The sequence below is a fragment of the Hippopotamus amphibius genome, chromosome 5 (genome assembly GCF_030028045.1).
Source record: "Hippopotamus amphibius kiboko isolate mHipAmp2 chromosome 5, mHipAmp2.hap2, whole genome shotgun sequence".
NCBI lineage: Eukaryota > Metazoa > Chordata > Mammalia > Artiodactyla > Hippopotamidae > Hippopotamus > Hippopotamus amphibius.
This window is the reverse complement of record NC_080190.1, coordinates 31,604,594-31,816,706: the sequence shown is the minus strand read 5'-3', so window position 1 is coordinate 31,816,706 and position 212,113 is coordinate 31,604,594. Positions and strand designations below refer to the sequence as shown.

The window sequence follows — 212,113 nt, the reverse complement described above, 5'->3', positions numbered from 1 at the left end:
GGGGCCTGGCCCAGAGGGAGGCCTCAACAAATGGGAGGCTACTGCTGTTAAAGGATGCTGGCTGTGTGCTCTTCCTGCAGAGCGCTGAACCTCAGGCAGCGCCCAGCCCTCCTGGGCTGGTCCAGAGTGGTGTGGGAGCCAGCCTGTTCCCTGGAACCTGTCCTGGACGCAAGGCGAGGGCTCCTCTCCCTGGGGCCCGGTTTCTATCTGGCTGTGGATCTCAATGCACAATTGGGGTTATGAGGGCGGGGGTGGGGAACCACCTCCACCTGGTCCTTCCAGCTTTCTCTTTCTGCCTGACCACAGAGCCCCTGATGAAGTACCCCCAAGGGAATCCCTGCTCGTTGTGTTGGGGGGATTCTTCTGACAGTGACTTCAATTTCACAGAAACCTCTTGAGGATTCCAGTTTCCTTCTGTCTTATGTGTAAAATGACCCTAATGAGGGAGAGAAATCTAGACATATACGAGCAGCTGTGAGACAGGAGAATTTACATCACAGGTGTCAGCCTCGGAGAGCCCTGAGGGTCATGAGGCCCACTCTCCTCTTTTAAATGATGAAGAACCTGAGGTCCAGAGAAGGACAGTGAGCTGTGAAATGTCACACAGCCAGCAAGACACTGAGCTTGGACTCTAAGTGGGGTTTCCTAACTCCTCATCCAGTGCTCTTTCCACTGCACTGCACAGCCAGGACACTGGGACTGGAATCCAGTCTCTGACCACAGAGCCTGTGCAAGTAACCATCACTCCACACTGCCATCAGATGGCCTCTTCCCCTCTAACACCTGACCCCAGCCTTCTATAATGAGCCCATCATGCTTGTAGAGGCTCCTGGGCTTGGCTTAAGATAGGCTTATGCTGTTAGGGTGGTATAACCCTTTCCTCCTTTCATTAGGAAAATGCTGCCCAACTGCAGAGCTTTCAGTGGGAGGAAACGGTTCCTGCTACCGAGCTTAAAATCCCCAGGGATTCCTGTGATTCCATTTCACATAATCACACTCTCATGTCACCGGCAGTGCTTCTTCTCCCTCATAAGGCTTCACACCCTTAGAGTTTTGCATGCAATGATCCTATTCCGCTTAGCTTGGCAGAGCCCAGAATGTGGGTCTTTTCATCTGTTGTAATTAGTCCATTTCCCCTGTTCCTGCATTGTTTCAGATATTTCATCTCTGAACATCTTCCAATTTCAGAGTATCTTTCTGGAACGGTGGATGCCAGGAACCCGATGCCAAGAACCCAATTCCACAATCGGGAAAGATCTCATTAGAAACAGATGAAGAAGGGGGGTCCCCACTGGGCAGAGTTGTGCCCGGGATGCCAATAACAGGACCATATGGAAGGTCCTTTCCCCTCCCTTCCCGGACACACAGGGCTGCCCAGATACCAGTCTGAAGGCAGAGGGGGCTTCCCAAATGCCCTCCTGGGCACAGAGGATGGATGGAGAACTCTCTGAGTAGGGACATAGGTTTGAATCTGTCTCCATGTCTCCTGCCTCAGTCTCCTCTCACCACCCTTGTCCAGCTTTTTATTCATTCAGTAAACACTTATTAGGCACCTGCTACATGCCAGGCCAAGGGCTAGGCACTGAGGATACTATGGTAACAAGAGGCATACATCCCTACCCTCAAGAAGCTTATGTTCTAGTGCACGGGAGCAACAATAAACAAAGCAACAGATAGATGTGAACAGGTGAAGTGCACGGAGGCCAAGTGCAGAGTCCAGGGAAGGAGAGTACAAAGGGCCACCTGGAGTGGGTGGCCCAGGATGGCCTCTGAGCAGTGGCATTGAAGCTGAGACCTGAAGGTGGGAAGGACCCTGCCAGAGAAAGATGTGGGAAGGTGGATTTCTGGAAGAAAGGACAGGATGTGCAGAGCCCCTGGAAAGACCCAGCTGAGAGGAGAGATGGATGGATGGTCAGTGTGGTGTGAGCTGAGGTTGGATGGGGAGGCAGCAGAGACCTGGAGGGGTTTATGCATTATTGCAAGTGCCTGGCTTTCCCACGGACTCACTGTGTGACCTGAGCATGTAACTTAACTTAGTCAAGCCTCTACTTTCTCTTTGGTGGGATGGAGCTAGTAATTCTCCCAGTATAAGCTTCTAGGAGGCTTTGATAAATCCATGGAAAATATCAGTGCCTAGTACAGAGCAAGCCCTCCATATGGGAAGCAATTCTTATTCTTATTTTCACCCCTAGATCCTCAAGGAAAAACATCTCAACCCCTTGGATCTTTTCCCATCCTACCCCTGTCCTCAATTCCTTCTCTTCTCAAACGTGGGGCTCTCCCCATTCCAAATGACACTCAGATAGAACTAGTCAAGCTTCAGCTGTAACAAGCCCAGTTGTCTGAGCTCTGCATTTTCTAAATGCTGATGGGAGGGGAGGGGTTTCGGCCCTCATTGTGGGCTGGCTCACGTCCCTTCATCTCACCTTGATTCTCTAGTCTATACAATATTCCATTGTAGGAATAGATCATGATTTAATTATTCATTTTCCAGTCTAAAGGTGGGTTGTTTTCACTTTTTTTCTTTTACAAACAGTGCTGCTATGAACACTTCTGTTCATAACTGAATACATATATGCAATGGTATAAATCTAGGAGTGGAATTTCTGGAATTATATGGAATCATGCTAAATTATTTTCCAATAATATATATTATACATTCTAATGTAATATAGAAGTGTTCTCATTGCTCCGCAGCTGCTCAGTGCCTGCTTTGTAAGTCTTTGTAATTTTGGCTCATCTAGAGGGTGGTATCTCATTGTGTTCCCCCTTGATTTTCTGGTGTCTTCACCAATGCAGCTCTGTTTGGGTTTGCTGAGGTTGAGGTTAGTTACTCTCCCCTTCAGAATCTGTTTCTATCCCTACCTCTATCCTTCTTGCCTATAGCAGAGGATACAAGCTTCGTCTTCTCTCAAACCTGGTCCCATTCTCTCTCCTTTACCATCCCACTCCTTCCCTGCTTTCTTCTCATCTTCTGCATCCCTGTAGTGATTTCCAGATTTTTAAAATGAGTAGTGTGGCAGACACGTTGGTCGCATATCCAGTCTCTTGCTATTTTCAACCTCTTCTCTGGCCTCCCTCCTCCTGTAGAGTCTGAAAATGCCAGAAAATTTCCTGGCTTCCCTTGCAGCTAGAAGCGGCCATGTGACCCAGTCTGGCCAATGAGATATAAGGGAACCTCTGCTAGGAGACTTCTGGGAAATCCTTTTGAAGATTTGTATCTCTGGGAAAAGGAAGTAAGGTCTCTTCCTTCCTGCTTGCCATGGATGTTTATATAGAGAACATGATGTTTGGAGCTGCAGCAACCATCTTGCAACTAGAAGGCAATAAGTCTGAGGATGAGAAACCAGTGTGCTTAGGATGTTGTAGAGAAAGGATGGACAAAGCCTGGGTTCTTAGGGACTTTGCTGAGCCACTGAGCTAATCCTGGTGCTCCCACCCTCCAGACTTCTTGTTATATTAATTTAATGTCTTTATTGATCAAACCATGTTGGTAGGATAATCTTTTTGCAGCTCAAACATTCTGACTGATAGGGGTGTCTTTATGTGGATTTCTCCTTTTGCTTTTTTTCTGTTTTGTTCACTAGCTCCTTTTGCGCTCCACCAACTTGCACTCTAAAGGTTCAGTAACGTAGTTCCTGCCACTCCAGTTGCTCTTGAACTTTCTACAATACTTGACACTGTTCATCTATCTTCCGGAGGACTTTGCCTCCTTGGGCTTCTGTGATGCTCCAGGGTCCAGGGTCTCCACCTGCCTTCCATCTCTCTCTCTCTCTCTCTCTCTTTTTTTGGAGGCCCTGCTGAGATTCCTGACTTCCTTCTCTTCTTCTTGCACTGACTCTCACCATGAGCTACCCTTGCTGAACACTTGCCGCAGACTAGGAGCCAAACTTGGCTCTTTCCAGAGGTCATTTTATTTACTGCTTAAAAAAAATCCCGTGACGTAGGTATTATTATCCCTCTTCACAGATGTGGAACCTAGGCTCTGAGAGGTTAATTAACTTGCCCAAGGCTACCCAGTTAATAAGTGACACAGCTGGCATTTGAACAGAGGTATCTTCGACTTTCATTGTACCATCTTGCCCAAGACTAGACAGATGGTCCCTTTCTTATAGCTCTTTGCATCCCCTCTCCCAAGGTCAAGTGACCCATTCTTATGGCATCAACTACACTTTTATAGAGAGACCTCTCAGTCTTAACCTGTAGACTTGCACTATCTTTTTGGTCCTAAAAAAATCACTGAAGCTTCTCTTATCCTTCTCATCTGGCATGTATAGAGTTACCCAATCTGCCTTTGTGATTTCTGACCATGGCATCTCTCAGCCACAGAGATGGATGGACAGTCCTGCATCCTCTTTGTCTCCTCCTCCCTTCCTCATCTCATGTATTCAGTCAGAAGCATCAGCCTATAATGACTCCATTTAAACTGTTTCTTGAATCTGTCCCTTTGCCCTCATTCCTGGGCACTGACCCATGCATACCTGGTCTAGCACAATAGCTTCCTTCCTGCTCTTCCTACTTCAGCCCCTCCCTTCTCATCCATCCCTGGGATGCTCCCAGATGACCCGTTCCAGTACACTGCTTTCCTTATGCCCTCTGTTTTGGTTCGCTTGCAGACTCCCCATTGCCTCACTTCCGTGGCTCTTCATTATCTGGATCCAGGTTTGTTTCTCTATAGACTCGTTCAAATCAGCCAGCGTGCTCTGCTGCTTCAGGTATACCTTCCCCTTCCTTAATTTGCAGCCGCTCATTTGTCCAACCTTACCTGACCTCCTCCTCTAAGCGTCAAACACCTCATCTTTCAGAAATCACCTCTGGTCCCTTGGGCCAGGGGAAGACTCCGGTCACCAGACCCCTGGGATCTTTCCCTCCTCAGATTTCCTGTAACACTCACTATCTGAATGTGTCACAGGGACATCTGTCAGTTGCTCACTGTGTCATGGTGCCTAAGCCTGGTTTCTCAAACAAGACTGCAAAGTCCTTTTGGAACCATGCCTCTCCTTGCCTGAGGCTCAATGTCGGGGGACTGAATGGAGACAGTCCCTTTCCTGTAAGTCAACCCACCTCCTGTACATTGATTGAGCATCTACTATGTTCCATGTACTATTCTGAACACTGAGAATGCAGCTGAGGAAACAAAGTTCCTGCCCTCAAGGGGCTTTTGGCCTAATAAGAAAGACAGATAAATACATTTTAGAAAGTGTGATTGTTTTGTAGGGCAAGTATAAGGTGCTCATAATAGGGGCACCTAACCATGACTAAAGTGCTAGGGAAGGCTTCCCCAAGAAAGCAAATTTTATTTTTTATTTTAGTTTTTTTTTTTTTGGTACCTTTTTTTTTTTTTTTTTTGGCACACGGGCTTAGTTGCTCCGCGGCATGTGGGATCTTCCTGGAGCTGGGATCAAACCCGTGACCTCTGCATGGGTAGGCAGATTCTTAACCGCTGCACCACCTAGGAAGCCCTTTATTTTAGTTTTTACAGGTCTCAATTTTTTATTATTAGAACCAACAAAGAATAACATTTCAATAAACATAATCAGAACAAACAAAATGTAGGGAAAAAGAAAATAAAAACTGTATTACCCAAGGAAGTGAATTTTAAATTGGGACCTGAAAAGATTTATGCAGGTGAAGAGGAGGGAAAGGACATTCCAGGCAGAGCATATATGAGGGCTCAGAAGTGATATGGAACATCGCACATTTGAGGACTGAAAAATAGAAGTCACACATGGCTGTGGCTGGCATACAGAATGTAGGGAGACAGGTGTTGGGAAGGGCTGGGAGGGGTAAAGCAGGGCCACATAGACTGGACCCAGGAGAAACAGAAACCAAGGTGTTGTGGCCTTGGGGAAGAGAGGGCGATACTTTTTAGGGAAGGAAGCTATAGATACAGGGCAATATCAGGGGGCACAGGGGGAGGACTAGATGACAAGGAGGCAGAGAATGGTGAACTGGCTGGCAGAACTCTGGAGACTATGGAAATATTCTAATCACTGGAATCTGCTCTGTGACCTAGCCAGTGGTCAGGAATTCCAGAAGCTTTATAGGAGTCTACCAGGCAAAGCATGGTGCAATAAAAGCCATGAGAAGGTGTGTATAAAGCCCTGTATTGGAGGGAGATGGTTCAAGAAAGGCTTCCTGGGACTGATGGGCTTTGAAATGCATCTAAAATGTGGAATTCGTAGTGCTGAGTGGGTCGGCTCAGGACAGTATTCTCTCCGTGCCGTCAGTGCCCAGTGCCTAGCCTTTGGCTAATGGCCTCTGGCTCTGGGGCCTATGGTGGCTGTTACCCCTGGAGGAAGCACCTCTGCCTCTTCTTCCACAGCAGGAGCTGTCCTTGGGAGAATGGGGTGGGCAAAGTCCACTTCCTCGACATTTATTTCCTACCCAGGCTCTACCAACCTAAGCAAATAGCTACTTTCTCTCCAAGGCAATTGGACCAATTTGTCCAAACATGCATAACCAATAAGTGGGTCTGAACTGAGGTCTTCATCTATTGTAGCACCTCCCCCACTGTCCAGAATAATTTTGTATCATCTACAAAATAAAATTTTCATTTATATTTCTTCCTTCCCAAAGAACAAATCAGATGTAAAATGACTAGTTCTAACACTATCTCAGAGAAACCCTGCTTCTTTCTCTTCCTCTTCCAGAGAATTTTGCTTTAATTAATTCAACAAATTTATTATCAGACATTATCCCAGGCATTTGGGATACATCAGTGAACATAGCAAAGACCGCTGCCCAAGCTTATGATTTAGCAGGCAAGACAAACAGAAGACATAATGAGTAAGTTATATGGTTTGCTAGCAAAGGTGATGAATGCAATGGAAAAAGAGCAAGAAGGGGAACCAGATAAAGAAGTTTTTTTTAATTCCCATGAGCCAACTTACCTTAGTGGGCAGGAGGATGGAGAGAGCGAAGGAAGAGATAGGACAGGGCTCCTGTTTTTGTTTGTTTTAATGAGGATCTATTTTATTTAGTTTATTTTTTGTAGGTATTCTTTTTCTATTGAGGTATAGTTGATATACAATATTACACTAATTTCAGGTGTACAACATAATGGTTCCAAAAATTTTAGCTTATACTTCACTTAAAATATTTATAAAATACTGGCTATGTTCTTTGTGCTGTACAATATGTCCTTGTAGCTTATTTATTTTATGTTATTTTTTTACAAGAAGAAAACATTTTTTTTGAGGTATAGTTGATTTACAATATTATATTAGTTTTAGGTAAACAACATAGTGATTCAAAATTTTTGTAGATTTTATTCCATTTATGATTATTATAAAATATTGACCATATTCCTTGTGCTGTACAATATATCCTTGTAGCTTTCTTACTTTATACATAGTAGTTTGTATAAAAAAACTCTTAATCCCCTATGCTTATTATGCCCCTCCCCCCTTTCCTCTTCCCATCGGTAACCACTGGTTTGTTCTCTACATATGTGAGTTGATTTCTGTTTTGTCATATTCATTCATTTGTTTTAGTTTTTAGCTTCTACCTATAGGTGATAACATGCAATATTTGTCTTTCTCTGTCTGACTTATTTCACTAAGCTTAATACCCTCTGGGTCTAGCCATGGCAAAATTTCATTCTTTTTTATGACTGAGTAATATTCCATTTTAATACGTGCCACACCTTCTTTATCCATTCATCTGTTGATGGGCACTTAGGTTGCTTCCATATGTTGGCTCTTGTAAATAATGCTGTTTTGAACATTAGGGTGCATGTATTTTTTTCAAGTTAGTGTTTCATTTCCTTCAGATGTATACCCAGGAGTGGAAATGCTGGATTATATAGTAGTTCTATTTTTAGTCTTTTGTGGAACCTCCACACAGCTTTCCACAGTGGCTGCAGGACAGGGCTTCTGTTTTTCGCTATAAACCTTTGTCCCTAGTTGGAATTTTAAACTAATTGCATGTATTACTTTGATTAAAAATAAAAATTAAGTTCAAATAGTGCTGTAATTATATTGGTATGTGAGGGTAGCAGGGTGAGCTAAGTTCTCGTTCGTCACTGCAGAAAGCAGGACAAAATTTCTAAAGTTAATAAAGCAAGAAATAGAACTTCAGGCATGTCATTTAGCAATGTAAAGAAAACTTCTGAAAAATCAGAATTTAGAGCAGAAACAGCTAAAGAGTGAAAAGTCATTTCTTCCCTGGAAGAAATGACTGAAGGTAGGAAGGTGTAGGATAGAGTAGGCAGGGGACTCTTGCCTTTTATTATAAGACTTTCGGTATGCTTGGATTTTTAAAATAATAGGCATGTGTTACTTTCATGATTAAAAAAACCACATATTCTATGGAGCCCTGGGAAGTCCACGGAGGGGTGTCTTGGGGGCTTTTATAGGGAGTAAGGGGGTGGGAGAATAGATAAGTTCTGCCCCCTTTCATGCAAATCCACTTTCTTTGATTTGTTTTATGTACCTGACTTTCATGCAAGGTTTTGTTTGAAAAAAGGTTTCCGCAGCTGAAATTGGTTTGAACTCCGTGATCCCTTTGGCTCTCATAACAGTGATTTATAAGCACCTATTACCCTTTACGCTTATGCCTATTTACTTTGTCAAAGAATCGCCATCACGTAGAAGCCTTGCAGTTTTCCCCCAGTTTGAAGTGACTGGTGACTTTGTTGTCAGTTTGCTTGGTGTGGAGGTGAGGCCCTGCAGTCAGTCATTTGATGATTGCTCCTGCAGAGTGCCTCTGGAGTCACTCTCAGAACAGGGCTTCTTTGGGAATTCTGCTGGGCCTCCAGCACGCTAGCTGTCGTAATGACAGGGATGCACTTTAGCTAATACTCCCAGTATCTGCAGTTTCTCCTGGGGTAGCTGTTAATTCTTATAGAAACTTGCCTCCCACTCCACTTCCTGTAAAAGAGAAAGGAAGAGAAAGGAAGAGGGAGAGGGAGAGAGAGAGAGGGAGTGAGAGAGTGGGAGACACTGTGAATGAAGAAAGGGAGGCAACCCCCCATTAGCTGAGTCACCTCCTGGTGACTCCACTTTCAGACATGTGTCACGGTCTGCCTGCTCTGTTCCTATTTTTAGGGTAGGTCCCTTCCATTCATGTTTCTAGGGCCTTTGCAGTCATCCCTGTGCTGCCTGCCAGCTTCTTTCCTGAGTTTGAAGTTCCAGAGGTTCTGTGTTTCTAGGAAACTTTCATACCTTCTTGCCTTTTCACACTGTGTTGCTTCATCTGCTGTCCAGGGATCTGACCCTAATCCTTGAAGTCCAAGCTCAAATGTCATGTAGTTTGTAAAACGTTTTCTGGACCCCAATTCTGAGGAAAGTGTCTTCACTTTAACACTTATCACAGAGCCTGGCCATCACTTGATTATAGTTTGGTGTCCTTGGGGCGTTGAAAACATCCCATGGTCATCTTTCTGTCTGGCATACAGTGGCTTTTTAGTATCTGCTCACTGAATTAAATAAATCATGGTTGTGATTCTTTTCCATGTTTTAGGAAAACTTGCTTGGCCTAGAAGAAACATTAGTATGGGAGGATCTTTAGCAAGCATCTTCAAAAAACTTTTCCCATTGTCCTCTTGAAAGACCAGATTTGGAAATACTTGGAGGGATCCTGTCTGGGGAGGGAGAATTGTTACCACCAATTTACAGATCAGAGAACCGAGGCTCAGAGAGATTGAGACTTATTGATGATCACATAGTGAATAGCAGAAGCCGGAGGTTGAAACCCATGTCATCTGACTCCAGGGACACGGTTTCCTACCACACACTTCCTTGTAGCCTCCACAGTGTGCTCTGAGATGACACCATTTAAGACTTTTTCAGACCACAATTTTCCCCTCAAGCATTCATGCAGTTGTTTTCCTTCCAGACCCAAGTGCTGAGAATCTTCATCCCCCTCCTTCTTTTTCTTCATTTGCCTGAGATTTGCTAGCTCTTTTTCTGTCTCCTCTGCAGCCTGCAGGAGTTCGTTTCCCTCTCATCTCTTTCCAGGTATCATGATTTCCAAATCTTTCAGTTGGTTTCTTTTTCTGGCTGAGGTCTTTTTTGTGGAGACTTTCCAATGCAGCCGAAGATTAGAGGGTGATAACACTGAATTAGTTAGTGGATCTCCTTTGATGTTATTTTGTGGGCAAACTCATTAATTTATGACAAAAACATCAAAGAGCTAGGCTCTTGCATAGGACTGGTTTGTCCCAAGGCAGCTGGGTAATAATGATCAGTCAGATTAAATCTCAGCGTCTTCTCCTGCCTCTGAAGTTAAAGTCCAAATGACTAGAGTGTGGGAACATCTTGTCCTGCAGTATCCCATCACAGCCTCAAGTCAGCATGGTATGAAACTCTCCTCACTCCGAATGTGGATCTCTCTTCATAGCCTCCACTTTGATGCCTCCAAGCCTTGAGGTCTGTCGAGACTGTTAAAACAACCTGGAGGAAGCAATGCAGTGATAAAAGGCTGAGTCTGTTAATGTCTTTTTCCGGTCAGAGGCACTAGATATTAGAAGGGATCATTCATCCTTGTGTGAATGAGCTCAAGATTCTCTCTTGAGTCCTAGTCCTATAATTTCAGTGGTAAAGAGAACCCTCCTCGGGCTGTACAGGAAGGTGCCAGCACCATGCTTGGCACATAGCAAACTCTCCATACATAATGGTTGAATGTACTTGTTGAGAAAGGTCATGATGCATGAAAGTCTCTGGCGAGTTGAAGAGGAATAAGGTATAGAGCCCAGGTCTTTGCTTACACCACAAAACCTCCTAATCTGCTTACATCTGTGGCCTTTACTCTGCTTTTCCCACTGTATTTGCAGTGGAAAATTGTCTGTGCTCCTTTCCAAAGCCACCCCCTCCATGTTTTCCTATCCTTTGCTGACCTCTTAAGGGCTTGCTTCTGCAATTAACCCTGTCTTTTCTGAACCATCAATGTTTCGCTCTCTAGTAGATTATTCCTATCAGCAAACAGCAAGCTCTAACATCTCCCTTCTTAAAAGAACCTCCTTTGCTCCTTCTTCTCCCTCAAGCCACTGTGCTACTTTTCGCTCTCCTTTATAGCAAAATGCCTCTAACGACTTGTCTACACTCCCAGTATCTCTACGTCCTCTCCTGCATTCTGACTCTCAAGCCCACTTTAATCAGAATCTCATCCCCATACTCCACTAAAGCAGCTCTTATCAAGGTGACCTTCTTGCTGCCAAGTCTAACGGTCATTTCTCAGTTCTCATGTTATTCTACATGTGAGCAGCACTCATGTGAGCAGATGGTAAGGCTCTGTTACCAGATTTCTTGCTTGACTCCAGGACACCACTCTCTCTTGGGCCTCCTTCTACTTTACTGGCCACTCTTCTCAGAATCCTTTTGTCTTCCCAACCTGTAAGTAATGAAGTACCCTGGATCAGTTCTTAAACAATTTTTCCTCACTTCCTAAGTAATTTCATTAACCCATGGTTTTAAATGCCATTCATGTACTGATGACTGCTGAAGTTATATTTCTCACCCTCTGCCTCTCCCCTGAACCCCAGCTGCCTACTCTTTAAGGTGTTGAACATGCATATCAAACTTCAAACCTAAATCAACTAAACACATCCAAACTCTGTATTCCCTGTTCCTACTCAGCCCTTAGTCTTCCTCCCTCAGTAAATAGCAACTCCTTTCTTCCGGTGGCTGAGACTTCAAAACTTGGAATCATCTTTAACTCTCTTTCATACTGCAACCTCAATCTATCCACAGGTCCTTTCAGAACTACTTCCCAGTTATATCTAGGGTCAGGCCACTACTCACCCCACTGCTACTACCCTAATCTAAGCCACCACCATATCTTGCCTGGACTACTCTAACAGCCTCCTAATTGGCCTCCTTGCTTCTATTCTTCCCTCCCTGCCAATCCTAGCATCCAGGGTAATCTTTTAAAAACTGCAGTTAGATGATACCATGCCTCTACTCTAAATCTTCTAAGGCTTGCCGTCTCATTTTCTGAATGGAATCCAAAATCTTTATGAGGGCCTATAAGTCATATAAAACCTGGCTCCTCCTGACTCTCTGATTTCAGCTCCCATCTCTCATCACCTTGTAGCTTCACTCTAGTCTAGCTACACTGGTCTCCCTTTTATTCTTTGAACATGCCAAGCCCACTCCTGCCTCGGAGCCCTTGAACTCTGCCTCTAAGCTTTGTCACTCTTCCCTCAGATACCTGCATGTTAAATTCTCTCACTTCCTTCAGGCCTCTGCCCAAATTTCACCTTAACAAAAAAACTTGCCCTGACTGTTTTTTCTAAAATACCCCCACCCCCATCTCTCTCTCATTACCATGCTTTACTTTTCTTCCTAGTGATGCTTACAGCTTGACATATTTTATGCTATTTGGTAATCCATTATTGACTGTTACCCCATTAATATAAGTTCAGTAAGAACAGAGTCTTTGTGCATTTAGTCATCCCTGTATCCCAAGCTCCTAAAAAAGTGGGTGTTCAACAAATATACAGAGAATGAATGAATGTATTGAATCCACTCATCCAGGTGTCTTGTCTTCAAGGGAAGAGAGTGGTTTCCAGACGGTTGTCTAATGCATATGATCAAAACCAAGTGCGAGGAACTTGGAGAGCTGTACATGGAGATCATTAGATGTGCATTTATTTATTACCAGAGACCACCATGGACTTTACAGATATGGCTCCTTGATACCAAATCCCTTGCCACACTATAAGGTGAAATGAAACATCTGCCTTTAGCTTCTTTGGCATGTCATTATCCTCAGGGACTCCGTGTGTTCATCTGTGAAGTAGGCAGTTGGAGGTGTGGTTACTGCTCTGACAGTTTATCCTCTGCATGGTGTTGGAAGGAGGCAGTACAGCCAGGAGGACCAGCCGCGCAGGCCCTGGAGCTTGACTGCCTGTGTTTGGATCCTGCCTCTCTTCCTCACGGGCCACGTGACCTTGGGTGACTTACTCTGCTCCCTCATTTGTCAAATGGGAATAATAAAAGCATAATAACAGCATTTAATTCAAAGAGTAATAGTGAGGATTATGTAAGATAATACATGTAGAGTATGTAGAATATGGGCTGGCCCATAATAAGTGCTCAGTAAATGTTAGCTATTAAAAATGAGATGCTCTGGGGGAAGTTCCGAGGGGTCGTTGCTATTAATGTGTTTTAGGGGCAAAAAGCTATCCTAGGATATTAGATGATAGGGAATCTTAAAAAATGTGATTGTGATTAGGTGGGAGAATGCCCTTATTCTTAGGAGATACATGGTGAAGTACTAAAGAATAAACCCTCGCAATGTCTGTCACTTACTTTCTAATAATCTAGCCAAATATATCTCTATGTTTCTGTATCTATCTATCAAGGAGATGACAAAATGTTAACAACTCTTGAAGCTAGGTGGATGGTATAGTTTATTGTACTAGTCTTTCAATATTTCTGTATGTTTGAAGATTTCAAAATAAAAGGTTGAGGAAAAAGAAAGAAATAGTCTTGGACTATTTCTTCTAGTGAAGTTGGACTTCACTAGATATAGTCTAGTGAAGTCCAACACTCTTTACAGAAAGAAGGTCAGGTGTGAAGTATTTGCCTAAGGTCACATTGCCTGAGCCAGGACCCAGGTCCCCTGGTTGCCCATCGCTCCCTGTGTGTGGGTTGCTTCTGCTGACCCTTAGGCAGCTGTGAGCTGCAGAGGAACATACCCAGCTTCTCCTCAGAGACCAAGGGGTGTATGGGTGTGTAAAAGAGCACCTGTGTTGGTATTTCCTTTTTGTTTAATAAACAAATAGGTCATCTGGTTGGAAGGTGTGATGTTGAAAGTGTGAAAGAGGCACCAGAGCCAGACCTGCTATCCTTAGAGAGTGGGCATACCAGTTTGGCACCATCTGCTTGTGGTTTTTAAGTGGTGATGGTGGTGTGTGTGTAAACTCTGGGATTTCAGAGGAGAGAGGGAAGAGTAAGGGTTGGGAGCAGGGCCAGGAAAAGCAGCAAGGAGAGACTGGCTTCAGTTCTGGAGCTCCCTGAAAGAAGGGACCCCAGGGTGTCTCTGGGGATGAAACAAGGGCACATATTTAAAGAAAGGAGATGATCCTCTGCGGTCTGCAGCATCATCCTCTAGCTAATAGGGTTCAAGTCAGTGAAAAGGAGCGAGGGGAAAGGAGGGAGCGTCCATGTACGCCTCGAGAGGGGGCCACAGAGAAGAAACGGAAGAGAAAGAAGAGAAAAAAAACAAAACAAAACACAGAAGAGGCAGCCTGGGCCACGGTGGGGGAGGGCTTGGGTAAAAAGCCTGCACCTGGGGGCCTGCGAACGAGTCGAGGACCGTCAGCCTTGGCAGGCTGGAGTGTCTTGCCCCGGAACGGTCCTGCCTCTCTCTCCTCCGAGTCTGGAAGTCCCTGGAGGCCTCGGTAGCGAGCGCAGCGCTCCCGGCGCTCTTACTAGGGGGAAGGGCAGGCAGAAGAGGCGGGGCATCCGGGCCGGGCGGGAGCGGAGCCTCTGGCCGCGGGCGGGGCTCCTCTCCGGCGGGCGGGCGCCGGAGTCTGGGGGCCGCCGCTTCCCCCTCCCGATCTAAGGAGGCGCCTGGCCCCTCCTCCCCCCGCCGCCCCCACGCCTGCCGCCGCTGTCAAAGATAAACCGGGCCGTTGCCTGCAGGAGCAGCGGCAACCAGCGATCGGGCCCTGAAGAGCCTCGGGCGCGGCCTCGCGTCTCCGGCCCGGCGCCCATATCAGCACCGCGGACAGCACAGTGACCGTCTCCAGGACTCAGGCGCCCGCTGGCCCGCCTGCCCACGGGCGCCCGGGTCCGCCGCGTCCGCATCAGCACCGCGGACAGCGCCCCGGGCCCCTTCTCGCAGCCGCCAGCCCACCTGCTCCCCCAGTCAGCACCGCGGACAAACCCCCTCGACGGGCCCCGCAGCGGGCTCGGAGAGGTCAGCGCCCCCGGAACATGGCCACTGAGGTAGGGGGCGAGCACCGGCCCGCAGGCAGTGCCTGACTGCTGTAGGGACAGATCCCCGCTAGGGGCGGGAAAGGAAGACGGAGGGTGGGGTGGGGTGGGGTGGGGTGAGGGGGCTGGGGTAGGATGGGATGGGGTGGTTTCTCGATCGGGTTCGGAAGGAAGGCGTGAGTGGGGGAGGCGGAGTAGCAGGGTGGAAGAGAGGGGGTCCTCACTGGAACTCATTTCACCCCTGGCATGTCAATCTTCCCCATCTGAGTTCCGAAGGTGTCCGCACCACTTGTTGGCACTAGTGCCAGGGTTGCTTCTGGGGCCTCAGCTGGGGTTTCCTCTTCCCATGGACTGCAAGTCCTGAAACCACTTCCCTAGAGGGTTGGAGACAAGCCTGAGCCTGTTTTAGGGGAGAGAAGGCGGCTGGCTGCTGTTGCTATGCGGTGCAGCCATCCAGCTTCTGAGCCCAAAAGCCTGGCTAAGAGATGAGAGACTACCTACACATCCGCATTTCCTCCGCGGGGGCGATGTGGGGGGGGGGGGGGGGGACAGGAGGGGACAAAGACTCCTCAGGTCAAACCCCAAATGGTTGGTTTTAATGAGCTGCCTGCACCAATTCAATTTTGCATATTACTCTTTCTTGCTTTTTCACCCCTTTTGAGTTTCCTATACCAGAAGACCACATTCCTCCTGTGTCTGATGGGAGGAGCTGCCTTCTTCAGGGCATGCCTATAGGTGTGTCACCTTCAAGGGACTTGAAAGCTGAACCAAGGACCTATTGACTGAGGGCAGGATCTATGTGCAGGGCTTAAGAGATCAGGAATTACTCCCTCTACCCCTTCATTTCACAAAGGAAATGGAGCTCTTTCTATTCCCACTTTATAAGTGTAAAGTTAACACATGAAGGGGAGGACCTATTTAATACTCACACATTGTGTCAGCAGCAGAGCTGAAAGTTTCTCCTTTGAATTTTGGGGTGGAACCTAGGACACCAGGTTTCCCCAGTTCTGATGTTTACTTTTTTTCTGGTGTTTCCCCATTTGCAACCCAGCTGGAACATGAACCAGGGGGACAACAAAGGCTTTTGAATGATCCTATGCAGTGCCTCTGGGCATCCTGCTGAGCAGCGTGACATCAATACCAAGTGTTACTGTTGTTATTCTGCTGTCTTCGCCACCACAGAACGAGGGGCAGTTGCTTGGCATCACTTGGCTTTCTGACAAGGTTAGCTAGGAGAGCTCGTACCCCAGGACCCTGTGAGGGAGCAAGCCCTGAGCAGACCCGTGGAGCTTGGTTTCTAGGGTGGAGGAATGCAGAGTGCTCTGAAAGTGCCAAAGATGCTGAGGAGGAAGAACAAAGGAGAAATGGCAAAGGAGCTGGTCACCTTCCAAACAGGGCTGCCAGACTGCAGCAGAGAGGCTGCTGGTGCTGGGCAGGAAGGGGAGACTTCAGCCACACAGGCACAGTTGGGCCAGCAGTGTGGGCAGAGAAGGTGGCCACATCTGTGATGAGATCTGACAGATTCTAAGAGGCCCATCTGTCCCAGCAAATCTCCCTCTCATGTATGCTCTGGTTCACAGATTCCAACCAGCAGCCTTACATCTCTAGGTTGAAGCAGTGTTTCCAGGAGGCTGGTGTTAGCCTTCTGGAAGGGGGCTAGGCTTTGCTCATAATGCTTCTGTGAATATAGCATTTTCCTGTATACAAAGCACTATTACATGTGTGATCTCCTTTGAGCCTTAGAGCAACTTTGTGAAGTGGGCGAGGATGGTGTCATTATCCCCAATTAACAGATGAGACAACCAAGGCTCAGAAGCTTGCCTAATCCCTGTGAAGAAGCCAAGGAAGGCATCATTATCCCATTTTACAGATGATGCAACTCTGTGCTGATTTATCCAAGAAAATATGGCTTAAAAAGTGGCAGGGCCAGGACTAGAACTTTAGTCTTCTGCCTCCCTGGCCAGTGCTTTGTTTGCTGCATCCAGGTGTATCCAATTAGCCAACTGTGTTGTCCAGTAGAAAGTAGAGGACTAGGGGTCTTGACATGAGAATTTGATGGGGGAAGGATGGAAAGGAGTTCAGGAAGGGCTGGAGTGTGGGAACTCAGGTACTCCGACTGGCCTGGCTGGTTCAGCTTGAGGGCAGAGGGATGGAGGAATGCCCAGAGGGGTGAGAGGCTGAGGAAAAACATTGCCCATTTCCCAATTTGGCCTTGGGTGGACTCTGATGGCAGCACTGAGGGAGGAAGCCTTAGCTCTGCCAAGGCACAGGACGTTCACATTATCTGGGCTGTGGAGTGAGTCATTTTCCCCAGGCTGTTTTTACTGTTAGGACTGAGTTAAGATTACCAGGAAAAACCTGTTGGGAGAAGGAAAACCTCATGCCAAACTCCTGTGGCCTTCCCTTAGGATTCTGAATGGGAGGTCCTCAATGCTGGTCCTTCCAGCTCCAGCGGGAAGTGTTTTGAGAGGAGGAGAGGGGAGAGAGGGAGGGAGGGAAGCAGAAGCAGGGAGAGAGGGACAGAGAAAGAAGGAGAGACAGAGGGAAATAACTGAGAAAGATTGGATATCCCTGGATCCCTGGATGGAAGGCATGGAAATTGGATCTTTTCTACTCCCTAAATTCTGTTTAGGAATTAGCATTACGGGAGGGTTGTGTGTGAAGACCTCAGAGGAGGGATGCAGCCTCCTGAGCCATACACTGACCTCATTTGGAAAACTGTAATGAGCCCACTTCCTACGTGACAAAGCTCTGCGAATGTGTGTCATGGGAGCAGGGTACGCCCTGGAAACCAGTCCAGATGGCCAAGGACAACTGGGAAATGCCTGGCTGGGAGGGACTTCTCCAAGTGGTGGAGTTTGGCCCCTAAGAGGCTTTTAAATGCACCCAAGTAGCATTATCCAGGAAGGGCATTGGATGTTTGATCTCTGAGGCAGGAAATTAACAAGCAGCAGACAATGGGCTGGGCTGGCCTCTGGTGCAGCTGGAGAAGAAGGGAGGCCCTGTGCCCGGGTTTCCATCCTGAGGCCTGACTTGGCTGCCTGTGACTCATGGTCCTCAGCCCTCCTCCACACCCAGCCAGGGAGCATGGTGTTGGCTCATCAGCTGAGTCTTCTGATTCTTGAGTTGAGTCTCAAATGCGTCCTCTGGAATTAGCTGGCTTTTAATGAGGATGGAGATGTGGGCCAGATGGGGCTTCCTGTTTGTCTTGGGCCTACCTGCCTGGGAGTGCTCATCTGCACTCCAGTGCTTGCTCCTTCCCACCTCCGCCAGGTTGACCCTGTCAGGTGTACAGACCCTAAATGTGAGACACGGGGGTACCACTCTCCCAGCAGCCTCCCCTGCCCTGCCACTAATTCGAAAATTGGTGTCAGCAGATCTCACCACTGATTTTCTCTTTCTTCCTCATGCAGTGCCTCTTGGTCCTGTCTTAACTCACCTGCCAGCAGCTGGGGGCTGGTGATGGGAGAGGGGGAAGGGTTGAGGAAGGTGAGAAGTAAGGGCCAGGAGACCCTGTCTTGCCTTAGATCCTACTCTTCACTAACTACAGATGAGTTTGTGATGTGTGTGCTCTAAGTAGATCTGGGAAACTAGGGCTCTGGCATAAAAAGTGTGTCTGATACCATCCTCTAGCAACTCGTCAAGCCCCTGCAAACACTCTCCAGGGAAGGAAGAAAATCTCTAGTCACCCAGAGCCAGGACAGTGTTCTAAGGCTCAGGATATCGTTGGCTTTGGACAGGGTATTGACTTCTGCCGATCCGGCTACTTGAGAACCCATGGATAAAAGCCAAAGGAAATGGGACCATATTATGTAAGGTAGCACCCTAAAATCTTAATGGTGTAATAAAATAGATGTTTATTTCCTGCTCAGTAAAGTTCCTGATCAGTAGGTGGCTCCCCTCCAGGCAGTGATTCAGGGACCCAGGCTCTATTCAGCTTGTGGTTCCGCTATCTTCAACACACGGCTCCCTTGGTTTCTGTGGCAGGGGAAAGATCACAGAGAAGTGGTGGTCTTTATGAGCCAAGACTATACGTGACATTCATCACTTCCACTCACATTCCATTCAGTTATATGGCCACACCTAACTGCAAAAGAGACTGGGAATTAATCCAGCTGTGTGCCTAGGAGGAAGAAGTGGTTGTGGTCTACAGCTAGCCAGTCACTAGAGACATATACTTTCATGGTAGCATACAGTGCGTGTGTGCATTCAGGCACAGACAAAGGAGGATATTGGAGGGGAGGAAGCTGAGCCTATTTCAGAATGGCTGAAGCACTGTTCTTTCCCTTTCTTTCCATTCTCACCATCATTTTTCTTAAATTAGACCCACTTTAGTTTTCCCCTGGACTACTACAAAGGTAGTCATCCCTCTACCTGGCCCCCTACCCCAGTCACACCCACTTCCTATGCACCACTCACAAAGCTGCCAGAATGATCCATCTGGGGCTAGGAGAATCCATCCTCAAGATCGCTGGGCTCTTGAGGATGTAGGTTGGTTTAGAAGGGCGGAGGAAAGTCACAGCCCCTTCCTTTGTTTGAAAATATAACCATATGAAATTTTAACCAGACGGAGCAGACACACTGATGAATAACATTTATATTACCAAAGTATTCTTTATTTTTCAAAGTCATCATAGGATCCTACTAAAAGTTAAGGGGACTCCCTCAATTAAAACCTTGATTAGGGGAATCAAGGGCTATTAAGACTACAGGAGCACTTATAGTTTATTTCATCCAATCAGAATACTTTGGGATCACATTCTTCTTCTTCTTTTTCTTCTTTTTTTTTTATTTTGGCCTTGCCGAGGCTTGTGGGATCTTAGTTCCCTGACCAGGAATTGAACCTGGGCCCTCAGTAGTGAAAACGCAGAGTCTTAACCACTGGACACCCAGGGAATTCCCTGGGATCACGCTCTTACATAAAGCAAAATTCACTTAGATTTAGGAAAATCTCATTACTGGTCTCTGATTTTACACCATCACAGGCCCTGGATCTGCTCCTACTACCATACTGACAACCTTTCTCTCGTTACTTAGTCTTCCCCAGTTCTTAAGCAAGTTTAAGTATCTTCTATCTTAAATCCTTCCCTCCAGTAGAAACGCGTCAGGCTCTTTGTGATCTAACCCTTGCCTCCTCTATACGCTCATCATCTCCTGCTCTTATCTGATCTGCACACCAACTTCTGTCTTGCTGAAATCTGCCTCCGGTCATTGGAGTAGACCTGGTTCTCTGCTATCTCCGTTACTTTGCACAAGCTTCTTCCTCTGGGTTGCCTTTTCAACCCCACCCCCCACCCCCTACCCTCCTGCCTGCCGCCCACCACTGATAGCTCCTTTACGACTCCACACAGACCTCAGGAAGCCTTTTCTAAGTGAGCCTTTCTGGGTAAGCTGCTACTTCTCTGCAGCATTTATCACAGTCTGATTCATTATATATTTACTTGTCTTTCTCCCTGGAGCTCACAGCATCCCCAGAGCCTGGCAATAGTAGGGACTCAATAAGTGAAAGCCGAGTGACTGAATGGATTCACCTTAATTACACAGGATGAACTGGCTGTGTTCACTCTGCCTTTGGGGCTCGGGCTCCACGTGGTTCCAATGTCTGGCATATTTCATCCAGTGGGATGCTTGTCTCAAATGTGGGTGATGGAGGCTGGAAGTGGAAGAAAGAGGCCCTGTTCTTCTGTGGAATTGAGCCCATTCCCCTCAGACACTAGAGTCTGTGTCAATGTCAAGTCCGCAGGTGTGGACAAGGGACAGAAGTCACTCCACTCCTTCCTACCAGGGCAGGAGATTTCTTCAGTTTCTGGCCTCAGCCCACTTTATCCACAGTTTCCTCTGGGGAATTTGGATGTCTGTGGGCCCCTTCTTTCCTGTGATAAACTGGATGTGGAAACAATCTGTGCTGTCTCTGACCTGGACCATAACTTGGCCTGAACCCCAGGCTCCCTCTGAGTTCATGGGTGCATCCCGTCTTCCTCTGCCCCACATGCTCCCCTCCCCCAAACCTGCTGTCATCTCCGCTTGGCGGGGTGGGTCTGAGGCATCAGTCTTGTCCAGCGCTGGGGTCCCCAAGCCAAGGCCTGACAAGTTGTGAACATTTGATACTTGCTGAAATGAATGCGTGAAAGGCCCCACCACGCATGCGTGTGTGGGGGCGGAGTGGGGAGAGGAGGATCTGGACCAGCCACCAGGAAGTGTTTTCCTCTCATTAAAATTTGTTCCTGGCTCTATTGGTGGTTCCAGAACCTCTCATTTTGGCCCAGCTTTGGCCCTGCTTCAGGTTTTTTCTAGATCTTTCTGGGATAGCTAGAAGCATCTTCCGGGGCAAACTTTGTGGGGTGGACAACTTGTCCTGGTTTGCTGGGAAATTTCCTGATTTTAGCGATGAAAAGCCCACCCCCCCAATAAACCACTCAGCCTTGGACACACCTAGAAGGATGATCACCTTGAGCGTGCGTCTCCTGAACGTCTCTCCAGGTCCACAATCTGCAGGAGCTCCGGCGAAGTGCCTCGCTGGCCACCAAGGTCTTTATCCAGAGAGACTACAGTGATGGGACCATCTGTCAGTTCCAGACCAAATTCCCCCCAGAGCTGGACAGCCGGGTAAGGACGTCTTTTCCTAAACTTGGAACACAGACCATGATGGAACTAAGGGGCTTATTAGACTATATATGTTTTTCCAGGATAAAAATAGTATAGAAACAACTTGCTCAGCTACTTCATGTGGAAGAACTAAAAAATGTCCTTAACACTGTCTTGCTGTCATCTCCTAGAAAGTTAAAGCTGAAAAATCTCAAAGATTTTCTAATTCAGTGGCTCTCAGATTTCAGAGAATCACCTAGGGAGCTTGTCAAACAAATGCAAATTCCTGAGTCTTATTGGATGATGTTAGCTGTCATCGGAGATGCTGACTCAGTTTCAGGACTGGGTTCAGGATTCTCTTTTTAGAAGCACTTCTCAGCCCCAGCTGCGCATTAGAATTTCCTGGGGAGCTTAAAAAAATCCTGATGCCCAGACCACACCCGAGATCAATTAAATCAGAGTGTCTGGGACTGGGGCCCAGGCATTAGCATTGCTTTAAATTTCCCCAGGTGGTTCCAATGTGCAGCTGGTGCTGAAGATCTTAATTTTTAATGAGAAATCCCCAGGTGATGTGGAATCGGGTGATTCATAGATCCCACTTTGAGAATCTCTGGTCTTCTGGTATAGAGCTTCTCATGCTTGGCTGCCCGTCAGAATCACTTGGGAACTTTTGAAGAAACCTTGCAGGGTGTCAGCTTGGGTAGAATAGGACAATGGTGGGCTTTGGTGCTCTGACCCGCCCTCCCCCTTCTCAGACCATTTGAATCAGAATCTCTTGGAGGCAAGACCTGGGTATGCCTATGTTTTAAAAGCTGATCAGGTGATTTTAGTGTGCACCAGAATTGAGAGCCACTGAGCCCTTGAACCAAAACCATGGTCTGTGGACAGGCAACATCAGTGTCCCCTGAAAACACAGAATCTCAGGCTCCACCCTGAATCTACCGACTCAGAATCTGCATTTTAACAAGATCCTGAGGTTATTTATATGCACACTGAAGCTTGAGAAGTATGGCATTAGTTCATCCTCTCATTTAAGAGAGGAACTCAGGGCCAGGAAGAGGAAGTGATGTACCAAACTGACTGAGTGCAAAAAGGGCCCTGGTGCCCGACTCTGCTTTTTCACAGGACTCCTGTTTCCTTACCAATACAGTTGCATCCTTAGTGGGTATAGATAAAACTGGGTGCCTAGGTGATCAGAGTCTTGGCAGGGAAAACTCAGAGACCTGGAGGAAGGGCAGAGGGTGCTTTGCTTTCCTTCTCCCCACCTCAGACAGAGGGCAGAGCCTGACGCTCCATCGCAGAGTTTGCTGGCGGCATCAGAGGCCATCAACCAAGGCCTCTGCCCACAGCCTCCCGCTCCCACTCAACGATTTGGGTGTCTCATGGACCACTGGCCCTTGCAAGGCATCAGCTCTTTCTGCTGAGTTTTGCTCCTGGTCCTGGGTGTATGTAGCCCTCATCCCAGGCCTCCTTAGAACTGGCCTAGGATTGGGAGAGGGCAGAAGGACCACGACCTTTCATTCAGCGGCCCAGGTAGATCTGAATGGGTTTGGCAGGGTGGGGCAGGGTTGGCTTTTGCTGATCTGACCCCTGAACAGTTTTGGGGGAGCCATGTAGATCTCTTCATTCTAGCATGCCTGTCCTTCGGGGCGGGGTGAACCCTGAGATACAGCAGCAGGGCTTGGGTCACAGACAGGATGGGCAGAGTTTTCTCTATATATTCACTCCAGATCTGTATAGAAGCAGGGAACCTTGCTTTTGGCTGGGAACCCCGAAGCTTCTGACTATTTTGGGGGAGAGCTTTTGACCTAGTTAGGAATGGAAGGTCCCTAATCTTATGTGATGGGCAGTTCTGGTCCTGTGGGGGGTGAGTGGGGAAGGGGGTGCTTGAAGAATGTAAAAAATGGGACGAGAGACACTCTGACACCTACTGAGTGTGGAGCATGACTTTCCACTCCAGGCTGCAGTGGAGGGTCCATGGTGAAGAGCACAGGCTTGGGCTGGAGCTGTGCAACCTTGGCCAAGATCACGCAGCATTCAGCAAGTATTTGTTAGGCACCGGGGATGCAGGCGTGAACTCATGGAGCTTATTTTCTATTAGAGGATACAAAAAAATTTAAAGAGCAACAAGAAAATATACAGGTGGTGACAAATACTGGAAATATAAGAAAGGAGGTTGAGTGCATAGGGGAAGCTGGGGAGAGGATGATAGGGGGTGCTGTCAGATAAGGCGAGACCTAAGGGGAAGTAAGGGGTGAGCCAGGGCAGGGGGTGTCTCAGGGAAAGTACTGCAGCTGAGGACACAGGCCCAAAGGACCTGTGGCATTCTCAGGAAGCAGAAGGGAGTCGGTGTGGCTGTAGTGAGGAGAATAGGAGATGGGCTCAGAGGGGTCGCAAGGGCCAGGCTCTGGAGGGCTTCGCAGCCGTTGTAAAGACTCCTTGGGTTTTACTTGGAGAGAGATGGGGAGACTTGGGGAGCTCTTGATCAGAGTTATGACATGATCTGATTTTAACAGGTTCACTTGGCAGGGCTGGGGGCAGGGAGACCAGTTAAAGAGGCCAGAGATGACAGTGGTCTGGACCACAGAGCAGAGCTTCCATTGGGCTACACCTGTAAAATGAGGGTGGGAGTCGTACTTCTCTGATAGGATTGTTATGAGAGTTAAATGAAAGAATGCATAAAAAACTCCTGGCACATAAAATGTGCTTAATAAATATTAGCTATTAGAGTTATGGATGCAGGCAGGATAGCTTCTCAGTTGTCCAAATGCATGGGGCTGTCCTGTTCTGGGGTGACCTCTTAACTGGGAGGAAGTGCCCCCTCCTGGAGAGACACTCCTGAGGTCTCAGACAATCAGTTTCATGCAGCTAGAGACCCATCCAAATGTAGAGAGCCCCTACTAACTAGGTCCTGCACACTCTTACAGCCATCACAATGGGGTGCGTGTGTGCGCGTGCGTGCGTGTGTGTGTGTGTGTGTGCGCGTGTGTGTGTGTGTGTGTGTGACAAAGGCACTGGAATTCCTGCCTGATCCACTGCAGAAAATGTTCACATCTAGGATCTCAGGGGAGTTTTCTGTTCCAAGGGAGGCCAAGTAGTCATTCTTATTGCCACTTTACAGATTTGGAAACTGAGACTAGAATAGTTGTCATTAGCCCAAGGTCACACAGCTAGTTGATGGCCAAGTCTAGACTGGACCCCAGGTCTCCTGATTCCCTCTCTGGTGTTCCATGGGCACCTGTAGCCTCTCTGGTCTTGTCCTGTGCCCCACATTCGTGTGGCCCCACCACTGCCACCACAGTCCAGGGAGGCTGATCTGGAGCTGGCTCCCTGTCCCTCTCTCCCTCCAGATCGAGCGGCAGCTCTTTGAGGAGACTGTGAAGACCCTCAACAGCTTCTACGCGGAGGCGGAGAAGATTGGGGGCAGCTCCTACCTCGAGGGATGCCTGGCCTGTGCCACGGCCTACTTCATCTTCCTCTGCATGGAGACCCACTACGAGAAGGTGGCTCCTCCCCCCACAGCCCCGCATCCCCTCTCCCTGGGGCTCCCGTGCTTCACCCTCCATCCTCCACTGGCCCCTCTCCTTGCAGGTTCTCAAGAAGATCTCCCGCTACATCCAGGAGCAAAACGAGAAGGTCTTCGCCCCTCGCGGCCTCCTGCTCACAGACCCCGTGGAGCGTGGGATGCGGGTCGTATCCTTCCTGATGTTCCTTGTGAGGGCGCAGAGCTGCCAGCCAGCGGGGCCCCTGGTGAGGCTGCCAGGAAATGGGGCCACCCTCGGGGCATCTGCTCAGGGGTATCCTAGGGTTCCCCACACCCCTGGTCATCGGCCTCCCTCCCTCACCATAAGTTAGTGCTGTTTGTGGATTTTAAGGTCTGCTTTTATTGAGCTGCATTTAATCAGTGCTTAATCCATGCCAGGTATCATAGTAAGCGCTTTGAAATATGAATTCATGTACTTCTCATAAGATCCCTACAAAGTGGGTAACTTCTTATTGCCTTTGTAGCTGAGCCTGGCTCAGGGCTGCCCAGCTGGTGATCGCCAGAGCCAGGCTCTGTGTGCAGGCCCACTCTTCACTGCACTCACACGTAACCCTCATTGAAGCCCACGTGGCAAGTCCTGTTGTCCCCCTTTCACAGATGAGAAAAGTGAGGTCTCGGTGGGCGGCTGACCCTCGAGTGGGTTATAGGTCTGCTCACTCCACCTGGTCAAGGTGTACACACATCCTACCTTCCAGTCAGCAGCAGGGAGTAGAATTGTTTAAAAATAACTTTTACTGGAAAAGTGAGAGGAAAAAGAGTAAAGAATCTCACACTTACGAAGCCCAAGGAGAGGCACTTCTTGTCACTGAGTCTTTACTATGTGCCAAGTACTGTGTTTAGTGCTTTACATGCTTCATCCTCGCAATAACCCCAAGATTCTATTATTATCTCTGTTTTACAGATGAGATAATTGATGGGTAACAGGTGACGTGATTGGTCAAATGTCACATAACTCGAGAGTGGGCACATTGACATTTGAACTCAGGACACCCAAGTCCTCACACTTCCTGTGCAGTAACACCCCCTCCCGGGCACATCCTGGGATACAGTGATTAGACCCACTAGAATGTAAGCTCCTGGTCCTGGCTGTGCGCAGGCGCCTCTGAGCTGCCCGAGCGCAGGTGTGAGGAGGGGCCTGGGTCTGGCTCCCCAGGCCTCCGAGTCCTTACTGTCTGGGGAGCAGCACCAGCTCTGTCTCCCGCGTCCCTGCTGGCCTTCATCAGCCGGCTGCTGTCCGCTCGCAGCCCTCCTTAACGCTGCCCCAGATCGAGATCTCCATCTATGAGGACCGGTGTAGCAGCGGCAGCTCCAGCAGCTCCAGCAGCGGCGGCAGCGGCGGCGGCGGCGGGGGCGGCGGGGCGGGGGGCCGGTGACTGGCCGAGAGTCCCTGCGGGGAGGTGTACGGCTGGACTGAGGGCCTCGCAGACCTGCGGCGGCTGCGCTACCAGAGCACCCGCTTCTGACTCCGTCTCTGCGCCCGCTCTGCTGCCCAGGGTGGGAGGGAGGGAGGGAGGGAGGGTGGGCCGCCCACCGGCCGCACCCCCTGTCCCTCCTCGCCCCTGGCAGGACGGCCGACTTCCTGACCTGACTCTCACGCGACGGGGCTGGTCTGGGCCACACAGAGGCAGGTCTTCCAGGAGGAGGCTGGGGTGGGGACAGCACAATTGGGACTGCCCCTTTCTTCCGTGGCTCCCCTCCCAGCACCCCAGAAAAGGATCCAGGTCTGTCACATAGAGGACTCCCACCCTGCATGATTCCTCACCCCAAAGCCCGCGTCCGCCAGGACGCCCTCCCTCGGGGCCCTGCTCCCCATGGCTTCTCCCAGTGTCTGCTCTTTCGGATGCCACCACGCGGCCTCCGCCTGTGATCCTGCCTCCACCGAATTCAAGGTCTGGGGAGACAGGAGTGGTCAGTCTATGGGTGCCGTGGTGGGGAGCTGTTCAGCCCCCTCATGACCTCTTCTTCTATACTCCTGGCATCCCTGTCTTCCACCCAGAGTCTGGAAGTCATCTTGGCCTTGCCAAGAAGCATCCAACTCCTGTGACTTTGCAGGCCATCAGGCCGCTGGTGGTGGGACACACGGCCTGGGGCTCTGGGTGGTTATATGGGAGTCCGGATAAATGCTTCATGGAGAGATGTAGGTGTGGGAGGTTTGAACCTCCAGAACTGCAGCCAACTTCCTGAGATTAGGACCTGCGTGTGTGTGAGAGTGAGTGTGTGTGCACGCAGGCACTTGTTTAAGTGCACATATGTGAGTGCACTATGTGCACAAATGCACCTGTGCGGAGGTGTGTGTGAGGACAGGTGTGTGTGTGAGGACAGGTGTGTGTGTGAGGACAGGTGTGTGTGTGAGTGCACTGTGAGTGTGTGTGCACGTGTGGGAGTGAGTGCACTTGTACGTCCCCCTTGGCTGCTGGGCCAATGACTGCCTCTCTCTGCCTCCTGTCTTATCTTCGTGCGCCATGGTCTGGCTGCCTCCCTGTGTGGGTCCAGCCTGTCCCCCTGTAAATAAATGTCCTGACGTCCCTTGCCCCTTCCCTGGGCTGCCGGCTTAGCTCTTCTTCCTGGCCTCTCCCCCACCTGCAAGGTTTTCCCCACTGACTGTACTGTATACATTCTAACAAAAAAGAAGTTGGGGTCCTAGGAGAGCAGAGCCAACCTTCCAGGGCTTTCCATGCCCCCCTCTCAGTCCCCCATGACAAGGCAACGGGGCCACGGATGTGGCATGTTCAGCCCGCCAGGCTCTGGGGCTCCCTAAGGCTGTGTAAGTGAGGCTTCCTTGGAAGGTCAAAGGAACGGCCAACCTGCAGGAGAAAGGGCAACGTCCTTTCTTGAAAGGAAAGAGGGGTGTCCAGCCAAGGAGGCCCTGGCTGCTGAGGCCCAGCAGCCCCGTCCTTGTGCCTGAAGATGGACAGGAGCAGGCTGCCTGCCTCAGCGGCAAGAGATGCTAGAGTGGATATGAAAGACCAACTACTGCAGGTAGCTTTCTGGAACCAAAGAGGGGCCTGATTTTCTTTTGGATGCAGGAGAGCAGTGTGTAGGAAAGTTCCAGAGAGCTGGAGAGGGCAGCCCAGCCCCAGAGCCTTAGTGGGTCCTGGTTCAAGGATCCCCTGGGTGAGCTACAGCCCAGTGGGCTCCACCACAGCCCCCATCCCCTGGACCCGGCCCGTGTCCACCCCGGCCCGCCATGTGACTGGGGCTGACCTGTGCACCTCCTGTGGGATCGCTGCGCACAGGCAATGTGGTGGCCTTGTGTTTTACTATTTCTTTTTCCAATAAAAAAAATTGCCCAGCTTGAGGCTCTGTGCTGCTTCTCCCCAACCCCACCATGGCGATGGGAGGCCAGATCTACGCCCCAGGATCACAGCGGGGGGATGCTTGGTGGCCTACCCACCTCACGCCAAGGAGGCAGGGCCGAGTGTGTTCCTGAAGAGGCAGTGCCCTGACACGGGCAGGATGGACCCTGTCTTCTTGGAGTTTGTAGTCTAGTGGGGAGGCAGTCAGTCCACGTCTCTAATCTGGAACATTTATGTGGCCCTTGGATCCTTAGGTGGGGGGACAGGCTGGACTGAAAGCCAGGTCAAAGGTAAGTCATGAATTAATTAGATAAATACCCATTTCTTGAGTTTGTACCTGTTAGGGGTTGGATCACACAGGTCACTCAGTTCTAAAACAAAGTATATGGGTGTTGGAACCTAGCAGAGTTGTATCTTGGCTTTTATAAAAATAACATTTAATGAGCACCTACTGTGTGCCAGATACTTTGCTAAAACCATATGCCAGAGGTGTGGAAAGGGATTTAAAGGCAGGATGGAGGCCCAGAGAGGGTGAGTGACTTGCCCCAGGTCACACAGCTAGCTGGTTGATGATAGCGCCCGGTTTAGAACTGACGTCTCCTGATCCAGTGCTCACTCTGACACCAAATGGAAGTTGCCTGAGGCTGCAGGGTGGCTGGGGTCACACATTCAGCTCTGTGGGCCAAGAGAGGATCCCACCAGACTGTGGGGACAGTGGCTCCACCACTGGGTGGGGGTTTGGGGTGGGGGGTGGGGTCCTCTCTGAATGGGACTCTGTATGACTTCCCTGTTTGTACTTTCTGCTCCTACGGGGCAGCTGGTCTTGCTGCCTCTGCTCAAACCTGGGGTGTGTGTGGGTTGTCACAATGGAAGCTATTCTTTAACATGCGGGTAGGTTCATTCTGTCTGTCCCGTTCGCAATGTGATTATTAGCAGTAATAAAAAACAGACAGTAGTAGCCAACATGTATTTAGCACCGACTATGTGCCAGGCATTAGGCTAAGACTCTACATAATTCAGCATTCAATTCTCACAACAACCCTCTGTGGTGTGGACTATTATTCCCACTTTACAGATGAAGAGACTGAGGCTCACAGAAGTTAAGTACCTCGCCCAAAGTTATACAACTAGAAAGTGGCAGAGTTTGGCTTCAAATCCAGACATTCTGACTCCAAACTGTGGGGAAGACGATACCAGGTGCAGAGACCCCCTCAGACATCCTAGGGTGAGGATTTGGCAGACAACCCAGGGAAGGACTTGGAGCTGTGCCTGGTCTCCGAGAGAGGGCTGGTGCCTCCAAGCCCAGAGCATCACAGGAGTGTGGGTGGTTGCACACCCCATGGGTGTGCGGGGCCCACAGGGGCAGCTTGGTGAAGGGTAGTGGTGGGGAGAAGCGGCTGAGGCATGATTTCTCTGCCTGGCTTTCCTCTGCTGGCTCAGTTGTGGGGGAAGTGGCCTCTCTCTTGGGTCTGGTGGCAGCCATATCCCTGCAACCACCTTGCCAGCCAGAGACAGGTCCCATCAGGCCCCAGGGGCAGAGTGACCCCCAGGAAGCTCTGGGCTGCTGCGCCCCCATCGCTGCCTCCTAATTCTGCCTTCTGGCTTCCTCTGGCCAAAGGCAGGGGGTGTGCAAAAACCGCAGGGTTTACAGAAGCTTGTGGTGCCACCGAGTGGTGGCATCTTGCACTGCACCCTCAAATCAAAGCAGCCTGGGCCAGAGCATCTCAGCGGCTGGGAAACTTCTCCACGACCCCCAAACCAGCAGCTGCTCCCACCTGCAAGGACTTTTCTGTGACTTCCAGAGAAGCAAGAAGCAAAGATGGAGTCCAGTTGGTGGTGATTCTTCCTCCCTATGTCCAGCCCCTGGGGTGCTGCCTTTCTCCTGGGGATCTTGCAGCCTGGGAAATCCCACCTCCCTTCTCCACATCTCTGAAAGTACTTACGGTGAGGAGGTGTCTGGCAGGAGGCACCTACACCTGGTTTTGGCTTTATTGTTCACCATGGATGAAGGCAATGCAAAGAGCACCCTGAGTCAGACCTGAATTGAAACTCTGGCTTCATGACAGTTGCATGTGGTGGAGAGCCCTGGATCCTCAGTTTCCCCAGCTGTAAAATCAGGATACTAATACTTTACAGAATTGCCTAGACCAGTGCTTCTCATCCTTGGTCATAATCAAAGTCACCCGGGGAGCAAGAAAAACCGCTGATGCCTGGTCCTATCCCCAGGGATTCTGAGTTCATTGTTCCAGGGTGTGCCTGGGCATCAGGTGTTTTAAAAGTTCCCCTGGAGATTCTAGTGTGAAGGCAAGGTTGAGAACGCCTGGTTTTGATGGTACCGGGAGCCTATGAGCTTTTCACAGGCCTCTGAAAATGCCTGAGACCCGAATGGAAAAGTTTATTGGTTCCACAGATTCAGCCAGACACAAAATGAGTATGAACTCTATGATTGTACTTATAACACATTCTAATACACGGAAAACAAATCTACGGTGCTAGCAGTCAGAATGGCGCCTGCCCTGGGGCGGGGGTGGGCAGCAAGTGGCAGGGGACCTGGGGGCTTCTGGGGGCTCCTAAAGAGCTGTTGCTCCAGCAGTTACACAGGTGCGCTCACTTTCAGAGTTCATGGAGCTGTACACTTAAGATTTGCATATTTTCTATATGTATGATACATTTCAATAAAATTTACCAAGAAAGTTCATTGGCTCCAAAATAGGAAAAGAAACCACAAAACTGAAATTAATGTTTTATTACGTATCTACAAAAAGTAACATTATGTCAAACAGTCAACTGCAATTTAACTTGACTCGTGTGTGTGTGAGATTTAGTGTGGGTTGTGGACGTATATTGAAATGTCTGATGTGATGAGGGGTGGGGCATTTAAGAAAATCTTAAAACAGCCCGGGTTTATGCCAAGAGCTCTTATGCTTAACCCCCTGCTCTTATATGCAGAATGATGTAACTTTAACTGGGGAAGAGAATCCACAGCTTTCTGCAGATTCCCAAAAGGGTGTGTGACCCCCCAAAAGGTTAAGAACAACTGGTTTTGAGGAGCCGGTGAGAAACTAGCCATGAATGTGCCTGGAATGAAATAGGTGTTCTTTCCCTCCTTTCAGAGTCCAGCCTTCCGAGGTCTATCCTTCTCAGGCAACTTTGGGAGGATTTATTCTCCTGGCGGTGCTAAGGTCGGAAGGTGCTGTGCTCACAGCTCTTCCTCTAAGCTTTTAAAGGGCTTGTCACTTCAGCATCTGCTGGACAGCAGAACTTAGCATTGCGGAGCTGCATGGGGACTTGTGGTTTTGATTGGGATGATGGAGGAGGTGGAAGAGTACAGAGGGAGTCAGAGGGCTGCGCCAGTCCGCGGGCCCCCGGTCAATTGCTCAACCACATTGAGTCTCAGCTTATCATTTGTAAAATGACAGCACTGTGAGAAGGCATCTTTGTAAATGATAATCTGTTTCTCCAATATAAGACTATTGTTATTGTTGAAGTTACACTAGGACCTCATTATACCTCATGATGTAGATTTATAGCTAGGTTCCAGATTCTTGCACAGAACAAACAAAATCCAAGGGTTCACTAATTCCCTAATCTATGCCAGGAACTCCTGTAAATTATTATTCCATTTCACTCTCTAACACTCCAGTGGGTGGTTATATCTGAATTCTCATTTTATAGACGAGGAAATTAGATGGTTAGGTAGCTTCATGAGCACCTAAGTCTCCATCCCCAAATCTGACTCACTCTGCCACTGTGTGTCACAGTCAGAGGAAAGGCTCCATTGTGCCTGGATTGACTCATGAAGACAGATTCCAGGCTCAGAGAGAAGCAAATGCAGACACAGAAAAATTAGATTTGCAGGAGCACGCAGGGGCTAGTTATTTTGGAGTAATTCAAGTTATCGATTTCTGTAATGGAAAACTGATTGGGGAGCAGCTACCACCTGAGAGCCATGCCGAGCAAGGTCCCGGAAGGGGAAATGTTATACGCAGCTTACAAGACCTTGTGTGTGGTGATGGCCTTCCTCTTGTCCCAGTTCCTCAGGGAATTCTTGGGGGGTGGCGGTCTTATCTTACTCTTTTCCACCACTTCCCTCCCCCACCCCAAGTGCCTGGCTCAGTGCCTCACCCTTGGCAGGTGAAGGAGAAATGCAGCCCATCACAGGCTGGCAGGAAGAGACACGAACATACAGACGTGAAATCCTCAGGCCCCTGGGGCAGTGTGACACTGAGAAGCAGCTTAGGCAGATGCAGACACAGACAGGTAAGTGGGCACCAAGTAACTCAATTAAAGGGTGACCCCAGGCCATCCCCCGCACTGGACAGATTTCAATTACGTTGCCTTGGCCGTGATCTTGTGGCTCTGCTCATGGTCTCCACGTGGGAGGGGAGGGAAGGGGAAGAAGTGTACATCCTGACCCCATTCAGCCCCTGCCTGGTGCTCTTGGGCACCATTATTTTGAGGTGGGTAAATCCTTGTGAGGCTGAGTGCTTTGCCTGGAAAGTCTGGTCCTGGGGCCCTAGAGGGTGAAGTACTATGGGTAGATGGATAGATGGATGGATGGATAAGTGGATGGATACAGAGAAGATGTGTACAGGGAGATGACCGATGGATCGGAGGTGAGGGAGAGGGCTGCCTGGCTTGAGATGGATGCTCGCAGACCATGGAGAGGCAGGTGAATGGATGGATACGGATTGGCCCTGTACTCCCCAGTGCAGATCTAAATACAGGACCGGAGCTCTTCAAAGGGAAGATTCTGTGTAACCTGGTCCCCCAGTGAACTCTGCATTTATAACTATGAGTGATGGTTGTGTCTTGTTGGGAAGGATTCTCATAGCCTAACATCACGCTAGTTAATGACTTATGGATTGCTGTAAAATCGGGCACTGCTAGAAGTGGAAGCAGGAGGTTCAAGGGCCTGGAACAGATTTCATAATAATATCTGCATCTTATCAATCTGGGCAACCTGCTGAGTACTTTACGCGCTCTACCTTGACGAAGCCTCACAAAAGCTCTATGAGGTTGTTAGGCCTCCATTTTTGGTGGGTGAAGAAACTGAGTCTCGGAGAGTTGAAGCAGCTTGTTTAAGGCCACTGTAGAGTGTGTTGGTGGGGTGCCTGGGATTCAAGCCTGAATCCATCTGATCCCAGAGTCTCGGGATGAAGAGGGAGTTTAAAGGAGAGATGGAAGGAAGGAGGGAGGGAGGGCTGCAGGATTTGGGGGTCAGCTCTGTAAGGAAGAATGTGGTCTTCGGCACACCAGACACCTTCTGCATTGGGTGAGGCTTTGAGAGCTCCCGGCTTCCTTCTCCCTCTGTCCTCTCTGTGTCTGCCTTCAAGGCCTATGTGTCTTGAGCCCTGGGACCGCAAAGTGCAGGGAAGGTACATGTGGGGTTTGCCTTCTTCCCTTCGGCCTAAGCATGTCCTTCTGCTTGTCCCCATGGGCAGTCAGGGAATGTGATTGCTTTTCTCCTTTCTGCACCCAGGTCTGGGCTGGGGGAGGAGGGGCAGCCCTTAGATTTTTGTGGGGAGGGGTTCGTTAAATGATTTTGGGGGATAAATCCTTCATGACTTCTCCAGTCTGGACATGAAGAAGGATATTGAGCTACCTTTACAGGAATTATTCTGGGCCCCTTCTGGAAGGCAGGCAGGCAGGCTGGGGTCATGAGGTTCTGGGCAGGACTTCCTGGGAAGGGGTGACACAGATTCTCCCTCTGTCTCCACCCTCATCCCTATGCTCCTGACCCTGTCTGCAGCCTCCCTTCTCTCAGCTGAGCGGGACCCTCTCAGAACCTGGTACCTCCCCTGGGCTCTCTCATCCCGGCTGTGTTCCATGGTCCAAGCATGGTGCCTGGATTCACTTGGCTGGCACTTCCCCTGACTCTGATTCTGTGTCAGCATGATAGAAAGGACAAGCACTGGCCCCCATATTTCTGAAATGCTTGATGCAATTGTGCTCTGAAATACTTTGAGTTTTCTGGAGAAGGAGGCAGAGGGATGCAGAGGAGCCCCAGGCAGGAGTCAGATTCCCGATTAGGCTGTGGTCCTCAGGAACGTCGCTGCTCCTTTTGGGGCCTGCGTTTCCACCTGAGAAGGATGGGGCAGGACCAGATGATGTCTCAGGTGCCCCCGGATTTAATGACCTAGGACTCTGTGCTGGTCGGGGGCCGAGTCCCCAGGGCCAGGTCACTAGCTCCTGGTGACGCCTGCTCTGTGCAGCTCAGTCAGTGCTACGCCCTCCCTGCTGGGTGTACCGTCGTTTATGACTATTCTCTTGGGAAATGGCACCGTGTGAGAACTAAGTTGAACACTTCAGCACAGCCCAGGTGCCAGGAAGATTGCTCCGCTCCCTTATGGCCATTTTTGGTCCTGAGCTCTCTTTCCTGGAAAGCTGTCAGCTCCCTGTGGGCGGCCAGGGTCCTCCAAATCTCCCACACTGCAGGCTCCTGGTGACCTGGGCCATGGCAGGCTGTGCTGGGAGCCACTTGAGATTTGGCATTGAATAGATCCAGGCTCCAACCTGAACTATGCTACTTAGTAATATTGATAACATTTCTGATTTATTGGGGTCTTACTAGGTGCCAGGCCCTATGTCAGGTATTTTATATCATCTTGTTTAATGCAATAACTTTGTGTGGTAGCTATTATCCCCATTTCACAGATGAGAAAACTGAGGCTCAAAAACAGCTCACCAACTTCAAATGCCTCTTTCTCAGCGAGGCCCACGCTGACCGACCCTATTTAGAAGGGCATTCTGCCTATCTCAGTGCTCCCGATTTGCCTTAACGCTGCCTCCTCCTTCCCCCTTAACTTCTAACATACTATATACCTTACTTATTATGTTGTTTAGTGCCTGCCATATGTCACCAGGGCTTTCAGGAATCTCTGGCAGTGATGCTCACAGATGTACATCTCAAGCCACTAGAACCGTGGCCGGCATATAGTAGGTGTGCAATCAATGTATGCTGTGTGATAACTGGTTAGTTAATTTGCCCAGGTGTCAGTTACTTAACTAGCCATGTGACCTTTGGTCATAAAGTAGAATAATAGCGTTTATCCCATAGGATGGGTGTGGAGATTAATGGAGACACAGATGTACAGTTCTCGGCACACGGCAGGCATTCTGTAAATGTTAGCTCCCTTCCCCAAGGAGGGTTTTTTCTCCTTGCTTCTCATTGTTCTCTGATGGCCTGCCCTTTGACCACGCTGCTGTTCAACAGCGGTTCCTTCAGAGGACAAGTGCTGAAGGAGGGGATTGGCATTATCTGTGGAGTTAACCAGCCCATGTTCGCTCACCCTCCTTCTTCCTCCTTCTAGGATATGCCAGTTGCTAAGGAGACACAACATCAGTGCCTGACAGGATGTGGCTGAGGTCTGGTCCACACCGAAGGAGAGAGACGATGGCTGACCACAGGGAGGGAGAGAAGGGGAGGGACTCGGCTTGCCTCCTGGGCTGAGAGCCTGGGTGGGGGTATCATTCTGGAATCTGCTTGAAAAGCCCAGCTGACTCCCTGAGAAAGAGAAGCGTTGGTCCTCCTTTCTCTATGTGACTCTGTAACGGTGACCAAGGGTCCTGTTCAGAGGTGAAAGTGGAAGCCCTGCTTGAGCCGCATCCCGTGGCAGGCACCGGTCAGGGTGTGATCCCCAGACCCTGGGAGGGGGCCATAGCAGCCAGAGTGACACAAATGCAAACTCCTGGCCCTCAGAATGGCACCTCCCCAGAGCAGGGCTGGTGGCTGAGTAGATGCCTGAAGTGCTCACGTGGGTAATTCACAATTCTGTCCCCGGGGAGGGGACTCAACACAGGTACTGCCATCTCTTCTCGCAGCTTGAATGTCACTGTGGGGAGACTGTCTCAGATCCTGGGCCTCCAGGGACTCCATTTCTTCTTCCCAACCCATCCCTTGACCCTGGGTGGCATGAGAGATCGTACTTTTGTGTCACCAGTCAGCCAGCCCGAACGGAGAAGGAAGAGCACAGGCTGGGGCCAGACTGCCCTGACAGAGTCCTGCTTCTGACCGTTCCAGCCGCATGAGTCTCTGTGAAGCTAAGATGATTATAGCACTTTCCTCCAGGGACTGCTGAGAGGATTCAACCCGTTGATTCCCATAAAGAGTTTAGCTCTCACCCAGACATGCCGAGCTCACTAAATAGAAGCTACGTTTTAAGGGGTACATTCCTGGGAAGAGGAGCATTCTCGGGCAGAGTAAAAATGGTATTATTATCATTTGGCGTTTCTTGAAAAATGGGAAGTTGTGGCCACGCCGTCCCATCTTCCTGCTCTGCGGGAGTGAGCCGCGGCTGCCCCCTTCGGTGGCTCCAGCTCCCCACTCGCGTAATCCCTTCGAGCGCACTTCGTTGTTTTTCAGCCCCTGGAGGCATTTGCTATTTCTGCTACAAACTCAGGTCCAGCAGAAGCCAACAAAGATATCAGAAGCCTGAGTGGGGCTAGGAGACAGAGACAAGACTGAATTGTCTGTCTGCGCTCAGAAGGGAAAGGCAAGGGTTTGGGTCCCCATGGGCCTCAGAGCAAGAGGAATTAGAAGAAAGAGGGACTCTGAGCCTGGCTGGCTTGGGTGCAGCTCTGTGCCCACCCATCTGTGGCTGTTTTTGCACAGACCAGTCAACACACTGGACTGAGGCATTGTGCTTGGAAAGCCTGGGCTCCTGGCCCCCTGGGGAGGTCTTGTTATTTGCGGGCAGGTGATGTTGAGTTGGTTCAGTACCTGCCTGTCCTCTGTATCTTTTAGCTTCATATGTCTTTCAACACAAGCATCTTGGGGCAGGGAACTTGACACCCTCATTGTAGGGACCTTGTCACAGTCCTCATGGGAGGGACCCAGTGTTTGTCACATGTGAGGGTCTCAATAAAGGCTTCTTGAATAAATATATGAACAAATGCAGAGAGCTAGCTTTCTGTTACAGCAATCCAAGAATTTAGCTGGACTTTTTAGAAAGCCTCTCTGAGTCCCATTCCCATCCTGTGCCCTGGGCTCCTCCATCTGGCTGCAGGAAGGCAATATGGGGACAGCAACCATGTCTCCTGCCCAGAGCCTAGCTCAGTACCTGGCACATAATAGGTGCTCAACCAATATTTGTTGAAAGACTGAATGAATGGAAGAATGGATCTAACGGAAAGGCTTCTTACCCTGGAGTCAGGATATTACAGTTTTGCTCTTAACAGCTGGGGGTGATTTTGAACTTCTCTTTGGAACTCATCTGGCGCCACCCACCAAGAAGGGTAAAACCACACAAATATACCCGGTTATAAGAAACTCAGTGTGCAGGGATTCATGGTTATTACTTATAAGGCACCCCCTGAAGTCTGCTGTCACCTCGGATCTCCTGATGCCCTTGTCAGGCTGTCTTGCCTCTTATTTCTAGCTGTCTTGTCCCTTATTTCTCGTGCTGTGTGTGCAGCCAGTCAATGGACACTGTTATCTTGTTATTTAACATTGCATTCGGAACCATCGTCTCTGTGGGTTTTGGGTTTTACTTATCTTACTATCTTAGATCCACTTGTTCATTTCTGAAAAGGTAGCGTCTTCCAGAATGACAAGGGAATAGTCCGAATGGTGACAGCACTGTCTGTTACCCCCTGACAAGATGGGGTGGTAGGAGAGGGCTCTAGCCTTGGCTTGGGGACCAGCCGGCTCATGATTTTGGGCAGATCCCTTCATCTCTCTGAGCCTCATCTCTGGGTCCCTTTCAGATCTTTAATTCCATGTTGACACACAGGAGTGGGCTTCCCAGAAGTGGAGTGATTTTTAAGTGGGTGTACACTTTTCTGTGAAATTGTAGCTGTTTTTATTTTAAAACTTTTCATTTAAGTGCCTGTTCCAAGTGTAAGAACAGCACTAGCTACGAGGAATTAATATTTTGTGATTTATGGGGCATACTGTTATTATATCAGAAAATGGTAGGGTTTTATTGTTAAATATGTTTTTAAAAGGCTTGGTGCATTCTTAAGTGTGATTTTATTATATCTTGGGGTGCCTTTTCTCCCCATAAAGAATAGATCTGTGATTTATAACACACCTTCACTACTGAAGCTCGTCATGAAAGTATTCTAAGGTGTTACATCATTCCCAAAAGTGAAGCTTCCAGGAGCTCCCAGGTTTCCCAGCATTTTGCAGGGGAGCCCAAACTGCAAGTTGCTTTCTAGAAATCAGGGTAACCTGACACAAGCCATGCCTACGTCCAGCCACATATTAAGGGGTCTTAGAAAGGAAAGGGCCCTTAGGGATATACCAGCCCAACTCTCCTGTCATTTAGATGAGGGAAACGGAGGCCCAGAGTGGAGGAGTGACTTCCCCAGAGCGGTCTCTCCACGTCTGTGCTTTGCTCACCCACATCCCCCACCTGGTCCAAACCCCAGTCCCGCCCATGGGAACACTGGTGCACAAACCCAACCACTGCTCGTGCCCAGGCAGACACGTTCTCTATTTCATGAGTTGTTTTCCAAGGGCCATGTAATGGAAGGGCTGCTGCTGATTCTGAATTCCAGCCAGCTCTACTTGCCTCTGACACAATTTTTTTTCATCAGCTAGACACTGATATCCGGCAGAGAGTTTATTGGCATGATTTCTCCAGAAAGAGGCTGGAAGACTTAGCAAGTTCAAACATTTTTCTCAAGAGTCCCAAAGGGGCACCCTTTCCCCCTCCCATCACAACCACCAATCCCAATATGGCTTTCTCTACCACAGGCCGTCAGGGCCCGCAGAGCAGAAACAGCACAGGCCAAGCCAGCAGGCAAGGGACACATAATCAACCGAGCAAGCACCCGCCTGGGAGCCATCTTTGTTAAGGGCAAAATAAGCCGCTCATGACACTGGAGGATACAGAAAAGACAGGACTATCTTGATTCTTCTGAAGGAGTGAGGGAGGCTGGATGGGGTAAAAAACATGTTCTCAGAAGACATGCAAAGAAAGGCTTCACAGACAATTAAGGTGACACAAATATCAGTATCTCCCAAACTTCCCTTTTCAAAGATGGCCACCCCCGCTGTCCATTCAGAGGGAGCACGCAGCAGAATCTACTGGGCGTGGAGAGAGAGACAGGCAGCGGGAGAGATTTAGTTTTCCACAAAGGTTGTTAGTTTTTAGTTTTTTTTTTTTTTCCTTTATTGACGGAATTTAAAGTGCATATAACTGAAGGCAAAGTCCAAGGCCTAGAGAAAGAGATGAGGCCCGAGAGAGAGGCTCAGAGAGTCTAAAGGCGGCAGAAGGATACCCACCTAAAAAGGCCACTTGAGCTGCAAAAAGGATGGGGCGGAGAGACAGAAAATGGGAAAAAGAGAAAGGGGGTGGGAGTAGGGTGGGGGTGGGGGAAGCGTTTGGGAGGAAGAAGACAAATGCCAGTTCAGAAATTCAGACAAAGGTGAGTCGTAGCAGCTCGTCTATATCCCAGGTAGGAAAGGTGGGCTGACCTTAAGGTAGGAACATTAGTTTTAGGAAGTGTGAGAAGGGGAGAAACAAGAAGAGTGATAGCCTCTGGCCAGGACACAGCAGGCCAGGGGCCCTTGAGAGGATGGCAGTCGTGGTGGGGCTTCTCCAAGCCTCTGCCATGGTCTTCCCTGGAGACCCCCTGAGTGTCTCGGGAGACTGCCCCCAGTCCGGGGAAGGCAGGGGCTGGGCATCTCGACCAGAGCGCCCCAGGGGAAGGCAAATTCCCTTTGCTGCTGGACCGTGGCCAGGGCCGCACTCACCCACACAGGCTGTGCCGTCCTCATTGGGCTCGTAGCCCCGACTGCATCTCTTGTTGGTCCGGCACCTGTAGCTTCCGTACGTGTTGACACACACGGGCTTGTCTCGAGGGCACACGAATGGGAACTGGATGCACTCGTTGGTGTCTGAAAGGCGAGGGGAGCCATGCACTGGGGGCCGTGGGCAGGGGCTCCTTGCTCAGGGGCCGCTGCCCACCCCTCCCCCACCGTGACCCTGGGCACGTCCCTTCTCTCCAGGCCTCAACCTGCTTGCTCCGGTCCCCTTGGCTGGCTCCTCCTGTACTTGACCTCCACATGTGGGGGGCAATCAGGCTTGGTCCTGGGTCTTCTCTTCTATCTACCACACTTTCTCTAGGTGGTCCCTTCATATATGGAAGATTCCAGACCTTCTATCTCCAGTTACGACCTCTCCCTGGGACTCCAGACTTGTGAATTTGTCTACCATGCATCTCAAACTTACCAGGTTCAAATGGAACTTAGATCCCCCCAGCCCTCAAGCCTCTTCTGCCCCCTGTTCCCACCTTCCCCACTCAATCAACGCCACCGTCAGTCACTCAGCTGCTCAAGCAGACATGGGAGTGATCCCCGAGTCCTCCGGTCTCCTTACCTCTGCAGGCAATGTAACAACAGACCCTGTCAGTTCCGTCCCCACAGTACCTCTGCCGTCTGACCACCTCCTTCTCACTCCTCTGCCACAAGCCTGTCCCCAGCCACCAGCAGCTCTTGCCTGGATTTCTGCAGCTGCCTCCCGCCTGGTCTCTTGGCTTCCCTCACTCCCTCCAATCCTATCTGCATTCAGCAGCCGGGTGATCCTTTGAAAATGTGAACCACATCATGCCACTCTCCTGCTTAACTGCAAAGGGCCCAGAGAGCAAAGTCCAGACCCCTTACTGGGGACTCAAGACTCTCCTTGACTTGGTGTCTGGCTCATCCATCCTCTCCGGCACATCAGCCTCCTTCCCGTCCCTTTGACACACCAAGCCTTTTTCCTGCCTCATGGTCTTTGCTCCCGCTCTTCCCTCTGCAGGGAAAGCTCCTCCCTCCACTCTTTCTGTGCCGGACACCTCTCAAGCTTCAGGTCGCAGCTCAAAGTCCCCTCCCTGTCCACGCCATCTATAGGAGTCTTCAGAGAGCACTTGCTTAAAGTGTTCTTGCTTAAAGGGTCCAGCTTTCAGGTCACATGTTTGTGGTCTGTATCCCAGACTCGGAGGAACACCCCTCCAGGGCAGGTGCTTGGCCTGCACCCCCAGCACCCCACGTCGGGTGCTGTGTAGGAGGCACACAGATGTCTGCTCGACGGTGGAAGAAAGAGGCAGCTGCACTGGGGATCTCACAGGGTCTTCCCAGCACACAGGGAGGATGCTGGAATTCCTGTATTCGTGCACCATCTGTTTAGAGTGGCCACGGTGGGGACATGAAGAGAGGAGGGGACTAATTTCCTCCTCAAGCCACCCTTCAAGCCATCCTCCTCCACGTCTCACCTGTGGTCCTTTGCCCACGTAGCACCCTCCGCTGGAACACTTTCTCCCCTCTGCCTGGCAAGCTTCTCATCATCCCTCAGGTCTCAGATCAGACCTTACTTTCTGGGACGCCTTCTTGGGCCCTCCCTAAACTGGTTTAGGGGCCCACCTTTGTGCCTCTGCAGCCCCCTCCCCCACCCCTCCCCCACCCCAGCCCCGCCCAGGCTGTGTGGTCATCGCTCTTTACTTGTGGGCCCCTTCCACTGGCTCTAAGCTCCAAGACGGCAGGCACTGTGGCTGTCCTGTTTACTCTCTCTCTCTCTCTCTCTTTTTTTTTTTGTCCTGTTTACTCTTGCATCTCAGTAGCAAACCCATTCACCTGGGGCTGATGCATGTCTGCCGAGGGGACTTGGGAAGAATGCTGCCTGAGTGTGTAAGGGCAGGTGCAGGCTTTGGCCTGACCCCTCATTGCTGGTCACTGGGATGGAAGACATTGGGTTGAAGGGCTTCTGGGTGCTGAGCCTGTAGGTTGCCCCTTTCCCATTCCAAGCCCTCAGGGGACTTTTAGAAGGTCCCTGGACCCTCACAGAGCTGCCTTACAGAGTCTGGCAGTGCTGCAGTTACCTGCCCCTCAATACTGCACATGACTGCAATCTCCCTTTCGTGCTGCGACCACACCCACAGCCTGGTTTGCTGCAGCGTCCCCGGCCACGCCCACCCTTGCCCGCCAGCCCCTTGCTTGCTGCTCTGCTGGATGGAGGATGCGTGCCCAGCCCAGCCACCACACCCCTCCGGGAGCCGGGCCTCCCGGTAAGCTCTGTCCAGGCGGCTGTGGGTCTCTTCCCCACGCGCATTCTCTCTGTGTTCACGGCAGGGAAGCACTGCCAGTGCCCAGAGCTGCAGTGATTCCGCCTGCTGGTCACTACCATCTCTCCCACCTTGCAGAGTCACCTGGGATGTGTTTTGGCATCTGAAGCCCCAGGGACAAACCACGCATTCCCTTCCTCACCCTTCTGTCCCATGTTTGCAACCTGAGCCTTGTCAGGGGCCCAGGCTAACATGCCCCAGTGAGATTCTGGCCTCTGCCTTGTCCCCTGGTACCTGCAGGCAACTTACCCATGCAATGGCCATTTTCCTGCTGGGAGAATCCTTGGCCGCACTGCAAGGTAAGCAGAAGCGGAGACACTGGTGAGTTGAGAAGGTCCTACCTCAGGTCCCCTGCTAGTCACAGCCACAGAGCAGCTGTCACCCTGACCCCAGGATGAGGGCTGCTCTTAGCTCTGCACCGGGGAGAGCCCCTTCCTGCCAGGATTCCCTTGCATTGAGAATAGGAAACTGGGGGGAAGGCCGAGGACAGACCGGGCACAAACTCGTGTTCATTCCCCTCCCATGGGACCCACATGCCTGCGCCGTGACACCTAACAAGAGTCTGTCCCTCCCGTGGCATCACCCTGAGGCGGGCTGGGCCTCAGGAAGGCAAAGTGTAAAGAAGGGTGGAAAAGCTTTTCGAGGTGTCTGCCCCCTCCCCACACACACCCCCTTCTCTGAGCACCTTCCCCACTCACAGGGGTAGGTGCCTGCAGCCAGGCCAGCCCTGCACCTCTGGGCCGGCCTGGCTGGACAGGAGGTGGCCCTCCCAGCAGGAGGAGTGACTCAAAGGCTTTGCAGCTAGAATTTGAACTAAGTGAGGTGGAGGCAGAGATTTTGGAGCTTGGTCACTCCAGGCTGTGGGGGCTTTGCTATGTCTATGTGGGGGTCTCAGAGACAGCAGCCTGGAGGCTGGAGGGGTGGTGGCCGGGACTCGAAACAGAACACTTTACACAAGACAGAAAATGTCGACGGTTGGAACTGACAAATGATGGGGTGCTGGTGAGATCCAGTGCACTAATGACAAAGGTCCTTGAGCTCCTGGGGCCACCGAGCTACCATGGCTCTCACCCTGAGCTTCCCTTGCATTTTGGGAGCTCCTCTAGAAGCTTCCCTGGAAGTCTCCCCTTCCATGTGAGTTTAAGTGGCCTCCTGTTATCCGCAACAGCGTGATCCTCTCCAGAGAGTGGTCCAGAGCTCTTCCCCCAGGAGCCCCAGAGGCCCTGGCCCACCCTCAGAAGCAATAGGAGGCTTTGCCAGAGCCTTGGAAAGAGCCAGAAGTGAAGCAGGAGACCGGGGGCCAATTCTTAATTCTGCTCACAAATGGCTGTGCACTTTAGGTGGGTTCTCTTTCTTGGTCTTAGTTTTCCTTCTCTTTAGAATGGGTGAAAAATGCTTGCCCTTCCAATACCCCAGGATTTATGCAAGGAGCAGAAGAGATGTGGGTGTGATACTGGTGTGCAAACTACAAATGGAGGGGTCACTATGAAGCCTGCCCTTTGCTAAGAGGATTTCCATCATTCTAGAAACAAAGTCTGCAGATTCCTGGGAATCCAGCTTCAGCCCATGGGGTTGTAGGTGGAGCCTTTTTTTCTGGCTCTGAGGCCCAGATGCCTTTGCTCACCTCCAGGGAGGCTGGGTCCCGAAGTTTGTCCTCATCCTGGGGGTAGGGAATCTCCAGCACCGAGTTCATCTCCGTGCTGGCCACGTTCCGGCTGGCCATCTTGCCATCGGGCCATGTCACCTCCACGCTGCTGGCTTCATCCTTCCCTGTGGAATGAAAGGAGGAAGGATCAGCCATGGGGCTTGGGGGAGGTCGGGGGGGGGGGGTGGGAGGGATGCTCTGCAGAAGTATCATCATTCATTCATTCACTCACCTAACAAAAAATATGAATTGAACGCTGTTCTAAGTGCTGGGGAAATAGTGAACAAGGCAGATGAGGTCCTGCTCTTTTAGAACAACGCCACCCAATAGAACTTCCACAGTGATGGCGATGTCCTCTATCTGTTCTGTCGGCTACAGTAGCTGCTATCCAGGGCTGCTGAGCACTTGAAGTGGCATGATAAGGGACTGAATTTTAAATTCTATTTAATTTTAACAAATTTACATTTAAATGGCCACACATGGCTCGTGGCTACCATATCGGACAGCGCAGTACTAGAACTTACATTCTAGTGAAAGGCCAATGGGCAGAGGCTGTTTTGGAGAAGACAGTAAAGCCTGGGGGTAAACAGGTTGACTTTGGAATCCTGGGTTCAGATCTTGTCTGTACCACTTACCAAGCATGTTAGGAAGAATACATTGCGGGGTGGGCATCTGGGAGACCTGGGGACAAATCTCAGCTTTACATCTGACTCGCCGCCGTGTGATCTTGGGTGTGACCCATTCATTTGCACTTGTATTCATATTGATATTTATAGTCTGCTAGGGGCAGACTATGAATCACTGGGAATGTCCCTGTTTTCAGGGAGCTTCCACTCTAGTAGGGATAGACAGGCACACAGATGAACAAATACCTAATGCCAGATACTGACAAGCTCCGTGAAGAAAACAAAAATAGGGTAATGAGATAAACAGGAAGTAAGAGTTGGCTGGGGCCTTTCTAGGCTGGGTGGTGAGGGACAGGCTCTTGGGAGAAGGCATTTGAGCCAAGCTCTATATAAAAGCTGAGATGATAAAGAACCAGAAGGCAGAGGACACAGGGGAAAGACCATTCTATAAAGCTGAGATGTTTACAAAACGAGCGGTGGTGGAGCTCAGAGAATACCGTGGTGAGCCCATCTGCACACATTCTTTTTTTTTAAATTAATTAATTAATTAATTTATTGGCTGCATTGGATCTTCGTTGCTGCACACGGGCTTTCTCTAGTTGCGGAGAGCAGGGGTTACTCATCCTTCTGGTGCTTGGGCTTCTCACTGTGGTGGCTTCTCTTGTTGTGGAGCACGGGCTCTAGGCACGTGGGCTTCAGTGGTTGTGGCACATGGGCTCAATAGTTGTGGCTCATGGGCTCTAGAGCGCAGGCTCAGGAATTGTGGCGCACGGGCTTAGTTGCTCTGAGGCATGTGGCATCTTCCTGGACCAGGGATCGAACCCGAGTCCCCTGCATTGGCCACTGTGCCACCAGGGAAGTCCCCATCTGCACACATTCTTAAAGCAACGCGTTACATCACTGGCAGAAAACAGGTTGGAAAGACTTGTCCGGTGTTCAGGCATCATCAAAGCCAGCCCCAGCTCCCTGCTTAAGGCAACAGGCCCGTCACTGAGACAAGGTCAGGCTAATGGTGATGGATTGGGGCGGAGAGGAGTGGGGGCTGGGCCTCTCCTGCTGGGAGGGGCCTTTCTCCAGTCAGTCACCTGAGAAAGAGGGCAGTGCCGCAGCACAGGTAGGAGGGAGGCTGCAGCCCCCTCATCGCCACCCACCAGGGCCGACCAGACGTGGACGGGTGCTCAGGAATCCACAAATCCATACCCTCCCCCAAGCATCATTTGTGGGTTGGAAAAATGATGTCACCAACATGTGTGCGCTACTTTCCGCTTAATGCATATAGATACTGTTAGCAAACAAATGAAACTGAAAAGTGGTGTCCAATTTACAGCCGTTTTTGGTTATGACTGTCCACCAATGGGTTTTACAACGACTGCTACTACCGTGGGGGCCGAGGGTGGTCTGTGAAACATTTGCATGTGTGAAAGGGGTTCCCACAGTTTAGAAAAGGGTGGACGCTGTGTCTAGACTTTGTGGGGAGTCTATGTACAGATGCCTCTGTGCAGGGGTCTGCGCTAGGGCGGAAGTTAAGACAGCATGGCGTGGAAGGACCAGCTGCATCTTTCTCCCTGAGTCCCAGGGTGTCAGTCCAGGGCTTCCAGAGGAAGGTGCACCTTGAGAGCCACATTGTCTACCTCCTGAGCCGCCCTGTGTTCGGTTCTCTTTTCCTCCCTTCCAGCCTCGGGCCGCCTGAGTTACTGAGGGCAGGGACCAGCGGCCACCCTACAGAAGTGTCAAAGGTGAGAAGCCCCTGCCCCTGTGGCCGCGATGGGGCAGCAGCACCAGAGAGAGGCTCCCAGAGCCGAGACCACCCCCCCCCCCACCACGCAGGATGCAGGGAGCCCCCCCAGCAGACGCGGTGCAACGTCTCTTCCCACGGAGACACTTCCCTTCCAGGTCCGGCCTTACGCGTTCTGGGGTCGGCTTTATTGAGTCAGAAAACATTTCTCACAAGCCCCTACTCCCCCGCTCCCTCCTTCCACAATAATCCATTTTGGGGAAGGGGGTGAAAATAGGATTGAAGGCGGGTGTCAACTGCCCACTCTTTTTCTGTTTTGAAGTAGTCTCCTGAGGTTCAAGCGATGTGGCATTTTTAGGGTGTTCGGTGCCCCAATTAAGTGGCAGATGTAAAAAGTAAACATTTTTCTATTAAAAAAAGGAGACAAAGAAGAGCAAATGTTTCTCATCTAAGCCAACGGAACAGCTCCGTGAATACACTTTCCAGCCTGACAGAAGTGCCGCAAATAACTCAGAAGGCTCGCCGAATATTCATAGGCAATCAGGAATTTACATCCTGCATCTGAATCCTGCTTCCTCCCTCCTCCAGACCCCGGGAGGGGCAGGACGAGGAGACAAGTCAGCCACAGGGAGAGCACGTCTCAGCAGGACTCCCTCCTTTGCCACTGATTGTTTTGCCAACTTGGGGATCCTCAGTTTCTTCATCTGTAAGATGGGAGCTCTAGCCCATCCAGGAAGGACAGTCCTTCCTTGGAATGTGAGCCCTGTCCCGGCCAATTTTGACCCTCAGCATCCCTGTCCTCATCATCTCTTAGACGTGGGAGGCGCCCCGCAGTTCCCAAAGGGCTTTCGCTCATTGGCAATAATACTAGAGGGTATGCACCCCAAACTACCAGGTGGCTCAGTATCAGGACATTGGATCCTCACGCAGCTCCTTGGGAAGGTACTGGTTTTATAATTTCCACTTGAGAGTCGAGGGGCATGAGACTTGGAGAGGTGAAGGGAATTGCCCACAGCTCCCCAGAGAGGGAATGTCTGATCCCAAAGCCCGTACCTGCTAAATCTTGTTCTGCTGCCCACGCCACCCCAGTGACCAGCCCACCACGGGCTAAGCATCGTGCAAGGATCTGGGATTCAGCAGGAAGGAGAGAGACCCAGGCCCCACCCTGGAGGAGCTGAGCCCCATCGGGACAATGAGCATAGTGATTATGTTGTAATAAACTGGGAAAGTGTACCCATAGTGTTGGTACCACTTGGTGAGAGAGGCGGGTGTTAAAAGTCATTACGTTGGAGGATGCAGCAGGAATAAGAGCTTCTGAGACAGAGAAGCGAAGGAAGGGGCGTTCCAGGCAGAGGGTACAGCACAGGCAAAGTATAGAGGTATGAAAAGGGCGTGTGTGTTGAAGATCAGGGAGAAGTTCAAAGTGGGCGAATCAGGGTATGAGCATGTGTGTTAGGTGGGGTGGCTGGGAGAGGAGACGGGGAAGTGGGGGTACTTGTGGCTGACTTGAATCCTCCCAATTACGCTGCGAGGGAGAGTTTATCCCCACTCCCTGGAAATAGACCCTGAGGCTTGGCAACGTGCAGTGACCTGCAGGTGTCCGAGCTAGGACTGGAACTCAGGCTCCTACCCCTAGGCCTGGCTGTTCCCTCTGCCCCAGAAATCTCAAGTCTTCACACAGCTGCAGAAGCGAGGGGGCCCAGCTCCCAGACGCTGCGCAAGGGCAGCCTTTAAGCTGGCCAGACTGCCCAGCCTGTGTGTCGGGGAGCTGGGTCGTGGGGAGCTGGGTCGTGAGCAGCAGGGAGTCGCCTTTGGCAGCTTTTAAAGGACAAAGGCCAAGGAGGCACAGAGAATTGCGCTTTTCGGAAGAATTACAAGCAAAACAGATGGTGGGAATACAGTTGGTGGAATATTTTTGCACTTTAATAAAGCGATTTTTATGTGGGCCACTGAATTTTCCTTCCCTAAATGAGCACCAGCCGGCTTGGAGGCAGCTCTGAGTCACTTGCGAACAATCAGCTGAAAGGAAGGCGGGGTGTGTGTGTGGGGATGGGGGTGCCATCAAAGCCTGGGGTGGGCTGGCCCAGGGAATAAGCCCCCTGGGGGGGCGCTGGGGGGGCAAGGAGATGATTGGCCCTTGTTTTCACTTGCTGGGTTTGGTAGCGCTGCCTCAGCCCTCTGCGAGCTCGGAACCAGAGAGCCTGGGTGTGGGATACGTGGCGTGGGTGTGTGGGGCTGGGAGGTCGGCTCAGAGCAGCCAGGGTCCAGCAGGGCACTCAACAAGCACTGTGAGCAGAAATGCTTGTGTATAAGCCTGGCAGGCCACCTGCCCTGGGAGGAGCAGGGGAAGGCCAGGGCAGGGTGGAGGGGGCAGTGGAACGAGGCCAGGGGCTCCCCCGAGCTGGGGTGTGTGGGCTGGTTCTATAGGATGAGGCTGAGAGCGCCCTGTGCAACGTTCTGCTGGGAATCCCCGGGGGAATGAGACACAGCGCGTTCCCTGAGTTTTTATTGTGTGATGCGACGCAGTCTGGACCCTCGGGAGTGCACGTGAGGGTCTGAGAAGCTGAGTCCTCTAACCACAGCTCCCAGTGCTGACCGAGCGAAGGCCTGCAGCGCTGGGAGGCGTTAGTTCTCCAGCCAGTGAGAGAGGAGCTGGCCAGGCGCAGGCGAGAGAAGTGCCTGGGAGGCTGGCTGCCTCGGGCCACACGGATGCACCCACACACGTCCGCGGACAAGCAGATCACCACACCCTGCTGCAAAGTCGGGAGGAGGAGGCAGGGGGTGGTTTTGGAGAGAGGAAGGAGCAGGGTCAGAGGAGGTGAGCAAGGCCCTGTTGCGGGTGCTGGAAGAGGGGCTTCCTGCAGCCCTCTGCCTCCTTCTTAGTCATGCAGACATCAAGGCAGCCCTTTCTTCATTCCTGTCCTGGACCTGCCCCTTCTCACCCCAAACACCGCAAGACAAACTGCTCAGGATTGGAAACTGTTGAACTGTCCATCAATAGGGGACTTGCTAAATAAATTATGAATGTGGCCACACAATAAAATACTGTGCAGCACTAAAGGAAAACAAAGGAGTTATGTACAGCCTTGGAATGATGTCCAGGATATATGTTAAGAGATAGAGAGAAAAAAAGCAAGTTTGGGAATAACAGGGAGAGTATAATAATTTCTGTTAAAAAAGATTCCAAGGCATATTTGCCTATAAATGTGCTCCTGTATATTCTGCATGTAATAAAATCACATCAAAAGGACGGAACTGGGAAGAGGCCACCCCGGAACACTGTATTTAAATCTGCTCCCTGTCCCTTCCCGGCTGCATTCCTAACCCCCTCACTTGTTCTGCATTTTCTTTTCTCATAGCACTTAACATCTTCTAACATTTTATGTATTTACCTGGTTATGTTTATTAGGTACCACATGTGTCTCCTGCTCCCACTAGAAGGTAAGGTCACCCGTGGCAAGGATCTTTGTCTAGTTAGTGTGTGACACATAATACGTGTTCAGTAAGTAAGTAGTGACTAAATGAATCAAATGACACTGGGGAAGGTGAAGTGAGAACATTTTCTTTTCACTTAATATTCCAAACATAGTGGCGAGATTATGGGTTATTTTTACTTTCTTTTTTTATGATGTTATATTTTCTAATTTTCCTCTAATCAATATGTATTATTCTTACAGTCTGAAAAAAAATAAAGCCTTCGAAAAACAGTTGCAAGTGGTGCTCTCTCTGCAGGGCTCCTGGTGCCAGGAGGCTGCCTGTGCGAGTGGCTCCTGGGCACCTTCACGGCCCCGCCCTCCCATAGCAAAGCCTGGCTCTGGCTTTCCTGGATCTGAAGCCCCCTCTGTTCTGCCTGCCCTCTCCGCCTGGCTCTGGCTCCCCCTGACAGTTTGGCCCTGGCCTCCCTTTCCAGACTCCACTCCTACCAGACCTTTCCTACTCTGTGGACACAGCAAACACTCCCACCTCTGGCCTTTGTTCAAGCCAGCCCAGCGCCTGGATGCTCTCCTCAGTCCCCATCCATGTCTGCCAGATTCCCACCATCCTTCTAGACCTAGTTCAAGGCCTACTTCCTTGGGAAAACTGCTCAGAGCAGAGAGAATATCTCCTGTCCCAGTCCTCTCACAGCCACTGGGCCAGTATGACAGCATGTCCAAATCTGCTTGCAACAAGAGCTCCTGTGTCCATCTGCCTCTTTCACAGGACTGTGAGTCCAGAGGGCAGGAAGCATTTCTTTGTTTCATCTGTCTTTTTGCCACGTGTCTCTGAGCCTCTTGATCTTCCCTGGGCCCCATCTCTGTCTGTCTCCCCACTGTTTTCTCTCTTCCCTCAAACCTTCCTTCCACCTGGCCTTCCCACTGGCTCCCTCTCTTCCTGCCGCATTGCTGGCCCCTCCATCAATCAGAAAGGCCTGCACTGTGATAGATCCATGAAGATGCTTCCGGATGTGGGGCCCAAGGAGCTGCAGGGATGGAACTCACCTACCCCTCACTGTGTCCCCACTGCTGGCTCTGCTGCCTGCTGAGCGGCCTCAGAGAGTCTCACTGCTGGGCCCAAGGCTGACCCACTGCAGCCGGTCTCCAAGGGCAGCCTTCCTTCCGTGCCTCTCTGGGAGATCCAGGAACAGCAGAGGCTGCAGGGGACCCGTGGAGCAGTTTGAATCAGAGCTCAGGCCCAGAACAAATCCCACGGCCTTGTAAAACACCAAGGATTGGCAGTCAGGGCAGCCAGGGACTCCCAACCAGGAGCAGCCTCCGTAACCCTGATCAGGGGAGGCAGACAGTCGTGAAGAGGCAGAGAGGGTTTGGTCCCCTGTGATCTCACAAAATAACATGGCTGAAGCTGCCCAGGTGAAGAAGCAGATCTGTTCTCTTCCTCGTGGGGACAGATACTGGCCAGAGAAGAGACTCAAAGACCCATAATACACGTCTCAAAATAGCAGAGGCAGCTCATGGGATGTGCGGAAGGAGAACCTAGTCCCAGTCCTGGCCTCATCATTGATCTGCTTTGTGAGCCTCAATTGCCTTATCTGTATAATGGGGTGTATGTGGATATCCAAGCCAGATACCTGGATAAACATCCCACCTGTGAGACCATGGCAGTCACCCTTGCGTGGATGGCCTCACTTGGGTCACCTGGTAACTGAGGAGTCATGCATGTCCAGTAAGAAAGAGGCAGAGCAGGAGGACCTTGGCTGGCTGCGTACAGAGCAGCTATGGGAGGTCCAGCAGCCAGGTCACAGTGGTTAAGACCTCAGACTGTGGTGTCTCCAAGGAAGTGGGGTTCAAATCTAGACCTCCCTACCTTCTGGAAGTGTGATTTAGAGCAGGTTACTTAACCTCAGCCACAGTTTCCTGACCTGCAAAATGGGGGTTATGATTCTTAATTCATCTTGTGGTGAGAATGGAATAAGGCATCTTAAGCAAAGCACTAAGCCCAGTGCCAGGCATATACTGAGTGCTTGATTAATGTCGGCTACTGCTATTTTGCAATAGAGGACTATGTATTTAAAAGTCATCTTGTACCTTTAGGGCCAGCATAGCAAATGGCTGCCTTAAAAGTGACAGACTTCCAACTGTGGGTCGACCCGCCCAGGATGAAAGAGCCCGAGAACATGCTCATGTAACCAGGCCCTGGGTCCCCTCAATATTTACGCTTCTTTTTCAGGCTACATAAATATTATGCGTTGCCTGTAAAAATTGGAAAACACATACACACATACACAAAATATGGAAGAAAATAAAAATCACCTGCTCAGGCGGATCTGGATTTGACTCTCAGCTCTGCCATTTACGTGAGCTGGGGAAGCTTTCTTAATTGTCCTCATCCTCGGTTTTCCCACTTGTAAAATGGGGATACATTATGCCCATTTCACAGGGTAGTCACGAGGACGGAATGAAATAATAAGAGGAAAGTGCCGTCACGCCTAGAATGAGGAAGAATTACCATATTGATCCAGCCACTCGGAGAGAACCACTGTTCACACTTCTCACATTTTCTTTTGTTTTTTTTCTGTGCACATATGATATGTATATAATATTAACACATACATATATATTTGTTAATTTGAGACTGTATTGCCTATTCTTTTTATATTAATAATATATCACCTCATGAGGTGCCAACACATGGGGGAGGGTGTCTGATTTTGAACCTAGCTATATTTGACCCAAATGTTTTCTTAACCGTTGTGTTTTAGTAAAGACACTCTTGCCCCCATCCCCACAACCCACAGTGTTTCTCGACATTTTTTCCATTATTGCACCTCCTCTCCAAGAAGCCTTTTAAGACCTTTCCCCCAATTCCCTCCCTTAGTGCATTTCCTTAAAAATGCTTTCTTTTGAAAGAATTATCGATTCACATGAAGTGGCAAAGGTAGCACAGAGTGGTCCTGTATACGTTTCATTCAATTTTCCCCAAACTATAATACAATATCAAAACCAGGAAAGTGACATTGGTACAATGTGTGTATATAAGTTCTCTGTTGTTTTATCACCTGTAGATTCGTGCAACTGCCACCACAATCAGAACACAGAACTGCTCCATCACCACAAAGACCTCCTTGGGGCTATCCCTTTAAAGTCACACCCACCCTCTCCTTTTCACCATTTCTAATCCTAAGCAACTACTGATCAATTTTCCATCTCTGTAATTTTGTCATTTTGAGACAGTATATAAACGGAATCGATAGTATGTGACTTTCTGAGATTGGCCTTTTTTTTCCCACTCATCATACTGCCCGTGAGAGCTATCCAAGTTGCTGTGTGTATCAATAGCGTATTCCTTTTTATTGCTGAGTAATATTCCATGGTGTGGATGGACCACAGCTTGTTGAACCATTAACCTACTGAAGGACATCGAGGTTGTTTCCAGTTTGGGCAATTACAGATAAGGCTACTATGAAGAGTCATGTATAGATTTTTATGTGGACACGAGTTTTCATCCATTTGGAATAAACGCCCAGGAGTGCAATTGCTGGGTCTTATAGTGGTTATATAATTTTAGTTTTTTTGTCTTAAAAGAAACTGCCAAACTACCTTCTAGAGTAGCTTGTACCTACAATGAATGAGAGATCCAGTTTTTCCACATCCTTGCCAGCATTTGGTATTTTCACTTTTTTACTTTAGCTATTTTAATAGGTATATAGTGATATTTTATTAATACCACAGGTATACTGCATATCTATTTATGTTTTATATATGTATATGCATATGTAATACACATACACATATTTATATATACATATATATACATATGTAAAAGAGTAGGACTTTTTCAATCCCCCTCCTCCAGCCAAGAAACAATTTTCACCTTCTCCGGGATGACATCACTCCCACTGAGCATGTATGCTTTCCCCAAGCCTTCTAGCCAAGAGAAGGAACCAGGAGTTTGTGAGATACTTTAATCACTGGACCAACACCCAACCGGCCAGGGAAGCAGCTGTTTTGGATGGGTTTGGTACAGGCCATTGTTTGAAGAACAAGCCCATAGCCTTGGACAAATGGAGGATTAAATACTCTGACCCCAAGGTGAACGAATTTGAGAGAGGCATAGGATGGGGACCCCAGTAAGGGGTGGGGCATGAAAACCTCCCTCCTGAGTTCAGGTTCATCTCAAAGCAGGGTTGCCTCCAGTTGTGGGTGTCATGGTAACGTGGCATCTGGAAGATGCTCAGGTTGTGAGCCCTGCATCTCAGTGGGATACGGGATGCAGTTTCAGCGCCCACTGTCCCAGCAATAGCTCAGTGCACACTCCCACCCCCCAGCCCGAGCCCTGACTCACCCAAGCCAAAGTGTGCCACGGGCTCCATTTCACACAGGTAGCCCGAGCCTCCATCGATGATCCTCAGGTGGGCCCCGCTCTTCTTGGTGTAGAGCACGACCTTAGCACCCCTGGCAAAGGCCCCAAACTGGGTTCGGGGCACCACCCGCAGCCAGTTGTTGCTGAAGCCCTGTAGGGAGGAGGACGCCATCAGCAGGGTAGGCGGAAAGAACCGGCAGGGAGGGTAAGAAAGAGAGAGAAGGAGAGAGGAGGAGAAGAAAAGGGGCAGAGGAAAGAGAGGAAGGGGAGCCAGGCAGGGAGAGTGAGCACGGCAGACAGACTGACTGAGGTTTGCAAAGAACAGCCCTGGAGAAGAGGAAGGAAAGTCAGCAGACTTGGGGGAACCAGTTTTTGGAGAAGTGCCAGTAGAAGGCTGCGGGGCAAAGGGCTTCTCCCAGGAGGCAGCTCTTCTTGGAGGTTTACTGTGCTGCTGGGAATTTTCTTCCTCCAGGCCCTGGGATGTCCATTTCCCACCATGCTGGTCAAGCAAGCATCCAGGGTTCCTCTGGCCTCATCCACCCCAGGCTCAGGGGAGCATGTTCGGCTGGGCTCCATGGGTCCCAAGGTCCATGCACACCTGATTCCCCCGGAAGACAGACAGCGGCTGAGCCATGGACTCTCCGTGGGACAAGATGAGGTCCAGCATCCCGTCTCCATCGAAGTCTGTCACCACACCCCCTGCAAGAGCACACATTTCACTCTGGCCAATGAGCGAGAGACCCACAGGGGAGAGGGGCTCCTGACCAGGGCCAGGTCCACACCCTGAGTGTGGGAGGAAAGAGCACAGCGCCGGGGCACGAAGACAAGCTTAAAGCTCCTCTCCTTTCTAACAGTCACTCATGCATGGAAGAAGGGGTCCCTTTCCTTCCCCTGGACTTTTGAAGGAAAGTGTGGGTCAAATAACTCAGACTATGAAGGCTTCTTTCTGGTCTATTACACACGCCCTTTGTGTTCGCACACCTTTTGTCAATCTATCGGGTGTTCGCATACATCTGGTCTTCTTTAGGTCCTTACTACAACCAGAGATGTGACGAGGGCAGATGCAATTATCCCCACTTTACAGACGTGGAGAACAAGCCCCAGAAGGTGCAGCACCTTTTCCAAGACCACAGCGGCAGAGCCAGGTCTTGGGAATCCTGATCCAATGCTCCTTCTCTGACCCTGGGCTGAGTGCCAGGAGGGGTCAGCCTGTAGGACCCCCAGCCTCTCCTTTCCCTCCCCTCCCAGCAAAGCATCACCAGAGACGCTACTGCCCATGGATTCCCACGGCTCTGACCCTGTGGCCCTGGGGCTGGGAGAATGGACCTTCCCCTCCTCTGCTTCCTGCCTGGCACTCCCAGGGTCTCCTCCCCCAGTCTCACCCCTGCCCCGGGATCTCAGCCCTCAGAGTGGCAGGGACGGGATGAGCCCTGCTGTGGATCTGGCTGCACCAACCCTTCCGCCCTCAGCAGGCTCAGGGCAGCGCTGAGACGGGGGAGAGCAGGCCAGAGGCCTCAGGTGCCCTCACCTGTGCCCCGGCCCTCAGGCTCCAAGGCATCGCCAGGATTGAGCTCCTCGATGAGGGGGTCACCGTGTTCCCTGCGGATGACGCTGCAGGAGAAGACAGGCTGTTTATGGATGACAACATGCAGACAAAGCCCCAGTGGGCCCCTGGGGCTAGAGGCCCACTAGCTCCATTCTCCATCCCCTGAGCACCCTGAGACCCCGCTGCGTGTGCACTGCCACCTGTAAGCTGACAGAGCCACTCTGCTCACAGACCCTGCCTGCGTCCCGGCTGTGCCTTTCTTGGGTTTTAATTTATGTTGGTAAATATTGATTTTTCCTTCTCTAATGGATGAATTATAGACAGCCTGGGGAAGGGCAGTTGATGGATGGAGAAGGGGCAAGGATGCAACCACTTTCAACTGACCTTCACTCTCCTTCAAGTGGTCCTGGGTTTCTGAGTTCTGGATGCTACACAGGGTTCCACCCCCACTCCAATGCCACCTCCTCTAAGCCCTCCCTGATGGTCCTGCTAGAAGCAATGCCTTCCTGCTCTGCCTTTGTCACTTTCCTGGCCTTTATCACTTTCTGCTTTCTGTGGAAGCTCTGTATAAATGCATCTTATCATCTCAGTTAGACTGTGAGCTCTTTGCAGGCTGGGACCACGTACTATTCTTGTTTGCATCTCCTGCAGCATCTAACATAGTGTCTGGCTCTCAGGAAGCTCCAAACACACGTCTGTGGGATGTATGGAGGAATCCAGAGACAAAAGGGAGGAAAGGGTCCCTTTGGGTTGCTGGTCCCCTCTAGTTTGAACTCTGAATCACGATAATATTTGCTGTGAAATAAAGTCCACTGTGGAATTCCTGCTTTTTCTGCACATGGAGCTGAATGCTGATGATGGCCTTGAGCTTTCCTTTCTGATTTTTCTCTCTCATTAGATCCTCACAGCCTTGGGTGCTCTGTCCTGGCTGTGTGGAGCAATCCTGGACCAGGAGGGGTCTGTATCGCTCTCCTTCCACATTGCAGGTGGGGGTTGTGACTCGAACCACAGAGCCGCCAGAGGGCTGTGCTGTGGCCGGTGCTCTCTTTCAGGAGGGGCCAGGGGCCCCTGAGCGGGAGCTTCTGGTGGCTGGATGGTAGAGGGTGCTGGCAGAACTGCTGGTGTCTGAGGGTTGAGCACATGCCCTGGGCGGTGTCCTCTGTCCACGAGGGGCATTTGTGCTGAGCACATCCATGTGTGCCGTCTGGGCAATGAGCAGTGTACCTGGCAGCGCACCCGGGTGTGTGCACACCTGCTGGAGCTGCGTAGGCCTCAGCCTGCTAGCATCCACGCGCCCTTCGACCATTCGTGTCCTGCAACTTCTGTCACAGCTGGGCAGAGACACCCCTGGGTTCAGGTGACAACGCAGTTAAGGGTTCCTAAGAACAAACCCAGAAGTTCCTGTGCAGAGCTGGGCAAACTAACCCAGATCTGGGCAACCAGGGCAGGCTTCTCGGAGGAAGGGTCAACAAAGCTGAAGCTAGAACGATGAGTGAGTCCATGTCACTCAGAAGAGAGAGGGGGCGGAGGATGTGGGCAGCCTGAGGGTCCAGGCCTGGCTCAGCCCAGAACTGAAAGAAGCTCGGCGTGTCTGGTGCTTAGGTGTAAACCAGGAAGCGGAGAGTGACCAGGCTGGGGACAAAGCCAGCCTACGGGAGGTATCAACGAGAAGGTAGTGGGGAGCTTCTCAAGGGTTTACGTGGAAGAGGGGCGTGGCCAGATTGGCATTTTCAGCAGCGTGCTCTGCAGGACTGGCCGCAGGGTGGCAGCTGGAGAGCAGAAGTGTGTAGGGGTGGAGCCGCGGAAACAGATCAAGGCACGTTTAGACATGTGACTGGTGCCACCACACACGTCCCGCCTGGCCCGGGAGAGGCCCCGCCTGTGCCTGTCGTCCTGCCATTGTTAACAGGGCGCCGGCACTCTTGTTAAACACCTGGCGTGGGCGACGAGTTCCCTGGTTTCCCAGGCATCACGGAAGGACAGGCAGACTCGTGCACACCAAGGCTTTCATCCCCAGTGACTCCTACAAGGAACCCAGCATGTTTCCTTCAGCGACAGGTGGGATGGGGCAGGTGGGGGCTCAGCTTCCAGAGCTGCCAGCTGGGTGGTGGCCCAGCTGTAGCCCCTCCACACTCTCTGCTCTGTGCTCCAGACCCAGCCATCTGCCGCAGGGACTCGGGGCAGAGCCACGTACCTGGGAAGTGGCTTCCACTGACGCTGCGTGGGAGCAAACACACTAACCCACGGGGTGACCATGTGGTGACCCTGTCGGCGGACAGCCTGGGCCAGCCTGCCCTAGGGCGGCCGGAGGGAGGCTGGGAGATTTGACAGAGGCCAGACAGGCAGGGGAGGTGCCCGGGTTCTCAGGCCACAGGGACTCCTTGGTGCTCAGGGACCCTGGCGAGCGACACTTTATTAGCCAGAGAAGGAAAGCAGTGTCTCTGTTAACGAGCAATTGATCTTCCGCAATTAATCTGGAAGTTGTGAATAAGCTTTTTGCAAGGCACCTAATTAGTAAATCTGGCGCCTTCAGGGGGTGATTACAGCCGGTCAGGATTGGTGCTTTGTTAATAATTATATTTTAAAACATGCTTAGTCACAGCGCTTACTTTTCATTAAGAGTTGGGGGCCCTCCTGGGGGAGGGGATGGGGGCCTTGGGGAACTGAGCAGGTGATCTGGCCCATTTCCTGCATCCAAAACCCCTGGCCCACCCTCCTCTCACCACCTGGCCCTGAGGCCCATTAGCATGTTTTAGGCCAGGAACAGGGTCGTCTCAGGCCACGTGGGTCCTGCAGTTTCTTCCCCAACAGCAGTTCTCAGACTTTGGTGCGGTAAGAATCACCTGATGCCTACTGTACTTGTTAAAAAGACAGAGTCCTGGGCCTCAGGCCCTGAGAGTCTAATTCAGGAGATCTGGGGTGGGCCCAGGGATTCTGTACTTTAAATAAGCACTCTGGGTGGTTCTGACACCAAGGGTCTCTGGACCCCAGTTAGAGAAAAATCTAACCCTTCCTCCCTGCAGGCAATGCTCAGATGCTTCCATTCTTGTCTGCCATTTCCTCATCTACCATTAATTGTCTCATCCAGCATCTCCCAAAAGATGTTTTGCAGAGCACCAATCCCGAGAGAAATATCTCTGAAAGAAGTGTCTCGTGGTCAAATCTATTTGGAATACTCTACTCACCTCTTGGAAAGTAAAAATATTCATGGTCATGTTAAAGGCTCTGAGAAGTCCTGTAGTCAGTACACCTGCCTGTCTTTGCTTCATCCACATGCACTCAAGCAGATTTGACTCTGGAACCTCTTTGGGTGGCAGAGTGGAGCCTGGCTTCTGGGTGCACTTTGTTTATATTCCCCCCCCCCACATTTCCCCGCCAACAGCAGGCCAGCTTCCTGCCCAGGACTCCCCCCCATTCTCTCAGCCTCTCGCTCAATCCCTGTCCTTCCCTCTTCTAATATGCCTTCATCAGGGGACCTTCCTCCTTCCTCCCCATGGAGCTCCTCTTCTGAGTCCTAAACCTTCCTCCCTGACCCCCAGCCGTGGAGGGTGAGTAGCCGCGAGCTGGGCTGAAGCATCTACCGGAAGAGGCGGTTGGCTGAGGAGCTACGGTGGGCGAAGTTGTTGAAGAAGATCTCCAGCTCCTGGTCATTGTCGAAGTCAGCAGCGATGACTGTGCGGACAGGGGAGGGCATGGAGAACTTGGGAGAGGCGATGTCCTGGGAGGAGAGAGGGCTGCAGGTCAGCAGAAGGATGCGTTGGGCAATGGGGTTGGGCGAGTGTGTGTGTGTACGCGCAAAGATAAAAGCTCAACCTAGCACGTCCTCTATCGCCTTCCCTGTAAGGGCCTTGGGAGTGCTGTCTTTAGGACCACATGAACCTTAGGCTGCTTGCAGGAGAACAAGGAGGTAAGAGGAACAGTCCAAATTCACACCAGTGAAGCACTTTGCTGTTGCCTGGTCGGGAATCAATCCCTTGAGGCAGGACCAACATTAGTATTCCCATTTTACAGCTGAGGTAACTGAGTCCTGGAGAGGAAGGGGAATTGCCCATCGTCATAGCTAATGAGTCGGGCCCTCACCAGGGGTCCGATTCCAGATGCTATGCCCTTTCTAGTATGTGCCCTTCCTCCTCCACAGCGAGAGGCGGAGGCTGGGTGGACACTGGGACGTGCAGTGCACTTGAATCCAGGCTTCTCTGCTGACTAGCTGTGTGATCCCAGGTAAGTTACTTAACCCCTCAGATCTCACCTTCCTCGTCAGTAACACGAGGATAAATAATAGCTTCCCAGCTGGTGAGGACCGAATGTAAAGCGCTTGGCACAGAGGGGGCACGAGACGGGTCCCTGGCAGTCTGTCCTGGCCCTGCCCCTGCTGTCAGCCTCACGGAAGGCAGCAGAGGTGGCCTTTAGTTGTGTTTTTGCTGCCTCTATTACCTTACTTTGTTTCTTGGAACTCTTTTGATTTTTTTTGAGACATTTGCTTTGGGGGGTTGCAGTATCAGATACCTCTGCCCAGGGCTCATGAGGAGACTCCAGACCCAGGACAGCCCAGCAGGGACCTCAAAGTGCCGACAGGGCCTTGGCGGGCCTGGCAAAGTGTCCCACGTATGGAACTTGGCTTTGACATAGAAGAAGAGCTGTGGAGGGTGACTCTTTGTTTCTGAGCAGAATATCCATTCCAGGTGGGTCTGTCCCTTAAAGACCCAGGAGCCTGTCTAAATCCCAGGGCGCACGTGGGGAGAATTGGGAAGGGCACAGCTGGGGCTTCTGGGAGTGGCCCTGTGCCCTGGCCCTGCCCCGGGCCTCCTACCTCAGGCCCTCTCCCCTGGCCCAGGAGCGAGCTGCCTGCACGGGGCTGCCCAGGGAGGGAGGCTGTCCCCAGCAACGCAGTCACGAGCCTGACCGAGAGCCTGACCAGCCGTCCAGGGTGGGCGGAACAGGGCCTTGAGAGCTGATGACAAAGAGACCTCAGGATCTTGAGGCTGTTATTATTCTATTGATCCTATAAAAATGGAAACCTACACAGGCCCCTTGGGCTTGCCCCACTGAATGCCCGGGCTTCCAAGATAATGTGTGTAAGATGCTTAGCACAGTTCCTGGCACATGGAAGGCACTTAATAAGTGGGGCCATTGTTATTATTATTATTAGTGCTCCTGTGAGCTCTGGGGTTGGGCTATCAGAAGAGTAGTTGACGTCTGGGACTGGATCATTCCAGCTGGTGCACTGCATGCCATTAGGCAGCGCCCCATCCTCTGCACACTAGACGCCGGTAGCACCCTCTATCCCATTTGTGACAACCAAGAATGTTTCCAGACATTGTCAAGTGTCCCGGGGTAGGGACAAAATCACCCTTGTTGAGAACCTGGGTTAGAACAAAGAGCTGAGTAAAGATGGAAATCATCCAGGATCCCAGGGTCAGCTGCCCCGAGTGCAGGGCGTCCCTCCTCCCCACCCAGAGAGCCCACGTCTCAAGCCTCTGCAGGGAGGGAACGGCTGGGCCTGAGCACCCCAAGGTGGGTGTCTGCAGGGGAGGGGCTTGTGGTGGTCCTCCAGCCTGGAGGTCCCTGGAGACTTCCCTGGGACTATCAAGCTTCACGCAAATGCTGGAACTTTCTTGCTCCCTTGGGGGCTTTTGGCAAGACCAGGTACCGCCAGAACCATCCTGACTCCTGGAGATCAGCTTTAACCATCTCACACCCTCCATCACCCTCCCTGAGAGACCCCGAATCTCAAGTTCATCAGGCTGGTGGCACCTCCCTTACTGTCACCAAACAGTCTTTCTGAAGAATTCTTGGAGTCACAGACTCCTGATAGCTCAGGGAGGGGGCACAGAGAGGGGTTCAAGGTCACCTTGCCCATCGCCTACTATTTGTCCAGAGGGGGCGCTGTTGGGAGCTCTGTGGCCTCAACCTCCCCCATCTCCCCGACGCCACTGTGCCCTTGGCCTGAACCTCAATTTGAAAGGCTCGGGCCCAGGCTATGGGAAAATTGCTCCTGATTCAGAGGATGAAGCCCACCTCATGGGGCCTTTGCCCGGCTGCTGCCCACCTTGGGAGGCTGCTCGCTCTCCTCTGCCAACGACTGTGCTCTGGGCACTACAGACATCACAGCCGCCCAGGCTGGAGTCCATCGCCCCCCATATGTTACCTTCCTTGTGGCCACCCCGCCCCCAGGCTCTCCGGAGCCACAAGCCCCTACTCAGCCTGGTGGGGGGCACAGGCGCGGCTGCATCCCCAGGACCACGTGTACAGGACGGGGAAGCGGGGGAGAGAGGGAGACGCTCCTTCCTACCCGAAAGCGGACCTTCCCGTGGGCGCTCATCTGCAGATAGAGGCGGTGGGGGCCGTTCCAGTTGCCATAGACGATGTCCACTTTGCCGTCACGGTTGAAGTCGGCCAGGGCGACTCCTCGCCCGTGCTGGTGGGGGTCGTCCACACCTGGGGAGGAAAGGCAGGAGCCCTCAGGGCAGTGCCGCCTGCAGCCTCCACAAACACTCACCTTGCTGGGGCCCCGTGAAGCGCGACAAGCGAGGGGGAGCCTCCTTCTGTCCCCATTTCTCCACAGGGTTAGAAGGTGGGAAGCCATCTGGTTGCAGAGAGAACCAGAGACTTGTCTTTAAGCTGCATTTGCCCAGAAAGTTCTATTTTTACTCGGTTTTGGGGTAGCATGGGTTGGGGAAGGAGACTCAGAGATTCTGGAGGACTAAAGCCCTCCCCAGCACCCCTGACACGGATACATGAAGTTGATCATCACTCTTTCGCTTAAATTTAGCGGTTCGCCAATACTCTTAGGTCAAGTTCAAATTCCTGCCTGGGGAGCACAAGGCCCCTACCCACCTTATCTGGTCTTTGTCTGGTACCACTCTCCCCTTCCTCATAAGCACCGGCCACCGAGGTTCCTTTCATTTCTCAAATGAACCAAGCTCTTTCCAGCTTCTGGGCCTTTGCCCAAGCTGGTCTCTCCTCCCGGAATGCTCTTTCCCTAACGCTTGGTTACCTGGCTCCTTGTTTTTCTTCTGCTCTCAGCTACAATGTCACCTCCTCAAGGATGCCTTTCCTGACCACTGCCATGAAAACAGCCCCTCCCCAACCCTGCTATTCATCCTGACAGCCTCCCGTTCTCCTCCATTGCGCTGATCACAGGGGCAATATGTTCCTTCGCAGGGTCCGGTTCTCCTCCTAGACCTCATGCTCCATCAGGCCAGGGTCTGTCTTCTTGTTCATCTGTGTTCCCACAGCGTCTATCTCAGTGCCTGTGGTGACCTGGTAGTTTTCTGTAAATACTTGCTGAATGAATGAAGAGACATAAATAATTTGACAGAAAGTGACCAGGGGCTTCAGTGACAGCAGAGGAAATATCACACCATGACTGAGAAGCCCACAGCGTGCCTCGTGAGATCTGGGAAGAAAACTTGTGTGTCCAGTGTCACCTGTTTGTGCTATCCCTGCATCTGCCAGTGGCCAGTGGGACTGAGCTGATCCTGGGGGAGGATGGAGGGTGGCTTTGCCCAGAGGGATGGCTGACCTCCTGGCTATCCAAGGAGGATACGATCCCTCAGGCCAGGTGAGAGGCAGTGGAGGCCGGCTCTAAATACCAGGCTGAGTCTTTTGGAGGACAAACTGCCACTGGGCACCAGGCCCTCAGAGATGGCAGGTGATAGGACAATATGACGGGGGGTGGGGATCACAGACCCGGACACAGGGAGCTCTTGCCAGCTGCAAATATGGAGATCCTGAGGATGGGGGCAGGAGAAGGCAAGGTGGGCCCCCCTGAGAACCTTGCAGGCTGAGCATGCTCTTGGGAGAGAGAAGGATCTGGAGGATGGGTGAGGGCCGGGGGAGAAGAGTCAGGGAGATCCAGGCTTGAGAAAAAGGGTTTGCAAAGGAATGGGGGCAGCCTCCAACCTCCAGGATGAATACTCCATTAATTCTCTGAAAAGCTCCCCAGCCCTAATGTCGGTGGCCTTCTGTGTTGGCCCATTTCTCTCCTATCTATGAGGCACCTTGACAAGGAGCTGGTTCCCTTTCACGGGAATAATCGGTGCCAGGCGGCTCTTCACAGCAGCATCTGTTTGGGTGATGAATGCCCTCTTGACATGTCTTGTTAAACCCCTGCAATCACTCTGACTTTCAATTACGGGCCTCACACCTTTCCTCTCTCCTTCCGCCTGATACCTTCTCCCACTTCAACTTGTTCGCTCACCTCGGCTTCCATCTCTTTAACACCTTATCAAATCCTCTAGGTTTTCTCCACCACCACCTCCCCTTCATTTTATGATTTTTCAGCAATGAGAAAAATTGCTGCCGGAGTGGTAGCAGGTGAGCTGGGTGGGAGGACAGGCTGGGGAGCTGCCTCCATCTTTAGCTGTACCTGGGGAGGAGAAAGGGGAGCTGACTGGCTGCAGGGGTGCATTTGTGGGATGTTCAAAACGGGAACTCCCGGGCAGAGCCCTGGAAGGGCAGGTACTTGTAAGTCACAGAGAATGGATTGGTACCTGCTCAGGGATTGGATGCTAGCTGTCAGCACTAGCTGGCACTTGTAGGACCTTTGATCTATGTGTCTACATCCCCGCTCACATCTTCTGGAGGCCGGAGCTCGTGCCTACGCTGCCAAGAAGGAGGAGAAATCAAACCTCCCATTCCTTGGCAAGGTGGGGCGGGGGGGAGCCAGGTGGGGAGAAGTGGTTGAAGGGCAGACTGATTATGTCCACAAACTTTTATTATGTGTCCCAGTCCTTGCAGACACAGACTGATTGTTATAGTGATGTAGGAGCCTGAGTGAGTGGTACGTGCAAGGGCAGTGGGAACACACAGGAAGGAGTGCCAATCGCTGTCAGGCGGCACAGAGGGAGGCAGGAAAGGCTTCACAGATAACATCTGAGCTGAGTCTTGAGGGATAAATAGAAGTTTTGCAGATAGAGAAGGGGGAGAGGGCACTTCAGGTGGAGAAACTGGCAGGTGCAAAGGCCCTGAGGCAGATGACAGATGAGCTCAAAGGGAGGAAGGGGAGCAGAGCTGTGAGGCTAGAGCACTATTTTGTGTGGATTTTATTCTGCTTCATACTAGAGCTATTTGTTCATTTGTCTGTTTACCCCTCTAGAATGTCAGTGCCCTGTGTTTGTGGGATGGGGTAGGGTGATCTTAGCCTTATTCAGGTCTGCATCTCCCGTGCTTAGCACCAGCCTGGCACTTAGTACCAGCTCAATAAATGGTCATCGGATTGAGCTGAATGTTTAAGATGGATGTGGGGCGGGGAAATGGAGAGAGGCAGTTTAGAGGGGATATTGGTGCTGAGAGACCCAAGCAGGATTCAGAGGGGCACGGACCAATCCCAGTCACTGGAGGATGGATAATGGTCAGGCGTTCCAGACCCCATCTCTCCAGCCACAAACATCCCCTGTGGCCTGAGCCGTGGGGACGTGGAATTAGAGGTGACAAACAACATTTATCTGTGCAGTGCAGACAACGACTTGCCCCGCTCTCCCTGGGGCCCACGGGGTCTGGAGGGAGCAGGGCAGCCCAGAGTCCCCTGTAGGGGGGTGGGGTCACAGGACAGAGGCGGTACTCACCCGCACTGGCCGCAGCATCCACAAAAGTACCGTCCCCTCGGTTGTGGAAGAGGAAGTTGGGCCCGTTTTCGTTGTCACAGAAGATATCTGAGGCGCTGCTGCTGAGGATGGGCCCCACGCTGACGCCCCGGCCCCCTGGGAGAGGACAGCGACCCTCACTAAGCGGCAGAAGCAAAGCCCCAGGCCCGTGTGGAGGATGGGGGCTGCCTTGGAGGCCCATGAGAAGCTGCTATGGTGACTCTTCAGAAGAGCGGGTTGCGGGTGGGGAGGAGGGGGGATTCTGACATTCCAGATGCTTCCCAGAGCCTAGATCTGGGCTCGAGGTTCCATAAACCTATGTGGAGGGCGACCGCACTGGCGACGAGGCAAGCGAGGAGCAAGACAGAGTCACTTTGTGCCAAAGGAACGATGCCATGAGCTGAGGAACACGGAGGTCGCCACACAGAGCCTTCCCTTCCCTTCAGTGGCTGAATTACACTGATCCTAAACCCTCCTCCGCCTACAACATTTTGATCAAGTCACAGATTCCCTGACAGCCTCCACCGTTTCCCCTATTACACATATACTGGTGAAGATACTGGGTGTGTTCCTGTTCTAAGGACCTATAGAAATAGGTTCCAGACATAGGTACAGGGATGCTTACTTTGCTTTGCTTGATGTAGGAAACAAATGCGAGCACCTGCCTGTCCATCAACAGTGATGCAGAATGGGTTATGGTACATCCATATGACAGACTATTCTGCAGCTACTAAAAAGACTGTGTAGATCCATATGTATTGACTTGGAGGAATGCCCATGACATATTGTTAAATGAAAAAGCAATTTGCCAAGTAATGGTATTGTGTGTTCTTATTTTTATTTTTTAAAAAAGGAAAACAAATGATACTTCTGAATATACGTGTTTGTGCAAACTTGTTCTTGAGTTTGGGGAAAAGTGGGAAAGGCCACACCCTGAGCTGTTCACATTGGCTGCCCTGATGGGGTAGGATGTGGGGAGGGAAGGAGAGACAGTAGTTGGCCTTTTGGGGGAATGTCTCTATTGTTTGGCTTATTGCAACACGAATTGCTTCTGTAGTTTGAAAGGAAAAAAAAATCCAATAAGGTATATATTTTTTAAGAAAGCAAGCAAGCAAGCAAGCCAATTCTACAATAGGGTTTGAAGTGCCCGAGATCAATGGAGACATGTCACCAAGTCCAATCTTAAGATGTCTTGAACAAAGCACCCCCAACCAGTGAGTTTCAAATAAAGCCCTGAAAAATCTACCCTCAGCCCCACCCCCACCCCAAATATGGTGCAGAAAACAGCCTGACAAAGACCAGGACATGGATTCTAAGTCCCAGCTTGGCTTTTTTACAAGCTGTGTGACCTTGGGCAATTTACATTGTCTGTTTAGGCTCGGTTTTCTCATCTGTAAAATGAGGATCTGTAAAAGTGACCTGCCTTTTCTATTTCAGGGTTTTTGAGACGATCAGATGAGGTGAGAAAAATAAGAGGATCAAATGAATGTGAAAGGTGGACAGGTCCACGGACCAGTTGCAGGTGTGTAACCTGTGAGCTAGTTAGAAATGCAGACTCTCAGGTCCCTACCCACCCCAATAGGACCTGCATTCGAACACGACCCCCGGGGGCTTTATGTGCACAGTAAAGTGTGAAAAAGCGCTGCTCTGAAGGGCTCTTCCGTACAATAAGAGCAGTCATTAGGGCACCATGAGGAATGTGATTTTTTAAAAAGAATAAATGAGCGCTCAGGCAGACCCGAGTGCTGCTGAGCCAGGCGCCCTCCAGCCCACCTATGGGTAGGGCAGAGGTTTCCACTGTGCTGATTTGGGATGGAGGTTTTCTTGGTCCCCAGGCGCCTCCTGTTCTCTGGGATGCGTCCCTGGAGGAAGTCACGAGGCCTCTCTCACCTGTGCAGGTGGAGCCTGCCCACCAGGGGCTGGCTTTGGGGCCGGGTAAACTGACTGGGGCAAATGGCGTGGCTGCTGTCATTGTTTTCCTGGTGGGGCTCCTTGTTAACACATTCTGGGCCCTGTGCCTCCAGATTCCTCCCAGGTAATCTAATTAGCTCTCAAGGAGAGCCCAAGCCTTATGAAAACGGAGCCACTGAATCCACAGTGCTCCAGGGGAGTGTCATCCAAGATGCGCAGGCCAGGCGCTTTCATTAGGAGAGCCGGGGAATGGGGCAGGGCGGGAGGCTTTCAGATGCCTTTCTTTTCCTAAGCCAGCAGGGAGGGTGCTGGGCTACAACCTGGGCACCACTTCTGCCCATTCAAAGAGTTGCGGCTCAGTGGCTGCTGCCAGCTGTCCCTGCCCTGGTCCTGCCAGACTCCAGTCCAGGAGCAGGCTTTGGTGAGAAATCCTTCGCCTTGTCTGGAGCCCCAGCAATTCCAGGTGGGGCTCCGGGACTTGCTGCCATGCAACTCCATCCTTCTTCCCCCACTCCAGCATCCTCCAATTTCCTCTCTGCCTCTGGCTCCCAAGCTGTGACACATTCCCTTCATTTTCTACAAAGCAGGTTATTTCCCTCTTGGACAAATTTCTAAATCTTTCTAATTAACTAATTGGGTTGGGTTGAAGCCTTGCGCCATTTGTAACCTGTAATTACTAGAAAATTGCCATGGTAACCACACTACTAATTAGTAACAATTTATTGCCATGGCAACTGGACCATAACAGAGATGTTACCCACAACTCCTTTTTGGCAAGTTTGCTGCACAGTTGGGGAGCAGGTGAGTTGACAGTCGGGGAGCTCGCCTCTCAGGCACCGACCGGCCCCAGCAGCCTCAGGATGGAGGGCCGAACGGGGGTCTGAAGCAGGGACAGCCAGGTGCCTGCACCCCTCACTGAGGCTACAGGGGAAACTCTACTCCCAGGTCCATCATGTAAGCCCTCTTCAAACCAACAAAATCCATCCATCTTAAGTGTAGCCTGACTCTCCCACTCCCTGTCTAATCAATGACAGAGGGCCCTTAGCCCTCATGTATCTGCTACCTGGACCTTCCCCTCCTCCCCCAGCTCTTCCCCCTACGTCTCCCTGTCTTCTCTGTCACACCCATCCTGTCTCCTGCCCTGATAAGGTTTAGCACACACCTTATGGGGCTACCTGAGAGCAGTTAGAAATACCTTTATCTAGCCTTGGAAAATGATGTCCCAATAGGGAGTTAAACTCCACTTTACATCAATTAATTCTTTTATACTTGAGGCAAGAACATCCTCTTGGGGGCAAGCAGTTCCCCAGTTGGGGCTGGAGAGGCACACTGATGGTGGGAAAGACTGGGGATCAGGACGTTCGAGCCGTGTGACCTTGGGTATGTCGCTGAAACGTTCTGGGCATTTGGTTTCTCACCGATAAGGTGAGACGGATAATAATAATAGTCCTTTCTTGGGCTGTCATAAATATTAAGGGAGCTGGGTTTTGGAAGGTATCTGGGAAAACATCAGGTGCCACAGAGTCATTAGTGGGACTATTTCTCACCTGCTGGGTGAATTATATCCCTTTATTTTCCCAGCCCTCTCAAGCTTCCAAGGCCTCCTTGCTCTGCTGTGGGGTGTGAATGCTGCTCCCTGCCCATCTCTTCCTGAAGGCTTCTCGCTCCGCCCACCAGGCTGGGTGGTCACCGGGGAAGATGCCTCCCCCCAGCCACCTCTTCCTCCTGCCACATTCCAGCATCCCCTCTGATGATCTGCTCTGTCGGGCTGAGCCCATGGGGCAGCCTCGCTTACCCTTAAGAAACGCACCCCTAAACCTCTGAACCCCTACACTTGGGAGATGCAGACCCAAGTCAGATTTGGGTGTAGGCAATCCATCTCTCAGACCATATTGGGGCAGCCCTCGGAGGTGGGGATGGGGAAGGGAAAGAGAGGCTGTAGGGAGTTGGGGGCGGGGCAGGCTGCTGAAACTGTACAGTGGAGGGCCCGGGATGAAGAGGCAAGGGATTCGCCATGCTAAGAAAAGCCTCTACGGACTGCGTGGCTTCAGCACCTTCTCTGGCTGCAGGAACTTGGAAAGTGTGCCCTCCAGGCCTTGGTCTTCCTCCCTGTGAAATGGAGGGGGGCATGAGAAGGTCTCCAAGGCTCCTTCAGCTCTACTTTTCAGTGCATCCTCCAGGCTGGGCCACAGGCTATGTGTGGATGGGCCTCCTGGACCCATGGAACCTAGACCTGTGGGATTATTCTGCTGATTAATGATCTAGTGGATGCGAAGGCCTGCAGGCTGCTGAGAACATCCAAGATATTGTGAAAGAGTAGCAAAGCACTGGAACATGTAGGGGTGGAGGAATGGACAGTGTTGTGTGTATGTATGTGAGTGTGTGTGTGTGTGTGTGTGTGTGTTGGAGAAGGGGATGTGAGAATGGCAGGATGGTAACAGCCTAAACTTCCTAAAAGTTCTAACAGAACACACTGCGTTGGTGCTGCTGTTGCTACCCTGGGCCCTCTGAGAGCGTCCAGATGCCGGGCAGGGTTCTGAGTGTACCGGTACGGAGGGTATTAGACAAGGACATTCCCACTCATCCCTAACCCCTCCGGCCTGTCCCTGCAGGACGCTGAGGGGGGCGGGGGGGACAGGAGGACAGGCTCCATCATTTATCCACTGGGTGGGGATTTTCAAACCTTGGGCACCTGGTGGAGGCAAGAGGGAAGGTGCTCCTCTCTGTGTGCCCTACACCCCGCCCCCCTCCCCCAGCCCGGGGAAGGAGGCGGCTGGAAGAAGCTGTTTCAGGAGAGAAAGCAGGAAAAGGAGGCGGGCAGGAAAAGCTCCTCTGGCTGCCTGTTGTTCAGTCCTGTGTACTAGGTATTGTACATGATTCACCTCACCTCACCTAGGAGAGGAAACTGAGGCTCAGGGAGGCATAATCACAGCCGGCGGGCAACGGATCACAGCTGAAACCCACATCTGAGTGACCCCAGAGCCACTCTCTCCCCACAGTGTGTTCTCAAACATTTCTACTCAAGTTCCTTCTTGGCAGAAGAGGGATCTATATTCCTGGTAAGGCCCCGAATGGCCAGCCATAGGCTTGACATTAAAAAAGAAAAAAACTCTCTTGTTTTAGCTAAAGAAAATGTGTATCGATTGCATTTGTATTCGATAACATCTGTGTTTGCTTTAAATAAAAAATCATGTCCCTTCCTGTCAATCATCTAATACATCTGATACTCTGTGCTTCCTGGGGCTTTGGGTACCCCTGGCAGGCCTGTGGTTGCACTCCCTGGGGGTCCCGGGCCCTGGCTGAGGAGCCTGTCACTCTAGCCCTGCCTGTCCCCAGCTGACAGATCTGGCTGCACCCCCACCGAAAGGCCAGCACCCGCCTGGGAAGCCAGGAGGCTCTAAGGCCCCCACTCTGTTGCCCTCCAGTCACCTCTCTGGAGGTGGCTGGTGGGGATCTGCCAGAAGGCCTCAGCTGGGCTTTAGGCATCTCTGTCTCCTCCAATAATGACTTCCTATAAATCAGATCTGCCCTCTGCTTTGTTCTACACTGCTCCCAGCCAACAGCAAAACTCCCCACACAATATCATAAATCCACCTTCATTTTCTTTCCAAATTTCTTTTAAGGCTTCTTTAATCACCACCTTGCAGCCTGGACAGATGCTCCCTAAAAGGGTAAGGCCAAATTGCAGAGCTCCTGGGGAGGGGGTAGAGGCCAGGGAGAGGCAGGGTCCAGAGGAAAGGAGGGAAGAAAGATGGATTCCAGTGGGAATAGGGCTGAAGATGCCCATGCCTGTGCCCGGGACTGGAGGACACACCAGGGGACACATGGAGAACACCTCCAGGGCAGGGGCTAGCCCTGCTTGCTTGTGCTCCCTACACCCAGGAGATGCCCAGCACAGGGTCCTGGCATCCGTCTCTCAGAACCTCAGAGGAGGGTATTGACGTCTGCTATACTTGGTGGGCACTGCCTTTGTGCTAGGCCCTGTGCCAGGCATGCCCTATGTTTACCGCCTTTAATATCCCCATTTTGCAAGTGAGAAACTGAGGCCCAGTGAGGTTAATAAGTTGCCCATTGCTGCCTGGGCAGGAAGACATGGTGGGGGCAGGATCTGCACCCAGAACTCTGACTCCAGACCCTGGCCACTTAGCAGCTCTGCTAGACGGTTAGTTCAAGGTGCCCATAGAGGCTATGGGAGGTGCCTGAGATTATTTGGGGCCACAAATGAGACAGTGGAAACCTTCTGGTCCCCACCTTCCCCCACCTTGAGTCCCTGCCAGGCTCTCTCACTGGGAGAACTCAGGATTCCCAGTTCAGGCTTCAAGAGGCTGCAGGCAGTCAGGGCTTGGAGAACCAGGAACCGTGGGGGAGTGGCCTTCCCTCTGCTCAACTCGACCGGTGGCACTGGCTGTGCCGCCCTCCAGCGGTCCTCGAGTCCCCTGAGGCCCGCTGGCCGCTAGATGGCACTGTGACCCAGCAGAGCGGCAGCCGAATGGCGTCTGGAGAGGATGCCTCCCCTCCCCCTCCCGCGGAGCCAGACAGCTGGGTGCGGGCTTCGCCATGACCGGCCTGCAGACCGGGATGTCCGGGCCAACCCCCTGCTGCCCTGAGCAGCCCAGCCCAGGCAGCTGTTTCAGCCACAAAAACCCGGAGCTGCAATGAAAGTCCGGAGGGCCAATCCCCGGAGCTGCCTTTGCGGTGGTCCCTCACCTTCCTCCTTCACCAGCCCCTCCTGTCCTGCAGGCTGAAGCAGGATGCTCAAGCTGGAGGTCATCAGAAAGGTCAGCGGGTTGTGGCAGTTTAGGCATCAGCGGCTGGGGCTCCAAGTGCTAGTTTCTCTGCAAACCTCCTGTGTGACCTTGGGCAAGTCCCTTCTCCTCTCTGGGCCTTGATTTGTTCTTTTGCAAACGGGAGATTCTGTGATGTCTGTCCAGCAGATGGGTGTTGTGTGCCTTGGATCCGGGGACCTGCAGCTCTCTGATTGCACATCTGGCAGTGGCTTGCTTCCCACCCCTCCTGTTCAGGGCCCTGCTCCTCACCGCCTGCGTCTCTCCCTGCTTCTCAGGCCCCAGGGTACCAGCCTGGAGCTGAGCCCTGGCCACGTGCCAGAGCCTTGGCAATCAGGCCCTTACGTTTGGGGTCCATTCCTGGGGCACAGGGTGGTGCTCTGGGCTAGTTTTCCAGTCAGATGTCCATGTGTCATGAACAGAGTGACGACAGGAGCTGCAGGGTAGCATTGGGGGGCTTGGCGGGCAGGGAAAGGGTGGGCTGGGAAAGGCGGGCAGAGAGAATAGTAACTTGGTGGGCCAAATAGGTTCTTCTCAGCCAAATGGCTTTTGGAAGTCTGCATAGCTTCTCTAACGTGTCCTCTGGGCATGCCAGCTGCCCCGGCCTGTGTGCATGTGCCACAGAAACTGCTGTCCCTTCCTTGAGCTGCCCCATCCTTCCAGCACAGCCTGGCACAGTTGGCCAGTGCCCACATCTCCACCCATGCTCCTCAGCTGTCTCCTCTCGGTCCCTTCCTTCCCTGTCCCCCGTGCCGGCCAGCCCTCCTGCCAGCCCCAGCAGTGTGGACAACGTCCCCTCATGCTCACACCCAGCCACAACCTTTGGAATTCTTTGATTCCGTGTATAAGCCTCCCTTCCAGACCTTGCCTCCCTTCCAGCTCATCATTTTCAAGTGCTTCATCTCCCCAGCCCACCCTCCTTCTCCCGCAGATCAAGGCACTTAATTGCCAAGCCAGCCCAGTGCACAGAACTGGGAACTATTCGGAAAAATTGACTGTACAAGTCGAGGCTGAAGTTCCTGCATGTTTATTCCTTTTCCCAGGAAAACATGGTTTGTTACTGACACTCAGCCTTTCTGCTGCACGTTCCCATGCAGAAGCTCTCGTGCACTTTGATGGGGCTTGAGCTGTGCAAACTATTTTATTGTCTAGTCATTTGTTTCCACAAACTTTGCCAGACAGGTCAACATCAATCTGCCCTTCTCACTGAGGTGCAGAGCTGGCTAGAGGAAGGCATCGTAAACTCAGGGGAGACCATGACAACCCTTCCCGGGTAGGACTTTGAGATTATGACACTAGCCAGGTGTCTGGAGGCAGGGGGATGGCCCAAATGACCCTCCAAGGATCCTCCCAGCCCCCAAATTCAGATCCAGGCAGGCTGCCACTTGGAAGTCTGTAGTACAAGTTGGGATGGATATATTGGGAAGGTGAACCAATGAGAGAATTTCTATATCCAAAGTGCAGGCTGGGTGTGAGTGAGGCCAGAGTTCGCGAGAGAAGTTATGTACAGCTCTGGCTTCCTGATTTTTGGCACCCCAAACAGGAACTGGATTGCTCTGCCATCAGCAGTCTATTGGCAGATAATCAGAGTTTAGTCAGCAGCCGTGCTGGAATTAGAAAAACAGCCTTCCCTAGAAAGATCTCCCTGTCAGAGATTGACAATAGGTCCCCCATCCAGAAGGATGTGGGGGGAGTGTGCCTTCAAAAAAAATGCTGGAGAGGTTTTAGAACAAGAACACAATTCTTTGAGCTCAGTTATCTGAGATGGGACCCAGCTGAAGCTTAGGGATTTAGCACTCAATTCCTGGCCGCTTATGTGTAAGTAAATAATTTCATCTGCTGTTTGGCAATAAAGAATGCTTTAAATCTTGGCCTCTGTGATTTGTCAGTTTTCTCCTACAGAACCTGTTCACCCGTCATTTGGGTTACAGCAGGGAACGGGGCAAGAGGTTCCAAGCAGGGGAAGATGTGGTGATGTTCTCGGCTGTGTCTGACATCGCCCACTGCCACCCGCCCCCCCCACCAGATGTCTCATCATCTGGAGAGGCAGCGTTGGAGGAAGCCATCTACGGGTGGTGGGATGGAAAAAAGCTCTCATCGTCCCTCCCCAGGGACACCAACCCACCCTCTCCCGTGGTCTCTGATGAATTAGACAGCCTTGCAGGGCCTGAAGCCCAGCCCCAGCCTCCAGCCCCTCCAGCTCAGCCCCCCGTGTCCCTCTGCCTACCTGTGTATTTGCTGACTCCAGCCTCCGCAGCCACGTCTCTGAGCGCCAGAATGCCCCGGGAGAGGTCACTGGCCTCGGGGTCCATTTCAATGAGGGCGTCAGGGCCTACGTTACCGTAGGCATAATTGGCGATGTAGATGGAGTAGCGTCCCGAGCCCTGAGGAGGAAGGGAAGGAGGGTGGGTGAGTAGGACCATTTGGGGGACCAAGAAAGCAGCTCTCTGCTCCTCTCGCAGGACCATAGCTCTTTTCACGGATTCAGTCTCTGCTCCCTGGATCTGGTGTGCGTGACCTTGCACGACACAACTCCAGAGGTGCTTTTCACAGAGGCTATGAAGTGCAGGACGCCCCCAGAGCAAAGCGGCCCCGTTTCTCCTTCTATCCTGTTCCAGAAGAACATCCCTCCCTCTCCCCCACAACCACCTTTTTATAGACAATTTTCTAATGTTCCTCCCTCCAGCTGAGCTCTCTCCAGCTGCCAGCCAGGGTAGCTGCTCAATAAATATTTGCTGATTGATTGATCTACCAATTCCCATTATTCTCAGTCTCTCTCTCCCATTCAAGCTTGCTCCAGCCAAGATGACAGCCAAAATTCCGGAGCCATTTCCCTCCCCCCACCCCCACCCTATACTTCTTCACTCCTCAATTGGGGTAGCATGAAGGTTTGGCTACCCCAGGCTCCTCCTTCCCACCTCCACCCCCTTGTTTTTCCCATATTACCAGAAAGAAATAGTATATTGCTTCTGCCTTTATAACACTGTCTCAAATATATATTTTTTCCCTTTTGTATCCAGGAGAAGCCCTGGGCACCAGCTCCTCTTTGCTGTAGTCATTCTCTTCTCTAGTCCGAAACACAGCTGATGAAAGATTCTTTCCTGCCTGTTATTATAATGGTGTTATTTCTTCAGTGGATGCCTTCTTTCCCCCAAGAGAGCCACACAATTTCTCAATCAGTTTTCTAGCTTTCCTCTTATCCCTTGCAGCACTTCCCTCCAATTAATCAGACAGTACATATTTCTTGAGCTCCAATAGTGTGCAAGGTGCTGGGTTATAAATGTACTTAAGACAAAGTCTTTGTCCTTAGGTTGCTTATAGTCTGGTTTAAAAGAAGCTGACAAGGACTTACTGTATAGCACAAGGAACCAAACTCAATATTTTGTAATAACCTATAAGAGAAAAGAATCTAAAAAAATAGATACATATGTATGTATAACTGAATCACTTTGCTGTACACCTGTAACACATTGTAAATCAACTATACTTAAATAAATAAAAAAAAAACCAACCGAAAAACAAAGGAAGCCATCAATACAAAACAGCTCAGGAGAAACAGCTGAATTTGACAGCAGAGCATGCCCTGTCACCCCCTTCTTTTCAATCCTCTTTGCTTTCTTCTATTTCTTGTCCAATGGTCCCATGAGAAGCCCCTCTCACCTAACTGGTCACATGATCCCTTCTTTGGGACCATTTTCTTCAGGGAAACTGATTAAGAACCACTTGGGTCTAACAGGTGGGTGAAGCCAAGGAAGGAGCTCAGGGTCTCCCGCGGAAAGCAGTTGCGTCAACAATTATATGTCTGATGAAGAGTGTGTACAGGGTTTCCTGGGTGCACAGAAGTGGAGCTCCTAACCCAGAGGAAGGGCACTGAGCCATGAGGGGTTCAGGAAAGGTTTTCTAAGAGGAGTCTCGGCCAGGTGAAGTGGAGGGGAAAGAACCTTCCAGGCAGAGATGAGACAGAGAGTGATGCATTTTGGGAAGCCACAAACAGTCCATTCAATGTTGCCAGAATGTAAAATGCAAGGCGGGGCGTGTCGGGGGAGGAAGCTCGAGAAGGTGACGAAGCTCTTCCGTAAAGACTTATCTGCCCCTTCATTTTCGGTTCTCTGAGTCTCTAGGCTGCTACCTGGGAATCGATACTTGTTACTCAAAGGGGTCCCTGGACCAGCAGCATCCGTGTCACCGGGGAGCGTGTTAGAAATACAGACTCTCAGGCCTCAGCCCAGACCTGCTGAGTCAGGATCTGCATTTTTCACAAGATCCGCACGTGATCCCTACACAAAACTGAAGTTTGGGTTGCACTGCTTTACAACATGGCTTTGTGATTAGGGGAGAACGTTGAAAGCTTCTTGCCCGTGACAGGAGCTTGGTAGACGTGCGTGGAACGGCTGGATGAAGAGTCAATGAATGGGGCCAGAGGGGAAAGTGCGCCGTCACTGTGACGCGTCCTGACCCTACCAGCTGTTGGCAATCTCATCCACAAATGGGCAATTAAGCCCAAATGAGCTGAAATGCACTCTGCTAGAAATTAGGATATTTATAAATTCAGTTATACCTAGATCCTCACTTCAGTGTATTGGGTTGACAAAACAGAAAAACACAGATGTGTTACAGTTATAGAAGACTGCAGAAATTCACATGTGAACTTGACCACAATAATTCTGGGAGGGGGAGCGGGTTCCAGGGGAAGGAAGATGTTTCTGCAGCTTTGGGTCCAGGGCACTGGGTCTCACCCTTTAGCCTATCTCAGAATCATTTGGGGGGCTTGTTAAAACATAAATGCTGGGAGAAATAGAGACACAGATGTAGAGAACAAACATGTGGACACCAAGGGGGTAAAGTGGGGGGGGTTGGGTGGAATGAATTGGGGGATTGGAATTGCCATATGCGCATTACTAATAAGAAAAAAAATATCAAGTAATACACTTTAATTATATGCAGTTTATTGTATGTCAATTGTATCTCAATAAAAGTTCTTAAAGAAAAAAAACCACATGAATGCTGCGTCCTATCCCCAGAGTTTCCGATTCAGGAGGTCTGGAGTGGACCCCAAGAATCTGTTTTTAACAAGTTCCCAGGTGAAGCCAGTGCTGCTGTTTCAGGAATCGGACGTTGAGAACCACTGGTCTGGGGCTGTCACAGGATCCTAGTCCAAGCTCTGCCCCTAACCGGCTCTACGTCCTTGGGCAGTCTCCTCACCCACGTCGGCCATATCTCCTCACGTGTTAAGTGGGCATCGTAACCCCCTGCTTCCTGGCAGGCTTGTTGAGAAGATGAAACGAGACAACGCATGTGAGAGGTCTTTGAAAAGATAAAAATGCTGTATAAACATAAGGCATAATCATTATCGATCACGGAGCGCTTCTTGTAAGAGATCGGCTTTGAGCTGGATCCAGAAAGGTGGATAAGTGGTGAGGCAGCTGAACGTGAAGGGCAGTGGTGTTCCAGGTTAGGGGCAGAGAACGCATGAGGGCTGCCAGGGGAGGGGGTGAGAACGGCACAGTAGGGGGTGAGACTTTTGCTTGGTGCAAAGCTTGAGAGCTTTAGCGTACATCAGAGTTACCTTTAGGCCTAGTTGAAACCCAGGTTGCTGGGCCCCACCCCTAGGGGCTCTGACTGGTAGGTCTGGAGGGCGGAGTGGGGTAGGCCCTGAGAATTTGCATTTCTAACAATGCTGATGCTGCTGGTCCAGCATTGAGAACCACCAACCAGGCATATGAACAGGCCCCAGGCCGGGGCTGCAGGGCTAAGGAAGGAGTAGGTCAAACTCTGTAATAGAACCTGTGGTTAGAAATGTGTATGTGATACGGATTTACGCAGAGGCAGGGCAGCAGGGAGGTAAGAAGGCATCTGATTTTCAGATATTTTCAGGCCTGGCTTTGCCTGCCACTTACTACTGTGACCAAGCTCAAGTTGCTTACTGCTAGAAGCCTTAGTTTCCCTATCTGTAAAATGGGGATAATGATAACATCTACCTCATAGGCTTATTTTGAGGATTCAATAAGATGGTGCATGGAAACCACTTAGCACAGAGCGTGGCACGTGGCTAGTTTAACAAACATTTGCTATTATGATTATATTATTATTGCTTTTATGTTAATGTTATATTCTTGTTATGATTGCTCTTGTGTTTACCTGCACCACTGCATCCCTATCTCTCAGCTTCCACCTTGGCCTTGACTTCTCCACAGTTCTCAGGCCTCAGGGGTTGCCAAGGTGGTGGCTGGACACAGAAAGTAGCACCTCTCCTGATGGCAGACCAACTGCGGGGATTCTTTCTAGTTCCCTGAGGCTGGGCCTGTACTGCTAAGTGCCTGCCTACAGTGCTTCGTGCCAAAGTGTCTTTTTTTCCCCCTTTTTCTTTTTGCACTTCACGTGGTGCCTCTGTCCTGCAGTTAAGTGCGTGGGTGTGCAGGTGACCTTGTTAGGACGGAGTGTGTCTCTTTGTGATTAACCTTCAGGTCCTCCCACTGGTGCTGAGAAGGTTCCCGCCTTAGCCAAGTGTGGGGGCCATGGTCCTGAAGGGGCGAGACAGGAAACCAGGAAGAAGCCTGGGGACAGGGAAGAGGCCCTGGCAGCGGCCAGGCCTGGCGCCCCTCAGACCTTCCCCACTCTCTGGGGCTGCTCGCTGAGCTGCCTCCCTGTTTCCTCCCAGCAGGCAGGAGTCCAGGTGGCACAGATTCAGGTCAGGGCTAAATGTGGCTTCACAGCCCAGCTTGGCTGCTCTTCCTAGCACCAGCTTGTTAAGAAATAAATATTTATACCTGGCACCTGCCTTCTCCCAAGGCTTGGAAGCCCCTGCTGTGAAGATTCACGCTGAATCCCCAACCCCCTCGGTGCCATCTCAGGCCCGAGAGGAGCCGGCCCCCTCGCGCCTGCCCCCAGAACGGGGGCCAGAGACGCTCCCGTGGAAGCTGGGCAGCAGCTGGGTCCCTGATTTAGTGACGACTGTTTTGTAAAGCCAAGGAGGGGCCGGCAGGGGAGCAGATGACAGGCAGGATAAATCACCTCCATGGCAGGCGCTGGCTCTGGCCGGGCCGCCCGGGACGCACGCCCGGGCGGGGCCGCCCCACAGGGCAGACGGCTGCAGCTGCTCCGGCCCTCCCCACTCGGCCTTTCTCCTCCACGCTTTGAGTTGAGCACCTGTGTGTCGGGTGGACTAGCAGGGCAGGAAAGCATTGATGGGGCTAAGGATTCAAGTACTTGTACGTTCAGGCAACCCTGCACTCATTCAGCCATGAGCCCCTTTGCTGTGCCTTCATTTGTTCCATAAACATTTCTGGGGGAGGGCGCCTGATGGCTCAATGCCTGGCACATAGTAGGCCCCTCATAAATAAGAGTTAAATGAATGAATGAACGCAAGGTTCAGAACTGAGAGACATAAGGTTCTGATTCATGTCCACACCACCAATCTGTTTCGGGTCCTCAGGCAGGTCCCTGCTCCAAGCTGGGGTTTAGCGCCCTCCTCTGTCCAATGGACACAGTGATGACAGCCCTTGGTTGCTGGGAGGGCTTCAGGGGAGAAAGGATGTGAAAGCATGTTAGCACCTACTAGTTGTAAGGCCCTGTGAGAGTGGCCTCGGGCTCTGCCCTTGGGAGCCACACTCTGGGGACGTCTGCCTGAGGCTCCCCTCCTGGTACCACATTGCTGTGTGCCCCCTTCACCCCAGGCCCCCGTGCCCCCTGGACTCACCCTCCGGTCCACACAGGCCACAGAGCGCCCGGCAAAGAGGCTGGCCACGCCGCGGGCCACGTTGACCTCGTCACTCAGGATGTCTTCCCAGCGGTTACTGCGGAACTTGAACAACTTGTCCGTGTACGTGGCCACCCCTGGAGAGAGGAGGGAAGGGAGGGCTGGTGGCCGGTGGGGCCCCTGCCGCAGGTGTTGGGGCCACAGGTGGACGCATCTCCTGCTGCAGGGTGAGCGCTCCCCACAGCACTCAGGCAGCTCTGACCCCTCTCCTGGGCACACGCAGGGCTTCTCAGCTGACAGAAGGGACTCTGAGGCTGATGAAAATGGCCAGCCCAGGCCTCGGAAGCTTTGGAAGAAGTGTGACCACTGCTGGATGTCTGACCTGACCCTCGACAGCGGGACCTCACGGTCTGCACTGCGCTCCTACAGCAGCGTGAGGGGGATCCTGGGACTGCCGACACGTCACACCCAAACTCAACCAAGGACGTCTCCTTCTCCAGGAGCTGCCCCCTACATTCTCTGCTGAATCACAGGACCTGATCTGGGTCTCAGAAGAAATGGTCCTGGTTGCTGGGTGGGTATGAAAGTCCAGACCAAGGAAGGGTCTGGAAGTTGAGCCGTGGCAGCGGTATCACCAACACGCTAGGGAAACTGGATGGCCGTGTGGTCAGCGCGCGGATGGGGTGAGGGTTTGGAGAGGCAATGGGCTCAGACTGAGGGCCGCAGATGGCACGGTGATCAAGAACGCGGGGTTTAGAGTACACGGGCCTGAGTCTCAGGCTCGGTTCTGCTGAGATTCTACTTCCAGGTCCTAGCTGTTGACGTTGGGCAAGTCTGAGCCTCAGCTTCCTTATCTGGAAATGGGGGTGACAAAGATAACAACATTCCAGTTTCATGTGAGGGACAAATGAGATGATGTATGTTAAAGGGTCAGCCCAGCGCCCGCACCCCAACGTGGTGGGAGGGCCTAGCAGAAATGATCGTTCCCGTTCCGTAGACGGGAGACCCTCTGAGGGCTTCAGGGACCTCGGCTGTGCACTGCGGGGGTGTGGGGAGAGCGTGTGTGTGAGCGTGTGACGGCGCGTGAGAGAATAAGTGTGTGAAAGTGAGTGTGCAGGAATGGGTAGGAGTGAGTGGCTGAGCGAGTGTAAGAGTGTGAGTAAAAATGAGTGTGAGACTTAGTGAGTGTGAGAAGGCGTGTGAGTGAGTGGATGAGTGTGGGCGTGTGCATCAAAGGGGTCTCGGGCGGCTCTGCCCGGGAGAGCGGCCTCACACAGGGGCCTCCTGAGACCGCGGGGACCCACAGGGCCTGGTGCGTCATCTGCGGGGCCTGGAGTTGGCCTCGGGGATGCTCAGCAGACTCCAGGGAGCTGGCGTGGGGCAGAGCTATGCCACCCTGCCTGAGCCTCCTGGTGGCCCCATCCTGGGGAGGGGAAGGCCCTTCCCGAGCAGAGCAGGGGCAGATCCGGGAGTCCTGCGGGTGTCTGTGTGGGGGGGGGGCTGGGGCGGAGGAGCCTCAGCTGGAGTCTGCACAGAGCTGCCGTGGCTTGAGAGGATGCCCACTGCAACTCCCGAGGCGCTCAATCTGGACAGAAGCGCAGGTGCCAACCCAGGTGGCCTGAGCCTGTGTCCAGCTCTGACTCCCATTTGCCAGCCTCGGTTTCCTCATCTGAGAGTCGGGGGTAACAGCCATGTCTTCTTCCCTCCCAGCTGTGGGAACTGCAGAGAAAACTCCAGAGCCCCAGGTCGGCGTGCAAGGACTGTCCTCTGGCTGCTCTGCACCACCCCGGGTCTCCAGGCCCTCGTCGCAATCCCCGGGGACCAGGTATGTTTAGAAATTTAGATTTTTTTCCTTTCGCATTTCAGAAAGGTAACACAGCCCACACCCCATTTATTACATAACACCCCAGCAGGGACTGGAGCAGCACCCTGTAATTAAACACGTTAATATTTCTGCAGTGAAATATATGAATATTCACACCAAGTGGGATAAATAAAGCCCATAAATAGCTCACATCAGCTCAGGACAGGTTTTGCCATCAGTTCACTTTCCCACAAACTTAAAAAAAGAACTTGAGGCTTTGAGAGCGTTTTGGATTTCAGGACTGCGGGAAAGGGACTGGGGACTGAGAGGTGGCAGCCTTGTCATCGCCTTCTAATGCCTGGGGGCCTCCGAGGATGGCTTGCAGGCTTCTGGGTGTCCAGCCTTCACAATAGCAAGTGACCCTCGCCCTTCTCTGTCAAACCAGGGGCTCTTTAGACTGTACCTCCAGCTCGTCCAGTCCCCCCCGGAATGCAGAGGCTAAATTCTACCAAAGCTTGGGCCAGGTGAGAAAGCAGCTGCGGCAGCTGGGGCTCTGCAGAGCTCTGAGGGGCACCTCTGCATTCAGTGGGAGAGATTTCTCAAATCGCCAAGTTCCTGCCTCAGCTGGACAAGAGGAGGAAACGAGCCCAGGGTGACTCTAGCCCCCTCTCTTTGCCTCATCACCCCCAACTCCTCCTGCTCCCATTTCCCGACATTTCCCAAAATGTGTTTTGTGGAACCCTGGTCTCTGCGAGCTGCCCAGAGAAAAGATCTCATGATCGTCTGAGTTGAGGAAATGCATCTTCCATCCCCCTCTTGGAGATTCTCAATGGACATCAGTCTATCGAAACTTTGAAAAGCCCTGCAATACATTACGGGCTTCATTTGACTTAAGCCAGACTTTCCCAAACGTACTTGGCCGTGGAACCCCTTTTTGCAGCTCACCTGCCAGCATCCTGCAGGGCTAGCACTGTTCTCAGCAAACTGCTGCCCTGGGGTGTTGATGTTGGGCCAGGTTCTGGACTTTGTGGCCAGAGGGGTGAGAGCGCCACGTACTGTTGGCCTCTTAGCCCCTTCCAGCCTCCTGGCTTCTGAGCTGACCAGGGATGCCCAGAAGAATAAACTAATTAAGGTAAAATGTGCAACAGTGATGCAGAGCCTTGTAGATCATAAATGGGAACGGCAAAATCAATGGCAGCCCTTCTGCAGGCGGAGGCTTGGAGGCCTGGGCGACAGGAGGGATGGGAGCCTGTGATTTAGGAAGAGCAAACGCTCTGGCAGCTGCAACCTGGGTAATTAGGTGTGTCAGGAAGACAGATAAACAGCGAGCCGTTCGGGTCGATGGCACTGGCAATCAACACCCAGCACTGGCCCCTGGCCCACGTCAGCGCATAATCCCACCTTCGGGCTCCTTGCAGCTGCCCTCTGCCCTGGGGTCCCTCCCTGAGTCGGGGGCAGCAGCTTGGGAAGAAGAGAGGCTGTTAGTTGCAGGAGAGAGGGGTTCTCCCAAGTCCCCGGGGGAGACTCCAAGAGAGCGGAGGCCTGGGAGAAAGAGAGGGCTTTCAAGGGCAGGGTAGGGGGCTCTGGAGGTCACGGCCCCTGTGAGAGGCACCTCTGGGGACTCCCATGTCCACCCAGACCTTGGCATGTGGGCATTAAGGGAGCCTTGAAGGTCTCAGGGCCCAGTGGAACCAGCAGTTGTTGCCAGGCAGCCAGTTAGAAAGGCCGAGTGGAGGAGGCTCAGGGGTCCACCATTCCCTGCTGGATGCCGGGGGAGGCCCCAGGGAGTAGGAGTCTCAGTCCCTGACTCAGGGACTTATAGTTCATTTGACGACGGGAGGGATATGCAGAGGAGATGCCATGGGGCTGTAGTAAAACTAATACTACTTAACATTCCTACAGTGCTTTCTACATGCCAGACACTTCACACACATTTACTCACTAACCCTCGCCACAAACCCAATAGTACCTACCAATAGGCAGGTACTATTATTTTCAGGACCAATTTACAGATGAAGGACCCAAGGCACAAGAGGCAAGGGGACTTGCCTATGATTCCACAGCTAGCAGAGCCCCTCGGAGATGACAGGACAGTACCTCCTGGAGATGCTGTGACATCAGGCCACAGTGGCCAGGGAGGGCTTCATGACAGCAGAGGAACCTGAACCAGGACTTGAAGCATCAGAGTAACAACAGCACAGCTCCAGTGTGTAGAGCCAGGCTCTGCGTGAAGCTCTTTTTTTTTTTTTTTTTTTTTTTACAATCTCACCTAAACCCTGCAGCCACCTGGAGAGCTGGTGTAGCCCCATTTTACAGATGGAGAAATTGAGGGGCAGAGAGGTTAAGTCAATTGCCCAAGACCTAGTGAGTGGTGGAGACACAGTCAAACCCAGGTCTTTCTGACTCCAAAGCCTGTGCTTCTGAGCACTGTACTCCACGGCTCATCAGGCAGAGACCAGGGGTGGTGCTAAGGGTGGGCAGGGCAGCACAGGCAAAGGCACAGAGGGGATGCTGAATTTGCCTGGGGGGAGGGTTTGTGCACGTGCAGGAGGAGAAGTATGGCAGGCCAGGTGAGAGCCACTAATCCAGCACGGATCAGGGGAAGACCGTGTTTCCGGAAGATTCATGTGGTAGTGGAGTGAGGTGTGGGCTAACAAGGGAGACAATGAAGTGGGGAGGCCACTTCTGTAGTCGCTCAGGTTGCTGCTAACAGGGGAAGTGGGGAAGAAGCGCTGGGTGCAGGAGGCTGGAACAGGAGGGGCGGGAGGGCATGGCTGGGTGTAGCGGGTCAGAGCAAGGGAGTGGTCCACAGTGTGGGGGCAGTGGTGGAAGCGTGGACATCAGGCCAGCTGGGGGTGGGAGCAGGAGCTTGGCACTTGAGGGGATCATAAGGTGGCAGAGAAGGCATGCCCGAGAGCTCACTGGCCACGGGGATGGCAGCCTGCAGGGCAGTGAGGCTTGAGCTGGGGCAGGAGGGAAAGACCAGGGCCAGAGACTGAGTACCAAGGAAGAGGGCACATTTGGGGGTGGGAGGAAGAAGGAGGGGCAGAGGCGGAGGAGTCACCGGACAAATAGAAAAGAGAAACGTTCTGTATCAAGGGCAGTGGTGTCAATCAAACAGATGTCTCTCAATTCACCATCCTGTCATCCACTCCACACCCAGCTCTACCCACACAGGGCAACTCAGCGCCACTGGGAGGCTGAGTTTGGGGCATAAAGGACTCATCCTAAGGATCATTGGCTTGAGTGCCTCCTCCCCTAGGGGCTGCCCCCACTCCAGGGAGATGACCTGACTCGTTGTCTGGTATTGGTCGCAAAGAGAAGGGTGGCTCAGTGCCCATGGCAGGGCAGAGGGCTCAGCCTCCAACCATGTTCTTAAGGCAAAGAGATTACTGCTAAGCACTAGGGTTGGGAGGTAGCCAGCAACATCCCTGGCCTGGATTGACCTTGGGCAAGTCACAAATTTGTCGTTTTCTTAAGTGTAAAATGGGATAATGAGAATGACCGTCTATTGATTAGGTTGTTGTGAGGATCAAATTAGCTAATGTAAGTAACATACTTAGAACAATACCTGGCTCATGAAAAATTCAATAAACAATGACAATAATACCATCACCATCACCATCATCCTCACCATCACCATCACCATCATTACCAACCAGGGAGTTACAGGGCATGACCACTGCAGGTCCTCAGTCAGTCACACCCTAGAAGGCAACTGTGACATTAAGTTTAAAATGCTTTATAAGACTTAGTCAGTGGAAAACCAGCGAAGCAGTGATGGCTCCAAGGGAAAAAAGAACTAGTTCTGGCAAAGGACATTTAAAAAAGAATGAACCCAGGCTCCCCTGTGTCCCCCTGATGTAATTTCAGGCCTCAGTCTTCCTTTCCATCCCCGGGAGAAGAGGGAAATCCGATCAACCCTTGCTGCATGCCTCACCCACATCAGCTCAGTTGGTCCTCTCCATAATCATGTCAGGAAGATAGATCGTTCATTTGACACAGAGAAATCAGGGCTCAGAGGGTTCCGTCATTTATCTAAGGCTGCACAGCTGTTGTTCAGTGGCAATGCTGAGCCTCAGACTGGGGTCTGACCGCAAAGCCCTGCACCACGTGTTAAAGAGCTGGGTGGGGGCTGGTGGAGGGCCGTCCTGGCTCCTGAGAAACCTTGTTTTGTGTTAGGACCGAGGAAATGGCCTTAGGGCCCTGTACTCTTTATGGTGTTGCTTTGACAGCCTTGTCCCATTCTTGCTTCTTCTGGGGCCACGTGGGAATGAGGTACCGTGGGGTGGGGGAGGGGAGCCTGAGCAGTCCATGAGCTCATCTCCCGGAATGGCGTCATGCTGGGTGAGCTGAAAACCTGGACCTTGTGTCCAAGGGAAACATGGCTGGGGATCAGGAGACCCTAGGATCAGTTTTAGGGCCTAGAGGATCCCAGGAAAAGAGGGTGGAGCCTCAGGGTAGCGTATCTCAGGCTTTACCAGGCACAGGATATCCTGGCCATCCTGGTAAAATACAGTCTGATCTAGCAGGTCTGGGGTGGGGCCTGAGATCCTGCAAATTTATGAGCCTCTAGTTGTTGCCAGTGCTGCTGGGCTGCAAAACACACTTTGAGAAGCAAGGTGTAGAGTACCTGGGTGCACTGGGAACAGGGCCTGAGTGAAGGGCTGTGGACAACGGGTGTGCTCTCCAGGCACAGGGCTCATCTGCTGTGGAGGCAGAGAGGCTGGAAGTGCAAGGCGCCCCCGATTCTCTTTCTCTCTCTGGCACAGTGACTGATGCTTCCTCTCCAAGAGGTTACAAAAGCCCTGCTGAAGGCCTGAGTATAATACGGAGCTCAAAAGCCATCAGAGAAAACAGTGATAAATCCAAGTTCATAAAAATAAAAATGTTCCGCATTGCAAAACCCACTATGAGCAAAGACAAAAGAAAAATGACAAACAAGAGGAAACTGTATGCAACTTGTATTACAGACAGAGGGTCGTTTTCCCTAATTTATAAAGAGGTGTTACAAATCAATACGAAGAAGGCTGATAATCAATAGAAAAAACAGGCAAAGACTATGAGCAGACAAGAGACTCAGATATATAAAAACATGTTCAGCCTCACTCATTTTAAGAAAAATGAAAATTAAAACTACACTAAGATCCTCATTTTTTCCCTATCATATTAGCGAATGTTTTTAAAAATGATGACGTTGCTGAGAATATCAGGATGGGAAAGGCTCACTGGTATCGGGGCTGATGGGGTGTAATTAGGACTGTCCCTTTGAAGGACATGCCAAGCCTATCAAAACCACCCCATCTATCCCTTTGAGGCAGCAATTCCATTTCTATGAACGTATCTTACAGATACACCTCGAATTGTGGAGGATGGCGTGTTGTACAGACTTATTCATTCAGGGGCACTGTTTGCAAACAATCTAACTATTCATCAAGAGGGCCAATTCTACAAATGGCAAATCTATACAACAGAGTACTACACAGCCACGAAAAGAATGACAAGCTCTCTGTGTGCTGCCGTGAAAGAGTGTCCAAAATTGATTGTTAACAAAAAAGTAGGGGGCAACACTGTGAGCAGACATGCTACTGTCTGTGTAGCAAAGGAGGGAGGTGTATGCAGACTGAAGACGGCAGATGGTCAGCGACTAGTCTGCTGAACTGAATGCGTGAAATACGCTGAGTGGCGGGGCTCACAGTCCACAGCCAGCATCCAGCACCACACTCCTAGTTCCCCAGGCCAGGTCACGTGGGCAGGAGAGCTCAGGGCCACGCTGAGCAGCAGCCGGAGTGGCCAGCGCAAGACCCCTGCGGGGATGGGCTCTGACCAGGAGCTGCAGGAGGTCCTGGGTTCCTGGGTGTGCAGGGGGTGCTGGAATGGGCGCTTATCCCTCTTTGTTCTGCACATGCTCTTACCTGGCTTTTACAGAGCAGTGTTCCCTGAACCACACCGGATAGTACTTTTCCAGGTCAGTTAAGCCATAAGCCGCTTTCCTGGCCCAGGTCTCTTAGGATTGTGGTCAGGCTTCCTCTGTTCCCTCCCTCCTACCTACTTTCCACTTCTTAATCCTTGAGCTGTGCCCGCCCGATACCCTCGTCTGTGTGGTGTCTTATTGACACGATGATCCTTTTCATTTTCTGCTCCTAGAGTCTCTCTCTTCAAGCAGCTGGGAGGGAGGCCGGTGGCCCCTCCATCCAGGACATTTCTAAAGTCTCTGCCTTTCTTCACGCCACAGAATTATGACAGCTGTTGCCTAGAGAGAACAGATTAAGTCCTAGACACCATAATAAACAGTTTTCATTCATTATCTCGGCTGTTCACGCAAATATATGTATTAAATGTTTACTAAGTGACATAAGCATTTCTTTGGTCCTGGAGATACAGCGGAAAAGAGGACAAAGTTCCTGTCCCCATGTGTAGCAGAAGGTGTTTAGCAGAAGAGTAGGAGAGAGGAAAAACAAATAAATATATAGCATACTTTCAGACAGGAGTAAGTGCTCCCAAGAGAATAAAGCAAGTTAAGGGCATAGGGATTGATAAGGTGCAGTCTTAAGGATTTCAGGGAAGACCTCATCTGAGGAGGGGCCTGAATGAAGGGAAGGAGTGAGCCCTGAGAACAACAGTGGGAAAAGCATTTCAGGCGGGAGGAACAGCAAGTACAAAGGAATGAGGTGAGCAAGAGGGAGAGCGGAGGAAACAAAGACAGAAAGGCAACCTGGCTCACATCCAGAGGGGTGTAGGAGGTGATGGTAAAGGCTCTGGATACAGTCTATGGGGCCACTGGAGGGAGTTGAGCTTATGAAGTTGGTATGATTTTTCCTGTTCTACAGGTGAAGGGTTGAGACTGAGAGGTCAAGCATCCTGTCCAAGGTCACCCAGTGAGAGGCAGATCCCAGGTTTGTACAGACTGAGTCCCACAGGACCCTGCCAGGATGCAGGACTCCAATGCTGACATCCCAAAGGCTGGCTGAGGGAGATGGGCTGCCGTCCTTCCACAGGTCCCTCCAATGCTCAGGCACAGGCTAACGCAGCCCCCAGTTACAAACCACGGGCAGGTGTGGGACGGCAGGTGTGGGATGGCAGGTGTGGGATGGCTGGGGCTCCTGGAGAGGATCTCAGGTTCCCTGTGGTGGGCAGGGTGGCAAAGGCTGAGCGTCACGGCAGATGGACCCAGGGAAGTGCTTATCTGGCACAACTGTCCCGGCGCCGCAGCCCACCCACTGTCAATGAATCAATTGAATCACTCAACTGAAAAATTAACTCAGACCCACAGAAGGTCACTGGGAGCTGCACACCCAGGGGTGAGGCTGTGGGGCACTGTCACCCTTACCCCAGCTCTGGGGGCCAAGCTCCAGCCTCTCCCGGGGGAAACTTCTGGGGGTTTCTCTGTGGGCAAACCTTCTCTCAGGCCTAATGCTTGTGCCTTGTCTGTTCTTCTGGGATTCATTTACTACGTTTTAATTACCCTTAGGATGTCCAAGGTCTGGCTGGGCCAGAGGGTGGCATAAAGTGACCCATACATGGACTTTGCCCTCAAGTAACTTAGAGTCCACACGGCTAGGAGAGGGGAGTCAGGTTCCTAGAGAACTGTAAGGCTGCACTGGGGCGAGAAGGCAGGATTTTTGGCTGTTACATTCACTGGGGCATCGTCAGTGCCTAGAATAGTGGCCGGCATATGGCAGGGGCTCAATAAATACCTATCCAATGAATGACTGCATTAGTGAGTGAATGGGGCGACCGTTAGGCTGAGCATGGAAGCAACGTGACTCTGGGGTATGGCTGTCAACCTCGACTGCACAAGGGAATCCCCTGGAGAGCTTTCCAATCTGATAACCGGTCCCACCCCCAGAGGTTCAGATTGGACTGGTCCGGGATTCTTCTTGTGAATTGGGAGCGTTAAAGCGCCTCAGGAGATTCTAGTGTGCAGCCTGGGCTGAGCTCGAGGATTCACCACAAAACGCTCTAAGAGCGTGGGAGGGCTGCTGCTTCAGTGACACCTGACAGGTCCCAGCCCCGGTGCTCTGTGTTCAGTGAGTGGGAGGAGTCTGTCCCCGTCCTCTGGCATCGTGCCCGCTGAGCCCACATTAAACACCTCCTTCCACAGTTCTCCCCATTTCTGCGTCCCTCCAGCACCTTCTTGGGGACTTCCCCCTTCCACAGCTGTCCCTTGATGCTGCTCCCCTCCTGACCTTACCCCACATTAAAGGGTTGATCAGCCCATCAATTAATTGTGTCCTAATCCAATCTTGGCTTGGTTGGAGAGAGGGCAGTAAATCCAGCTGGGTAATCATGCCCTGATATTTGTGTAGGGATAATTACTATCTCTCAGGCCTCACTTGGTGGCAAGATGAGATGAAAACCCGTAAAACACCGCTCGGGGCTGTGGCTCATTGTTTCTCGGCTACACAAGGCTGGCCATCAGCCAGTCAGCTCCACCAGCCCCTGCCCCTGGCACCAGCCCCAACCCTTCCCCTCCCATTCATGCAACTGACAGGGCTCAACAGTAGGGCAGCCTGGGGCTGGATTTTGGCTTGGGCTCAGCAACCAGGAGGGGCAACGTTACGGGTCTAGGGTAAAACAACCGTGTGTGTGTGTGTGTGTGTGTGTGTGTGTGTGTGTGTGTGTGTGAGCAGGGAAGGTGGTCCCTAAAGCCAGGTGATCACCTGCCTCCAGGGGGTAGGGAGGGTCCAGGATGGTGAACTCACAGGTCAGAACCACAGGGTGTTGTCCAGACCAACCCAAGAGGCTGCTGCCATCTGGAAGAGTCCAGTGCACATCCAACCTGGCCCCACAGGGATGCGAGGTCCTGCATCCTGCAGGAGGAAGCCGTGGCCTGGGACCCCAAGGGAGCAGAGTTCCACCTGTAGCCCCAAGAACACAGTCCCCCAACTCATGAAACACGGAGCACCAATCACGAGCCTGGCTCTCCACTAGGCTGGGAGGGCATCAGGCTGAGTAAGGCCATGGCAGGTGTTGATTAAAAGGATGGTTCTGGAGTCAAACACTTGGGTTTGAATCCTGGGACTTCTAAGTTGTGTGGCCTTGGGCAAGTCATGTGATCTCTTTGTGCCTCAGTCTCCTCAACTATAAAGAGGTCTGCACCAGTACCTACCTAATCGAGCTGTTGTGAGGCTTAAATGAGATGATTTATACAAAGTGCTTAGATCCTGGCCTGGCGTATACTCGATGCTACTGAAGTAGCGACTGTTATTATTGCTACTATTATGCAGCCTTGTGGGCATCAGTTTCCCTCAGTCATTCCTTGGTGTGTAGGACCTCGCTACTCAAAATGTGGTCCCTGGACCAGCAGCAGCATCATAGCCTAAAAGCATGTTAGTGTGTTAGATGCGGGATCTCAGGCCCCACCCAGGCCTGCTGAGGCAGAATCTGCATTCACACAAGAGCCCAAGTGACCGGGATGGTGCTCTGGGCTGTGACAGGCCCCAGGAACCCAAGGTCTGTCTTCCTCCAAGCTGTATCCCCAGCACCTAGCGCCTCCAGTCTGGCACGGAGTAGGTACTCGGCAGGAAAGTGGGGTGAAAGAATGAGCTCAGCTGAAAGCTATGGGGGCCCTTGAAGGATTTCAAAGCATTTTAGAAAGGCCCCCTGAAAGCATCATGGGGGCTATGGGCATGAGAAGTGCTGAGTGATTGAACCACCCAGGAGCTGGGGGAGAAGGGATGAGGGGTTAGTTAGGAGGACTGGGAAGCAGGGCACTCAGACTGGGAGGTGAAGAGGACATAAAGTCTGAGGGAGAGGACTGGTCTTCTACTCAAGGACTCCATCTCCAGGTCCAGGAGCCAGGAGGTGAGAAAAAGCTTCATGCAAAAGAGAAGGGGTCCTCCTGGGGGTGTCTCTGTTGGGACAGGGCAAGGTCCTGCAGGCAGCAGGGCCTGTGCCTGGGGAAGCAGTGACAGTAACCTAGTGCCGGGAGGAAGAAGGTGGGAGCCGGGGGAGGCCCGAGGCCCCCAGTGCTTACCGGAGAAGGCATTATTGGTGTTGAGGAAATAGATCTCCTCACGGCCATCCCCATCGATGTCGCAGGCTGTGACCCCGATGGCATTGCCCTGGCGGTCCCGCAGCGCATAGTAGGGGGAGCTGCGCTCGTCCACCGCGATATTCACCAGCCGCTTCTGGGCCCGGTCGTACTTCAGAACCAGGTTGGGGCCGTTGTACCTGGAGGAGGAAGGGGGAGGGGACGTTGGGGAGGAGCAGCTGGGCCCACCTTGTTCCACCCGACCAGAGCAGTGGGCTCAGAGTCCTCCCGGACAGTCAATGTGGGGACACAGCCCCAGAACATTCCCGGGGAACCACTGTTTCCCTGGGGAACCCTCGGCAGGCTTGCCTCTGGGTCCCCGGGTATTTGATGAGTGTCCCTGAATCAGATGTGGACCGAAGCAAAGTGGGAGTCAACAGGGCCCACATGGGATGCAATATAAGGAGCAAGGTGGTGGAGGGGAGTGGGCAGCCAGTGATAAACCCCTCACCATAGGCTTTGCTGAAGAAAACAAAAAACTCCCTGACGTTTATCTTGCCCATTTCAATGTAAAAGGCACTTTCATATTTATGATCTCATTAACTTAAATTTAACAGCAATCAGGTAGGCCTGGGAGCTGCATTATTAACCCATTTTGCAGATGAGGCAAATGATGAACTTCATCATGGAAAGTGAGGCTCAGAGAGGTTGAGTGCCCTTCCCGAGGTCACACAGCTAGTAAGCATCAGGTGCAGGGACTCAAACCCTGGTCCTCTCTGCTATCCCAAGGGCCCTAGGGTGAATGAGCCCTGGAAGCACAGAAGGCTTTGTCATTAAGGTTTGGCATTACTCTCTTGACAGAAAGTCCCAGCATTTAAACAGTAGTGTGAAATTAGCATCCCAGACAGGAGATTACAGATTCATCTAAAGTCATCAGGTGGACCTGCTGGATCTCTTTTTCTGCGAAACTCAAAGCAAGATTATTTGTTTATTTATTGGCTTCATTGTGCCTTCATTGCTGCACGTGGGCTTTCTCTAGTTGTGGTGAGCAGGGGCTACTCCTTGTTGCAGTGTATTGTGGGCTTCTCATTGTGGTGGGTTCTCTGGTTGCGAAGCACAGGCTCTAGGAACGCAGGCTCAGTAGTTGTGGCACATGGGTTTAGTTGCTCTGTGGCATGTGGGATCTTTCTGGACCAGGGAGTGAACCCATGTCCCCTGCATTGGCAGGCGACTTTTCAACCACTGCACCACCAGGGAAGTCTGCAAAAGATTAAAGAGCTCTCCAGTCCTCACCTCTCTCTTGTCTGACTCTTGTACAGCCACACAATCTCCTTGAGGCATGCTCTTGCCTCAGGGACTTCGCACTTGCTGTTCCCTCTGCCCAGGATGCTTTTCCTCCAGATATCCACATGGCTGTCTTCCTCCTTCATGTCCTTCAGGCTCTCACCCAATCGTCCCTTCTCTGTGAAGCCTTCCTTCCCACATTCCTGAAACTTGCAAACCCCGCCACCCTGCACCCCTCAGCCCTCAGCCCTGCTCTCCTCCCCAGCATTTACCACCACTGACAATTCTCTAGCTTCCAGTTTATCTCTTCTCCTCTGTCTGGTCCTGCTAGAATGTCAGCTCCACGGGGGCAGAACTTTTTGTCTGTTTTGTTCCCCAGGACCCAGCACAATGCCTGTCACACAATAGGTGCTCAATAAATCCTTGCTGATTGATTGAATGAGTGGATCCGCAGAGCCCATGTCTGAGTCATAAGGGCTTAGGTGTCCGGTGGTCAATTTCTTCCCACTGCCTTTCCACCTGGAGAAAGTGCCAAGGTCACCCCAGGCAGCCCAGCCAGGAACGTCTGGACCCCTCCCTCCTCCTGGAACACCTGCCAGGCTCTCCAAAGGAACCCCGCCAACCCCCATCCATTAGTCCCTGGGCGCCTGCCTTTGTTTAAACCTGAGCATGTACATCCTGAGTGAAGTTCAGCTGCCAGCCTCTGGACGGTCCCCGGCTGAGAACACTGCGGGGAGGGTGGAAAGAACTCTCCAAGGTCTTTGAGAGAAATCACTTCTCGCTTTCCTGAAACATATCCAATTTGGCCCTCTCCTTCGTCACCAAGATGCAGAGCCAGAGAAGTTTGGGGGCAGCTGAGTGACTGGCCAGGTGCCTTCTGGCATCTGCAGTGTGAGAAAGGGGAGACGGAGCTCACTGGGGGCTGAGTCAGCAACTGGTGATGGACGCTTGCGCCTTACACGCTTTGACGAAGAGTGTCTGAGGACTGCGTGTCGAGGGTGCGGCACGACATATGGGACGTGTGTAGGCCGCAGAGACAGAGCGCTTGGGTTCCAGCACTGTCAGCAGCGGGCTGCAGCCCCCGGGGACAGGGAGTGCCTTCTAGGTGCTCAATACTAGTCCTCAAAGCCTCCAGGTCGTCTGTTTACCAGCATTATCACTCCTCACAAGACAGCATGGTTCTGGGGCTGTAGGCCTTGCTATAAGCACTTTCCCAAGCATTGCCTCACCTGAGCCCCAGGAATCCTGGAAAGAAGGTAGAGAAGGCATTTTTCTAGAAAAAGAAACAGAGGGTCAGGGAGGCAAAGTGAGCTGTCCAAGGTTACACAGCTCGTACACGGCAGCACGAGGCTTCTAACTGTCTTCAGGTCTCACCCTGTGCTCTTTCCGCACTGCCTATGATACCAACACTCTGTGTTCTCTGCATTTTGTTTTTCTGGTGGCCTCTCCCAAAGTAGCGACATGGAAAATGCCCAAGAACTTCATGTAAAGTGGAGATAATAGCCCTACATTTCTACCGCACTTTACAGTTTATAAAACACACATTCTCTGCAGGTCTTGACTCTTCCAGAGATTAGTTTTGTGACCTTGGCTGGTCAGTTGCCTTCTCTAAGTTCTGAGTGTCTCTTCTGCAAAACGAGAGTTGGACTAAATCAGAGGGTCACAAAATGTGCGGGCAAATGTGGCCATGCGGGCGGGCCTCTGGGCTCCTCCTCTCAGTTTCACCCAGAGCGTTTCCATGTTGATGCATTTTATTTTATGCATTGCATCCCATAAAATGTTGTTTAAACAAGGGATTCCAGAGCCAGCGTTTAAAAGGCACGAGGCTAGAAGCTGTGCGAGAGCCCTTCTCGGTCTATTGCTCTTGAAATAGGGCCTTTAGTCTAACTCATCTCAGGAGATGGACAGGGCAGGTGTGGCCCCACCCCCCAGGCTATGGCTGAGGAGCCACCACATCAAGTCCAGCACTGACACCCCTCCTCGCAGCCCCTGTGCCCAATGTCTTTACCACCCTCAGGTGCCACTTCCCAGAGCGGGGAGGGATCATGGCCTCCGCAGCTATTGGTGGCTGGTCCTTTCACCCTGAATGTGGGGCGATCGATGGGCATGCACACAAGATCCCTGCTCCCATGGTGGTGGCCCTGGGAGAGGGGATGCCCCCGGATCTTCTCTTATTTCAAGAACTTGGGGGTGCTGGTCCCAGGGTACTCCCTAAGGGGTACAGAGGTGGGGGTGCTAGGCTGGCTCAAATCCTCCATCTGTTACAGAGTGAGCACATGCCACAGAGTCCTCCCCAAAACTACACAGCAGCCTGCGGCGAATCCTGACACTCGGGCCCCTTGCGTTCCACCAGCACCCCTGGGGACTACAGACATGAAGCCAGGCCAAGGGCTCCTAGGTAGGGGTCCCAGCAACCTGGGTAGCAAGGCGGGGGGCGGGGCATGGAGTCGCCATCCCTTCCTCCAACTGGGACTGCCCTGGGCTGGGTCTGCTGCACTGATACCCGAGCCTTTCACAATCTACCCCCAGGACAGCCAGGCTTATCCTCTCCCCCTCTTTTCCATGGGGCCCAACATTCCAGTTTGTTCCGTACCATCTGGCCCCCCCCATGTGGGACGTTCTCCCCGCCCTCTCCTCCTCCCACGGGGCCTGTCCCGGCTGCCTGGGCTAGATGTGATCTCCTCTTCTCTGGACACACATGGCGTTTTGCACCTCGCTTATTGCCACAAGGCAGAGTTGTTTGTGTTCCAACATCACGTCCCTTCATGAAAACATATGCTTCTTGAGCCCAGGAAACATGTGGATGCATCTCTGCGTTTGCTGTGCCTAGAGCCATGCTTGACAGAGAGAAGGTGCCCAGCAGGAGTCTGTCGTAAGAGTGAGTGAGTGAGCGAGCAAAGGAGAATAATCCCGGGCAGTACTCACAGAGCAGTCACCACGGGCCAGGCACCCTCTCGAGTGCTTTTTTTCATCCTCACAACAATCCTAGGATTTCACAGATGTGGAGTCCGAGGTTCAGGGGTTAGCCACAGTTACAAAGCCACCACGGTCCCTCTGGGGTGTCAGTTCCCACAAGCAGGAGTAGATGGACATGAAGGGCGTGGGATTTCACGATTCCTCTCTGTGACACCTGCCCAGGATTGTTGGGCACATCTAGAAATTCAGGAGGCTTTGAAGCTCAATTAAATAGGCTTAGGAAGTGGGACAGGGTCCCGTGTTCTTGAAAAGCAGCTGTGACTTCATAGGATCAAGGGCTGGGCCAGCAGGCACAAGTGATTGGCTCGGTGGAAATTTAAAAATCTGCTTGCAAGACCTCAGCAGAGCACAACCCATCCTTGTGTGAGTGCCGTCCAATTTTTGCGCCGGTCCACTGCTGTGGACAGGGAGGGGCCTTGGGGTCAGGCCAAGAAGAGCAGCGTGGGCGTGGGGTCCTGGGTCTGCCACTTCCTGGCTCTGACCTTGAGCTTGTCACTCAATCCCTCTAAGCTTCAGCTTCCTCATCTATAACTCTGTGAGGATAAGAGGATGTGTGTGTGATAACACTTGGTAATCTGTGAAGACACACAATTATAAGTTCTTATCATCATTTAAAAAAAAAAAAGCTGAGACACAATCTCTCACTCTCTAGCGTGATCAGTTTGAGTTTCCAAACACACACTAATATTTCTCATCCCCAAACATCCCACCCGTGATCTCTCATCTTCTGCTGGGATATTTCTTTATTTCCCTTTGTCACTAAACTCAAAACAGTTGTCTTCACAAGCACTCTCCACTTTCTCACCGCTCATTTACCCCACCCCAGTCCACATTCCACCCCCAACTCCAGCAAAGCCGGCCTTTGTGTGGTCATCGGTGGCTTTCGTGAGGTCACGAACACGGATGCCCTTTCTGTCCCATCTCTTGGGGACCCTCAGCTGTATCTGGCACGGTGGCCTGTGCTCTCAGCCACTTGCCTTTTAAAACACTCTGCTCTCAATGGACCTAGAGATTGTCATACTGAGTGAAGTAAGTCAGACAGAGAAAGACAAATATGGTACGATATCCCTTATATGCGGAATCTAGAAAGAGACAATACAAATGAACTTATTTACAAAACAGAAACAGATTCACAGACTCAGAGAATGAACTTATAGTTATGGGGGTGGGGTGGGGGAGTTGAGAGTGGGGGAAATGGATAGTTAGTGAGTTTGGGATTGACATGTTCACACTGCTATATTTACAGTGGATAACCAACAAGGACCTACTGTATAGCACAGGGAACTCTGCTCAATGTTATGTGGCAGCCTGGATGAGAGGGGAGTTTGGGGGAGAATGGATACATGCACGTATATGGCTGAGTCGCTTTGCTGTGCCCCTGAAACTAGAATCACAACATTGCTAATCAGCTATACTCCAATATAAAATAAAAAGTTAAAAAAAGGTAGAATTTGAGTTATACTATCAACCCTTCAAAATGTATGTGATTTTGGGGAAAAAATGTGTGAGCCTCAGTTTCCAGATGTATAAAATAAAAAATGATTTAAAAATAAAATAAAACGCTCTCTTCTCTTGGCTCTGAGGATGCCATCCTCCTCTGGTTTCCCTTCTTTCTCTCTGATACCCCCTCCTTTTCCTCTTTGTAGGTGCTTCCTCCTCTCTCTGCCTCTTAATGTTGGAGTCCCCAGGCCTGGCCCAGGGCCTCCTTCTCCTCCCTCTGTCCCCTTTCACTAGGGGATAATATCTGTTCCCATAACTGACAACTCCCAAATTTATATCTCCAACCCAAATCCCCAGTCCAAGCTCAGACTCATATATCCGACTGCCTATCTGACATCTCCCCCTGCACGCACCACAGTCATCTCCGATGGAACATGTCCAAAATGCAACTATTGATCACTCCTCCCCCCTCCTTCCTGTAATGGGCATCCAAGTACCAAAGCCAGAAAGCTGGTGTCAGCCTTGCTTCCCCCACCCCCTGTCTTCACATCTTATTCATCAGTCAATCCCGTCATCTCTACCTCTTAAAATATTTCAAATCCTTTCTCTTCTTTCCTCCTCCATTGCCACCATCTCTGGAGAGCCTCCTTTCTCTGCTTCCCCACTTCCCCCACCAATTGAATTCCCCCACACCATAGCCAGAGTCATCTTTTTAACACATAAATCAGATCAGCCATTCTCCTGCCTCAGACCCTGTGGTGGTTTTCCATTATGTCGGAATGAAACCCAGACCTTTATCACGCCTGGCCTGGGAGCCTACTCGGTCTGCTGCCTGCCTTGCTGACCTCCTCCAGCCACACCAGCTCCCTTTCAGCTCCTAATGGTCCAGCAGGCATGGTCCCAGCCCTCTGACCAGAATATTCTCCCTCCTCCTCCCTCCAGGGCCGGCTTCTTCTCATCCTTTAGGTCTCACCTTGAAAGGCATCTCAGAGACACCTTCCCCTCATCTGTATTCCAGCCACTGCATCCTCTGTCCTACTCTGGTTTGGTTACCTATTTATTGCCCATTTCTCCCAGTGAACCTTAAGCTTCAGGAGGGCAGGGACTGTGTCTGCTGCAGTCACTTCTGTCTCCTCATCACCTAGGGCATAATAGGCACTTGATACATACTTGTAGAGTGAACGAAAGAGAAGGAGATTGTGGGAGGTACCAGATCATCACTGGGTGGCCGAGCAAAGTCAACTGAGCTACCAGTCTCTTGCTTGGTCTCTGACCCTCTACTTTCATTAGTCCCTGAGATATGCACAAACATGGTAATGACATGGAGGAGGCCAGGAGCTGCTGCTCTGGGTAAGGGTGAGAGCGAGTAACAAAAGTGTTACAGACAAAGACAGAGGACCAATCTTTTTCACTGTTGAGAATTGTTGACCTATGTGAAAAAATCACTTAGGCAGTTACATAAAGGGGAAGCCAGATGAAAGGATGTAATGATTATTGGGTACCTACCGTATTCTAGATACTGTGCTAAGTAGTTTACACAGGATATCTCATTGCACATAAACAGAAAAATTTCTAAAATTTGAAAAATATACTATTTTGAAAATTAAGAATAGGGAACTTTTTTCATTAAAAAGGAAAATAATGAAAAATATATAGCTATTCAACATTATAATCAAGGGAGAAATACAGGGAGACGAGACAGATGTATGTATAAATCTGAATGCAAGGGACTCCCCTGGTGGCTCAGTGGTTGAGAATCCGCCTGCCAGTACAGGGGATATGGGTTCAATCCTGGTCCAGGAAGATCCCACATACCGCGGAGCAACTAAGCCTGTGCGCCACAACTACTGAGCCTGCACTTTAGAGCCCACGAGCCTCAACTACTGAGCCCACATGCCACAGCTACTGAAGCCTGCGCGCTGTAGCAAGAGAAGCCACCACAATGAGAAGCTAGTGCACTGCAGCAAAGAGTAGCCTCCACTTACCGCAACTAGAGAAAGCCCACATGCATCAACGAAGACCCAATGCAGCCAAAAAAGAAAAAAGAAAAATCTGAATGCAAGAGAGAGACACACAAGAATATGCAAAAATGGAAACTGACGGGCAGTGAAGCCCTGAGCATAGAGAGAAAAACACTGTAAACACAGATAAAGAGATTGGGCCGTAAAGACACTGAGACACACAGAAGGGAGGATACGCAGACCTAAGGACAAATAAAGAGACTCCTGGAAAGATGTAAAGTCGTGGAAATATCATCAGGGCTCTGAAATATTATCATAGAGAAACAACTCATCTTGTGGCCTTTCTGGGCATTTCCTTCAAAGGTTTTTAAAGATGTGTGGCATTTTCAGAACTATGCCATAGGGGATATTTTACTCTTGGTGACTTCAATACCCCTATTTTATAGATGAAGAGAGTGAATTTCAGAGTGATTTTCTGAAAGTCAAACAGCTAATCATTAGACAAAATACACTGAAAGACAAACTGATCCCTTAGTCTAAAGCAGGGATCAGCAAAACCGAGGCCTTTGGGGCAAGTCTGGCCTGCTGCCCATGTTCGTAAATAAAGTTTTGTTGGAACACAGACCCGCTCATTCGTGTACCTGTTTTCTGTGGCTGCTTTTCCTATACAACAGAGCTGAGTAGTTGCAACACAGACTGTGTGGCCCAAAGATTGAGAATACTTACCATTTGGTTCTTTGCAGAAAAAGATTTTAAAGGCTTGTCAGCCTTATCTTATGGGTATATTACAAGTTCTAAGTGATTATTATCATAACAACACAAAATTAAAATAAGCTTTAGCAAAAATTAATTTGAGCTCAGTACTTGGGAATACACAGTTTTCTGAAACAAGTATTCAGGGAGAGTATAAGCTGAATGGAAGGCAGATGTTAGGTCGTAGAATGGAGATTGTGAGGCAAAATAATCTGCCAAAAAAGAGACTGAGAAGAGTTAAGTAAGATGAGAACAGTGTGCTGCACACGGGGGTTATCTAAGGTTAAGAAATGAGCCTGTGCCCTCTGATTGAGGGAACTGGTTAAAGGGAGGTGGTGGCTGATCTCCAGAGATGCCTGCCATCGTTTTCTTTCTTCTCTGTATGGACGTGTTACTCCACCCATCAAGAGGTGGAATCTATTTTGCCTTCCTTGACTCAGGGCTGCCTTTGTGACTTAACTCGATTGGCAGGATGTGAGCCGGTTCTGGGCCGAGCCTAAAGAGGCCTACCAACCTCCACGTTGTCTCCGGGGAGAGCCAGTCACCATGTAAGAAGTTTAAGCACTTTGAGACCACCATGCTCAGAGGAAGCCCAGTCTAGCCCCAGGGGGAGGCCACATGGAAGAGCACCGAGGCACCAGATAAATGAGCAAAGGCTCTGTGGGTTTACCAGCCCAGCCCAGCCCAGCTGACAGCTGAGTGCAGCTGAGTGGGTGACACCAGCTGATGTCACGCAGAGCCGAAGAACCCCCCAGCTGACCCTGCCCAAATTCCCGACCCACTGAATTGTGAGAAAAGATAACTTGTTTTTAACTAGCTACATTTTTGGACAAGAAAGTAGATAGCGATGACCTATCATTTCAGACCTAAGGGGAAGAGGAATTTATCCCTGGCAAGTAGGAAAAAACATTACTCATTAATCAGTAGAATTCTCTAAGATAGCCATTTCAGTTCCAGGAGGCAGGTCTCCCCAAGGGAGGCCTAGATCTATTGGGCTGACACTTGGATCTCAGAATATCTGAGGGTCTGTGCAGAGCCTGAGGGTGGAAGGGTAATGTGAAATACAAGGATTCCAGAAACCCCTGTCTTTCTACTCCTCCTTCGAATTCTTCTTTCTAGCCACATCTGTTTCCCATTTTGAAAGCACAACCTTGAACTTGGATCATTTCTTTAGAACTGTGTGTAGTGCTCTTTTTTCCTTTTTACAAATTTAATTCTTTGAAAGCCATTGAAGTTAAATAGGACCAGAAAACATATGGGAAGGCATTCCAACAGGAGACTCACAGACTGTATCCTAGAAGAGGACATATGCAGAGGCCAGGCGTTAGTTTAAAGGAATGGAGACTTTGTTAATGGGAAGTTTCTAGCCGTGATGAGAAATCTGGGGCTGGGGATTTTACAGGGGAGTAAATTGGATAAGTCTGGGAAGGGCATCCCAGGAAACAAACAAACAAAATAAATTTGATCCTGAACTAGAAGCTAACCAGGGTGGAGAAGACCCCCGCAAACACAGTGCAAAGAATAAGAAGGTAACTTTAAGATGAAGGATAAAAACCTTTTGTCCTAAGGGGTGGATGGTTTTTCAAGAAAGGGTTTGGCACCGAAAGGTCAGAATAATCTGCAGTGATGAGTGTCTGTGTTCTGTAAAAACTCCACTCAGACTGATTGATTTATGCCTTGTTCTAAAAAAGATCTGTGCTCAGCATGTGCTCTGTGCCCTTGGAATTTCTTATATTTTGATGAGCACGGAGGCACCCAGAAGGCAGAGGCTACTGTTTGCAGCTCTATCCCCTCCATACCTAGGACGATGCCGGCAAAAGACAGGTCCTCCTCACTCGTGGGGTTGATGGTGATGGTGATGGTGATGGTGAAGACCATGACTCCATCCCTCCAGGCATGTTCATCTCAAGAAGAGAGGAAGACAAGGAGGCAGGAATTCCATAAACTATCAAAGGAGGGGTTCAGGTGACAGATGGAGGCTGGGTTAATCAGGATTCTTTGGTTGCAAGTGGTAAACACTCCACCTGAACTAACTGAAGAAAGTGTTGGCTCAGGTGTCCAACCTGCCAGAAGAGCAAGGGTACAGCAAGGCCTCGGGGTGCCTGGAGCCAGGGTTCTAACCAGGAGGGCTTCAGGACTTCCTCTCCCCTGGCCTCTCCCCTCCTCTCTGTTTTTTGGCCTCATCCTCTCACACCATCCTTCTTTGCAAGGCCTGACCTGGGTACACGTTCAGCCTCATGCCTCAGCTTCAGCATGGAGTGGAAAGGCTTGCTTTCCTCAGTTTCAGTGTGAAAACCCCAGGAAAGGGCCTTGATTAGCCCAGTTTGGGTCACTTGTCCATCCTCAGAGCCAGGATCTGTAGCCTACAGTTGATAGCCTTCCACTAGGACCAATGCTCATGAGAGCAGCATCTCAGGAGCCACGTATTTGCAGGCAAATAAGGGCCAGGAAGGATGAGCAGTGTGTCTGTATAGAGACAGTCACTCATCTGGGTTTGTACTTCTGGAGACAAGACTTGCCAGGGCCTACTGATGGAAGGCAGTGATTCCCTGGCACCACCAGCCCCGGTGTCCTCCAGATATACCTCAAGGTCCTCCCAATCCTTTCCAGAAGCTCCAGAAAGAGGTAAGCACAGAAGTGGAACGGTCATTTGACTCACTATGTTCTGGAAACAGGTCTGGTTCTTGGCCTCGTCCTCAGGCCTCTGCTCCAGGCAGCACTTCTGGTGACAGGAGGCAGGAGGCAGGAGGGCACTGAGAGTTGGCAGTGACAGCCCAGTGTGGGGCGTGGGTGGACACAACCCTGTGATCAACTTGTGGATTCAGACAGATCATGTTTAACTGCTGGGTCACAAAATCAATGTCCACTCAAGCTTTCTTTCCTTAATACTATAATTACCCTGAAGCTTTCGGCTAAAAAGTGTGTTGGTCTTCGTCTCAGTCTTTTGGTTAAGAAGGCGGGTCAATTTAGGGGCAGAGTATTGGGGTAAGTAGCCCACAGATGCTTCACTCATCCTTAAGAGTAAAAAAGATTAGCCAATCATTCCCCAGTGAGTTCATTCCCCCTTTCGGGATCCTCTTTCCAGATTGGGTATATTGTGAGGCACACGGTGGAATTCTCTGCTCAGAGAGACTCCAACTTAACATGGCAAATAAGGAGGGGCCCCAACCCCAAGATTTCAGAGGAGGACCGGTCACTTCTGCTGGGGTAGTCTTCATAAAGAAGGTTCATTTAATCTAGAACTTGAAGGATGTATAGAATTTTAATAGAAAATATATGATTTAGGCATTTACAAAAGACATAGTGTGAGCTATGAAGCAGATCAGAGAACAGAAAAGTGTGATTGGGGAATAGAGGGTAGACTAGCTGGATGGCACAGACGTGTGTTGGACAACCATGGAAAAGAGTAGAAGAAAGCTGGAAAGTACCCGGCAGTGCAGATGGTGGAAGACGTGACGTGGAAACCAAGAGTTTAGGTTTTATCTGGTAGGAAATGGGGAGCTGCTGAAGGATTCTGAACAGGATGTACCATTATATCAACGTACAGATTTGGAGAGCATCGTATGGTGGCTGTGTGCATGAAGGATTGGTCAGGGGAGAGAACTGTAAAAGCAGTGCAGAAGACGGAAATGTCCCTGAATTACTTCAAAAACTTCTTCTGAGCTAACTTGAGCGGGTTTCTGTTCCTTGAACACAGATGACTCCTAAGACAGAGCAGGGTCAAGAAGGCACAGAAATGGGGAAAGCGAGGGTTAAAACGAGAGGCGTGGCCAATAGTGCTAAATGCTCTCAAGAGGTCAAAAAGGCCAAGGTTTGGACCCGGAAAGTGGACTGGGCAATTTGGCAGCTGCTGGTAACTTTGAAGGAAGCTGTTCATTACAGAACAGCGAGGGGTCAGATTGAGGGCCTAGGAGAGAGGAGGGGCAGCAGAGCAGACACCTCACTGAGGACAGAGGGGCTCGGGAAGGCCTGGGATGCTGGCCAGAACACAGAGCGAAGGGATGGTATCACCAGGCTCTGAGGCCCGTGCGTGTTTGTGGGCAAGAGGAAAAGAGCCAGGAGGGCAGTGGATTTAGAGGGACACGGGCAAGAGGCACAGCAGGCGGAGGGGAACAGTCTAAGTGCCAGCAGATGGGTCAGGCCTGGGATTCAGAGAAGACAGGGAGCCTGGAAGGGTACGAAGGCAGGACGGGGTGGAAGAGAGTGGCTAGAGAGTCGCTGCCCGGAGACTTCAGTCGGCTCGTGGGTAAATAAGAGGTGAGGGCCTTGGCTAAGGAGCACACGGTCATTTTCCACAGTGAATGGGGCAGGCAGGGCGAGCCACCTCAGAGGGTGAAGTCGGACAACTTGAGGGGTGGTGAGAGGCCGGGGGCAGGACAGGATCTGTCTCTGAGGTTGCAGAGACGACACACGCGGGACCAGGAGCGGAGCAGTCACTGCAGGGAGGCTGGGACAGGGGCCCGGGAGCCAGCCTGCGGGGAGGCACAGGCCAAGGCGGAGACCAGGTGGGGGCAGGTGAGGACGCACGTCCAGGGTTTTAGATCCAGGATGGGGACTGCCTGCCTCTGGCCCTTTGGAGTGAGTGGGAGAAGGCGGTGGGAGCGTCTTCTCTTGGGAGTGAAGTGAGTTCTGTGGGGGCAACACGGGGCAGCAGAAAGCACGCTGGACCTGAAGTTAGAACAGAAAGGCTGAGAGGCAGTTCAGCTCCGTGGTGAGCAGCTGGGACCACCAGCCAGACGGCCCGAGGGCAGGTCCCTGCTCGCAACGCTCCAGCTGTGCGGGCGTCCTTGAACCAGTCACCCAGCCGGTCCGGGCCTCGGCTTCCTGACACCAGCTCCCCTGCCATGGGTCGTGCCGAGGATGAAGATAAAGCCTGTAGCAGTCAGTACGGTGCTGAGTGCTGAGCAAATGCTCTGCAAACACGAGTTAGTGAGTCTGTCTTCTCCCACCTACACTCAGTGCCTGACACATAATGGGAACTCGGTAACAATTTTTGAAAGAATGAATTATGATGATGATTACCTGTGTAGCCTTGAGCACAGAAGACTGTGAGCTCCAAGGAGCTCTAGACTGTATTTTATTCTTCTAGCCCCATCACAGTGTTTGATAAAGGAACCTGCTTACACACATTCGCAAGGATTCAGTTTCCTCACCTATATTGTGGGGCTAGTAATATTTGCTCTACCTCGAGGTGCGACGAGAGAACGTACACAAACTGTGACACAGCTGCAGGGTGTGCATGTGCACGTACACCCCCCCCCCACACACCCTCCCCCCCCCACACCCACACACACACATCCACACACACACACGATATATGGTTGTTGTCTGCAGCAGAGGCAGCCTCTTGAGCCCCCCCGCCCCGGGAGCCCTCACTCTTCTACTCTGTTTGACGGGAGCTGAATGATAGGCCCATTGAGCTGCAGGAATGCCCCATAAAACGGAGATGACAGGAATTTGCTGAGGGCCTGGTCAGAGGCAGCAATGGTTTTCTCCAGTGGGGAGGAGGTCCGGAGCCGGGCGCTGGACTGGGCGTGAGGTGTGCCTGGTGAGGGCAGAGGACAGACAGGTCTTGTCTGGTGAAAGGCAGGGCTGTCATGTGAAGACAAGGACCAGTGGGCTCCTCTTGGTCACGGCTCATGGGGGGATAGAGATGGCCATCTTCAGCTTGGAAAAGGTCCATCCTTCTAGCCCAGGGCTCTGTCCAGCCAGAGTCTTGGTCCAGGCTCCAGCTGGGTGCAGGCCCCTCTTCATGATGACGAGCTTCCCCCATGACGACTATCTACTTGGAACTGTGAATACCCGTCACTGCTGGAGGCCCCCACCCGTGCCCGACAGGATACAGGGGCCATCCATGTTGCCCCTGCTTTGCCTGCTGGGGTCTCCACTTGCTCTCTCCCGACCCTGTGGACGGTGTCGTTCTGCTTGCAGGTCTCCATTCCCTACGCACCTGGATATCCCTTCCCAGTGGGAAAATCAAGTTCCTTCCAGTTTTCCCTCATGCTGCAGCGAATCGGGGCAGGCCTGGTTGTGTCTTGTGAAACAATGGTTGGAGGAAGCAGCAAGAGCCTGCCAGTTGCTATGGAGTGTTAACTGATGAATTAAACTCTTCATTTTGATATGAAGGAAGCAGTCCTAGAAGAGACTCTTGCTTTAAAAAAATATAAAGCTGCCAACTATGAAAGGCGTTCGTTCAGAGGGGTCTTTGTTGCCAAGCTGGCTTGAATTCCCTTAGCCATGCATCAACACTAACCAGAATCTGGCTCTTGGAACAAACGTGCGTTAAAGTTTTAGGGATGGAAAATGTTGTGTGTTAAGTATTAGTGAGAAAGTATCAAATGTACCTAGATATTTATTCTTTAAAGTGCTTGTAGTTAAAACTTACCTACCAGACTGGCAATTCAAAATGAACAGTTATTTTAATTGCAAATGAAAGGTACATGACTATAACCTAAGATATTAAGTGACGCAGACATTTTACATTTGAACCATCCATCTAGATTAAAGACCATGCTGGAGCTGGCACCTCCTGGTTGCAGAGGACTCTCAGGTAGATAGATCCTTGCTGCTCTCAGTGGGGGTGGGGACAGTGGCATCAGCAACATTTGGGAGCATATTAAAAATTCAAAATCTCAGGCCTCCGATCTCTTGAGTCAGAATCTGCATTTTAATAAGATGCCGCAGTGATTCATGTGCACACTAGAGTCTGAGAAGGGCTGGTCTGGATCAGTGTTCCTCAAAGAGTAGCCTGGAGACCATTTATGTTGGAAACACCTGGAGAGCTCATTAAAAATGCAAATCCCTGAGCCCAGGGATCACCATTTCAAACAAACTCCCGGATGGTTTTTATGGTCACCAAACTGTGAGACCCAGCCCTAGTCCTTCCAGTTTCATCAAGATCCAGGAAGGACCAGTCGACACGCAGTGTTCTGAGTCCAGTACGAAGGATTTGGATGGATGTCACCTTTGCCATCTAGGGGTTTATGACAACATTGCTACAGCTGAACAGGTAGAGAGCAAGCTATGGTGTAAATACCTAGAAGGATTATATTATTGACGAATTCACAATGCATTTGAGTCTCCCAACCACACTGGTGGATATATGTCCTCCCTGAGGGTGAAGAATAACAGACACGTTGTCCTCATCCTTCCTAGCTCTTCTTCTGGAGCTGAATTGACTCCCACTCAAGGGACCATGCATTCTTTTGAGCTACCGAGCAGAGCCCAGCCCAGGGCTCAGCTACTTGAACATCCCGCTCCGAGCAGATGGGAAACCGGCGATTCATTTCATTAGCCTTTTCCTGTAAATCCTCCCCTCTCCTCCTCATGCCCACCACCCCTTCCCAGGGCCAGCAGGGCCTAGCCCTCTGCAGCTCTGCCCACGTTGTTCCCCACACACAGGTCAGGAAACGGTCAGATCAAGCCTAGGCATCTGCCAGCACTCAGCCCTTGGGGATGGCATGAGCGTTCTGCTTTTTCTTTTGATGTCTGCATCTGGTTCCTTCAGAAAGAGAGAGACACGAACCATAACACTGTCTTTTAGAGATAAGAGAAAACCAGTCAGCATCTTTTGAAATTCAATGTACAACACGTAGAGATGGGGCAGTGTGTGATGGGAGCCTGGCTGGAGGTCTCTCTTGACTCAGAGCTTCAATAAATGGCAAGGAGCCTGGCCCTCAACAGCGGTCCTTTAGTGGAACAGTACCTGGCTTGGGCTAACCTGGCCCAGATCCCTGGACTCAAAATACGGAACCTCATGGTCTCGGGGGGTGCGTGTGTGGTTCCTAGTGCTTTCTGGTTTACCTACACATTTGACTTAAGCCTCTCAGCAATCCAGTGGGGGTCATTATTTATCTCCTCTCCCCTTTAAATGCAAAACTAAGGTCAGGGGTTAATCATGTGCCCATCACACAGCTGGAAAGTGGCAGAGCTGGGTCTTGAGTCTGCTTCCTCTGATTCTAAATTCTAGTTTCTTTTTTACCCCACAACAAGGCCTTAGTTTTCTTCTATTCATGAACTAACATATTATTTTAACTAGACCAGGGATTCCTTCTGGCAAAGCTCTCTCCAAATTATACCAGGGAGTGCAGAACTAGTACGTGATAGCCTGTCAGCAGGTGTGGCAGCCAAAGAAGAGTGACTGCTTCCTTCCTTTGCGGCTCTGGTGAATTCTCGAAGGTGGAGGTGAAAAATCAATGCCAGATGGCTCTCGCAGAGAAGTCTCCATGGCCTGGCTGCTGAGGAACCACTGGGGGAAGAACGTCTTTGCAGCTGAGGAACGTGGCACAACCCGGCCGCACCCCAGACCACACAAGTCACGCGTGGCCGCACGGACCCGACCTGGCTCAGCTCCATGTTCCGTGTTCAAGGCTGACAGTGGAGTGAAACGAGGGAGGAGGGGCTCTCGTGAGAGCTGCATCCAGGAGGCATGACTACGTGTCTTGAGAGCCCCCTCCGGGCTTGGATGTGATGGTGATGAGGCTTGAGGGTGACAGCACAAGTAAGGCTCCTGTCCGCACAATCGTTGGACTCCACAGATAAACCCAGACCTGTTGTCAGAAATGACAATCTGGGTATTACAAATACCCGACTCAACGTTGTGATTGCCGGGGCTGAGCTTTGGGAGGAGAGTGGATACCTGAGCAGGACTCTACAGTCACTAGGAGATTCCACCCTTGGAAAGGTCCTTTTTTTTTTTTTTAAATAAATTTATTTATTTTATTTTTTATTTATTGGCTGCATTTGGTCTTCATTGCTGTTCATGGGCTTTCTGTAGTTGCAGAGAGCAGGGGCCACTCTTCACTGCAATGTGCTGGCTTCTTATTGCGGTGGCTTCTCTTGTTGCAGAGCACGGGCTCTAGGTGTGCAGGCTTCAGTAGTTGTGGCACGTGGGCTCAGTAGTTGTAGCTCACATGGGCTTAGTTGCTCTGCGACATGTGGATCTTCCCGGGTCAGGGCTCAAACCCATGTCCCCTGCGTTGGCAGGCGGATTGTTAACCACTACATCACCAGGGAAGCCCAACCCTTAGAAAGGTCTTGATGGAGCTGAAAGGACTCCTACAAAGCCTGCTTGCCTGCGTCCAGGAGTGAGGTGTGTGACTTTGATGTCTTGTTCCAAGGATTCTAGCACGTGTTCTCCGTGTCTGCCTCTGCGTGAGACGATCCCCATCTATAGAGCCTGCACTGGGACCCAACGGGGGCAGTGAGCCCCTGTATTAGTTTCCTGTGGCTGCTATAACAAATGTTACCACAGCCTGGGTGGCTTAAAACAGAAATGGATTCTCTCACAGTTCTGGAGTCCAGACATCCAAAATCAAGGTGTGGGCACGGCTGCACTCCTTCAAGCTCCAGGAGAGAGTCTCTGTCTTGCCTGTTCTAGTTCCTTGCAGCGGCTTGGCTTGTGGCTGCTTCCCTCTAACCTCTGCCTCCGAGGTCACATTACCGACTCCTCTTTCAAGCCCCCCCTCTGCCTCTTTCTTTTAAGGAAATGTGTGATTGCATTTAGGGCCCACCTGGATAATCAGGACCCGCTCTTCTCAGAATCTTTAACTTATTCACATATTTTCCTATGTAAAGTAATGCTCACAAGATCCAGGCCCTAGGCCGTGGGTGTATATTTGGGGGGTGGGGGTGGGAGGACACCATTCAACGCACTACAGCCCCCTCTGAATTAACTCTTATTTTCCCATAAGATGTACCAGTTAGGATGATACTAATAGTAGTGGGGGTGGGGGGAGGGGGGGCTACTAGGTGCTTCATATACATTAGTTCATTTACTCTTCCCAACAACACTGGAAGGTCAATACTTATATTCCCCAACGTAGAGAAAAACCAGAAGCTCTGAAGCCCATACTCCTTCAGCTTCACCAGAGGTTTCTGGTGTGTGTCCTGTGGGGCCTGAAGGTCCTCAAGGATGCCGGGGAAAAGAAGAGAGGGTGAGAACGGCTCTGGGTCTCGAATCCTCTTCCACCACAGCAGCCCCACTTTGGTCTGATTTAGAGGTTAGGAGACTGCAGATTTCTTTTTGCTCCAAACCACAGCTCTGCATTGCACTGCCTGGTATTGTTTGGGCATTGGCCCAGGTTCAGGAGCCTCACCTTTGGAGGCAGACACACCTGGGCTCCGTGTCTTTGGGCAAGTTACCTAACCTCTCTGAATGTCGTGTTTCTCATCTGTGCAGTGGAAATAGTAACAGCATCTACCTCAAAGAGTTGGAGTGAGAACTGGACGAGCTTATTTGTGCACTTATAATGCTTAAAAAGTGCTCACAGAGGGAGAGCTATTGGGACTTCCCTGGTGGTCCAGTGGTAAAGAAGCCGCCTTCCAATGCAGGAGACGTGGGTTCGATCCACGGTCAGAGAACTAAGATCCCACAGGCCTCGAGGCAACTAAGCCTGTGCACCACAACTACTGAGCTCTCATGCCTTAACTAGAGAGTCTGCGTGCTGCAAACTACAGACCCACATGCCCTGGAGCCTGAGTGCCGCAACTAGAGAAGAGAAAATCCCACACGCCACAACTAGAGAGAAGCCTGCGCACCACCATGAAAGATCCCGTGCACCACTAAGACCTGATGCAGCCAAAAATAAATTAAATAAGTAAATAATAAATAAATATTTCCTTTTTTTTAAGGGGAACTATTATTTTCGTCGTTATTGTCATTGACATGTGCATTTCTGTACGGATCAGTCCCCCTGACATGCAACCTAGGACCTCTTGAAAGCGAACATGTTTCTCTAGAACTGGTAGGTCCAGCTGCTTTCCCTCACTAGAGCTTCCAGAGGAGAGGGGTGGCACCTGGCCAGGACAATGACATGCAATAGCACTCTTCCTGGCTCACGTATGAGGACGTTGTCATCCACACTTCTGTCCAAAGGGTCCGAGTTCCAGTCGTGGCGAGGAATTCAAGGTGCAGCCATTGCCTCAGACAGGAGTCTCCAAAGAGGTTGCGAGGATGAAACTTGCAAAATCTGGGTCCTGGGGGGAAGGGTGGGACTTTCTTGACATCTTTGATAATCGCAAATGTTTATTTGCCGACATCTGTGGGATTCTAGGCGACCCTGTGGTAAGCAGCTGCTGCCTCAGTGGCCTCCTTGTAAGGCGTGACGTAAGTGGTGAGAAGGAAGCTTACCTGCCTCTGTGAAGGGCTTACGATTACATTTGCTTCCATTTGAATGAAACACGTGCGTTCCAGGAAGCAGGCTGACTGACACCAACCTCTTCAATATATTCCGATACAGCTGCTATAAGCGCAGGTTCTGATTGAATTTTAGAATGTGTCATTTAGCATTTATTGATTGCTTACTGCCTGCCAGGCAGTGGGCTAAGGATGTTACTTACATGTTCTCAAGTCCTGCCCCCGCCCCCATGAACCAATTTTCCCTTTTTACAGATGAGGCCCAGGAAGTCAAGGGACACTCCGAAGGTCACTTAGTTGTGAAGGGGCGGTGCTCGGTGCAGACTCAGTGCGCGTGAGCCTCTGGAGGCGGTGCTCTCACCGCCTCCCCGCCCCCCCCCCCCCCACCCCTGTGACAGCGCTCTAGGACCAGTGCTCTCGAGAAAGCATTCGAACTGCCTGCTCTTTCCCATCTTTATTTTGGATAGGACCTTCCCCTGATCATGTTATAGTAAACGTTATATTCAGTAATAGTGGTAATTAAGCAAGACTAAACAAACACTGCCACCCCCAACAAAACCCAAACTAACAAACAACAATTTTGCCTTTGGGTCAGATTCTCCTCTAAATCACAGAAATCTACGACGACGGGTTCACAAAAGGAACGAACACTAACACAGATCTACACTGTTTCTCTTAAGGAACGGTGGTGTGCCAGGGTGACAGACATGCTCTCAGCTGGAGGAGACAGGGCAGGGAGAACTTTGTGGAAAGTGCATTCTGAGAGGCAGAACACTAACTTTAAGGGAAGAGGCACTGCTCTGGGGCAGAGTAGGAAATGCTCCAAAAAGACCCCGGGGCAAGGGTGTGCCTGGCATTGGCGGGCTTTCTGCAGGGGCCAGTGGTAGGTTTTTTAGAATGAGGAAAGAGGTAACAAAATTGAGGGGTGGGGAGAGAGGGAGTAAGTGATAACAAAAAGAGTACGTTTTCACTGTGGCCCTGGGAAGGTGGGCTTGTTCCTACCAGCCCGGCAATATCTGTCAATCACAGAAGCAGCTGCCAATACTCATTGAATGCTTACAATGAGTTATGCACACTTTTGCTGAATGATCTCATTTAATCTTCACAACAACTCTAAAAGGTAGGAATTATTATTACCCTTATTTTACGGATGAGGAAACTAAGGCTCAGCAAAGTTAAGCAACTTGCCTGAAATTGCACAGCTGGAAAGTGGCAGAAACACATTTAAATCCAGGCCTGTGGGATCCTAGAGCTTGTGTTCTTACATAGCCTTCTTGCCTTTCACCTGCCTGGTCTCCCACACTCAGAAGGTGGTATCTTTTTGATGCGATGGGGGCTGTCTCCCTGCATGGGTTGTACTATTGCATTAGAGTGCTTCCACGTCCTTGAAGATGGGTTTAACATGTGTGAGGAGTCAAAGACACATTAGTGGGGTGATGGGGAGGACAGGGGAGGGGCTTAGAAACCTGAAGTGGCAATGACATTCGTTAGCCGTATTGTAACCTCTCGCCACTCCCTGTGTCACTCAGGAGAGATAGGTTTGAATTTGGGGGGACTGGGGCAGGTCCTACGAGCCCTCCCCTCCCATCCCTATACCACCTCCACAGCTGCATAGGGGAAGACCCTTCCTTGTTTGCCTTCTCTAACTCCTGTGAGGGTCCTATTGCAGCTGTAGCAGACAAGGGGTGGGGGAACTGGAAACGGGATACTCATATAAAGGGTAATCCTAGGCTAAACCTCTGGCTCCCTCATCACCGGACATCTTAGCTGAAGGATGAAGTTTAAAGTCAGAGAACTGGGCATTCCATGCCTTCTCAGGCTGGAGGAGAGGACAGACACATCACACCCCAGCTGGCAAAAGAAAAGGGACAATTTCTTCTCTTTCAAAGATATTTCAGTGCATTTAATGGAGATAGTAGCAAAGGGTGTTAGAAATCAGTCACCCTTTTGGGGCTTCCCTGGTGGCACAGGGGTTAAGAATCCGCCTGCCAATGCAGGGCACATGGGTTCATTCCCTGAACAGGAAAGATATCACATGCCACGAAGCAACTAAGCCCATGCGCCACAACTACTGAGCCTGTGCTCTAGAGCCCACGAGCCACAACTATTGAGACCATGTGCCACAACTACTGAAGCCCGTGTGCCTAGAGCCCATGCTCTGCAAGGAGAAGCCACTGCAATGAGAAGCCTGCGCACCGCAACAAAGAGTAGCCCCACTTGCAGCAACTAGAGAAAAGCCCACGTGCAGCAATGAAGACCCAAGGCAGCCAATAAATGATAATAAATTTTTAAAAAAGAAAAAGAAATTAGCCACCCTTTTAAGAAAGCAGCAATCTCTTGCTGCCCTAATCCATACCCTAACCACACTTAGAGAGCTAGAACATGTCCTTTTTTGTTGTTGTTACTAAACTTTACCTTTTAGAGCAGCAGTCCCCAACCTTTTTGGCACCAGGGACCCGTTTTGTGGAAGACAATTTTTCCACAGACTGGGGGTGGGGGGTGGGGGATGGTTCAGGCCATAATGCAAGTGATGTGGGGGATGGTTCAGCAGTGGGGAGCGGCAGCTGAAGCTTCCCTTGCTTGCCCACCACTCACCTCCAGCTGTGTGGCCCGGTTCCGAACAGGCCGCGGACCGGGGGTTGGGGATGCCTGTTTTAGAGAGCAGTTTTAGATTCACAGCAAAATTGAGTGGAAGGAATAGAGAATTCCCATGTACCCCCTGACCCCACACACGCATAGCCCCCCCTCGCCCCCCACAATCAACATCCCTCACTGCGGTGGTGCATTTGTTACACTTGATGAACCTACACTGACACAGCATTATCACCCAAAGTCCATGGTTTACTTCTTGGTTGTACATTCCATGGCTTTGCAGCGTGTTCCCTTTCTTATCTGCTGGGAACAGGAAGGGATGACTGGCTCGTGGGCACGTGGTGGGGCACAGCCTATATCATCCCCTAACCCTTGGTTACCCTCACACCCACACCTTCTTCGCCAGAAAATACAATCAACGGGTCTCCTGGGGGCAGATGACAAGAAAGAGAGGTGGAGGAAGTCCACAGGGATGAAACGAACAGGAATAAATTCCATGGGCCTGAAGAAATAGGAACCACTCCTCACCCCTGCTGCCTCAAGTTACCAGCTATAAATGTCAAACTGCTATAAAAATTCTATGATGTAATGAGAATCAAGCCTGTGGATCGGGGGTCCTCAAGTCTACCCCAGGTTCAATGATTCTGCAGGAGGCGTCTCAGAACGCAGCATATAGTACTCACAGCTAAGATTTGTTCGCGTGAAGGGGTAAAAAGCGAAAACGAGCGGGGGAAACGATGCACAGGTGACGTCTGGAGGAACAAGCTTCTGAGTCCCCTCCCAGTAGATTCACACAGAACGCGTTTAATTCCCTCAGCAACAGGTTGTGACAACACGTGTGAAGTGTTGTCTGCTAGGGAAGCTCATTAGAGCCTCAGCGCCCAGGGTTTGTGGCGGGAGCTAGTCACACAGGCATGCCCTGCTCAGCACATACCAGAAATCCAAACTCCCAGAAGGCAAGCAGGTATTCAGCATTAAACCACAGCCTAGGCACGATAAGTCCTGGAGTAGCGGGAACTCTCCCCAGATCTAGGTTCCCGTGTGCCAGCCAAAGGCCAACCTTGCAAGTAGGGTTTTTCTAAAGAGAACAGGCTTAGGCCCAATACATGAACTCTTTTCAGCGCAGCCTGCTTTGTTGTCCTGCGGGCTGTGGGCGTTCAACACATTGCAACTATCATTACCAGCAGTGCCTGTTTTTCTACCTTTCTCTGCAGGAAGGAGAGCTCGTCATACTAGTGCTACCGTCCTCCAAGTCAAACCAGGTACCCACTTGGAAAACACGTGCGCACACATCTGTACATGCAAGTGTGTATCTAAGATAAAGTAACTGCTTATATAATAAACCTTTTCCTCTTCAAATTTCCAATCATGATTCTTTCATCTCTGGTCTTAGTTGCCATTTACAGTTCTGATTAGTATGCTTTTCATTTCTTCAGCTGAGTCATTGATAAAAAAAGTTTCCTCAAGGCAGGACCTGGGACAGAGCCCCAAGCGTCTTCGACTTAAAGCCTCCCTTCAGGTTTTGGAATCAACTTTCAGGATGTGATCCTTCTAGGAGAATGAGCTCATGGTTCAACATATTAGTTAATAAATAAATAAATAAATAAAACTAAGCTACTTCTACAGCATCCTGCCAATCCACTAGCCAAATGCCTCCTTGCAAGGAAACGAGATTAGTTGTGTATTATTCTCAGGCTGCCAGTGCTAGCTCCTGGTGATCACACACTGTGTCCTAAAAATGTGTAAGCTATTTGTTCCAACTTACTGTTCATTAGTTGACAGACACTTCTTTCTTTTTCCCCCTGTTTGAAACAATTTCCTCTTTTCTTCTTCTTGGCTGCACCATTTTTCCAGGATCCATGTATCCATAAGGGCACAGCTGTGGGTTCCCCAGTTCCTGGGATGTGCCTTGCCTTGTGATTTAATTTCTACTGTGCTCCTGCCTTAGGCTGCATTCTCTTAGTAGACTATTGGTTCTACCCCTGCAATTTTGAAGACCTCTCATGGAGAAGATAAAAGTCAACAGAAGTTGTAAGTTCTACCTTCTTTCTATCACTTGTAACATTGTATTCCAGCCCACAGCCCCTACCCCAACAACCTGTTCTTTTTCTCATCTTTTGTTACTTCAAACAAGAAATACCAACACTTCACTCCAGGACATCAATGATTGGGAAAAACAGTCATTAATAACCCAACCCACTTCATTGTACAGCAGAAACTAACACAACATTGAAAAGCAATTAAACTCCAATTAAAAAAAAAAGGCTACCCAATGCCACAGAAAATAGTAAGTGCTCAATAAATGTTAGCTATTACTAAAAACAAACAAACAAACCCAACCAACCAACCTTACAAAAAACCAAAAACAAAAAGCAAAACAAAAAACCCCACCCCAATTACAGGGGATTCGTCATACTATTCTGTCTACTTTTGTATATGTTTTAAATTCTTCAACATAATTTTTTTTGCAAAACCAATGAAAATAATTTCCGATATTAGAAAACATAAATTATCAGTCTGGATCTTGGGTCAGAGGGAGAGGAGAGGGAATGTGTTCATGGAGTAGACCAAGTTGACACAGGATTTGGGGGAAGTTATTAACTTCTCTAGGGCCTTCCAATCCTAAACCAAAAGCCAAAATACATTCTCTTCTCGTTCTTCCTCCCCTTAGGGTGGTGGTGGCTAAGGAAGAGAATTCTGAATCCCCTTAAGCATAAACACTCCAGTGCTCACATGTGCTGATCTCATGCCTTTTCCTACAATAAGCACCTACCCCAGGCTTGCATCTAATTTGAATGGTAACTGTCAATTTCCATATGTACTTATTGCTGGTGTCTACCCTTTTTGGTGGTGTCTATTTTAGAACACAAGATCCCAGAAGACAGTTTCCATGTCTTTAACTCTCTTTAGAAAGCCCTGGAACCTCACTATGCTCAGGAACCAAGCGGATCCCTACTCTCGGGCGTGCAGCCTCCACGCCTGTGCCTCCCCTTCACTCAGGGCCCTTCTGTAACTGGGCCTCAGGTCACAGGGCTGGCTCTCTCTGTCCAGTTTCTTAGTCAACACTCCAGGCCAAAGAAAGGAGAGGCTGAGAGGATCAGAAGCAGCCTTCCCAAACCAGCCCAGGAGGGGCAGGCCACAGCCAGCTACCCAGCAGAAAACAGGACACTCTGCATCAGTAAGCAACACTCAGAACCATTTTTCAAAACTAGCAGCTGGAAAGGAATTAATGCAGATCACTGTTTAGTGCACACACAGAGTCATTCCATCCTCAAAGAACCTCACAGTCATTATTAAAAAACACATTTCAGAATATAATATTATTAGGCTATTGATTGTTGTTTGTTTCGATGTTTAATTCAGTAACAGCTCCAGTTGTGGAGAGCTTTAAATGAAACGGATGTTCTGAAGACCTGCGCAAATGTTCCAATTTTCCACTGGCTTTCACAAGAGCTTTGGCAATGCCATGGGGACCAGGGGTTCCTGGTGCCACAAGGATCTTACAGGAGGGAAACTCAGGGGCTGGCTGCTGAGCAAGCCTCTGCTGTCTTTCCGTACAGAAAATAGAAAAGGCGGAGAGTTCCACATGAATCCAAACAACGGCCGCTCCCTCTGTCACCACGCATTAAATGATCAGGGACCGAAATTCAATACACACCTCGGGCACTCTTGCAGAACGGTACCCGCACATCTCAGCGGCACCAACATCCCGGGAGGAATAGAAAGGCATTTTAAAAAAAAAAGCCTCTCCTCTGAACATACACAGAGATAAAGAGAGAGACCACACTGGGAAACCCTGCTGGGGCAACAGGACTGAAGGTTCCAAAGGTACGGCCAGCCCACACTGGCCGGCACCTCCTCCTCACTCCTGAAGCTGATGGGCCAGCAGGACCCCAAGGGTGCACAGAAAATCCTGGGACAAGCAAAGCCGGAAGCCAGACTCAGAGGTCCCAGTGTCACTGGGGCCCTGTCATCACCATTTCCTGTCCATTCCACCCCTAAAACCTTGTCTAGAACCGGCCCCCCACCGTCCCTAGCTAGTGCCTGCATCTTTATGTTTTCATGGGCTCCTCTTTTGCCTGGACCAGCGGTTCTCAAAGAGTGGTCTCCTGACCAGCAGCATAAGCATCACCTGGGAGCTAGTTAAAAAGGCAAATTTCTCAGACCCCAAACCCAGACTTCTCACATCGGGACCTCTGAGGATGAAACCCAGCAAAATATGTTTTTAAATAGGCCTCCAGGTGATTCTAATGCCCACTCAAGATTGAGAACCACTGGCTTGGACCATCGCAACGGTCTGTAATGATCTCCTGCCTCCTCCAATCCATCCCTCAATCGGGCACCAGGGCTGCCTTCTTAAACACAGACTAATCAGCTCCAGTGCTCATGGCAGCCTGGCACATAGTAGGAGCACAGTAAATCTTTTCTGGCTGACTGAATGAAATACGACCTCTGCTTTTAAAACCTTGATGGCCACTCAGCTGTACAAAATAACCTAGAAACTCCTCAATAAGGCAGAATCATATCTGTTACTTCTTGTTAGTGCTATTTTTGTTAGTAGTTATTCGTGGAGCAATCTACTGACAATTTGGTAAATACCCTGCATTATGATATTTATTCTTTTTTTTCCCCTTTTATTAACCTGTCAACCCTGGGAAGAAGTTGACAGATGAAGAAATTGAGGCTCAGAGAGGTGATGTAACTTGCCTAAGGACATACAGACACCTCAATGACCGTTTCACTATCTCTCCACCTACATGAGTTCTCAGGCTTTGGCTTGTACTGTAAGCCTCTGTGAAGTCTCACCTGATCCTCCTTCGAGACAGAATGAACTACTTGCTAATGACACATAAGCCGAGGCACTACGGTGGGTGGCTTATGGGTGACTGACAACCCTTCAATGAGTGTTTCCTAAAGTGTGGTCATTAGATCACCTGCATCAGGGTCACCTGGGGAGCATATGAGACATGCAGAGCCCCAGGCCACAACCCACACCTCCTCGCCTTGCAATTCTACCCCAGTGAGCTCGGAGTGAGGTCTGGAAATGCCTCTTTCCTAAGCACCCCCGCCCCCAGGGTTACTCTGCACACTGATGTTCAAGGTCCACCACCCTGGAGCCTGAGCTCATGTTGTCCACACGGGTTCCTCCACAGCAAATGCACAAGGCTGCCCCAGACAGGCCGCCAGAGAATGGACGAATGAGCTCTTTTCTCTTAAAAGGACTGAGGTGGGGTGGGGTGTCCCATAAAACACTCATAGGAGAAAAGAAGCCTCAGCAGAGACAGGCTTTCCAGATGCGGCACCAGCTGCTGGCACATAAGAAACAAGCCCAAATGTGAATAGAAGACACATGTTTCAAGCCACAAAAACTTGACGTATCGACTCTGGCAAGACTTGCCGACCATGCGGTGCTGATAATGTTATTAATGCTGAATGTATTTGCCTGACCTTATCAGGCCTTATAAAGAGCACGGGAGTCTAATTAAGTTCGGATACCAGCACCTCTAACTTCTTTCTCAGTAGCTACTGAGCCCATCATTTACTCTGATGTTCCTGAAATGATTGGTCTTTAAAACCAAAGGAAGTTGGTTATTAGCATGTGTAAGGCGCTTGTCATGATTTGTGGGGAGACCAATCTGGCTCCCAGAGATGAAGGGTATTTCATTCTTCCTGGTGTCACACCAGCCCAGCTGGTAGGAGACCTGGCCATATCACCCCATCGCACTCACCACTGGGCTCTGCCCTCCATCTCCTTCTATCCAAGGGCCTGATGGGTCTGCTGATCAAATGGGCAGATGACATAAAGCTGGGGAGGGAGCCAGGATCCAAAAGGGACCTGTGAGTTAGAAGTGATTTATAGGGGCTGCTGGCAGGTCTTATACTTGGACTGTCTCCATCTTTGAAACAAATATTAAATAGTAATTTAAAATAAGAGCAAACACTTATATAGTACTGTGTGCTAGAAACTGTTCTAAGCACCTTTATATATATTAATGCACTTAATCCTTAACACATTACCAGGTAGGTTCTGTTGTTAGTCTCATTTTAAAGATGAAGAAATTGAGGCAGGAACAGTTAAGTAGCTTGTCCAGGGGACTTTAAACGTTATTGGATTAACTTCCTTCTTCAATTCCACCCACCAAATCTCCCCTTTTTTTTGTAGCTGCCAAGTGTACTTGAATACTCCCATTGATGGAGCACTCACTACCTCCAGAGGCAACCTCCCATTTTTGGGGTAAACTTCTACTTTGCAGAAAGTTATTCCTTATATTGATTGTAGTGAATCTGTTTGAAAAAAAATGAGTAGTTGAGATAGTAATATGATGTGGAAGCCCCCCAAAGTACTAGTTGTTGAAGTCACTGTGGGCTATACTAATAGAGATATAGTGTACAAACTGAAGGAGGCCTGCTCTTCCCTGGGCTGGGAAGCCACACTCAGAGTGTTATGTTTGGTTCTGGGCAAGTCAAAGAACTTGGGAGGCAGTTGTCAAACTGAGCTGTCTGAAGAATGGTGATCTGGTCAGTGAGAGAAACTGAAACCAGAACTCAGAAGATCTGATGAAGGAGATGGAGATAACTGATTCGGAGATGCGATGGGGCGGGGGCAGAGATGAGTCTGATGGCTGTGCTGGGGAGTGCATTCAGGCCAAGGACAGAGCCAAGGTGAGTGGGTAGGCAGGAAAGGCTGACTTTTTAAAAAAGAAACATTTAAGTTTGGGATAGTTTTTTAGATTTACAGAAAAATTGCATATATAGTACAGAGTTCCCATATATTCCATACCCAATTTCTTCTATCATTAACATCCTACATTAGTATGTTACATTTGTCTCAAGTAATCGACTAAAGTCCATACTCCCTTCGGATTTCCTTAGTTTTGACTTAAGATCCCTTTGCTATCCCATCCACGACACCAGATTACATTTAGTTGTCATGTCTCCTTAGGCCCTCCTTGGCTGTAGCACTTTCTTCCTTTGCTTAGTTTTGATGACCTGGACAGTTTCAGGGGTACTGGTCAGGTATTTTGCTGAATGTCCCTTAGCCGGCATTTTCCTGATGTTTTTCTCATGCTTGGACCCAGGTTATGGGTTTTTGGAAGAAATACCACAGAGGTAAAGAGCCATTTTCATCACCTCATATCAAGGATACATACTATCAATAGGACTTATTCCCGTTGATACTGACCTTGGTCACCTGGGTGCGGTAGTGTTTGTCAGATTTCCCCACTATAAAGTTACTCTTCCCCTTCCTTGACATATTGCACTCTTTGGAAGGAGGTCCCACATTCAAGGAGTAGGGAATTATTTTTCACCTCTTTGAGGTTGGAGTGTCTATATAAATTATTTAGAATTCTTCTACATGGGAGATTTGTCTATTCTTCCTTATTTATATATTTGCTTAATCATTTATTTGTTTTATACTTTGGGTTATAATCCGATACTTTGTGTTGTTGTTCAAATTGCTCCAGCTTTAGCCACTGGGAGCTTTTTCCATTGGCTTCTGGCCTCTTCAACGTACCCATCATTGTGGATTTTTGACCACTTCCTTACATTCTAGCATTACTGGATGCTCCAGGTTCATCTTGTATATTTCCTTCCCTAATCTTAGAATCAGCCATTTCTCCAGGAAGCCCTGATTCCTTTTATTGAAGGATGTTTCTAGAAACAAAGATCTGGGGACTCAGTGTGCTCACTGCTACTGAATTGTCCATGGCTTCTAGGCCCTCAGATGACACAGCAAGGAAGTATACTAACCTATGTATACATACATATCTATAAACATTTCTATATGTAACCATCTGTATCTATATTAAGCTAAACATGAGGTCACAGTGATGTCTTCAACTCTAATCTATGGCCACACGAATTATTTTATCTTAGTGGAGCCTGATTTTTAAGCAGCAACAACAGAAAACACTTTCTGAGGCGAGGCTGTGTTAACTAACCCTACTGTAGTCATTTCAATATATATATGTGTGTATCAAATCATCTAATTGTATACCAAAATTATACAATGTTATATGTCAATTATATCTCAATAAAGCTGGTGGCGGGGATCACCATTAAAAAGACATGCTGTGAGAACACTTCCTAACACCATACACAAAAATAAACTCAAAATGGATTAAAAAAAAAAAAAAGACATGCTGCAGAGTTGGAGCTGGCTGCTTGTGGAGGCAGCGAGTGCTCTGTCACGGAGTATATTCCAGCAGACAGGGCAACTACAAGGAAAGGGGATATCTGGTGGGTGGAAGTGGAAAAGTCAGTTCAACCTGACTACATTCAAGGCCCCTTCCAGCCCTATGATTGTTGAAATAATTGTGCCGTATAAGGAAAGGGTCTATGTGGCTTCCTCAAAAGATTCATCATCTTCTACCTTACAGGAGTCTAAGAGCTGGGCAAGGAGAAAGAGCTGATATTTAGGACAAATAAAGGAAGCACCATTCAACAGGTAGGAAATTTATGCCATTTGTAATCCAAAGAAGAGAAAACAGGCTTAAAATATAAATGAAACTCAAAAGGTTTTAAATTCACAGATGACAGAGCCAGAATGGCTTCTGAAAGGGGAATGATGCTCGCTGTGGGTGGGACACACGCCAGGGGACTGACATCTAAGGAGTTCATCCTGCTGTCCTTTTAAGAGCCCTGAGTGTGCACAGTCAGAGGGATAATTCTTTGCCTTTCCACCACAGCCCAGGGTCTAGTCAGGGAAAATGCAGCAGCACAGAGTCCAGGAGAAGGAGGCAAGGAGGAGGCTGAGCTTCCCAGACAGGGGATGCTGCCACAGTTTTACGAGTTAGAAACAGAATGGCCACCCCGCTGCAGGAAAAAGGAACCCTTCTCAACTAGCAGTTCTTCCTTCTTGCTAAAGCCCTGTCCAAAAAGGCTGTAAAACACCTCTGGAGGAAAGAAAACAGATGAAGGGATAAAGTGAGACTTCTTCCACCAACGGTGAGTCCCACTCCCAAATATTTTGAGCCAGTACATCTGGAGGTGGGCACAGACATTGATTTGTGTGTGTGTGTGTGTGTGTGTGTGTGTGTGTGTGTGTGTGACCAACAAAGACGCGTTGGGTCATTGTTGCTGCATGCGGGCCTTCTCTAGTTGTGGCGAGCTGGGTCTACTCTTTGTTGTGGTGTGCGGGCTTCTCACTGCGGTGGCTTCTCTCGTTGCAAAGCACGGACTCTAGGCACATGGGCTTCAGCAGTTGCAGTACATGGGCTCAGTAGTTGTGGCTCAAGGGCTCTAGAGCACAGACTCAGTAGTTGTGGTGCATGGGCTTAGTTGCTCTGTGGCATGTGGGATCTTCCCAGACCAGGGATTGAACCCGTGTCCCCTGCATTGGCAGGCGGATTCTTAACCACTGCACCACCAGGGAAGCCCTTCAGAGATTTATTTTTAAAGTAATCTCTTTTAGGTGATGCTGATATTGGAATCTCTAGACCACATTTGGAGCTACACTGGTGGTCTTAACACCAGGACAGTCCCAGTTTGTTTCTTGTTCTGGGCAATTATTAGGTGTTTGGATATTATGTCAAATTATATGGTCATGCTTCTTAACACTGATATGTTCCTGAGCCACACAGGAAAGACTCATGAATCTGCAAGGCATCCTTTTGGCTGAGCTATTACATCCCAGCTCCAATCTGAGAGTATATTTGCCCTTGAAAGTGGGGGCTCTCTATTGGGGATGCGGAGAGGCAGGGAGGGGCTCTAGAATCTCCTGGGGTCAGGAGGATGGGAACCAGGGAAAAATAGGTTGATATATCTCCCCAGGTGTTTTGTTTCTCCTCCTCTTCCCCAGCCTCTTAATAATCACTGCTTTAAAGAAGGAGCAGGTGGATATGAAGACAGTGATGCCATTCCTGCCCAAAGCCTCCCTTTGGACCCCTTGCTCTCCTTGTCTTTCTCCTCCTTTCTTTTTCCCAAGCCTGCATTTCCCCGTGTCGATATCAAAGGGCTGCCAGTGTGCGTTGCCCTGTTGATGATGGCTCTCGAGATTAAAGAGTTAGCTGATCTTTGGTCAAAAGTAACCATGGAAATCTAAGACATTCACCATTGCCTGCTGGGGACCTCTAATGGGAAGCTCTCAGATTCCCTCCACGCTCAGGAGAGATGGGATAAACCACGGGTGACCCTGCAGAGCCACTGATCTGAAACACAGATCTGATCACGTCTTCGCCCCCACCCCTGCCCGCTCCCAGCCTGGTAACCCTCAGGGTGCCAAAACCACGCTGCAGGGTGCAAATCTCTCCTGATGTTGGAGGCAGCAATCTCAGTCTTGGGGTTTCTCCCTCTCTCCCATCCATTTCTTACTCCTTGGTGACCTCACACAATATCAGGGTTTTAAATACCATCTGACAACTACCAAATTTATATCTCCACCCCAGACCTCTTCCCTGAACTCCAGACTCATATATCCAACTGCCTACTCGACATTGCTCTTGAATGTTTAATAGACATTTCAAATGTAACTTGTCAAAAATGGAGCTCCCGATCGGCCCCCCTAGATGCATTCCTGCTGTCTTTCCTTTCTCAACTGCTGACTTCCAGGTGCTCAGGGTCACAGCTCCAAGTCTTATTTGACTCCTTTCACACCCTACACCCAAGTCATTAGCAATTCCTGTTGCCTCCACCTTAAATATATCCAACGTCTGGCTAATTTCTCATACTTCTCCTGCTGACCTCTGGTCTAAGCCCTAATTTCAGCTGAATTACTCTAAGAACTCCCCAACACTTGTCTCGGCTTCCCTCCTTTCCCGCCTTCAGTCTATTCTCAACATGGAAATAGAGCTATCCTTTAAAGTGCAAGTCACAGCACATCACCCCTCTGCTCAAAATCCATCTCCTAATGGCCTTCTCACTCAGAGAAAGAAGCCAGAGGCTGAGCAAGCAGCCCTCAGGGCTGACGTGGTCTGCCGCTCTGGCCACACCCAGACCTGATTTCTCACCGCCCTCCCCTTCCTAACTTTGCACCAGCCCCATGGCACCTGTGTTCCTGCCTCAGGGCCTTTGCATGGGCTGGGCCCGTTGCGTGATGACCAAGGGGGCTCCCTCTCTTACCTCCGCAGGGCTAGTCTCAGACTCCGTGAGGCTCCTTTGACACCCAGCCCCAGCACTTTACCTCTCTTTCCCAGTTGATCCTTTCTCCTTAGGACTTACATCATCTAACATATTACATGGTTTGCTTATTATCTTGTTTAATGTTTCTCTCACTAGGATGTAAATTCCATGAGGGCAGGGATTTTGTCTGATGGTTCACAGCAGTATCTTCAATGCCTAGACAGTGCCTGACACAAGATGGGAGGCTCTCCAAGAACACTGGTGATTGAAGGAATCATTAGTCTGCAAGCAGCGCATATAAAGTAATAAGTAAAACACTACATCTTTAATAGAAAAATGATCAGAGGGCCCAAAAATAATTTACAAAGAGGGAATACATCCGGCTAACGAAGATATAAGAAAAAAGTTCACCTTCATTAGGAATGCTCAAAGAAATGCACATTAAAAAAATGACATGTTATTTTTCTAGTATCAAAGTAATAAAAATAAACCCCAAAAAAATATCCAATGCTGACATGCATACTTATTACACTGATAAGAGTATAGACTTGTATAAAATTTTTGGGAAGCAATTTTGTGTATATTTTGAGTTAAAATTTTTTTAAATATCTCTTGATCGATGACAGATTCTATTCTAGAGAGATTCCAAAATTCAGATAAAAGCTTATGCACACAGACGGATGAATGGATAAACAAACTGTGGTATAGACATACACCTTAAAAAGGTGTATTTTAAGGAATATTATTCTATCTCAAAAAGAAAGAAATTCTGACACATGCTACAACAGGGATGAACCTTGAAGCCATTACGCTGAGTGAAATAAGCCAGTCATGAAAGGACAAATATTGCATGATTCCCCTTACATGAAGTACCCAGAGCAGTCAAATTAAAAAAGAAAGTAGAATGGTGGTTTCCAGGAGGTGAGGGGAGAGGAATGGGGAGTTATTGTCTGATAGGTGCAGAGTTTTAGTTTGACAAGAAGGAAAAAGTTCTGTGGTTGGTGGGGATGCCAATAGTACAATAGTGTCAATGTCCTAATGTCACTGAACTGTACACTTAAAAATGGTTAAGATGGTCAGCTTTATGTTATGAGCATTTTACCGCAATTAGAAAAAAAAGCTACTGAATTTTTCTAATTACTGAATTGGAAAAAAAGGACTGAACAGAAAGCTGCAGCTAAGTTCACTAACAGTTTATTTATATCTCTTGGAGAGATAGAAAGTGTAACATATGTTTGTTAAAGATAAGTCTTATTATACAATATCAATGTTTAGCATGTGGTATATACATTTATCTCTGAGGAAAAAAAAATATTTTTGGCCACGCTGCACGGCATGTGGGATCTTAGTTCCTTGACCAGGGATTGAACCCACGCCCCCTGCATTGGGAGTGCGGAATCTTAACCACTGGACCGCCAGGGAAGTCCCTGAGAAAAATATTAAAAACAGAAAACAAAATTTAAAAACTACATACAGAAGTAGAAATCAACATAATACTTATTGATAGGAAAATAGTTGTATAAACTATGGACTATCCATGTCATGGAATATTATGCAGTCGCTAAGAATCATTCTTACAAATACTTTTATGACCTGAAAGAATTCTTGTGCTATAATTCTGAGTCAACAAGCAGGATACCAAATTTGAAATACGAGAACTTAAGTTTGAAAAAAAAAAAGCCTTATTTCATCGATTCCAAGGCACAGATTTCCAACGCCCACCCCCATAACACTTTAACCCATCTGAAAAGGGATGTCTCACTCCCTCTGAAAAGAAGCATTGTGTAAGTGTAATTGCATGTAAAGTAATGATGTGCTCCCCAGCGATGGTGTCTTAGATTAAACGAAACACAGTGTATGGGAATAAGACTAAAAGTAATATGCCAAAATGTTAACAGTAATTATGTGTGTGTTTCTTTATAATTTTTCCACATTTTAAAGAAATTTTATAATGAGCTTGTATTGCTTTTAGAATCGGAAGGAAAAAAAAGTGTGTTAAAAATATCTCTTCCATGACTGCTCGTTGCCTGACAGGATAAAGCACCAACTCCTCAGCCCCTGTGTCCTCTGGCTTCTGCCTGCCTTCCCGTGACACCTCCCCCTCCCCCTCTTCTCCTCACAGACTCCACGCACCAACACATTATTCCTGGATCTCCAAACACGGTGTGGTCTTTCATGCCTCCGTCTCCATGAAAATGCTCTTCTTCCCGCCTGAAATGCCCTCCGTGGCCCCCCTCTTCCGCCTGGTGAATTGCTATTTATTTTTCAGTGACCCATCTCAAAACTCCTTTCCTCTGAAGTCCCCCTGTTGACTCCCCATCTAGAAAAATACAGCTACCTCCTCTGCATTTGCCAAGCACTTGCTGCCTCTTCCCGCTCCGGCTCAAGGTTTTGAAGAAGGCATTTACACTAACTGTCCCCCCATCCTGCCCAGGGGCCACATCTGGAAAATCTGACTCCTTCCTCTTTCCCCACTGGAACTCTTCTCCCAGGTCACCACCAACAACCTCCCAAGTTCTAATTCAAGGGAACACTTCTCAGTCATGTTCTCTGAGCTCCCTGAGACACCTCGGGGGCACCACTTCCTCCAGCCTGAACCCATCACGGCCTGGAGCTTCAGTGCCATCTCACTTGTCTCGACTGTTCTCCTCCACTGAACTTCTCCTTCTTGACCATTGTCACTGCATCTGCTTTTTGGATGGTCACTGAAGTGCCAGTGTCCCAGGCCTTCCTCCTCTGGACCCATGTCTCCTCCTGGGAGGTCCAGCAAGTCTGCAGACAGGCCCTAGGGGTTCATGCACCTCCCATAATCGTATGCAGAATTCTGTGACTGTGACAGCTTAGCATGTATATCTCACCTGGGGACACAGCCACAGCATTCTTTTTCTCATAAAAGAAAAAAAGGTGACAAGTGATTGCCCTACACATTCTCCAGTGACCTCATCTACTTTTGATTTGAAGATAAAATACCACTTATATTTTTATCTCCCCTCCAAGAACTGCTGAACGATGGGTGCTGCGTGCTGTGTGCGGGAGATATTTTTACATGGGGAGGAGGCGTTTCTCTGAAATCACAACTCAGCCTGCTCTGCCTACACACACGAGGAGGAGGAGGGGATGGAGTCTCAGAGACTCCCGGAAGGGCTTGTGTCTGTGTAGTAGGGAGGAGGATTGCATAGAATGAGGAGCTGCTGTGAAACCATGACCCCAGAGGAGGGAGCCAGCCAGGCACCCACCCTGGTGTGTAACATGCAGACTAACTTTGTTGTACATTTTGTCTAATCACAACACTGAAGTCTCGTGCTTCACTACCCGTTACTGCTCAAGCAGCAAGGTCATCAGCTTCCAACTTAGAAAATTATCAGGGACAACACTGCTTAGAGCATTCAAATAGAAGTCTTTCTCCAGGACTGGCAAGTCAGCCTCCTTCAACATTTCACAATTTCCTTAAAAATAAAGGAAAAAAAGTTAATTTAGATGGGGAGAAATAGCTTTGGTGGAAACTGTTTCCAGGGCTAACTCTTGAAGATATAGGACAGATTGCATCTCTAATGCCAGGTGTCTCCCTGGCATCCCCTGCACCCCACCCCACTTCACCTCTGCCCCTCCTTTCAGGGTCATCCCCCTGCTTGTGCCTGGGAGGGGTGGACTCGGTAACGGGTTGGCTCTGGACTGCCTGCCGTTCAGGATCAGGGAGGACCAGCTTGGATCCTAAGGCCAGCATTTATGCTCCCTGCTCAGAGATAGGAAAAAAGACCCTTTTCTTCTGCTTGATATATTTAGTAACGACCTTAAAGAGTCTGCGAGGCTGAATGAATTGGTGCATCTCACTGCATTGGAAGCAGCTGCCACGGCGGCGCAGACAGGAGGAGGGAGAGACTGGAGGGAAGAGGGGAAGGCGGGCGGGAGGGAGCTGTTCAGAGAAAGGGAGCGGGAGGCTGGGGAGAGGACAGAGGGAGAACCGAGAGCGGCAGGGAAGAAGCCAAGAGGATGCACGGGCAGCGCAGAGATGGGCTGGAGTGTGCACAAGCCCCTGGCTGTCTCCGGAAAGGCTGCACTGGCCTGGGATTGATTCCTGGGGGACTCTGGAGGGGTCAGCGCAGGGAGGGGTGGCGGTGGGGAGGGGCGGCGGCCTGAGCCTCCGTTAAATCTGGCTAAATGGCAGCACTTAAGAGCCGTGTAAAGGAATCCAATTTGCTCGCAAGGAACGTCTACAAATTTATATGTCGGCATGTAACACAAAATGCTCCCGGACCAATCCCAGGGCGGAGAGGGACCTGGGGCCTGGCTCACTGATTTGGCTAGCCCTCACGCTCCTCTCAGAGATCGCAGGGTGCGGGAGGCAGGCAGCTCCTGTTCCTGACCTGCCTCCTGGCTGGAAGGTTCAAAAGACTTCAGCCCTCCCAACTCCAGAGTACAGGGATACTGGCTTTGCTGGGGGAGGCGGGGAGGATGGAGGGATGGGGGTGGGGGCCTGCCAATCTCTTTTCTTCTTCAGAGGAGAAGTAGCTGAAAAATCAACATCCCCCGGCATCAGAGAGGAGAAAGAGGATTAACCCTGTCCGTACTTTGGCCCAGGTCAGGACTGAGTCTTCTTCCTTAAGGACACGGGGTTGTTGTCAGGTGGCCCCATTTCGGTTCAACCTGTCAGCCACGTCTCCTTTGAACAATACTAACGGACCCTTTATGTAGATGACGGAAAGTTGCCCCTTCCTCCAGGCCAGCACAGCCTTCCACTGGGTGCAGGGCTGGGGGATTTCAGAGCCCTCAGCTTGCCTGCAGAGGCTCTGCCTGAACGCTCCTTTCTCCTCGGGACCAGGAGCCTCTCCCGCCTGAGAGAAGGACCGCCTGGCAGAGCTTGCTTCTGGGCTTGTCCAGTGAGCAGCCGGCTGCTGCCTCTTGGGTGTCACAAACAGCCCCAAGCCACGAAGCCATGGCAGACAGAGGAAGCTTCTCCTCCCTAGGGCTTATGTTCCCCATCCCCCAACCACATCTTACATCTTAGGACCCTAAAGGGACCATGGACACTGAGCTCAAAGTCCCAGAGGGTGAGAGACAGGCTGAGCTGGTCCCTGAGGACTGGAAAGACTCTCCAGGGTAGGGGAGCGCATTCTTGGCTTTCTAGAGCTCAGGAAGGCAGGCTGCAGCAACCCACTCTCCTCTGGGGCCTCGCTGATGAGGAGGCTCGAAAGCCCGTAGTGAGGGAGTAAACAAACATCTTCAGTAGGTCCTCAGTGCTTACGTTGCTTCTAACAAAGCTCAACAGAGTTGATTAGTGATTTTTAAAATGAAAGGAATAAAAAGAAAACCAAATATCTTATACATAGAGGTAATAGGCTTTTGAAGTTACCAGCCTGGCCACTGGCTCCAGGCTACCTGGGTTCAAATCCCAGCTCTGCCTGGACCAGTAGCTGGCCAGGGGCAGTTACCTGCCCTGGCTGAGCATCACCTGTCTCACCTGTAATATGCACATGATAATATAGGCACCCACCTCAAGCGGTTATTGAGATGATCAAATGAGCTAACATGCAAAGCCCTTCAAACAGCGTTTGGTAGATGGTAAGAGCTTAACACATAGTAAATATTGCTCGTTTCACTAAAAATGCTCATCCCCGGGTTGAAATTCTGTCTATCCCGTGGGCAAACCAGATCCATTGCCACCCCACCCACAAAGATCTTTCCAGACTTCTCCAGTTAGAATTAATTCCCTTCCTACCAGCTCCCAGCCACGCTCTGTTCCTAGCTTGAATCCTGAATTTGTCATGTTCTGTTTTGTGTGCCAGATATTTATGGACGTATCCATGGGCCGATGCCAGCAGATTACACTCTTCCTGACCAAAATGGCTGCACCTTTTATATCTTTGTTTCTTCTCAAGTCATTAGCAAGGTTCCTTCATACAGCTCCAGAAGCATTTGTTGAATTGAATACAATGTAGATAAATACAGGTCAGCTCAGTCATTTTTGTTACTTTAGGTGCCCGGATCATTTTGGCAAAAGGTGCAAAGTAGATAATTCCCTGAGAAAGTCAAGAATCTTTGCCAGACCTTCAGGATGTCACATGCAAAGTGGGAGTACATGCTGAGCATTTCTATGCAGTTGGTAGTCCCTGACAGTTTACTGCCAAACTAGTATTGGGTTTGCCTAGAATTTATGGGTAAGTTCTGAACAGCTGGGCCAGGTGGGCCCCTGACAGCTAAGAGGGTCTGGGTAAAGGATAAAGGGGCCTCCACACAGGCATTTTTTTTGGCAGGTTCTAGAAGTCCTTTGGCAAGCTGTTCCTCGTGACAGGAGCTGAATTGTGATGTCTGGAATACTCTGGTCAGGGAGGAGAGCAGAGTTCCAGGAACACTGTCTGGCACATGAGCGAGACGGGAGCAAGGCTCGGGATCTGTAAATTTACCTCCGTGGTTTCTAGGAGCAGGGCACTGTGAAAGGTCCCCCAAATCACGTCTTGTCCGTTTTTTCCCTCTCTGTAACGGTGGCTAGTGCGATGATGGTCTTGCTGTTAAAAAGAAAGCCAACTCTTTACAATCTATGCTTATTTTCCCCCAGGATAACTTTAATGGCGACTCTCCAGGGTCCCAGTCCAGATTTGAGACTGGAGAGGCTTAGTGAGGGACATCAGCTCTGAGGCCCTGAGAGAAGCAAGACCTGGTTAAGAAGGCAACCAGAGAGCTAGAAGGCAGCTATGCCATCCTTGGAAACGTAACCAAGAAGAGAAATGTTGGCTTTGTGGAGTCGGCTTTTGCTATCAAAACTGAAAACCTAAAATAACTCAAGAGCTTGCACTGCAGCACTCTACGAGCGTAAATCACAGTGGCAGGGAGCCAACACGCTGTGGTCATCAGTATGGACGGCTTGACCGGAGGCTGTGCCTCAGGCAAGGGCAGGATTTCACACCAGCCGGGGCTCTGCCGGCCTTCCTGGTGCACCCTCAGGTGCGGGTGGTCCCCAAGGCCTCTCCCTCGGTGTTATGTCAGTGTCTGGGAGGACTGCAGCCTCTGATACTGGACCCCTGGGTAGGTTGGGAGGAAATCAGTTCCAAGGATGTAGTCCACCTGATCAAAGAGCCAGAATATGAGATAATGACCTCAGGCTGACATCACCTGGGGGCTCGTCAGAAATGCAGAATCTCAGGCCCCACCCCAGACCTACTGAGTGAGAATCCACATTTTGACCAGGTCCCCAGTGACTTTGTGTGCCCATGAAAGCTTGAGAAGCTCTGCCTTCAGCTCCATTTCTTATCACCCTGTCACCTTGGGAGTGACCCTTTACCTCCCTCCACCTAAGTGTTTTCATACAAAAAAAAAGGGGACATATACTCTCTTTCCTCCTATATCACAGGGCTGTTATGAGGATCTCATAAGAATGCATGTGAAGAACCTTGCAGTGCTAGGAAACTCAAAGGGCGCTTGCACACCTATCAACCTCAGTTTGCATTATTGCTTTCTGTTTTCACATGCACCAAGCTCTTCCTGCCTCAGGAATTTGTGCACAAACTCTTTCCTCTGCCTGTGACCTTGGAGGTGGTCACTTCCTCTGTGCCCTCTTTATTCTTAAGAACCCAGTTGTAAAGCGGGGAGGGTTGGGGGGGATGAATTGGGAGATTGGGATTGCCATATATATATTATAATAAGGAAAAAAATACCAAATTGTACACTCTAAATATGCAGTTTATTGTCTGTTAACTGTATCTCAATAAAAGTTCTTAAAGGGGGAAAAAAAAAGAACCCAGTTGTGACATTCTTGATACAGGGGCTCTTCAATCTGGTCCTTGAAAGACTAGCTCTTTTTCTCATTCAAGTCGCACCTCAGAGTCCTCCCTTCAGATTTGCTTGCTTCATGTCACTTAGCACTCACTGAAATTATCTTGGTTTTTTTTTTTTTTTTTTTTTTGGTATGTTTGCTGGTTCCCTATAAGAGCTCTATGAAGGTAAGACTCTGGTCTGACTAGCTTATCTTTTTTCCAGCTATTAGAACACTGCCTGGCGTTGAGGAGGCGTTGCATACATCTTGTTGAATGATTTGATGAATGCACATTTGTGTCTGGAAGTGTGTGTGTGATAACCTGTGACTGAGGGCAGGAACGGGATGCTGAAGGAATGGGACTGGTCCTTGACTCATCTGTTTGGATGCCCCAGTGGTGACTCCTGAAAAAGTCATGGTCAAAGGGTCTAAGACTCAACTGAAAGCTCCCTTAGAGAAATTCTTCCTCCAAAGCACAGTTTCTCACTGGCCGGGAAACAGGGCTGGGCCATCCTTATGCTCATACGGCCCATGAGTTCAGTGACCGCCAAGACTCTAGAGCAGTGGTCCGGAAAGCGTGGTCTCCTGACCAACAGCATCAGCCCCACCTCCGACCAACTGCATCAGAAACTATGGACAGTGTCCTGCCATCTGTTTTAACAAGCCCCGCCCCCCACCCCAATTCTGATACATGCCAGAGTTTGAGGACCACTGCAGTAAAGAGCAAGAGAATCCTCCTCTTTGTCCAGGCTCTGGCCCTGAAGCGCCTCCAGCATTTCAGACTTTGGTGTTCAATCAGGAGCTGGGGAGCGAAGGGACAAAAGGGAGCGATGTCACACCCTGCTGGGTATTTTGCTTTTCTTCCTTCAGCCTTTACATGACTTCCTCTGATTGTGGGGCTGGAAGTGGGAGACAGTTGGCCGGCACCGAGTATTCTTCTTTTACCAGTGTTTTTTTAGAGCGAGTCAGGCTGATTTAATTTTAATCAGCCGAGGCAGCACAGCGGTGGCTCTCAGCCCTGACTGCACTTTAGAATCACCTGGAGTGCTTTAAGATACTGATGCCTGGGTCCCATCCGAGTCCGATGAAATCAGAATAACGTGGGGTGGAGCTGGACACCAAGATTTTAAAAAAATCTCCCCAGATGATTCTAACCTGCAGCCAGGCCTGAAAACCATCACACTATTGTCAACACGGGCTCCCCCAAGCTTTCCTAATGGTAAGAATCACCAGGGGCACGTGTTAAAACCACCAATTCCCAGGTCCCTCTCTAGACCCCCCTGGCAGGGAGGCTCCAAGGGCCTCGGAGCTGTCTCTTTAATAGACACTCTGGGTGAGTCTTCTGAGCAAGCTTGGGACACACTGGTCACATGGCCTGTGGGAGCTCTGGTGCTGAATGCTAGCTTTGCAACTTCACCTCAGGAAAGTTTCTTAAACCTCTGTTGTTTCCTCATCTTTAAAATGGGGGTGAGGTGGGGATAATAGTATCTATCTCAGAGGACTTCCGAGGAGTACCTGAGAAGATTCATGTCAAGTGCTCAGCACAATGCCAGGCACACAGTAGGTGCTCGATGAATGTTACTTGTCTCTGTGCCTCCCCCAGTAAGGTGGGTTTTGGGAAGCTGCATCCAGCAATGCACTTCATTTCTATGTGCGACCCCTTTCAGTTATGGGCCAATGTTTGGCTCCTGCTCCCCTTTAAATCAGACACCATGTCTATCATTTGCTTCTAAGCCTCTTGAACCTCCAGTACTATATTCTACACTCCAAGAGTTCCATTCTTGCTGATTGAAGGGTGGGTTTTAATTCACCATCCGTAGTGTCTGTGGAAGTCCTGGGAAGTCCCATAAAGCATCACAATTGGGTTCTTAAGAAAAGTGGGAGGGATAGGAGTAACCACCTCTAAACCACATCTTTGATCATGTAGTCCAACCTCCTCATGCCATGGCTGGGAGGTAGAGGCTTTTAATTTCCAGGTACTGATGTCCCCTCAGAGGGAGAGAAACTGAGGCATCTATAAACCAGGGCAGAGGCTCAAAGAAATCTGGCACAAAGAAGAGATGGAAAAATGACCCCAGGAAAGCATCTTGCATTCCTCCAACATTTTATAACACATGTAGGGCTTCCCTGGTGGTGCAGTGGTTAAGAATCCACCTGCCAATGCAAGCGACACAGGTTCAATCCCTGGTCTGGGAAGATTTCACATGCCGCGAAGCAACTAAGTCTGTGCGCCACAACTACTGAGCCTGCGCTCTAGAGCCCTTGAGCCACAGCTGTTGAGCCCACGTGCCACAACTACTGAAGCCTGTGCACCTAGAGCCCGTGCTCCGCAATGAGAAGCCACGGCAATGAGGAGCCCGCGCACCACAACGTAGAGTAGCCCCCACTCACCGCAACTAGAGAAAGCCCCTGTGCAGCAACAAAGACCCAACACAGCCAATAAATAAATAAAGAAATAATAACATGTAGATCTAATTGTTGTGTGTGTGCATGCACGCGCGCGCACACACATACACACACACACACACACACACACACACACACACAGTAGCTGCCAGCCCACTTGTTATTCCTGGATAGAGAGTTGTTAAATAAGAATGAAGCTGTGCCTGAGCCCTGGAAAGAGCATTTCAGAGTCCTTCGCAGTTAAGACAATTATTGAGGAACACCTTTTTGGCTCTACCCTGTGATGTCAGACAAAAGAATCTGCAGAGTCCCTCTGATTCTTGACAAGGTGCAGAAAATCATCAACTGGCAGAAAAAAAAAAAAAAGGCGTCTGGAGCCCAAGGAATTTCTGCTAAAATCTGCTGAATTAGGTGAAGAGGAACACATAATTGCTCTCCTTGTTCTCATCCTGAAGATCTGAAATGTGGAAAAAAATTCTTGGGTGACCCTATGGATGCTGTGATTATGATCATTCAAAGTTTTTCCTGATTATTAAAAAAAAACCTTCGTGCTAATTTCACAAGAATTGGAAAAATATATAAAGTCATAAAGAAGGAAATTTAAATCACCTTTAAATCAGCCACCTAGAATGTGTTAATACAATGGTATATTTCCTTCTAGTCTTTTTTCTGTGCATATTTAAATGTTTTACAAAGTGGGGACCATACTGTATCAAGTTTTACATTATGCTTCTTTCCCTTAGTTACAATATTCATGGATATTTCCCTCATGCCTTTAAATAGTCTTTGAAGAGAATTTTTAATGATCACATAATATTTCATTATGTCAGTGTTCCATAATTTACTTAATCTTTGTTATTAATGGATAATAAAGTTGCTTCTGATTTTTTGCTGTTATAAAAAGGTACAATAAATAGCTTTGCACATAAATTTTTGACCATATATTTCTGAATATTTCCCTAGGACAGAGTTATAGAGGTGGAATTATAGAGTTGATGGGTCTGCATATTTTTTTTTTTATTTAAAGTGTACAATATGATATATATTTTTTCTTATTAGTAATGTATATATGGCAATCCCAATCTCCCAATTCATCCCACCCCAACCCCCACCCCCAGCTTTCCCCCCTTGGTGTCCATATGTTTGTTCTCTACATCTGTGTCTCTATTACTGCCTTGCAAACGGGTTGATCTGTACCATTTTCCAAGATTCCGCATATATGCATTAATATACAACATTTGTTTTTCTCTTTCTGACTTACTTCACTCTGTATGACAGTATCTAAGTCCATCCATGTCTCTATAAATGTCCCAATTTTGTTCCTTTTTACAGTTGAGTAATATTCCGTTGTATATACGTACCACATCTTTTTTATCCATTCATCTGTTGATGGACATTTAGGCTGCTTCCATGACCTGGCTATTGTAAACAGTGTTGCAATGAACATTGGGGTGCATGTGTCTTTTTGAATTATGGTTTTCTCGAGTATATGCCCAGTAGTGGGATTAGTCTGCATACTTTTAAGGCTCTTAATATCTTTTGACAAATTTCTTTCCAGATTTTTGAACTCCCACCAGTAGTTCATGACAATACCCACCTCACTGCATCTTTGCTAACACCGAGTAGTATAATCTGCCTATGTTTTGGCCAGTTTTGTTACTGAAAACGATTGTCAGATTTTACACTGCATCTTGAAAATTCTTAGTGAAGTTGTTATTTTCCTGTCGGTTACCCATTTGCATCTCTTCTTTTGTGAATTGTTGGTTATGATTATTTTAAGAATTCACATACAGAGTGAAATTCCGCATATTACCATGTAGGAAGTCCCTGCATCTGACTGCTCATGAGCTTTCTCCTCTCCCTGTGGCTTTAAGTCATGTAAACTAGGACACATAAATGGTTACTTTCACCTCTTGCTAGTGGCAAGAAAAATCCAGAAACCATAATCCTATTCTTTTCTTATCTGATTTCAGGAAAGCCTCTGACTCACTCCCCTGATAGCTACTGTTTGAAGATGCTCATCAATACAAATGTCCACCAAAACATGTCAACATTTATCTTCTCTGTGATGCTCCGTGGGCAGAAATCTTTGATAATGTGTACATTTCCATCCCCTTCAAGGTCATCACAAAAGTCAAACAAGGTTAGGTGTTCATTTCAATGTTCCTTGACATTTCTTTTTCTGATGGTAAGTTATGTCACGAACCATCTCCTGGTACAAAGTTAAATCAGTCGGTGGACAGTAAATCTCCGCTGACTCTGAGGGAGAAGTAAAACCCACTCTGATCTAATCAAATCTAATCATCAAGCTCAAAAGTGCTGCTGCTGCTGCTTTAATTTCAGTAACAGATCTTCACACAACTGTCAACATCATTACCAAAACACATCAGAAAATTGGATGAAAGCGCAACACGTAGACAATCATAATCCCCTGTCATCAATCTCTGGCGGTTGAGATTTCAGATTAGGGGTGAGCCTCTAGGGGACACACTTTGACAATTCAGATTAGGGGTGAGCCTCTAGGGGACACACTTTGTAAATCAACTTCACAAAAGAGCAATATTAACCCCAGAAGCACCTCAATTGTGCAAATCCAGGCACTGGTCAACTGAGAAATAGGAATGCAAAGAGTGACAACATTTGAACAAAGTTTATGTCCTCGCCTATCTGTTATGGGTGACATGACACAGACAACTAATAAGAGTTGAAGGAAGTGGGAGAGGTGTTTTCTACAAAAAGTTTTTTTTAAAAAACAGAGTAAATGAGCAAACAACTTTTGACAAGCAAATCCAGGTGCATTGAGCAATGGTGGTCAATGTCAATTCTGGGTAAACGATGTGGACCTTGAATTCTAGACCCCCAAGGTGAACCTTACATGCCTAGTGTGGTACTGAGCATGCTCAGGGTGGCAGAACAATGCTTTTGAGAATAAATGCCCCCAAATGAATATGAAACATGTCTGGGGCAACGGAGATGTCCACCATGGGGAGGGAACCCACTGTTAGATTCCCCTCAATTACCATAGGGTGTTAGAGCTGAAAGGACCTGAGAAATCATCTTATTCACTCACACATATTTATTGAGCATCTATGTTGTATCAGGCACTGTGCTTACACTCAAGAAAACAGGTTCGGAGAGGTTAAATAATTTGTCCAAGGTCAGACAGATAGTTAAAGCCAAGACATCCACTGAGAAACTAGCATTTCAATTTTTTATGACAAGAGATAGAAAAAGAATGTTTGACAGAAATGAGTTACAGAACAAATAAATAATCCAAGACTGTCTTGGAGCCTGCCAAAAGTAGAGGTTCTTCTTTCCCTCCTCTTGTTGGCCTGTGATCTTTTGATCACAAAGAGATGGAAATTGCAAGACACCAAAAGATGTAAGTCAATTCTGAAAGCATCACTCTTCCTTTTTTTTCCGTATCAAAAGAAACATCAAGAACGACCAGATTTCTCCTGCCTGATGCCTGAAAGTTGGATTCTTCAGTTGTCAGGGTGGTCCAGGACCCTGAACCTGGCAATGACATGGAATGGATGAGGGCAAGTTTATTGTTCTTCTTGTTTGACTGGATGTGGACACAGCCAGGTGATCACATCCAGATGGGTGTGAGGGTGGGAGAGGGTGTGTTCTGTCCACTCTGCCGTTTCAATTTGGTGCCCGCAGTGTCATGCAAATGTACACACAACACACACACACACACACACATACATACACATTCTTATTTGGGGAAACTTAAAGGCAAGCCTTTCCTCAGTCTATGAGAAACTTAAAAAGCAAGGAAGCATGATAAGCATGATGCCTACATAAGAGGCTCCAAAGCAGGATTTGCTAATGGGTGTCACGTGTCCTCTCGTTTTAGATTTGCAGCCCCTCCCTGAGCAGAGAACACACGTCCTGCTTAAGAACAATGGACAATAGCCACTGCTTCCAGTGTGAAGGGGAAAATCCTCACCTGGCTAGGTCTGGAGAATGAGTTTGGTGGGGGTGGGGCTGGGGGGCTGTGTTCTCAGGGTGTATGTAAGGGATTTTCCAAAGGGTCTTTAAAACAAAGTCTAATTTTTAGGCTTAGAAGCATGTCTCCACCTTGGAGTATGACTTTAAGATAATGAGATGAGCTGTTTAATAAATATATCAAAATATATGCATCCAAACTGGTATCCCTCCCCATGCTGAGCAGTCATACAGAGATGCCAGCTATTTACCTCAAGGCTGCTGCCATTGTTCCAGATACTTTGGGGACTCCCAGGAGAATTTTCTTCAAGATCGATGCCACGTTATTTGGCATGAGCACAATGGTGGCAGACCCTCATCCTGTGAGGCTGGATTTTATTTTTGGAAACAGTCAAAAGGCTTTTTGGCATTTGTAGCCAAGTCTGGTGAATAACCAGCTGATTGAGCTGGTAATGTTTTGGGTCCAAATTGAGGCACAGTTATAAGGTCACGTGTTCTTGTGTGGCATGGAAACAGCCCCCAAGGCCATTTCAAACGAGGAGGCCCAGCACTGACAGAGCAACGGCAGCACCACTGAACCAGGTGCATGGCCTTCCAGTGGGCCACCGAGCAGAGGATGGCACTAATCTGAGCAGGGGAGTCTTGGTGGGGTTCTTTGGTTATAAATAACAGAAACTGACTCTCTCTAACTTCTGTAAAAAGGAAACTGATTGGTCGGCTATTGGGGAGCTCGTTGGTTCAAAAGGAAGGCCGAAGGATCAGGCTCAGAACAGACAGCTCCAGAAGGAGCCGGAATCCTCTGACAGTCTAGCTCAGGTGCTATAGAGAAAATGGCTAAATTCCAAATGTTTCTTGCATCCTTACGTTGCTCTGCCCTAAAATGACAGTGTCAGGGGAAATTCCAATTGGATGTGCTTAGGGCTCATGCCTACCTCTTGGCAATCTGATGGAAGCATCTTCAGGGAGTTCGTGGCTTCTGTAGAGGGAGGGCAGTATTCCTTGATAACCATTCTCCAAAACTGCCCACAAAAGGGGAGAAGCAATTTCCCACAAGGAAGGAAGGGAGGGTGTTTTCAGGAATGGGACTAAAGTCTAGGCACCCCAAAATGACAAAAGAGAACCACAGGTCAGTCCTGCTGTTATGACTGCTCCTGCGTAATGTTGTGTATAATATTCAGCTTTGCTCTGTTTGTCAACATATTCCTCACTTGTAAATTGCAGTGGCCTCATTGGCCATCTCCAGTTTCAAAAGCTGATGGAAGTTTTTTCCTTTATCTATTGTCACCTGAAAAATACATAGGTCTACGGTCTGGTCCATCTTCTCCAGGCAGAGCCAGACCCTGTCGTTTTTCCCTCAGAGGCTCACGCGTCCAGGGAACAAGCTCAGTGTTCTCCTCTCCTAATGAAGAGAGCACGCACTCTTCCTGCCTGCATGAATGGCTGCCACCGCCGCAGCTGGCAATCACGTGAGGCCATATCAGAGGCTGGGACTGTGGATCATCTAGGGCACAAGTGAAACCCAACCCAAAGGTGCATTTGCCTCTGCAAAGCGCCCAGGTCCCCCTGTGCAGACCGAATGGGCATGCTCCCGAGATGACCGGCCTCAGCCCGTGCAGGGGAAACCACCCTCCACACCCTGCTCACAGAGGGAAGGCTGGGTGCAAGCACCACCGTGAACACGCCAGGCAGGCTTCGAGGCCCTCTGGGCAGCCGCTGGTTCAGCCACCCCTGCCTGCCCTGCACGGAAATAAGAGACCTCCTTGTGAAATGCCAAGAGCTCCCGGGAACTTATTCAACCTCAGTGGCCCTGGCCAACGAGGCACAGAAGCATACAGCTCACCCCGTCACTGTTGCATTTCTCCAGGAAGTTCTTCCAACCAGAGCACCAGAACAGAGTCGCAAAAGCTGGCCTCAGCCCTCTAAAATGCTGTGTATGGAGGCTGTGAAAGCTATCAAAGCGTCAGTGTGTGGGGGGAGGGGTGGGCTCTATGAGAGGAAGTGTGAAGGGAAAATGAGGCTGTTACCTCAGCTGGGAACATGTCTCCCCAGGAGCGGGAGCGGGCTGCTTGGAGGTGAAATGCACAGGGGGCAGGGAGATGCTAGGCTCACAAGCAGCCTGCAACCTCACCCGAGAGAGTAAACGTGTGGGGCTGGGGCCTGAGAGCTTTGGCAAGGACCCGCACCTCTCTAAGTCTCAGTTTCTTAATTTTAAGACCAGGGCAAGGGCTCCCTTTAGTGTTTTGATCTGAGATAATATATGAAAACCATCCAGCCTGGTGCATGCACATGGTGGGCACTCAATGAAGGGCAGCTCTGCTTTTCTGAGGTGCCAGCATTATATAGAGCAGTCTTTTCCAGACTTGGAGATTTCATGGCACAGTAAAATTTCAAAACACAGACTTTGCAGCACTCACATGGGATTGCCAATATTCTATTTTGCAAACTAAGGACAATGAAAAACCAACTACCATCTATGATGTGATAACCATAAAAATATTTTTAATACCAAAAAAAGCCCCAAAGACAGGATCTTAGAATGAAAAACATCAGTCCTTTAGATGAAATATTTTTGGCTTTATGAAAAAATTACATCATCCTTATTTAGTTAATTTTGCTACAAAGTGAAAACAACTTCCTTCCAGACCCGCCCACTCAGGAACCAGTAGCAGGGAGGAGAGAGTCGGCCCTGGAGCCAAACGGGACACAATCTTTTCCCAGTTCCACTCCTTAACCACTGCATGACCTTGAACAAGAGACTAGCCCTCTGGGTCTCTTTCCTCCTTTATAAATAGGAAACAAAAGCGCCTCCTTAAGTGAGAATGTGTATGAGGGGCAAAGCAGAGAGTTTGGTACATAGTAGGTACTCATTAAATGCTAATACCAGACCCTTCCAAAATTTAAGAGGACTGGGTCACTTCCGGGTTTTAAGACTCTGAATATATTTTAAAAACAAAGAAATGCTAAGACAGGGTTGTCAGAATCATTCACATAATTCAGAAAATATTCACATTAGAAAAAATATTTGGAACACACCCAGACACAAATACACATCCAAGGCATCCAATACAAATACACGCATCTAACGTGTGAGAGTGAGGTTGGGGCGCTGCGGCCCCTCGGCCCCCTGTGACAGGCCCTGCTTAACTCCTTCCTAAGCCACGGTTCTCATGGATGACATACTCCGAGCAGACACCGATTTTACTCTCTTCTTTTTTGTTCTTTTTCCCTGACTGGAGTTCACGTGGAACATTTCTCCAGACCTCCCTACCTTTAGTTCATAATTCTGAGCATGCAAATTTTCTTGGAAATCTAGCTGGTGTCTTTTTTGCATCACTGGATCTCAATAGGTTTCAAAAGGACTAAAATTGAGGGTTAGAAGGGAAGATAAATGGGTGCTGAAGTGGATGATTTAACTGAGGGATTCTAGGGCAGCCTGGAAAGGGGAAGGGTCTGTGCCCAAAGCCTCTGGGGGCGGTGATGAAGGTGTGCCAGCACACAGCTGTGCGGGATTTTCCCAAGAGGCATGTGTGTGAGTGTGAGACGCACGTGCGTGTGTGCACGTGTGCACATGTGTACATCTCCTTTCTCTACAGAAATTCAGATTTCCTGCTCTTTGTTTATTGTTATCTCCACCATTAGCATGTTAGCTCCACGAGAGCAGGCCCATGGATGTCTTGGCCACCTCTGTGTCTGTAGTGTTGAATACAGGCGTAGGTACATAGCAGGTGTTTAATGAATGTTTGCTCAGTGAGTGATTGTATCATGGTTGTCTGTCCGCTCGGCACTCTGTTCTCTTGGATCTGGGGACAGAACCCCTTATATCTGGAGGATCAACCCTTTCCCCTTTCCTAATCAGAAGGTTTTCTTGAGCTACAGAGATGGGCACACAGCTACTCAGAATCCCTTTCTTGTAATTGGAACTTTCTCACTGGTGCTCAGGCTGGGAGGCCATATAGCCAGGAACTGCTGGTGGTTTTGGTTCCAGACTCAGGAAGAAAGATGCTCTGAAGTAATTAGGTTGACAGGCCAAGATGCAGAGGCAGGGATGAGAGGCAGAAAGTCAGGGAGAGTGATCCGGCCACCTTTGGACTCCAGCTCCTGTCAATCCTGACAATCCCCCCACTGCTCCTGCGCATGCTTTCTTGAGGCTCAATTGGTCAGATTTTCTTTGAGTTATGTGAGTTACCTGCATATGGCTCCACCACATCCTCTTTTGTTTGGATGTGGGGGGAAGGATAAGTTGGCAAGGGTTACTTTTATTGCAATCAAGAATTCTGACTAATCCAGTTCGTTAACGGTAAGAATTGACCAGAAGGTACACTCACGTGTTTGCTGACAGGTAAGACTGTGAAAGATCTCATGGGCAGATGAAAGGTGGGACAGTGAGAAATGATGATGACGGTGGTGGTGGTAGCTAATCTTTGAGTAGTTTCCATGTGTTAGACACAAGACCAAGCATTTTGTGTCCACTATTTTGTTTAACTGTCACCACAAGTGCTATGAAATAGGCTATTAGTTATTTCTACCTCTACTTTATAGATGAGGAAACCAAATCTCTGAGAGGTTAAGTAACTTCTTCCAAGGTCCCAAGGCTTAAAAGAGAAAGAGCTAGATTTTTTTTTAAAAAATTGAAATATAGTTGACTTACAATGTTGTGTTAATTTCTGCTGTACAGCAAAGTGCTTCAGTTATACATACATATATGTGTGTGTGTGTATATGTATTCTTTTTAAAGTATTCTTTCCATTATGGTTTATCACAGGATATTGAATATAGTTCCCTGTGCTGTACAGTAGGAGCTTGTTGTTTATCCATTCTGTGTATAATAGTTTGCCTCTGCTAACCCCAAACTCCCACTCTATCCATCCCCCACCCCTCTTCCCCCTTGGCAACCACAGATTTGTTAAGAGCTGGGCTTTTAATGCAGGTTTGCATGGCTCCATATTTCTCTTCCATATCTCATGCACATTTCCTCTCCCACTTCTTTTTCTCCTCCCACTGCTCCGTTCTCTCATCCTCTCTCCCTCTCGTCTGATGTGTCTCACTCTTCTCCTTTCAGTGACCCTTCTCTGGCTCCTTTTAACCCCACTCTTTTGACAGTACATGAGCACATATTTTAAAACCATGGCTTTCAACTCTTTTCAAGTATGAAGATATCTTTTTAATGTTAAAAAAATCTCTGTATGATAGTCACTGTGCTTTAGCATCGATTGATAAAATGCCCATGCACAGATGGATTCTCAGATGCCTTGCAATAACTCTGTGACCTCTAGGTTGGCACCTGCTACTTTAAAATATATGGGAGAATCCACATAACCATCTCTCCTACTGCTACCTGCTTGGCTTCTTGCAAATATAGAAAAGGCTTATACATGCTACTATAGAGCTCCTTTTTGCTCACCCTCTGCCTTCAGGCTACTAATTTCTTCTGAAATGTGGTCTTTTGGTCCCTTCTTTAATAGGTTTAATTATTTAAGAAGGCATGAACTATGATACTTACATTTTATATATTGCCTCTTGATTATTCGGGAGCTGATTAATTCATGGATTGCCGAAGTCATGCCTTCTCTTTTCTATCACCATTTGTTTTATCATTCCATTTCTTATTAGCATCTTTTAGCAGGAATGGACAGTGGGAGTGAGAAATGTCTCTGGTTACAAGTTATGAATTCTGATACAAGATTTGGTTGAAGGAAGTTGAAATTCTTTCCCAAAGTACAAATTTCTTTAATTCATCAGGCATATTGATTCCCTCTGAGCTCTGTGAAGGCAGGAGTTGCTCTAGTTCACTACTAATCCCCAAGGCTCAGCAAGATGCCTGGCACATGGTAGCTGAATAAAAAAACTACAATGAATGAATAAAAGCTGAGTAATATAATAGGGGTAAATAAACTTTTTTCTAGGTGGGACATTGATTTATAGGAAACAGTAAAATACAAGACAATTTATTTTAGGACAGCATGTCTGCAGATAGTACAGTATAAAAATGTTTAAATGACTGTGTTAAAAATTAACAACAAAAGATATATAGTTCTAATTTAAAAACAGAAAATGTTCCACAGTGCTATCTTTTTCCATTGATGGAAAAAAGGATAGAGAGAAACACTGAGGTTTCTAAGATGAGGGTTGGTTCTGTTATATTAGGCATTAAATAAACATAATCACCCTCAACGCACTAAAAATTGAGCATTTAGAATGTGCCAGGTGCTGTTATAAGCAATTTATATGTCTTATCTCATCTGTCTTCACCACAACCCAGGAAGTGTTATTGTCTGAAAGTCATCAGAAAGTTACCAGTGTCCCTTGAAAATTTCTTTAGCTCTCTAGCGTTTTGAACCAAGAATGAAGTTGTCCTCTTTTTACTTCCTAGTTTTAAATTAAAGATTTATTTCCCCATGAAATGTTAGATATGTTCCAAAGATTGACTTGGATTTTAGATACTCTGAGACATGTTATTTCACTAGATCTTGCCCTTTGACATTCATAAATTGTATGGAAAGGAGACTTTAATAATGAGACTTGCCATACATTTCAAAGTTTTCCTAATTTGTGGAGGCAAATGGTTTGTGTGTGGGTGGGGATGCAGTGAGGGTAGGACGGAGTTCAGCCTCTGGATCTGTTCCAAGGCCCTGGTGCTGTCCAAGAATCAGGTGCTGAAATGTCTTAACCAAGGTCTTCCCAGGCCAGCCAAATGGAACAATGAGTGATAGGGGATGAAGGAATGCAGCCTTGGCTATAATCTGGTGCATGCACAGCTTCCCAGAATAGGGAAACAACTTTAAAAGAGACTAGAAGAACTAGAATTATGGCCCATCTTGTTTGGAGGGGATTGGGGGAAACGGCTAGCTTACTTCTGCCTCCTTCTTCTTCCATACTTTACTTTGGTTTGGAGGGTAGGATATGGACAACAGATTACTGACGGAAAAGTATATGTTCAAAAAAAAAAACCCAAGTAAAAAAAAAAAACAAGGCTTCTGGCACTTGTAGTTAGAGGTGCATTTCACTGCCTCTCTGAGGTGTCAGGAACCAGGAAGAACCAGGACTGGAGGCTCAATAATGTTGTCAGTTCCTTGGGACTACTTAGTCAACAAACAATCATTGTGGTTTAATGAAAGGGAAATGAACACAGGGACCTTAGCTGTAATAAGAGAAGATCTAACCTGTGACATCATAGAGAAATTCCATACAGTGGGAAAAAGCCTTATTACTGCAATCTCAGGTCCAACTAAGTGTCTTAAGAAACTGGAAAAACTGAAATATTCACTGGGGAAGTGAGCCTGATAAGTGTGCTGAACATAGACTGAGTTTCTCCTCTAGAGCTCATGTGACACACTGCTCTGTTACTTCCACATGCGCCTTATCTCTATTACAACTAAGATGGCTTGAAGGAAGGGGCTATATTCTTGTATCTGCCAACGCACAGAGCGCACAGCTATTCATGTGGAAGGTAGGCATGTAGGATTTGTTTACTGAATTGACTGATGTTGCCCTCAAGACTAAAGTCCTTGAATCAATTGCTTCTGAGTATAGCTAATGCTTATTATTGTCATTAACCCCCTTACCCAAGACCCTCTATCCATCCTTGAGATCCCTGCCTATTTCACTTCATTCATTTATTGGACTCTGATTATGTCTTAGGCACTGTAGGTGCACAGATAAAAAAGAGAAAGTTCCTGCCTTTAGGAGTCTGCGATCTAATGTGAGAGGGCAGATTTTAAGGAGAATTCTTGATCAACGTATATATACAGAATGTTTACTGTTTAATTAAATACCATTATGATATTTCTTTGGTTTGAGTTTCCTTTTCAATCTGATCCAGCTAGCAAAAACTCCTTCCATAGGTTAACACTAATCACAGGTTGCCAACCATTCTTATATATTCTTAAGATTCTTCCCTCTGACTAGGTAGCCACGAGATCTCCTTTGGGGATAGGACAGTTATGCTCTGGTCTGCAACACAGCACAAGACAGGGTGCTTACTCTAGCCTGCAAAGGGGCTGCCTTGTCTAAATTTACATATCATTAGTTTTGGCATTAGATGAGAAAAATAGGTCTAGAAAAAAAAAGGGACAGGAGGATTTATTGAAGGTAGGCAAGGTGCTTCCAGAACTAAAGAAGCGGTGCAGGAGACTCATAGGTCTAGGGACCTCAGGGACAGGAATCATGGCCGTGATGCCCCTAGAATTCTCTCTTCTTCTTTCTGGGTATAATCCTCATTCTCTCAGTTTCCTCCATGGGATGGGGGATGGGGATATGTCTGTGGTAGTTCTGTAATATAGTCTTACAACTCATGATCCAAGAGCAAATGTGGAACTCTCCTTCTTAGATTCAGGATGGTCACAGAGAACCCCAGACTAGTGGCCAAAAGCATACTTTGGCAGCCCCAAAGGATCCAGTTATTAGAACAGTTCTCCAAAGGAGAAGGAATGTTCTTCCCAAAAGGAGGAATGAAGACAGTGTGGAGGTCCATAGAGAAGATTCTGCTACCCTATTCTGACAATCCCACCAATGCAATGCTGCTCTCCAGGGTAGCTCCCAACCCGGTAGACTGCTCATCTCTCTACTGCCCACTCGTGGCCAGCATACAGACTGACCACAACACTGGGGCATGTCAAAGGACACTGGGTAGTTGTCCATGACTTCATATGACCTTATATGGTATGACTACGCTGGAAATGGACTTTAATCTTGACTTTCCCATGCTCCTCCTTTGAGGCACAGTTCAAGGGTCTGGCCTGGCTACTTGAGTGCACATGGCTTATTGCATATGCTTCTCTCCCCATAAACACACATCCCTCTACTTCTTCATTTCACACCCAAGTCTTCCATGCTATAGAGATGTTTCTATTTTCAAGAAGTAAATTAAAGCATCTCTGAAGAGATAATGAAGAGAATCTCTCTCTTTTTTTTTTTTTTTGCACATGGGCTTAGTTGCTCTGTGGCATGTGGGCTCTTCCTGGAGCAGGAATCGAACCCATGTCCTTTGCATTGGCAGGCGGATTCTTAACCACTGCACCACCTAGGAAGCTCAAGAATCTCTTAAATACTACTTCTTTCAGCTGTGCATACACTCCCAAGTGTTCTTGGTAATAGAAAAATAAGCTTTGGAGATTCTAAACCTATTGACAACTCCACACATGTTTCTATAGGATAGACTGCTGAAGGACCTTATCACTACAAAACAAGTAGATCCCAGATAAAACATATTTTTAATGTATTACTGGGTACAAACTTGAGGGGAATCTCCTAGAATTACCCCATCCCACAGGAAAGTGAGCCAAAACTAGATCTGGCAGCAATGATTTGTAAACAAATAGGCTGAACTGATGGCATGGTGGAGATGCTGAACCCTGGAATCCTACATCAAATCCTAAATTAATCCTTGGAGAGACCTATAGTGTTCCCAGGTCATTGCAACCCCCAGGCCCTCAGCAGAGGTAACTACAAATCCTCTCTGGTAAAAAGCATCTCCATTTTAGGGTCACAGGACTCCCACATTTTAAGATCAAGCAACTATACTAAGAAGGGAAGCCACTCCAAATAAGCAGAAGAAAAAAGCAAAAAACTAAGAACACATTAAACCCCCAAGGACTGTAGATATCAGAATTGTCAAATACAGAATATATCTATGTAACAAATGTTTAAGAGAACAAAGAATGAAATAAATGAGTAAGCAACAGGACACTATCAGAAATGACTAGGGAGATTTGAAAAAAGGATATGAAACTCCTAGAAATGAGAAACAGTTTTTGAAATTAAAACTCAACAGTTTGGATGCAACTGAAGGAAGAATTAGTGAACTGGAAGATACACCTGGAAAGTTACCCAAAATGCTACATCACAGATAGGAGATGAATAAAATGAAAAAGGTTAAGAGATTTGGAGGCTAGCATGAGAAAACTTGACATGTCTGAGTGAACAGAGAGAAGGGACAGACTTTTAAAAAGATGATGGCTGGGAACAATTAAGAGCTGATAAGCGACATGAATCCTCAGTTTCAGGACGCACATGCTGGGTTAAAATAAAAAGACCCATATCAATACATATAGCAGTGAAACTGCAAAATCCAAAAGATGAAAAAGAGCGACAAGAGACAGACCACCTACAAAGGAAGGACATTACCAATAATGGGCATCTCAGCAACAAGTGACAGAGCAATAACGACTGTCAGCCTAAAATTTCTGAATGCAGAAAAATTATCTTTCAATAATGGAGATACAATAAATGTATTTTTAGATTAAACAAAAAACTGAGAGATTTTTACCAGCAACTGGCATTCAGTAAGGAACAGCTAAAAGAGGTATGCTGGGAAGAAGAAAAATGATCAGAAGGTTTTTCTGAGATGCAAGAAGAAAAATAAGTAAATAAAATGCTAAAAATGGATATGAATAAAAACACTGCCTTTAGATAAAAACAATAACAATAATTATAACTTATAGGGTTTGCAAAGGACAAGACTAAAGTACTATATGTATACCAGGAAATGGTGTTCAAAGTGTACTAAAATCCATATATTGTTATAGAAAAGGGTTGCTAATTTTAGAGTTTAAGTTAAAAATGTACCATAAAATTTCAAAGGGAACCACTAAAAAGACAGAAGTAGATGGTATAAATCCCTAATCAGTAGAGGCAAAAAATGAGATTTCAACAAGAATCTCTACCTCACAACACATCCCACCAAAAAAAAGCCCCTAAATCAATCAATTTTTAAAAAGCAAGAAAGAAAAAGAAGCATTGAAAACTTGGAAATTAAAAAAATAAGATAATAGAAACAAGTTTAAACCTATCAGTGTCCCCATTAAATGGAATGGGCTAATCTCATCAGTAACAGGACAGACATGGTTCAAACAGTTGAAAAAAGCATAAGCTACACTTATGCTGCATACTAGAAACATACATAAAACATAAAGACTTTGGAGAGTTCAAAGTAAAAGTACGGCCAAAGAATATTCCTGTCATGGGTTTGATCTCTGGTTCGGGAAGATCCCACATGCCTTGGGGCAACTAAGCCTGTGCGGCACAACTACTGAGCCTGCACTCTAAAGCCCGTGAGCCACAACTACTGAGCAAGCATGCCGCTATTACTGAAGCTGGCGCGCCTAGAGCCCGTGCTCTGCAACAAGAAAAGCCACTGCAACGAGAAGCCCTCGCACTGCAACGAAGAGTAGCCCCCACTCTCTGCAACTAGAGAAAGCCTGCACGCAGCAATGAAGACCCAATGCAGCCAAAAATAAATAAGTAAATAAATATCTAAAAAAAAAAACCCTGCCAAAATTTTAAAAAAGATATTCCTGTCAAATACTAAGAAAAAAGAAAGATGGAGTGGCTCTAATAATATCAGGCCAAAAGCATAAATAGTGATGGGTGAGGTCACTTCATGATGATAATGGCTTTCATTCACCAGGAAAATATAAGAATTCTTAAGACACTGCAATATATACAAATATCAAATCATGTTGTACACCTGAAACTAATATAGTTATATGTCAATTATATCTCAATTAAAAAAAAGAATTCTAAAAGTACATCTAATAAAGTAGCCTCAACATACACACAACACAGAACCACAGAAAGAAATGGACTACCATTATGATTTGAACAACACAATTAACAAACAATTTAATGGGCACATATAAAATTACAATTCCTCCTTTCATCGTCTCTATGACTCTCAGCAGATTTCTGGGCCTTGGATTCCTCATCTGCAAAATGGGGACAACACTATCTACTGTGCTTTCATCAAATATAAAATATCATCAGGGATAAGACACACCATTTTTTCATGTATCTCTATGAAAGAAAAAATTGCCAGTTAAATGCAAGCTGCCAATTGTAGGTCGCATTCCAATTTTAGAGATATTAAAATCACTAGCGGTAGGGGATTAAGAGCTACAAACTACTATGTATAAAATAAATAAGCTACAAGGATATGTTGTACAGCACAGGGAAGGTAGCCAATACTTTCTAATAACTATAAGTGGAGTATAATCTATAAAAATTTCGAATCACTGTGTTGTCCACACAAAACTAATATAACATCATAAATCAACTATACCTCAGTAAAAGAAAATGTGAAAAAATGTGTGACTTAGACTCAGTTAAAAACTACATATCATATGGATTTCTGCGATGGTTTAAAATGAGATGCTGTAAGTAAAACATGACATATGTTGCTTCTGCCCTCCACCCTTTCACACCTTTAGTCTGCAAACAGGTGAAGATAAACAAGGGGAGCATGTGGAAATCTGAAGTGGGGAATGTTTGCTTTTAGCTTCTTCACATTCTTGCATGTTTTCTTAGATACCTGCACCTCAAAACTAATGGTTTCCTCAGAAGGAAAATTAAGTCATAAGCACAGCATTCTTGAAAGAAAGTGACTCACCAGGTCAGTAGGACTGGGGAGAAGGGGTGTGTGAGGAACAGCACGAGAGAGGGAGGCAGGGGTCAGATTGGACCCCCAGAGCAGAAGTGATTCCAGGAGTGGAAGTGGCATCTGCTCCAAAGAGAAGAATGAGGTGAGCTGGGGAGGAGGGGGACGGCGGAGGGAGGGGGGTGAGGAAGAAGGCCTGAGGGCTGTAAGGCTGGGGAGGAGGGTCCGTCTGGGCTCTGGCTTGCTGTGGGCCTGTACCTTGGGGAGCCTGGTATGGGACCCAGGGGACAAGACAAGGAAGACCTCCTATCCAGCCTGCCACTTAAAAAAAGGGGAGAGGAGAGGTTAAGGGAAAGTGACTGGAGACAGGGCATACATCCATTTTCTGAATGGATGAAAAATTCAGACTAAAAGTAGCTTTGCCGTTTTCAGCAGAGGCAATTTTAGTGTCTTAATTATATTACTATTTTCGAGCAGCTTTTTATAAATACTCTTCAATACTCTGTGAAAATCAGTTTTTTGTCAAAATGCGTTTTAAAAAAAATTAATTTAAAAACAAACAAACAACAAAATAAAAATAAGCCTAAAGTTCTCTTCGACCCTGAGAAGGCTTTGCCCCCTTGTTAAACAGACCTAACCTATCCTTCCTTTTTTTATTTTTTAAATAAATTTATTTATTTATTGGCTGTATTGGGTCTTCATTGCTATACGCAGTCTTTCTCTAGTTGCAGAGAGCGGGGGCTACTTTTCGTTGTGGTGCACAGGCTTCTCATTGTGGTGGCTTCTCTTGTTGCAGAGCACGGGCCCTAGGCTCGAGGGCTTCGGTTGTTGTGGCAAGAGGGCTCAGTAGTTGTGGTGCACAGGCTTAGTTGCTCCATCCTGGACCAGGGATCAAACCGGTGCTCCCTGTATTGGCCGGTGTATTCTTAACCACTGTGCCACCAGGGAGGTCCCATAACCTACCCTCTTGAGACCATCCAAATGCCCCTCTGAGGCTTTTGTGATTCTCATCAGGAAGTGCTCTCCACCTGCTCTAACCTCCTGGACTGTTTGCATCTCCCTGGGGGCACAAGTCACTTACGACCTCACCCAAGTGAGTGTGTTTGCTTCACCAAGGACAGTGAGATCTCTCCCCACCTCCAACCACCCATGGCACCAGGTGTCACACAGAGAGCTATAGGGTGAATTAATGTGGATGGTCACCTAGGAAAGAAGTGTGATTTTAGGGATTCTTTCCAAAACTGAGCCTGTACTTAGAAGATTGTCACTGAATAAAAATAATACTTTTGTTGGTGATATATTTCCTTTAAATATATTTTTTATTCTTCTAAATAATATGCTTGTGGATGGTATATTTCCTTTGTTGCTGTGAAATTAGTAAAATAATACTATTAAAATCTCTGGAGGTAATGGCCATCACCTCTCTGAGAAATGTCACCAAGCACCTGACCTTTACCTAATGTATTAGTTTTCTATTGCTGCTGTGACAAATCACCACAAACTTAGTTGCATAAAACAATACAAATTGATTATCTGACACTTCTGTATGTTACGAGTCCAATGTTGGTCTGTGCTGAAATCAAGGTGCTGGCAGAGCTGCATTCCCTTCAAGAAGCTCTAGGGGTAAATCTATTTCCTTACCTTTCCAGCTTCTAGAGCAGGGGCCCCCATCCCCTGCACTGTGGACCAGTACCGGTCAGTGGCCTGTTAGGAACCAGGCCACACAGTAGGAGGGCAGCAGCGGGCAAGGGAGCTTCATCTGCCGCTCCCCACATCGCTCACATTACTGCCTAAAACTCCCCCACCCCTTCCTCCCATCCGTGGAAAAATTGTCTCCCGAAACCAGTCCCTGGTGCCAAAAAGGTTGGGGACCGCTGTTCTAGAGGCCACTCACATTCCTTGACTTGGGGCCACTCCCTCCATCTTCAAGGCCAGGAATGGTGGGTTGAGTCCTTCTCACATCGGAGCACTATGACCTCCTCTTCTGCCTCCCTTTGTTCACTTTTAAGGATTGTGACAACATTGGGCCCACTCAGATAATCCAGGAGAATGTCCCTATCTCAAGATCCTTAACTTAATCACCTCTGCAGAGTCCCTTTTGCCATGCAAAGGCACATATTCATGATTCTGGGGAGTAGGACATGAGCATCTTTAGAAGGCCATTATTCTGCCTACCACACCTTCTGACACCTTGCTCTCTGTGTGTGTGTGTGTGTGTGTGTGTGTGTGTGTGTGTGCATGGCCAGGGTAACTATGTAGGGGCCTCAGTTCTTTGAGCTGTCAGGAGAGTCTGTGACTTGATGTGGGGAGTGGAATTTCTGCCCATTGCTTCTGGCTGCCCAGGGCTGGGGAGAAGGAGGTTCAGATGTAGCCCTGAGACATCTTTGGAAAACCTGCCATGCACTGCTAACTTTTTTATATAAGTTTTAAGGATGGGTTTAAAAGCCCCAGCTCCTGCCCCAGCTCATGTCTTATTAGTATTCAAAATCAGGGGCAGTCCATGCTGAACCACAGCAGAAGAGCTGGCACCCTGCAATCATTCTTCCATGATACCAACGACAATGAATCTTAGGGTTAAGGGTGACCCATTTAAGAAATATATTTTTGCAGAGGAAGCTTTAGAGGAAGTCTTTTTAGCAGTTTGAATCAGAGCATTGAAGTCCCTCAGATCCAATTTTTAACAGCAGCAGCTTCTTTTACAGACGTAGAAAAGGGCTTTCCCCCCCTTCTTTATTACACCTAAAAATTGATAAAGTTCAGACCCTGGTGCCTATGTGGCAGTACACACAGTAGGTGTTTGAATAGCTGTTGATATCAATAATGCCCCAAATTACCTTTTATTTCTAGGCTCTGAATTCATAGAAAAAGACTGAGATTGGAAACATTGGCAATATCTATTAAAGTTAAAAATATACATATCATTCCCAGCATTTCCACTTCTTGGTATCATCCCAGAGAAATATCTCTATATGTACCTAAGGATGTGCAGTACAGCCTTGTCTGCAATGGTCACAGATTACAGACAGCTTAAATGTCACTTGAGGAGTGGCAAAACAAAAGTGGCGCGTCCACAGTAACTTAAAAAAATTAGGTTAGATCCATAAGTTCGAACAGTGAATATGCTACACAATGAAAAAGGAAGCTTTGGAACAATGTGTATCAGTTTGATTCCTCTCGAATGATATATTTTGTAAATACATAACATAGAAATTTCCAGAAGTATAAGCACCAAACTGGAAACAATTGTTATTCTGGAAGGGGACTGGGATGAGCTTGGCATAGGGATGGGAGGTTGGTAAAGGTGGAGTTTTACATTCATCTATATTGTGTGGATTTTTTTGCAATAAAACATATTTGTGTTATCAAGATGTAAATTGTATTTTAACTTAAAAAAAGAAACCGAAATAATCTAACATTTTAAGTTGTCAAAACTGATGATCAAATCTATTAAAATGTTATATTGATATTTTACAAAACAGTTAACACTGAAAGTTTACAAGTTTTTTTCTATCTTGTTAAAAATGTGTGTGTATGTATGTACATGTACTGTATATATTTATATTTGCTACAGACACCTAAATATATGTGTATGGATACTTCATCTATCTACTATATCTGTCTATACATACTATATACATCTATATACACTGCATAGATCTATATATGCTTGTAATAAAATGCATAAATACTGCTTTGGTTAAATCATAGATAAATATCTTATTCTTTATCATTCTTCTTGTTACTTATAATGACAAAAACATCTCCTATATGATTATGATTAATCTGGTAATTGAATACAGTTTGCCTTTAAAATAATTCAATTTTAGTAAATTAAAAAAGTTTTCTGACATAGTTGCAAAATTAAGAAAAAATGAAATGCTGGTTTACAATATGTAGCATCCCTTTAAATGAAACCCTTCCAAGTGTGAAGAATGCGTTAAGGTTTTATCAAGTGAATGTTCTTTGTATAGAAAAACTGATCTAAATCGTGATTTACACTTTACAACCACTACAATCTTTCTATTTGGGCAAACTTCTTGGAAACTGACAGGGTAGAGGGGTTATCTCAGACATCTGGGGATATCCCAGGAAACAAAAGCTCCTCTAAAGGAATTGTGCAAGATTGACACCAACAGGGATTCCTTTCCAGACTGCATGAGACTGTAGATTGGATGTTTAGTTCCACTGAGAAAAGGAGGAGCCACCAGGCTTTTTATTTACCCAGGGAACCCATCTCGAAGATCTTCAATGGTCTGTGCGTGAGCCCGACGTCTCCGGGGATGATCAAATCCTCCCCTCACCTGGCAGGGAGGAGACTGTACGCAGACTCGCAATCCAGCACCTGCCGGTTAACAGATAAGCCCTCCACATGCGGAGGCACTCGCCCAGCTGTGGGAGAGGAGCAGAGCCAGCCCTCTCCCTCCCCCATCCCCGCAGAACAAAGGGCGGTCATTTTCTGCTCCTCCCAGAGTCGGATGCACGCATAGGCCTTCCATCACAATTAACTTAATCTGAAACACAACACAAACTCACCCGCAACAGGCTCAAAATCAATGCCATCAATACCCAGAAGGAGGATACCAAAAAAGCAAAACAAAACAAACCTATTCAAAGAGTAAATACTCACAGCAACAGGGCTGGAGTCAGACACTGCTACAAGGTCAACAAATCCAAGACAAGTTCAAGTACAGGGCGTCTTATAAACTGGAGAGCTGGCCATTATCCCAGGGGTAGCGAACACAAATGCCTTCAGGAGCCAGCTAATGGAAAGGTCTATAAGATAATAGAGGGTGGGCCTGTCAGGAGCTAGACCGCAGGTGCCCCAGGTAAAGGCATTCACATTCAATTTTTTAAAATTTCAATTCCTATTACGTGATTCCTAAACAGAGTCCACCACCGAACAGAGAAGGAAACAGAGTTAAATATGGGTGTGGGGTGGATAAAACTGAATAAAAGTCAAAGTCAGAAATGTTGCCAAGGGGTCATTATTTGAAAGGGTAGTGACCACTTGGTTTACATCTTCATAGGTAATAGAAAAACAAAAGTTAAAAGAAATGGCTTACTAAGCTCAAATATGAGGGATTCAGATTAGCCACATAGATTCTTGACATAAGTAATTGGGTTGGATTATGAAAAGATTGCATATATTCCTTTGGAAGGCTCTCAATAAATGGAGCCTCCAAAAACTAGAGGTGTGATCTTATTGGAAGGCAAGGGGTGCACCGAATGACCTCCCAAGGTCCTGATTTAAATATGTCTGTATAGTCAACCCCTGGTTATCCAACCCAAAGAAGAAGACAGTGACAAATCATCCTAAGCTAAAGATAATAAAAAGTTATATTTGCCTTTGGAATGTATTTTGGTACTTAAATTAGAGCATGTCTTTCCGACACTCTGAGAATTCACAATGCTTCCTAACAACCACAAAGAAGGCCTGACCTGGAGCTGGGAGGCTGCCCAATTTCGCCATCCTGTCCTTCGTAACTCTTGCTCTTTGCTGGGGGAGAGCAATATCATTTTTTAGAAGAACACCCAGCGGCCCCAGCTTTCTCAGACAGGCGCTGCCTGGCTCAGCCCTTCCCTGGGAGAAGAGACAAGCGTCTTTCCCTGATCTCTGGCTAATTCAGGATGAAGACCCAGGATAGTCTCGTTCTTGCCTCTAGAGGATGACTCCAAAGTGCTACAGGCCCCATAGGAGGCAGCAAACTAGAAAGGGTTTAGACATCTACTCTAAACTGCCTATGAATGATGGTCTAGCTTCTCTACCACAGACGACACAAAAATAAATTTGAATTCCTTGGAAGAGAAAGAGAAAAGAGCTTCACTGAAGAGGAAGACGAAATGAATGCCCAGCACTGGGAAAGCAAGAATCTGGATGCTCAGGAGATGCAGGAACAATCCCCTGCACCTCAAAGGATGGGTGGGATGGAAATCTGAGCTTGCCACCCATCGTCCAAGATGAAAGGAGAAACTGCTCCTTTGTGGGGACCCAGGAGGAGGGAAGAATGGGAAGGAGGGAAGTTGCCTCACTGTTCTCTGTCCTCTGTCAGCTCCCAGTGCCTACTAGAGGGAGGCTGGTGTCACCTGGCAGGAGGCAGGGGCAACCAGAACATCTCAGAAGTGCAACACAGCCCCTAACCCTGAGACCTGGGCAGAGCGGCCCAGGCTCTGGGAGGCAGGGTTTGGCCAGGAAGGCACCTCTCGGATTCAGAGAGTGACGGGACAGTCACAAAACTGAACACAGACAAGCTGCTTGGCCCCAACCCTGCACAGGTCACCTCTGGCAATAAGGGTCATTATAACCATATCTGTTTTTCCTTTTTTATCACACCCTGCTCTTTAGTTTTCCCTCCGAAGTCCCAGAACAGTGCTATCTAATTTAAATGTGACTATATAATTGTTAAAATGAAATAAGAGTAAAAATTCAGTCCCTTGGTCACAGTGGCCACATTTCAAGTGCTCAATAGCCACACATGGCTAGTGGACACCATACTGGACAAAATCAACTTCTATGTCATCATAGAAAGTTCCATTTGTCAGCATACTCATCTAGACTTCTAGGAGATCTAGAATCTAGGAACTTCTACTCTTCATGGTGTAGAAGAAAATAAATGAAAGAAGAAATGCACTTACAAAGTATCTTTTCTATACATCATCACCACTAATCCTCACCACTGCCCTGTGTGGTAGGCAGAGGTAGATTTCAACACGCCCATTTTACAGATGAGGAAAGTGGGGTTGCGTAGTTATGTAGTTAAGTAGTTTGTACAAGGTTCACAACTATTGGATGGTACAGGAGTAAAACCACTTCCAAAGTCAGTGCTTTCTACTGTTACATGCAACTGCTACAAATGTTACTTGCCATTTACTTTGTTCAGTGTGGCCATAAAATGGCCTTCTAGAATGAGGTTGACAGGCCTCTGTAGTATTTTTATTGACTGGCTGACTTTTGAAGTGATAACTAAACTTTGTAGAATGTAGTTTAGCGGCTCTATAGTTAGGGAGCCTTGGGGCTCAAGTCCTGACTCATCCACGTACTATTTACTTGATAGAGGGCAAGTCACTCACCCTCTCTGAACCCTAATTTCCTTTTCTTGTGTGTTCACTTCATAGTGTTGTCAGGAGGATTAAATAAGACAGTGCCTCTGAAAGGCTCAGCACAGTGCCTGGCACGTCTTAGTGCTCCATGAGTAAGGACCATCAACGGTGACTGGCAGGATTTACAACACACTGTCACGTGCAATAGCCTATCGAGGCTTCAGGACAAGGAGGCGTATTGCTATTTCCATTTCTGCAGTTGATACATCTGAATCTCAGCGCATGAGGGGCTGACTCAAGGTCATGCAACTCGAAAGCCGTAGATCTAGGGCATGAACTGAAGCTGTTTGGACTTCAAATCTTTTCTTGCTATGCAATGTTGCTTTTCAGAAGAGAAGGGAGCAGGGGCACCAAGGCATGGTTCAGAGGAAGTTTAACTATCCTTCTTCATCCCCATCTTCCCCTTTCTCTGAAACAGGCAATTAATGTTTTCCTAGTCTTGTGTAAAATGCTGTGCAAAGGCAGCTTCGAGCATCCCCTTCTATCATAATTGTCACCCTTAAGCGCCTCCTACACAGAGATTCTAGGGTCTCATTGGAAAGGAAGTAACACCTGCATAACTAGGAGGCTGAAATATGAACAGAGTACCCTGAAGCAGAGTATTTAAATCTTCTCCCTGGAAAGCCTGTGGATCAAGCACTTTTCTTCCAATCTACCTTCCATCCCAACTCATTGCTATAGAAAAAGGCAAGGACACATCCTACCAGAATCCAGCTGAGCCCGGCCAAGACCCAAGCGAGTGAGAATGTGTGTTGTTGCAAGGCACTGGGTTTTCGGAGTTATTTGTTATCTGGCCCTATTACAGCAAAATCTGACTAACATATCTGTCAAACCCAGGGTGGGAGGCACTTACCCTGCCACAACGATCTCAAAGTCCCCGTCGTGGTCCACATCCGTCACTGCCACTCCATAGTTGAGCTGCGTGGGGTTGCTGTCATAGTCAGGGGGCAGGACTGAGTTGGTGACTGCCGTGAACATGGGTTCAGCCCGCTGGGACCCCTCAGTGAGGGGCAGAAACCACAGCAGCAGCAGGAACAGGAACATCTGGAACATCTGAAACCAAAAGTTACACATGTTACAGGAAGGTCTGGCAGCCGAAGCAGTCCAGGAAAATCTAATCCCTGGTAGGCGCAGGGGCTTGTTCCTGGAGTGTGTGGCAACCCCTAGGCTGCCTGTCCCTGGAGGGCTTGGCAACCCCTAGGCTGCCACTTTTCCACAAACCCTGTCCTGCAACCTGTCCCCATCATGCCAGGTCACCCTTTTCCTGCTCTGCTTTTCTATTTCTACAGCACCTATCACTGTATAACATGCTGGATGATTTCCTCAGTCATCATGTTTTATTACTTAGTGTCTGTCTCCCTCAGCTAGAACATAAGCTCCACCAGGGCAAGGATCTTTGTTTTGTTCACGTATGCACATCAAGCCAAGGACAGTGTCTGGCATATAAAAGGCACTCAACACATATTTGGGATTTGAGAGGGAAAGAAGGAAGGAAGGAAGGAAGATGGAAGGAAGGGTATAAAGACATAGGCATCTCCCATTGTCTGGGAGAAAGGTTGGGAGAATGAAGAAAATAACAGATCTCAGTCCAGGGGTGGGTGAGACCCCCATGAGGGTCTACATCTACAACAATAGCAGAGGCAGTAAAGGATTATCCTTCTATGGAACCCACCCCAGAGGCAGCCTGGAGGGAATCCGTGACTTGGAAGTTTCCCCTGCCAAGGTCCCTCCTGAGAGCAGCTGGCCATGGCCTCCAATCAGGAAGCAGCCAGTTATGGAATGTATTCCAGCAGGATCTGGCGGGTAGTACATCATTCACTTGGAGAAATTAAACCATTGTGTGTGTTTTATTATAAATTAATTATGTATAATCCATTGTATAATTCATTATTATATCTCTAACATAACTCAGGGTATTGCCAAACAGCCTGGGGCTACAGGAGCTGGTGGCAGGCACCCAGGAGACAGATGAGAATGGCCAAGGAGGTAGAAGGACTCCACCCTCTCCTTACGTGAACAAGGGAGACACTTAGAATACTACAGACGGCACCACCCAACATGCTGCCCTCAGGCTTAGAATCAGAACTCTGAGAGTGCTCCAAGGCTCCCCTGGGACAAGTCCTACAAGGTCAGCACAGGCAGTCCACAGGCAAAGTGGGGCCTTCCTGCACTTAGAAGGTGGCACACCTCTTCTTGATGGAACTTCTCCTGCTGGTTTGCCAGTGTGTCTGGCAGCCAAGAGCAAGGCTGAGTGAGGCTGAAGTCTTCATGAAGAGAGGACCTGAAGACAGACTCCCCAGATGGAGACAGACATCCCTGCCAGCAACGGAGCCTGCTACAGTTCAGGACCCAGAGACCAAAAGGAAGGGCCCAGGCACTGTCTATGGAGCCAAACATGATTCAGAAGCTTCCCTAATGCCTCGCTGGAGAGGCTGGAGAGAGACACAGGGACAGGGCTCCAACTGCAGGGCAGTAACTAACCTCGGCGAGCCTTCCTGGGGAGAAAGTTCTTGTAGCGTGTTCAGAGGGCACATGCTGGGTGGGGCAGTATCAGAGTGAGGTCAGTCCCAATTACAGAGATGTCTGAACACGACAGCATCATCTTCTGGGCCGTCTAATCACTAAAGGCAAACACAGCACTTTGAGAGTTCTGCAACTAGGCAGGAAGTTTGGTTGGATAAAGAAAACTCACAATTGGATTAATGAGCAGCTGGGGTGGGGTGGGGGAATGAGAAGCTAAGGAGTATTTAATAACCAGTATAGACACGTTGAAATGTAGCGTGGATCTGAAGGTCACAGGACTTTTCAAGATATGAACTCTATTGTAGGGGTGGTAAATGAGTTTCAACTTGAGAGCCAAACGGATTGGCCATGGCTTGAAAGAATACTGTGATCAGCTTACAACATGTGCAATGGGCATGGAAGGAAAAAGTGGTATTGGACATGACTTCTAGAAGCTATTAAGTTCCTCCCAGGCAGTATACTTGCAATTTGGGTCGCTGCCCCCAGGGAGGCAGGTCCTATTGGGGTAATATAACCATCTAGTAGAAATTTTCTAATGAAGGCCACGAGGGGCAGGAACCATGATCCAGCCCCTTGCTTTTTACCTTTTTTTTTGAAAAGCAGAACTTTTAATTAAAGGAGCCATCTGAAAGAAGTAGCTACTCTGTGTTATCCATTTCCAGATAAATAACCTAAAGCAAGATTAAAAAGAAATAATACACCTACGGGCTGACCTCTATTTTGCTTGGTGACCTTGAACAAGTCACAGCCTCACTGGGTCCCAGCTTTCTTCTCCAAAATGAGTGTTTGGGAGTAGATCTCTAACGGTCCTTTCCGGCTCTAAAATTCTGTGATGGACTGAAGGATTTTTAGAAGCAGACCTTTGGCAGTTTTTCTTCCCAGCTTCTTCTATAAACTTCAGACCTACCTGTGCGGTTTTCCTTTCTGAGCCTATTAAACATATTTTGAGCAAAACAGCTTTTCAGCACAGACCTATAGCAGTTCCCTCACAGGTGCCAAGGCCAGACAGGAAGCAGGCATCATTAGCGTGGAACCAAACGCACTGGGCACAGGCAGACAGGTGGATGGCCTCCCGCAGTGGGGTGGGCTGAGAGTGGAGCAGGGAGAACAGGTCCCTTACATTTCACTCCTCTGCCATGCTAAGGCGCCCAGTGCGCCCATCAGCGTTGCTCATCAGTAGCTGTTGAAAGTTAGAGGGTGCGCTGAGGGCCTGCTGGGAAACAGTTGTGGTGGGAAACCTAGGGAAGACCTGGTAAATATCCACACTCTACCTCAGGGCTCAGATGAAGGAAATCATGGAAATGCCCCTCTACACTCTGGCTACTCAGGGGTCCCCAGACCAGCAGCGTCAGCATTAGCTAGGAGTTTGTCAGAAATGCAGGACCTTGGGCCCCCACCCCAGACCTAATAAATCAGAATGTGCATTCTAACAAGATTTCAGGTGATCTGAATGCACATTAAAGTTTGAGAAACATTGCTCAACCTTAGCTGTACATTGGAATCACTCGGGAGCTTTAAAAAACACGGTTGTCTGAAAATGATTTCTTGGATATGACACCAAAAGTATAGGCAACAGAAGAAAAAATAGATTAAATGGACTGTTTCAAAATTTAAAACTTTTGTGCATCACAGGACACTATCAATAGAGTGAAAAGGCAACCCATGGAATGGGAGAAAATATTTGCAAATTGCATATCTAAGGGATTAATATCCAGAGTATATAAAGAACTCCTACAACTCAGCAGCAACAACAAAACAACCTAATTCAAAATGGGTAAAGGAGTTGAATAAACATTTCTCCAAAGAAGATAAACAATTGGTCAATAGGTATATGAAAAGATGGTCAACATCGCTAATCATTAGGGAAATGCAAATAAAACCCACAAGAAAACACTTCACACCCAATAGAATTGTTATAATCAAAAAACTAGAAAATAACAATTGTTGGTGAGGATGTGGAGAAATTGGGACCCTTATGTATTGCTGATGGGACTGTAAAATGGTGCAGCTGCTGTGGAAAACTGCTGTGCAGCAGTTCCTCAAAAAAGTCCAAAAAACAATTACCATGTGATCCAGCAATTCCATTTCTGGGTATATACCAAAAAGAACTGAAAGAAGGGACTTGAACATATATTTGTACACCCAAGTTTGTAATTGCATTATTTACAGTAGCCACAGGAAACCCGTGTCCATCAATCCACATGTCCAAAGTGTGGCATGTACATACAATGGAATATGATATGTCTTAAAAAGGAAGGAAATTCTGACACATGCTACAACATGGATGAACCTAGAGGACATTATGCTAAGTGAAATAAGCCAGTCACAAAAGACAAATACTGTATGATTCCACTTATATGAGGTACCTGGAGTAGTCAAATTCATAGAGGGAGGAAGTGGACTGGTGGTTACCAGGGACTGGGGGGGAGAGTGGAATGTGGAGTTAGTGTTTAATGGTTATGGAGTTTCAGTTTGGGAAGATGAAAAGTTCTGGAGATGGATAGTGGTGATGTTTGCATGACAATGTGAGTGTATTTCATATCACTGAACTATATACACATATAAGTGGTCAAAACGGTACATTTTATGTTACATATATTTTACCGTAATAAAAAAATACTCATGCCTGGCTCTCATCCCAAGATATTCTCACTTACTTGGCATAGGATGCAGCAGGGGCATCAGAATTTTAAAAGCTCCCTACATGATTCTAATATGTTGCAAAATTTGAGAAACACAGTTCTATGCCCGTGCTTCTTAAACTTTAATATGTATACGGATCACCGGGTGGTCTTGTTAAAATGCAGATTCTGATTTTAGCTGATCTGAAGGAGAGCCCAAGATTCTATATTTTGAACAAGCTCCCATGTGATTCTGACGGTCCTGCCCCATAAACTACATGTTGAACAGCCAGAGTTAAGAAACCATACTATACACTACAGTGATTAGTGCAAGAAACTTCTCCTCTGCCTCTAGATCTAAGGATCTGAAACCAATCCTAGGGCCATACAATCCCCAGGGCTGCAGGCTCAGTTGATCACTAGATACTTAAAGTAATTTCTGTCTTCAGCTCAAAGTCAAATTACCGCAATTGATAGGAACTGACAAAGAGGGATTCTGACTCTAATTTTTGCAAAGAATTGAGAAAAAGGAAAGGGTTGGAACTGGAGGGGCGGGGGTCAGGTCTAGTAGACAAAAGATAGCCACCATTAATGGCCAGAGCCTAGGGAAAATGGGTTACAGGCAGGAATTTGCAAGCCAAGATGGAGAGGCATGCCAATGCGTTCCCCCAAACCATCATGGTGCCAAGTACCAGGAGGCACTCAGTTAACATTCGTTAAACGGATGAAGGAAGGAATATGTCCAAATGATAATGTGAATCAGCAGAAATTGCTTGCAACTTGTCCTATAGTTATCTTAAATCTGTTCTTTCCCGAAAGCAATGCTTCTTAAACTGTAACATGCTTACCAATCACCTGAGGATCTTGGTAAAATGCAGATTCTGATTTGGTAGGTCTGGGGTGGGGCCTGAGATTCTGCATTCTAACAAGCTTTCAGGGGATGCCGAGGCTGCTGGTCTGCAGACTTTACTTGTAGTAGCAAGGCTCTAGACCAGTGATCCTAAGCCCTAGCTGTCCAATCGAATCACCTGGGGAGTTTTCAGAGCTTTGCTGCTGCCCGGATCCTTCACCCCCAGTTTCTGATTTAACAGGTCTGGGGTGGGGCTTGGGTGCCGTGTATGTTTAGAAGCTCCCCTGATGGTGTTAATGGGCACCTCTGGGCTGAGAACCACTGCCCCCGACTCGTGGTCCCTAGATGGGAGTGTAAGCTGCAATCGGATTTGAAGTGAAAAATGTTTCTGCTACCAGAATTCATCACCAGCTTGTTGAGGTCTATCAAGAAAATCTATTTAGCCAGAGAGTGTCACAGGAGGAAGCGGGGTATGGAGTTTGGGGAAGAAAGCAAAGCTGGATGGTACTGCCTGAAGCAGAAGGACAGCAGGTGCCGGAGTGACCTCACATCTTACGTGGCTGGCTCAGAAACCTCCTGTCACACCACTGTGAACATCTCAATCTTTGGGGATAACGTGGAGAAAAGCTAAAAATAGAATCTTTAAAAGTTGGCTGAACTGAACTTTTTTGTTTTCTTGGATGCTGTGTGTCAAGCACCTACGATGTATCTGCGGGCAGGCGTGGCATTAAGCAGCACGTAAGCAGTGTAAGTGGGACGGGAGGACATCCAAGGGCAGCGCCACCTGGGGGAGGCGAGGATGAATGTCAATGGCTGCGCCTGGGCAGAGGGTGCAGGGCCCGAACACCCGGGCTGCTCCTGCAGGGGAGGGCGGAGGAGGGGGCAGAGAGCGGTCTTAACAAGGGCGAGAGGTGGTAGGACTTGTGTTTCAGGCAGTGGGAGGAACTTCTTTGTAACAATTTCTTAAAAATACTGTATAAGCAAACGTCTTGAGCAAACCTTAGTTGGATAGAGAGAAAAATAAAGTTCAGAGTCGGGGACCTGGATTTTGACCTCAACTCCACCAGAAACTAGCAGGTGACCTTGAGCATGTTCCTTAATCTTTCTGACCTCCAGTGTCCTCATCTGTAACATGGGAATCCTATGACATCGTCCAGGTTTCCAGGGTAGAGCTGGTGAATGCCTCTCGGGGGCCAGGCTCACTGCTTCTTTCCTTTCCTTTCACACAGATAGCTTTAAGGTTAGACAGTTTTTAGACATTGGCTGTGGGTCACACGCAGCCAAACTCAGTTTTCTGTGGCCTTGGGACTTTCCTGAATTGCATCTGAAAACTGGTAACCAAGCAACCTAGATCTCTGATGTGGGGTCAGGCAGCTGTGGGGAGAGGCTTCCAGGGCAATTTTTAGGGCAAGCAGTTCTTTAGCAATTATAGTGAAAGCCAAGGACACCACCCTGAGATCTCACAAAAGCAAGAGCCCTGAATGCTTCAGATGTTGGGAACCAGCAGGGAGTACAGACCCTTTCCAGAAGCTGCAGGACGGCAGAGGCTTGAGGAAGAGAGGTAACCACAGAAGCATTCCACCCTGCATGGCTGGGCCACCAGAGACCCACAAAGGAGCACCTGGGACTAAAGCATCGTTGGAAAAGAGTGAGGGGAACTCACTGACTCATGACACTTTCTGTGGCCCCCTGATGAGCCTGGGACTGTGCTCTGTGCTGGGGTCACAGGGGGAAAGCTACTCAACATTTGCAGTACAGGATGAGGGGTGCTGTGGAGGAGGGGGCACGAAGATATCTAAATTAGCCAGGTGGAGGGGGAGAAGAAGACTGTTTTCTAGAGGTAGGGTGGTGTAGCTGAGCGGTAAAGGATACTGAGAAGTGAGCTGAATAAGGAGCGTGAGGAGGAGAGAAAGAAGCCAGCAAACCCCTCAAAGGTCTGAAGAACCAGATGTCACCCCAACCTGGCCTCCCAGCACTGCCTATTTATCTAAAGGTCCCACACCCTGGGTCATGAGTTGGAGGGAGCACTCATTTTCCCCTCAGCGGGTTTCCATCCAGAGCACTTTCCATTGGACGGGAGTGCTGGTTCTCAACCTGGGGTGACCTGCATCCCTTGCCCTAAACATCTGGCTATGTCTGGAGACATTTTTGGTTGTCCCACAAGGCAAGGGGGGTGCTATTGGCATCTAGTGGGTAGAGGCCAGGGATGCTGCCAAACATCCTACAATGCACAGGACAGCCCTCTACAATAAGGAATTATCCAACCCAACACGTCAGTAATGCTGAGGCTGAGAATCCCTGGACTAGGGCAGCATTCCTGGCCTCCCTCCTTCCTCCACGCCCTCCTCCCAAGGGCTGGAGCAGGTACGCATCAGATGGGTCAGTCTGGAAGAACTGGGCACGGAGAGCCTTTTCCGGACCTGCCTCCCTGCCGAGGTCGCTCTCTGACACGTGCTGAGCTTGGCCAGGTGGGCCCAGGCCTGCCCCCGCCCACAGGGAGGGCTGCCGTGGGGGTGCAGGGACATCAGCAGGCTTCGGGAACCCTACTGTGAAGCCTGGCCTTCCAAACAGCTGTATCGGTCATGATGGTGGCATTGTAATCTCCACCTGTCTGAGCCCCACCTCTCGCCTCCCCGCCAGGGCCCCTCCTCACCTTTCCTTCCCTTCATTGATCCTGGATCTGAACAGGGACGCGGGATGCTGTCCATGGGACCATTTCAAACCCCAACAATCAAATTAGAAATCTGGCCTCATATTTGGTTCTTGCTTCGTCCTCATTCTTCACAACTACTGGGTCACCAAGTCAATTCGCTTCATGAGTCTCTCGCAAAGCTGCCCAGTTTTTCCAGCCCCCACTGCCAGGGATTTTCCCCGCTTTATCCTTCAGCTGAACAGCAGTAATACTTGTTAACTGCTCCCCTCTTCCTCTCACCTCGCCCTACTTCCACATCAGAGCTCCCTTTCTGAGACTTGGAGCTGATCCCGTCACTCTTCAGCCTGATTCATGGGACCCCATATACAACGCAAACGGAGATTTTTTTTTTTAACCACAATTTCATATAACAAGTACTATAGGAGGAAAGGGTAGTAATAGCAACACTTAGCTACCACTGACTATGTGCCAGGCACTACTCCAACCCGTTACATGGGTGATCTCATTTAATCCTCATAGTAACCTTGTGAGGTAGGTACTACTATTGTCCCCATTTTACAGACGAGGAAACAAAGGCACAGAGAGGTTAAGTAACTTGCCCGAGGTCACACAGCTAGAATGTGGTAGAGTTAGGATTTATGTCTAAGCCAATTAGCTCCAGAATTGGTGTCCTTGGACACTACGCTAAACAGTCTCTTTCACTAAACAGTCTCTCTCACTTGGTCTTAAACCAACTGAGATGGGAACACAGTGGAAGCAGCAAGCATCTCTGCCTGGGGCTGCCGAGGAAAGCCTAGGAGAGAGGCGGTGATGGACTGGCCAGAGGGACAACGTAGAATGCATTCCAGGCTGAGAAGCCAGCGCGTGCATGCGGGCCGAGCAGGGTCACGCAGTGCCAGGAGGCTCAGCGTGGCTGGGGCAGGACGGATGGTGGCAGGGGGTGTGGCGAGAAGGTTGGAAGAGGTTGTGGAGGCCTGGTACACAACACAAGCTAGAAGGGTAAGGGATGACCTGGCTGGAGGGACGTGTTGGAAGGAACACTGCAGCGGCGGGGTGTTCAGGAGGCCACGGGAGGGCGGGGCTGGAGGCAGAGGGGCCAGCTAGGAAGTGAGTACTGTGGCCCAAATGGAGTGGGGGCTGGGGGTGGCCATTCAGTCACTCACTCAGTCATTCATTCGCTAGTCTTATGCACCTCTGTCAGGCACTGTCTGGACGCTGGGACAACAGCTGAGAACAAAATGAAGTCTTTGCCCCCGTGGAGCATATATTCTAACGCCTCAGTCATTGGCATTTCTCCACCCTGTCCCCTGTCCCTGTCTTCTGCATTGCCAGCCTGGAAGACAAACACCAGCCGTTCTGCACCTCCCCAACCCCCAGGGGGCACCACGTCCTATGCATCTTCCCCAGCACCATGAAAATATAAGGCTTCCTTCTCCTTCCTTCTACCTGGAGAGAGCTTCAGATGCTGCCTGCGGCTGCACTTACAGAAAAGAGACCTGGTCCTGCTCCAGGACGAGGCAGATGAAAATTCAGGGGACCCAAGCTGGGAGGTGCCACAGAGACCAGCAGGCTAGTGAAATGGTGTTTCTGAAAGAAAGAGGACAAATGGAGTCTCCCAGCCTCACGCACAAGGCAGCGCAGGTCCTAAATGAGTATTATTAACTGCTTGGACTTCCGGGTTTGTAAAATGGGAAATGAAATGAGATGATGCATGCACAGTGCCTGGCAAACAAAGTCCATACATGGTAGGTAATGGCGACAACAATGATGCTATTGCTACTACAGAAATGTTTTTCAAGTGAATGAATGCATCTCAGGAGATGGAGTCCAGGCCCACCAGGTGCTCCCCATCCAGAAATAGCTGCCGAATGTTGAATGGAACTCACGGGACTGTCAGACATTGAGGCATAGGCTGGCTTCTGTTACTAATTTGTCTAGGGACCCTGGTGGAGTTGTCTGACTTTTTAAACACTGCTTTCCAAACACAAAACCCCTCAGTTTATAGTCATAGGCACATCCATTTTTCAAGCATTTTGCAGATGCTAAGGGCCAGGTTAGAAATGATGTCTGAGGCATGGTTTCTGACCTCAAGGAGCTTATAGTCCACTGGGGGTGAGACATGATACAGGCGTAGGCATTCAGAGTAGCAACAGGTACAAAGTGCAGATGTAGCCCATAGGAGGGAGGGATTAAGTATTGAGGTGGGTGCTGGGTGGGAAGGGCAGGCAGGAAAGGCCACCTGGAGAAGGGAAATTGGGATTCCAACGGGAGCTGCATTCCAGGTGGATCTAACTCAGCTGGGTGCAGGTGGCAATGCAGAGTTTGCCTTTGGAATGCAGTGTTTAGGGTGTGCAGCAGAGGGAGGGGGCAGGGGAGGGTGCAGGAGAAGGTGGAGACAGTCTTGCGTGGAGGCAGCAGTTGGAGCCTGTAGAGCCTGCCTGCCGCGCCAGGGTAAGGAGCCTGGAGGTACACGGTGCAGGAGATTTGAACGTGGACAGAGACCCAATAAGACTTGGGTTTGGAAGGGGCATCTTAGATTTGGGGCAGCAGTGTGCAGGATGGCTAGACTGGCTGTGTTTCCAAAAAGTGAGTGAGAGTATCACAGAGGGGACTTGGACATCCTGGGGTGGAGGTGGGGTGTGGTACTGGATGACCTCTAAAGTTCTTTTCCGGGCCTAGCTGTCTATGGGTCAGGTTTTTTTCCTAAATCATTTAAAATGCATTAGTGGACCTTGCTATTTAAAAGCATCCTCCTGGGAATCTTTCTGTGAAGCAGTGATTCACTCCCTAGTCTGTCTTTGGTGGAAATCCAAATGATCATCTATTCTATCAGCTTACAGCTACCAAGATAGACCTGCGCTGAGCTTTCTTGTAGCAGCCCGGTGGGGGGATAGGGGGCGTGAACACACAGAAGAGGTGAAGAAGAGAAACTCAGCTCTGCTCCAGGCTCAGAGCTGGTACCATCTTACGAGTGGGCCCTGTGTGGGCTCCTCAGACCCTGCTTGATCAGTGGGACCTTTGGAGGTTTACAGAGCCCTGGGGACAAGCACCAGCTCTGGGAAGGAGCCAGAAGGAGAGCTGACCTCATGGACCCAGGCCTGTCTGGAGATCCACTTTAATACCAAGGGCCACCTCTGCCCCAGATTGGCTGCCTACACTCACACATTCATTTGTTTACCCACTGAGCACCTGTGGAGCCCCTCTACGTGCCAAGCACCAAGCTAGGCACTGGGTTTACAGCTGAGAACAAAAGACAAAGTGTCTCCACCCCCCACTGCTTGCAAGGCAGCATTTTTCCTTCTTGGGGACTCTTCTTTCCCCACCTGCCAAAGGCTCTTTGGATATACATAGCTTCTCAGATGACTGATGCATAATTGCGATTCCAAGAAAGAGACTGTTCTTAGAGACCAGGGCGAAAGGGAACATGACATCACTAAGGCTAGGTGACAGAAAGAGCCTGTGTGCTCACCAACTCTGATTACAGGAACCGACCTCCAGAGGCTGGCTGGCCCTGGACACGCAAGACACTCACCACATTCACGACAGGAACTGGGTGAGATCTGTGAGTGCTCCTGCCTTCCCAACTCGGGTAGGGAGGGGTGTAGCCTTGGTCCTCTAAGGACAGCCTCTAGGGACTTCCTACCTCCAATCCTGAGGGCAAGGGCAGAGCTGGGCCTTCCATGAGAAACACCAGCCCAGGCTGCTCCCATGACCCCTGCAAGGCTTCTCTGCCCATCTGGGTGGGGAATTGGGCTCCCGGGCATATTGCTGGTCCCAGGGGAGGGCAGGGATGCCAACGGAATTCTCCAGGAGAGGGTGGCTCTCAAGGTAGGTGGAGCAGCTGTTAGGAAGGGAAGAATTCCCCACGATCCCCTCCTCGGTCAACAGGACCCCTTGGCTCCACAGTGACTCCCGTGACCTTGTCACTGTACTTCTTGGGTGCAAAGACAAGAGTGACTGGAAACCACAGGAGGGGTCATTTTACACCCTCGGCACTCGCGAGTCTCCTGTGGCTAATTAAAGTAATATGTCAAAACGTCCCTTGGAAGAGATCTTTAAGAATATGTCTAAGTAAACAAGGTTTTACTAATTAATGATATGTCTGCCCACCCTTCCTTCAAGTTCCTTGCAGAACTTCCCTGTGCCAAGAGGGCTGAGCAGGAAAGGGCGAAGTCGTGGAGGGAGTGGGGACAAATTCAGCAGCTTGTCAGCTGGGGAGCTATCAGTTCCTCCTCCGGATGTTGATCAGATTTCCTGGGCTGGAACCAACTCACAGGGCCTGGTACTGGAATTTTTCCAAGGAGCAAACACTTTGCTTCTTACAAAGTCAACATGATTTCTTTCAAGGAAAATTTCTATCTTTTTTTTTTTAAGTGTCTAGGGTTTTCGAAGGGCAAATCTTTGGACTTTTCTCTAAAGGTAATGATTATGATATAATTATAATTTGCTAAGATCACCCCCCCACACCTCACACGCACTTGCAGAAAGGCCTGGGGGCAGGGGAATGATGTGCCCAAACTTGTACCATGAGTCAGTGGCAGAGCCAGAAATAGAGCTTTCCAAACTCCCAAATTCTTAATAATAGCAATATTAATAATAGTCTCTTTATAATTTTCTAAGTGTTTTCACAGCTCACATTGAATCTTCACAACAACTTTGAGGGGAATCTGGGTAAGTCACTCTCAGGAAACAGCAGATCTGAGATCCAGACCAGCTTTGCCACTCGCTCGCTGTGTGACCCTGGATGGTCTCTTCACCTCCCTGGATCTCAGGGTTCTCAGCTATGAAGTGGGAGGGTTGAGTGAGAATACTTCTAAAATCCCTCCCACCTCTAACATGCTGTGATTCCATGCTGCTATGCTCTGGTCCAGGGTTTCTCCACCTTGGCACTAGTGACTTCTTAGGCCAGACAGTTCTTTGTTGAGGGGCTGTCCTGTGCATTGTAGGATGGTTAACGTCATCCCTGGTCTCTACCCACTAGATGCCAAAAGCACTCCCTTCCCCAGTTGTCACAATCAAAAATGTCTACAGACATTGCCAAATGGGCAAAGTAATCCTTCTGTTCACTGCCCAAGGACTTCAATAAGGTCAAGACCATGTGGTTCAGTGCAGAAAGGTCTTCCTGCCCCTGCCTCTCCCCCAACCCCTTCACACCTTTCCACACACTTTTCAAACACAATCTCCTAGTCCTTTGCTACTTCTCATTTCTTAAATGCCCTCCATGGTCCAGGGTGTGTTTGGTGTGATAATGAACCAATTGATTTCATACTTTCTCCTAAGGAGAGTTCACAGGTTTCTGTCCCCTAAGCAACCAGCCAGCCTCCCCAGAAACCCCCCGCAGAACCCTGGCTGGCCCGGAAGCCTGTATCTGCAGCCTGCAGGAGGCTCGGTGAGCACGGATTTGTCAGCACTCTTAAATCACTGGGCTCCGAGGAAGCCTTCTCTCTGCACAAAGATCCTTCCTTAGGAATCAATAGCTCAGGGCCCTCCATCACACTCAGAATTATCCTGGGACCTGTAAAATTTCTTTTCCCCAAGCATGGCAGAACCCCAAAATGAAAACCCCAACGTAGGAAAGGGAAGAGGGTAAGGAGGGAGGCCTGCCAAGGAGGCCTTGTCCACAGCCCAGGTGTTGCTGCGAGCGAAGGCTTATGTGCAAACCTGGACACTTGGTCTCATTCGCCAGGAAAAGGAAGACCCAGTGTGGCTCCCAGTGATCCCGCAATAATATCCGCTCCCAGCTGAATACCTCTTTACATCGCACCAACAGCAGAGGCGTGTTAAAGACTGTCTTCCTTGATCTTCACTATCCTACCCACCCTCATCACAGGTTGCCAGCCTCACCACTTTCCAGAGGAGGAAACTGAGATGAAGCAGTTTGTCCCAGGTGCCTAAGCAGGAAAGGGGGAGCCAGATTCTAAGCCCGCATCCTTTCCACTACTGAGCTGCCTTCCCAGCAAGAGTAGGGTAAGGGTCAACCATCTAGTGGGGTTCATGGAAGGGGTGACTTCTTGTTTTTTTCAGTGTCTAATGCCACTCCCCCATTCAAACAAAAATCTAGAGATCCTGTGCTATAGCTGTATTTTATATAATTATATTCTTCTGGCCTTATCCAGGGCCAAACCAAGCCTTGGGAATGCAGGCACAGCTTTTCAGCTAGAGCTGGAAGCAGGCACAGATCCCAAGCACAGCCTCTCAGAACCCTGCTTTTGGACTTCCTTAGTGGCGCAGTGGTTAAGAATCTGCCTGCCAATGTAGGGGACACGGGTTCAAGCCCTGGTCCGGGAAGATCCCACATGCCACAGAGCAACTAAGCCCATGCGCCACAACTACTGAGCCTGAGTGCCACAACTACTGAAGCCTGCACGCCTAGAGCCTGTGCTCCGCAACAGGATAAGCCATGGCAATGAGAAGGCCGCGCACTGCAACAAAGAGTAGCCCCTGCTTGGCGCAACTAGAGAAAGCCTGTGCACAGCAACGAAGACCCAACACAGCCAAAAATAAATAAATAAATAAAAATAAGCATAAATAAATCTTAAAAAAAAACCTAGTAAAGAATATTTATTAAAATATATATTTTTAAAAAAGAACCCTGCTTTCAAGGAGGGGGCTGTGGCTCTGTGGTGGTCCACGCTATCCTACCGCCTCCCTCTTCTACCTAAAAACAAAGACCCAACTTGTCTGTGAGCCTGAAGGAGATGAGGAAACTCAAGCACCTTCCCTGGCAACAAGCATCCCTTGGGTGAGCCTTAGGGACAGAAGAGGATCTGCCTCTCAGAATTTTGACTCTGCAGCACTGGTTCCTCCTGAGGGTCACTGCCAAGTCTGCAGAGGCTTTGGGGGGAACTCCACACAGAGTGCAAAGGAGCAGGTGGGGAGAGGACACAGAGGGGGCAGCCCACAGGCCACTCAGCAAACCTCCTTCCCGGGCCCAGCTCAGATGTCAACAGCCAGACTCACAGAACAGTAAAAGAGCAATGGAAATGGCAGTATCTTCCAGGTCACCCAAGAAACCCTAACATGAGGATTTTGCAAAAATAGAACATCCTAGCACTCTGACCTTGAGCTGGGAGCAGCAAGGATGGGAAATTGGGCAAATACCAGTTGGAAACTCTCCATTTCACCCAGGATCCGAGTACTGGAGGCCCCACAGGCAGTGGTGTGACTACAGGACAGAGAGCTCCCACTCCGGCACACCTGAGCAGAAAGAAGGAAGAGCTCCAGGCTTGGGTTCCAAGACCACTGCAAGGGGCTGGGCATTTCTGATTCCTAAATGCATGGACAGACACCAGGAGTGGCATTGCTTTTGGCTACAAGACCACTTGGAATAACAAGCAACATAATGGAGGAAGGGGAAAGAATAATTAGGAATTTCTGTTACCTGTATATGTACAGTATGAGAGCTTTATCTGCTCCTCACCTCCTCAGTCTGAATAATAGATTCAAAGGAAATTTCCCCCAATTTACTAGATTTATTCACTTACCGATGTCTGATCAGTCAGCAATTATGAACACCTCCTGTGCGGAGAACATACAACCATCTCCATAGTAAAGAGGAAGCAGGTCATAGGAGAGGAAGGAGCTCTGAGTAGAGGACTATAAATCCTAGGACCCAGTCCTATCTCTTCCACCAAGTAGCCACGTGACCTCGGACAAGATACTTGCCCTGACTGGGCTTCAGTTTTCTCATCTGTAAATTAAGTGTGCATGTGGGATGGCGTTGGAGTAGGTGCTCTTCGAGGTTCCTTTCTTCTAGCTCTAATATTCTCAGGCTCTATGAGTCCTAGACAAGTTCAAAGGACACACTAGCACCAAGCACAAAAGATGATCTCAGAGAGCAGATGGGGCTTGGTACCAGCTCTTTTTCCTTGGGATGCTGTACCTGTATCTGTCTCATTGCACCTGAGACCACAGGACCACCTGAAGTCCAGGAAGCACGTGATGCAGGGTTCCAGTCATGAAGGTGACGTTTAAAGGCTACAGCCTGAGCCTGCTTAAAGAATTAAGGTCCTATGACCAATGAAGGGCAAGAAGTGAAAAGTCAGTGGTCCTGAGCTGGGTGCCTTTGGCGCCCCCTACTGGGCGCCAAGGAGCCTGCTGGGCCACTTCCATTGCCTCAGCAGGCAGCAAGGAAGATTGAGAACAGGACTGTCACAAGCTATTTAATAGGACTACCTTCCTAGTCTGTAGTCCGCTCTCTCTATAAGAGAATGTTTCACTCCCTAGAATTACACAGACCATTGGTCCACACATTCAGAGGGTACTACGGTGCTGCTATAGGATGTCTTAACCAAACATCAAGGTGCAGAGTAATAAACAGCAGGGTTCAGAACACCAGGTGCAGCCCAGATGGAGAGAAGAGAAGAAAGAGCAACAAGCAGGTATTTCGCTGTATAAATCCCCATTGGAGAGAAGGTCTTGGGAAATGCAGCAGAAAAGTGTTGACTGCAGACAGAGGATGGAGCTGGGTTTGGGGGTATGAACTCAGAGCCCCGCTAAAAGATCTCTAGGCTGATGCAGCTGCCCTAGGAGTTCAAAACACTCATCCATGTTCAGGGGTGAGGTACAAGATACAGCCCCAACTGAGCAGCCCATTTTTGACCTTCTCCAGAGACCATTAGTACCAACTGTAAACCAGAATATTCTAATTGTGGTCCATTGTGCCTGCATCAAGACCTTAAACTCCCTTCACTGCCTCTCAAATGAACTTCAGGACCTGCTGCCAGAAACATATTCTTCATCAAGTCAGACGGAGAGAAAATCCTTCCTCAAGGGCCATATTGGAACAACCACCATACTCCCACTTTCCCATTCTCCATCTCCCCTTCCTCATGGCACAGGGTGACTCTGAATTCCCTGTAATTCAGTCCTGGGTAGCTGCAGCCCCAAGTCATCAGGGTCAAAACCCCTCCTAACAATAGGGTTTCTCTTCCCACAAGAGTTCTCGCCTGATTCAAGATAGCGCTACAGAGTTGTCCCCTATCCCTGGAACCTTCTTCCCTTCTTTTCCACCTGGCTTCACTCGGGAAGTCCTGCACCCATACTCGAAGATGCCTCAAGTATGACTCAAGAATATGTCTTGCCTGGAGAGCTGAAGCACCTCCTGGGACACACAGGAGCCACACTAGGTGCACATCCTACCACCAGCAGTGGCAATATTCACTAGTCATTCCTCGAGGAAGGAAAGTGACCCCCCCAACCCCAGGAACATTTCCCAGTCATCTGGGAGGCTCCTATCCAGGTGGGATGACTTTGGATTCCTGAGTTGGTTTCTGCAGAAACCGGACTAACCACGACTCCCAACTACTGTACTGCGAAGCGCACTGCATTGCTGGGCATGACCCCAAGCTCGGCCTGCTGCCCCATCAAAGCCTCCATGTGCCCCCACTGCTGAGGAGGACCCGTGGTCCCCCTAGAATGCCTGAAGCTGGCTTGCCTGAGATAGGCTGAAAGCAAGCAGACCACACCTCGGTCCAGCAAAGGCAGCTGACAGCTACGCCGCGCGCGAGGCTGGCTCCCGGAGCTCTCTGCCACCCAGCGCTGTGCCGGGCAGCTCGGCTTTCCCGGGAAAGAAGCGCTAGCTTCTCCCAGGGCTCTTCCCCATCCTGGAAGCGTAGGCACCCGGCCGAGGCCAGTAGCTTCCCCGGGGCCGGAGCTGAGCCCGGTTCACTGGGTGACTCCCCAATACCCCGGGCACATCCCTCCTCACCTGCTCCGCCCCCTCCCAGTCCCCGTGCCACCTCCCCAAACAGCTGACCTCCAGGTCGCCCCCAACACCTTCTCTGCCAGCTGTGAGGGCTGTCGCCCCCACACCTCCGCTCCCACCTCTCCTCCACCTCCGGCCCCGCTCCCCTCTCTCCCCCAGCCCGCGGGAGGCTCTGCGCGCCAGTCGAGTCCTGCGCCTCTTGGCAAGTTGGGGGCCAAGCCACCGCCGCCTCAGCTGCCTCCGTCTTCCCCGATCCCCCGGAGGCACCCCCGCCACCCCTGAGGGCGGATCGCGAGGGCGCAAAGGGCGGGAGAAACTTTCTCTGCCTGAGGGGCGGGGGCGCCGGAGCGGGTACTCACGCCGGGGTCCGCGCTCGGGGCCATCCTCGGGCTCTCTCAGCCCCACCGCCTGGGGGCGTCCGAGAGCGGGAGCTCGCCGCCGCGTGTGCCGCCGCCGCCGCCGCCGCCTTCCGGCTCCCAGCCCCGGTCCCGGGCTGGCCTCGCGCCTCCCGCCCCGACGCCGCTCCTCGCTTTATACAACTCCGCTCGAGCGCGCCGGGGCTTATGTAAAGGCTGGCGGAGACCCGCAGCCAATGGCGCGGCGGCTGGAGCTGAGGGCCCGGGGGTGGGGGGCGCCCGCGCGGCCAATCGCGGCCCGGGCAGCCCGGGGAGCCGGGGAGGGGAGGGGGCGCCTCCCCGCGCTGATTTAGGAGCCGGGATTGCGGTGGCAGCGCCGGCAGCCGGGCCGGCCGGGCGCGGCGCGGCGGGCGCTGGGGTGGGCGGCGGCGCGGGCGGCGGCGAGGGCGGGTGCCCCCCGCGCCCCGCCGCTGCGTCGCGTAACCTTCAGGAGGCAGCGGGGCCTGGCGAGGGGTGCGAGGGCGTCTGGCGGGGCGCTGGGGGCCCGGGACCGGCGGGAAGCAGGGTTCCCCGGGGAGAAAGCGCCGGGGAGCAAGGCAGGGGGGAGGGGAGGGCGGCGAGCCCCGGGGCCCCGCGGCCACCCCTGCGCGCACGGCCGAGAGCGGCGGCGGGGGCCGGGGCGTGCCTGCCCGTTCCCCCAGATAGCGATCTGGCGGCGCCGCGCCGGGCCCGAGCGGCCGCGCTGGGGGCGAGACTCCGCGCTGCGGAGCGAGCGCCGAGCCGATCTCTATCCGGCCTGGGGACGTGTCCGAGCGCCTCCCGGGGACTGCTCAGTATGGACAGCGCAGCTTCGCGACGGCCCCAGAGGGCGGGGGGCGGGCGAGCACAGCTCGGAGATCAGGCGCGGCGGCCGAGGCGGCCGCGGGCGGCGTCTCTCCCTCCCCCCAGACCGCCGCCGGTCCGCGCCCCAGGCGGCCCCGCCGGCGGTGTCCCCACCCCACCCCGCCTACCCCCCGGCCCGCCCACTCTGGTCCGTTGCGTGCATCCAGCCTCCCTCACTGCTTTGCTGGAATCCCAGCCCGCTGCGGTGGGCGGCATGGTCTCAGCCTCTCAGGACCGGGTGCAGCGGGCGCCAAGCTTGGGAAGAAGGCCCTTGGTGAGCAGTGCCCAAAGTACCCAAGTGCGGGGCAGGAAACCGGCCTAGGTCGACAACACTCGAGTCAGGTGCCTTATTTTGCGCCTAGAATAGAGCCTGGCAGCTACTAGGCGCTCAGTAAGGATATACTGAATGAACCTTGAACTGAGTAAGGACTTTGGGTTTCTAGGAGCTGGGGTACCCGGCTTGGGAAGAGAAAGACCTGGGAATAAGCCATCAGAGAGGGAGGAAGCTTGGACTGTTTTTTCATCTATTGATGCCTTTATGACCATCACCCTGCCGTCTGGGCACTTGACTGCAAATGTGTGGAAGGACCCACCAGCTGGCCCCTGACCCCAGACTGGGTTATCCCCAGATTTTGAGTGGAACTACCAGAGCCTACTTTGGGCCCTGTTTTCAGGTGGCTGTGATTGTCCTCTGGAAAGAAATAGCTAAGGATAAGCTATCTTTCTAGCTTTGGGGGTCCCAGATCTAGCTCAGGTTCTTAACCCTTTGAGGGTGGTGGGCCCTTTTGAGAATCTGATGAAAACCATTGAGTCCTTTCTCTAGAAAAATATACACATACACATTTACAGGCATACACACACACCTTGAATATATTTTCAGGATCATTAGGGACCGAGTCTCTCTTGGGGCTCTGCCCAATGTCAACCTCCTGTTTCTCTAGGGGTCTAGGACAGTGGTTTATAATCATCCTCCTTTTGGGGAATCACTGAGCTTTTCTTAGCCTTTCAAGAATCTGATTAGTGGTATGAGTCTGTGCTTCAGAAAAATGCCCGATCATGTACACACATGTTGACCTGAAATTTTAGGGAGTTTGTGGATCCTTAAAACCAGATTCAGAACCTTCACCAAAGAGCAAACAGACTTTGCCCCACCTGATCCCCAGCTTTCTCCACAAGGAGTCTGGTGAGCTCTGCACGCTACTGCCTCATGCCATCACCCTGTTCTGAGGGCACCCGAGTCATGTGGTGATGGTCCCGGCACCTGAGAGACAATCTCCACACTTGTCTCTGCATGTCAGTCCCTGAATCTCAGTCCCTGCCACCCTCTTAGTGTAGAAATAAGTTGCAGGTTGTCATGTTGCATCTGATCTATGAGCATGCCTTATCCAGAAACTCCAGCTCTGGGAAACAGCAAGTGACTGGTAGTTAACCAGTTTCACTCAATCCCAAGCTTCTGAGCACACCTTTCTTGGTTTTTGTTCTCACCTCTCTCTCTGCTGGTGAAGCTGTGAGCAGCAGCCCCAGCTGTGGAGCCTCACCTCAGCTAAACCCGACAGGTTCAGTAACCAGCACAGTAATTACCAGCATTAGCCATCCAGATGTGAACAGGCTTTCTGCACAAAACAGCTCCGTAATGATCTCACACGTTCCTGCAGCTAGCCAAGTAAGGGTGCAGTGGACCAGAAATGCTGGGCAAGTACAGAGAAATGCAGGAAATGACGGAGACAGTCTCTCCAGGAAGTTCTTTAGGGAATGCAGTTTGGTTTCTGCACTTGAACTTGTGAGGGTTCAGTCAGTGGGCCAGGCCATTCTGGTCCTGTAATTCTAATTCCTCTAATAGCCTCCCTGTCCATTCACTCAGTTCATGTCTGTGTCCACTCAGAGCTCCAGCCCTGCCCTGCCTGTATCATGGTAGACATCTTGCCATCACAGATTTCCCAGACATATCTTGCTTCCTCGGGACACATGCACATTTAATGGAATTGTGTCGCCTCCAAATGCATATGTTGAAGCCTTAACTTCCGATGAGACTGTGTTTGGAGATACAGCCTCTAAAGAGACAGTTAAGGTTAAATGAGGTCAAAAGGGTGGGACCCTAATCCTTAGGATTGGTGGCCTTATAAGAAAAGAACGAGACACTGGCGATCTCCCTCTCTGTCTGGGCATGCACAGAAGAAAAGTCATTTTAGGACACAGACAAAGGTGGCCATTTGCAAGCTAAGGAGAGAGGCCTCCAAAGAAACAAAATCTGCTGGCACCTCCATCTGGGGCTTCCAGCCTCCTACTGTGAGAAAATAAAATTCAGTTCTTTAAGCCACCTGATGTGTGGTACTTTGTTATGGCAGTCCGAGCAGACTAATGCATGCATGCACGCATGCACACGGGCTTTCAACATGCTCCTTACTCCCATGCAGCTTGTTCAATCTCCTCCCAACAGGTTGCCTCTCTCCATACTGTCCCCCCACAAACCTTGTCCATTCTTACCTGGGACACTTGCCTAAAGTGTTTTGTCATCTCTTCGCACCCGAACTAAGTCTCACCTCTCACACCACCTTCCAAATCTGCTGTGGCCTGCTTTGGAGCTTTGCCTTTTCAGCCCCCCTGCAGGTCTGCAAACATCTTAGCACTCTATTATACATATTGTCTTATGTTCGCTTGAATTGTTTCTGATGCAGAAAAACTTGGCCTACCTCTCAGAATGGAAGCCCCTTTAAGTCCAGGGTTTGTACCTTATACTTGACCACCTCATAGAACCCATGGTGAAACTGCACACAGAGTGAACACAGAGTTTGCTGATTAATTTATTCCGATAAACATACTTATGTTTCAAAAAAAAATACTAGAAATGTTACATAGCATTTCATTTTCTAAAAGCTCAAGACATTTTGGCTGTGTCATTTCAGTCATCTCAGAAGCCCGTTGGAGCAGGGGCTGTCAGGAACCAGCTCTCTCTGCTGGTCCAGGATCAGAGGGTTACACAAGTTACTCAGAGTCACACAAACTCAACCCTTCTTTCTCCAGATCAGGAGATTTGCTATCCTTTGTTTCCTTGTGACCCTTACTGATCCACTTGGCTGTCTTCTCACTCTCCAGATGGAGAGGAAAGGCCAGGGAATTTCAGCTCTTAGAGATGTTTCTGTTCCAACAGATCTTACCTGAAGCCCTTAAAGCCAGAGGTGCTTTAGAATTCAGAAAGATACCAAACACGCTGAACATGCCCTGTGAAGTTGAGAGCAGCATCTCCTAATCAGTCACATTATTTCTGCAGTAAAATATATGAATGTTCACACTAAGTGTGTATGAGGATAAAATGGCTTCACATCAGTTTGTCTGGTTTTGTCGCCAGATGAGTTTTGGCATCAAACTTGTAAAAACAAACAAACAAAAAACAAAACCCAAAAATCCATGTCTTGATTTTCAGAGATTTGCAAATTTGGAATTGCAGGTAGGGGATTGTGGAATGATATTTTAGGCTCAGTTGTCCCCAAAGAAATGAATGTTTTGTGAGGGTGTGAAAAAGCAGCACCAGTAGCAAAAGAGAAACCATAAACTGGGAAGAAAGTGAGGGGTTTAAGGGAGTGTGAGGAAATAACCCCTTCTCAAACCAAACTGTATTGGGTTGCAGTCCCTTCTTCCTAATGAGTACGTATTTATCAGCAGCTGGTGAGTTCCAGGTGGACTTGTGTTAACAGTGGCATATAAGTGGCAGAGGTTCAGAATGGACTTTTGAGGGGAGGCAAGTAGCGGTGAAGATGACAGAAGCTCTTGAAGAGAAGCCACAAACCATAGTGGATGGCCAGAGAGTTAGTTCAGAACAGCTTAAGATGGGAGCACATGCGACAGGCAAGCTTCTCCAGGTAGAGAGGGCAGACCTGGGGAAGGGAGACTAGATAATGGAGGACATTATAAAATCCTAGAAAAGTCTACTGAGAAAAGTCAGAACCAACTTAGGGCTTCGGGGAGCCTGGGGGTGAAGTTGGAGATAGACGACCAATCATCATGTTAGTCTGTACCCAGGTGGCCTGGGCGCTCTGAGGTTTTCCACACCGGAGTGGCTTGGCTTTGCAGTCTGAGGGGCTGGCTGAATGTTTGATGCAGAGAGGAGGACAGTAAAAGGGAAGGCCATGGTGGACCCCTGACTGCACAGCTCTCTATGCCTGCTTGAGATGCTCAGCCAGCAATACCATCCATGGTGGGGGGTTTCCTGGAGCCCAAGGTCAATAGCATGGAAGCTTCATCTTGAATCTTAAGGCTAGCCTTGGTCGCTGACCTAGGTCCTCCTTTGCCTTTGTTCCCAGCTCCTAGTATCTGCTCTTACTTTTTTCTTCTGACAGAGTTCTGTCTGGTACCCCCGGCTACAATAACTGGGTGTCTCCCTCCTTCTCCCACCCTGGTACCCTATCCTACGACCCAGATTCTCAGGGACTAGGATTCCAGGGTCCAGATACTCTGCTTCCCTCCCTGTGGCTGAGTCTTTACCACGTGCTGCCTCACATTCCTGACATCAACTGCCTTCTTGAGCCTCTGCCAACTGCCTTATGCCAGCTTCCTTTGACATCCCCCCAACCTGGCCTTGCATCCTCCACCCAGCAGCTGCCAGGACCTCCCTAGGTCCTGGCCCTGCCTCGGGGGGTAGGTCTTGATCCGCCTTCCAGCCCCTCCTGGTCGCCAACCCCGCAAGATCTCTGATAGACGTGAGCTCATGGTCCTGACCTAAAGAAGACGAGGAAAGCCTTCAGCCGTTGGGAGGTGGCGGCAGTAAATGCCAGGGAGCTAGGCTCATCCTAAGAGAAGAGAGGGATGGGTGACAATGAACAGGAGGGAAAGATGAGCAGGAAGGAGGAGATAAAAGGAGGGAGGGAAACAAGAGGAGAGAGAAAGGAAAAGGAGGTTAGGAGAGGAAGCAAAGGGTGGTGGGAATGTCCTAGTCTGTATTGAATGTTTAAACTGCGCGTGAAGATCTTGTCATCCACAAAGAGTCAGCACTGACAGAAAAGGAGATGGAAAGGGTAGTTTAGTGAGGGTGTGTGTGTGTGTGTGTGTGTGTGTGTAGGGGAAAGAGAGAGATAGAGAGAGAGAAAGTGTGTGTGTCAGAGATGAGAGGTAGACTACCCCAGGAAGTAGGTAGGACAGAAGTGGAGGGCCAATAAGAACAGATGGACAAGAATTGACGGCATCTGGGAAGAAGAATCGGTGTTTTCTGATTACATTGTTTCTGATTCCTCCATCCTGATTCCAGTAACCAGGGTTTGCTGAGAGCTCCCCTCCCCCATCACCTATCTCTGCACCTCTTGGTTCTTCCCCAATTTGTCCTAAAACTCCACCCTCATCTTCACACCAAATTCCATGAAAGATAGAATGGATTTCTCACAGGTTCAGCTTCAACGTCCAGAGCTATTGTCATACCTTGCCAGATGCAAGGGTAAAATAAGGATAATAAAACTCACTATAGGGCTTGTATAAGGAACACATGAGATAATGTATGTAAAACACTTAGCAGAGCGCCTGGTGCATAGTGAGTGCTCCATAAACGATGACTACTGTCATTCTTCTCTTCTCTTTCCTCCAATCTCTGTGCGCAACCTGTCACCTCCACCAGCCTGTCCTTCCTTTGAAATGCCACTCTCATCTCTCTCTTCACTCCCAGACCTTTAGCACCTCGCATTTGTATCCGTACAGTGGCAGATCTGTGGGTCTCCCCGCCTTCGTATTCTCCTCACCCAAGCTATAGAAAGACTTTCATTTCTGTAGCACTTTACAGAATTAAAAAATCCTCACTAACACTTAGCCACGAGGTAGACACATGAGCAGAGGCTGAGAGAGGTGACGTGGTTGCCCAACATGGTACAGCTAATGAAAGGCAGAGCTGGCATGTGAATTTAAGTCTCTTGGGCATGGCCCACTGTCCACAGACTCGAGTAAGTAATTGCTTCTTTCATGGTGCTATTCTTGAGAATAAAGACCCGGTTTTATATTTCCCGTAAACATCTCTAGGTTCTGACCCACAAGAGGTTCTCAACCAGAGTCAGCTGATTCCCTTCCTCCAGGCCCCCACCCTTGACTCAGCCCTGCCTTGGCAGTGGATGGGTGCACTCTGCTTCCCTGCTGCTCTGCTCACACCTCAGAGCTGGGAACCCAGGCCTGACCCAGGGCTGTGCACACGGAGGATGAGGGCTGACCAAAGCAAATCTGACATTCCACACTCCGGTGAGCAAGGAGAAAATCAAGAGGAATTAGGGTTGTTTAAGCGTAGCTCAGACCAGTAGAGAATAAAAGCAACTCCAGGCTCGTTGCAAGAGGAAGGAATTGAGATTTCATGAAAGGAAGCCTTCTTCTCCATGAGAGTTGCAAGATGTTAGAACAAGATTCCTGCAGAGGTTGTAGAAACTGCTCCCCTGGAGGTCTTTAAGAGCTGGAACACAATTTGCTTTCCAGCGAGAGGTAGATATGACAGCTGCGAGGGTAGGGCTAGGCCGCAGGCAGCCAGGAGGAGGATTTAGGACATTTCTTGGGAGGCAGGTGAGAGCTCAAAGGCAGGGCCAGGGGCTGGGCCAGGGAGGGGAGGGCAGGCCCTGCTGCGGGAGATGAGGTCGGAAGGTCCTGCAGCAGGAACCACAGTGACGGGGGTAGAGTTCTGAGCAAGAGCTGCAGGCTGTTTGTTGTCTGATCTGTCTCATTACTGCCTGCTGGCTGCGCCCTGTGAGTGAGGCAGCCTGCACGGAAGGGGATCCTTCTGGATCCTGAGGGGCCATTGGGCCCAAATGAACCAAGGCCATGTGTTCTATCTATCAATAAGTAAAGCAGGATGCACAGGCTGGCCCACCAAAATATTGAATACAAATAATTAAACCTGTGCTCTTTTACTGTGCTTCTTTTTTTAAAAACATTTATTTATTTATTGGCTGTGTTGGGTCTTGTTGCTGCACGCGGGCTTTCTCTAGTTGTGGTGAGAGGGGGCTACTCTTTGTTGTGGTGTGTGGGCTTCTCGTGGTGGCTTCTTCTGTGGCAGAGCACAGGCTCTAGGCGCGCGGGCTTCAGTAGTTGTGGCGTGTGGGCTCAATAGTTGTGGCTTGAGGGCTCTACAGTGCAGTCTCAGTAGTTGTGGCACACGGGCTTTGTTGCTCCAAGGCATGTGGGATCTTCCTGGAGCAGGGGTTGAACCCCTGTCCCCTGCATTGGCCAGCCGATTCTTAACCACTGAGCCACCGGGGAAGTCCCCTACCGTGCTTCTTAAGCAGGGATGTTTGGGGAGTATTCCAGAACCACAAATTACCCCAGATAAAACTGCCTCATCTTCCTGGACTATCCATTTTTGCTAGAAGGTGTGCTAAGGGTCAGGGCAAGAGGAGGAGAGGTAGGTTATTTTGCTGGTAAGAAATTGAAAATACACTTTTCATTTCGATACATTTGGATATATCATGGAGTTGAATGCAAAACTGCATGCATATTTTAGACGAAGGATCTTTCAGGCTTCTTTCTGGGTGAGACCCCTGGAATCCTGGGGTGGGGGTGCATGATAACCCCTTCTTCTGCTTTTAGAGTTTTTTGGTAGAAAAGTTTGACCAGGGCTGCTTTAGTATTTACAATGTCTCAGGCTATCTCATCGGGATATTCAACACGCATTTAAGCCCTTTCTGTGGGCCAGGCATTATGCCCCTTATGACAAAGAAGTGGGTATTTATATTTTCTTGGTAGTGGACTTGAGGAAACAGGCCCAGAAAGATGGAATGATTCCCCCCGCCCCCAACAATAATTCTCCTGTGGCAAAGCTGAGTTGGGAATGCAGGTGGTCCTTGGGGTAGCCACGCCTGTCCCACATGCCTGTGCCTTCCCTGTGATTCTGGGATTCGGCCTTACACCCATGCCCTGCCATCAAGCAACTGCACAGCACTCACTGCCAGGTGCCCCCTCCTAAGAGTCTTCTAGGCAGGAGAGGCGGGTCCAGGGCACATGCGCAGCTCAGGAAATCCAGCTGGTGCCTGTGCCTCTTCTCCTTGTGCCGGGGATTCTGACATGTTCCATACACATTTACAGATGAGGACACTAGCACAGTCACCAACGTCCCCAGGTCACAGGCAGAGCCTCCAATTTCCAGAGGGGGCTGGAGGAGTTCGGGCTCAGTGCGTAGCCCAGAGGCGTCTGGGATGTGATCAGTTCCCCGCATCGCCCAGGATGGATGGGTCACTAGCAAGCATTTATCCAGAGCTTGTTAGGTGTGGACTCTGGGTTAGGCCAGGGGAGGAACAAAGATGAATAAGACCTTCTCTGCCTTCAAGGAGCTTACAATATATGGGGAATTGTTGCCCAACTGATGCAGAAAGAGACAGGGAACAGGATCGGTCCGGGGAGATGTGCCCCTCCTCCTCCATCCTGCAGGATCTGCCTGATCACTGCGGGGCAGAAGATGGTTCCTGGCTTGGTGACTGGGCACCTTTCCTTCCCATCTCCATGTGGAGTTCTCCCCTCTCTCTGCTTCTTCTTGGTCCTCTGGGAGCTCATCCTCTGTCTAATGTTCTTCTTTCTCTGCAGTCCCCAGAGTCACCACAACCAAAGCCACCATGGCCTGTGTTCGTGAGCGGATCTGCCTAAATGGTGCTTGACAAATGATAACAGCTCACACTGAGGCTGCACTGACATGTGCTGGGTGCTGTTTGTGTGCTTTGACTGCTTTAATCATCCCAACAAACCTATGATTCTATTATTATGCCCATTTTGTAGATGAGAAATCTGCGGTTAAGTAAACAGCAAGTAAGTGGCCACCTGGGACTGCCACTGAAGCACACTTTGTACAGCCTCTAGCCATTCCACACCCAGTACCTCCTTTGGGTTTCGCAATGATACCGTAATATAGGTAGATGGGGAAATTGAGGCCCAGAAGGATCAATACATTGCCACGCTTGATTGGTGTGTAGGTCTGACTCGGCCTGACTCTTCGCCTGGTCTCCTTTTCACTACATTTTGTTGCTGAAATCAGAAAATATTTTCTATACATTTCCAGTAACCATGTACCCAACCAGTCTTTAGAGGATTGGGTCTTTGCACTTTCCTATTGGGTGCAAACAAAGACAAAAGTCATGACCAGACACTGGTGAAACTAGAAAAGCTTGAAAGACCACCACCTGGTGGCTTTCTCAGTGGTGGCGGCTGAAACTGGGCCCAGGGCTTGTGAGCCATGACCTTGGAAGTCCATGATAAGAAGCCCGTAATAGAAGAAGTTGGAACTTATTGACCACTCACTGGATGCCAAGTGCTCTGCTAAGTCCTTTCAATGGTGCCTCTCATTTATTCCTCACATTAACCACGTGAGGTTGGTCCTATTATCATCATCCCCATTTCAAAGATGAGGAAGCTGAGGCTCAGAGGTTAAGTAATCTGCTCAAGGTCAGGTTGCTGGTAAATCTTAAGACTGGGGTTCAAAGTCAGGTTTGTCTGACCCCAGGGGTCACATCTACTTACCCATTCCTTATCCTGCTCCCCCACACCTTATACCAGCGAGCCGCTGCCACCTCTCCTATCTCATCCCAAATCTCTGGCTCCCTGGGCTGCAGCTACTCTGACCTCCTCTGTTTTTCAAGCTCATCCTCACACAGGGCCTTTGCACTTACTGTGCCTTCTGCCTGAAATGCTCTTTCAAGTTTAGCCATCACGGGGTACGCATCGTACAGGTCTAGGCTTACAGAGGTCATCTCCTCAAAGATGCTATGCCAAACATCCACCTGAGGTGCCCCCACTCAAGCCCAGTTCCTTGTTGTCTCACTAACTTAATATGTTGCCTTCTTAGGGCTTAGCACTCTCTGAGAAGATCTTATTTCTCTAAGTGCTTGTTTGTGTCTATATTTGCCACCAAGAATGTCAGCTGTGCGGTGGCCGGAACCACTGCATCCCTAGTGCCTAGGACGGTGCTTGGGAAGTACTACCTCCATAACTATTTACTGGATGAATAATTGGAAGGAGGCAGGGGAGAAAAGGCCCTTTTACATGTACTTCATGCATCTTCCTCAGAGGTTTTCTTATCCCTCCTGTGGTTTCCTGTCGTCCTTGCCCCCTTCTTTTTTGAACCCCTCCCCTGTACATCCAGGACCAGAAGTGAACTGAGGCCAGAGCCTGGACTTAGTTTAACTTGACAGATAGAGAGTAAAATATTAGATGCAGTAAAAATAAGATGGCTTGCATTTCTGGTCCTCAGCGTTTGATATAGTTGAAGTGTCTGTGTTTTGTTTTTTTGGTAGTGGTTGTTGTTAATTCTTGTAATTAGCTTGTACCTTATAGATATTGCTCTTGGTCATTTAAAAAGAGGCTTAATTGGTCATTCGGGCCTGGAACCTATTCTGTTCTCCAACCGTATTACTTCCTCCGCCACATTCACCACCTGGAAAGGTAGATTAGCATCTCGGGATTATAAACTGCCGGTTCTCACTCACCCACATTTTGATGTGCTCCAGAAAACAGACCCCTGTTTGTGAATTTGAATTTAGAGTCCTGCACTTGTAAGGAGAGGCCCCCACCAAGGCACAATTCCTAAGGTCCGCGGAAAACATGAGTGGAGTACAAATGCTTATACAGGTGAGCTTATAGCCAAAGGCATGAGTGACCTCAGAAAGGAAAAACCGTGGCTTGCGGTCATTAGAGATTCTTTGATGGAATTTCATAGAATGAGGAGAGCCACCATCCCAATTAAATGAAACCAGGGGAATTTAGCTCTGGGTTGACAGCTCATCTATGGTGATTTGGTGACAGGGTGATACTGGGGGTGGACAACCTGATCCTCCTCCTAGCCTGCCTCTGTCTCACTCTATGTCCTTTCTTAATCTGAAAAAATAAGACAGACCTGGCTGGGCTTTCAGATCTGCAGCTCTGATGTTCTAGGCCTGTACAGGGGTGGGGTGGGGGGACTGCAGGAAAGGAGGCTAATGTGGATTGAATTCCTACTCTGCGTCTGGCACTGAACTTGGCACAGTGACACTGGGTCCTCACAGCAGCCCCAAGAGCATGGTAACTATTTTGCAGATGAGGAGAAAAAAGAGAGGGGGTTAAGTGACTTGCCCAGAGTCACATAATTGGAACATGACAGGGCTTTGCCACAAGGCATCTGACACTTACAAACCACCTCCACCCAATGCTCCAGAATATCGAATTCCTAGAAGTAGCACTCGCCTCCTAAGGAGCTCTGCTCTGGTCTGTGCAGTGACCGGGGAAAGGCAGAGCACAGCTGGCATTGTCAGATTTCTTGGTTTATTTCAACACCATTCTCTGGCTCCTAATCAGGCAGATCAGGGGTGAAAAGCTAACGTGGAGGTAAGTAACAAGCAGGAGACCTGGTGTCACAGACTGACCCTGGATACAGGACACAGAATGATTCTGCAATTACACCAGCCAGTGTTTACTGAGGGTCTCTTATGTGTCGGGTCTGACAACATCAGCAACAACTGCAACAATAAAAACAGCAGCAACAACGATACCAACAACCACAGCAGCAGCAACAGTTGAGGGCTCATGATGTGCCAGGCAGGGTAATGTACTTAGTGGCACATTTGCTATGAGAGGAGTAAGATGACTCCTCTTTTTTACTGGTTGAGGACATCAGGTCTCATAGTCTGAAAAATGAAGTGATCACCCCAAGCTTGGACTATAAGGGTTGCTATATTTTGGTTGGAAAAGATATTAACTCACCAAGAAAGACAAGAAGCTGTATTTTCTGAATGAAAAATCGGGGCATGTGGTCTGATGTACTGATTGGTGATGGAGCAGACTCTTTGAAAAAATCAGGGGCAGCTGCTATCAGCACAGTCACCTACCTCTCGGTGCCATGTTCCCCACACCACTCTCCGGTGGCCCAAAGCCTTCCCTTACAGGTTCATCATTCCGGCCTCCCTGTCCCATAGTATCTTATGCTCCAAAATTATGACTTATTCGAACATACAACCCACATTCTCAGGCTAAACATTTCCCCATTTGGAGGAGGGGAACTAGAATAAGAAGATTGGTGTAATTTATACAAAGTTGTGAGTGACTACCAAGCTGCCCATTAATTGCAGGTGAACATCTGTTTTTTTTAAAGCTCTCTATTGGAATTTAATTGCTTCACACTGTTGTGCCAGTTTTTGCTGTACAACAAAGTGAATCATCTGTATTTATCCCCATGTATATCCCCATATCCCCTCCTTCTCGTGACTCCCACCCACCCGCCCTATCCCATCCCTCTAAGTCATCGCCCACCATCAATGAACATCTTTTAAAGAGAAGCTGGTTATTCACCAGACAGCTCTCTCTGACGGGGTCCTAGCTGTGGCACTCCAGGTTCTGTGGGGGCAGGCTCGTGGAGAGACATTTCCCTTCCCAAGGGACTGTTTCCTGAAGGGAGAGAGATGCTTTATCCTTCTGATCTCCAACAGCGTGCAGTGGCACAGGGGGAGCTCCTGGAAAACCCTAAAGGCCCAGCACCTATCTTATCAACATTGTCTCACATTTTGAGACCCTTTCTTCAGTGAGAAACCATTTTTAATAAGGCTGTAATTTCGTTACAGAATTTTACAATTAAATATCCTTAAAAGAAATGAGGCTGCAGGTACCTATCTCTCAATTTATCATAGACTTAATGCCCCAAGTTACACAGTGTTTAATCAAGGTTGTATCCCCATTGTAACTCCATGCAGGCTTTAGGGATTAGAAGTGCTCTGAATTTATCATGAAGGTTGTTCTCTGTTCTTGAGATGTTATTCTGTTTACCAAGGTGCAAAATAAATGCTGGCTTCTCAGTCAGAAATAACAGGCTCTCCCTCATCCCTGCCTTCATCCCAGTCCTGTGGGCCTCTCTCATCCTCAGAGATAAATCCATCCCATAGCTCTCCACAGAGGAGAAGTTCAGAATTGGCTGCTTCTTTTAAGGAGCAAACGTGCTCCCCCTGCTGGCTGAGGGCAGCCAGTACATGGGTGTGCTGTAATATCAGAGCAGTCTTTGGACATCCTTCAAACTATACTATGAGCACCTACTGTGTGCTAGATGCAGCGCTAAGGGGTATAAAGATGAGAAGGACCAGGCCCCTGTTCTCAAAGAGCTTTGAGTCTGATCAGAGAGACAAAATGTGCATATATATTATACCTAATGCATAAAACGTGTTAACATCTGTTAATTGCAGAGTCATAGAGAAGGGTGAAATTACTATGTCCACAGATAAAGGAGACTTCATGGTGGTAATAGCATTTTTCTTGTATCCTGAAAAAGCAGTGGGATTTCAGAAAGTGACAGGGAGAGAAGGTCAATGTATGGAGTCCTAGAAGTTAGGCGTGAAAGACACCCAAAGGATCATGTACTTTAATCTCCTCCTTTCATAAGCGAGGAAAAAGGAGCTCAGAGAGGCCAAATGCCCCAGATGTAAGAGGCGGAACAGAGACTGGAACCCACATCTTCTCACTCCAACTCCAGGCTCACCAAGAATTCCAGGCTGAGGGAGGAATGAAAGGCGGGGTGGGAAGTGCCGGCCATGCCAGGAAAATGGAGAACGAAGTCTGGGTTGCAGCCACACGAAATTCAATCCCATTTACCAAGGAAGTGAAATGGTCTGGTTAATTTAATTTCCTAATTAGATGGAAGTTCAGTAGAAAGGCTGCATTGTTAGAAATGTCAATTTTTAAAATTTTCCTAAAATTTTTGTTTCACTTTTCTGCCTCAGCAAGTAAAGGAAGCAGATCAGTCACTGATAATTCTGGATCTTGCAGAATCTCACAATACACTGGATGTAGAGAGAGCATATAAGCTTGTAGATATAGACCCTTGGATGTTTTTAAAAAAATGTTTAGTAGCAACATACTTGCCTGTCATTTGCCTCTTTATCATCAACCATAGTTTTTAGACCTATTTATCAGAATGGTGTAGTTGAACACAGAAAAAAATCTGATTAGGTGAGTGTCCTGGCTTATTGTGCTCTGGTTAATTGAGGTTTTGCTAGGTTATTTAGGGTGGTCCCTGTTAAGCCCCCCACACAGCTCTGTCCTCACCCTTGCAGGACTTTGCTGGGCAGCAGGGTTTTGGTGAGGAGCCCTGCAGAATTCCTGTGCTTGCTTTGGAAAGGAGCAGGCAGGACATTCCTTTGATGATACTGGCTGGCACATGCCCAAACCCTCCCTGCCCCGGGGAACTCCTAGAAAATATGAGCAGTGGCCTTGTCTAAATGGGGACCCTGTGGAATTTGGCTCCAGCCTGGGTGTGGTAGCCAGCCTCCCAGATGACACACAGTGACCCCCACCTCCCGATATTCACAGCCTGAGTACCTCCCTCCTACGTTACACTGGGACTGATCTGTATAACCACTGAAATACAACATAGTTGATAGCACGTCACTTCCTGGTTAGGTTACAAAAGGGCATTGCAGCTTTCATCTTGGTGACCCTCTTTCTCTCTTAAATTGCTTGCTCTGGAGGAGGTCGGCTGCCATGGCATGAGCATAACTAGGGAGAGGTCAGTGGGGCAAGGAACTAGGCCTCCAGCCAACAGTCATGTGAGTGAGCCTGGGAGCAGAACCTCCACCTGCAGTCAAGCCTTCAGATGACTGCCACTCTGGCCTACATCTTCCCTGCAGCCTTACGAGAGAGCCTGAGCCAACTGCCCAGATTCCTGACCCTTAGAAATTGTGTGAGATAATAAATATTTGTTGCTAAATTTTAGGCAGATTTGTTACTCAACAATAGATAGAGACATCCCTGGGACAGGAGCTGTTAGGCACCGCTCTTTCCCAGAACCCCATCTGGGTAGCCAGAGGTAGTTTCGACAACCAGGAATCTTAAATCCAGAAGGGACCTCGGAGCTTAGCTGTTGGGTTCCCTCCTTTTACAGATGGAAAAAGAGAGGCCAGAGGGGAAGAGGCTTTGTGTGGAGCCAAGCTGAGGCTAAAACTCAGGTCTCCTGGTTTGGGGCTCCTCCTTTTCTTTCCAGGTTCCCATTCCTGGCACCCAGTCAGCTTTCCTGTTCACTGTTTCATTCACAAATATTTGCTATGTGCTAGGTCTGTGTTAGGCCCTAGAATATTACAGAGACTCTGGGCATATGTCAAAGTTATCATTTGAGTAACATAATTATCATAATGGGTATGTGGTGAATGAATGAATGAGTGAAAAAGACTGGATTCAATCAGGAGGCCCTTCTGCTAGTTCTCGCTTTGCCACGAATGTCCGGAGTCTTTGTCATTCTCTGTAAATGAAGGTTCCGGGCTAGTGTGCAATACAGTCTTAGATTGACACATAAAATCTTAGAATTTTAGAACTGGGAAGGATTTTGGCAGGCGAGTGATGCTGAAATTTTTGAGTGATAATGGATCCCTTTGAAAATCAGAAGAATCTTGGGCCCCTTTAACCACATGCACAAAACACTCTGCATATAAATTTTGGGGAATTCCTAGGACATTTGAAGCCCATCCATGGACTTCCTAGGGATCCGTAGGCCAAGAACCTCTGATCTGGTCTAATCTCCTGCCATTTTACCTGTGAAAACTGAGACCCAGAGAAGGAAAATGGCCTGCCCTACATCACACAGCAATTCAGTAGCAAAGTCCATGCTTGAACCAGGTCTCCTGAAAATTTGTCCAGCTCTCTCTCACCACAGAGCCCTGACTTACATGAAGCACACGGGTAATAAGGAAACCAATTCCAGCCTCTGAAACACAGAACTTCAGGAAGTCACACACATGTGTGTATTTATTTTTCTGTTAGTATCTCTTGGGGACAGACAGAGTGGCTTAAATGGCCAACTCAGTCTCCAGCATTAGGCTGAAATGCATCAGTGGATACTTCCTAAATTTTGGCAGTTGGAAAGCCCTAGAGATCAGACTGACAGCCGCAGGGAGTGTCGAGGACCAAGGAGAGTGGAAGAAAGTCTGGTGCTGTGGGTACACAGCAGCGGAAGCCCCAAGGACAGTCAGCTTCCCTCACTCAGCCCACTGGCTGGTCCCAGGCACGTGGGAGCACCTCTATGAAGCAGACAGTCCATGTTCAGAGGGGACCTGGCTTCTCACGATCATGTAAAGAAGCAGCTTAGCACAGTGTTGAGGAGCAGGGCTCTGATGCCAGCCTGCCTGAGCACAGAGTCACGTTTGGCTACTTTTAGCTGTGCCGTCTTGTCCACCAATAACTTCTCTTCCTGATCCGTAAAACGTGGACCATGATTGCCCTTACACCACAGGCTTGTTGTGACGATCAAATGAGTTAGTTTTTGTAAAGTGCTTAGAATAGAGCCTGACATACAAGAAGGGCCATGTAAACGTATGATAATTAAGGGCATAAAATCCATACATCTTCGGACATCAGTTTTCCTCTGCTGGTCCTTCAGAACAGAGGCCACTACACTTAAAAAAAAAGGTTACATTTTAAAAATCAACCTTATTGAAGTACAAATTGTCTACAATGCCATACACCTATTGTAAGTGTGCATTTAGATAGACTTCTATATTGTGCATCTACCACCGTGATCAGGATATAGAATGTTTCCATCACCCCCAAAGCCCCATGTCCTTGTCCCCCATCCTAGTCACTCCCCTCCCCCCCGGCCCCAGATCACTGTGATCTCTGCCACCAAAGGCTACGATGGCAACTCTCTGTCAGTAAGCGGGTGTCGAGCTGCCAAGGTACATTTATGTCTCCCAATAAATACATGAATGCATTTACTTATATCTATTACATATGCCCTGCTGGCAAGCTGTATCATACACACTAGAAAAGCTTATATTCTGTTTTACTTTTAGATTTTAAAAATGAGAGAAATTATTAAGGAAATGAACAGAATATGAATAATTGGTGAATCTGAGTAAAGGGGATATGACAGTTTTTTATACAGTTCTTGAAAATGATCTGTAAATTTGACATTATATCAAATTAAAAAGTGACAACAAATAAACTAAACATAGGTAGCAGTAGACAGAGCTTTTTTTGGGTCCTTGGAGCACTGCTCTTTCTCAGAACCCCCAAGGGTTCACTAAGCCAACCAAACCCCAGGCCCCACACAGCTGGAAGGGATCAGAAGCTCCAAGGGGAGGCCTTAGGCATCTGCCTGGCATCTAGTGAGGGAGTCAGGACTCCTTAGGGCTACAGGGCCTTTGGCAGGAGAGAGCCCCTCCAGCTGGCTAAGGCCACATTGGCCTTTGGGGTAAAATGAGCTGAGCTGAATTCGAGGCAAAGAGTTGGCTCAAGTTGGCAGAGCCGATGTGTTTGTGAAAATGCTTGTATCCATAAAGCACGGTATATGTATGAGGGCTCAAAGCAGCCACATCCTTTAGGAATGAGGCAGCTAAAAAGCGAATGAATATAAATATGATATAAATATAATATAAAACATCAGCTAATTATTCGACTACCTGTGATGCTACCACTATTACTACTACTGCAGATACTACCATTATTACTACTATGACTGCTGCTACTGCTGCGAGCTAGGATGACCAACCATCCTGCTTTGCCTGAGACTGTCCCAGTTTTAGCCCTGAAAGCCCTGTACCCCAGGAAGCCCCTCAGCTCTGGGCAAACTGAGCAGGTTGGTCACCCAAGAGCCTGTTACTAGTTTTCTGATTGCCACAGTCCCTTTAACCATCACGGTATGAGTCTGCTCAGGCCACACTAAGGAAATTCCATAGACTGGGTGGCTCAAACAACAGAAATTTATTTTTTTATGGTTCTGGAGGCTGGGAAGTCCAAGACCAAGGTTAAGGATGACTCAATTTCTGGTGAGAGCTCTCTTCCTGGCTTGTAGATGGCCACCTTGTAGCTGTGTTCTCACCCGGCCTTTCTTCTGTGTGTGCGTGGGGAGGAGGGGGGGCTCTCTGGCGTGTCCTCTTATAAGCATACCAAGCCCATCAGGTTGGCGTCCCACTTTTATGACCTTATTTAACCTTAATTACTTCTGTAGAGGTCCTATCTCCAAATGCAGTCACAACGGGGTTAGGGCTTCAACATGGGCTTTTTAGGGGAGACCATTCACCATCCAGTCTATTGCCATCATAGCCATAACCATGTAACCAGTCCCTTCTGCTCTTGGCTTTGGCTGCACCTGTCTGCTCTTGGGACAGTTCCCTACTCCAGGCGTTCCCTGGCCTTTATCCCCTTCCTTTGCTGCTCCCAAGGAATGCTCTGTGTCTTTGAACATGCCCCTCCTCCGCCGCTTGCTTTGGCCGAGGGAAACCTGGCTTTCCTAGGAGCTGGATCTGTGAACCCAGGAAAGGAATTCCCTAGAACCCTCTCATAGCGGCAGCCTATCCCCCTTAAATCACTCCCCAGGCTCCCCCTTCTCGAGATTGTCATGACAATGGCCATCTGAGCGGCAGGCAGCCCACTGGCTGCATGGAGGGCTGCATGGGGGGCTCATGAAGGTTAATGAGGCTCAGGCTGCTGGTCCTCCTGGAGGTCGCCATCACCCCGAGTCATGCCCTAGAGCCCTGTGCTGGCCTCTTCCTGTCGCCGGGACATCATTAGAAATGTTAATTATTAATTATCACTAAAAGCTCTTTTTGCTGCATTGCTGTTCTCCATCACTCTCACTAGCTCTCTTTCCTCCCCTTTCTTTCTGTAACAGGATCCTGGTTCCTGGGTCTCCTGTTTTGTTTTTTTGTTTTGTTTTTTTTTTTTAATCTTTTTCCTTTGAGAGCCTCTCACCTGCAGGCTGGGGAGTTGGGGTGTTTGGGGTCAGAGGGCACCCCAGGAGAGGCCCCTGGACGTATCCTTTTGCTGTATCATTCTGGCCAGAGCACCCACTTCCTTCTTTCAAAGCACTGAGGACTCAAGGACATAAAAACTGGGCAGAACCCAGGCAAGAACTGCATTCTGGTGTTGTGACGTGTGTTTAGTGAAGCTAAGAAACTCTCATTCCCTCCACGCCTTCTATACCTTCAGCTCAGGTGCTAAGGCCCAGTTTCCTTGGCACATTGGGGGAGCTACCTAAAGAGACGTAATTTGAAAAAACCCCTGGGAGGATCACTCCACCAGAACTGTCCCCTGCACCCTGTTATGGGGCCATTCTTCTACCCTTGGGCAGGCAGCTGGGTGGAGGAGAGAGCGCTGGGGGACTCAGGTGGTGGCTCAAGACCCAGAGTTGTTGCTACCTGCCCTGAGAGCTTGGGTCACCTCTTTCATTTCAGGCCACAAATTTCAGTGAAAAGAATAGAGTTTTGGAGTCAGCAGACTTGGGTTTGAATCTCTGCTCTGCCTTGTACTTGCTGTGTGGCGTTGGACAAGTTAGATGACCTCTCTGAGCCTCATCATTATAACATGCCAATCATCTCTCCCTCACTGGATTATTGGGGAATTTAATGAGATCATGACCTCTAGCTCTGAGCCTGACATACTGAGGGGCTTAATAAATGTTCATGTCTTATGTATAAAAAAGAGATGAAAACTCCTGCCCTTCTTATGTGACAGAGCTGGAGGATTGAATTTCTGAGCACTTGCTCTGTGCCAGCCAGTATTCTGTATGCTTTATACATATTAACTCATTTACTCCTCACAACAGCTCCATGATGGGGACACTTATTATTCTCCTTAGTTATGAAGGAGGTAAGTCAGATAAAGAAAAGCTAAACAACTTAACCTGAAATCATGTGCTAGTAAATAGAAAAGCTAGGAAGTTTTTAGGATCATTTAGGGACTAGAACTGTGTGGTCCAATAATGTGGCTATTTGCCAGCCATGGTTATTGAGCTCTTGCTATGTGGCTAGTCTGAACTGAGAAGTACTTTAATTGTAAATTATAACCCCAATTTCAAAGACAATAAGAAAAGAGAGAGACAATGTAAAACAGTTTGTTAATAATTTTTATATTGATTATATGTTAAAAATGGTAGAATTTTGGATATATATTGAGTTAAATAAAATGTGTTATTAAAATTAACTTTACTTTTTCTTATTTTTAATGTGGCTACTAGAAAATTTTAAATGCCATAGTGGCTCACATCATATTTCTCCTGAACTGTGTGGCCTAAGACCCCTGCTCATAACCACCCACTCTGTGTCTCCAGCAGTGGGGATGTGAAATACTGAAGGGCTAGGTTCTGACATGATAGAAAAGTCACCGCCCGCTCCTCAGTGCAGGTTCACAGGGTTCTGTCAATATCAGGAATCCCTTTATTAAGGTGTAGACCCCTCTGAGAGAAGGGATGCTCTGAGCCTTCCCCACGGCAGTCCAGGAGTGGCCTAGCAGAGACCAAGTCTTTGACCTTGAACCTTTACCCGCCTCCCTGCCATCCAAACTGGAAGGAGCAGTGAAAGGAAAGACAGCTTAGCCAAGACCCGTTTTGCTTCTCAGTTCTCCCAGGGTGTGGTGGGGGTTCACACCTAGTTCCCAACCAGCTGCTTAGTGACTCCAGCGGTGGGAGAGGGAGGGAGGCAGCCTCGGCCGGTGCCACCCTGCTCGGGGTCACTGCTGACCTGCTCTGCCTGTGGATTCTCTGACGGGTCCTTGTGTGCGTACCTCTGATGACAGGGAGCCCAGGGCCCTTGTCTGCCCACCATTGGAAACTTCTACTTTTTAGACAACTCTTCTTTTTGTTGGTCCTCCCTTTACATGATGCTTCAATTCCATAAATAACTCCTGGTTCTATTTTCTGGAATTGTGCTTCTCAGTATTCTAGAAAATATGACATGGAGCCTAGTGCCCTCCAAGACCCACTGAATCAAAATCTCCAGGGGTAGGACTCAGGAATTTGCATCTCTCTCTCCCTGTTTCTTTCTCCCCTTCCCTCTTTTCTCTCTCCCTCTCTTTCTACCCTGTCTCCTGCTCCCTCTCCCTTCTCGCTTTGTCTCTCTCCTTCTCCCTGTTATACACACACACACAGACACACAGACACACAGACACAGACACACACACACACACACACACACACACGGTGCTGTAAGAACCAGACCCACAAGCAGGGGCTCTCAGCTTGGTGTCACAGTGTCCAACAGTGTGCCCCGTTGTGACATATGCTGCCAGTAATTTTTCCTATAAATAAAGTGGCAAAATTTGCAAATTATTGACTGCTTAAATTGAACTGTGCAGATTCAGGATTACTCCCATAATAGTGTGGCCTTCCCTCACTTGCTTTCTGGATGCTTTGTTGATTACAGGAGAAGAATGTGGAGTTAACACTGTTCATGCAACTCCCAGGAGAGTTAGGAACCAGTATTACCTTTATTTTACAAATGAGGAAACTGGGAAGGGAGGTTAGGTCACTTGCTTGAGGTCACCCAGCTGACAAACCAACAAACCAGAACAAGATCTTGACCAGGTAGGTAGCTCTGTCTATCCCGGTAGCCTCTAACCATCCCATGGCTATTGGAGACTGCTGGGGAGACTCCTATAATCCTTGCCCAGGAACCCAACTGTGGGGATCCTGCCACTTCTCCATGAGAGGCCCACAGAATAGTAGAACACAGGAAACAAGGCAAAACAAAGAAACAGGTTTTTCCTGTTGGGACTTGGGACTCTGGCCCAAAAATCCCCATTGCAGGGTGCCAGTGAGCCATGCTGGAGCCTGGAGAGAACTCTTCCCTCAGTGAAGACAGTCTAGAACCAAAGCCAGCTGGAAGGCACACTCTGCTGACTTGCATGGTAAAACGCTACGCAATTCTTGGCTTTTAACATTTTAGCTCAAGGAAAGGCCATACTTGCCAGCGAGAAGCAGTTGAGAGTCTGAAGACCAAGAGCATCTTTGCACACCATGGATTTACTTATTCCCCACACTACTCCGGCTCTACCTCTAGCAGGATGCCCCATTCAGCAACCTCAGACCTGATGGTCTGGCGAACACACTCTTTCCTGGGGGATGAGGAAGCAGGAAGAGAAGTTGACCTCCTCTGGAGGCTGACAAGTCACCACAACTAACAGACTTTGATTGTTGTGACAATGACAAGTTATTGTAAGTTCTTTACTTTCCTGCAAGAATTGGGGGAGGGGTGGTGTCTAAAAGTGAGGATCTGCCATGGGAATGTGTTGGGTATGTGAACTTTATCTGTCTCGTGGGCCCCAGCAGATAAACATGGAGGAGAATGGCTGGCCTAGAAGTGTCCACTGAGGAAGTCCATAGCTTCCTTGTGAGAACCTGTCACATGCTGGAAGCAGCACTCACATGTCCCTTGTTTGCCCCTTTTCCTGGACCAGTGTTTTCTAGCTCCTTCAAGGCTTCTTGGTAGACATGAGTTCCAGCTCTTGTACCATCTGGCTTCCATTCCCAGGAAGTGCTCCTCTTTCTCAGTGTCCTTCTTACCCTGTGATGCCCAGGGCTGAGTGTTGTGCTCCAGACAGGATTGACCAGTTCCAAGCACATCGAGGTCGTGTGATGATGTAGGCCAGAGACACTCTTCTTCCCGTGATGTACTCAAGATTGTGTTCATGTTGTGGATTGTGTATCAACCGCACAACACAGTTGGACCAGGCTGAGGTAGTGGCCAATTTACAGAATAACAAACAAATAGGTCATTTTTGCCTGGACTGCTGCCAAATCAGGTCTACCCCATCCGGTGCTCGTGCAATTAATTTTTAACCTAAATGCAGGACTTTGCATTTCTCTCTTCCCATTCCATCATGTTGGTTTTAGCCCTGTGTTCCTTCCTGTTGAGATCATTTCTTATTTCCATTCTGACATCTGTAGTGGGAACTAGTTGAGGTCATTTCTTATTTCCATTCTGTCATCTGTAGTGGTAACTATGCTTCCCAGCTTTGCATCTGCTGCAAACTTGATTAGAACACCTTGTACGTTATCTTCAGAGTCACAAGTAACAATGCCGATGAGGTCAGCAGCAAGGACAGAGCTCGTGGCACGCCGCTAGAGACCGCCGTGGGGTTGACACAGAAAAACTAATCAACGTTCTTGACTGTGGTTGCTCATCCAGCTATGACTCCACTTCCTGTCCTCTGACCCAGTTCTCATTTGCCCATCACATCCTCAAGGGCACCAGGTAAAGCATTTGTCAAATGCCATGCTGAAATCAAGATGCATTGGGTTCATATCATTGCCTTGATCTGCTCCATGAACAAGTGGAATTACTGCTGACATGTGATGAACAAAATAGTTACCTCTCTGGGGGGTGGAAAAGAAAAATAAGTGTGTAAATGACTGAGAATATGAGGATTCACTGTGGAAAATATAGGGAAACCCCTTTAAAGTTGAAAGGTCAGTACGTTAACCTCTCCCACTAGCAAGTATCACCTTACTCTGGCAAATGTTCACACTGCTTTGTTGTAACAGTCTATCACATGTGGTAATTATTGCATGTATTTTTATCTCCCCCATGAAACTCTGAAGTTTTCCTTCTTTTTTCTTTCTTTTGCTCGAGCCATTTTTATATCTCTTGTTACCAAATATTTTCAAAAGTACATACCTTAAGTCAGGGGCTGTGTCTTAATCACTAAATAAGAAAGAATGTATGAAAAGCACACAGCCCAGAGCTCCGCCCAAAGTAGATGCCCAAAACATGAGTTCCCTTTGTGTCCACAGCACATAGCTCAGGGCCTTACACTCAGTAAGTGCCCAATAAATGTGTGAATGGATGCATACCTGCCTGAGTGCCAGGCTGTCTCATATCTCCCTGGCATTCAGGCTGACATAGTGATAGACTAATCAGCACATGTCTGATTCATATCAACCAACCAACTTGACAAGAGGCTGATTGTTAAACAGAATGCAGTGTATTAATTTACTCTGAGAACTACTGTCTGACCCCACCTGGAAGGAAGAGGTACATGCGTGGCTGGAGGATGTTGACCAAATAGGCTTGATTAAGTGTGAGGGGTGGAACAGGGGACCCCAGAGAGGACAAGGGCAAGGGCAGAGGAAGAGCTCAAACAGCATCTGTGAGAGAGGCCAGGGCTCCAAGGGAAGTGAAGCTCAGTTGGTCATCACGTTTAAGGGGCGCCATGGGGCTTGGCGTGGGAGACAAACCAAGAGGATAGGTGCCAAGTAAGTGCTAGAAACATCAAGGAGCAAAAGTGGGCGTGCTCTGAGAGGGTTCAGGGCCTTTATGGCAAATAGGCTGGGTAAGCCCAGGGCTTGCTGGGATTGGGGCCAGCTGCAGGGGGCCTGGGGTGGTTTGGCCTGGTTGAAAGACCCAGATCTGGGCAGGATATTATGACAGCTAAGTGTATTGACAAACGCATTTTTTCCTGCTCCATATTGGAGAAACACTAGTATAGCTACACTACACAAATGCTCCTTTTAAGCAAAATCCTTTCATTTGTTAACCAAACAACTGTTATTACAAAAATGCTTGCTTCATATTCTAAGGATCCCTTATATGGCCAGGATGGGCTTTGCACTCAGGCAGTCCTGGGTTCAAATCCCAACTCTGCCACCTGTGATCTTGCGTAAGCCACTCAGCTTTTCTAAGCCTCAGTTTCCACATCTGCAAACTGGGAATAATAATAATGTCTACCTTACGGTACTGTTGGGAAATTAGATGTAACATATCCAAAGTGGCTGGCAGGTACTGTAGCTATCAGTGCTAGCTTGTGACATTGGGCAAAAGTCGCTTAACTCCTCTGAGTCTCATTTTCATCATGAACGTAATAGCTGTGAGGGTCTGGAATGGAAAATATTTTGAAAAGTGTGGCATAATCAGTGTAACACTTCTTATTTCTTGCAGATGGCTTAGATAGCTTAGGAAAGTCTCATTCTTCTCTAAACCCACCAAACCCAAGGGTGTGCCATGGGTCAGGGATCAGGGGACAGTCTCCAGAGGGGACCATGATACCTTCAAAACCATCTGCAAAATGTGAGCAACATCAGACAACATAGCCCTCTGGGGAGAGAGCCTGTAGCTTTAGTTATATTTTCCAAGAGGTTCATACTCCCCAAAAGGTTAAGAAATGTTGCGCTGGGGTCATGAAACTTTAGAAAAATGATAGTTTCCCAATATTACTGTGAACTCTGGATGTGTGGAGTTCCTTAGCGTGTGGTGAGAGAATCGAGTCAGCACTGTAGATATCTGGAACAATTCTAGATGTGGGTCCATTTCCCTCATATCTCTCTCCAGCACCCAGGAACCCAAGGTCCTACCCTGCCAGACCCTGCTTGTTTCGATAAGCACTGCACATGAGCCTGAGCGAGCTTTCATTCTGTCTAAATAGTCCTGCCCACTTGCAAAGGGCTCTCATGCCATTCCCAGAGTAATTCCAATCAAGCCTGTGAGCTCATTTAGAATTATGACCCCCATTTTGACAATGATGAAAAGGGTTCAGAGATGCTTGGGACAGTGGCCAAAAGAGTTGATGTGCAGAGTGAAATTAGCACTGTGGGCAGTCAGGACAAGAGTCAGAGGATCTGAGTTATACACCAGGTTCTGCCTCTATGTGGCTGATGGAACAGGCCAATTCGAGGGCTCTGTGTGACCACTACAGAGGCCTGGTGAAGAGACAGAGGGCAGTGGGGGCTAAACCCCTTGTCAGATGATGTAGCTGGTCCTGGCCACCTCACTTTCTGGCTCTCCCCTGAGGATGCTGAAGTTGGGTTATGGTCCAATGTCAACAACCCTTGTGAGAAGGTGCCATTATCTCTTTTTTTCATTTCTCCCAGAGGCCTTCACACTTGGGATTGCTCACCAGACCTAAGGAGCCTTGGGGAGGATGCGTAGGCCAGTTTCACTCTAAGTGTTAGAAAAACCCCCTCTTTTGCCCTCTCACCCATCATTGGGCTTGGTATAACCTTGTATCCAATAGGGGCGTCATGTTCTCAGTCTTGAGTTTGAACATTGAAGGGAATAAATGGTCTCCTTTGGTACAAGGAAAGAGTGTCCCTGCATAGTCCAGCTTAGTGGGATAAGAGTTCAAAGCCCCACCTAATCATGGCAATAATAGCTAACACCTATGCAACGCAGTGCCCATGATTAAATGCATTTAATTCTCCCAACAACCTAGCAAAGAAATCCTATTATAATTCCTTTCTGAGACAAGGAAATTGAGGCATAAGGAGGGGAAGCAAAGGACCTGTCTGAGGTCACACAGCTAGTAAGTGGTGGTGCCAGGATCCAAATCTAGTTAGTCTGGCTCCATAATCCATGCACTTAACCACTGCACCATATTCTCCAAGAGGAGAGCATCATCCCCCTGGCCCCGTCTCATGTGTGTATCTATCCACGTCAGGGTCATTGCTGGGGGGAGGGGTGCCTAGGCCAAGGCAGAATTTATGACTTCCTGGTTTAAGTGTCATACCTGGCCTCAGTTTCCTCACTTGTAAAGTGGGGACTGTTCATGCCCTGCTCTCTTACAGAATGATTGTGTGCATCAAATGATCCCGGATGCAAAGACTTTGTAAACACTAAGCATTGCCCAGTAAGAGGCATCGCCATTAGCATTATCGGTTGAGTGGCTCTAAGTGTCCCAGCTGCCTGGGGTGACGCACAGCCTATGATTCTGCTGGAGCTGGTGACGAGAGACCTCTCCACCTGCTCCTCTAAGGCCCAGCCTCCTCTCCCCACAACCCCGTTTTCCCTCAGAGGAAATCAGAGGAGGCATTTTGTCCTCCAGCTCAGAACTCGACCCAAATCCCAGGAGGAGAAGATGTGCCAAGACACTGACCTGTTTTGCCAATGCTTTCGCCGAGTTGCCCTGGCCAGCTCCCAGCCCTGGCAATGAACCATCGCTAACCTCTACCAGCCACTGGCTGCAGATTTACCCTTTTTGTCCTCATTTGCCCTCTACCCCATCCTGCTCATCCTGCCACATAACTCCTCTGTGGGTCATAAATAGGTGTTTTTTTCCACTTCTGAGAAGACCAAACTCCAGGTCCAAGGACATGGGGTACAGGGAAAAGGAGTGAGAAAGAAAGAAGAATGGCTGGTCTATGTCCTGTCATGTTTCTATTGTCTCTTCTTGACCATTTCCCACTATTTGCAGCAACCAGTTCAATTGAGCATCTGCCTGTTTGGCCAACTCTAATGGCAACATGAAGGAAGAAGGCCGGCACTATTTCCTTTTTCTCACCCTGAGCTGGTCGGCTTCAGAGGGAGAAGTGGTTCCTGGTTGGTTGAGGTTTTTTAGTTTGTTTGTTTGTTTTAATTTATTGGCTACATTGGGTCTTCATTGCTGCGCACAGGCTTTCTGTAGTTGCGGAGAGCAGGGGCTACGCTTCATTGCAGTAGGCGGGCTTCTTATCGCAGTGGCTTCTCTTGTTGTGGAGCACGGGCTCTAGGCGCTTGGGCTTCAGTAGTTGCAGTGCGTGGGCTCAATAGTTGTGGCTCGCAGGCTCTAGAGCACAGGCTCAGAAGTTGTGGTGTGGCACATGGGTTTAGTTGTTCCGTAGCATGTGGGATCTTCCTGTACTAGGGCTTGAACCCGTGTCCTCTGCATTGGCAGGCGGATTCTTAACCACTGCGCCACCAGGGAAGCCCCGGTTGAGGTTTTGTTTTGTTTTATAAATTTATTTATTTTATTGGCTGTGTTGGGTCTTCGTTGCTGTGCGTGGGCTTTCTTTTAATTGCGGTGAGTGGGGGCTACACTTCGTTGTGGTGCATGGGCTCCTCATTGCCATGGCTTCTCTTCTTACGGAGCACAGGCTCTAGGTGCGTGGGCTTCAGTAGTTGCAGCACATGGGCTCAGTAGTTGTGGCTCACGGACTCTAAAGCACAGGCTCAATAGTTGTGGCGCACGGGCTTAGCTGCTCTGCGGCATGTGGGATCATCCTGGAGCAGGGATCGAACCAGTGTCCCCTGCATTGGCAGGCGGATTATTAACCACTGCACCACCTAGGAAGCCTCCGGTTGAGGTTTAAGGATGGAGAGAGGGAGTAATTTCTGCGAAGAAGCTGATGAAGAAGAGAGAGGAGACTGATGATGGGGCAGTAGTCCTGGAGTCAGGCTGGCTCAGATGGGGGAAGGTGAGTGGTGGGATTGCTGGGCTCACTGTTTGCTGGATGGGGTCCAAGCTGCAGGGAGATGTGGGGTATCCAGGCAGCACAAAGGAGGCCTGGCCATGGGGAGGGGCTACCCTGATGCAAAGACAGATCTGGAAATGGGACTGTACAGGGTGGGTGTCCCATGAACTCCTTGTTTTACAGTTGAGGAAAGTGAGGCCCAAATAGGTGAAATGGCTCGACCAGGGTTGCATGAGCAGTGGCAGAGCTAAAAACTACAACTGGGTTTCAAGTCAGACCTGGGAGTAACTCCTAATTCTGATGTTTATTAATTGTGTGACCTTGGACACCTTACTTAACTGAGCCTCAATACTCCCCATCAGTAAAGTGGGGATGGTCGCGTTGACTTGGAGGGCTGTTCTGAGGCCTAAATGAGATAATGCAGCTGGTGCTCCACCCTTGTCTTCTCCACTGCACACACTGGTCTTCCAGGCTGGGCAACCTTGGCATTGGAGGGATCCAGAGGCTTGAAATACTAATAATCTGGCTCATTTTGAGGGTAGATTTTGGTGAGTATTTGGGTAACAGATGCAACAAGGAACAGAGACGGGTCAGAAAAGTAACAGGGAAATGTGAACCTTCCCATCTGCTGGTTGTACTTTCCTCCTCCCCTTTTGCTGCTTCTCTCTGGCCACTGCCTTGATGACGTTCCTTCCTGCATCTCCTTGCTATCAAAGGAAGTACATCATCATCATTTTGTTTTTAACGAATGACACATTGGTCTTGATTTTAAAATCATCTCTCTCTCTCTGTCAATTTATTCAATACTCACTCATTCAATAGCATTTATTGGACTTCCCAGGTGGCACAGTGGTTAAGAATCTGCCTGCCAATGCAGGGGACACGGGTTTGAGCCCTGCTCCAGGAAGATCGCACGTGCCACGGAGCAACTAAGCCCGTGAGCCACAACTATTGAGCCTGTGTGCTGCAACTACTGAAGCCCGCGCGCCTAGCACTCGTGCTCTGCAACAGGAGAAGCCACGGCAATGAGGAGCCCATGCACCACAACGAAGAGTAGCCTCTGCTCACTGCAACTAGAGAAAGCCCGTGTGCAGCAACGAAGACCCAATGCAGCCAATAACTTAATAAATAAATTTATAAAAAAAAAAACAAAGAAATAAGCATTTATTGAATGCTAGTCACTGTGTCAGAAGTTGGGGTTACAGCAGTGAAAAAAGTAGTTTAAATTCCCTGCTCACACAGAACTTATTTCTAGAGGGGTGATTGCTCACCTCCACCCTCACTGCTCACTTACTATATTTAGTTTCTATTTTTACCCCTTTCCTTCCTTGGCTGATATTTTTTTGTGAATCAGTGGTCTGCCATAGAGAACAGTCCCCACCATGACTGAAAGCCATTACCCGGAATAGTCAGATTTGATTATAAATCAACATGGAAAGGGAAATAGAATAAATGGCAAAGCAAATAACACCTCCTCCCCGGGTTCCACAGCCCCCTGTGCTGTCTTCCAGGACTTGAAGACCATTTCAGTTCAGCTACATGAGCTGTCCCCACGGACCTCTCTTCCGTTGCTCTGCGGAGTCAGCGGGTGCAGGCTTTGTGTGCCCCAGGGGAGTACAGTAGGGGCTCAGAAAGATTTGCTGAAGAAATGTAGGTAGATGGGTAAATGGGTGAGGGCGGGAACAGGTACTCTAGGCATCTGCCTTGGTGTGTTGTGTCTGGTGGCAGCAGGGCTAGAGCAGACCTCATTCTTCACCCAGGAGGAGGGAGCAGGAACCCTTTTCTTCTGGCTGGGTCTCTTCCTCCTAAAACCTAGTTGTTAGCCTTCCCGGCAGCTGTTGAGGTTTACAAAGTCCTGGGGAGTGTCTGTGAGGGAGGGAAAGTCCTGCCTACCTAGAGATGCTCTGCTCAGGAGCAAAGACAAGGGAAAGGAAGGCTGTCTGTTGCTTGCACAGAAAGTGCCGATAATCTGCTCAGGGAGGCAAACCAGGGCCTGATCCCTCTGAGCAGGAGATTAAAGGCCTGAACTTGTGATTGCTGCTCAGCTGGGGACCTCTGCCATCCACCAACAGGGAGCCCAGAGAGCGCAGAGAGCACAGCTGCCGTTGGAGAAAGTCAGCGTGGGGGACCGCCAGTGGCGGGCTGTTGAAAACAAATGGGGCAAAGAAACGATTCTGATGCTATCGATTGGAGCTGATGTTTGCAGAACAGCCGGAAATGACTTACTCGCCTTCAAAACCAATAGGGAAACTGAAGTCAGTGAGCCTAGGACAGACCTTGCTGGTTCCTGCCCTTCTCTCTTCCCTCCCAGAAAGACCCACACATCAACCCAAGCACCAGAACAACACAGAAACCTGGACCTTGGAGATGGGATCGGTACCCCCACCTGCCCCTGTTCCATCCTCCCCACTCTTATCCTTGGATGGTCTCCAGCGTTAATGTCTTCCTCAGCCTCCCACCAGGCTGGCTGCTGCTACCACCACATCTGGCCTCAGATCCCCTCTTGCCACTGTCATCAAGGCTTCTGCCGCATGTGTGTCGGAATGTGGATGAGCGCCTTCCCGCCTTAGGTCAGCTGAGACAGCATGGGAGCTTTTATTGTTGTCCTTGTCATTTACTTTAAAGGAACTCCACTAGTAAATTACCAAAACAAACCAGGAAAAGAAAGTACAAAGGCCTAGAAATGGATGAACTTGCAGAGCAGGGATTCTTCAACCCAAGAAAACTCAAGACCAGCTCAGTGAGCACTGCCTAGTTAAAATGTGGCCCTCTTTTTTCTTTCCTTTTCTCTTTTCATTTCCTTTTCCCTCTCTCCTTTCCTTTCCTTTTCTCTCACCTCTACTCCTGTCTCTCCTCTTTTCCCTTCCCTTCCTGTTTCTTCTCTTCTTTTCCTTTTCTCCCTCCCTCCCTCCCTTCCTTTCTTCCTTCATTCCTTCTTTCTTTTTTGTCTCCACCCTGTGTTAGTCTGGGTCTTCCAAGAAGCAGATGTCAAGATGGGATTAAAGGGCCATCAATTCTATTGGAAGCAGCACCTGTGGGAGAGAAAATGGGGAGGAAGTTGAAAAAAGGCTGGAAGAAGCAACGCAAGTCTGACCTCGAATGCAGGGGAGGAAGGTTGGGCAGAAGTGTGTTCGACTGCCCTGAAATGTAGGGAAGGTTCAGCAAGGCTACGCCGCATCCTCGAGCCCAGGCTGGCCATTGGAGGAGTCCAATGTCTCCAGAACAGGCCCGCTGTGGCATCCCTGCCGTACTTCCTCTTCAGCTGGGAGCAACTTGTGGGAAGCAGGGACTTGGTGTGAACGGGCTGATGGGTTTCAGAGCCTGACACCGGGAGACTTGGTCAGTCCTGCCCCTGCAGTTGGAGGTCTGTCGAGCACATTTTCATGGCCACTGTGACCCTGTCTAATATGGCATGCCTGAAGCCAAGTCACAGCCTGATTCTACACTTCAACGGACTCTTACACTTTCTCTAGTCTGCCTCTGGATATCCACACAGATTACTTCCTCTACAGGCCTTCTCCACAGGCCTTCCCTGACTGTTCCAGCTAGAACTGCAGCCTTCTGCCCAGCACCCCCTTGCCTCCTTCCCTGCTTCATTTTTCTCCCAAGCTCTTATCACTGTCTAACCTACCATACATTTTTCTCATTTGTTGTGTTTATTGTCTCTCGCCCCTACAAGGATATGTTTCATGAGGACAGGGATTTTTGCCTATCTTCTTCAGTGTTGTATCCCTAAAGCCAAAACAATGCCTGGCACTTAATAAATATTTGTTGAATGAATACAAGAATGACTATTGTTCGGCGTATTTGGGCTCAGTATCTCCAGCAGCTGTGTGGACTGTGGGAAAAAGGGCTGCCTTCTTTAGAGCCTGAGGTCTTCACATCCCTTTCGAGGCTGGAAAGATAGGTGCTATGGTTCAGGGATTACTAGAATGGGGGTTAGCACTGGACAGACTCAGGTACTGGTCCAACTCCATCATCTACCAGCTGTGTGACCTTGAGCAAGGCACTTAACATCTCTGAGCCGTAGCTCCCTGATGGGTGAAATGAGGACAATGACCTACCACTGTTAAAATGGTTTTAAGGTTGAGAAAGTTCTGATTACATCCAAGTAAGGCTTGAAAAAGATTTTTCTACTTAAAATTCAGCACTCACTGATGGTTTGTTAACAAACTATTTCTTCAGTTGAGGGAGAACTTCAGCTCAGCCCACTTCCCCAGGTCCTTTGGGGCTGTTTCCCATGCTGTCTCTCTCTGTCACTCCCTCCCCCCGCCAATGGAGGTAAAATTTGGGAATTCCTAGGTCTCCATCATACTAATAACTACCATTTCCTATGGGGCAATTATTTTGCATAGACTGTTATATGACTTAAATAACTAAAGCTTTGATGCAGGGACCACGTATCTGTTCCCTGCTATACCTGTCAGGGTCTGGATCTGAGTAGGTCCTCAGTAAATATTTGTTCAATGATCACAGCCAACTGAAAGGTTGGTATTATCATCCCAATTTTACAAATATGGAGACTGAAGCTTGCCTATAGTTGCAGAGCAAGTAAGTGGTGGAGCCAGGACTTAAACCCAGATCTGTCTGATCTCCAAACCTGAGAGTTTTCAATTCTGATGCTGCCTAAAGAAGATGGTTCTTTTACATAATCCTCAGGGGAAGAGCCCAGGATACAGGCACAGACTCATGATGGCCTCTGGACTCATCCAGGCCCCTGGTTATAGGAAGCCTCAGGGAACTCCAGTTCAGTGCTGAGGGAGAACATGGCTTCATGAACAGCACGCCTTCAGCCCATTGACTTTTATTGCCAGCACGTTATTTTCCAGGTTGAATGAATCATCCTTGGCTGGCAGGTAGACCTCTTCAGTATTTTTTAGCTCCTGCTGAATTCTTGACAATGTTGACTCATTCCTTGGCAGGACATTGCCAATGTTGTGGCAATTGGGACGGTTGATGTGAGCCAAATAGCTTAGTTAGATAACCTATAGGTTTTCTTTCAACACAACGCGGAGTTTAACCCTGTTCTAGGTAGTCTAGAAAGAGTAGTGGCAGAATGCTTTCAAAGTCTCAAGGGTGGGTGGAGGTAGTTGGAAGACAGAGGGGAGTATGTTTGCATATTTGCAAATGAAGAAGTCTTTTAACGATTCAAGCTGGGCTGTTTGTGCTTGAAATAAGACTCAGGCATGCACACAAATACACAAACACCCTGTGATGAAAAACTTTATTGTACAAACAGCTGTGTTTGCCTGTAAATGATGCAATTAAAATGGTGTTACATATAAGTAGAATGTTCCATAAGCCAGGGTCAGCTCTTTGAGGATCAGGGAAAAGCTGCTGATAGGGTATGGTGTTTGAGAGACACCTCAAAGGTTGTTCTTTCTCAGAGTTCCCCTATCCTGTCCTACTTTGGGGGCTGTGATTTTTTTCACCATTGGTCACTTGTCGAGGGTGTGGCATTGAGCCTTCCATTAAAGACAAAGTGTATAAATATGTGATGAATAAGTGGTGACTTATTAACACAATAACACTTCAGTCATTTTAGGTGTCAAGCCAGCCAGCTGGTGACCTGGAAAAGCTGGGAGAATTCAGGTGAGAAGGTATGGTTTGGTTGTGCTTGCCCAATGTCTTTTTTTCTAGACATGGGATCCCAATTTTTATTTGGGGAACCATCCCACCTTTAATCTTCGTCCATGGAATTTCAGTGGGCATGTGACCTAGGCTTAGCCAATCAGAGTGTTGCATTCTCTTGGCCACTGTAATTGGCTTAAAATAGTCATGTGACTTGAATCAAGCCAATAGGAGGCCTATCCTAGTCTTATGCTGGAGCTATTGGGACAGAGTTATATTCTTGGGGGTTGCTAAGCCTGGGGGCATCTGGGTGGGGAGTGGAGGACATAATATAGAGACACGCTGCCTGAGAATAAAGGCAGAGGAAAGCAGGATGGAGAGAAGAGAGTGACACATTCCTTGGGATGTCATTTGAGATCCTTGATAGCATCATGCCTGAAGCCAGTTTACCCTTCAACTTTTAAGTTATATGATACAACAAACTAATAAGTTCATCTCCCCCCACTGCCCCTCCCCTTTTTTGCCTAAGCTGATCACCCAAAACTGAATCTTGCCTGATATATTTTGCTTGTTTACTGCTCATTCTCTCCCACCAGACTGTAAGCTTCCCCAAAGCAGGGATTGTTGTCTTTTTCATCTTTGCATCCTCAGTATCTAGCAGAGTAGAGCTTCAGTACGGAACTGTAGCAGCCAAAAGGAGAAAGTGCTGAGAGAGTGCACTTTGAGCAAGCTGGTCCTGAACAAGAAGATGGTTTACTCTGCAAGGCAGGCTGAAGATATGTGTCTCTTTTCTGCAAAGACATGTGTCATTGTGCAAGGGGCTTGGCAGAAAACATAAGAATGGCATATGAAGAAGAGAGTGGAAGTTGATCCAAGAAAGATCCACAAT

The 212,113-nt window shown here is 49.1% G+C and overlaps 2 protein-coding genes across 4 annotated transcripts; one reads left to right on the top strand and one right to left on the bottom strand.

Moving 5' to 3' along the window:
* The first annotated feature begins 14,475 nt into the window (after window positions 1-14,475).
* GOLGA7B (golgin A7 family member B) lies at window positions 14,476-26,502 on the top strand. Of its 2 annotated transcripts, XM_057737038.1 has the most exons (5): window positions 14,476-14,900; window positions 21,369-21,494; window positions 24,824-24,976; window positions 25,065-25,166; window positions 26,283-26,502. In XM_057737038.1, exons 1-5 carry the CDS (start codon window positions 14,889-14,891, stop codon window positions 26,388-26,390), a joined length of 501 nt encoding a protein of 166 aa, XP_057593021.1. In that variant the 5' UTR covers window positions 14,476-14,888; the 3' UTR covers window positions 26,391-26,502. The 2 variants fall into 2 exon arrangements, with proteins under 2 accessions (XP_057593021.1, XP_057593020.1); XM_057737037.1 differs by lacking the exon at window positions 26,283-26,502 and having other exon boundaries at window positions 14,779-14,900; window positions 25,065-26,273.
* Window positions 26,503-39,128: 12,626 nt separating this feature from the next.
* Window positions 39,129-177,119, bottom strand: CRTAC1 (cartilage acidic protein 1). 2 transcript variants are annotated; one of them, XM_057737036.1, is made up of 15 exons: window positions 176,961-177,099; window positions 159,102-159,301; window positions 91,473-91,669; window positions 79,690-79,826; window positions 74,221-74,377; window positions 65,281-65,415; window positions 62,004-62,149; window positions 59,293-59,429; window positions 55,694-55,776; window positions 54,764-54,864; window positions 54,148-54,316; window positions 43,987-44,132; window positions 42,612-42,654; window positions 40,018-40,161; window positions 39,129-39,196 (listed from the first exon to the last, which is right to left on the bottom strand). In XM_057737036.1, exons 1-15 carry the CDS (start codon window positions 176,982-176,984, stop codon window positions 39,165-39,167), a joined length of 1,851 nt encoding a protein of 616 aa, XP_057593019.1. In that variant the 5' UTR covers window positions 176,985-177,099; the 3' UTR covers window positions 39,129-39,164. The 2 variants fall into 2 exon arrangements, with proteins under 2 accessions (XP_057593019.1, XP_057593017.1); XM_057737034.1 differs by lacking the exon at window positions 39,129-39,196 and adding an exon at window positions 39,420-39,564 and having other exon boundaries at window positions 176,961-177,119.
* Window positions 177,120-212,113: the final 34,994 nt, after the last annotated feature.

Coding starts and splice junctions, on each gene's coding strand:
- GOLGA7B (XM_057737037.1), top strand. Junction 21,495..24,823: donor CCCCAGAGCTGGACAGCCGG/GTAAGGACGTCT, acceptor CTCTCCCTCCAG/ATCGAGCGGCAGCTCTTTGA. Junction 24,977..25,064: donor TGGAGACCCACTACGAGAAG/GTGGCTCCTCCC, acceptor CTCTCCTTGCAG/GTTCTCAAGAAGATCTCCCG.
- CRTAC1 (XM_057737034.1), bottom strand. CDS start 176,984: ATGGCCCCGAGCGCGGACCCCGGC. Junction 54,865..55,693: donor GCCTGAGGGCCGGGGCACAG/GTGAGGGCACCT, acceptor GTGCTCTTGCAG/GGGGTGTGGTGACAGACTTC. Junction 54,317..54,763: donor CTGTCTTCCGGGGGAATCAG/GTGTGCATGGAC, acceptor TCCTCCCTACAG/GGCTTCAGCAACAACTGGCT.